This window comes from Pan paniscus, chromosome 10 (assembly GCF_029289425.2).
Source record: "Pan paniscus chromosome 10, NHGRI_mPanPan1-v2.0_pri, whole genome shotgun sequence".
NCBI classification, from domain to species: domain Eukaryota; kingdom Metazoa; phylum Chordata; class Mammalia; order Primates; family Hominidae; genus Pan; species Pan paniscus.
Window position 1 is genome coordinate 69,385,767 of NC_073259.2, and position 222,127 is coordinate 69,607,893.

A 222,127-nucleotide genomic window follows, 5' to 3' on the forward strand; every position below is an offset into this window, starting at 1 on the left:
GAATGGCAAGATCAGCGGTTCTCAAAGTGTGGTCCCCAGGCCAGATGCCTCAGCATCACATGACAACTTACTGGAAATGCAAATTCTCAAGCTCCAAGTCAGACCAACTGAATCAGAAATTATGGGCGTGAGGAGACCCATAATCTGTGTTTTAACAAGTCCTCCATGTAATTCTGATGCAAATAAATTTGAAAACCATTGGGCTGGATAAATAGGAAAAAACTGCCAGAGTATAACATATTTTGATGACTCTTCACAAGCAAAGTTAAAGCCTGACCTTCCCATACTCTATTAGCACTTTGCACATCCCTTTAAAGTAGCAGCTATCACATTCTATAGTTACTGCTTTCCACTGTCTTTCTACCAAACTGTGGTCTCTTAAGAGCAGGGACTGTGGCGTTTTCAATTGTCTCTAAGAGCATAGCACAGGATAAATAAGTGCTTACATTGAAACAAATGATGTCATTTATTAGGAACCATTTCAACTTTCTTTTAAAATGCCTATAGATGTCCCCCTTAGCAAACAAAATTGTTTACCTCTTTGTGCTGTAGATATACGTCTTCCCAAACACCCTACCTCAGTTGGGTTCTCTAGGTACTTAACGCTTTCCCATTGGTTATGAATTTATACTGTTATTTGGGTTAAACTTTTGCAAGGCTTAAATTACTGTTATACTACTTATATATTTGTTTGCTATATAGTCTCAGGAATTTTTTACTAACTTAATGATGAAGCTTCTCTATAACACTAATTTCCAACATGTATTATCATACTGTAGAGCTTATAAATTAACATATAATGATCATTGTTAAAATTACTGTCAGACAATGTGTAAGCACTTTACGTAAGCTAATTTAATCCTCACTAAAGCTCTGCAAGGGTATTTACAAATGAAGTCTACTTTACGAATGAAGAAACTGAGGCTCAAAAGCTTCAGTGTGCCGCTCATCTCAGCTTTCTCTCCCATCCTCCATACTCACATATCCAACTATCTACTAGACATCACCTGAACACAATTTGTCTAGAAGTGATGCATCTTCTACCCCAAAGTTGTCTCTCCTCATGTAACTCTTACCTCTTGAACAGCACTGCAATCCAGACCCCTGGGGCCAGAAACTTGAGTCATTGTTCACTGCTTTTGCTTCAACATTTCCCATATGCAATTGGTCCTCAAGTTCTTGCCATCCTACTTCTGTAATACAAATCTCTTAAATCTGTATCCTCTTCACCTTCACAGCCTCTTGTGCTGGCAGTGGGAGACCTGGGGAAGAGGAGAGTCCAATGTGTTGGAAGATCCCCATGGGAGATCCCCAGATTCCAACAGGGCTGCCTCGCCAAACTTCAACCCAAGGTTGGGCATGTATCACAGCCTGGCTAATCTGTATATTCCAGCCTGTTGACCTGGAAAGAACCTACTGCTTATTTTGCCTTTCCTTCCTAACATTTTAATTCTGATTAAACAAATTAAAATAAACTTTAAAGGCATCCTTGAAGGGGAAAAGATGTCAGATGCCAACAGCTAGACAGCCTGGGGCCTGAGGGAGGACAGGGTTATCTGCAGAAGGGACAACAGAACCTTGTAATTCATGATGGTTGACTCCCTAGAATTAGTGTAGATACTGCAACCACACAACAGAAAGTCCAGGTAGACCAAGTTGATCCAGAGGCCCAGTCAATGCATATTTGCATGTGAATTACTAGGAAATAGAGAGGCTCTCTTTCCATTGAAATTGTCAGGTATAAGAACAATATATGCTTGGAACTTCTGAGTGTCATTATGCGGAGAGGGTCCACCGGAAGATAAAACCAGCTCATAGGAAAGCAAAGCTGAGGGATGGAATGAGGAAGAGGCAGAAAGGGAAGAGGAGAGAGTCAGAGGGACAGATAAGGCTGATGACGTTGGAGTCTGACGTGAGCACAAGGAAACCTTTACTGGTTAAACCACTGAGATTTTGGAGTTGTTACAGCAGTTAGTATACCCTGGGGAACATACCCAGAAATATATATAGTAACAGAGTTCAATGTACCCCTCTGCCCAGTGGTTTGAGGGCACTGGATGGTTTCCTTAATCTATGTTTCCACATTAGAAAGTAGTTAAGGGCGCACTTTTCGGAGGAAGTTTATTAAATTAAAAAAAAAAAAACTACAAATGAGTAATTATAAAATATAATTTCACTCTTTTCATTATTTACCACAAAAATTTAAAAATACCAATATACAGACAAGCACAGAAAAGAGCTAAAAATTGTATAAAAGACAAATCTAAACTCAAGAATATATGAGAAGTGACGTACACCATACACTCTCAAGTGAGTTCAGAAAGCATGTTCCGTGCTGGACAGGTTTTCTTTCCAGGTCAGTTTTTATTGGCACCACACCTGGAAAGCTCTCTAAGCCAAAGTTCTTATGTGTCAGGATCTTCCTAGACCTCCCTTGGAAAGCATTTCTCATAAAACAACTCACACCAGACAGGCTGACTTATTGTAGGCACAAAAATCATAAATGCCTCTCACAGGCCCCATGGAGCTTGGAAAAAAAAGATCTGCTAATGAAAGCATTACAAAAACGGAAAAGTGGCACCTAGTGGCCACTTAGCAGCTTTTCTTTATGGCTTCTAGCTAATCATAGATGTCGGCCTGTCTGCCCGTAACATTGTGCTGGGCAAGTATGAGTCTCCAATTCCAGAGCTCAGTGATGACCCACCTGAGGGGGAGATACCTCTTGGCAGCATGATCTGAAACTGGACACTACTAAACATGGTCTGGGAACTAAATATTGGCTATTTCTTGTACCTGTGCCCCGGATTTTACGGAGATCCCTCAAAGACTATGACGACAAAGACATCCTTTTCTGTCGTGACACTGTAAATAAACACTTTCCTTTAAATTCCATTTATTTACTAAAAGTCTCTATTCTGTACTTTCCTGTTTGTCTTTCTGTTTCACAATAGATTTCTAAATTTAGTGATGACCATATAACTCATTTCACTTGATTCCAAGTATCATCCTGTAATAACACATCTGATATTTTAAAGTTTATTATTTTCAAAAGTTTAAATTTGGTAACATGGATAGACTTGTTATTTGATCTTAACAGATTCAAGGATCAATAAATAATTGTTCTTCAAACATGGTATTTAAGGAAAAATATCCTTATGGTATAAACTTTGGTCTACTTCAATAATAACCACTTAATACAATGTTCTAGAGCAGCACTGTCCAATAGAAATATAATCTGAGCCACATGTATAATTTTATTTTCTTCTAGCCACATTAAAAAAGTAAAAAGATACAAGTAGAACTAATTTTAATGTTTTAATTCAGTATATCCAAAATATCATTTGAACATGTAATTAATATAAAATTATTAATGTGATATTTTACATTCTTTTGGTAATACTAGTCTTCAAAATCTGGTATGTATCTTACATTGATAGCACACCTCACTTTGTACTAGCCACATTGCAAGTGCTCAGTAGCCACATATGGCTAGTGGCTACTGCACTGGACAGCACATTTCTAGGTTCCACCCTAACACCCAAGTCCTGTGGACTAGAATCCCAGAATCAGAGCTGGAAGTAAACATAGAGATCAAACCTCCTTTTAAAAATGAGGACGCTGAGGCACAGAGTTTAAATGGCTTGCATGAGGTCATACAGCTAAATTCAGCCTCAACAGGGTCTTCTGATTCTAGGCACTCTTCCCACTCCACTACATTACTGTAGTGGTAATTCTTAGGGTTAAAAAAAGTGTAGAGTAGGCCGGGCGCAGTGGCTCATGCCTGTAATCCCAGCACTTTGGGAGGCCGAAGTGGGCGGATCACGAGGTCAGGAGATCGAGACCATCCTGGCTAACATGGTGAAACCCCATCTCTACTAAAAATACAAAGCAAAATTAGCCAGGTGTGGTGGCGGGCGCCTGTGGTCCCAGCTGCTCTGGAGGCTGAGGCAGAATGGCGTGAACCCAGGAGGCAGAGATGGCAGTGAGCCAAGATCGCGCCACTGCACTCCAGCCTGGGCGATAGAGTGAGACTCCATCTCAAAAAAAAGAAAAGAAAAGTCTAGAGTACTGTTTTTATGATACTTTCGTGCAATTTGTAGATATATTCTTTCTCACGAAAATTCAAAAAATTGACTTGTAGGAGAAAAAAGGAACATAGTGTATACCATAAAAATATGTCACTTCTAACAGCAAAAATCAAATTTAGTAGAAGAAAACTAAAACATTTTGAAGGAAACACAAACCTTAGGAGAGCTACGGTATCATATGATGCATGGATTAGATTCTGAGTCCAGGACAAAAGGATCTACAGAAAAATATTAGAGCGAACTAATAAAGGATCAAACCATGCACAGAGTATTCAACTGGCTATCCGCCCACTGGTCTATGGAATTGAACAGCCCCTCCTCTTGCAAAGAGAAAAAACTGCCACTGTGCGAGGCAGCACTGGTCTCCCTCTAGAAATTCTGCCTCTCAAATCCTGGCATCACGAGGGCAAGTCTGCCCCCATCTGCTTTTGAGGCCATCCAGCCATGATGGCCTACCCTGCCACCCCTGGCTTAGGCAGACTCTTTGGAAGCCAAGTCTAACCTGCAATGGTTCAGTCCCCTAAAAAGTGATATTGGTAGGCAGGCCCCTCTGCTCAATTTAGAGAACACAGGGGATCTTTCATACTTCTTTACACTTAACTATAACGCCTAGGCTGCTGCACACCAATTCTCCCCATCTTGTAGGATTTCTTTGGCTCATTCTAAACCTGATGTCTCTCAGGTCCTCAAGTGTCGGACCAGGAATGGTGCCGACCCTCCAACATTGCTGGGACACTATCAGTTCAAGAGGACAGTGTGCCAATACATCCTTGCCCACGCAGCCCCTGCACATTTCACACTTGAAGGAAACATTTGCTTTTGGTTATTGTCTGTTGGTATGTTTGTCATTAACATGTCTGACAGAAGTTCTAATCTATCACCTACAGCTAAAGAAATAGCATGCAGGGTCAAAATAATGCTTTGTTTTGGCGAGGGGCTCCGAGGGAAATTTTCTGGAAAGATGTAGCACCATATAGAACAGGAAACTGGATTTGAAGCCCACATAGAAGTCTGAGGGCTGCCCCATGAGTTCCCAGCCTATCTGACTTTCATTTGCGAGGCACAAGAGAGAAAATATGGGAGCATACTTGGCAAGCTATGAAGAGCTACTGAAGCAGAAAGTGTTATAAAGTATGATCCCCGAGAAGGTAGACATGCAGTATTTTAAATAATCTTAATTCTTATACTCAATTTGAGCCACCTCTGGATTAATTACTGTTAAAAATGCTCTCCAAATTTTAAATTATAACTAGAAAATTGGTTTTAAAATTATTTCTCATTGCCTCATAATTTTAAACATGTACTTGTCATTTGTTTTATTACCTTTGGTTACAGGCAATAACTGTAATTGCCTAATTACTTAGAAAGCTACAACTAGTTCCTGGGTCAGTTAGTTAATCATTTAACCTGTGAGACCAATGTTTTCCCAAATGTGTATAAAGAAACTGGTTTATATACATTAAACATTTAAAACTCTATGAATTTAATGTGTGACTTTACACAAGACATTTAATCTGCCCGGGCCTACTTTTTTCCTTTAGGACGAATCTATCCCTAAGTATGTTTCCAATGTCAAAAACCTAATCTATCTATAGTAGAGATCTTCAGTGATTATATTAAATCTTTTTTTTTCTTTTTTTGAGATGAAGTCTCACTCTGTTGCCCAGACTGGGGTGCAGTGGTGCGATCTCGGCTCACTGCAACCTCTGCCTCCCAGGTTCAAGCAATCCTCTCGCCTCAGCCTCCTAAGTAGTTGGGATTACAGGTGTGTGCCATTAGGTCATGAGGCCTTTGCGCTCATGAATGGACTGTCATTATCGTGGGAGTTGGTTAGTTACCTCAAGAGTGAGTGCCTCGGTAATTTTTTTTGTATTTTTAGTAGAAACAGGGTTTCACCATATTGGCAAGGCTGGTCTTGAACTCCTCACCTCAAGTGATCTGCCCGTCTCAGCCTCCCAAAGTACTGGGATTACAGGCGTGAGCCACCACGTCTGGCCTATTAAGAGTAAATCTTATATGCAGAGGTTAATCCCCAAGATCTAGGGCCCAAGATCCTTCCTTTTCTGTAAGGAAAGCTGAAACTCTTTTGACTTTCTGAATTTTAAGTAAGAAATCATCTCACTTAAAATTCATCTTAAAGTGCTCAACTGAGCATAAATATCCCAGCTCTGTGCTTGCCTAAGTCTCCAAAGATCAAATACAGTATTCAATGTGATTATGACTATAAATTGCACTGTCCCTTTAAATGTTCAAGTACTCACTGTTTTCTTGAAGTGTGTAAGCCCTATCCTCAATTAAGGAAATTCGCAAGGAATGGAAAATGTTCCAAATTATACAAACCTACTATTATAAATGAATCTTAGACACAAAGGAAAACATCAATATATTACATTACCTCAACTAAAAAAAACTGCATCAAAAATAAAACAAAGCCAAAACAATATGTAAGTAGTATTCTTGGTTAGAAATATTGTAGCAAAAATATGGCAACTAGTGGATTATAAGCCATTTCACTGAATAAAGGAGTCTATAATAAACTTGGTTCTCTTGGGAGGAAAACATATTTCCCCACATCCCTGTGACAGGAAGATGCAAATCTATAAAAATTGGTAGAACATTAATAAAAGATACAAACAATATCAATACAGTACTTAAGAATAGTTGAGACAGTTTTTCGTAAATGAAATGCTTTAAAATGTTTCTCATTTTTGGAGATAAAAATCAAAGGCTAGAGGGTCCACTGGATGTCACTGAAGTCCCCAGGGTCTCCCAGGCCCCCCTCTGCTTCTAAGTAATTCATAAATGCAGCCATGGCTGTGTCATCATTGTCACATAGGGCATCGAAATCCAACTGTGCACCATCACCTATGAATTAAAATACAGGCCTATGTAAGTAAAGGTGATCAGTAAAGTCATACATTTCACACACTTTGAGGTTAAAGAATGATTGTGATAAAAAAATGGCAAAGCAAGGCTAGAAAACCATAAAATGTATTTTTGAAGGCAAAGTATATATCTTAAGCTGCAGACGGCTGATGTATTTTTAAATGGGTTACCTAGTTTTATAACAATCTTCTGTCAGATAAATTGCACCTAATTCATCTGCTACAGAGAAGTAAGCTAGTCTATGAGTTTTCTAATAGGAAATTACACTGCTGAAGGGTACAGACTCTCAGAGAGCTGGAAGGAAGCTAGGGAATTTAGTGTATGTTTGTGTGTGTGTGTGTGTGTGTGTGTGTGTGTGTGTGTGTGTGTGTGTTTAAACCCTGGAAGGAGAAAATTTAATTTGCTTGTGAAAAAACCCTATCTGTTTAATACTGAAATGAGAAGCCTGAGACAAAAGCATCTTCTAAAGATTTGGAATTTTCTTATAAAAGGGAGATAAATCAGATTTTTTATTGAAAAAGGAAGTAAGTAGGAACCATGGAGATGATAATTAATTTAGAGATAAAAGGTTCTAAAAATTAAGGGTTAAAATGCAGATAAAGACCAACCAAAGGTTTGTATATATGTGTCAAAGTACAGTGGAACTTCAGATAATAAATATATGACTCTATGTGTGTTTAAAGTGGATATCCAAATTCCTTCAAGTCCTTTGCTTCTCTTTAGTGTATGCTTTAGCAGAGCAATGTCAGTCATGGAGGATAAGAAACTATATACAATAGTTTGAATTTGTCCACTAAAATTCATGTGTTGGAAACTTAATCCCCAATGCAATGGTGTTGAGAAGTGAGGCCTGATACAAGGTAATTAGGTCATGAGGCCTTTGTGCTCATGAATGGACTGTCATTATCATGGCAGTTGGTTAGTTATCTCAAGAGGGAGTTTGTGATAAAAGTGAGTTTTCCCACATCTTGCTTTCTTGCTCTTACCCTCTCTTGCCCTTCTGCCTTCCGCCATGGGAAGATGAAGCATGAAGGTCCTCATAAGATGCCTGCACTATACTCTTGGACTTCCCAGTCCCCAGAACTGTGAGCCAAATAATTTCTGTTTATTACAAATTACTCCATCTGTGGTATTCTGTTATAGCAGCATAAAACAGATTAAAATACCACGTCACTCAATTTACTTGATCTGGACTTTGCATAAACATTGTTAAAATGAATGATTACATCTTAAACTTTTTTGACTTCTATCCTTTATGAATTCTCGGTAATTCTTGGGAATGGACCTTTTTTCCTAGATAGAAATACCTTGGTTTTAATTAAATTGTGTATTTACCAATACTCATAGCTGATTCCATTGATAACTGAATTCTTAATGACAGAACCATTAAGTAACATCCTTTTTTTTTTTAGATGGAGTCTTGTTCTGCCACCCATGCTGGAGTGCAGCAGTACAACATTGGCTCACTGCAACCTCCACTTCCCAGGTTCAAGCGATTTTCCTGTCTCAGCCTCCCGAGTAGCTGGGATTATAGGTGCCTGCCACTATGGCCAGCTAATTTTTTGTATTTTCAGTACAGATGGGGTTTCACCATGTTGGCAAGGCTGGTCTCGAACTCCTGACCTCATGATTCACCTGCCTCGGCAAGTGCTGGGATTACAGGCATGAGCCACCATGCCCAGCCAATGGTAGCATCCATTTTAAGATTGAGTACAATTATTGTTATTTAGAAGTTTGAACAAAAAAAATATTTATTTATTTACTTATTTTTTTCAGACAAGGTCTCACTCTGTCACCCAGGCTGGAGTGCAGTGGTACAATTACAGCTCACTGCAGCCTTGAACTCCTGGGCTCAAGCAATCCTCCTGCCTTAGCCGCCTAAGTAGCTAGGACTATAGACATGAGCCATCATGCCTAGCTAATTAAAACAATTTTTTTTTCGTAGGGATGGGTTATTGCTATGTGTGCCAGGCTGGTTTGAACTTCTAGCCTCAAGCAATCCTCCTGCCTTGGCCTCCCAAAGTGCTGGGATTACAGGTGTGAGCCAATGTGCTCAACTGAAAAAAACCTTAGTTTTAAAACTATCTGCTTCTCTACAAATTTCCTGTGCCTGAAAACATAGTGATTAAGAGGGGGGTTTTGATAAACGAAAATGGTCAGCAGTTCCCAAAGAAAACTTACTGAGGAGTGGCTCATGGCTGTGGACAGCAACAGTACTCTGGTTTTGCCTGGTAGCCTCTAGCTCCCCCATTTCAGGACTTGGTGGAAACAACTCCTTATTTGACATCTGAAAAGACAGCCAGAGTAACAAACAGTGAGGTTCCTACTAGAATAAGGACACTCTTCATTTATTTATTTTTACTTTTTATTTTTTTATTTTTTTGAGATGGAGGCTCACTATGTTGCCCAGGATGGAGTGCAGTGGCATGATCTTGGTTCATTGCAACCTCCACCTCCTGGGTTCAAGCAATTCTCTTGCCTCAGCCTCTCAAGTAGCTGGGATTACAGGTGTGTGTCACCACGCCCGGCTAATTTTTTGTATTTTTAGTAGAGATGGGGTTTCACCGTGTTAGCCAGGATGGTCTTGATCTCCTGACCTCATGATCTGCCCGCCTCGGCCTCCCAAAGTGCTGGGATTACAGGTGTGAGCCACCGCGCCTGGCCAAGATAAATACTTTTTAGCAATTATCAGACATTGGCCTGCCACCAGTGCTACAACTGCCACCATCGATATGGAAGCTTGCTTTTCCCGAGTACCATGTGCCAAGCTCTCCACCTGCATCATCTCATTTCTCAGATACCGTGAGGCAGCTATATTACACATCATAAATCTGAGGCCTAAAGGAATATCTTGCCCAAGGTGTTGAAGCCATGATTCTAACTCAAGTCTACCTGACTCCAAAGCCTGCATTCTTAAGAGCCATAACTGAAGGTGCATATGTAAGGAAAAGTTTTGGATGAAGAAGAAAAAGTTCACGACCACAAATGCTTGGGGTCAAAGTTTATTTCTGTTTTTATAAAATGATGGCAAAACTATACCTCATATAAAACTACTATGGGAAATATTGATTTGGAGTGGGAAACATTAAACCAAATGCTGTTACTGAAAAGTTCTTATACTGTTATATAGTTACAGGCCAAACAATCTAATAATCCGTGTAGCTCATAAAACAGGAAATCATTTGCCTATACTGTCTCAAGTTGACATACTTTATCTATAGAATGCTTACACATAATGTACACTACTTAGACATTTTTACTACCACATAAATCTGTTTCTCGCATACTGCCTCACGCAAAATGGATACCTAATAAACACGTGCTAACTGTATGAAAAAAGTGAATAAATAATAAAGCAGAAGACATGATATTTGTATAAAAAGACATGACATTTATATTTTCTTTTTTTGCTTTTAGACAGTTGCAGTCTGCCGCTCAGGCTAGTGCAGTGGTGTGATCATAGCTCACTTCAGCCTGAAACTTCTGGGCTCAAGTGATCCTCCTGACTCAGCCTCCTGCAGTAGCTGGGATTACAGGCATGTGCCACCATGCCTGGCTAGTATTTTACAAAATCTTTTTTAGAAAGGAGGTCTCCCTATATTGCCCAGTCTGGTCTTGGACTCCTGGCCTCAAGTGATCTTCCCACCTCAGCCTCCTGAGTAGCTGGGATTATAGGCACAAGCCACCATGCCTGGCTCTGATATTTGTATTTTCAAGTTTCTGTTTGTCCCTGGTCAGATAAAATTTCTCCTTTCTCCTGTAGTCTTATACTGCTTGATTTACATACCTGCTTTAGAGCTTTTTGTTGTCTGTGCTAAATTAGAATTATACTGTATTTTAGTCTTCCAGATAGCACTAGGTTTAGTAATTTTTGTATATACAATAATGCATTTCAAATAGCTAGTATTTGTTCAATTGAATTAAGTAGTATGTGGTATTTATCTTGTGGCTTATATTATTTAAGCTTTTTTTTCCAAACCTCAAGGAGTAGATTTAATCTACTAAATTGGACCTATTACAATATCGATAATAAGAGCTACCATTTATTTAGCACTTACTGTGTGCTAGGCACTGTTCTAAGAGTTTTTGTTTATGTATTTAAGCTCTTAATTCTCACAGTCCTCGAAATCAGTGATATTATTATTCTTACTTTATGAATGAGAAAATTGAGGCACAGAGAGTTTAAGTAAAAGTCTGAGGTTACATCCCAGTAAGTGTCATAACTTGGACTCAGATACTACGCTTCCAGCAACTTCATTCTTAACTACTATTCCACAAAGCCACTTAAAAATCACTGAGCGATCAAAATGGGTTCATTTTTTTTTTTGACAGAATGCCTTCTTTTCTTAAAAGAAATAATCAACAAGGGGCAAATTTTATTGTTCATTTATTTCATGAATATTATCATTTACAAGTATACTTACACTCCTGCAGTTTACAGTATGAGTATCTTTCATTAAACCTGTTGGACTCGAATCATCAAGGTATGAAGAAGACTGTAACCTTTAAAAAGTGATACATAAAACATTTTTAATTTTTACATATTTTAGAAGGAAATTTTCTCCTCTAAATACATAATAATCTACTAATAAAAATACAGTGAGGAACTTGAAACTGAGTATCATAGCAGGTTTCACAATTAGACTGACTTACTAGGTGCCAGGCTTATTTTTGACTATGGAATGCTGAAAAACACTCCATGGTAAATAGAAAAACAAAGCTCTGAGGTAAAAGCTCTTGAGTAAATCGTATCATCTGTCAATATAGCATGTGTTAATAGAATAACACAGCACAGTTTAAAACAGGTGCTCATGTCAAAAATCAGCTCCTCCTCAAGATACCAAATGGCAGAACCAAGAGTAAGGAAAGATTTACTAACATTCTGGAATCTTTTTAAAGTGGAAAATGTGCCATATTTTTACTATAATAGGTCATCCTCAGGTAAAATCAATGAAACACATACATAGAGAACAAAATGGCATAAACACAACTTTATGTCTTTATGTGTTCCCAAGAAGGCAGTTGACATTGAGGTGTACAATACGACGGTATACTGTACATATACATAGTAAAATGATTGCTGCAGTTAAATAAATTTACATATTCATCACCTCCCACAGTTACCTGTGTGTATGTGTATGCTGACAGCACCTAAAACCTACTCTCCTAGCAAATCTTCAGTATATAACATTATTAAGTATAGTTAGTTCTCATGCTGCACATTCGACCTGTAGACTTATTCATTCTACCTAATGGCAAATTTGTACCTTTTGATTTACTTCTCCCCATTTCCATGCCCTCCCTGCCTCTGGTGAACACCTACCTACTCTATTTTTATTTAGTCAGCTTTTTTTCCCTAAGATTCTGCATGTAAGAGAGATGATGCAGTATGTTTCATTCTGTATCTGGCTTATTTCACTTAGCATAATGTTCTGCGAGTTCATTCATATTGTCACTATTTATAATTTGAGACTTCTCTCTTTTTTTTCTTAGTCTAACTAATGGTTTATCAATTTTATCTTTTCAAAAACCCAACTCAGTTTCATCAGTCATTTCTATTGTTTTTCTAATCTTGATTCAATCTGTTTCTGCTCTGATAATTTCCTTCCTTCTGTTGACTTTGGACTTAGTTTGTACCGTTTCTAGTTCCTGGAGGTGTAAAGCTAGGGTTTTTTTCTTAACATAGGTATTTATTGCTATAAACATCCCTCTTAGAACTGCTTTTTACTGCATTCCATACGTTTTGATATGTTGTGTTTCCATTTTCATTTTTCTCAAGATTTTTAAATTTCCCCTTTGATTTCTTCTTTGACCCACTGGTTGTTGAGGTATGTGTTGTTTAAATTGCATATATTTGTGACTCTTACGATTTTCCTCTTGTTACTGACTTCTAGTCTCTTACCACTGTGGCCAGAAAAGATACCTGATAGGACTTCCATGTTCTTAAATTTTTTAAGACTTGCTTTGTGGCCTAATATATCACCTATCCTGGAGAATGCTCCATGTGCACTTGAAAAGAACGTGTATTCTGCTGCCATCAGATGGAGTGTTCACGTCTTTAGTCAAGTCCACTGTTTCTATATTGATGTTGTTTGAATGGTCTATCCATTGTTGAAACTGAGGTTGTGAGGTCCCCTACTAATATTGTATTGCTGTATATTTGTCCCTTCAATTTGGTTAATATTTGCTTTATACATTTAGGTGTTCAAGTGTTGAGTGCATATATATTTTCAATTGTTATATCCTCTTGAACTGACCCCTTCATCATTATATAATGATCTTCTTTGTCTCATGACAGTTTTGCAGGGGAGTTTTTTTTTGCGTGTTTTTCAAGATGGGGTCTTGCTGTTGCCCATGCTGGAGTGCAGTGGTCATTCACAGGTATGGTAACAGTGTACTACAGCCTCGAACTCCTGGGCTCAAGTGTTCCTCCTGTCATCCTTCCAAATGGCTGGTACTACCGGTGTGCGCCACCATGCCCAGTTTAGTTTTTGACTTAACATCTATTCTGTCTAATGTAAGTATGGTCACCCCTGTTCTCTCTTGGTTATCATTTGGATGGAATATCTTTTTCCATCCCTTCACTTTTGGCCTATGTGTGTCCTTAAAACTAAATTGAGTCACTGGTTGCAGCACACAGTTGGATCTTGTTTTTTAAATCCATTCAGCCACTCTGTCTTTGATTGAATAATTTAATCCATTTATATGTCATTACTGATAGTAAAGTACCTACTAGGCTATATTGTTCATTGTTCTCTGTTTTGTAGTTCCTTTGTTCCATTCTTCCTCTCTTACTGTCTTCCTTTGTGATTTGATGATTTTTTTGTAGTGGTATGCTTTGATTCCTTTTTCTTTTTCTTGGAAAAAGAACTTATTTGTAGTTATTAGGAAGCCTACATAAAATACCTTGTCATTATAACAGGACATTTTAAGCTGATAATTTAACTTCAGCTGCACATAAAAACTCTACACTTTATTTCTCTCCACATTTTATGTTACTGATGTCACAATTGATATCTTTTACATATCATGTATTCATTAACAAATTATTGTAGCTATAATTATTTTTAATACTTTTGTCTTTTAACTTTTCTATTAGAATTCAAAGTGATTTATGTACTACCATTACAGTATTAGAGTATTTTGAATTTGACTATATTCTTATCTTTACAGAAAGTTTTATATTTTCATTTGTTAATTGGCACCCTTTCAGTTTAACATGAAGAATTCCCTTTAGCATTCTTGGAAGGCAGCTCTCATGGTGATTAACTCCCACAGCTTTTGTCTGTCTGGAAAAGTCCTTACCTACCTTACATTTCTGAAGGACAGCCTTACCACATGTAGTATTCTTGTTCGGCTTTTTTTTTTTTTTTTCCTTGCAGCACTTTGAATATATCATCCTATTCTCTCCCGGCCTGCAAGGTTTCTGCTGAGGAAGCTGCTGAAAGCTTATGTGGGTTCTTTTACATGTGACAAGTTGCTTTTTCTCTTCATGCTTTCAAAATCCTCTCCTTCTTTGACTTTTGAGAATTTGATTATAATGTGTCTTGGTGAAGATCTCTTTACATTTAATCTATTTGGGGTTCTTTGGCTTCATAAATCTGGAACTCCTGGGCTCAATGAACATTCCCTTCTCTGAATTTGGGGGTTTTCCATTGTGTGTGTGTGTGTGTGTTTTGTTTTTAATAAGCTCTTTGCCTCTGACTTTCTCTATCCCTCTGGGACACACAAATGTGTACATTGGTTTTCTTGAAAGTGTCCCATAAGTCCTGTGGGCTTTCTTCACTCTGGAAATCCTATTGTGCCATCTTGCTGGCATCTGATATCACCCCTGTTCATGTTTTAAAATCACTACCTGCTCACTTAGCCTGATGAAAACTACCTCTCCCCTCATCTCTTTACAATCAGATTAATCTTCTGTATCTTGGCTTCCTCCATATTAGTTCCCTGGGCAGAAATCTACTATTTAAGTTCCTCTACTACTTGACTTTACCTTAGTTAGGAACCCCCACTGCTCACCAACTCAATTCCTCTCTCAATTGAGTCTCTGTTTTCTGAAGCCACCATGATTCCTTCTACCTACTTTCATACATTACCTAAGATGCCTCCTTATATAAATGCCCTCTGTACTTTATGCTGAACATTTAATAGTACCCAGCTGTCAATGTTTAGCTCCATTTCCACTTCTCTTAAAACGTCCTTGCAGCATATATGGTCAAATAATTTTCACTAAGGGTGCCAAGAACACTCAGTGGGGAAAAGGATGGTCTTTGCAACAAATGCTATGGGAAAACTTGTTATCCACATGCAAAAGAATGAAGCTGGACTCTTACCTTACCCCATATACACAAACTAACTTAAAGTAGATCAGACTAAACTTAGGACCTCAAGACCTAAGACTATAAAACTCTTAGGAGGAAATAGTGGAACAGCCTCATGACATTGGATTTGGCAACCATTTCTTGGTATGACACCAAAAACACAGTCAACAGATGAAAATAAATAAATAAATTGGAGTATATAAAAATTAAAAACTTTTGTACATCAAAAAACCTGATAAACAGAGTAAAAAGGCAACCCAAAGACTGAGAGAAAATATTTGCCAATCACATATCTGCTAAGTGGTTAATATCCAGAATATGTGAAGAACTCCCAACTCAACAACAGCAACAAAACAAACAACTTGATTAAATAGTGGGCAAAGGACTTGAATGCACACTTCTCCAAAGAAAATATACAAATGGCCAATAAGCACATGAAAAGGCAGTCGATATCACTAATCAGTAGGAAAATGATAATGACTAGCTCACTGCAGACTTGAATTCCTGGGCTCAAGTGATCCTCCCACCTCAGCCTCCCAAGTAGCTGGGACTACCGCTGTGCCCCACTATGCGTGGCTAATCTCTCTTTTTTTTTTTTTTTTGAGATGGGGTCTCGATATGTTGCCCAGGATGGTCTTGAACTCCTAGCCTCAAGTGATCCTCTACCTTGGCCTCCCAAAGTGCTGGGGATTACAAGCATGAGCTACTGCACCTGGCCGTTTATTGTGTTATTATTTTTTTTAAATGTACTAAGCCAGGTAGCCAGGTGTGGTGGTGTGCACCTGTAGTCCCAGCTGCCTGGGAGGCTGAGGCAGGAGGATCGCTTGAGCATGGGTTGTCCAGGCTGCAGTGAGCCATGATCGCACTGCTGCACTCCAGCCTGGGGGATAGAGCAAGACCCTGCCTCAAAAGAAAATTTAAAAAAACACAATAACTATTCTGTATACTACAATGTTTAAGATACAGAGATATATAAAATTAAATACATAAAGTTTAATATAAAGCTTAATAATTTTACTCTTTATACAAGAAAACTCTTTATACATTAAGATAGTTTGTCTATTTTACTGTATGAAATCCACACATTTTCCACAGTTTATAATTTCTCTTTTAACATTGCTATAATGATATAGTTATGTGTAAGGTTTTAATTTTTATACAATTAAATTTACCAAATATTTTTATTTACAAATTCTGGATTTTTTGATGTTTAGAAAGGACTTTTCAAGTTGAGAATATAAAAATTCATACATGTGTTCTGGAAAAGCTTTAGTTTTATTTTTAAAAATTATTTTTTTAAATTATACTTTTAGTTTTAGGGTACATGTACACAACATGCAGGTTTCTTACATATGTATACATGTGACATGTTGGTGTGCTGCACCCATTAACTCTTCATTTAACATTAGGTATATCTCCTAATGCTATCCCTCCCCTCTTCCCCTACCCCACAACAGGCCCTGGTGTGTGATGTTCCCCTTCCTGTGTCCATGTGTTCTCATTGTTCAATTCCCACCTATGAGTGAGAACATGTGGTGTTTGGTTTTTTGTCCTTGCCATAGTTTGCTGAGAATGATGGTTTCCAGCTTCATCCATGTCCCTACAAATGACATGAACTCATCATTTTTTATGGCTGCATAGTATTCCATGGTGTATATGTGCCACATTTTCTTAATCCAGTCTATCATTGTTGGACATTTGGCTTGGTTCCCAGTCTCTGCTATTGTGAATAGTGCTGCAATAAACATACGTGTGCATGTGTCTTTAAAGCAGCATAATTTATAATCCTTCAGGTATATACCCACTAATGGGATTGCTGGGTCAAATGGTATTTCTAGTTCTAGATCCTTGAGGAATCGCCACACTGACTTCCACAATGGTTGAACTAGTTTACAGTCCCACCAACAGTGTGAAAGTATTCCTATTTCTCAACATCCTCTCCAGCACCTGTTGTTTCCTGACTTTTTAATGATCACCATTCTAACTGGTGTGAGATGGTATCTCATTGTGGTTTTGATTTGCATTTCTCTGATGGCCAGTGATGCTGAGCATTTTTTCATGTGTCTTTTGGCTGCATAAATGTATTCTTTTGAGAAGTGTCTGTTCATATCCTTTGCCCACTTTTTAATGGGGTTGTTTGGTTTTTTCTTGTAAATTTGTTGGAGTTCATTGTAGATTCTGGACATTAGCCCTTTGTCAGATAAGTAGATTGCAAAAATTTTCTCCCATTCTGTAGGTTGCCTGTTCACTCTGATGGTAGTTTCTTTTGCTGTGCAGAAGCTCTTTAGTTTAATTAGATCCCATTTGTCAATTTTGGCTTTTGTTGCCATTGCTTTTGGTGTTTTAGACGTGAAGTCCTTGCCCATGCCTATGTCCTGAATGGTATGCCTAGGTTTTCTTCTAGGGTTTTCATGGTTTTAGGTCTAACATGTAAGTCTTTAATCCATCTTGAATTAATTTTTGTATAAGGTGTAAGGAAGGGATCCAGTTTCTGCTTTCTACATATGGCTAGCTAGTTTTCCCAGCACCATTTATTGCATAGGGAATCCTTTCCCCATTTCTTCTTTTTGTCAGGTTTGTCAAAGATCAGATGGTTGTAGATATGTGGCATTATTTCTGAGGGCTCTGTTCTGTTCCATTGGTCTATATCTCTGTTTTGGTACCAGTACCATGCTGTTTTGGTTACTGTAGCTTTGTAGTATAGTTTGAAGTCAGGTAGCATGAGGCCTCCAGCTTTGTTCTTTTGGCTTGGGATTGACTTGGCAATGTGGGCTCTTTTTTGGTTCCATACGAACTTTAAAGTACTTTTTTCCAATTCTGTGAAGAAAGTCATTGGTAGCTTGATGGGGATGGCATTGAATCTATAAATTACCTTGGGCAGTATGGCCATTTTCATGATACTGATTCTTCCTACCCATGAGCATGGAATGTTCTTCCATTTCTTTGTATCCTCTTTTATTTCATTGAGCAGTGGTTTGTAGTTCTCCTTGAAGAGGTCCTTCACATCCCTTGTAAGTTGGATTCCTAGGTATTTTATTCTCTTTGAAGCAATTGTAAATGGGAGTTCACTCATGATTTGGCTCTCTGTTTGTCTGTTATTGGTGTATAAGAATGCTTGTGATTTTTGCACATTGATTTTGTATCCTGAGACTTTGCTGAAGTTGCTTATCAGCTTAAGGCGATTTTGGGCTGAGACAATGGGGTTTTCTAGATATACAATCATGTTATCTGCAAACAGGGACAATTTGACTTCCTCTTCTCCTAATTGAATACATTTTATTTCCTTCTCCTTCCTTATTGCCCTGGCCAGAACTTCCAACACTATGTTGTATAGGAGTGGTGAGAGACGGCATCCCTGTCTTGTGCCAGTTTTCAAAGGGAATGCTTCCAGTTTTTGCCCATTCAGTATGATATTGGCTATGGGTTTGTCATAGATAGCTCTTATTATTTTGAGATATGTCCCATCAATACCCAATTTATTGAGAGTTTTTAGCATGAAGCATTGTTGAATTTTGTCAAAGGTCTTTTCTGCATCTATTGAGTTAATCATGTGGTTTTTGTCATTGGTTCTGTTTATATGCTGGATTACATTTATTGATTTGCGTATGTTGAACCAGCCTTGCATCCCAGGGATGAAGCCCACTTGATCATGGTAGATAAGCTTTTTGATGTGCTGCTGGATTTGGTTTGCCAGTATTTTATTGAGGATTTTTGTATCCATGTTCATCAGGGATATTGGTCTAAAATTCTCTTTTTTTGTTGTGTCTCTGCCAGGCTTTGGTATCAGGATGATGCTGGCCTCATAAAATGAGTTAGGGAGGATTCCCTCTTTTTCTATTGATTGGAATAGTTTCAGAAGGAATGGTACCAGTTCCTCCTTGTACCTCTGGTAGAATTCGGCTGTGAATCCATCTGGTCCTGGACTTTTTTTGGTTGGTAAGCTATTAATTATTGCCTCAATTTCAGAGCCTGTTATTGGTCTATTCAGAGATTCAGCTTCTTCCTGGTTTAGTCTTGGGAGGCTGTATGTGTCAGGAATTTATCCATTTCTTCTAGATTTTCTAGTTTATTTGCGTAGAGGTGTTTATAGCATTCTCTGATGGTAGTTTGTATTTCTGTGGGGTTGGTGGTGATATCCCTTTTATCATTTTTTATTGCATCTATTTGATTCTTCTCTCTTTTCTTCTTTATTAGTCTTGCTAGCGGTCTATCAATTTTGTTGATCTTTTCAAAAAACCAGCTCCTGGATTCATTGATCTTTTGAAGGGTTTTTTGTGTCTCTATTTCCTTCAGTTCTGCTCTGATCTTAGTTATTTCTTGTCTTCTGCTAGCTTTTGAATGTGTTTGCTCTTGCTTCTCTAGTTCTTTTAATTGTGATTTTAGGGTGTCAATTTTAGATCTTTCCTGCTTTCTCTTGTGGGCATTTAGTGCTATAAATTTCCCTCTACACACTGCTTTGAATGCATCCCAGAGATTCTGGTATGTTGTGTCTTTGTTCTCGTTGGTTTCAAAGAACATCTTTATTTCTGCCTTCATTTCATTATGTACCCAGTAGTCATTCAGGAGCAGGTTGTTCAGTTTCCATGTAGTTGAGTGGTTTTGAGTGAGCTTCTTAATCCTGAGTTCTAGTTTGATTGCAATATGGTCTGAGAGATAGTTTGTTATAATTTCTGTTCTTTTACATTTGCTGAGGAGTGCTTTACTTCCAACTATGTGGTCAATTTTGGAATAGATGTGGTGTAGTGCTGAAAAGAATGTATATTCTGTTGATTTGGGGTGGAGAGTTCTGTAGATGTCTATTAGGTTCGCTTGGTGCAGAGCTGAGTTCAGTTCCTGGATATCCTTGTTAACTTTCTGTCTCGTTGATCTGTCTAATGTTGACAGTGGGGTGTTAAAGTCTCCCATTATTATTGTGTGAGGGTCTAAGTCTCTTTGTAGGTCTCTAAGGACTTGCTTTATGAATCTGGGTGCTCCAGTATTGGGTGCATATATATTTAGGGTAGTTGGCTCTTCTTGTTGAATTGATCCCTTTACCATTATGTAATGGCCTTCTTTGTCTCTTTTGATCTTTATTGGTTTAAAGTCTGTTTTATCAGAGATTAGGATTGCAACCCCTCCCTTTTTTTGTTTTCCATTTGCTTGGTAGATCTTCCTCCATCCCTTTATTGTGAGCCTATGTTTGTCCCTGCACATGAGATGGGTCTCCTGAATACAGCACACTGATGGGTCTTGACTCTTTATACAATTTGCCAGTCTGTGTCTTTTAATTGGAGCATTTAGCCCATTTACATTTAAGGTTAATATTGTTATGTGTGAATTTGATCCTGTCATTATGATATTAGCTGGTTATTTTGCTCATTAGCTGATGCAGTTTCTTCCTAGCCTCAATGGTTTACAATTTGGCATGTTTTTGCAGTGGCTGGTACTGGTTGTTCCTTTCCATGTTTAGTGCTTCCTTCAGGAGCTCTTGTAAGGCAGGTCTGGTGGTGACAAAATTTCTCAGCATTTGCTTGTCTGTAAAGTATTTTATTCCTCTTTCACTTATGAAGCTTAGTTTGGCTGGATATGAACTTCTGGGTTGAAAATTCTTTTCTTTAACAATGTTGAATATTGGCCCCCACTCTCTTCTGGCTTGTAGAGTTTCTGCTGAGAGATCAGCTGTTAGTCTGATGGGCTTCCCTTTGTGGGTAACCTGACCTTTCTCTCTGGCTGCCCTTAACATTTTTTCCTTCATTTCAACTTTGGTGAATCTGACAATTATGTGTCTTAGAGTTGCTCTTCTCGAGGAGTATCTTTGTGGCGTTCTCTGTATTTCCTGAATCTGAATGTTGGCCTGCCTTGCTAGATTGGGGAAGTTCTCCTGGATAATATCCTGCAGAGTGTTTTCCAACTTGGTTCCATCCTCCCCATCACTTTCAGGTACACCAGTCAGACGTAGATTTGGTCTTTTCACATAGTCCCATATTTCTTGGAGGCTTTGTTTGTTTCTTTTTATTCTCTTTTCTCTAAATGTCTCTTCTCACTTCATTTCATTCATTTGATCTTGCATCACTGATACCCTTTCTTCCAGTTGATCGAATTGGCTACTGAGGCTTTGCATTCGTCACGTAGTTCTCATGCCGTTGTTTTCAGCTCCATCAGGTCCTTTAAGGACTTCTCTGAATTGGTTATTCTTGTTAGCCATTCATCTAATTTTTTTTTTATGGTTTTTAACTTCTTTGCCATGGGTTCAAACTTCCTCCTTTAGCTCGGAGTAGTTTGATCGTCTGAAGCCTTCTTCTCTCATCAAAGTCATTCTCTGTCCAGCTTTGTTCCATTGCTGGTGAGGAGCTGCGTTCCTTTGAAGGAGGAAAGGCGCTCTGATTTTTAGAGTTTCCAGTTTTTCTGCTCTGTTTTTTCCCCATCTTTGTGGTTTTATCTACCTTTGGTCTTTGATGATGGTGACGTACAGATGGAGTTTTGGTGTGGATGTCCTTTCTGTTTGTTAGTTTTCCCTCTAACAGTCAGGACCCTCAGCTGCAGGTGTGTTGGAGTTTGCTGAAGGTCCACTCCAGACCTTGTTTGCCTGGGTATCAGCAGCGGAGGCTGCAGAACAGTGGATATTGGTGAACAGCAATTGTTGCTGCCTGATCGTTCCTCTGGAAGTTTTGTCTCAGAGGAGTACCCGGCCGTGTGAGGTGTCAGTCTTCCCCTACTGGGGGGTGCCTCCCAGTTAGGCTACTCGGGGGTCAGGGACCCACTTGAGGAGGCAGTCTGTCCATTCTCAGATCTCCAGCTGTGTGCTGGGAGAACCACTACTGTCTTCCAAGCTGTCAGACAGGGACATTTAAGTCTGCAGAGTTTTCTGCTGCCTTTTGTTTGGCTATGCCCTGCCCCCAGAGATGGAGTCTACAGAGGCAGGCAGGCCTCCTTGAGCTGCGGTGGGCTCCAACCAGTTCGAGCTTCCCGGCTGCTTTGTTTACCTACTCAAGCCTCGGCAATGGTGGGCACCCCTCCCCCAGCCTCGCCGCCACCTTGCAGTTTGATCTCAGACTGCTGTGCTAGCAATGAGCGAGGCTCCGTGGGTGTAGGACCCTCCGAGCCATGCATGGGATATAATCTCCTGGTGTGCTGCTTGCTAAGACCATTGGAAAAGTGCAGTGTTAAGGTGGGAGTGACCCAATTTTCCAGGTGCCCATCTGTCACCCCTTTCTTTGACTAGGAAAGGGAATTCCCTGACCCCTTGCGCTTTCCGGGTGAGGCAATGCCTCACCCTGCTTCGGCTCACGCTTGGTGCGCTGCACCCACTGTCCTGCACCCACTGTCCAACAATCCCCAGTGAGATGAACTCAGTACCTCAGTTGGAAATGCAGAAAGCACCCGTCTTCTGTGTCGCTCATGCTGGGAGCTGTAGACTGGAGCTGTTCCTATTCAGCCATCTTGGCTCCACCCGAAAAGTTTTAGTTTTATAGTTCTACTTTGAACTCTGATTTATCTGTAATTTATTTTAGTGTAAAGAATAAAGTTGGAGTCTAGCTTTATTTTTTCCCCAAATGGTTATACAGTTATCATAATGCCCTTTAATGTTTAATTCATTTCTACCTACTGATTTAAGGTGTCATTTTTAATTTTTACTATATAATAAATTTGCATGTGCATTTGATTGTATTTCTGAAATATAATCTTTTACATTGATCTATTTGTGGGTTGCACTAAAATGTTTTAGTGGTTGTAGCTTTATAACGTATTTTAATATCTGATAGCATTAGTCTCACTTTATTACTATTATTTTTCATAAATTTCTAGATATTTTAACGTGATTAGTATAATCTGTTGGATTCCAAAAAAAAAAAAAATGCATGGTGGTATTTTTTTTTTTTTTTTTTTTGAGACAGGGTCTTGCTCTTTTGCCTAGACTGGAGTAAGTGGCAGGATCACAGCTGACTACAGCCTTGACACTGCCCCACCAGCCCCTCTCCCTCCACCCCACTCTAGTGATCCTCCCACCTTAGCCTCCCAAGTAGCTGGGACTACAGGCATGCACCACCACATCCAGCTAATTTTTTTTTTTTGTAGAGATGAGGTTTTGCCATGTTGCCCAGGCTGGTCTCAAATTTCTGGACTCAAGCAATCCATCTGCCTCGGCCTCCCAAAGTGCTAGGATTACAGGCATGACCTACCATGCCTGGCCACACGGTGGTATTTTGACTAGATCCACATTAAATTCACAGGCTAGTTCAAGGAACAGGACAATTCTTACAATTCTGCCTTCCTGTTGAAAAACAGCTTATATCTGAAGTTATATGAGTTAACTTTTTATATACCTTTGTGAATTTTAAAGTTTTTTTTCATGTTGGTATGAACATTTCTTATAAAATTTATATCTTTTTTTGTTGCTACTGTAAAGATAATATTTTCCATTATATTAAACTGGTTATCATTTGTATATAGGAAGGCTACTGATTTTTGTATATTGATTTTATAAATATGATATTTTTACTTTTGAAAATATTTGCAGCAATAAAACATTACCTCTGTAAATCCAGAATTTCATTTGCAATATCTGTTCCAATACTACCAGCACCAAGTACTGTTCCAGTAGACATTCCAGGTACACTCATACAAGACTGTCTAGAGGATTCTAAGTAACAGCAAAAGGAGAAATTCAGTTGAGGACTTTATCTTTCTTTCAATTCAAATAATTTCACAGTTCTCTCCTTAAAAGAAACAGACTAGCTGCATCCAAAAAAGTTGGAAAACACTCATCCTTGCATTACATATGTAATTCATGATGCTCTTTGAATCAAATGTGTAGAAAGTCACTGAGGGCACAATTGTGACTAGTAACCCTTGACTCCAGTCTCTTCCCACTTTAATCTCCACAGCAGTACTACTTCAATGTTTCCTAAGATTTTTATTTTTACAAATAATACATTAATATATTCCTGTGGTGAAAAACTCACACAGATAAGCAAAAACTCCCCCAATACTTTTCGTTAATTTGTCCAAGAGTGTCACAATTGACAAGGAACAATGTTAGCTGCTAGGGCTGAAAAATGGATAAAACATCATTCCTGCCTTAAAGAACTCAGTCTACTGGAAAGCAAGTTGAATGAACAACTAATTGCAGTACAATGCAAGATTATAACAGAAACGTGAGCAAAGCACTGTGGAAATTTTGAGGGGGACATGGTGATACCTCTGGGAGTTTAAATGGGATATCTGTTTCCCGTTGAATTTAGTCTCTTCTAAACCAAAGTTGGGATTCCTATAACCCAACCTGTAGAACTACTTTTAATTTCACCTTCAAATTTTCCCCTCTCCAGGACAGAAAAAGATAGTAATAGTCTTAATAATATGTCTTAGTAATAAATCTTCCATCATCTAAAACTAAGCTTACCTTCTGATGATTGAGAGCTACAAGGAAAAAATGATGCTTCTCCAGGCTCACTATGTCCCCTAGAATTAAAAACACCATAGGTGATTTACTTTCTAAGGTGAAGGAAACTGTTATAGCAACTACACTAAGATCTGTATATTTAATTTGTCAATTTGTGGCCCATTTATGTTTTAGTATCACCACCAGAAATCAAGGTCTTAATGTGCTAAGTATCATGGTATTTGCCAAATGCCCCATTCCTCTATAAAGTATGTGTTCTCACAATAACAAACTCTCAGTTCCTGTACTAATAATAAGTAGGCAAAGACTACTGGGATGGGTGACAGGAAATACTGGAAGTATTAAACTTTTTTTTTTTATTATTTTTCTCTCAGTATTGTAGACAAGGAAACAACTGGTTCAAGGAAACCTTACAGCAATTTCAAAGAGAAACTTAGAGAAAAAAAGTAAGACTTACAACGGGGCCATCCTAGCCTACTATAAAATCAGGAAAACTTGACTCTTCCTTCAGGCTGACACAGCTACAGACCAGAGCTTGCTAAAGCAACACCTGGGCTGGATTTCTGTTCTCCCCCGTGCTGGGCATGCCTACACAGACATGGCAGCACCCCAGGCTTATAAGATGTGCAGGTAAAAATGACAGGGAGGACAAAACAATTTCTTACAATAATGCACAGTAGAAATCCATGTCTGCATTGTTTACTGAATGGCCATGGAGGGTATGAAGAAAATGCTTGAATAAATGCCTTTACCCTCACATATTATATCAAGTAAGAAGGAATGTATTGCAGAAATGAAAACTTTTAGCTTAATTCTGAGAACTAATGTCAATGAACAGTAAATGAATTACTCAAAAGATAAATCTCAAGTTACAATAAAAGGCCAGAGGATCATACAGTTTTAATGGTTTAGCAAGATGAGAGGAGAAAAGCAAAGAGACTCATTTGAAATCAATATAAAGGTCTTAACATAAAAAATTACTTACAAAACTAAAGTGTTGACAGATACAATATATTCCAGTTCTTTCGTCCAAGGATTTGTGAAACTAAACCATTGGCTTTTTAAAGTTACAAAGGAGCCATCTTTTGCTCTGAATTTGTAGGAATCTGTAAGTATTTTCTCCTTACTCTGTAGAACTTAACGAGAAAAGATAATTATCAGCATAATAGTCAACAACTATAAAAATCAATGTTGTGAAGATTAATTCAAACTTCAAATTTCACAGGAATGGGAAATTAAGAGTTAAAACTGTCATTTTAAATTCCCCAAAATGTATTCTGCTCAATGCATACCTACCTGCTTTGTGCTTGTCAGTCAAATTATTGTGGTCATCTTGATGAAAATATTCATAACAAGAAGTTCCCAAAAGTTCCTGAGGCAGATATCCTAAAATCGCTGTTGCCCTGGTTTCAAAATTGAAAATAAACTTCAGAAGTGGTGAGTGTACTCCCTCCCAGAAGACTGTAGGCCCACATACGGTCAGGATCGTAAAGAAGTGCACAGGGTAGGGGATGAGTGACCCATGCATATCACTGGGCTCCCCTCGGCTGCCCTAGACCCAGACTAGAGCTGCAACACACAACAGGCACCCAGGCATGAAGCCTCCACCCGATCCAGGCTGTGCTCTTACTAGCTTTTGCCAGTAAAATCGTGGCCACAGACCATGCCCAGTTTCTGCACCACTGGCTAAGAGACACTCTTCCAAGTTTACATGTTGGCTTAAACAAATTTACTGACATGTCCATATTCTTATTTCATTTAAACTTTATTTTCTGTTCTGAAACAGAAAAAAGAAAAAAAAAAACTAGCAGTGCTACTAAGACACACTTTTAATAGCTTCAAATATCCCATTGAAGTCTAATCATTATAACATGTAAATGTTTACCTTTGATCTACATAGACAAATTTTCCATTCACTGCAAACCGGGTTATAAATTCAGTTGGTTTCACATTAATCTCTCCACTGTTCTGTGGAACAATATATGGCTGTAATCTTCCAATGGCCACAAGGCAGGTAAAATTACTGTTGTCTTTCTTACTGTTCCTTTCTTCTTCCATTCCAACAATATTTGGAGGCCAGCTTCTCAAGTAACCAGTGCAATGGATAGTATAGAATTTTCTGTGCTCTAATTCAAAGATTTTTAAAAAGGACATTTGGATCATTATAAATAAGTCATTAAATTTCTTATATTGACATCTATAATAGTTGTAATTGTGCTATAAAATGCTCTTTAAATATGCTAAAATATGAAAGGGGAATGGTATTCCATTGAAAAGATATCACCAATTTTGTTTATTTCATGACTTTATTATTAATAGTTTATTTTTCTCAGGAACTAAATTGTATGTACTACATGAAAAAACAAACAGGTTGCTCTATTTTAGGATTAACTAGGTCTATGACTTAACATATTTCCAAGTCAATTTTTAAAATTACAGTAATTTACATCTATTAGAAAAAATTAATCCTCATGCCCCCTTGCAATATTGTTTTCACCTTATTAAGTTTTTTGGTATATCGTAACTTATATTCGAAAGTTTAAAAAGACATTTAAATAATTATGCATACATTCTTAAATTTCTTATGTTAGTGCTTATAATGGTTAACAGATACATAAGGTTATAATAGATTATAGAAATATTTTAAAGAACACTTGGAGAAATTTATAATGAAAAGTACAAAAATAAAATAAATTTCACTTTTTAGGAAAATCCCAAGCAATTAACTCATAGGAAGAAGCTTGTCAAGCATGTCCACCAAAATAATAAAAAATTGGAAATAATCTATATCCTCAAATATCATGCTTAAGCAAACAATAAATCCAATACGGGCATAAACAATGAGTAGGATACAGAGTATGGCATGTCACAAAAGGGATTTAAAGGTTAAAAAGTAGGGGGAAAGCCTGATAAAAATTATTTGAAACAGCTGTTTTTATGGTAAGATTTAGAAAAGATTAGAACAATCAATGTTTTAAATTGGCACTATTTGGTAAAAGTTCCACTACAATAAATCCTTTAAATTTTTGTTTAAATAGAACATGATATGAACTGTCATATAAGATAGTAGTTAACAATAATAGCAAAGATTTAGAGAATACTTTATGTGTCACAGTCTGTCTTAAGTGCTTTAAACGTATAACTCATTTAATCTTAACAGTTCTATGGGATGTTCTAGTATCTCCATTGTCCTAGGAAACTGAGTTAATGGCAAGGTCACACCAGGTACAGGATGGAGCTGGGGTTAAAACTCAGGCTGGCTCCAGAGCCCACTTTCTAAATCACTAATGCCACACCATTTGCTGATAGTGAGTGCTCTGTCACCAAAGATGTTCAAATAGGAGTTGCCTGGGTGACAGAAGGGGAGGGGCACAAAGGTGTTCCAGCCAGAGGGAATGACCAGTGAGAACTGAGAGAGAGCGGTCAGATGCGGCTGAAGCATATGCTGCAGTGGGAAAGGCTGGAAAATAAAGCAGGGAACAGAGGGCAGGTTGTAAGCCATGCATAAAACCTTGTATCCAACATTTCACAAACACCACTCCCTTCCCAGGCCACAGATGCCCTAAATTACAAAACTCCTTATCTCTTCCAACCCAAACCCAGTCTTTATCACTTATTCCCTACCCTGTTTACTGGTGCCACGATCAACCCAGGCAGTTCAAAGAGAAATCTGGGGGTCACCCTAGGCTCTACCTCCCCCTAACAACCCAGATGCCTCAAAGGAATTAAAATTGAGTAAGTACGAATAAAAGTTTTCATTTAACAAAGCTAGATGGCAGTTAAAAATAAAAGGGCTTATACATCAGGTTCAGCATTTCTGCAAACTTATGAATGATACTGACTAAAAATATTCCACTCTACTGAAAATATAGACTTAAGAAAGTCTGTATTTTTAATTTATATATGTAATCTCATCACACAGAACCTAGCCTGTTGCATTTACTTCTCTCTTACAACAGGTTACTATCTATATTTCCAAATCGAACTGTCCCTCACTTCTCACTGTGAACATTTATCCAGTTGGCAAATTTCTAGTTGGGATTGTGTAATTCTATCAACTGCAATTCATTTGATCAGCTATCTAAGTTTTTTTTTTTAAATCCCATTTAATCCATTTCCTATTTAGAAAAGAAAAAAATACAGCTCGCTACCAGTGCTGTATTCTCAGGGCAAATGGGAAGTGGGTTAAAAATTCTTATCCCAATAATTCTTTAGCTTTTTATCTAAATATTGGAGTCATGAGGCCTGATCCTTGCCAAACTATTTACTTACATCGGCTCCACAGGCTAGATTCAAGTGTCATCTGCTCCATGATTTCCCAAAAGTGTGTGGGGGTGAGGAGAGGGAGAAAAAGCCTGTATTACCCTAAACACTGCCTTAATTTACAGGACATCCTTTCAAAATCCTGTATGAAATTTTTCCTCAACATGTTGCAGGCTAGGTCTCTCAACTTGGTGTCTTGCTGTCTTCACTTGAATTCTTGAGGAAGCAGATCCAAAACAAGGATTCAAATATAAGAAGTTTATTTGAGGGGTGGTCCCAGGAAACACTGGCAGGGAACTGGGAAGTGAGACACGAAAGAGAAGGAAGCTAATAAAGTACCTGAAACCTGCAAGTTCCTGGAGCCACAGGCAGAACTGGCTCCAGAGACCAGAGGAAGAGATCAGGCGGAGAGTTCCAGCTTTGGACACTAGAGGCCAGTGGCATGCCCTGTCCGCAGTAGTGGGTGCTGGGGGGATATGCCATGGGGCACTGACAGATAGCATCTGCCACACATGCACAAGAAACAAGTGGATTCTGGGTGTACTGTTGCACTTCTTCCTCATGCACAATTATCTTATGAAGATAAATTTAAGAAACACTTAAGACATTTGGTAGCAGTCGTCCATCCTTCATCAGCCTGCGATTTCACAACTTCAGATACCTGAGTAATTGTCTCTCTACCTTAGAAGCTTTTTCAAAGTCTGAATCCGTGACCCATGAAGGTTTGATTCAGGATATAAATAATTTTTTAAAATGTCAATGTTATTTTAAAAAAATCTTTTATTATGTAAAATCTCAAACATAATGCAAAATCAGAAATAAACTTGGGTAACTCATCTTGAGAAATCCTGAGAAATGGCCTTTCCATAAATCTTAAATTCAACTTCCAATTAAAATAAAAAGGGCTGCTCTCTAGTCTTCCTCTAAGTTTAAATGTAACTGGCATGTCATGGTAAAAGGGAAGAAAAACACCTTTACTAACCACAGGCTTTCATCATTAATAATGAGCAGTCTTAAAACACAGTGAATTGGCTGGGCGTGGTGGCTCACGCCTATAATCCCAGCACTTTGGGAGGCCAAGGTTGGCGGATCACGAGGTCAGGAGATCAAGACCATCCTGGCTAAAATGGTGAAACCCCATCTCTACTAAAAATACAAAAAATTAGCCAGGTTTGGTGGCATGTGCCTGTAGTCCCAGCTACTTGGGAGGCTGAAGCAGGAGAATGGCTTGAACCCAGGAGGCAGAGGTTGCAGTGAGCCGAGATCATGCCACTGCACTCCAGCCTGGACCACAGAGCAAGACTCCATCTCAATAAATAAATAAATAAATAAATAAACAAACAAACAAACAAATAAAACCACAGTGAATTCCACTGGTTAATTACTATTTGAAAGAGTAATTTCAAAACGACCATATGAAAAATGTAATTTCACTTGACAGACACTCTCCCTGGTTAAAGCAGAAGACAAAATAACCCTCAAGCAGGTCATCCAGGTGGCAATCAGGGTTTATATTCTGTAGTAACCTTATCCTGGCCCAGCTGTCTACAGGCAGTTCTCAAACCAGGTCCTGCAAGGAAGGGCCACACTGAATGCTGACACATTCCCTTACCATTGCTTAGGCCTGTGCATTTGGTACAGAACTCTAGTGTGTTAAGTGAATATGTGGTTCCAGGGCTTGAGCAGATTCAAAACTCCTTTTTGAAAAGATATTTGCCTCTGAGTGCAAGCATCTGTGTGGCCCAGCTTGGCGTGGGAGTGAACATCCTGGTGTGGGCAGGAACACATTTCTACAGCAGGCGCCCACTCTCTCGCTGTGTGTCTGCTGCGAAAATCATCCAGAATCTCTTTCATGAAAACCTTCCGGCATCTAGGAAGCAACTCTAGTAGGTGGCATGGCATACAGATTTTAAAGCCAGATTGCTGATTCTGTCACTCTATATGTGACTTTAGAAAAACTACACAACCTTCTAAAAGTGCAGTTTCCTCATCTGTGCTCTGCACAGAACTGTTAGGGAGATTAAACTGGATAATTATGCAACATGCTTGGCATATAGTAGAATCTTAATAATTATTCACTCACTCCTTTCTCTGTTTTCTCTTCTCTTCTTTCTGAGCTGCAAATAGCTACCATTTATTGAGTGCTTCCTAGGAGCCAAGCACTGCATGAGCCACGGGTGATCCTAACCACACTCTCAGGAGATGCTGTCATTACCCACTGTATTAGTCTGCTCAGGTTGGCATAACAAAATTCCAGACTGGATGGTTTCAAAAACAGAAATGTTGTATAGGGGTCTACCCTTATAACCTTATTTACCCTTAATTACATCTTTAAAGGCTCTAACTACGAATACAGTCACACCGGGGCCTAGGGCTTCAACATACAAACTTTGGGGGAAAACAATTCACCCTGTACCACCCATTTTCCATATATTAAGTGAAACTTGCCTAAGGTCGCACAATTGTTAAGCAGCAGACCTGACACTAAAACCCTACTGAATTCAGGGCCCAGGCCCTTTCTACTCTGTCCTACAGCATGGCTGTTGGGAGGCAGAGTCTAGTGGGAGAACCTGGAACATTAGAGCGACTCAAAAATGTATTTGTTCCTTTAGTTCCTCACAGAATTCAACTACGAATTAACTCTAATTGACCATTTGCCAGATATTCTTGAAATATCTATATTTTCCCAATAAGATTATCATGTATTTCAAAGGAAAGAAATCATTCCTACCTCTTCTATAAATGTGTAAAACTTGCAATAAAAAAAACCATTTTAGGAACCCCATGGAAGGACTAAAATTTGATTAGTACATTCTCAAGAATGCTGCTTGGTTCGTTTTTTTTCTTAAACCTATGACTGTACACAAGCATTTTTGTTTGAAAATTGAATATTTAAAAGACCGCTTCAAAATACCATAGCAGGGCTATGCAGTTCCACGGAGGACATCCCACTTTCCTTCTTGTATCTTTGCAAAGGGTTAAAAGACCGCAGATTATTAGACGTCCAAGATTATCATCAGTGACTGACTTGAGCTCCCATATCTAGGAAAAATCCTCCAAGAATGTATATATTCAGTCATGTGTTGTCTAGAATTTCACAAAACAATGAGAGGAAGAATTAAAGGCGACAGAAAGGAGGAGGAGCCCAGACAAGGTGGAGTCCTGCTATTGCTTTGTGACTTCTAGTTCCATATTTGAAGCCAAATTTTAAAATGCCAATTTAATTAACAGACATTTATTTTCAGCAAGGCCCAGATTCCTTTGGTTCTCAGGGCAGAGCCTTTTCAGATTTCTTTCTCATGAGAACTACGGTATAGAAAATGATGCAAGTTATTTGCAGTCTGAGGTTGGGCTGCCATAGCAAAATAGCAGACTTGGTAGCTTCAACAACAGGAACTTATTTTCTCACAGTTCTGGAGGCTGGAAGCCTAGAGATGGAGGTGTCAGCAGGGCTGGGTTCTGGTGAGGGCTGTCTTTCTGGCTTGCAGATATACACCAACTTGTTGTGTGCTCACATGGCCTTCCCTTGCTCACTGCATTCATGCAGAGACAAAAAGCTCTCTGGTGCCTCTCCTTACAAGAACACTAATCCCATGATGAGGGCCTCAACCTCATGACCTCATCCAAACCTAATTATCTCCCAAAGGCCCAATCTCCAAATACCATCATGTCGGGAATTAAGGCTTCAACATACGAATTCTGGGGGGACAATTCAGTCCATAGCATTTGCTAAAAACTTATTGAGATAAAATCTAAAAAAAATGTTGAAATTGCTTCCTTAGGTAAAAGAGAAAGATTATAATGTATATTCATTCATTTAATTCATAATCGTTCCTGTGGATTTGAGAGTGGTTATGTGGGCAGTCACGCAGGAACAAAGGACAAGAGGATCGTCACTTATGCCTTCAGGAAATGTTTATTGAATGTCTACTATGGGCCAGAAACAACAGACAGAAATGCAGCTCTCATTCTCGTGCGGGAGGCAAGTATTAAAAAGTTAAGTAATTTCAATACAGTGTGGAAGGGCAGCAAATCTGAGAGAAGCTCAGGATTACTCATGTGGGTACCTGGGACTCAAGCCACCAGAGTTGGGAGGGTATCAGGGATGGTTTCCTGGAAAGAGGGGATGCCTGGGTTTCAATGTCCAGGGTCTGCAGACAGACTTGTGTGTTGTAGTCAGGCATGGTGGCTCACACCTGAAATCCTAGCCTTTTGGGAGGCTGAACTGGGAGGACTGCTTAAGGCCAGGAGTTTGAGACCAGCCAGAGCAATACAGCAAGACCCCATCTCTACAAAAGATTTTAAACTTAGAGGGATGCAGTGATACATATCTGTAGTCTCAGCTACTTGGGAGGCTGAGGCAGGAAGATCATCTGAGCCCAGGAGTTTGAGGCTGCAGTGAGCTATGACTGCACCACTGCACAAGTGTGTTATGTCTGTAATTGTTACAAAGTGAATAGCACCAAAAAACTGAGTAATCTTTCAGTATTCAAAAACTATTATTAATTCAGCAAAGATGTCATTCACATCACACTTTCCACCACCTACTTATTAGTTTACATGTTTCTTGGCTGCCTCTAGCATATTAGGGCCATCTCACATAAGGTCCACTACAGCAGTACTTGTCTACCTGCTCCCCAGTGTGTCCTTTGCATTTGGCATAGTACCTGGCACATAGTAGACACTCAATAAACTGTTCATTCACCAACATCTATTGTTGTCAGACAACGATCTCAGGTTTATCCCAATCATTTTCCCCTCAGCACAGCCAATGTGCAGGGATCTTTTTAGAAATAAGACTGTGAAAGAAGCTAGGAGAAAATACAGCTCAGGGAGGAATCTTTAGTCCTAGGCTTGAGCATTGCTGTCCAGGGCATCCCTACTTTCCATTTCTCACACTCTCAGAGAATCTTGAGAAAAGAGTCTAAAGCAGCGACTGTCAAAGTAGGCTCTCTGGATTAGCAGCATCAGCCACACCTGGGAGCTTGCTAGAAATGCACATTCTTGGACCCCACCTCAAACTGATTCAATCTGTGTTTTAAAAATCCTTCCAGGTGATTCCAATGCAGGCTAAAGTTTGAGAACCATGTGTCTAAAGGTATAATTTAAAATGTATTTATTCAGTGCCCCTAAATTCTCCTGAATATCAGGGAGGAGTTCAAATGGTGATAGTGGATTTGGTTGGAAGATCAGGCCACAAGAGAATGGGGTTTTGCCAAGAGGTTTCTGAGTAGAAGCTCAGCCTAGATAAGTATTTATTTTCAAGTTCAAGAATATAAATTAGTTTGAATGTGCATATGGGTTTGAGATGGAGAAGGCTGGGTAAGTTTACTTATGTCAGAAGAGAGAATGAAACTGGGAGAAGTGGCAGGGAGGATTAGATTAGGGTGGAGGGGAGAGAATACAGAGGCTGAAAATTAAGCCTGCAGAGTTGCAAGCTTTACCAGTAAAGAGCAAGATGATGGGGTAGGGGGCAGAGGGCGAAATCAGGTTTCACAAAAATGGAAGGTTATAATGGGCACCAGCCAGACACCAACACAAACATGACTAAAATACTAAGTCAGTCCATGTGGGAAATCTCCCAGGAGGAAAGACAGTTCAATCTGGTCATCTTTAAAACACATACAAAATTTGACCATTCTAGCCTCTACTCAATTTATAACTTGCATCAAACATTACAGATTTCAGCCACCTTAAGGCTGTTTTATTGGCTGTCATGTTTTCCTCTCATACGGATTTCTGTGTAGATTCGGTGATTTACAAATGATTGGATCCTTATGGATGGATTAATTAGAGGTGAACCAACACAGTGTTGGTTCACCTCTGGTTAAAGCCTAACAGTAAAACATACTACATTCTGACTCCTTGGATCACCCACACAGAAGGAATATTCCTGCCCTCGGAGACTATTTTCACATCATACGGCCATGTCCTTCCTAGCTGGTCGCTATGGTATGACTAAGATGACTGATGTGGGAAGGAAGGCAGAGAGAACAGGCACTCTGGGGCAGTGACAATAATGGCACCTGCCATCTGCTCTGCACTGTCCTAAGAGTTTAGGTGGACTATTTCCAATAGTGTTTGTAAGAGCTCCTAACATCGGTGTCACTATGCTGGGAACCAGGCTAAGCACGTGATGTGTATTAACTCATTTAATCCTGGTAACAACCCTATTATTGGGGTCCTATTACTCCCATTTTACAACTAAGGGAAGTAAGGGCCAGAAGGATTTAGTAATTTATCTTAAGTCACATAGTTGAGTTAGGATTCAAATCTAAACCCTTTGGCTCTAGAACCTACTCATTTATCTGCTGTGCTAAACCACAGAGTCCTGTGAATATTCCTGTGTTAAAGATATGGAAACTGAAGCTCAGAGGGATTAAGAAACTTGCTTACGATCACACAGCTAGCAAGTCGTAGAGCTAAAATCTGATCCCCACTGTTTGGATTCCACAGCCTCTTCACCTCTATTTCAGCTGTGACTTCAAGTCCAGGAAGCTTCATATGTGACGTTAGACAGCTCTCCACCACTCAGAGCCTTGGGCAAGAGGGAAGCAACAGATGGCCCTCAAACAGATCCCCCTGAGGACTGCTGGTTCATTTCCATTTTTGTTTCTTTACAGTATAACACAGAGTAGGGGGTTTATGATTGATTGTGAATTTTGCCTATTTGACTCTCTGCAAGTTACTGAATCTCTCCAAGTCACTTGATTCTAAAATAGAGATAAGAAAAGTATTTTCTGCTTATACGGTGTTGGGAATGTAAATTAGTTCAGCCACTGTGGAAAGCAGTTTAGGGGTTTCTCAAAGAACTTAAAACAGAGCTACCATTTGACCCAGGAGTCCCATTACTGGGTATACACCCAAAGGAAAATAGATCATTCTACCAAAAAGACATATGCACTTGTATGTTCATTGCAGCACTGTTCACAATAGCAAATACATGAAATCTGCCTAGGTGCCCATCCCTGGTGGATTAAAGAAAAGTGGGCTACATATAAATCATGGAATACTACACAGCCATAAAAAAAGAATGAAATCATGTCCTTTGCAGCACTGTGGATAGAGCTGGAGGCTATAATCCTAAGTGAATTGATGCAAGAACAGAAAACAAAATACCACATGTTCCCACTTATAAGTAGGAGCTAAACATTGAGCACATAAGGACATAAACACGGGAACAACAGACACTGTGGACTATTAGAGGGGGAAGGGAGGGAAGGGCGTGTGGGTTGAAAAACTATCTACTGGGTACTATGCTCACTACCTTAGTGCAATATACCCATGAAACAAACCTGCACATGTAGTCCCTGTATCTAAAATAAACGTTGAAATTTTTTAAAAAAAGAATAGTGTTTTCATGAGGATTAAAACACTTAGCACAGTATCTGGCACAGGGTTAGCGTTAAATAAATATTAGCAATTACCGTTTCAGGTGTTTGTCAAAAAAGATTCCGACCAAAACTTAATTCAATTTTTGTGGCTCCATATAAATATCCTTTTAAAGGATAGGAAGGCAAATCCCATGTTAAAATTTGCCTATGGAATCCTATATCTCATAGCTTAATATGCTCTTAGGCAAAAAAGTCATGAGACATTTTGTAGTCCCTGAAATTTCCCAATTAAGTTAAATAGATGACTATTTAATCAATTCAAAAAGTAAATATCTGCAAGAAAAATCTAGCAAAGGATCATAAGAAAACAAATGAGATATTTACCGAAGAATCACCATCTCATAAAAAATTAAAATCACACCTGGAACATCTTAAGAAACTTTCACCAAAATTAGTCAAATCAGGCTCTTGTACTATTGAAGTTTTTTTAACATCTAACCTTTATATTTTAAAATGTAATAATGAAGTTTCACAGCAAAAGTTTTATTTCCATCTCTTGTCATTTTTTACCCACTTGATAGGCCCCAAACTACAATTTCAATAACACCATTAAAATCTTGGGCAACAAAGATAATATGTAATTACCTGATAAATTCGAAACATATGATGAACAAATGTTCATCATTTTGGTTTAAAAAAATCTTATTTTTAAGATGCTTTTGAATTCAAATATTTCCCTTGACCATATATTTTATTTTTTCTGTACAGAAAATATTTAGGACATTAATTTTATAGCCATGCTTTGCATCACTTGACATTTCAAAATGATACCTTTCTTCTTTGAGTTGGGTAAGCATCCATGCTCTTCTTTGACAGAGATTTTACAGCTCTTTATCCGACAGAAAAAAGATCGTCTTGAGCCAGAATACACACGTGTCCTTCCAGTGTGGAGATTACTGTGAACTTGCAAACCAGCTTTCGTGCAGAAGGGGGCGAGAGAATAGGTGGAAAAGAATATTGTCAAATAATTTTGAAATTTATCTCCTAACATTTTCTGACCATCTATTATTGAGAAAGGAAATAGTTTTTTAAAGCAATGGCATGATTGTACAGTAAACCCTGAAGTGAAATATACCCAAAAAATGTATTTGTCAAGCAATCACATTTTGATAACTTACAGACATTTGCAATTTATCTTTCTTTTTTCTTCAAATGGGGAAGAACAAAGTTAATTTAAATGAAATGAAATAAAAATTAAATTAAAAAATGAAAAAACCTTAACTATTACAGGAATCAATTGATTTATATTTTACATAATTATTTGGTACTAGGCATTTTCAGAGAAGAAAAAATACTTATACTTCCCAAACACAATTATACAAGGTCTTTCATACAGAAAAGACCTAATCCATATAAAAAAGAGAGTAATTGTCTTTTAGCATGTAGCTAAATAATGGGAACTTCAGCAATTTTTTTAACCAAAATGATACTTTCTTGTAAAGATTTTATTTGCATATGAAAAATAGCAAATATGAAGCACTCATATTTTCCCCAAAGCATCTTCATATGAATGAATTTGTGTTTGTATATGTCTGTATGAATATAGGAATTTTCTATATAGCTATATATATTTATTAAGTATGATGTAAAGTTTACAAAACAATTCTCTCTTGATAAAAGCTTAGTTAGCTGTTTTAAAAACACTGTGTAGCTAAACGTTTAGGTGATCATTACATTTACATAAAATAATAAGCATGCGGAAATGGACACTTACTTTTGGCATCTATTAGCTTTTCTCTTGGTGAAATATCAAAAGAAGAAAGTTGTTCCTTTACTTTGGCAACATCTTTTGGATGTAAGAAGTCAAATAAGCTTTGTCCAGTCAAACTAGCCTATTCATAAGGTAGACATTCATTTAAAATCAGTACCATGCTTTTTCTACATTTCTTGATGCATACAATAAATGTCCTTTTTTGATTTTTGATTGATTTTTCTCAAGCTCAAAGATATGCCCACGACACTGTGTGACATGAACTTAGTGTTCAAAGCAGGGTGATACTTGTAGACAGAAAAAAATACATGCGTATAGAACCATCCCTGGATATACACAAACCATATACAAACACTAATTGCTAGTATTCTGCTAAATCTTGTAACTCTTGTTAACATGTTACTTGTAAATGATTGTGATTTACTTTGAACTTTTTTGTCCTTGTTAAAAAAAAGAGATTACATCATAGTATAATATAGAAATCACAGAATATCTGTGACTTTATCAGATATTTACCATACAGTTTAAAAAATTACCATACTATTGATAGGTAAAATCCAACCCAGAATACCTCTCACTTCCCATTCCACCACTCCCAATAGGCACAGCATCCCCAGGTCTATGCCTTTGCTGATACAGTCCCACCCCTCAGAATTCATCACCCCTTCCCTATCCCTTGGCCACTCCAGCCAAATTGCCTTTGACTCCCTAGACTTCCGGGACTCCCTTCTCCCAGGTTGAAATGTTTCCTCCCCTTCTCTACACCTTCCTTCTGACAAGCCTGGCAGACATCCTACTTCATGTGTGACGCCTTCCTGACCCACAGTGGCCACCCCTCTTCTGAATTCCTGTATTACCCAAGCAAACATTCCTATAGACAACAGGACTAACGGACCAGCCGATAGAAGTAGGCTGAATTGTTTGGCAATTATATGTTTCATTCTTAAAAAAAACTGTGTGGTTAATATAAGTCTATATCCAGAACTCTCTAGGGCAGATCAAGTTTCTGAATCTGAAAAGCTGAGGACTAAATCCTGAATCATGGGAATCCCTACATGCCCCTAAGCAGCCAGTAAGTCTCTTAATAGCCTCTTCTATGCAAAGTCAGTGCCCAGTAGGACTGGATTCCATGTCACTAACTTGAAACTTAAGTGGTACCCTAAACTGTCAGTTACCTGTGTGTGTGTGTGCGCGTGTGCATGTGTGTGTGCATGTGTGCGTGCATGTGTGGGTGTGTGTGCATGTGTGTGTGCGTGCATGTGTGGGTGTGTTTTCCATCTCCAGTTAGAACGTGGAATCATGAGGTTTGTGCCCCCAGCTATAACCAGCTGAATGATTCATCGGTTTTCAATCCTCCTGTACACAGGCTCATAATATTCCCTTATTTCTGTTATTTAACTCATTATCTCTGAACACCCTTATAATCTAATGTGAGTTATTAAAAAACAGTGCTGCAGTCTATCGGATTTCTAGTGCTAGTTTATTCACTTACTTGGGTTAGTTTCAATGCTATAATTTTTGAGTAGCTAGTTTCCATGAAATGGTGTTCAGTAATAAGGAGGTGAAGTACTAAACTAGTTAAACGAAAGATGTATTTCAGAGAGTATTGCCAGAGATTAGATCAAAGGCTGTCATGCAATGATTATAACTTAATAATTAACCATAAAGTGTCTCTTGGAGGGAACAGAGAAGGGTGACTAACACTTTTCAGACACTCTTAAATATGACACCTCATTTAGTCTTTACATCTTGAGAGACAGGTATAATCATTTTGACTTTTTACATAGGAAGAAGCTGAGGCTCAGTAAAATTAAGTAACTTGCTGAAGGTCAGGAAGGGAACGCAATCAGTCATAAAAATCCTTACTCTTTCCACACAGCTTTCCATCTCTCTTGGAGTTCTAACTTAGCAGAATCTAATCCCATATCCCAGCGGGGAGAAGGTGTTCAGAAAAAGAGCTTAAAAATATGTGTGTGTTCAAAAAATTAAACATTGTATGGAAAATATCCTCATTTTTGGATACCTGATCATAATTAAGTATTTTGGAGACTGACTTAGAAACGAAGAGAATTTTTCCTCTTTCACATCCAACCACAAATAAGAAGCCTTCTGCAGTCTAGGATTTAAAAAAAAAAAGTGAATATTTTAAAATATTGTCTGTCTCTTATACACACGCACACACACACACACACATTCAGATTCTGAGGAAATTACCGTGGCAATAAAACTAACAGAGTAGTCATGGAGCTAGTAAAATTAATTTTAAGAAATGTTCTTAAGATGCAAACAGATTTATAAAGAGTGTCAAGTTGAAATCCTATTCTAAATTAATGTTTTGGACATGAAAAGTTTGGCTGCAGAATATTTAGTTGAGACATTTCTTAAAAACTAAAATTAGGCCAGGTGCTGTATATGAGCCTAAATACAGCACTAAATGAGCCTATATCCCAGCACTTTGGGAGGCCGAGGCAGGTGGATCTCTTGAGCTCATGAGTTTGAGACCAGCCTGGGCAACACTGGCGAAACGCTGTCTTGACAAAAAACACAAAAATTGGCCAGGCATGGTGGTGCACGCCTCTAGTCCCAGCTACTGAGGAGGCTGAGACGGGAGGATGGCTTGAGCCCGGGAGGTGGAGGGTGCAGTGAGCCGAGATCGCACCACTGCATTCCAGCCTAGGCAACAGAGCCAGACCTTGTCTCAAAAAATAACAATAAAATAAAATTACCTTTACCAAATTCTACTACACTGCATGCAGAACAACGATTGCCTGTGGATGTGTTGAGGTAGAAGGACAGGGCAGAATGGGGACAGGGAAGCAATGAAGACATTATACTGTACACTTTGTTATAGTTTTTGAATAATAAAAAGGCATCACTCACTCTAAACTAATGTGTCAGCTACTCTCATAAGGTCTACCCAGCAAATCCCATGAAGCAGCCTGCATGGAAGCGGGTATATATGGCACATAGGAAGAGTCTGGCACTCTTGCTGGGCATGCTCTGCAGGGCAGAAGCAGGGTTCCATGAAGGTATGACTGACGAGCATGTACAGATTGGTGAAAAAGCTTCGAAAGCAAATCGTACATTTTGCCACCTTCAAAAATCCTTTTTATCCACACAATATCCTTTCTATCCCTGCCAGGAATGCTATATTTAAATTCAGCTGTTCAAATAAAAGAGTGGCTTTTTTTAATTAAAGGAAAAATGGACAAAAATGTGTATGAAGAATCCTTCTATTTAATTTGACTATGGCTTAAAACCTAGTAGTCACACAGCACATGACCAAGACATTTATCACCTCCGAGGGCATGAGAAGCAAATCACATGATCACAGTTTCCCCTCTAGACCGGTGAATCTGAAAAGCCATGCACAGGAATGATGAGGACGGAAATGTCAAAGCACTAACAACTCTAAGTAAGCAGTGACTGGCCTCCGAGAAGAACAGGATCCTGAGGGAACAGGATGCCAGGCAGACGGCTTTGAAGGAGGTGGTGATCATGGGGGAGCAGATCCTATGTGTGAGAGATGGGTAGTATAAAATGCTTAGCACTGAATACAAGCTTTGCTCCATAGTGTGGAAAGTGCCTCTCCTCTGTCTCTACTTTCATTAACACAAACTAGTAAGGCATGGCTACTTCTCTATTTTAAACTTCTATATTAAAGGAAATACGGTGTAATATGGAGTCCCATATGTTTGGAACAGGAAGCAAATGGAAGAAAATCTGCCTCCTATTCAAACAGCAATGAGAGCATATACACAACTTAGACAAATATATCTTTAGTTACCTTAAGGATTAAATGTCTGAGCTCATTATCCTGAAGAAATGATGGTCTATAATTACTTCCCACATAAGAATTTGTCAAGCCTAAAAAGAAAGGTGTCAACAGTTATTGGAAATATAGTAGAGAGGGCAAAATGCTTAATGAACATTAGCAATGCTGCTGCTGCTGGTATTTGCTCTTTGGCACATTCTAAGACATTTTCTGTAATCATTTTTTTTTTCATTTTCATTTAATTTAATTATTTATTTTTGAGACAGAGTCTTACTCTGTTGCCCAGGCTGGAGTGCGGTCGAGCAATCTCAGCTCACTGCAACCTCCACCTCCTGAGTTCAAGTGATTCTCGTGCCTCAGCCTCCTGAATAGCTGGGATTACAGGCGCATGCCACCACGCCCGGCTAATTTTTATATTTTTATTAGAGACAAGTTTTCACTATGTTGGCCAGGCTGGTCTTGAACTCCTGGCCTCAAGCAATCCACTCACCTCAGCCTCCCAAAGTGCTGGGATTACAGGTGTGAGCCACTACGCCCAGCTAATCATTTTCTTTCTTCATTATCACTTGATTAAAATTTCTTTCTTTTAGATTGTGAATTCTTGGAACTACTTATTCCTTTATATTCAAATATGCACATTAAGAGCTATATATAAAAACATTATAATAAAATGTACATGAAATAAAATTCAAGGATTGATATGCAGTAGTCCCCCCTTAGCTGTGGTTTCAGTTACCTGTGGTCCACCATGGCCTGAAAACAGGTGAGCACAGTACAATAAGATATTTTGAGAGAGCCAAACACAGAACATATAACTTTTTTACAGTATATTGCTATAATTATCCTAGTTTATTATTGATGTTAATCTCTTAATATGCCTGATTTATAAGTTAAACTTTATCATAGGTATATGTGCATAGGAAAAAAGTACTATGCCTAGGGTTCAGCACTACCCACGGTTTCAGGCATCCACCAGGGTCTTGGAATGTATGCCCCATGGATAAGGGGGGACCACTACAGTTATTTAGATAATGTCTTAGCTAATTAAAATTTATCATATGAGTTACCTTGAATGGGGGTATTCTGGAATTCTAAACAAATGTTACGGATTCATGAGATTTTCCAGTAAGAAAATCCTTTAATGGCAATATAGAGACCTCTATTCTGATAATACACAGATTATTTTAAAAATGTATAAAATATAAATGAAATAATTAATTTTCAGCCCTTAGCACTGAGTTATATTAAAATGAAAGTCTCTAAAGCAGCTGAAGAGCTTGCAAAATGATGAGGAATTATCAGGCCAAAACCAAGGGAAATGTTTGACCTGGGAGGAGTAAGGGAATCCACCAACCCAGATTCGCAAAGCCCTTCATGGCCACAAGGGCCGTATGACACAGACGACAAAGCGAAGCAAGCCATCCCCAGGGCAAGGATGATTCAGAAGTAAGTCAATTTTCCCTTCCTTATATTCCCCAACCTTCTTGACTCCTATCCCTTCTTCCTGGGTACTGTAAGAGAAGTTGCTTTTGCAGGGGAAAGGTGGGGTAACATCCTTAGACATTTTAACCACACATTGGCCCTAGGACGGATCTGTGGCCCAAACTCACCAATGAACTAAGTGGTGGTGGTGGTGGCAAAGTAAGTGGGCAGGGCAGAAAGACAAAATGCCTCATGTTATGATTCAGTACAGTTTTCTCAGACTCGTAGCACTCTTAAGAGCCTGGCATAGGGAAAAGAACATCTCTTCCGTTGGAATCTATCTTCATCCTAGGGCTCAGGGAATTCTCCCAATGACTTCTTGCTAATATTACTACACAGCAGCTTGGGAGGGAGCTGAGGAAGGAATGAAGAACGCAGACTCTGAGTGCTAGGTCAGGGAACAGCAGTAAACTGATTTTGAGCAAGATAATGACATTTCAGGTCTGGCCTGCAGCAAGGTTGGCAGAGCACACCAGGCAGAAATGGGCTGGGAAACCCCGTCGGTGTACATCAGCCAGCACAGGCGAGCCCTGACTCGGTGAGTGAGTGGGGATGTGCTCGAGAGAAAATGAGGGCAGTGAGAGCAGCACTGAGGCATGGTAGAGGCTGGCCGGTAAATGCATGCCATGGTGTTCCGCACACTTGTCCACACATTGACTCTCAGAGTTCCCATGGCAAAAACCAACGAGGCAACATGATCACTTATTTTTTTCACAATGTTCATTGGGTTAAAAAAAAATCAAAATGACAGTAACAATTCCTCTTCCTCTTCTGACCCCATCCCCACCATTAGTGAACACTGTGCTGTACTCTACATGCATTACTCTTTACTCTTAACAATAGTCCCAGGAGGCAAATGCATCCCTATCTCACAGATGTGAAAACTGAGGATTAGAATGTCAAATAACTTGAGTAAGTCACATAGCTATGAAGGGAGGAAGCCAGGATTTGAACCACAGGGTCTGCCTTCAGGACGCATGCGTGTGAACCACCGCACTTCACTGCCCCGCCTGGTAATCAGATCGCAGACACAGGACCTCATGCTGCAGAGCAGGGCTACTCTAAATGTGGTCTGCAGACCAATGTCATCAGCAAACTGTGGTGAGATCAAGTGCAGAATTTAAGAATAAGCATTTAGAGGCTTTTATAAAAACATAACATTGCTGTGACAGCCAAACCCATGATCATTTTTCCATAATTAATTGTATTTTACAATGAACTGGTGGTGGATGGGGGGAACACCTGTTCTTCATCCAGATCGTTTAAAAAGCACTGCTGTAGAGTATAGTGAAAAAAATCACATCACCAACCTTCTGCCTTTAACCTAATTATGCTATGGGCCAAAATAACACGATCCACAGGCAGCCCTCTGTTGATCTGGCTTCTAAGCTTTTGCCGAGCAAGTGTGGGGATGCTATGACAATACCCTGGAATGCAGATCCAGTTGCCTTAAATCATCTTGCTTGTGAGCAGCACTGACCGAAGGATCTGGTCAGACTGCGGGGATGAGTACTTAACCATGTCACTTCCGTTCAGCAGAGCTGAGGCAAAATCTACGCCCTGTTCCAAGGAATCTCCTCTGGACTCACCTCCTCCCTGCTGAGCTTTCACAGCCTCCCCTCTCACTCGTACCACTGCTGTAACATTCATTGCACCAGACTCTGATGATCTCTTCCTAAGTCAGTCTTCCTAGTCAGACCACAAACCCTTAAAGGGCAGAGATCTTGCCTCATTAATTTTTATATTCTCAGCACAGAACAGGAATGCGGTTGATGCTCAGATCATGTTTTGTTGAACTAGTCGACTGATTCATGGCTTTTCCCTTAGGTCTTCCTCCCTTAGGACACTGCTAATGTGAAAATACTCAGCTAATTTCAGGGTTGCAATCAAATGACCTCAGTTGAGCCTGTAAATTTTCATTGCTGAAGGATTTAAGGAAAATATTGCAGGCCTCAGCTGTGGGTAAAAGAAAAGCTTATTTCACAACAGACTGTTATGAAAATAAGATCTCCCATCATGCTCCCAACAGGAAGCACCAGGAGTCCAGGTGAGTGCTGCTCTCCTCTTAGCCACCTTAACTTGACTTGGTAAAGTCCTTGCATGGTGCCCAGATAATTTCCATTACCCTGAAATATATTTTCCTTTTCCTGGTAGTGTTTGAGATCTAAACTAAGACCCTTGGTCATCCTTTGCTCACTCCCTTTTTATGATTTTTGAGCCAAATTTCACTATAATCTTCTAGATCTTTACAAATCTGAACTTGCAGAGTCTCCTCTGGAGTCTTCAGCTTGCTGCTTGGCCAGGTCTTATCTTTTCAGTGCAAATTTACATCATCGGCATTGGTAAATCGAAAACTCTATTCCACTTCCATCACCCTGTCCCCCAAGTTGGACTGGGGCTATTCCCAAAACAGGGGTGATTTCTACCGCACATGTTGATATGGTTTGGCTCTGTGTCCCCGCCCAAATCTCATGTCGAATAATAATCCCCAGTGCTGGAGGTGGGGCCTGGTGGGAGGTGACTGGATCATGCTTGTGGATTTTCCCCTTGATACTGTGTCACAATAGTGAGTTCTCATGAGATCTGGTTGTCGAAAGTGTGTGGCACCTCCCCTACCCTCTCTTGGTCCTGCTCCTGCCATGTAAGATGCCGGCTCCCACTTTGCCTTCTGCCATGAGTGAAAGCTCCCTGAGGCCTCCCCAGAAGCAGAAGCCACCATGCTTCCTGCACAGCCTGTGGAACCGGGAGCCAATTAAACTTCTTTTCATTATAAATTACCCAGTCTCAGGTATTCCTTCATAGCAATGCAAGAATGGACTAATACACAGGTACACATATACATTTATTACACTTTGATTTAAAATTCAATCTCAAGTTGGGGAATTGCTAAAGCCAGAAATGATCACCCACACACCAAGAGGCAGTGGCAAGGACCTCCTTCCCCCAGTGTCTCACATATTTGAGGATACTCTGAATGGCAACATGTGATGCATTATAAGGTACTACTCGTAAATCTGAATGAAGCTTTAAGAGAAACTGCAGAGTTTAAGGAAATTTTCTTTTTGAAGGATAGAAATCTCTCAATAACTTAATAATTAATACTATACTTCAGAACATTTTTTTTTTTTTCTGAGACAGGCTGTCACCCAGGCTGGAGTGCAGTGGCACGATTACTGCTCACTGCCACCTCCACCTCCCAGGCTCAAGCGATCCTCCCACCTCAGCCTCCCAGGTAGCTGGGACTACAAGCACGCAAGACCACACTTGGCTAATTTTTGCATTTTTTTGCCCAGGCTTGTTTCGAAATCTGGACTCAAGCCATCCGCCCACCTCAGCCTCCCAAAGTACGGGGATTACAAGCATGAGCCACCACGCCCAGCTCAACTTCAGAACTTCTAAAGAATTGAGAGGTATGAAAGGCAGGTGATATTCTCTTCATAATATATGTGAAGAAGAAATGTAAATACCTTTCAAGGTTGTATAGTGAGCTTGAGAAAAAGCTTTTATCAGAACCAAGTTTTCTGACATCCAATTCAGTATTCTCTCCACATAGAGACTATAGACAAATGCCAGTGAATACCTCTAAAGCTGAAAGACACATCTGGATAGAACCTCAACAGCTGACAGCAAAGCGAACCAATCAGAGACCTCAGTGACAGAGCAGATTTCACTTATCGAAGTGTGGAAGCCATCGTCAAACTCACCTTTTAAAGATCTCAAGTGTTGAACAGCCATTCTTAAAACTGTAAGTTTGTCCAGTTTACGCGCCATGGGGTTGCACTGAGGGATCATTGCAGACAGTTCTTCAATCAGGTTATTCATTTTATCTCTCCTCCGCTTTTCAGTTTGGCTATGAGCTTCTCTAAGAGGGAAAAGGAACTTCCTTTATATTTAACATTCAGCAGACCCCCAGTCACCCCCGTGTTGCTCACTGGAGCAGATGCTGAGCCCAGCAGGCACACACTGTTCTTCCTCCCCACTTGGGCCCTGCAGTTGTCAGTGAGGGAAGAGGAAAGCGCTGCTGAGACCAGGAACAGCATTCATAAAACTCGCTGCCCTTGGTCAGTCCCTCCCTACCTCATTTTCTGAAATATTTAAAAACAAAGACATCTGTCTGAAAGCCCAGGTGGTTTTTCCACCTGTCTCCAATATTAGAGAAGAGATGGGTGCCCTTCTGTTCAAAGCCAACTATTCTCTGGTATTTGCATAAATAGTTGTCAGCATCTTAACCTCATTATTTTTATAGCTCCTTATCATGGGTCTATAAATGTGCCCAAGTATCTTCCCCCTGAAAAAAAAAAACGCTTTCACTAATTCTAGTTGTTTTTTGTTCTTGCTACCGTCTTCCCCCCTCAGCAAACTCCCTGAAAGAGTGCAATTTCCACTCAATCTTTCATTTCCCAGGCATTCTGTCCATCTGTAACATTAACCTTCCACAACCCCTGCCCCACTAAAACTGTCCCAGCGAAGATCCTCCTTCTCTCTTGCGATCTCTTGCTGATCCCTGCCTTGAATCTGACACTGCTGACACTTCTCATTCTCCCCTGGTCTCCACAGCCTCTCTGCCTCCCGGTCCTCCTCCACTCTCCCTGCTCGGCTCAGTCCCCTCGTCTCCTCACCCAGCTCTTACTTGATCCTTAAATACTGGTGTGCACTAAGATTCCCTGCTCAGCACCGCTCTCTCCTCACTCTTTATTCACCCTGAGATCTCATTCCCTCACAAGGCTTTACAGCTACTCATAAGCTATTTGTTATTATAACCCTATCTCATTCATACTTCACTCAGTTCCTGACCTTTGGAACTAGAATTATAAACCTAAATGATTCTCAAGAAATCTAAAATTCAAGAAACCCCAAACTGCATGCATTCTCTGCGATGTACCCCCATTTTCAATTCTTCCTGTACTACTCCTGATTTATAGGGTTTATCTTCCTTCCATAGGGTTTATCTTGGTAGGTAACACAACTAGACTCAATCTAGACTAAGCTTGTCCAAACTGTGCTCCAGGATGGCTTTGAATGCGGCCCAACACAAATTCATAAACTTTCCAAAAACATTATGAGATTTTTTTTTTTTTTTAGCTCACTAGCTATCATTAGTGTTAGTGTATTTTATGTGTGGCCCAAGACAATTTTTCTTCTTCCAACGTGACCCAGGGAAACCAAACGATTGGATACCCCTGGTTTAGACCCTTCCTCTTCACCCTAAAAAGCCAAAGAATCACAAACTCCTGTCAATTCTAGATCTTAAAATATTTCTTAAATATGTCTTCTCTTCCTCTCCATCCCCTCTGTCATCATCTTAATTTAGGCTCATTGCATTACCCCAAAACCTTTTAAACTGCTGTTCCTTCCTCTCCTAGTCTATTCTATGACTTCCAAAATTACGTAGTAAAACAATCAAGTCACCTAATCCCCTTGCATAAAACTATTCACTGCATTTCCACTGCCCAAGAGGACTAGCCAGATTCCCTAATTATAGGCCAGGGTTCTCCCTGACCTGCCTCATGTCTTCATCTCCAGTTTCTCTCTTCAAGACTTTCCCCGACAGCTCCAAATGTTCCACAGCAGCAACGCCTGAAGACTTGCTCATCCTCACACATGCCATGCCGTCTCACATCTCCTCCATGCCTTGCTCTTTACCAGGCTTACAAAGCCCTTTCTGACTATACTGTTGGAGAAATCCTATTCTTTCTTCAAAATCCAACTCAGTTATTCTTCTGGGAAGCTTTCTCTGACTACTACATGATTAATCACTGCTCTCTCTAAGCTACCTCAGTACCTTTCATACCACTACCCTTATTTCATCAAATCTAAGAGCCACCAATTGTAAGACGCACTATTATTTAAAGCATCACAAGAGAAAGAAATGCTGCCAATTGACAGGAAGATGCCACTGATGATAAGAAATTTCCACAGAAGATAAAACGTAGAGGAGAAAAGTGTATCTTAGATTTCAAGAATTACATGATTTTACCTGTCACACTTTGCTGTAAATCCCTCTCCTACAACACACAGCAACTCCAGAATTTCTCTATTAGAATAGTTTAGGGGCAATCTGATGAGAAAGAGGGTAAGTGGGAGACTTCCCTGATCTGTTTTTATAAAGACTTTAAATTGGATAAAAGAAAATGTAATTTTTCCAGATAAAAGAGTAGGGAGGTGGGTAGGGAGGAACACCGATGAAGGCTGTGGGAGCTAACACACTCCCTGCCCCAACCATTCACCCTTGGCAATGACACTCCTGGAACAAAATACATACTGTTGGGTGAAGTGGATAGGATTCAGATTAAATTGTATTCACATAAAATTCAGTTATCTACTCATACTTTGTTCTATTTGTGAGCAATTAGATTTTTTTCTTTATCTTTTTAAAGACAAGGTCTCACTCTGTTGCCCAGGTTGCAGTGCAGTTGTATGATCATAGCTCACTGCAGCCTCAAACTTCTGGGCTCAAATGATTATTCTGCCTCTGCCTTCCAAGGAGCTGGGATTACAGAGCAATTTGATTAAAATTAAAATGTTATGATTAAAAGAATATTGTAGTTACACTCTCACTAGAAGGATCATCTCTTCTAACAGTATTCCCCATCAGCATGGACAGCAGCGATGGATAGAGACTCCTGACTCCAGGATGTACAGCAGAGGAAGGGGTGCTCTCTCTGAGCCAGGATCTGGAGAGAGATGAGAGCAGGGTGGGAGAAAGCCCACTGTGGAGAAGGTCAGTGATGATGCTGGGAGCCAGGAAACCCAGGGCAAGGTGAAAGAACCAATGTCTGAATAAGGTACTTTACTTGAAAGAGCTACACCTGAAAAGGTTTCTGGAGGCTTTCATTAAGGAAAGGCATATTTATCCAGAGGCTAGCTCTCTGCTTAATACTTCATCAGAGCTCTGGCTCCTAATTCTGTGTACAGTTACTGCCATGTTGAACCATGGCAGTATTTTGTAGAATCCTATCAGAAAACAAAATAAGTGGAGAAAAAGCAAAACTCTGATAGGCGATGTTGCCAGATGTAGAAAAATATTTTATTGTTGTTGTTGAAAAAATATGTTGAAATAATTGACAAAGAACTCATGAGGATGGGTTTCTTTTTTTTTTTTTTTTTTTTGAGACGGAGTTTTGCTCTGTCGCCCAGGCTGGAGTGCAGTGGTGTGATTTCGGCTCACTGCAAGCTCTGCCTCCCGAGTTCACGCCATTCTCCTGCCTCAGTCCCCCCGAGTAGCTGGGACTACAGGTGCCCACCACCACGCCCGGCTAATTTTTTGTATTTTTAGTAGAGACGGGGTTTCACCGTGTTAGCCAGGATGGTCTCGATCTCCTGAACTCGTGATCCACCTGCCTCGGCCTCCCAAAGTGCTGGGATTACAGGTGTGAGCCACTGCGCCAGGCCGAGGATGGGTTTCTAACAGTCAGATGCCCCTCATAAGTAACTGATTTGTGTAAGTCATTGATCAATTTTTCTTTAGTGCTTGAAGAAAATAATAGTTTTTTTTTAAAGCTATTCTAAGAGAAAGTTAAAGGCATGAAAGCCAAAATGTTATCCAAGTAGACAGAAAAGCAAGACAACAGGTGCCTGATAACATTGCTTCTCAGAGCATAACAAGAGAGAAAAGCCTCATCTTCAAGCCCTTCTACCTTGGTGTCACCTTTGCCTTAGGCTACAGGCTTGCCTTTGTGTACCTTTCCACTCACCATGTACCATCTCAACAAGTCAATTGTACCTGAAGGCCTTCATTTTAACTTGGTGTTCACCATCTTCCACTCTACAAAAAAGCAGGATAAAATATCAAACTACATGAAGTACCTTTTCTGTAGTTCTTGAGAGAGAAATAGATGTGAGATTAAGTCCAATCAATCATCCTAATTCCTATAAAATCCTTAGCTGTAAATGCTCCCTTGAGCACCTAATGACCTGAAATGATTCTTACTGTCTACATGAACCATTCTCCTCCTAACGCTGACAGGCAACACCATTCCCATAAGGATAACAAAAGTTATGTTAACTGACAGTGAACAATAATTAGTGTGCTACTTACATAATTAGATATGATCTCATGACAAACTTAAGCAAGAATAAGATTTTCATAGAATTAACATTAAAGTTATTAACATCATTGATGGCTTAACCAAAAACTTTATGATAGCTGTATTAAAACAGCCTGAAAATGGATTAAGAATCCCAGACCTTTAATCAAAAGGAATTTATTTTGCCTAAAAATCCACCTGGATGGTAACCAATATTGAAAACTAGAAACTCTTACCAATAATATTAATTTTCACATTAGTATAGTTCCTAGCATCAGAAATGTACTCAGCAGACGATTACTAAAATGAAATACGTTGGTAGTGATAGAAGACTGTCAGCATTTAAAAATTATGCAGGCTGCATAGCTTTTAAAAATATGTAATCTTAAAAGATTTATTTCCAAACGTATCGTTTTGTGGGAGATTTGAAAAATTCCAGGAAAAGCACCCATAATGCCACCTGGAAGTAATCACAGTTAATATTCTAATGTGTCTCCTTCCAGCATTTCCTAAACATGTAGATACATACAATGATTATTTAGCTTAGCCATGGTGCGTGGGTACCATGTAGATATTTCTGTGTGTTCTACATGTATAATAAATAAAACTCAGATCATAGTATATAATTTTCATGTCTTGTCTTATTCATTTAACACTCTAACATGAATATTTCTGCGTAGTTTCAAATATTCTTGGATAACATAATTTGAAATGATTAAATAGTAGCCCACTGATTAGTTATAATTTATTCATTTGCTATTGTTGGATATTTCAAAATTCTAATATTTTCAATATCATAAATAATATGGCTAATAATATTGTGGTGTGTGCATCTAGGATAAATTCCTAGAAGTACAATTTATGGATAAATATTTTAAGGCTTCTGATTCATCTTAACAAATTTCCCTCTTTACAGATTTTTAACAATGAACATTTTTCAGTCTTTGAAGAAAGGTTGGCCTACTTTAGAACTGTCTTATTCAGTTGAACTCTTTTGAGGTTTTAGTATTTTTCCACTTAAAAAAAGATAACACTTATAGAAAATTTAATCAAATTTATAAATAGATGCTTATAAATATTCCAAATAAAAAAGACCACGAAGACAAATGCTTAATCAAGTGGTGCTTTTCCTTTTCACAGTTTTAATCAAGAAGAGCTTTTATATTTATGGTACTTTATCAAAAATATTTCCACACTTGATTCTCACAGCACAGTGGTGAAGTTATTACTTCCCCCATTTTACAGATGAAGGAGTTGAGTCAAGTTAATGACTGTGCAAGGTCCTATAACCAGTGGAGGCCAAGTGAAGACTACTCAATGCAGGCTGGTGCGCCTTCCACCATACCTGGCCATTTCTCTCACCACCGTCAGCCTGTTGTGTGGTTGGTACAAATAAAATTAAACAGCCTCTCTGAGGCAAAAGAGAGGGTCAGATTAAGTCAGCTTCTTTTCCCTTTTCTCTTTTTAGCCATCTTAAAGGAATAAACAGAAAACAATTATACAGATGAATAATTTTCTTCCTAATAGTCTGGAATTATATATAATTGTCCCTCAGCATCCATGGGGGACTGGCTCCAGACCCTCCTGCAGATACCAAAACCTGTGGATGTTCAAGTCTCTTCACAGTATTTGCATACAACCTATGCACATCCTCCCATATACTTTAAATCATCTCTAGATTACTTACAATACCTAATAAATGTAAATGCTATGTAAATTGTTGTTATATGGTATTGTTTAGAGAATAATAACAAGAAAAATTAGTTTGGATATGTCCAATACAGACTTGCTTTTTTTTTTCTGGATATTTTCAACTTTTGGTTGGTTGCCCATGGATATGAAGGGCTGACTATATATATGTATGTATATATACATTACTTCAATTTCAAAAGGTAAACTTTGACCTTTTAAAATCATGTCTTTGCTTTGATCATTGGCATTTTAGCAAATGAACTCACTGAGTGAATTTGCCTCCTTGGTGAAATTCAAATGTACTGTACTTATTAAATGCAAATACCCTTCTATTTAATGGCCCCTGGCAGAATAGAACAAAGGCAAGATCTTCTTAGTCAAACAATTCATTTCTTTGTTTGTAGCACAAATCTAGATAGTTAGTAAATTTGGTCTATAATCCTAATATTTTACAAATTTTTACAAATGTGTTTTAATAAGCTTTCTGATATTAATAATGTTCACATTACTGGGCTACATTTTCTTAGTGTAGAACCTTACATTACAGTAATAGAATTTCAAAATACAATGCAGTTTTCTTGAAAACTATTTTCACTGCATTTTGAATGAAATGTAGGCATTCTTTCTAAATCAACCAAAGACAAAGTTAGACGCAGATGCAATCTCAAAATATTCCCCAGATCTGCCATTTTTCAGGCATTCCTCTTTTTGGAACGTGCTTCCTTTGATTTCTGTGTGCCGCTCCCACTTCAGAGCCATGCCTTCACATATTGTGGGCAGGCTTCCCCTCATCTTGTACTATCTTTAGGTCAGCACCCCCAGAGTATATCCTCAGCCCCCAGTCTCCCCACTCCATAAGCTTCTCCCAGTGATGGCACCCACATCATCAGTTCAAGTACTTTTTGTGCATTAATGATGTCTGAGTCTCTAACTCCAGGCCAGGCCTCTACCCTGAGCTCCAAATCCTCATTTCCAACTTCCGTTTGAAGGTTCTATAAATATCCCATTCTTAGTGTGTCCAGAACTGAACTCATCATTTTTGCCTCAATCTAAGTGAATGAAAATACCACCCTCCATCTAGGAGCCCAAGTCAGAAAACGTGGTCACACTTTATATCCTCTCCCCAGTGAACAATCATGAAGTCCTATTGATCCTATCTTCTAAGTGTGTCATATGTCCCTTCCTTTCCCTGCCCTTCCTGTCTAGGGCCACTCTCTTTGATCGATGCTCAGAAAACCTCGTCCTTGGCAAAAGCTATTCTCTGTTGTTGTATTCTTCTTTCAGCTCATCCTCCATGCTGTTTCCAGGGTGATTCTTTGAAAATTGTAAGACTGTACCACTCCCTCCTACCAGGATGGCTATAATCAAGCAACTGAAAATGATAAGTATTGGCTGGGCACAGTGGCTCACGCCTGTAATCCCAGCACTTTGGGAGGCCGAGGCGGGCAGATCACGAGGTCAGGAGATCGAGACCATCCTGGCTAATACGGTCAAATCCCGTCTCTACTAATAATACAAAAAATTAGCCAGGTGTGGTGGTGGGTGCCTGTAGTCCCAGCTACTTGGGAGGCTGAGGTAGGAGAATGGCGTGAACTCAGGAGGCAGAGCTTGCAGTGAGCCGAGATCGTGCCACTGCACTCCAGCCTGGGTGACACAGTGAGACTCCGTCTCAAAAAATAAAAAATAAAAAAAATAATAATAAGTATCAGTGAGGATGAAGAAAATGGAACTCTTGTACACTACTCATGGGAATGTAACATGATACAGCCACTGTGGAAAACAGTATAGCAGTTCCTCAAAAACTAAACAGAATTCTCATATAACCCAGCAACTCTCTCCTAGGCATGTATCTGAAAGAATGGAAAGCAAGGACTAAAACGGGTATTTGTACATCAATGTTCATAGTAGCATTATTCACAATAGCCAAAAAGTGGAAATAACCCATCAACAGAGGACTGGATAAATCAAATATGGTGTATACACACAGTGGAATATTATTCAGCCATAAACAGGAATGAAATTCTGACACATACTATAATATGGATGAAACTTGAAGACATTATGCTAAGTGAAATAAGTCAGACACAAAAGAACAAACATCATATAATTCCACCTTTTTTTTTTTTTTTTTTTGAGATAGAGTCTCGCTCTGTCACCCAGGCTGGAGTGCAGTGGCACGACCTTGGCTCACTGCAACCTCCACCTCCTGGGTTCAAGCAATTCTCCTGCCTCAGCCTCTCAAGTAGCTGGGACTACAGGCGCATGCCGCCATGCCTGGCTAATTTTTTTGTATTTTTAGTAGAGATGGGGTTTCACCATGTTGCCCAGGCTGGTTGCAAACTCCTAAGCTCAGGCAGTCCGCCCGCCTTGGACTCCCACTTACGTGAAATAGTGGGAATTTGCTAGAATAAGCAAATTCATAGAGCCAGAAAATATACTAGAGGTTAGCAGGGGATCAGGAGAGAGGAGAATGGGAATGCTACTGTTTATGGACACAGAGTTCTTCTTTGGGGTGATTTAAAAGTTTTAGAAATAGAGGTGATGGTCTACAATACTGAATGTAATTGATGCCAATTAATTGTACATTTAATAGTGGTTCAAATGGCAAATTTCATGTTATTTATATATATGTGTGTGTGTGTGTGTGTATGTATTTACCATAATAAAAAAGTGAAAAAGTGCAGAGGCAATGAATTCTTTAAAAAATATAACTCTGATCAAGTTCTTCTCATGCTTAGAATTCTTCAGTTTTCCTACTGCATTCAAGATAGTTTTCAGATTCTTCAGTTCAGCAGATCTTTAATGACTTAGTTCGTGTTTATCCCTCAAATCTCATAGCTCACCCCCCTCTAAGTGCACCCTCTGCTCTATGGTGACAACCACTCATTTCCTGATCAGGAGTATGCAACTATATACCTGTATGCCTGCACGGTTGTTCTTTCCACCTAAAATATCTTCTCCATTCCTGCTCTGTAGACTCTCTTCTTCTCTCCTGTTTTTAAATGTATTTTTATATTGATAGGGCCTCACTCTTGTCACCCAGGCTGGAATGCAGTGGCGTGACCATAGCTCACTGCAGCCTTGAACTTCTGGGCTCAAGAGATCTTCCCGCCTCTGCCTCCCAAAGTGCTGGGATTACAGGCATACGCCATCATACCTGGCTGTAGACTCATTTCTATTCTTCATTTAAAACTTAGCTTAAGTCAACTTTTCCAGGAAGCATTTAAATCTTATTTAAATGCCCAACTTTATTTGCTGACATAGTACCCAGGGTCTCTATTATAGCAGTTATGATGATGTAAAATAATTGTTTGTATCTTTTCCACTTGCACAAGTTTCTCGTACCTTTGTGTCTCTGTCTCTCCTAGTCTACTAACTGTCACATAGTAGCAACCCAATAAATGTTTAATGACTACATTCCACAGATTCATCAAAGACCCTTCTAAAGAACCAGCTCTCCAGCCGGGTGCGGTGGCTTATGCCTATAATCCCAGCACTTTGGGAGGCCGAGGTGGGTGGATCACGAGGTCAAGAGATTGAGACCATCCTGGCCAACATGGTGAAACCCCATCTCTACTAAAAATACAAAAATTAGCCGGGTGTGTCGGCAGGTGCCTGTAGTCCCAGCTACTCGGGAGGCTGAGGCAGAAGAATCACTTGAACCCAGGAGGCGGAGGTTGCAGTGAGCCGAGATTGCGCCATTTGCACTCCAGCATGGAGACAGAGTGAGACTCTGTCTCAAAAAACAGAAAACAAAAAACAAAAAAGAACCAGCTCTCCATTCAAAACCAACAGTGCCACAGAAAGGGTGGACATTCTCATATATTTTTCCTTTTTAAAAAGATCCAGCACTCTGAGGCTATGTGAGTGAAATCAGCCTCTCACCTATTGACTGGCTTTCCTGCACTGAGTCCTGGGGAAAGACACTATATCGTCAGCACCACGTACTTTGACATCCATAATTTCATTAAAGGGAATAGAATCTGGTAGGATAAAGGAAGGATTGGGGCAGGAAGGAGAAGCTCTGGGATAGATGATGAGCAAATCAGTGGGACGTGTATCATGTTTTCACTGCCACTCTATGCCCTCTTCAGGTAGGGGAGGGAGTATGTCAAAGACGGTCCAGGACTTACCTGCTGCCACTGGAGGCTGATATTTCTATCCTTGTTGAAAGAAGATAGGTAAGGGGATTCTGAGAAAGCTTTTCCACCACTTTTTCTGTCATGATTCCTGACCTGGAAGGAAGGAGGCCTTGGGTCACCCCCTACCCAGATGTTCTGGGAATGGACAGCAAGCCTGTCCTCAAGTGGAGAAAGTAGCCTACTGTGTCCAGCTACCCAGTGATAGGAAGCTGGGTGAAGTGGAGAAAATACCACATCTGGAATCAGGCATTCTAACAAGCTGTGTGATGCTGGGCAAACTGCTTGACATTTCTGAGTTCTAGCTTCTTCCTTTTCTAAAATGTGAGTAGTTACCTAAATAATCTTCAGTGTTGCTTGCTGACAAAAAAATGCCATACTGTCAGTACTTTGCATGTTTCTTATATTTTTGCTAGCACTGACTCCACTTTCCATTTCACCCCCAAACCACTGCAAGGTCTCATCTATGCCCTCCATGTGGCATGAAGCTGGGCTACCTCTATATTCACTGTTTCCAATTCAATTGCTAAAATCATATTTAGACACCAAGAAAGAACAATGGTGCCTATGATTCTGAAGAATAAGGAAGAAAATAAAAAGAACTAACAGTCACTTTCAGTTCAAGATAAGTGGGAGCTACTGACTGATAATTTAGAATGGAAAACAGCTAGATAGTCTAAAAAGACTGTCACTTCATCAACTATAGTTTTCAGAAGCATCCATGTTAATGGAAGAGACTAAGGGAATAGAGACAACCAAAAACAGTAGAAAACCTTCCAATCATTTATATGTGGCGTGGGAAGTGCTTTAGTATTTACTGCCTTGGGAACTGAAGCTAAATTATAAAGTGTATTGGGAAGAACTGAGTTAAAAAGAGCTAGCATGTGCCCACTTTGTAAATAAAGAGCTGAATACCACCCCCCCCACCAAAAAAGAAAAAAAAAAGAGCTAGGATGTTTTATTATGTCCTTATCTTGACCTCCAACTCCCAACTCAGGATTTTTCCCTTCATTCATGATGGATAACTGTCATCAACTCTCACATTTATGTAAAGTACCAGCCTACGATGAGTTGCTATAGATGGCTATCTTTATTTTTACTTAATGTTTTCTAAATTTTATACCTATTTATTTAGAGATGGGGTCTTGCTGGTCTGAAACATCTGGGCTCAAACGAACCTACCTCAGCCTCCTGCGTAGCTAGTACTGCAGGCGGGTGCCACTGCACCCGGCTTGCCCTGATGTTTTCACCATATAAACTCTAGCTTTGGGGAAGTCATTAAAGAATATTTAGGACTGAAGCTGCAGGGGTAACAAAAATAAATAGGGAGATAGTGGGCATTCTCAACATTGACTTTATTATCAATTTGACTTAATAAATAGGGAAAGCACGAATTTTATATGATTAAACTGACCACAGATAACCAAGGGTTGGTTATTCTATACATGACGAGTAAGGTGAGAAGTAGTCATTATTATTTTAAGTCAAACATCCAAGGTGTTTTCCTCATGTTTATAAGTATTTCAATAAGGAAGGCAAGTATCTTGCCATGACCATAAACATTAACCAAATAAAACTCATGTTCCTATGTCTCTTTCTGACTCCAGCTGACCCTCCTAGACACCTTTCTTCAGAGCTGGATGGAAAAGTTCCAAGTCAGTCACCGACAAAGGTAGCAGATGGGTGGATAAGTACTCTCCCATCTCCAAATGTTACCATGAACTTGGAAATAATTAATGATTTTAAAAGGAATATTTTCCTCTTCTCCCTAAAGTCAAAGATCTCACTGGGTTAGAGGACCAAATTCACTTACTGGGATGGGTCTGAATCACTTCCTTTGCGTTTTCGTGGAAACTCTGTCATGTGTGAGCTGAAAGACCCCATAGCTGTTGGTCTTGTCCCTGGACTCACGCGGCTGGAAACCACAGGAGCAATGCACTGGTTCTCCTCTCTCAACACTTTACCTATGGGCAGCAGAGTACAACAAGACATTTATTTTAAACATTAACTTTTACTTTGTACATATCCATATCACACATTTTAAATGACTTTTCTATCTTGATATTTAAAAAATACCAGCTAAGGCCAGGCGCTGTGGCTCATGCCTGTAATCCCAGCACTTTGTAAGGCTGAGGCGGGTGGATCACCTGAGGTCAGGAGATCAAGACCAGTCTGGCCAACACAGCAAAACCCCATCTCTATTAAAGTACAGAAATTAGCCAGGCACAATGTGGGCATCTGTAATCCCAGCTACTTGGGTGGCTGAGGCAGGAGAATTCCTTGAACCTGGGAGGCAGAGGTTGCAGTGAGCTGAGATCATGCTACTGTACTCCAGCCTGGGCAACAGAGCGAGACTCCCTCTCAAAAAAAATGTGTATACATATATATATACACACACACACACACACACACGCATTACATCTATATATACACATTATATATATACACACATTATATATATATAGACACATTTTAAATATATATATCAGCCAAAACCAACATAACACAGAATGAAAGACTAATTGTGTACACTCAAGTATTAAATAAGCATTTGTTAGTCCATGTTTTTAAGGCTTTCCCCCTATATTGTAAAAGAAATTTGAATATGGTAGAAAACACAGAAAACACAGAAAAATTGAAAGGAAGGGGGAAATCCAAATTTTTTCCCAATGTTACACAAACCAATGTTACAATCCTTTTGAGATATTTCTTCTGAGAATTTTTTCTATAGTTATCATTAAGGTAATTGAAATCATACAGTATACAGTAGTCCCCTCTTATCTGCAGTTTTGCCTTCTGTGGTTTCAGTTACCCGTGGTCAACTTTTGTCTGAAAATATTAAATGGAAAATTCCAGAAATAAATCATTCGTAAGTTATCAACTGCACACGGTTCTGAGTAGCAGGATGAAATCTCACACCACAGTCATCCCTCTGTCCAGCATATCCACGCTGCATATGTCACCTGCCCGCGAGTCACTTAGTAGCTGGTTCGGTTATTAGATCCACTGTTGCAGTACCACAGTGCTGGTGTTCAAAGAACCCTTATTTTGCTTAATAGTGGCCTCAAAGCACAAGAGTAATGATGCTGGCATACTGTTATAATTGTTCTACTTTATTATTAATTATTGTAGTTAATCTCTTACTATGCTGAATTTATAAAGTAAACTTTTATCATAGGTATGTATGTATAGGAAAAATTCATATATGTAGAGCTTGGTATTATCCGCAGTTTCAGGCATCCACTGGGGAGTCTCAGAATGTATCCGCCATGGGTAAGAGGGGCTGACTGTCATCAGATTTATGTGTCATTGTGACATAATAACTTTCCAGTTTTATTACAAATTCTTTATAAATGACTCTAATGGATGTATAATACACTGTCATGTAGCTGTGTCCAGTTATTTAACCACTCTCCTATTGTTAGAACCTACATTTAATTTTATTTTATTTGCCAGTACAAATACATACTTTGGTACATAAAGCTTTTTATCTACTTCTGGTTATTTTGGACACTATCCCAGAAATGGGTTAACAAGGTCAAGAGACATCAATATTTTTAACTCTGAATTGCTAAGTGTGATTTTAAAAAATCCTTTTTGTCTCAAGTGAGGTTTATTAAATGTTTTACAAAATATAAAAATCAGAATAACTGAACCAAAATAACCTATAGTCTAAATTTGAGAATCTGTAAGTTACTATATTTCTCATATTAAAATGCACATAAAAAGTTTAAAGCAATTTGTACCTAATAACACAGATTGAAAATATATAACAATATTTACAAGGAGAATGTAATAAGTCTACAATAATAGTGGAAGACTTTTAACACATCTTTAACAGTAACTGATAGATCAAGTAGTAAAAATAATGATATGGAAGATTTAACTGGCACAATCAGCAAGCTTCATATAATAGACATATATGGAGCACTATGCCTAGTAGCTTGAAACACCAGTGTTAATTGTTTTTGGCCAACTATGGAGCATTTATAAAGACTGACAATATATTGGACCAAAAACCAGTCTCAAAGATTTTGACAAATTGATATCATACATAAAACATTTTCTGACTTCAGTGTAATTGTGCTGGAAGCCAGGAACAAAAAGATAACCAGAAAATCCCTATATCTTTGTAAATTAAGAAACCCACAAATAATTCATGGGGCAAGAGGAAATTCAAATGTAAAATGACAAAATATTTGTAATTAAGTATTAATAAAAATGTCACACAATGCATAAGCATTACTTAGCATGAAATTTTAACAATGTTTAAAAAAAGAAAAATTGAAATATAATAAGTAAATAATTTAAGAAATCAGAAAAAGATCAGTAAAATAAATCCAAAGAACTAGAAGAAAGAAAATCATAAGACCAGAAATAATGAAATAGAATATAAACATATAAAAGTGTAGATTTAAAAAGCTAAACAAAGTTTCTTCCAAATGATTGTAAACTCTAACAACTTTATGGCAAGATTTTTCAAAGAAAAATATGTACAAAAAAATAAATTTGGGGTCATAATTTAGATGCCCTAGAAATTTAAAAGATAATAAAATACCATTAAAAATAATGCTAAATATTTAAAAATTTAGATGGAATGAAACATTTTCTATAGAATTTTAACTTACCGAAATTGAAACAAAAAGAAATAAAAACCTGAATATTCCTATATTCTTCCTTACACAAACTATTCCACTATATGAAAAAAAGAGGGACTACCCTGACCCCCAACTTTTCTTTGTCAAGGAGGCTTACATAATTTTGATATTAAAACCTGACAAGGACAGTACAAAAGGAAAATTACAGGCCAATCTCATTCACAAACAAAAATACAAAAATCTTAACAAAACATTATCAAACAAAATTCAGAAATGAATAAAAATAATCATCCATCATGACTAAGTTTCATCCTAGGGATGCAGGAGTGCCTTCATATTAGTAATTAATGAATATAATTTACCACAATAACAGATAAATGAAAAACTATACAATCATCTCAGGAAATGTAGAAATATTAGTGAAGAAATATTGAAAGTGTTCTTTTTAAGATCAGAAACAAGAACACCCTTAATTCTATATTAGAAGAGCTCACAGTAGGGTAAGGCAAGAAAAAGGAAAATGAAATATAAAATTAAGAAATAAAATTGTTTTGCTCTTATTGGGAAATGATATGATTGACTACATAGAAAATCCAAAATAATCAACATATAAATCATTAAAGTTAGAGGATATAGCAAGTTGGCTGTATATAAATCAATATGTAAAAATCAATTGCCTTTCTATCCAAAGTAACAAATAGTAAGAAAATGATATTTAAAAGATAGAATTTATAATAATCTCAAAAATACAGAGTATCTAAAGAATAAATCTAATAAATGTATAAGGTCTTTAGGGAAAAACTAAAACTTTATTTAAAACATTTTAAAAGATCCAAACAAATGGAAAGATATGCCAGGCTTTTGAATTGGAGGCTTCAGTATACTAAAGATGTAAATTATCCTAAAATAGATGTGTAATTCCTCTCAAAATACATAATTTTTTGGTGGAACCTTTCAAGTGGAATATACAACTATGCAAATGGTATACAGAAGAACAATGGGTCATGAATAACCAAGCAAAAGGTGGGAAGACTGGTCCTATCAGATATCAAGACTTGTAAAGACACAGTAATTAAGACAATGTAGTACTGGTATGAGGATAGACAGATGAATGGAAGAGAACAAAGAGCCCAGACACGTATATATGGACATCTGCTAAATATCAAAGGTGGTAAAAGATCACGGTGGGGAAAAAAAATAACTTTTTAATAAATGGTCCGGGATCAATTGGTTTTCTCTATGGAAAAGATGAAACGGGACTCCCTGTGTTACACCAAATACAAAAACAAATCCAGTTGGATTTGAGACCTAAATTTAAAAAATAAAAACAGAATACAGAAAACTTTTGCTATGGTTTGAATGTTTGTGTTCCTCCGAAATTCATGTGGAAACTTAATTCCCAGTTCAACAATATTAAAAGGTGGGGCCACTAGGAGGTGATTAGGTCATGCATGCTCCACCCTCATAGACAGGATTAGTGCCACCGTAAAAGGGCTGAGAGGACAAGTTTGTCCCTTCCATTCCTTTGCCTCTTCTGCCAAGTGAGGATGCAGCAAGAAGATACCATCGTAGAAGCAGAAGGAGCAGCCCTCACCAGACAATGAAGTTGCCCGTGCCTTGATCTTGGACTTCCCAGCCTCTAGAATTGTCAGAAATAACTACCTGTTGTTTTAAATTACCCAGCCTAAGGTGTTTTGTTATAGCAGCATCAATGGACTAAGACAACTCTAAAGGAGGGAGAGTATTTTTATTTCATAGAAAGAAATTCCCAAGACATAAAACGTAAAAACAATAAAGGAAAAGATTGTTAAATGTGACAATCTTTAAGTTAATGTTGATCGAAAGACACTACAAAGAAAATGAAACCACAAGCCACAAACTGGGAAAAGATATTTGTTAGACATATAAACAACAAAGGGTTAATATTCAGATTATATAAAGAATGGCTTTGAATCAATAAGAAAAAGACCAATGACTCTCAATAGAAAACTGGATAAAATAACTTGAATAGGCACTTCATAAAAGAAATTCCAGTTGTCAACACATGGATGAAAAGATACTCAATCTCACTGGTAACCAGGAAAATCCTAAGGAAACTGTAGTGATATACTAATATATGATGGCTACAATTGAAAAATTTGATGATATCAAGTGTTGGTGAGGATGAGGAGCAATGGAAACGCTCATGCTCTGCTGGCAGGAATGTAAGTTGCTACAGCCACTTTGGAAACCATTTTTGCATTACCTAATAAAGGTGAACACATATATAATATATGACTTGGCATTCCCCTCCTAGGTATATGGAAAACTCTTACTGTGTATTAGCTGACAGGTATAAGAAATGCATTAGCAACATTGCTTGTAATTGAACAACAACAACAAAAACCTGAGAAAACTGGAAACTTGAAATTTTCTCAGCAAAATGGGTACATTGCTTAGTTACTGAATGGAATACTAACAGCAGCAAAAATGAATGAAGTCCAGCTATACTCAACATGGATGAATCAAAAAACATAATGCTGGCCAGGTGCAGTGGCTCATGCCTGTAATCCCAGCATGAAGACTTGGAAGGCCAAGGTAAGAGGATCACGTAAGGCCAGAAGTTTGAGACCAGTCTGGGCAACACAGCGAGATGCTGTCTCTAGAAAAAAATTTTAAAACTAGCCAAGCATGGTGGTGTGCACATATAGTCTTAGCTACTCAAGAGGCTGAGGTGGGAGGATTGCCTGAGTCCAGGAGTTGAAGGTTACAGTGAGTGTGCTGCACTCCAGCCTGGGTGACAGAGTGAGACTCTGTCTTCTAAAACAAACAACAACAACAACAACAAAAACCGATAATGCTGAAGGGAAAAAAGTCACAGTCAAAAACACATTGCATGTTTTTAAAAATTTATAGAAAGTTCAAAAACAAGTAAACTAAAAAAAAAAGTAAAACTAATCAATTTTTAGGAATATTTGGGTTTTTTAGAAATTTTTTTTATATAGAGATATCTCCCTATACAGAAAGCAAGGGGGTAGTTAAGACAAAAGTCAGAACAGTGGTTCTCTTCAGGAAAAGAAAGGGGGGTGTGACCATGAGGGACACACAGGGACTTCTAAGGAATTCATGTTCTACCTCTTTCACAGATCAATGTCTTATCTTTCTTCTTTAAACAATACACATTATTTTTACCATCTTCACAGGTATAATAGATCTCACAATAAAGAAGTGGGGAGAATAATTTTACCAGTGATCGTGAGGCACTTTGGAATTAAGTTTCCAGTCTACAACATCCCAAGACTTCTAGGCCTGGATTCTCTAAATGGGACCAGTTCAGGATCACCACCTACCACATGAGATCAAATACGGCTTCAGCTCCTAGACTTCATTCTAATGGATTTTGAATGACAGATTACCATCTGTCTCCACAGAAAAAGTGCAGGGAATTTATTTCATCAAATGACAAATCAAAAGGAAAAATTCACTCCCGTTAAACCACAGCATACCCTGGAATATATAATACCAGACCCTCAACCATTCCCCCTACTTCCAACACACACTCTGCAAGTACATTCTTTCCCTCACATAAGTTCAGAGACAGAAATAAAACGAAGATTTTTTTTTTTTTTTTGCCTCCCATTCTGGGAAGCATGATCTTCACATGTTTCTATCCTACTTCCTTATTAACCTTTAAATAAGGAATGTGAATTATCTTTAGGTAGGCAGAATAATCTTCTCTTCACAAAATAAAAATCTGAAGCTTTAAGGGTCTTTATTAATGGGTGGGGAGTATTGCCTTATAATTAGCTATGTTCCATTGACTCTATGTCAGTAGAAGTATATTCAAAACAGAGGGCTTTCTGTAAGCAAAAGGAAAATATGGGTTAGTGAGACTAGTTAGTTTTAGCTGAAAGGATCTGTTCTTTGGAAATAATCTCCATGTTGCAGATTCTTATTTTTGTTACTAGGTGACTCATAATTTAAGGAGTAAAAATTTCATTTTTAACTTTCCAGTTTACTTGACTTTCTGCCTCCACATATACATCTGCAGAAGATGAGACCATGTGTTAGGAATTGAAGTTCAGCTCTGCTTTTATATAATTCATTTTGGAAGTATATGATTTAATGTTTTGATATTGTCTTTCCTTGCCAAATTGAGTGACTTCTCAGTGGTGAATGTAATATGTGTTCTTTAACACTCAATAAAATAATACAGAATTTAGGTTAAATGAAGATATCGTGATTGCCTTTTTACAAAGAAAGTTTGTGATTTTACTTAAAATGAGATTAGCATTAAATCTCACTCCACTCTGTCTGTCTCCCTGGTGATGATAATCAATCTTGCAATATTTCAAAGGTCTACTATTTAGTATCAATTCCTCAAGGAGGAAAATAAATTATGGGAAATGAGCAGCCGTTTGGAAGTCATAACCAAGGGAAGCCAAGTAGCCACTTGGTTTAGGCTCATAGTTACAAATGGGTTCAAATTTGGAATTTGGCATTGTGGTTGAAAGAGAATACACATTGGGTATACACACATGCACACACAGATTCACAGAAGCCACGGCAAAATGGCTTCTTTCATTTTTCATAAAAGTTTAAAACTTTTGTTCCATTACCTACTTTCGTAGCCAATAGTGTGCTATATCTTAAAATTTGTGTAAATTTTCATTATCTTGTAAATAACTTTTGGTTAAAAATAATTTATTCTGTGTAAACGTTTAAATTACTTCCTTGAGAAATGAAAGTGGCCTTTAATTCTTAACTTCTGAGAGTCCAAACCCGGAAAAATCTTTGTGGTCCCATCTAACCACTACCTTGTTAGTACTGTTTTTTTTTTTTTTTTTTTTTTTGGACAAATCACTTAACATAACCAACCCTATTTCTTTAAGATGGAAGAAATTTCCCGCAAACCACATTTGCTTGTTTCAGAATCAAATAAGAAAATGTACACAAATCTGTTTGAAAACCAGAAGGTTACTGATGCTAATTAAGTAACTAGCCCAGCAAAAATGCATCAACATTGTTGGTGAGCCATTGTAGATGCCTAAGGTGTCAGGAAAACAACATTGAGTTAATGTTGTTGCTTTATTTTTAATTATAAAGCTGTTAACCTTTTTATCTTGAAATAATTTCAGGCTGGCAAAGATAGTGTAAAGAATTCCCATATACCCTTCAATAATATTCCCCAAATGATAATGTCATTCTTAACCCCAGCATAATTATCAAGATCAGGAAATTAACACTGATACACAATTATTATCTAATTGACAGATCTTATACAAATTTTGTCAATTGTCCTAATGTCCTTTGCTGGTCCAGGATCACAATGCATTTAGCACCTGCCACCTGTCCTTTGTTTCCTTTCATCTGTAATGGTTCCTCAGGCTTCTTTTGTCTTTCTTGAGACTTTTGAAGGGTACTAGGAAGTTATTTTCTAGAATGTCCTCCAGCTTAAGTTTGTCTGATATTCCCTCATGACTAAATTTAGATTGTGCATATTTGTCAAGAATACCACAAAAATGATGCTGTGCCCTTCTCAGTGCTAAATTCCTTCTCTTTTACATTTTACTGCTGCTAGTACTTTTTTTTTTTTTTTTTTTTTTTAATAGGGTCTCACTCTGTCACCCAGGCTGGAGTGCAGCGGCACAATCTCAGCTCACTGCAAACTCCAGCTCCTGGGCTCAAGCCATCCTCCCACCTCAGCCTCCTAAGTAGCTGGGACTACAGGCACACCCACCACACCCAGCTAATTTGCTTGAATTTATTGCTTCATTAAGATCCTGCTCCTCCAGATTCCAAATGGTGTTCAGTTCATGGAATAAACAGAAGTGGCAGAGGAAAGGTTTATGAGATCCTCCATAAGGCTATATGTTCCAATACTGCAAAGCCTTTGAGGACCACAGCAGGCTTCTTTATCTTTATCCCTAAATCCTGGCACAGTGCCTGACACAGAGTAAGTTTTTGTTTGTTTTTGAGACAAGGTCTTGCTTTGTTGCCCATACTGGAGTGCAGCGGTGCAATCATGGCTCACTGCAACCTCTGCCTCCTGGGCTCAAGCGATATTCCTATCTCAGTCTCCCAAGTAGCTGGGACTACAGGCACGTACCACCATATCCATTTGATTTTTTTAAAAAAATTTCTGTAAGGATTTCGCTGTGTTGACCAGGCTGGTCTCAAACTCCTGGGCTCAAGCGATCCTCAGCCTCCCAAAGTGCTGGGAATATAGGCACGAGCCACCATGCCCAGCCCCACAGTAAGTACCGAGGGTTTATTCAAAGAATAAATTACATTCACTTTATTACCCCAGACATCCAAAAGAGAATCTGAAAGATGTGAAATCAGAACTTCCAGTTTCACCTTCCTGAGCTGAGGCCACACTGTGTTTCATTGTTCTTGCAACAAGGAACATGGAAGTTCCTGCTATCCCTACTTCACAAACAAGGAGGCTTACTTTCTACCATTATTTCAATTATTTCATTTATATCATTTTTCTTTCACAGAAGAAAAAAGACACTTGATTGTCTGCTTTGGAAAAAAGGCACTGTGTGGTACAGGATTTGGCATCTTGGAAAGCCTTCTAGAATGACAAGCAGTTATTGTTTTATAGGTTTGTGGTAATGCGTTACAATGGAAACCAAATACTGTTGCTTACCATTGACACATTACTTTAAGATCCTTAGTCACATGATGGATAGAAATTAAGTATTAATTGGCACTATTCAAGAACAATGCCATGTATAGATAGTATTACACATAAATTACATTAAAAAATTTGCGCAACAGAGATAAAAAATATTATATTATTTCACAGTATTTAAGAGCCTAATCCAGGTGGTAGATATCTTAAAAAGTTAAGATTTAGTACCTACCCTCGAGAAGTTTATAATCCTGTATATTTTTTGTGCATGTATAAGTGCATAGATATATTAACCAAATACAGAATGAAATTAGACCTAGATAGAGGTACAAGTTTGTGCTGCAAGAACACAGAGATAAGGGCACTTAATTCTGTTTGGGGGAAGGGAGTAACATCTGAACACATTTTTCTGGATGGGTGTTTTAGGCTTCGAGAACACTATGAATAGGAGGTAGCAAATGCATTCAGTAAAATCCTATGCCATCATTTAAAATGATTATGAATTTTATAAATACAGAAAATGCCCTTTAAGGAATCTCCAGTTTCCTATAGTGGTTGTACTAGTTTACATTCCCACCATCAGTGTAAAAGTGTTCCCTGTTCACCACATCCCTGCCAACATCTATTATTTTTTGATTTTTTGATTATGACCATTCTTGCAAGAGTAAGGTGGTATCACATTGTGGTTTTGATTTGCATTTCTATGATCATTAGTGATGTTGAGCATTTCTTCATATGTTTGTTGGCCATTTGTATATCTTCTTTAGAGAACTGTCTATTAATGTCCTTAGCCCACTTTTTGATGGGATTATTATTACTAATTTGTTGGAGTTCCTTGTAGATTCTGGATATTAGTCCTTTGTCAGATGTATAGATAGCAAAGATTTTCTCCCACTCTCTGGGATGTCTATCAACTCTGCTGATTACTTCTTTTGCTGTGCAGAAGCTTTTTAGTTTAATTAAGTCCCATCTATTTATAAAATAAATAAACATAAAAAATAAATCTATTTATTTATTTATCTTTGCTTTTGTTACATTTGCTTCTGGGTTCTTGGTCTTGAACTCTTTGCCTAAGCCAATGTCTAGAAGGGTTTTTCTGATGTTATCTTCTAGAATTTTTATGGTTTTAGGTCTTAGATTTAAGTCCTTGATCCATCTTGAGATGATTTTGTATAATGTGAGAGATGAAAATCCAGTTTCATTCTTCTACACGTGGCTTGCCAATTATATCAGCACCATTTGTTTATGTCCTTTCCCCACTTTATGTTTTTGTTTATCGAAGATCAGTTGGCTGTAAATATTTGGCTTTATTTCTGGGTTCTCTATTCTGTTCCTTCAGTTTGTGTGCCTATTTTCATACCAGTACCATGCTGCTTTGGTGACTACGCCCTAATAGTATAGTGTGAAGTCAGGTAATGTGATGCCTGCAGATTTGTTCTTTTGGCTTAGTCTTGCGCTTTGGCTATGTGGATTCTTTTTTGGCTCCATATGAATTTCAGGATTGTTTTTTCTAGTTCTGTGAAGAATGATGGTAGTATTTTGATGGGAATTTCATTGATTTGTAGATTGCTTTTGGCAATATGGTCATTTTCACAATATTGATTCTACCCATCCATGAGCATGGGATGTGTTTCCATTTGTCAGTGTCATTTATGATTTCTTTCAGTAGTGCTTTGTAGTTTTCCCTGTAGAGTTCTTTTATCTCCTTGGTTAGGTATATTCCTAAGTATTTTATTTTCCCACTACTAGGTATCTACCAAGAGGAAAAGAAGTCATTATATAAAAAAGATATTTGCACATGCATGTTTATAGCAGCACAATTCACAATTGCAAAAATATGGAATCAGCACAAATGCCCATCAATCAAGAAGTGGATAAAGAAATTGTGATATATATAAAATATATATACTACTCAGCCATAAAAAGGAATGAAATAATGTCATTTGCAGTGACCTGGATGGAAATGGAGCCAATTATTCTAAGTGAAGTAACTCGGGAATGGAAAACCAAACATCACATGTTCTCACTCATAAGTGAGAACTAAGCTATGAGGACACAAAGGCATAAGAATAATACAACGGACTTTGGGGACTCGAGGGGAAAGGGTGGGGGAGTGAGGGATAAAAGGCTACACATTGGGTACAGTGTATACTGCTCGGGTGATGGGTGCACCAAGATTCCAGAAATCACCACTAAAGAACTTATTCATGTAACCAAACACCACCTGTTCCCCCAAAACCTATGGAAATAAAAAATAAATGCTTACGTAATGTTTAGTTTTTAAAAAGGAGGATGAAAGACTACGGAAAAACAAGAAACAAAAATAATGCCATTTGCAAGGGAGATAAAAAACACACATAATGAAATGTTACCAGGAGTTTTATCTCAGTAGCCAAAGGATTTTTCTCCTTTCTACTTCCCTATATTGTTCCAAACTTTTCTAAGTATCACGTCTTACTTTTGTAAGACATACACGCAACTTAGAGAAAAGAAGTCGTATGGACTATTGGGGGATAGCAAGATCAGTATGGCTGGCCACAGCGTAAAACTGATGTGAGATCAAGCTTGAAACGTAGATTGTACTAGTTCATGGAGGGCCCTGGATGTAACACCAAGGGGTCTGAGCTTTATCTCCAGGTAGTGGGAAGCTAATGTAGTTACCTAGGACTGCCTCAGCCCTATTCACTACTGAGGCCAATCCTCACCAAGGCAGGGGGAACATTTACAATGTTCTCCCTCCTAGCAAATCAGTTCTGAAATTAGTCTTCCTAGCAAAAGCTACAACTTTCATCATAATGCATTCCACCTTTGCCCAAACAGATGAGAGGCCAGTCATTCTGTTTATTTCTGTAATAAAGACTGTACTCCAAGCTGTATAATTTAAACCCTCTCCATCTTGGTTGGGGAAATATGGCTCAGCTGCTAAGCCTGGACAGGGAAGGCCAAAAATCATTTTAGGCAGGGGTCAGGAGCCCAAAATATCACATCTCAGATACAATATTAAAACATCACAGAAGGATCTGACTCTTCTGGCCTTGGCCTCAAAAGTAGCAAGATGTCTAAAAGGGAAGTCCTGAGGATGGTTAAGATTAATTCATCTTAGGGGAGCGAAGGCTCACATATGAGGTGAGAAAGGAACCCAGGTGGAAGTTCCTGGGACAAAGCATAACTGTCTCAGGCTCCATAAACTAAAATGCATTAGGCTCATTTTCTGTCAATTTTTATTTTAAGACTGTTAGTTTCTGTGAATTCCAAATAATAAAGGAGAAACCACACACTGCTAGATTCCAAGGACACAGAGCTCGGCTGGCATGTGATTTTGTCCATGATCACATAACAGCTGGAGAACTGAAGCAGAGAAAATAGATGTTTTGGGTTGCCCAAGGCCAGCAACTTCGCAGGGAAGTATGTAGAAGTTCGAAAGGATAAACAGGTAAGTGGTGTCTATCACATCATAGTTAAATGGTACATCATAGAGCACAGGCTGGGCAGGAAAGCAAGAGACACACAGAAGGAGCTGAAAAAGGAACTCTGGGAAGTGGATGGAATACTTGGAAATAACATTAGGATGACAAAGAAATTTGGTGTCAGTGGGAGAGCCATAAAAATATGAAACCATGATTTGCAGAGAGAAGTTCAGACTTGGGGATTCAGAGGTGAAGAATTTCCAGCTGATTAAAGGGTCTATGGAGCACTGTTTGCAGTGAATTGAGGACAGAGTGTGTTAAAAAAGAGAAGACCCATGTTGCCTAGTGTAACATCAGGGGATGGGGAGGAGAGGAAATGTCTCTAAGAATATGATGCAGCAGCACCCTGAAGGTCAGCAGAATATTAAAACAGGTATGAGAAGAGAGTGCAATAAACAGAAAAACAAAATCAAGGCAATAAATGACAGTGAGGAATAACGTCTGGAAATGGCAATGAGGCTCAAATAAAAAGTGAAGTCAACCTCACTTCCTAGTGCTGAAATACACAAGACAGTGATTGGCTTCCATAATGTCTCTTTAGTTAATTCCTTAAAATTTGGGCTGACCATATTACTACTAATCTAGTAATCACTGAATTATAAAAACATCTTATTTTTGGCCTATTTAATGAATTAAGACCGATCATTTGTTAAGCTGGCAAAGGTGCCTTACAGAAGGGGAAGGGGTGAGAAGACATCCTCATAATTTCATATATTTCTAGTAGGAAGGAAAACTGGTACAGGTTGAATATCCCTTAACTGAAATGTTTAGGAGAAGTGTGTCAGAATTTGGATTGTTTTGGATTTTGGAATATCCGCAGATACCTAGTAAGATACCAAGTGTAAATATGGAAGTCACTTATGTTTCATATACACTTTATACACAAAACATGAAGATAATTTTATACAATATTTTAAGTAATTTTTGCACAAAACAATGTGTTGACTGTGTTTTGGGTTTTTTTTAAATCTCATTTTAGGTTTAAGGGATATATGTGCAGGTTTGTTATATGTGTAAACTGCATGTTGCTGGGGTTTGGCAGACAAATGATTTCATTACCCAGGTAGGGAGCACAGTGCCCAATAGGTAATTTTTTAACCCTCACCCTTCTTCCCACCCTCTGCCTTCAAGTAGGCCCCGATGTCTATTGTTCCTCTTTTTGTGTCCATGTGTACTCAGTGTTTAGCTCCCACTAATAAGTGAGAACATACACTATTTGGTTTTCTGTTCCTAATTTGCCTAGGATAATAACCTCCAGCTCCATCCGTGTTGCTGCAAAGGACACGACTGCATTCTTTTTTATGGCTGTGTAGCACTCCCTGGTGTGTATGTACCACATTTTCTTTGTCCAGTCCGCCACTGATGAGCACCTAGGTTGATTCCCTGTATTTGCTATTTTGAATAGTGTTGCAATGAACATATGAATGCATATGTCTTTTTGGTAGAACAATTTATATTCCTTTGGGTATACACCTAGTAATGGGATTGCTAGGTCAGATGGTAGTTCTGTTTTAAGTTCTTTGAGAAACCTCCAAACTGCTTTCCACAGTGGCTGAACTAATTTACGTTCCCATCAGTAGTGTGTCAGTGTTCCCTTTTCTCCACAACCTTGCCAACATCTGTTATTTTCTGACTTTTTAATAATAGCCATTCTGTCTTTCTTGAGATGGGATTTCATTGTGGTTTTGATTTGCATTTCTCTAATGATTACTGCTTTGAGCATTTTTTCATGTCTGTTGGCTGCATGTATGTCTTCTTTTGAGAAGTGTCTGTTTATGCCCTTTGCCCGTTTTTTTAATATGGTTGTTTGTTGCTGGTTGATTTGTTTAAGTTCTTTATAGATTCTGGATATTTGACCTTTTTTAGATGCATCATTTTCAAATATTTTCTCCCATTCTGTAGGCTGTTTATTCTTTTGATACTTCCTTTTGCTGTGTAGAAACTCTTTAGTTTAATTAGGTCCCACTTATCTATTTTTGTTTTTGTTGCAATTGCTTTTGGAGACTACATTATGAAATCTCTGCCAAGGCCTACATCAAGAATGGTATTTTCTAGGTTTTCTTCTAGGGTTTTTATAGTTTTAGGTCTTATATTTAAGTCTTTAATCCACCTTGAGTTGATTTTTGTATATGGTGAAAGGAAGTGGTCCACTTTCAATCTTCTGCTTATGGCTAGCCAGTTATCCAAGCACAGTTTACTGAATATGGACTCATTTCCCCATTGTTTGTAACTGTCAGCTTTGTCGAAGATCAGATGGTTGTAGGTGTACAGCTTTACTTCTGGGTTCTCTAACCTGTTCCATTGGTCTACATGTCTGTTTTTGTATCAGTCTCATGCTGTTTTGGTTACTGCTGCCTTGTATAGTTTGAAGTCGGGTAGTGTGATTTTCTGGCTTTGTTCTTTTTGCTTAGGATTGCTCTGGCTATTCGGGTTCTTTTTTTGGTTCCATATGAATTTTGGAATCGTTTTTTTCTAATTCTGTGAAAAATAACATTGGTAGCTTGATAGAAATAGCACTGAATCTGTAAACCACTTTGGGCAGTATAGCCATTTTAACAATATTGATTCTTCCTATCCATGAGCATGGAATGTTTTTCCATTTGTTTGTGCCATCTCTGATTTCTTTGAGCAGTGTTTTGTCATTCTCTTTGTACAGATGTTTCACCTCCCTGGTTAGCTGTATTCCTAGGTATTATTTTAACGGCTATTGTGAATGAGACTGCACTCTTGATTTGGTGCTCAGCTTAGCAGTATGAAAATGCTACTGACTTTTGTACATTTATTTTGTATCCTGAAACTTTACTGAAGTTATTTATCAGCTTGGGAGCCTTTTAGCAGAGCCTTCAGGGTTTTCTAGATAGAGAATCACATTGTCAGTGAAGAGAGATAATTTGACTTATTTTCCTGTTGGGATGCCTTTTCTTTCTTTCTCTTGCCTGACTGCTCTGGCTAGAACTCCCAGGACTATGTTGAGTAGGAGTGGTTTATGTTGAATAGGAGTGGTGAGAGTGGGCATCCTCACCTTGTTCCAGTTCTCAGGGTGAAAGCTTCCAGCATTTGCCTGTTCAGTATGATGTTGGCTGCGGGTCTGCCATAGATGGCTCTTACTATTTTGAGGTATGTTCCTTCGATGCCTAGTTTGTTGAGGTTGACTGCATTCTAACTGTGACCCGTCACATGAGGACAGGTGTGGAATTTTCCACTTGTGGTGTCATGCCAGTACTCAAAAAGTTTAGGATTTTTTGGCACTTCAGATTTTGGATTTTCAGATTAGAGATGCTCATTGTATATAATGTTCCCAGAAGGCAATCTGAAAAACTATGTCAAGGGGCACAAACACATGCTGTTCTTTGATTTAGCAATTTGATTTCTTTGAACTTATCCTAAAATTATTAAAGATATACACAAAGACTGTTGTACAAAGAATTTAATAAAAATGCTTCAGCAGTGTAAACCTGAAAACAACCTAAAAGCTTTGACAAACAAGGGAACAGCTAAAAAATTAGGGTGCAATGATATGATGGAGTCCTCTGCCGTCTTTAAATACAATGTTTTCAAATTACTTATGAAATAGTAAATGGTCTAAAAATATTAAATTTTGTATGGTATATTGTTTGCTTTAGTTTTACAATATAATGTATTAATAGAAATTTGAGATAAAGTAGGGCCAACCAATCAGGAGACATTTATTGCCATTGAAAAGATAGATTGTTACTCGCCGTTCCCAAGCGGAGTGGGCATGCCACACCACTGAAGGCGCCACAGGGGAAGCGCTGGGTCAGTCAGAGGAAGAGACAGAACTGAGGGCAAGAGTCTTGATTCTGGTTTCTGAAGGAACAGGTGAGGCAGGCTAAACAAGCTTGGAATTGGCTACTTTGAATAATTTCAGCAGACTCTGGGGAACAGGGGCTGTCCCTACGTAGGGATCTGGTATCTGGCCCTGAGGTGATTAGGTTAGGTGGATAGTAGCTGAGACTGTATGAGCTCAATAAAAGAGATGGTTGGGTAGTGGGCTCTGGACTGGTTTATATTTGAAAAGCGCATTCAAGGGCAAATTGTGTACTATCTCTAGGTATTGGCTAATCCTGGGAGGGACAGTCCATACAAAGTCAGCAAGCCCCAGATATCAAAGCATCAGAATACAGAAAATAAAAGACATGATTAAGCCATTTATATTTTTCTTAATTTACCTTTTCTTTTTCTACAACTAACACATATTACTTTTTTAATTCAGAAAAATAAGGCCAGGTGCCAGGGGCTCAAGCCTGAAATCTGAGCACTTTGGGAGGCCAGGGCAGGAGGATTGCTTGAGCCCAAGAGTTTGAGACCATTCTGGGCAACACAGTGAGACTCCATCTCTACAAGACACAAAAAGTTAGCAGGGTGTGGTGGCACACACCTGTAGTCCCAGCTACTCGGGAGGCTGAGGCAGGAGGATTCCTTGAGCATAGGAGGACGAGGCTGAAGTGAACCATGTGCATGCCACTGCACTCCAGCCTGGATGACAGAGCAAGACCCTGTCTCAAAAAAAAAAAAAGGCGGGGGGTGGGGTCTGGGCATGGTGGCTCATGCCTGTAATCCTAGCACTTTGGGAGGCTGAGGCAGGCGGATCACCTTAGGTCAGGAGTTCGAGACCAGCCTGGCCAACACAGTGAAATCCTGTCTCTACCAAAAATACAAAAATTAGCCAGGCGTGGTGGTGGGCGCCTGTAATCCCAGCGACACAGGAGGCTGAGGCAAGAGAATCGCTTGAACCTGGGAGGAGGAGGTTGCAGTGAACTGAGACTGAGCCACTGCACTTCAGCCTGGGCAACAGAGCAAGACCCTGTCTCCAAAAAAAGAAAAAAGAAAGAAAAAAGAAAGAAAAAAGAAATACACTAAAAAGTTTTCTTGTGTTATTCACCACCTTGGGCATTTCTTTGAAAGGATAAATTTATATCACTATTCCAAGAGCCATGTACACAGCCCTTCTTGTTTTCTAAACCAAAGAACAACTATGGACAGCTGATGCTATGAACTTTGTGTTGCTAAAGATACAAGACCTTGTTGAGCCACTTCTGTGGAACATCTTCATGTTTTCCCAAACAGTCGGGACAGGGAGTTTCTAATCAAATGCAAGATCCCAGGCTGACCCTTGTCCTGTACTGTGGAAGAGAGATCTCCTGGCAAAAGTATTTAGGGGACTTAAGAAAAAGCCTTCCACAAGCATCACCTGCCTACAGACGATTCCCTTTGTGGGCGAGGGATAACTATACTGATTTTTGGAAGTGGCAGCCACATGGCTTTGATCACCTACATTCCATACCTGATAACTGATTGAAAGCATTAGTTAGTGCTGTGTTTAATGCTTTAGAAATAACTGTGGCATCAAAGAGTCTACAAAGGGTTGTTGTTGGAGGCAAGGAACAGCCTCATAGTCTGCTAAAGTCACCTGCTTTTTCACAGGGGTGACTAAATAGACTTTGACAACCTATACCAATTTCTGAGGACTTTTCTAAAGGAAGAACTTCCTAACTGTGTGAACTTCATAAAATATCCACTGGTCAGGAGGCCTAGCTCAAGCTCAGGTGCAAGCCCCTGCCACAGTGAAAACACTGTCCCACACCCGACATGAGGAGCTCGCCACCTCTGCTGACCATGGACTGAATGGCAAGAAGGCAGCAGCAGGCACAGCAAGAGCATTTTTGTCCAGCTGTTCCCCTAACTTACTGTGTGTGACTTTAGGCAACATTTACCCTCTCTGTGGTCATTTCCTCATCTGTAATATAGAAGTTAGAATAAAGACCAGACTTACCTCATAGAGTGTTTATAAGAAAACACTGAGATAAATATTGAAGGATTTTGGAATCTCTGAACTTATGTTGGGCAGATATTCAGTAGTACATTAATTACTTGCCTGAGTTGAGTATAGTGAGCTTATGGCCAGGCATAAGATCCAAACAGACACTAGTGTGCCTTTCCATCCTCATATAAATGGTCAGACTGAAGGGTGTAAATATTAAAGCTGACTGAGGTCTGAGACAAATTAAGGGGCAGAACTGCTGTGGAGCAAGATTAAATCAGAACTATAATGCCAGGTAATTCAGATTTCCACACAGAACTCCTCATATAATTAGTGAAATATAAATTTTTCCTTCCTCTTCTGAAGCCAATATGAAACCATCAATAATGAGACAAGCACATGATTCAAAATTGTGATCACTGCTGTGAATTAAAAGTAGTATGCTTGAGAATATTCAATATGCAAACTATCAACAATTTAATTATTGTACAACAGGTTTGGTTATTTTGTTCTATTGCTTTAAACCCAACTGTGGGCCCCACTGAGTTTAAGATGACATGAAATATGAAATACGAGGCATCCCCATCAGCCTCATCCCATGCTACTCTCACTCGTAACCCAGGCAATGGCCTCAGTGCACTGCATGATGCTGCCCAATCATCTCAGGTTCCCCCATGACTCTGCTTCTCCTCGCCTGGAATTCCCTGTTCTCAAAGCAGGTTTACTCAGTTTATACTCATCTGTCAAAACAAAGTCAGATGTTATCTCCTACAAGAAGCCCTCTCTACCCACTGTTCCCCAACGTCAAAATCTCCCACCCTACTGGGGCCCCTCAGACATTATATAGCAGCACTTTGTAATGGATGCCATCATTGAGCTCATCATGCTTCACTTAATTCTCTTTTTACTAATTGGTTTCCCTCACCAGGCACAGCTCCTTGAGGGCAGGAACCATGTGTTCTTATTCCTAGCTTAACACAATCCCAGACACACTGCCCACACTCAATAATTGAGGAAATGATGGATTATGCAATAATTTGTATTAAGTCAATTCTATAACTATTCAGAAAAAGTTAAATCTCTATTTCTTCCTATTTACTGTCATGAATTTGTGATGGATGAATGAGCTAAATGTAAAGAAATAAAACCATAAAAGTATAAGAAAAATATATATATAGGTGAAAAGTCATATAATCTTAAAGTGAGGAGTGGTTTTTGAAGTCTAAAAGGTGGCTTTAGGTAAGTTAAGCCACATCTGCACTGCTTTGTTATGTTGTCAATTAAGATTAAAAAAAAAAATGTTACCTTTTTTTCTGTTAAGTTTAATCTTCTTTGGTATCACCCTATCAATTTTGCTACTACCCTATCAATATATTTCTGGATTCAGATTATATCTATCTCCTCCCTAAGCCTCCCCAAAGCATGCCATGTGCAAAAGTGACCACAAGAACATCACTATCTTCAAACCAAGCTATCATGTTGAACAAAAAAGCCAAAGAGAGAACAGCAGGTAATTTATTCACTATAGCCATATTCAACATAGGCAAAGTGAGAGCCCAAGGCAGAGTTATAGGGGAAAGTAAAAGGTTGACATGAGGGAAGAGATATGAATGGTTAGAATGGACTCAGGCAATCACTTAGCAGGTGGGAAAACTGAACTAATCTGGATTGGGGTAAATAGTCTGGGAGTAAAACTGTAAACAATGCCAAGGTGTCAGAGAGCCCCAGGGATTATGCTGTGCTAGCCTCACCATTTAAAATGAGCCACAGGGGATCTGGTTACCTGATTATGACATGTCTGTCAGACCAGTAAGGATGGGCCAGGGAATCTCCCAGGATTGCTCAATGCAACAGTACATATATTTTAGAGCATGTTTAAGGTAAGATGTGGATTTGCTTGCATTGCTCATACTGGACTGTGTACTAAAGGTTGCCTTAAAATCGGCAGGTGTCCTAGATCTCCTGCATAGTACATATTAAGGTTGGTTCTTCCTAGCTGATCCTAAGGGCATGGCACTCAGGATAAAACACAAACCAACTGCATGGGTGTGAACATCAGAAGAATAATGTTTATGTTTTAACCTTAGAATATATTCAAACCAGTTTTCCAGTTTGCAGTACAACCTCGTTGAAAGGATTTTTTTTTAAAAAAAAGCTAGCCTATTCCCCTATATGGATGGCCACCTGGTGAGTGGTACTTGTCAGCTGTGGTCCTACAATGTCCTGCAGATCAATTAGTAAATATTCCTCAAGAACCTACTGTGAACAAGATGCTGAGCTGAGGGCTGGAGATATGATGGTGGCAAAAGAGACTAATCCTTCATGGAACTCAAAAATCTAACAGATACTCCTGTGTATCCTGGAGTTCTACCAGGTATTAATCAAAGGCTTTGAATGCCTCTGGTGGTATGGGCAAATGAAGGAGAAGGCCAAAATTATTGAGAAATAAGATCATTTATGCATATTAGTGAAGAAAATGCAGCATGTAATCTTGAAGTTTCGATGTACATAAAATAGCCATATCACTTCCCTGTGTGACATTCAATGCCAAAGATGTTGGGTTTATCTCGTACTTGACTACTGCACTAAGCTACACTTAGTCCACCTAGTGTTGCTATAACAGAATATCTGAGACTAGGTAATTTATCAATAAAAAGGGTTTATTTGGCTCATGATTCTAATAGTGGGAAAGTTCAAGATGGGACATCTGCTTCTGGTGAGGGCCTCAGGCTGCATCCACTCAAGGTGGAAGGTAAAGGGGAGCCAGAGTGTGCAGAGATCACATGGGGAGAGTGAAAGCAAGAGGGCAGGGTGCACCAGGCTCTTTTTAGCAACCAGCTTTAACAATTAGAGTGAGAACTCATTTACCCTCAAGGAAGGACGTTAACCTATTCATGAAGGATCCACCCCATGACCCAAATACCTCCCATTAGGCCCCACCTTCAATACTGGAGATCAAACTTCAACATGAGGTTTGGAGGGGGCAAACATCCGAACCATCTCAACTACACACCTATGGTTTTGAATTTTAAGAGTCTTAAAGTATATCTTCAAAAACTGTGACATCAACTGGGAGCCATGGTCTGACAGCAGACTATGGGAAAAGAATGCCTTCTCCAGCATTGGTGGACAACAGCCACATAGGAAAAGTGAGAATCATGGCAAAGGGTGGGAGTAACACTTTAAAAACAAAGGTTTAGGCCGGGCATGGTGGCTCACGCCTGTAATCCTAGCACTTTGGGAGGCCAAGGTGGGTGGACCACCTGAGGTCAGGAGTTCGAGACCAGCCTGGCCAACATGGTGAAACCCCATCTCTACTAAAAATACAAAAATTAGCCGGGCACGGTGGCATGCGCACCTGTAGTCCCAGCTACTCAGGAGGCTGACACAGGAGAATCGCTTGAACCTGGGAGGCAGAGGTTGCAGTGAGCTGAGATTGTGCCACTGCACTCCAGCCTGGGTGACAGAGTGAGACTCCGCCTCAAAACAAACAAAAAAACAAATAAAACAAAGATTTAATCATCACATTCAGGAGATAAGATAAAGTGGGAATAAGTAAGAAGGTAAATCAAAGTTTATAAGACAGAAAGATCAGAAACATGGGAGGGAAATTAGTATGAGTTGGATTCGGACAAGCAGTTAAGAATAAGGACAAAAACAGTTATCAAGTCCAGTAGACTAAAATGGTTCCCAAGTTCATTCATTTGTTCACACATTGTCTCTCGTCTGATGGAACAGAAAAGTGAAAGGTTTTTTGGCTAATTTTTTAATCTATTATTTGATTCAACTATAATTATTCCCTTTTAAATATTTGCTTCAATATGGAAAAATAAACTAGTCTTGCTCTTAAAGATAAAAATTACTAAAAAACATTTGGAGAAAATCCTAAAAACATACCTGGTTTTCTTACTTTGCAATAAAAGATTAATAGAGGGGAAAAAGAACAAAACAAATTATCAGCCAGGTGTGGTGGGTCATGCCTGTAATCCCAGCACTTTTGGAAAGCCCAGATGGGCAGATAGCTTGAGCCCAGGAGTTGGAGACCTGCCTGGGCAACATGACAAAATCCCATTTCTACAAAAAAAAAAAAAGTACAAAAATTAGCTGGGCATGGTGGCATGCGTCTGTGACACCAGCCACTCCAGAGGCAGAGGATGATGCAGGAGAATCACTTGAGCCCAAGGCATGGAGGCTGCAGTGAACCGTGATCATACTATTGTACTCCAGCCTGGGCAAGAGTGAACCCTGTCTCAATAAAATAAACAATAATAAAAAAAGACATTATCCTGTCCAATTTACTCATCTTAAAGCTGAGAAAACTTAGGCTCAGAGTGGTGAAATAATATGCCCAGCTGTGTTTTACATCTCAGTTTAAATAAAAGAAAAGAAAAAAAACAGAACTTAAAACAGTTCTCATGCATGTCCCATCCTCAATTACTGCAGAAACTGAAAAGGAACGAAAGACACCTAGAATGAATTTCAATGCCACTGCAGAATGCAGCCCTCCCCAGCACTACCTTTTAGCAAGTGAGCAGGGGGCATTTTTAGGAGGAAGCAGTTGCAGTTTGCACCAATTGAGGAAATCTATAAACATATTGTACCTGGATTTCAAAAAGACATTTTTCAAAGCTGGAGAGTAGTGGGCTATACTTTTAAGCTTTTCATGATAGCCTTGAGAAAAAAATGGGGATGAATTAAAAGAGTTTGAGGCAGAAATACTAGTTAGGAAGCCATCCACTGCCATGAACAGGAATGACCAAGAGAGTGATGAAAATGAGGACGACGTCACTACTGTAGGTGGGACCACAGCTGCAGCTGCTGACATCCCCACCACTGCTGCAAATAATATCATCTTTTACTGATTCCTGACACGCCAGGCACCATATGCTTTACATATTTTATACAATCCTCACAGGTCTATGGTGTTTACTATCCCCATTTAGCATGTGAGAAAACCAAGGCTCAGAGAAATAAAGCAACTTTGCTATGTCATCTTGGCTACACTACAATCCTCAGTTATTGTGTCAAACAGTTGTCTAGGTGTTGTTGTGAACGTATTTTGTAGATGTGATTAAAGCCCATGATCAGTTGACCTCAAGTGAGAGAGATTATCCTAGATAATCTGGGTAGGCCTGATTTAATCAGTTGAACAGTCTTAAAAGCAGAGCGGAGTCTTCCTTGAGGAAAAAGAAACTCCACCTGTGAACAGCAGGGTCCGTCTGTGCTGGAGTTCAGCCTGCCTTTACTGACAACCTGCTCTGTGGGTTTCAGTCTTGCCTAACCAGCCCCACAGTTGCATAAACCAATCCCTTGCAATTAATCTCTTAATATATATCTCCTATTGGTTCTGCTCTTCTGGTTGAACCTTGACTAATACACATGCCAAACATCACACAATCATTAGGTGAAAGACCTCAGATGCTCTCAAAGTCAAAGTAGGCCAGTATTCCACACTCCCTCCCAGAAGATCAGTTTTAGACATCAGCACTCCATAGAAATGGAACCACATCCAAATGCCTTGCAGACACTAAAGGAATGCAATCTAGGGCAAAGTTAAAAGCTCTGAAGGCCACTCTGCCTGGGTTCAAGCCCTAGTTCTGCCGCCTTAATCTTAGGCAATGTACTTAAATTCTCTATGCCTCAGTTTCCTCATCTGAAACATGGATTAACAATAGTACCTACCTCATAAGTTGCTGGGGATCTAATGAATTATACCATACAAAGCATTTAGAACACCTAGCACATAGTAAATACTCAATAAAGATTAAGAATTTTAACTATTTAACAGAACCAAAAAGAGAATTATAGAAGCTGAGCTTTTGAAACAGGGCAAAGAGGGAGGAGAAACACTCATGATGACTATAAGGAAACTGGAGTCAAGGGAAACCACTCATTTGTGATGCAGAATGTAATCAGAGTGATATAAGCACTGAAGAATGCTTCCCTGACTATGACCATTCCAGAAAAGGCCAGCATTTCATAGGCATTATACCTAATCCAGGGATGGGCAAAAGCAAGAAACCACAGTTCATCAGAATTTCACTTCTATATCAACACAGAAAAGTCCCCTAACTTGTTCTAGGCCTGACTGATACAAAAGAAGAATGCAGGGTTTAACATTTTCAACATCAGCAGGTTTTTCCAAAGGCACAAAAACGTATTTAGATTTGGATGGTCTACACCGAGATCATTGTTATATACTGGGAAATACAGCTCAACAAAATATAATTCCTGCAGGTTATGAGCAAATAGTAGACACAATGTAGGCCATTATCATGATTCACACTAGTCAGGCATGTTGGATATGCCAAATTCTACACAAAGCCTATAAAAGATACATGATTCCCGACAACTCAAGTAGCAACAAGATGAGACACCTTCCGTTTAACTTTGGGGAAAAAATGCATCAGTGTTCATAAATACATCTGTATATCTTTTCACTGAATGGCGATTATTCTAGAAAAAAGGAAAGAGCCTTTTTTTAAAAAAGGAAGCAGGACACTGCAACAAGCAAATGTTAAAGTTTTACAAATACAGTATAGATGTTAAATACAGTGTTTAAACACAATATAGACTTTAAAAGCAATAAAACCCAAAGTGATATTTATGGCTTTAATACGATCTCGGCATAACATGCCCTACAAACAATGATGATCACAATCTAAATTTGCTTCCATGTGCTTCCTAGAGAAACAGCGAAAGAAAATTATTTCTAAACCTTTTGCTAAATAATTTGCTCTGGATGCCTTCTAAACTTTGAGGTGCGAATTGAACATCCCTCTAAGATCAGGCTGTTTTGCTTATGACCACATACCCCAGAGGTAGCTATGATTATTGTTGAAAGGAAGTGATAAGCCAAAAGTGCTAGCATTTCAAGTTGAAAACTAAAGAAAAGGAGAATTGTCCTAAAGAAGCCACTAGCACCATGATGCATGGAGAATTGGATTTAGTCTCTCTTTTCTAGGTCAGAGTGGTTGCCTCGGTGACTTGTTATAGAAGAGATGGCCTACCTACAATGCAATATTGTTTGTTTCCATGGTAGTGTAAGCACAGCCTATCTTTGGGTGCCATGTAAACTCAAAGAGAAAATTTAATTCCCCAACCAGGGAGCTGGTACGTGTTCAAGGAAAGAAGATAGAGCTGGAAACTGTGTTCACTGTTTCATCAAAACTTTTCTCTAGATCTTTAACAAAACAATTATTAGTCTGGATAATCTTCTATTCCTTTTAACATCTATTGATAATGCCCTCTGTCAAGTATTCAATCAATTTCAATCCCATCTACTGTATGGATGGTATAGATTCAATCTACAGATCAGATGTATACTGATCTATCTCTTAAAATCTGCATTTCTATAAAATACACTTATAGCTTAAGTACTCTATTGGCACAATAATATATTCTCTGCTTCTAAATAAGAGACAATGTATTTTGATATATAGAGTTTCTGTTTACAAGTAACTTCTAAGCCAGAGTTCCTCTGCATTGTAACTGAATTAAAATAAGAACAACTGGCTGGGTGCAGTGGCTCATGCCTGTAATCCCAGTACTTTGGGAGGCCAAGGTGGGCAGATCACTTGAGGCTTGGAGTTCGAGACCAGCCTGACCATCATGATGAAACCACGTCTCTACTAAAAAAATACAAAATTAGCTGGCTGTGGTGGTGCACACCTGTGGTCCCAGATATTCGGGAGGCTGAGGCATGAGAATTGCTTGAACCCAGGAGGTGGAGGTTGCAGTGAGCCGAGATCACACCACTGCACTTTGGCCTGGGCGACAGAGTGAGATTCTGTCTCAAAAATAAAAAAATAAATAAAAACAAAACAAACAAACAAGACATCTCCTGATGTCACCACACTTAGCTGTTTCCATGAGTGCTCTTTTCATATTAGGAGTATGTTCAGACACAGGGCACCGGATTTCTTATTGTTTAAAAACCTTCATTAAGTGTTTGTATTGGAAGTCAAGGCTGAGGGTCTTCAGCTTTGTCCCATGGAACTGCACAGGGAAAGTCTGTAAGTGCTCCAGGTTCTTTTCTGCGAGCGTATCTGGAGCACATACCCGCATCAAGGGCACAGAGTGATGGGGATGGTAGAACAACATAGGTCATTATGCTGAATAAATGTGGAAAGTGCAGATACCTGCTTCCCAATAGGCTGTCACGGAAATAAATGAAATAGTACTTATGCTTTTCAGAAGAATGTGAAGTATATTTAAAGAGATAAGTAGCTGCGCTAACCAAATCCAGCAGCACGTCAAAAAGCTTATCTACCATGATCAAATAGGCTTTATCCGTGGGGAGCAAGTTTGGTTCAACATATGCAAATCAATAAATATGATTCATTGTATAAACAGAACTAGAGACAAAAACCACGTGATTATCTCAACAGATGCAGAAAAGGTTTTTGATAAAATTCAACACCTTTTGATGTTAAAAACCCTCAACAAAATAGGTATTAAAGGAACATACCTCAAAATAATAAGAGCCATCTACAACAAACCCACAGCCAACATAATACCATCATACTGAATGAGCAAAAGCTGGCAGCATTCCCCTTGAAAACTGGCACAAGACAAGGATGTCCTCTCTTACCACTCTTATTCAACATAGTATTAGAAGTCCTCGCCAGAGCAATCAGTCAAGAGGAAGAAATAAGGGCATCCAAGTAAGAAGAAAGGAAGTCAAACTATCCCTTTTTGCAGATGACATGATTCTGTATCTAGAAAACCCTATAGTCTCGGGCCAAAAGCACCTTAAGCCGATGCATAATTTCAGCAAAGTCTCAGGATACAAAATCAATGTGCAAAAATCACTAGCATTCCGATACATAAACAACAGTCAAGCTGAGAGCCAAATCAGGCATGCAGTCCCATTCTTAACCACCACAAAAAGAATAAAATACATAGGAATACAGTTAACAGGGAGGGGAAAAATCTCTACAATGAGAATGACAAAACACTGCTCAAAGAAATCAGAGATGACACAGAAAATGGAAAAACATTCCATGCTCATGGATAGGAAGAATCAATATTGTTAAAATGGACTATCTACTACCCAAAGCAGTTTGTAGTTTCAATACTATTCCTATAAAACTACCAATGACATTCTTCACGGAACCAGAAGAAACTACTTTAAAATGCATATGGAACCAAAAAAAAAGCCCGAATAGCCAAGGCAATCCTAAGCAAAAAGAACAAAGATGGAAGTATCACCATTGCCTAACTTCAAACTATACTACAAAGCAACAGTAACCAAAAAGCATGGGAGGGGTACAAAAACAGACATATAGACTATTGGAACAGAATAGAGAGCTCAGAAACAAGGCCACACACCTACAACCATGTGATCTTCGACAAAGCTGACAAAAACAAGCAACCAGGAAAGGACTCCCTCCCTATTCAATAAATGGTGCTGGGATAACTGGCTAGCAATATGCAAAAGACTGAAACTGAACCCCTTCCTTATGCCATATACAAAAGCCAACTCAAGATGGATTAAAGACTTAAATGTAAAATCCAAAACCATAAAAACCCAAAAGACAGCCTAGGAAATACCATTCTGGACATAGGAACAGGCAAAGATTTCATTATGCAAGACACCAAAAGCAATTGTGCCAAAAGGAAAAATTGACAAATGGGATCTAATTAAACCAAAGAGCTTCTACGCAGCAAAGGAAACTATCAACAGAGTGAACAGACAACCTACAGAATGGGAGAAAACTTTTTGCAAATTATGCATCTGACAAAGATCTAATATCCAGCATCTATCAGAAACTTAAATTTACAAGGAAAAAACAAACAACTCCATTAAAACGTGGGCAAAGGACATGAAGAGACACTTTTCAAAAGACATACATGTGGCCAACAAGCATATTTTAAAAAAAAGCTCAACATCACTGATTATTAGAGAAGTGCAAATCAAAACCACAATCAGATTACCACCTCATACCAGTCAGAATGGCTATTATGGCGGCGTGCACCTGTAGTTCCAGCTGCTGGGGAGGCTGAGGCAGGAGAATGGCATGAACCCGGGAGGCGGAGCTTGCAGTGAGCCGAGATCGCACCACTGCACTCCAGCCTGGGTGACAGAGCGAGACTCCGTCTCAAAAAAAAAAAAAAAGGTCAAAAAGTAACAGATACTGGTGAGACTGCAAAGAAAAGGGAATGCTAATACACTGTTGGTGGCAGTGTAAATTAGTTCAACCATTGTGGAAAGCAGTGTGGCAATTCCTCAAAGAGCCAAAAACAGAACTACTATTCAATTCAGCAATCCGATTACTGTGTATATATCCAAAGGAATATAAATTGTTCTATTATAAAGATGCATGCATATTTCATTGCAGCACTATTCACAACAGCAAAGACATGGAATCAACCTAGGTTCCCATAAATGGTAGACTAGAAAAAGAAAATGTGGTAAATATACACCATGGAATATTATGTAGCCATAAAAAAGAATGAGATCATGTCCTCTGCAGGAACATCAATGGAACTGGAGGCCATTATCCTTAGCAAACTAACACAGGACCAGAAAACCAAATACCACATGTTCTCACTTATAAGTGGGAGGTAAATGATGAGAAAACATGGACATACAGAGGGAACCAACACACACTGAGGCCTATTGGAAGGTGGAAGGTTGGAGGAGGGAGAGGATCAGAAAAAATAACTAATGGGTACTAGGCTTAATACTTGGATGATGAAATAACCTGTACAACAAACCCCTGTGACACGAGTTTACCCATATAACAAACCTGCACATGTACCCTTGAACTTAAAATAAAAGTTAAAAAAAAGATAGTAGTAGTTCCCTTTTCAGGAAAGAAAAGAGGATGAAAGAGAGAAGGGGCCCAGATAACTTGGAGTGAAGACTAAGACCTAAGAGACAACCATCTGGCAGGAACCAGGAATCAGTGAGCTTTCTGGCTTTCTTACTGATCAGAAATATGCCATAATTTGCCTTTCAAGGTGACTTAAAAGTTCTGTTGCCTGCCAGGAACCAAAAAGAAGATGCATGTATCTTTCCTTTTGTAGAGCAGGAAACTCACCTATGTGTAAGACAGGCTGCCCGTGTTCACTGTCCATGCCTCATCACAGACCTTGGAGGGGAAGCCCAATAGAAAATGATGAAACTTTTCAGTAGGCCAGTTCTTTCCTTTTCAGTTTTCCTATCCAAAGCCAAAGGATACTAACATCAGTTCTTCTGTGCATGTCACTGGTGATTTTCCATTTCCATGCCTACTCTGTTCCCTGGAAGACCCCCTCCCAAACCTTTTTTTTTTTTTGGCTGCCTCTCCAAGAGTTGTCTTTCCATCGATACTAAAATTAACCCCTTCTCTGAAAGCCTTCTGTGGTCCCTCTTTCATGAACTAGATATAATTTCTCCCAACTGTGGGGGAGGAGGCTAACTCCTAACAGTTAGCCCATATATTGTACCATGTTCCTACCTTATATTACAAATATTTTGGCTGCATTTCTCACCCAGCCTAACAGATTTTGTAAGCTCTTTAACCCCTTCTCCTGCTTTATCCACTTCTGCTTCTCTGTTTGCCTAGTAAATAGTGCATATTTAATGGATCCTTTAAGAATGAACTAACCCTTTCCACACCTTAAGCAAACTATTCTTCATTCAAAATCTGCAAGCCTTTATTAAGCACTTAATAGGTGCAAGAAATTGGAGATTATAAAGCTGAGTAAGAACCAATTCTGGCCTCCTGGCAATGTGCAACTTAAGGGTGGAGCTAAGAAACCAAATAACTTGTGGCAGACAGGCACAAGTGTTATCATAGACACACAAAAAAACTACAGTGTGAAAATAGGAGGGGAGAATAATTTCAATTTGGGTGACGAGGAGATTCTGGGAAGGTTGCATGAGGAAAAGGGGAAAATCATTTGTTGAAGGTCAGAGTTCATTAAACAGTTTGTAATCATTATCTCATTTAATTCCCAAAACAACCTTCCAAGTTAGGTATTTTTACCCCTATTCTACAGATAAGGAAATTGGGGCTCAGAGAAGTTTTAAAATTTGACCAAGTTTACAAAGCTGACAAGTAATGAAACCAGAAATCACAAGCCCAGTGGCCTAGTTCCAAAGCTTATACTGATTTTCCCACACCAGTTCTCCTCCTCCACACATACAAAAAAAGTGACATCTGCGCTCAGCCTTCAAGCTTGATTGGTTAAGATTCTCCAGGCCCATCTAGAGGGAGGGCAGGGATACTCCAGGAACAGCCAACAGCCTGAGGAAAGGCCTGGAGGTGGGAAAGTGTACATTATGTTGGGGAAAGGCAGGTTCCTTCACATAATTGAGTATAGGACATATCAGAGGGGCAAAGGTGGAGGCACTTTGGTCAAGAAGGGTAGTAGATGATTCTCTACTTTCCCTGTGATATGCTTGGAAAATATGATAAAGTATATTTCTAATCTACTTAAAAATGTATGAAATGTTGTAAGTAAAACATTTTGAATGTCTTGGAAGTTATTGTTTTATCACAATAGTCTTAACCTTCAATTCTAAATATCCTTTAATGCAAAGCATAGAGTGGAAGAATGATTCTCTTTACATTTCCTTTTCCTTTAGACTTCTTTGTTTTTAATCTCGCTGTAATGGTACCATCTAGAGATTTAAACCATAAGATTAAAGACTAGAGAAATGAAATACAAATAATTTAGCTACATAAATGTCAAATTTCCTATCATGCCAACCATTTAAGTATTTTCAGGTGAGAATGTTAACACTGTATAACTGAACTGATTTTAAGAAGTTTAAAAGAAGTTTAAAATACTCTTTTTTTTTTTTTTTTTTGAGACAGTCTCGCTCTGTCACCCAGGCTGGAGTGCAGTGGAATGATCTCGACTCACTACAACCTCTGCCTCCCAGGTTCAAGTGATTCTCCCACCTCAGCCTCCTGAGCTGGGATTACAGGCACGCACCACCAACGCCGGACTAATTTTTGTATTTTTTAGTAGAGACAGGGTTTCACCATGTTGGCCAGGCTGGTCTCAAACTCCTGACCTCAGGTGATCCACCTGCCATAGCCTCCCAAAGTGCTGGGATTACAGGCGTGAGCCACCGCGCCCAGCCAGGTTTAAAAATATTTTAAGTTAAAAAATTGGGTGGGTAAATGGGATATTATAGCCTAGTGTGATACAACGTAAACAGTATGTGTCAGGGACCAGTAAGTGTGACAGCACCTGAGTAAGAGAAGGAAACAGGGTGCGGCAGGGTATACATAGCTAAGTATTGCATAAATTATCAGCAAATATCTAGAAATACTACACGCTACTACAGAGAACATATCTTACCTGCAGTCCTAGCTCCAATAAGGGCTTACACTGAAGGCTCTTAGTTCCCACTGGCTCCTGCCACTGGGAAGGGGTGAGGCACTGGGCAAGGCGGGGGCTACAAAGGGCTGGGATGCTGAGAACCAGGGGAGCCACTACAGGTAGTAACCTTGCAAAAACCAGGGCAGGAAATCACTGTCTCACAGAACAGGCGGATGTCTCAGGTGCCCTTGCCTCCTGTAGGGCACATGGCACACTCTGAGGTCCCTGATAATGCTTATGACCATGATGATGCTGACTAATGACCCAGACCCCAAGCACCCGAGTAACTCAGTTGTCAATGCAGAGAAGTGGAGGTCTTCAATTAAGTGAGACAACTGAAACTAGGGCTACCAGAATGAACTGTTATTTGCTCATTTATGATTTCCTGAACATGACACAAAGGGAGATTTCAAAAGGATGCTACCTCAATGTTCACAGCACAGAACATCATGCTTTTTAGAACTAGGGAGTCATTTCACAAGGACAAAGTAAACTGAAATCACTGTATTCTCCTACTGATATTTTGGCTTTCCCTATATATTTTAAATGTTAGTTTTTGTTTTTCCTGGAGTCAAACGTTGATGGAGTGGCAGTCCCTCCCCTCCTCCCCTTCTCCTTCCTTCACTCTCTCCTTCCTCCTCCTTTCCCCTCTCCTCCTCTCTTTCCTTCACACCTCCCCTCTTGCCTTCTCCCTCTTCTCACTCTTTCTCTCTTTCCTTCTCTATTTTCCTCCCCCTTAAATATGTGAAAAGTAATTAGCCCATCCTGGTTTATCTTGAATAAGGCATTTCTGGCTGAAATTTTGCCCAAGGATCCATGCCAGTAACAGGAGCTTAGGCAAAATTGATTGGGACATGATGTTTGATTTCTGACTCACAAAGTGAATTTAAACCACTGTTAATTGCAGAACTACACGTAAAAGAATTGGATCTTGCATTATCACAGGTGAAAACATGAGCTGGTAAGAAAACGGAAGGTGAGAAAGCTGCCCCACAGAGGCCTCAACCCCAGACCATCTCTGGCAGTCAGTCTTGGAAATGTGCTGCTCCCCAAGACTGCCCTCTTCCTACCCCAAGGATTCTGGAATCATTTATTAGGAGGACACCCAGTCACTTGGCAGCATGCTCAATTTCGGTGTTTACCATCTAAAACTGATGGGGTGGGGAAACCCATAGTTTGGTTTACACTGTTAAAACAACAACAACAACAACAAAAGAAAAACCTTAGGGCTAGTTTTGTAGATGGCCACCAACTGGCCCAGAGGACTGTTTTTGTTTTCCCTCTGGGAATAGGGAGAAATAGTAAAAATATATATACATTTTTTCCTCCTAGAGCTTTCGTTCAGCGTTCTATTTTTTACTACTCTTTAGATAAGCAGGTGTCTGGAAGTGTGCACACTTGCTCATTAGCACCACCAAGTTAGATGGGAAAGAAAAGAAAGGAGTATGGGCGACAGCCATGGATTTTAACTCTAGTTCTGTCATGTCCTGGCTGTATAACTGTGAGCCACCCTCAGTTTTCTCATCTGTGAAATGGAGATACTACCTACCTCACAAGGCTGTTGTAAGACTAACAGAAGCACCCCTGTGAAATGTCTGTGACATCTTAGGTACTCATACCTGCGGGCTCTCCCAGCCCGCACAGAAACATTGCTACCCTTAATTAAGAAAATTTAATTTTTATTATTCCCAGCTTTACATTTGGTATGCAAAGAGCAATAAACTATTAATCTAAAATAGTTAGATAAATAGCATTAAACTTTATCTAAAAGCTTGTTGTAAGTTCGTAAGACTTATCTGGGGAATTAGTAGGTGCATTTTCTTTGAATTAGTAGGTGCATTTTCACTTTCTTTCTTTCAGTTTGGCCAATTTTAACTCACAAGGGACAACACTTTCTTAATGGACCAGACAGCACTCACCAATTTCACAAAGCAAATTGAAGTTGTAAATTAATAACTACATTAAGTTAATGTTTTATGAAGCACTTACTATTTCCTAAGTATTGGGCTAAGCATTTTATTTGCATTCATATCTCATATCTCATTTACTCCTAACAATCCTATAAGGCAGACTGCATAGTTATCTCCATTTTACAGATGGGGGAACTTAGACTAAGAGATTTCAAATAACCTGGGTGACACAGACAGTAAAGGGCAGAGCTCAGTCACAAGACGGAGCAGAAAGGGTGTCAGAGCTTATAAACACCACACGTGCCATCTTCTATTTTCAACAAAGGGTTTACCTAAGACTACGAATATTCAAATGATCGAATTTCTGAAATCGCCCCATGATGTAAATTCCCACAATTATATTAGAATTTCGAAAGCCACCTCCTCTCATTGCCTTATTTCAGAGAAGAATCTAAAACTCTATCATCTTATTCCAAAAGGAAAGGGGAGAATTAACTGCTTCCCTGAACTTCTCTGCCAGTCTTCCTTCAGTTATTTCTGTTTTCCTGCCTCTCATTTGTCTTAAACAACAGCTATTTTGTATTCATTCCGTAATTGTGAGCAGTGGTCCCAAAGGCCCCGTTGTAAGGAACTACAGAATACTGCCAGTGAATACTAGCGAGAAGGAAAAAGCACCGCAAACTTCCAAAACCATTCACAAAAATACCTCAGAAATACATAATCGAACAAGCTAACTCCACTGACGGCTTTCCTGAAGCTTCAGCGGTGAAAGACACGAGCCGCCTGTCGCTTATGGAGAGGGCTGTCGCGGAGCGGGCTGCGATCCCGGAGTGTGGCCCCGCGTCCACGCGCACCTGCCCACCTGCGCGCTCCACCGCGGGGCAGCGATTCAAGCCGGGAAGCCGCGAGTATTATCAGCTCAGAGGGGAGGGGTTCACAGGACCCAGGCTCCGTCCACGGCTGCTGACAACTGGTTTACACAAAAGAAAGAAGAAATATAGGAAGTCCCCGCAGCAGTGCATGCCATGCCGACGCCGACGCGGGCGCCCAGCAGTGGGTGGAGGCGGATGCTCCCAGCGCCGGGTGCAAGGTCCCCCCCTGGCTCCCTTTCGCCAATGCGCCCGGCCCGGGACCAAGACACCGCGTCCTGAGCGCCGGCGGCGACCCCAGCTCCCCTCCCCACGTCCCGCTCCCCGGGAGGACGCGCCGGGCGCCGCGCCGCACCTGTGCCCCACGGGGCGGCCTTGTCCCACCGCCCCTCGGAGGCGATGCCCGGCCCGAGAGGACAGGCGCGGGCGTTTCCCTCGGGGCAGCGGGGGCAGACCTGGCGTCGCGGGGACGCCCCCAGCGCGTCAGACGCCGCGCGCCCACCTGGGGCCGTCGCCTCGCCACCGGCAACCTCACCTCCCGCCGCAGCCTCCTCTTCCGCCGCCATCGCAGGAGCCACTTGGTCGGCTCCGCAGCCCCGCGGCTGGCAGCATGGAGGAGCCCCGGGCCCGCCCTGCCCCGGCCCAGGCGGCGGCTCTGGAGCGGGGAAGCGGGGACTGGCGGGCCCTGCCGGGTGCCGCGGCGGCCGCCACCGCAGCCCGTAGGCGCGCAGCGGACGCCACCCCGCAGCCCGGCCGGCCGCAGCTACTGAGCATGCGGACTGGAGCCAGCCGCCCGCCGCTCTGGGCGCCGCGGGGCTTCCCGGCGGGAAAGAGACCCGGGCCAAGGGCGGAGTCGCTGCGGACACCGCCCCGCCGAGCCCTCCCGCGAGCAGCAAAGCACTAAAAGGCCAGTTGAGTCCTTCTAGCAACCACCCTATTGAAAACAGGCTTCCATGCTCATAGTAAGCTTTGTCCCAGCATTCCGAAGATTGCAGTTGTTAGACCCTCGGGGCAAAGGTAAAGGATGAGTGAAGATAATTGCACGGTGGGTTAGCGGAGGGCACGGGGCTTGGGTTGGGGAGGAGGGTGCTGGACGAGAGACCCTGCTCTTTTCTGCTTAAGGAAGGGCTTAGCTGCAGAGACGAGAGTGTAGATGACAGAGAGAGGGTCCCGAGGAAGCCGTTTTGCCTCCTGGAACGGTTGGGTAAATCCAGAAACAAGATCTTTTGGGCATCACTTGACAGCCCTACATCCTATGGCCACGTGTCTAGAATACACTGGTTTGCTGCCCTCCCACTGGTCCCTAGACCCATTCCTTGGTAATCTAGTAGAAGTAAGTAAAGGAAAGGCACAGTAGAGAAGACACCAAATCAAACTTTGCAACCAGCCTAAAGGTAATAACTTTCCTACAAGGACTCAATTCCAACGTCTTAACCAGCACCTTATGTGTCCTCAGGGCAGTACTTAGGACCATTGTGAGAGTCTGGGCAGAGGGTTTGGAAGTGTGTTCCCAAGCAGAAGTGGGCATGACAGGAGAAAACTGTTGCAGGCTTAAGCAGGGGCTAGGACTTTAGAGGTAAGGGAGACGTGCTGTCCTCAACACACACCAAGACACATCCCTAATCAAAACCAGTCTTGAAACGTCTCATTCCTAGCTTTGACTTGGAACTCCACCCCAAATTCTACCAACACCAACTTCTCCTGGCAGCTAGAAACAGTAATTCCATACAGGGTTTCCCGAATGTGATCAAACCTTGGCTTTCCAGACAAGTGTACACTATTTTGAGGTGGTTTACCAAGGGGTAACAGGTAGAATTAATTAGACCTGGGCTTTAAGATCTGGGTTAAAATGTAAATACTATTCTATACATGGCCTTGCTTACAATGCATTTTCCCCCTTATCGGCTCAGTGAGCCTCACAACCTCTCTCTTAATTCCTGTCTTAGTAGAGAAACAGAAGTTCAGAGATGTCGAGTATTTTGGCCAGGATCACTCAGCTAGTAGATAGTAGAAGCAAGACCATAAAAGTTAGGTCTCCTTCTTAGGAGTTCCTATTGTGGTGTCCAGTAAGCTTGCCTGTGAATCATTGCAGTCCCCGTTTCTTAGAAACGATGATTCACTTCCACCAAAGCCTGAAAGCAAGAGAAGGGGAATCCAGAATCTAAAATACGAAAGCAGGAAGGGTAATAATGCACAAACAAAGCCGACCTACAGCATTCCATGGGGCACAACCCTTTCATTGCTTAATAGGTATTCCCCTTACTGCTCAGGTTTAAAGCCTGCTTGCTCTCTTTTTTTCTTTATGCTCTGGAGCTTTACTTTCTAAGACATGATTTTTTTGTTTTTTAAAGAGTAGCTATATAACCCATAGGATAAGGCAGAGAGACATATAATGTCTTGCCAGATGGATAGGAAGGTAATCTCTCATTTCCAGTGAGTGGTTTTCTCATATTTTCAACTTGGAAAAAAAAATGTGAGAAAGGTGATTGGATGATTTGTATAATAGAATGCTAGAGAATTTGTGTAATAGAATGCACACAGTTCCTTCTGGTCAGCATGGTTCCCCTGCCAAAAGCCCTGGAGCTGCCTTGCTCTCCAGGAATCATTGCTTGCCTTTCACTTATTTTGTTCATTAATTTTCTTTCATTGCTAAGTACTCAGGCAAGAACAAATATTTTAAAGGTGGAACAAATACTCCTTTGTCCATCTGGAATTAGGAACCACGGCCTCACAAGCTGTAAACTCCTGTCCTTTTAGCATTCTGCTGGGATTGTAACAATATAACTTAGATTAGAGAGGAGTCCCTAAAGCCACTTAGATATTGTATTTGGTCCAAGAACAACAACAACAACAACAACAACAACAACAACAACAAAAACAACAAGATAGAACCCAAACCCAAAACAACAAAAAACCACACCTGCTTCAGAGTGTAATTAAATTGAAGATACTATTTCCAATGATGCATAACAATAAATAACACAGAAGCCAGGAAGGGGAGAGAAGAGGGGGTGGAAAACAACAAGGGGGAAAAGAAGGCTGAACATATATTTATTACCATTGGGAACTGTACACTTAAAATGGTAAAGATGGTAAATCAAAAAAAAAAATTACATAGGCCGGGCATGGTGGCTCACGCCTGTAATCTCAGCACTTTGGGAGGCCACGGCAGGCGGATCACGAGGTCAGGATGTGCAGACCATCCTAGCTCACACAGTGAAACCCCGTCTCTACTAAATATACAAAAAATTAGCCGGGTGTGGTGGCGGGCACCTGTAATCCCAGCTACTCGGGAGGCTGAGGCAGGAGAATTGCTTGAACCCAGGAGGGGGAGGTTGCAGTGAGCTGAGATCACGCCACTGCACTCCAGCCTGGGTGACAGAGCAAGACTCCATCTCAAATAAATAAATAAATAAATAGCAACTACCCATTATTGATTTCCTAAGTGACTGGGGAAAATAAATTATTAATGTTTAAAACTACCTTTTCTTCCTACCCTGCCCCCAGCATCCTGTGGAGGGTGAATCCTGGGGAAGATGCTTGGATTTGCTGGGCAGATTGATGAGTGCAGTTTGGAGAAACAAGTAGGCCAACACTCTCCCATATGTTTAGAGAGAGAAGGGGATCTATGGTGGGCTTCTGGTATAGGAAAGATGAGCTTGAGCGTGGCCTAAGGGAAGGAAAAGCAGAGAGGTAATTGGAGGACAGAGCATTCCTGAGACAGAGAGGGTGGTAAAGGAGGTGGTGCAGCTGCCTTAAGGAGAGGAAATTTGCTATCTTTTTTTAATTTTTTTTTTTTTTTTTACATAGAGTCTCGCTCTATCGCCCAGGCTGGAGTGTAGTGTGATTTCGGCTCACTGCAACTCTGCCTCCCTGGGTTCAAGCGATTCTCATGCCTCAGCCTCCTGAGTAGCTATGATTACTGGCATGTGCCACCACACACAGCTACATTTTTTGTATTTTTAGTAGAGACGGGGTTTCACCATGTTGGTCAGGCTGGTCTCGAACTCATGACCTCATGTGATCTGCCTGCCTTAGCCTCCCAAAGTGCTGGGATTACAGGCGTGAGCCACTGCACCTAGCCAGGAAATTTGAGATATCTTAAAGCGGTATTTAGGGAACTTCATTGTGTAATGCAAACCCTCTTACATTATTTCCCTGGAAAATAACTTCAGCAAAAGCTGCATTCATTTTCTCAATGCTTTTGGAGTCGTATTTATGTTTTTATTAAAAGTGAAAACATTTTGAGATTGGCCTTAGGTGGAAAGCAGGGCCACCCACAAAAATAGTCATTTAATTAACTGGTTCACAAGTATTTATTGAGCACCTGCTGTGTGCCAGGCACTGTTGTAAGCACTGACTTCTGTATTTTACCTACTGTGCATCAGTTACTTTATATATATATATTCTCACAAAAACCAATGAGCAGGTATTAGTTTCTTTTTCTGTTAGCTCAGTGGTTCCCAAAATTCAATGTACATGAGAATGTGCACAATTTTAGACCCACCCCCAGACTGATTTAGTAGGTTTGGGGTGAATCACACTAAGTCTTTATTTCAAATGTGCTTCCTAGCTGATTTTGAAAGTTGCTCTGAGTACTCTAATCTAGGAAATACTGCTTTAACTTATCAAAAATCAATTTTCTTAAGCCTGGGTTGTTGCAGTATGGCATGTACACCGGGGAAGCAGCGGGGAGAGAAGCAGTATTTCTTAGGGACAGGAATAGCAATATACTAAAATTCTGAGCAAACTGCAAGGGAGGACAAAACTTAGGACAAGAATGAGGGAATAGTTGTGCACACATCTACTTTTATGTGGAGTTGCTTACACTTTTTCCCTTAGGGATTATGTGTTTGTATGTGTGTATAAGCATCAATAACTCAACTGATGTTTACTTTTACAGTTTTTAAACACTCTTAAAGCAGTTATGGTATCCCAAGTCTTCCTCAGTCCTCTCGGTATTATATAGAATCATACAAGAGGGTTCTCCAAGTTCTGTTCCTGATTTTTTTACCCAAGAAGACAAAAAGGCTGGATGCGGTGGCTCATGCCTGCAATCCCAGCACTTTGGGAGGCCAAGCGAGCATATCACTGAGGTCAGGAGTTTGAGACCAGCCTGGCCAACATGGTGAAGCCCCGTTTCTACTAAAGATACAAAAATTAGCCAGGCACGGTGGCAGGAACCTAATCACAGCTAGTCGGGAGGCCAAGGCAGAATTGCTTAAACCTGGGAGGTGGAGGTAGCAGTGAGCCAAGACCACGCCATTGCACTCCAGCCTGGGCGACAGAGTGAGACTCCGTCTCAAAAAAAAAAAAAAAAAGATATTAGGCTGAGTATTGACAGTTTACTTTTCCTACCATGAGTTTCTCCCTTTGGAAGAGACTTACAAGTCTTCCTGTGTTTAGGAGTTTGATCATGAAAAGAGGTAAAGTAATTCAGATAACTTGATGGTAGTTAGCAATCTCACCTGAGAAATGTTTAATTTTCATTAGTCAGAGATCATCTTCCCAATTTTGACAAAGCAATTGAGCTAATAGTAATTAGACCACCCCACCCTTGGCTGGATCTTGGGAGGAAATAAGTTGATCAGGGTCCCTATTTCTGATATGAGCTCTAGAGGAGATGGACCAATAGATTATCTACTCTGATGAATAGGATCTGGGAGGAATAGAAAAAGCACTAAAAAGACCAAGGCCTGTTTGTATGATGTCCATCTTCCTGTACGATGTCCAGAGACCCAATCCTGTTCTGTGAAAAATGTTAATGGACCAACCTTCAGTTCCGATGTAGGCAGCAGATCCAACACCACAATCTAGGTGCAGTGGCTTCAGGTAAGAATCATTGCAATAAACCTGTGTGGCATCATCTTGATTACCTTGTAGTTTGTCAAAGGCACCCTAATTTGGTTCTGGTATCATGTGGCCATGTTCTTTAGGTTAGTCTCATCCCAGTAGAAGGGACGTGATGCTTGATTAGTTTTAAATCAATTGCCCATCAGGTACTGGTTTAGGACTACATGGATGGCACATTCATGGACAATAAGATGTGAGGGTTACTTTGCTTAGAATGCTTCTGGAAAAGATTTTCCTTGCTCTTAAAAAGTGGAGATGCAAGGCCAGGCATGGTGGCTCACGCCTATAATCCCAGCATTTTGGGAGGCCGAGGTGGGCAGATCACCTGGAGTCAGGAGTTTGAGACCAGCCTGGCCAACATGGTGAAACCCTGTCTCTACTAAAAAAAAAAAAATTTAAAAAAAAAACAAAACTAAAATTAGCTGGGCATGATGGCGCACACCTGTAGTCTCAGCTACTTGGGAGGCTGAGGCCGGAGAATCGCTTGAACCCGGGAGGCGAAGGTTGCAGTGAGCCGAGATCGCGCCATTGCACTCCGGCCTGGGCAGCAGAGTGAGACTCTGTTGTTTTTTCTTTTAAAGAAAAAAAAAAAGTGGAAATGCAGAAGTATTTCTCTTTTTAAGGCCTTACCTGTTGTGTGAGGATTTGATGCTTAGAGTCTCTGTAGTCATCTAGCTTCTCTGAGAAAACAAGACCAAGGACAAAGCCAACACCCTTGTCATGACAAAGTAGAGAAATGGAAAACAGGGTCTTGCTATGGTTGCCCAGGCTGGCTTCAAGGGATCCTCCTGCCTCAGCCTCCTGAGTAGCTGGGACTACAGGTTTATGCTCTTGGATTCCTTGATGTTTGTGAGATGCTAAAATGACTACTCTGGAAGCTATCTTGTGTCTTATTGTTACATAAGATACTCGCTTTCCTTATCATTGAAGCCATTTTTACTTGTGTTTTCTGTCACTTGTGGTCAAAAGTATGCAAAGTAATAACTCTGGCCCTATCACTCCATGTATACTCCTGAGATCCTAGAAGCATATGAGTTGTCAATGAAGTTAATTTGTCAATGGAGTTCACTCTATGATTTGGAGGAGTAGGGAACACTGGACTTGGGTTCAAGGGCAACTTATTACTTGTGTTTTAGGCAAGTCACAATCACTCAGCCTCATGTTCATCTATAAAATGATGGTAATTATGTAATTACAGAGTAGTTGTAAAAAACAAGTGAAGGCATTTTGTGTACAAATATAAGTTCTTTGTATCACTAGATGTTTTTGAAAGATGAATTTAGAGTCTCCGAGTTTGCTGTAATGCCCAAATTTTAACATTCAGTGTTTTCAATGTTGTGTCTGACAGTGGCATTATTAAAATGATGTATGTCAGGGAACAGCTGGAGAACAATGAGGCTGAATGGGATTCCCACGGGCTTCCTCAAGGCTCAGTGGAAAAAGTCATGATGATTGTCAGTGTCTTCCACAGCACGGGAGGTAGTGGTACCTGGGCCACATATTCCTATGCTATTTTGAGGCATTTTCAATTTAGTGCTTGCTAATTGGTTTTGACCAAGTTGGGTAGTTGTATATAAGCTATGCATCCAATAAGTACCTGAAAGTACAGCACAGTTCGTGTAGCCTATATGTTTTTAGCTACAGATTTGAATGGAGATTTTAAATACAAACTTCAAATATTTTGTTCTTGATGTGATCTTCAAGTGTAAAAGTTAGACAGTAATTTACATTAACTAAATAGTCTTTCTTGAGTTTTGGGTAACACCTATCTCAAAACTCAAAAATAAAACCAAAAAACTTCATCAACAGAAATTTTGTAAACATAGTTTTTATTCTTATCTTACCTTCAATGAAATTTTGTCCTCATGCCACCAAAACATTTTTGAAACTCAGTAACTGAACACCAAACTCAGTAGCCTCATGATTACTTTTCTAGACAAATGCTGAATTATATTGCTTTAAAAAAATAGCTGAGATATATTTTTATTACTTTATTCCTTTTTAAAGCAGCAATATCCCCTCACATTTTTTTCATAAAAATCTAAAATATCTCTAGTAGTCCCAAGTGTCTCATATTTATATTTGTTCTGAGCGTTTGTTTCATTAAGATTTTTCAGAAATAAGTGCACTTCTAAAGAGAAAGTAAATTTAAATAAACACAACAGGAAAATAATCATGGGTTGTAGCAAAACAGTTATTTTGAATGTTCTGAATTTTAACAATTCAAAGGAGAATGTGTTTGGTAGCCAGGGACCTCTATGGACTAAATTCTCAATTCATTTATTTGTAGATCAGCAAAAGACAGATAGCTGCTGCTCCTGTCAGTAAAGACTGACTGATTGATTGTCTAAGGTTTTATACAATAAAACACCAAAAATAAATGTACTTAAAATATTTTAAATTTAGAGATTTACATAAAAATATGCAGGTGTTTAAAAAACAGAAAAAGTATAGAAATAAATGAAACCCTATCTTAGGCTTTACCAACCAAAGAACATTTTTAATACTCCACACTTACTTTCCATTCACTAACTAGCTTATTAAATCAGCTACATATTGTATTCAGAAGTGGCTGGTTTATAAGCAATTCCTTATTTTCAGACAGCACAATGCTTCAATACATTTAAAGATTTAAAGCTATGTTAGTAATAAATGCATAAAAGAAAAATAACATAACTTGCTTTAATACAAAGGTTTTTAATAAAAAAGTCAAAGTCTACATTAAATCAGGAAATTGATAAATCTGAATTATACAAGCTTTCTATATACTTAGAAAAACCAAAAACACACAGTTTATAATAAAACTCTTTTAATTCAAAATAGAGTCTAATTTAAAGAAAATGTCATTATGCCCAGTTGACTAGATAGGGTTTTGTCATTTAAATTAAATTATTCACCTGAAATATGGGAAATGTATAATAGAGAAAATTCAATCTCAAGGGTACTTTGCAAATTATCTAGTTAATTTGCATCATGAATCAAATTCTTAGCTTCTAAAGGGCAGACACAGTCTTTAATTGCTTTTAGATAGGCACTTAAGAAATGCTTTTGATGAGGAGAAAACCCCAAAGATTGTGAATCACTCTATTAACTCCAGGGAAGAATGAGACTCTCAACAAAGTAGCTTTCCAGAACTACCCTTCCAGTGCCAAGAAAGTAAAACTATTTGCAAGCTCTTTCTGGTAATAAGAATGAAGGAACTCAAAACAAAAAATGCTCTATTATGCAATTAAAAAGTAAACTTAGGTAAATCAGTTTCTTTTTATCAATCTCTGTCAATTTGAATTAACGGTATTTTTCAATACCATTTCAAGAATAGTTACCATACTAGAACTAGACAATGTTGCAATTATCTCATATCTTACCTATTCATTATCACACTAGCAAAACAGTCCTTTTTAAAAAAAGGGGAGCGATGTGGGGTGAGAAAATCTCATAAACCTCAGCAAAAGTTAATATTATGTTAATTAAAGGCAGTTGTAATTAGAAAAATTAGAGTTAGTCACATTGAGAAATCCCCAGAGTTTTTAATAGCTCTCTTTCCTAAATACTCAAAAAATCCAGACTAGAAAAATGGAAGTGAACTGTTAGATAAACACATAAGTACTCAACAAATATTTAAAAAGAAACAAATCAAAAATGGGGGAGTTGGGGGAAACAGGATGGCCTTATGAAACACTGTGGAGCTACCTAGCAGCAACATTTATAAACGCTTGTGTAGATTTGCATAATGCTCCTATGCAATTCTTCCCCATTAGGAAGACATTCCTACAAATAATTCATCACTTTAGATTTTGATCATAGATCATTTATAATGGTTATCATGGTTGTATCTTTAAAAAATTTCATCCATTAACAGTTATGACAAACATTGGGCCATTCTTTGCTAGTATATTATTCCTCAACTATTACTAATGAAACCAAAACCTCAGAGAGTTGTTTGAATTAGAATTAAAATATTAAGCTAGAAAAGATTATTTAATTCTTAGAGAGAGAGACAAAGAATTTGATGCTGATATTATCTCCCCTATCCTCTCATCACAACCCCCTGGCCTGCATTTACTTCCTTAATTCCATCTATATTCACCACAGTGATGTAGCTAAACACGAACAATATTGCCCTTTAATAAGCTGACCTCTATCAAAGATCTGTCAGGTCTGAATACAGCATGCCCACAGGAAAGGAAAATTCTACTCAGTTGTGAACATCCACTCTGTTCAAGATCTTTGGTACATTTGGAGCATAAGAAAATAATGGCACAATAATACAAGTACTATCAAAGGAAAAATTTTCATCAAAAGAAATAAAAGTTAACCAGCCATGATATGTAACAACTTTCTAGAAAACCAAAGTAAATAGCTTTTTGTTCTCTATAAGTCCATTTACATGATAGAAGTTTGACATTTAAAAAAATAGTTTAATAAAAATACACTAATTCTACAAGCAGCCTTCATGGTCATGTCTTAAATTCAACTCACCATAATCAAATTAAAATAATGCCATGTCCTCTTGTTAAAAAAAGAAGTTCTCTTGTCACAAGAAAAACAACTTTACATGTTATATAATACAGTACATCTCCCTATGAGTATACAGACTACGTATATGAAGGTCATCAGTATTTCTGAATGCAACGTAAATATATTAGTGGAGTGCTTGAGTGAAGGTGTTAAACTTTCTCTTCCTTATTATAAACTTGTCACTCCTTACTGTGAAGTTTGTGTAATAACTTGATGATAAATTCTATTTTGTAAAGAACCAGTGAATTTCTTTTTAAATCTCTTAAAACCATTACAGAAATTGTCTTCATATATATTCTACAGATGTCCAAACCAATAGGGCAATGTTCTAACACCAACTATGGAAGATGGCTTTTACTGATTATCTAGACCCATAAGATTTGCAGTAAAACATCAATACTGCAGTGTTACCTACAGGTTAGCCTATGTTGCTTTAAATGATATGTGTTTCTCCTGAATTGATTAGAGGTGTTACAGTTCAAAGCCACAGCACACACAGGCAGAATGGACCTTAATACGCATGTAGGCAGTGCAGTTAGAAAGGGATGTCTGTTCCTTTTATTCCAGTACCTTCATATAATAAAGTTAACAAAAATAATAAAATATTAAAAAAAAGAGCCAGCTGGCACTGCCAACCAATTCCTATAGTAGTCTTAGAAATCCTAATCCTGTAGAATTTCCTCTTGTAGTCAATAAGCACCACCATCTTCAGGAGTATTTCAGTGTATTGTTATCTACGCCAAGCAAGCCTGGTGATGCAGCTACCTGAGTTCTCTTGGTTATGGGTGAATGTTATCTTCATTCATAATTTCCCAGCTTTCATGTAGGTGGGGATAGAGCCACGTTGAGTCAACCCTTCAAACCTTTTATAGGTATAATTGAGAAAAACCCAGTCTTTGGATTTGTAGTCCGGTTCTGTGGTATTCGGCACTAGAAAGAGAAAAATTAAAGGAATTTCATTAGTGAAATGCCATCATCTTCAAAGACTTTTAATAGGGTTAGTTACATTACAGATTGTCTTACCTGGTTGTAAAATATCAGATTCAGGGAAGTCATCAAAATTTGAAGTATCATCAATGCTTTTGATTTCTATAGGGATTGCTGCTGGCCTTTCCCTATAAAAAGGTATTAAGTAGGCATGGTAACTTTTCTTGAACTCTCAATTTCCAGCAAATAATTCTACTTGTAAATTCTGCATACTATTCTACAGATACTAGAAAATCCAAGGAAATTTATTGTGGATTTGAGATTAGTTAAAGGGAGTTCAAAATAGTTGAGTATAATTTTTTATTAAAATGTTTTCATTTACTTAGAATTTTAAATATTTTTTTAATTTTTGGGGTTATGTGGTAGGTATATATATTTATAGGGTCCATGAGAGGTTTTAATACTGGCATGAAATGGGTAATAAGCACATCGTTCAGAATGGGGTGTCCATTCCCTCAAGCATTTATCCTTTGAGTTACAAACAATCCAATTACATTCTAAGTTATTTTAAAATGTACAATTATTATTGACTATAGTCACCCTCTTGTGCTATCAAGTAATAGGTCTTATTCATTCTATTTTTTTTGTATCCATTAAGCATCTCCACCTACTTGCCATTTTTATATCTCTGTACCCAAGGCTTTCTCATCCTATTTTTTTAAGTGGAAAAATGAGCTAATGAAAAGTAAAAGAAGAGGTTTTATTTAAAAGATTGTATAATTGTATAAAGTATTTGAGATATTATGAGGACAGGATCCTTCTTAATTGATTTAGGAATAGAATTCTACTAGTAGACAATCCATAAATTGAAAGTCATTTGAGAAAATAAGGGGCACATAGGTGAAGGGACTATATATATATTTGTGATGAAATCTGCATGCAAAAACTTCTGTCATACAAATTTTAAGAGAATCAAAGATACTCAGTTAAAAAGAAACCAGTCATGAAAATGCCTTCTTATCATGCTAAAAAGTTTAGCTATACAAATGGTTAAAAGAAGCTATCAGTTTTTATTGCTTCTGTTTTTTCAACAAATATTTATTGGATTTATTAGGTGCTAAGTTTACCAAATTATTTAAAACCATATATATTTTTTACCAGAATTATTCCAACTCATTTATACTTAGTATACTACTTTAATAAACCTAGTGTAGAGGAAAGAACCCTGGAGGCCTGAGAGCTAACCTTCCTTGTTATTAACTAGCAGTATGACCTTAGGCAGCCAAATCCCTGCTCCATGACTGTTCCCTCATTATAAAACCAAGAGAACTGGCAGTCTCTAAGCATCCTTCCCACTGTAAAAGGGAGGGTATTCTAGTTCTATTCAATTAAGTTATGTGTGTATAGTATTATACAGCATAGTGGTTAAGAGTTAGGCCTCCACCAGGAGAATGGCGTGAACCCGGGAGGTGGAGCTTGCAGTGAGCCGAGATCACGCCACTGCACTCCAGCCTGGGCGACAGAGTGACACTCCGTCTCAAAAAAAAAAAAAAAAATTACTAGCTGCAGCACTATAGTCACATTACTTAACTTCTCTGTGCCTTAGTTTCCTCACTTGTAAGACAGGGATAATAACAGTTCCTATTTTATAGAGCTTATATGAGGATAAGATGAGAAATGCAAGTAAAGTACTTAAAACAGTGCTGGACACAATAAATGATTTTTAAAAATTAGCTATTATTACAACAGGCAGAGTGGGCTAGGCGCCTGTAATCCCAGCACTTTGGGAGGCCGAGGCAGGTGGATCGCTTGAGCTCAGGAGTTCAAGACCAGCCTGGGCAATTGGGCAACATGGTGAAACCCCATCTCTACAAAAAAAAAAAAAAAAAAAAAAATCAACAAAATTAGCTGAGCGTGGTGGCACACGCCTATAGTTCCAGCTACTTGGGGGGATGAGGTGGGGGGATCATTTGAGGCCGGGAGGTCGAGGCTGCGGTGAGCCATGATCATGCCACAGCACTCCAGCCTGGGCGACAGAGTGAGACCCTGTCTCAAAAAATTAAGTAATAATAATAGGCAGAGTGCCTAGCACACAGCAGGTTCTCCAGTGAAGAGCTGTACCAAGGAAATGACACATAAGCTATCTTGGAAGATGCAAAGGAGCCAGCTAGGCAGGGTAGGGGTAGAGGCAGCAGGGAGAGGGCATTTCAGTCAGGATGGATAGCAAATAGCAAAACTTAGAGGTGGGAAGAGGAGTAGGAGAGGCCATCCAAGATGCAACTCCTGCAGATGAGGCAATCGCCATATCCTGCAGTCCTAAGAAAGCAGTGAAGGCTTCTTAACTGTATTCCAAGTGCAAAAGGCCGCAGGAAAGTGGCATGGCCAGATTTATGCTTCTAAACTGTTGCTGTGTGGAGAACAGATCAGAACTACCAATGGTAGTTTGGCCATAAACTGAAAAAAGCCAATGCTCACAATTAACAACTGTAAGCAAATTCTTAAAAGTTACTTGTATTATTTAATGCCCAACCACTGTTTAAAGAGGGACTGCACCTTATTATAAATTAATTAAGGAGACAGTATGTGGTATATTACAGCAAGGACAAAAATGAGGGGTCACTGTGTGAAATGTAAATACATGTTTCATGTGCTAACAGCCTTCACTGTGAATATGAATATAAGAATTTAAACAGCTTCCCAATGTTCTTCCCTGAAAGTGGATGTTAGCCTAAAATGAGTCATCTAGCTGTAGCCACAATAGTCCCACTCACTTACATAATCCAGAAAACACTGCACTTAATGACATTATATGTTACTTTTGTATTTAATCTAGCAGAATCAGAGGTAAATTAATTGCCAACTCTAGAAATTTGTTTTTACTCAGACCTTTCCCATTCAAAGCCTAGGAACATACCTTATGTGCTCCCAGTCGACACCTTCAAAAAAGGGATGACCTTTTATTTCTTCTACTCCACTATTTCCAATTCTGTTTTCAGAATCAATACAAAATCTACAACATGGAAACAGAGAAATTATCATACACAAGTTACATCTAAAGTATTCTAGCTGCATTACTTCAAATATTTCTTTTTTAAAGAAATATAATGTTTTTCTTTTATTGATGTTAACTATGTTTATTGTAGGAAATGTGGAAGAAAATAAAAATCATCTGTAAGTGCACTGTTTAGAGATAACTACTGTAAATATGCTAATCTTTTACAATATTAAAAATACTGTGTTGCTACCATAGTTACTATGTTAGGTCTGCTTTTTTTCACTTGATATACTGAGAAAATTTGCCAAAGTCATTAAATATTTTTCAATAAATTTTTTGTTTGTTTGTTTGTGAGACGGAGTCTCGCTCTGTCACCCAGGCTGGAGTGCAGTGGCGTGATCTCAGCTCACTGCAAGCTCCACCTCCCGGGTTCATGTCATTCTCCTGCCTCAGCCTCCCGAGTAGCTGGGACTACAGGTGCCCGCCACCTCGCCCAGCTAATTTTTTGTATTTTTAGTAGAGACGGGGTTTCACCATGTTAGCCAGGATGGTCTCGATTTCCTGACCTTGTGATCTGCCCAACTCGGCCTCCCAGAGTGTTGGGATTCCAGGCGTGAGCTGCTGTGCCCGGCCAATAAATTTGTTTTCTAAAATTTACATATAGAGGTATTATAGACAGTCTACTATTGAGCCAGTCCACTACTGTTGAACATTTAAATAGTTTTCAATCTTCACTATTAAATACCATGAAAATCATAGTGTACCTAAATCTTTATACGTATCTGATTATCTGCATAAGCGAAATCCCTAGAAGTAGAACTTCTGGGTCAAAGGTCATATATAGTTTAGGGATTTAAAAAAAATAATATGCTGCCAACTGGCTATTCCCACAAGTTGTCCCAATTTATATTCCTTCCAGCCATTCACAGCAGTACCAAAACACTTCATATTAGTTGAGGAACACATGGAATTTTTTGCTTAGAAGATTTTACATATATACTTTTCATGACAGGAATCTGCTATTAACATTTTCCTTTTTCTCTTTAATGGAATTAGGTCATTGCATTCTAACAGAAGTGACCTTTTGCTTTTATATATATCAGTAACAGAAGCAATACAAGACCTCCCTCTTTTTAATTCCTACATTTTTTTCTGCATACTTCCTTTTAAGAGTTTACATTTTTAAAAACACCTTTATTGATCTCTTTGACTGTATACATCAGTGGTATCCCCTCTTCCCCCACAAAAGTGAAATGAGTCTTTTAGGTTCTTAGGAAGTTTTAAGACACTATGAACTCCTCTAGGAATTTAACCACTAACCTGAGAATTAAGTCCTTGGCTTTCTCAGATATAGGTACCTCTGGAGGAAATACCAGAGTTTCTTTCCAGTTCATCACTTTTCTGTATGTTTCTTGAGGTGTTTCAGAGCAGAAAGGTGGATATCCTATGTATCAAATAAATCAAAAATGTTTCATCAGCTTTGTGAGCAGTGAAGTTTATACCCACCAAACATGTGCGACAAGAAACCAAACAACCCTGAGTGCTCTATTTAACAGTCAAAAATGCCACCATTCATCAATTTACAATCACATTGCTAATAAAGTCAATAAAATAAAGGATTCAAAGCACTGCCTCCCCTTTTACCTGAAAAGCTATGTAGATAACCACTTTTATACGTGGGAGTTTGGGTTAAATACCCACCTTCCTGAAACGGGATCCGTGGGGAGCTCACTGGTATTGATCAGTATGTATTTAACATTGGGGGAACATCAGAATTAAGCTTAAAAGACTTCAAATATTTTAGTCAATGATATCTGTAATATGTTCAAACAATGGCACTCAAGGAAATGTATATATTTTGTACAGAAATGAATGATAAAACATACCTATTAGCATTTCATACATAATCACTCCCAAAGACCACCAGTCACACAATTTGTTGTAACCAGTCTGCATGAATACTTCTGGAGCAATGTAATCTGGTGTCCCAACTGTGGAATATGCCTACAAAGGAGCAACTCGTCAAACCAGCATTCTTAACATTTAAAAAATATCTATCTGAGGATGGCTTACTACTGGAAAAAGCAACATACAGAGGAGTTAAATTTTCACTTGTATTTATTTTGCATGTTTATCATGTGCAAGGCTTAGTGGTAGGTAGTGAGTCAGATAATATGTTATAGACTACTATTTTTCAGTCTATTTACTTTCCTGAGGGAATGCTGAATTAGTTTTCCTTTCATCACTTAGTTGAACAAATATTTATAGAGTGTCCATATGTGCCAGGCATTTTATAAGAATATATCATTTCTGCCCCCACAAGAAGCTCAGTTAAGTTATTTATATATATAGCCTTCAGTCTATTTCAAAAAGAATGAAAAAGTTGAACCTAGAAGACCTGGCTTCCCCACTCACTACTAATGTGTTCTTGGGCAAATTATTCAATTTCTCTGAGGCTCAGCTTCTGCTTACATAAAACTAGAATAATAATACCTGCCCTAATAGAGTTGATATGAAGATGAAACAATAAACTGCATGTGTTTTGTAAACTACAAACTACAAAAATAAGCATGAGGTATTTTCATTATAAATGTAATTCCAGGGTACTGCTTATCCATTAGGAAGCTATGCAGTTTTTAATTCTTAATTCATATAAAATCTTACAAAAATGATTTCTACAAGGCAGTAATTCTCAACTAGGGGTAGTACTCTTGGGGCCATGGCAAAATGTAGGACCACAGATTTTGTCATCTCAGTGACATAACTGGCATTTACAGGGCAGGGAATCCAGGTGCTAAAGAAATTTCCTGCCCCAAACACTGAGTCCTCTCTACTTCTCCCTTGGGAAACACTCGATCTAAGGCTTGGCAACTACTGGCCATGAGAATAATAAAACACACACCTGAGTAATCACCTGTATTTTGTAAATAGGGGGGTACAGAATTCCCCCACCATAATTTTAAGCAGTATTCAGTTTTTCCCCTTTAAAAATAGGGAATATTACAACTATTCTCAACTGCAAAACCTGATCTAAAATGGACACATTTTAAAAGTAGAACAAAGTTTTTCTCCTTAATGTGTAACTCAATACATTTAAAAATACTGAAATGTTTTACAAGTTTTTGCAGTTACTTAGGTTAATGAGATAATAAGCTCAATAATGCAAAGGTCATTTTATTTGGTTTTAGAGGGTATTAGCCTATTATTTTTCAGTCTATTTACTTTCCTGAGGGAATGCTGAATTAGTTTTCCTTTCATCATTTGGTTGAACAAGTATTTATAGAGTGTCCGTATATGCCAGGCATTTTATAAGAAATGAGAAAAAGAAAATCCTAAGGCACATTCTTAACCTGTAGACTGTTGATGGACCATGTTAACAGGACAAAGGGAAAGAGGAGAAAGGGGAAGCAATTCTTCTATGTGCTCAGTTATAGAAAGGAAATAGTACGGGGTTAAAAATAATGTAATTCTATATTAAAGGAGTAATTAAATTTGTGACAAAGCCAGCTTTTTCAAATTTTATCTGTTTTATTGTAACACTGTTTACATCCCAAACTTCCTGTTTACTTTGTCTATAAAGAAGTTTTTAGAAACTCACAACCACCTTACTTGCTGATTGATATTTGTTGTATCAGGATTTGTAACACAGTTATGAAAAATGGAAAAATGGAAATCACAAGGCATTCATTACAATTGCATTCACCTCAGTGAGTTTTATTTGAAGTGCTAATTACTAGTAAACAGCTTACTTGTAGGTATGCTCAGTAAACTACTCTAAAGTTATAAAGTAAAAACCAACACTTTGCTTTACAGGCAAGGAAACTTAACAGAGAAACTAAGAAAACTGTGTGATCCCAGAGCAAGTGCTATCATTGTTATGAAGTAAATACTAATTATTATAAAGATAAAAATAATCAAGTTAAAACCAGGTAAGATTTTAGAACCAAGGCACAAAATTCTCTTAAAAACTGGTTGACTCACCAGTTGTCTCCTGTTCTTCTTCCAAGTTTCTGCTTTCCTCTTTGAGTTCATGTTCTGAAATGCTAATTTCAACAATATGGAACTGTAATCACGAGGGAAAAATGCTCTCCACAAAAAGAAAATACATATACATCTAAAACACAGTGGATTAAGGAGTGGGGAAAGGGAAAGAACCTTCTGTTCTCTACAGTATCTTAACCAGGGGAAAGAAGAAAAACAACAACCAAACTTACAGAAGTCACTTGGTGGGTTGTGTGTGAGGTTTCTATAAAATTCAGTCCTGTGAGCTTTCTTTAATCCCGTACATAAACCAAAATCAGATAATTTTACATGACCCTAAAAAAAATCCAGTAAAATTAGATCATATTAACTTTGAAAACAAAAAGCCTTGTTATAAACTCCTCTATTAAATGGCAATTATAATAAAAATTCTTAGCTTGGGATTTATACACGTAAAATGTAAAATTTTAAGTATCTGATGATGATTTTTAAAAGTAGAAAATGGAGAGAGATAAAAAGAGAGCCATATTCCCTGTTGTCATTTCATTCCCAAGTCCTCTCCTAGTACCTTATCATATAATGTTGTTTAGCAATATTCTAAATTGCAGTTGCTGATTTCCATTCACAAAATCAGCTCTACTGCTCTAAAAAATAATCAACAGCCTAGTAATTCACCAGTTTATTCACATGCCTTGGCATCCAATAAAAGGTTGTCTGGCTTAATATCCCGATGGATGAAACCCAACTGGTGGATCGCATCTATTGCCAGAACAGTCTCTGAAATGTAGAACTGTGTTTCCTCTTCTGTCAAGGTGTCTTTCTTCATTAGCAATGTCATCATGTCACCTAAATAAAGGAAAGTCAAATATATTATTATTGAAAATGCCTCAAAGGTGGAATACCTTGTAAAAGCTTTCCTGCTTTTTTTTGGAGACAGAGTCTCACTCTGTTGCCCGGGTTGTAGTGCAGTGGTGTGATCGTGGCTCACTGCAACCTCCGCCTCCTGGGTTCAAACAGTTTTCATGCCTCAGCCACCCAAGTAGCTGAGATTACAGGTGTGCACCACCACACCCAGCTAATTTTTGTATTTTTAGTAGAGATGGGGTTTTGCCATGTTGGCCAGGCTGGTCTCAAACTCCTGGTTTCAAGCTATCTGCCTGCCTTGGCCTCCCAAAGTACTGGGATTACAGGCATGAGCCACCATGCCCAGCTAGCTTTCCTGGGTTTGCATTTTATGATCTACCCAGTATATTTCTAACCACATCTTAGGCCAAATAAAAGTGCTATTGCATAGCAGAAGTTTCATGACTTTTAATGGTTTTAAGGCAGAGACCATGTGAAATCAAATCACAAAAGAGCTGATAATGAAGTAATATCTACCACTCAACTTCTAGAATTAACTGCTGAGGAAAATGTCAAACTGCAAAAAAATTAGAATAAGTGCACCTGGAAACCAAATATATTCTTTTAGAGTTTAGTGGGACATTATCCCACTAAAAAAGGCACCTGCAGACATTCTTTTATTTTCAAGGAATTTTAAAAGTTTTAACAGTTTTAACTGTTGTAAACACTGGTGCACTTACAACACAGAATTGACAACTGATTACATTTTTTTCATGTATTTTTTGAGGCTTTAAAAAAAATAGGGGGCCAGGGGCAGTGGTTCATGCCTGTATTCCCAACACTCTGGGAGGCTGAGGTGGGTGGATCACTTGAGGTCAGGAGTTTGAGACCAGCCTGACCAACATGGTGAAACCCCATCTCTACTAAATACAAAAAAAATTAGCTGGGCATGGTGGTGGGCACCTGTAATCTCAGCTACTCAGGAGGCTGAGACAGGAGAATCGCTTGAACCCGGGAGGCAGAGGTTGTAGTGAGCCAAGATCACACCACTGCACTCCAGCCTAGGCAACAGAGCGAGACTTCATCTCAAAAAATAAAAATTAAAACAAAACAAAACAAAACCCAGAATTCTTTGCCCTCCATTGCCATTCTTGTCCCCTTGCCCTCTTTGCTGAACAATGATTAAACCTCTTTCCTTTATAAATTACACAGTCTCAGGTATTTTTTTTTTTTTTTTTTTTTTTTTTTTTTTTGAGACGTAGTCTCGCTGTCTCGCTGTTTTCGCCCAGGCCGGACTGCAGTGGCGCTATCTCAGCTCACTGCAAGCTCCGCCTCCCGGGTTCACACCATTCTCCTGCCTCAGCCTCCGGAGTAGCTGGGACTACAGGCGCCCGCCACTGCGCCCAGCTAATATTGTGTATTTTTAGTAGAGACGGGGTTTCACCATGTTAGCCAAGGATGGTCTTGATCTCCTGACCTCGTGATCCATCCGCCTCGGCCTCCCAAAGTGCTGGGATTACAGGCGTGAGCCACCGCGCCCATCCAGTCTCAGGTATTTTTTGTAACAACACAAAATAAACTAACACAACTTATAACAATCTAATTATATACAGTGAACCCAGAACGGTAATATTTAAAATGTGCTAACTTTATCATTCCTTCACAACAATCTGTTTTGTGGTAAAAATGAGCATCAATATGGTAGTAAATATTTTTAAACTGTGACTATGTAAAGCCTCAGAGCAAAGAATATAAAAGTAAACCTCACCAATAAAATTATTATTGCATATAAAGATGTGCTTGTATCAGTCTGTCATTGATACAATGTTTGCTTTTACCTCCAGGGAGAAATTCCATGATTAGATAAAGATTCCTCTTATCCTGAAAACTGTAAAACATCTTCACCACCCAGGCACCATCTGCTTCTACCAAAATATCTCTTTCTGCTCGGATATGGGCCACCTAGATGAATATATTTTTGAAAAAAATAATTGTAAATACATCACACATTTGTTAAACTCATCTCTTACACCTATCCATCCATAACAGTTAATGAAGGAAAAATGGAGTTTCAGAAGATTTGATACATATATGAATGTTCGTATTCTCATCAAATATGGAGAACCTCAAGAAATAGTTTATTTTAGCTTATATCTTTAGGTCTGAAAAGGTGAGGTCAACAGGTATATTATGTGAAGCTAAGGCCTCTGAGGTAGAGCAAGAATCAGTCTAACAACTTTTTAACCAGAATCTCTACCCAGCCTAGGATCCTGGCTTTGTCATATACATTTAGGGCACTAGTGTGATTTTTAAAGTTAAAAGTAGTAAGCAGGGCCGGGCACAGTGGCTCACGCCTGTAATCCCAGCACTTTGGGAGGCCAGGGCAGGTGGATCACGAGGTCAGGAGATTGAGACCATCCTGGCTAAAATGGTGAAACCCCATCTCTACTAAAAATACAAAAAATTAGCCAGGCATGGTGGCACACACCAGTAGTCCCGGTTACTCAGGAGGCTGAGGCAGGACAATCGCTTGAACCCAGCAGGCGGAGGTTGCAGTGAGCCGAGATTGCATCACTGCACTCCAGCTTGGTGACAGAACGAGACTCCATCTCAAAAAAAAAAAAAGAGTAAGCAATGCCCTGTAAATTGGTACAGCAAACCTAAGCTTGGCTAAAAATAGCAAACTATTTTTAATTGTTAAACAAAGGTCCCAGCTTGATCACTATTTGGTGTTTTTTAAAGAAACAGTAACAATTATAGTAACTTTATATTATTGTTATAAAACCTATCATATCTATAAATGTTAGCTAAAGCAAATTTGTGTAACTTTTGGGGATTTTGCCACTGATTTCTCGGACACATAATTACTAGAGATACTATCATGTGAAAATGTTATAGACTGGAACATTTTATAAACTGGATAATTTATGGGGTTGGTATAACTGGTCAGTTTGCAGATGCTTTTGCATTAATATATTTATACACTTTTTCCAAAGATTAATAAGATTTGATTTATGCTTTTGCTATTTTCATTGTGCAACGTTAAAAACTCTGGTCCAAAGCACATGAGAACATACATTTGTAAACCTTTCTATGATAATAAAATATGATCTACTTAAAGTGTCATATTTGGAATTACTCCTAGTGCAGTAAATATTCTGAGATCAAAGCGTAAGAGTTGAGGAATAAGAACTTGTCTTCTGGCATGAAAATACTTTATAATTTCTATGGATCTGTTTCATTAAGTGAAAAGTGGTAGCAAGAGTGCCTACCTATTACCTTTCATGAAGCAATTTAAGGTGGTAAGGAAAAGCCCTAAACTTTGGTGTTGCTTCTGGTGTGTAAGGAAAACAGCTACAACATAAACATGGCTTGATTATTTTTAAATGGTTTAAAGCCAAATTACAGGATCCCTTTCCAAAACAGGATCCAAAGGTTGGAAAGTATGACCTATGGTAATCTGGTAGAACAACAGTGAGGAGATCAGTTGGTATTTAATTTTGTGGGGGTGGTTTGCATTAAAATAAATGTGATAAAAGTTAAAATATTGATGTATTAGAATTGAGTAGAAAAAAGCTTTCTAAAACAAAATCCAGTGGTAACAAATGCAAATTAATTTATACAGGGGTAAAAAACAACCCCAAAATGCAAAGGCAACTAGACGTTAGGCTACGGAGAGATTTCCGCCCCCCACTTCCCCACAGGAAAGAGCAGTGGTCCAGAGGCTCCTTAACTTCCCACAAAATATTGTAGACCAAGGGCTGTCCAGTACAGATGTAACACAAGTCATGTATGTAATTTTTAAATTTTCTAGAAGCCACATACAGAGTGAAATTATTTTTAATAATACAGTTTATGTAACCTAATATATCTGAATATTATCACCTTAGTATGTAATCAATATAAAAATCATTGAAATATTTTATGGTTTTTTTTTTTTTTTTTTGCACCAAGTCTTATTTGCTGGATATCCCAATTTGTGCCCAGTAGCCACATGTGGCTGGCTGGTGTCTACACTACAGCTGGAACTAACTGCTTCCTTCTGTCCTTCCTATTATACCCTAGTAGGACTAATCCCATTATGGCTAAGTTAGATTCCTGTTGCCCTCCCTGTCTCTGAGGCTATGCATCTTTACCCAAGTCCTTATTGCCATCATTATCTTTCTTTTTTCTTCCTTTTTGTGGAGAATGGGGTCTTGCTATATTCCCATCATTATCTATAGTTCTCTAATCCAACTCAGTATCTCAACCTTCCTTGCCTTCCAAACCTCTTCCCTCTGGGGAATCATAGCCTGTCATCAACAAAATCCCCTATAACCCTGTCTCCTGATGGTTCCTATTACCTTCTTAACCTAACTGAAACTAGGGTGAAAAATCACCCAGCTATGCCAGTGGGTTTCACTTTAAATTCATGACTGCAAATCTCAATGAGCCTTCAACTGCATTTCCTTACCAGGTCTGCTTTCCCGCACCTGAAAATGACCATTTCACAATTTCTCTCCTTAAATATTCAAAAAGCCATCCCTCCTTTACTCGAAGCCACCCCTTATAACTGCATTAAGGCACAGGAAACATGCAGAGAGCCCAGAATATTTACAAGGTTACAGATTTTAGAAATATGTAAAATCAGCAAATTTCCAGGAGACTAGTTTTGATCATCTGATATGTGACAGGGATTCTGGGAGCCGAGAACTGTCCTTTATTTTCATTGTAGTCAGAAAAGGAGGTATTTCAGAAGGTATGTACTGAATGTTCATGCATCTACAAAATTCATAGAGTAAAGCTTTAATCTCCAGTGAGGCTGTATTTGGAGATGGACCCTTAGGGAATTAATTAAGGTTAATTAATGAGGTCATAAGGGTGGAATTAATGTCCTTATAAGAAAAGACACCAGAGAGTTCTCACAGGAGTGTGTGTCCCCGCACACACCAAGGAAAGGCCATGTGAAAACTTAGTGAGAAGGTTGCCATCTGCAAGCCAGGAAGAGAGGCCTCACCAGAAACCAAAACCTGCCCAAACTTTCATTTTTGACTTGTAGCCTCCAGAACTATGAGAAAATAAGTTTCTGTTGTTTAAGCTAACCAGCCTGTTGTGTTCTGTTATGGAAGTCTAAGCAGACTAATACATAGATTATAAATTTAGAAGAAACCTTAAAAGAACTGAGAAACACTAAAACAGGCTACCAAAAAATTAATAGCTTATGTAGTAAGATGTGTAAACTGCTTCTTAAAAATTCTAATATAAACACTCTTAACACCGCGTCAGTGGATGCTCCTTTATATTACATGTGTTAAAGAACTCATACCTGCTCTTTTTCAAGCATATCAGACTTTCTCAATATCTTCATTGCATAGATATGGCCTGTATCTTTCTTCTGGACCAACCGCACCTAAAAGATAAAAAACATATATTATAAAACAGTCACTACTATTTGTTCAGGAAAGAAAAGTAGCTTCCCTTAAAGAAAGCAGGAATTTGCCAGTATTGGTATTTCAGGAATTTTATATATATAAATATTTATATATTATATATATTTATATAGATTTTATATATAATTTATATAGATTATATATACATTTATATATTTATATATACATTTATATATTTATATATATTTATATACATTTATATATTTATATATATATTTATATATATATATACACACACACACACACATACAAACACATATATATTTTTTTTGAGAGAGCGTTTCACTCATGTTGCCCAGGCTGGAGTGCAATGGTGGGATCTCAGCTCACTGCAACTTCTGCCTCCTGGGTTCAAGCGATTCTCCTGCCTCAGCCTCCCAAGTAGCTGGGATTACAGGTGCCCACCACCACGCCCAGCTAATTTTTATATTTTTAGTAGAGACGGGGTTTCACTGGCCAGGCTGGTCTCGAACTCCTGACCTCAGGCGATCCACCCGCCTCGGCCTCCCAAAGTATTGGGATTACAGGCGTGAGCCACCACACCCAGCCAGGAATTATATTTTAACACATATTTTAAATTATCTTAAGATATATATTTGCAGCAGTAGTGACTTTTAAAAAGAAGCACACCTCTCCAAAAGCTCCTCTTCCTATAACTTTCAGAGACTCAAAGTCATCCAAGCCAAGTCTGGTCCTTTTGAGCCGTAAGAACTCTGTTTCTTTGCGAGCGTGTTGTGATCGACGTAACTTTTTCTATTAAAAAAAGACAATTTAAACGGATGATTTTATAATTAGGTTGTTTTGATGGAGCTTCTAGTATTAAAAGATGATACACGTAAAAATAAATGATAGCACTAATATGTAATATACTATTAGGCTAAAACAATTTAAAGAAAACTTTCTAAAATTTTTAACAACCGATAAATCTTTACTTTTGAGGTGGACTCCATTAAATATGTAATTTAGTCCATCATATTTGTCTATATATATATATATATATGTATAACTTATTCTTTCATCTATATGGTAACAATTCCATAAATAAAAATTAAATGTTAGTAAATGTTAATGGTATTCTGATACTGATTTTTATTCTGTCAGGAAATCTGCTTTGCTTCAATTCCTTAATTTCCAAGGTTGCTCTTTCACAACTACTGAGACTTGTGACAATAAAATAACAACATAATGGTAGTGTTTCCAAAGAGATTTACTTGTGGTAGAATTTACTCTTGGGCAAATTTTAATAAACTGCTTGAGACTTGGCATAGAACTTCCTGAAAATATAAAATTGCAAAAACAATTACAAGAAGAAGTCATTAAAATATCCAAGTTGGTAATTTCATAACTGATTCTACAAAGACCACAAAAAATAACTTCCATTAATAAGCAATACTGTGAAATACCTGCAGGTTACATTTGGAACAAGCATTTATTTTATTGTTCTAAACTTCATTTTTCACCCTCACCAATCAAAATTCTGTTTTTGGACATAGTTAGCTCCTAGTAGAGGAAACACTAAGTGGAAAAGAAACAATATCAGTGAAAAAATTTAACTCCTGTTCATCTTCAACTGAATCCTGCCAAGCTTTTAGTGGTTCAGTTTGGAGGGACAGACAAATCAAAATGACAGTAACAGCTTAGAAACATTGCTTCTAAATGCAGCTGATGGTATAGCCTCTCCCTACTCCTGTATATATCTGTTTTTAAAAGGGTTAGGTGAACTATTAATTAGAAATATGTATGTAAACATGTATTATCAATGCAGTGGAATTCTGATACTTCTAACAAAGTTAATCTAAGAAGATGAAATCAAGAAATGTCTTCAAACAGCTAAATGAAGTTATACACTAAGGCACACCAATGGTGTAAATTATGACAGTAATGAAGATAAAAATCAAGTACACAAATTAACAGGCTTTGCCTAATGTCTTTTTTTAATGTCTTTAATGTCTTTTTTTAAATGTCTTTTTCCACATCTGATATTGATTATAAAATACAATGGTACTATGGAAAAAGTAAGCAAACAACAATGAAAGATTATTTTTTTCAGTAAGAAGTGAGGCGATAAGCCGGGTGTGGTGGCTCATGCCTATAATCCCAGCACTTTGGGAGGCCGAGGTGGATGGATCATGAAGTCAGGAGATCGAGACCATCCTGGCCAACATGGTAAAACCCCGTCTCTACTAAAAATACAAAAATTAGCCGGGCGTGGTGGCATGCACCTGTACTCAGGAGGCTGAGGCAGGAGAATCACTTGAACCCGGGAGGCAGAGGTTGCAGTGAGCTGAGATCCCGCCATTGCACTCCAGCCTGGGTGACAAGACCGAAACTCCATCTCAAATATATGTGTGTGTGTGTGTGTGTGTGTGTGTGTGTGTGTGTGTGTGTGTGTATAAAATTCCTGAAATACCAACACTGGCAAATTCCTGCTTTAAGGGAAGCTACTTAAATATCAGTTTAACGAAGCTAAAATTACATTGATATAATTAAGAAAACAAATGTGGCCTGAAACAATAGTGAAGACTATTTTTTGCTGCTTTTTACCTAAATGCAATGACAAATACCCTTTTTTGCACATAGGTGTTCAAAAATACCTTTTGAATAATAAAAAAATAAATTACTAGTAAAACAAAAGATAGCTCTAAAAAGTATCTGATTTTAAATTTTAAGACTAATTTTTAAAAGGCCACTTGGTGGCACTATAGTATCATGTCCTTAAGGAAGTAGTGAGGAGGGGTTTTTTTAAATTACATAAAAGAATACGAATTTTGAAAGTATTTTGAATCTCTCCCTTTATAGATTATAAAACAGTACAGTTGGATATAGTTGCAGAAATCCTACTTAATCTGAATGGAAAAGATGACCTCACTATACACAGTTTCATAAATTGTCTAGTAGTTTGTATAATGCAGCACTCACACAATTTATGTGGTTTTGGGCACAGCCATTTAATAGCAAAAAGAGAGAGTCACAAGTGTATGGAACACATAATTCTATAAAAATGAGCATCACCTATAACATTGTTACATTACTTAAAAAAAATTGATTCCACGATTTTAGTCTTAGAATCAGTGTTGCAGTCCAGAGGTAGCTGAATCAAATTCATGTTAAAAAAAAAAATTGGTGAAAAAGCCTGTTGATATATCTACTCACAACCTGTATAGATTAAGTAGCCTTGAAAGACAAACAGTATCCTTGTGGTAATCGCATCCTTTCCTCTTCAAAGAAGACAATAAAAATCTGTGGACAGCTTAACATTTCACGACTCTCTTTTATAGCTTGAACTTGCCTATTTAGTTTTTCATTAGAGTAAATAACATTCCATGTTGGATGGGATTTTCTTAAGTGAGATGAAACTAGAAAGTGATTTTCTTCCTTTCTCCATTCCTTTTTATATAGGTGTTCCTCAAACTCTCCATCTGTAGGGTGGCCAGTATTTGTATAAGACAGACAGTGCATACAAAAGTTTTCAGATGAAAAGGGTTCAGCTAGCAACTTTATCTATTTTATTTTTATGAGAGAATTTTATTTTTTATCAAACCCACCCCATATAAAGATGCTGTAACATACTTTATATTAAGGTTGAGAGAGCTTGTCTATTTTAGAGAATTTGATATAATCCAGGCTCTAGCATGGAGCCTAATAATAAGAACCTGTGGAATTAAAAACATTTTTACAGAAAAACATTAGAAGTTTTATAAACTGGTATTATGGGCCACTGACTATTTTTTATGGAAAAATCATCTCCTATTTTCTACAAGTTATTCAGAAAAATTAGAGAAAATAGCTGTAAATGTAGTCAGTACTTGCTGATGCAGACCAGAAGTTGCAAACAGGAAGCTACAAACTATATTCAACCTACAGATATATTTGATTTGGACTGCAAGTTGTTTTTCAAAAGCAGGTGATTGGTTATTCTGCAAGAAAAGTCCAGATTACTAGCTTCTCTGGAAAAACAGGGCCTTGGCCACAGGGGCCAATAATGGTAGCAATCCTCTTTAGATGAGCCTTGGTTCCCTAATTTGTCAGTCCCCACCACTGATGCGAGTCCCTAGGAGGCATGTCCAAGTGGGCTGGGACTCTTATTACAGCAATGTGAAAAGTGGCATGTCTTTGCCAACAGATAAACTGTAAGGATCAATATTTAAGAAAATAATATTTTTTAAAAAGTAAAAATATTAATCTATTTCTTTGTGGAAGCAAAAAAAAATCATATAAGTTGAATATGTAAACAAAGTATATCTGGATCAAAAGAATATAACCCTAGATGCCACTATGAAACCAACCTGGCCAGCTTGTCTCACTTCCGTTGCCTGCTTAGTGTTTGGGCATCTGTTTTTGCAGTCTCTTCCCTACACTTCAAATTAAGATCTTATGTTTAAGATTTCTATATCAATATAATGATGTATAATATATAAATGCAATTATATGGTTATTAATTATAAGAAATTTATAATTCTAACTTTAAAATGAGGAAAGATATGCTCAGTCTTATTTTTTCTCTATAGATTGGAATACAGATTTAAATCACTACCTTTCTCACTAAAATTTAAAGGACATAAATGAGCTTTTAAAATATTAATGACATGTAAATAATGATAGATAATTTTAAATGTAAAAACATCTGAGTTTTCTAGATTGAGTCAACTGATTAACAAAGTTACCACCTTTAGTATAAGTCATAAAATATTATATTTGATTTAAACATTGCAACTATAAGGAACAGCTACAGTCCTAGGAAAGGTACAGGGAAGATTAGATACTGATTTGATTTCAATTAATCATTTGATGATGGTCTACTCTTTAAATATAGAAACTCTTTTTTTTTTTTTTTTTTTTTGAGACAGGCTCTCACCCTGTCACCCAGGCTGGAGTGCAATGGCATGATCTCAGCTCACTGCAGCCTCCGCCTTCTGAGCTCAAGTGATCCTCCCACCTGAGCCTCCTGAGTAGCTGGGACTACACACACAGGACACCATGCTTAATTTTTAAAATTTTCTGTAGAGACCAGGTCTTACTATATTTCCCAGGCTGATCTTGAACTCCTGGGCTCAAGTGATCCTCCCATCTTGGCCTCCCAAAGTGCTGGGATTACAGGTGTGTGCCACTGCATTCAGCATGTTAAACTAATTAATCTGGGTTGTGACTCCCTATTGCCTAGTACTAAAGTATACCTTTTTTAGTAAACTATTCTAAACCTAGCTTTCCATGGTGTGCTATCAACTTACCTCACTATTTCCTTTTATTGCACCCTTTATAGCTCAAATGTAAACTCATTATTCTGTACATGTATTCATTATTTTGTATACATCTCTTACCTCTAATGTAAATTCTACCCATTCTTTACAATTCAAATCAATTATTACTTCTTCTATGAAACGTTTTCTGATCCTCTGAATTAGAGGAAAAATCTTCTCTATATTTTCAACGTTCACCACATTCTATCATGCGTACATATTTTTACACACACACACTCAATCACTCTCCCTCTCCTAATCTAAAACTCCTTGAGGGCAAAAGCCATTATTAGTTTATTCACCAAATATTTATTCTAGCTCTCTGCCAGACAGCTGTGGAGATGTAATGCTCAACAAGATGTTACAGTGTCTAGTCTTTGGGAAGACTGTATTTTAAGGCTCCCATGGGGACAGGAACAGTAGAATACAGAAGGTACCTTGAGAGGTTAAGGAAGATTTCCCAGTGGAAGTGATGCCTGAAGTGAGGCCTAAAGCTGCTGCTTTGCCCAGGCTGGAGTGAAGTGACATGATCATAGCTCATGGCAACCTCAAACTCTCAGGCTCAGGTGATCCTCCCACTTCAATCCTACCAAGTAGCTAGGACTACAGGCACGTACCACCATGACCAGCTACTAAAGATTCTTGAAGAATAATGGGAGTTGGGTAGGAGTAAGGAAGAGTTCCAAGCAGCAGAAAGAGCATGTGAAAAGGTCCACAGGCAAGACAGGGGACATCAAAGAAATTCATACTTGTCAGCGTCGGGGGCGGGTGACAAGAGATGAGGCTAGAGAGAGATAAGCAGAGGCCAAGTAGTGAAGGTATACCAATTTTTTTTTTTTTTTTTTTAAGACGGAGTCTTGCTCTGTCGCCCAGGCTGGAGTGCAGTGGCGCGATCTCGGCTCACTGCAAGCTCTGCCTCCCGGGTTCACACCATTCTCCTGCCTCAGCCTCCTGAGTAGCTGGGACTACAGGCGCCTGCCACCGCTCCCGGCTAATTTTTTTTTTGTATTTTTAGCAGTGACAGGGTTTCACCGTGGTCTCGATCTCCTGACCTCATGATCCACCCGCCTCAGCCTCCCAAAGTGCTGGGATTACAGGCGTGAGCTACCGCGCCCGGCCCAGGTATACCAATGTTAAAGAGCTTGCCCATATCCCGAGATAAGGGAGCCAGTGAAGGGTTATTAAGCAAAACAGTAACATGATCAAATCTATTTTTAGACCAATTACTCTAGCTGCAGTATGCAGAAAAACTGGGGGTGGGAAATGGGGGAGACCAGTTGGGGACAGTTATTTTTCAGGTTAAAATATATGGTAGTTTAAACCAGGGTAATAGCACTGAACTAGAGAAATAGATAGCTTTAAAAGAATATTTAGAAAAAATTTTAGAAAAGCTAACGATTGATTAATTCCTCCCGGAGCTTGCCTTTCTCATTCCACACACCTAAAATACACTTGGCAGTGTTCTCTTAAATACGTGTTCTTGTAATTTAAGAAAAAAAAAAACTGCCTCCTTCTAAAGATATCAATAAAAGATATCCATGACAGCAACAAAGAAGCCCATATTCAAATGATAAAATCCACATTATTTAAGTTATAAAATACCTGATGTCAAATGAATGAAAAGTCACTGGGGGTGCTTTTGTACAGTAATTATAGGTAATTACATTACCTCTTCATCTGCTAATCCTTCTTCTTCCATGGCCACTTCTAATTTCTTCTGCCTTTTCAAAGGAAAAAAAAATTAAATTTTAAATACATTCCTAACTATTTCCACTTAAGAAATATACATTTATTTATTCAGGTTAACCACTTCAGCTTGCTAGGCTAAAAAAAAAAAATCTTTCAAGTTGGATCAACATAATCACTAAGAATAGTTTTCTTTCTCAAAAAACAAACCCAGATTTTGCTTTCTCATACTGGCCAAATGAATAATTTACTTCTAAGGCTTACTTCACTCTCCTGCCTAAATGAAATGTTGGCAATGACTGATATTCTAATATGGAAAACTCCACTATTTAATGTTCAATCTACCAATATCATTAATATTTCCCAATGCTTATATTAGAAATATAAAAAGATAACTATACTGACTAAAAGTATAAAATTTTAAGGTAAATATCCCTGGTTCTAACACTTATTAGCTAAATGAGCTTGGCTAAGTCCCTCACTGAAACTCTAAGCTCAGTTTTCCTTAACTTATGAAGGAAAAATGTTCAATGCAATTGCATTTATTTTATTGTATCAAAATTATTTGAAAATTGGAAAGTCATATATGTGTGTTTTTAAAAACCCACCAGCGGCCGGGTGCGGTGGCTCATGCCTGTAATCCTAGCACTTTGGGAGGCCGAGGTGGGCGGATCACGAGGTCAGGAGATTGAGACCATCTTGGCTAACACTGTGAAACCCCGTGTCTACTAAAAATACAAAAAAAATTAGCCGAGCATGGTGGCTGGTGCCTGTAGTCCCAGCTACTTGGGAGGCTGAGGCAGGAGAATTGCTTGAACCTGGGAGGCGGAGGTTGCAGTGAGCCAAGATCGTGCCACTGCACTCCAGCCTGGGCGACAGAGTGAGACTCTGTCTCTAAATAAATAAATATTTTTTAAAAACCCACTAGCTACCAGAACATTTGCTTTTCTAGGTACAGCCAGGTTCAGTTATTCATTTTTTTTAAACAGCACCCTTGAAGTTAGTTAAGCTGAGCATCTGGGGTAAGGGCAGTGTGGATGAAGTAACTAAAACTAGAGAGATGGTTGTGGAACACATTTTGCAACTCATTTCCAAGTGAGTATTAGTATTTTATTTCTATTGTATTGGTTTTCCCTAAATATAAACCTAGCAGAACTCCTCCTAATTAGTTCTGGAGTGTGTCAGAATAACAGTAACTTTTCAGGATTTAGCTGAATGGCTATAAGGGTTAAGGATTGAAACCCTCCCACAACTTTTTGATATTTCTTATTCATGGCTACATGTCCAAAGGTAAGCTTTTTTACTAAACCATCATTAAGATCACTTAGTTTTCCTTCTTATAGAAGATTTGTAACATTTAAAGCCTGTTGATACATCAGCACCCCACTGGAGAGGATGAGGCCTAAGAGCATATTCTCCACCACATGTTTCTTCAGTGCTTGTCATAGGCACCTACCTTGGTGCTTATTACACTGATTTTTGTCTTTTGTTTATGCATTATTTCCCCTAGGCCCCAACCCTTAGACGAGAATAATCTCCTAACATCAGATTCTGTGCTGCCATCACCTACCCCTAGGCACTTCAGTGCTGCTTGTTGAATGATTTCCAGTTTTCTCCTCTGCAGAAAGAATCCAGAGAGTAAGAGGACCATTATTCTGGGAGGAGCTATAACATATAAACAACTTTATTCTTCTGTCAAATTTCCACTGTCCCTTTCCTCAGTTATTGCCAAGACTAACACTTCATGAAATCATTCCTCATTCTGGAAGAGATACAGTAACTTTTATCCATTTCTACCATATCTAAACAGGAAGATCCATGACTTCTGTTGTACCTTTTTTAAAAATAGTTTTCCACCTAAAATGCTCTTACGCTTTGCTCTGATTAGAAATTTATTGGGCTTATGCATTTATCCAATTAGTTAAGCCTTAAAAATACATCACATTTTCTTAAAAGTATAAGCTTTTAGAAAATATGAGCAGATTGTTCGACTTGACTTCCAGTGGCACCAAGCTGAGACTACTTTTTTTTTCAATAACACAGATAATTTTATTGTTACTTTCCTTTATTTGGAAAAAAGAAAGCAAACTGAATTACTTTAACACTGCAGCAAGTAAAGACAATGAACCTTCGAAATTCTGATGAATTTTTTTAAGTGCCTGCTTTTTCTTCCTTGGTTCTCTTCTACTTTATTCACTCTCCCAGGATGGTCTGATCACTTCCAGAGACTTTAATTACCCTTATAATTCATTTAATTATTGATATATTTAGATTTTTATTTCTAACTTATTTTGTGCTATTTTGGTATTTCATTTTTACCATTTTTGGTATTTCAGTTTTTCTTTCTCTCTTGCATTCTTTTTGAACTGACTTTTTTTTCTCATTCCAATTTTTTCCTTCTACTAGTCTGGAAATTACAAACTCTATTTTTATCATTTTATGGTTACTTTAGAACTTACAACATAATTTGTCAAACTCTGAAGCTAATCTCTATGCCCTTTCTACTAAGATCATTAAGAACACCTTAATTCTAATTACTTCTTTCCTGAATTATATTCTGCTGTTGGAAAATATTATCATTCTATTTTTTAATGTGTAAGATATTATCACTATTATTTCTGTTGCTTTATATAATTTTTGTTGAGATTTATCCACCTACTTACCATTTAAATCTTCTATTTGTGGTCACTTTCCTTCTGCCTAAATGGAACCTTTTGGAATTTCTGCTGATGCTCTTTTTTTGTTTGTTTGCCTCTGCTCTATTTTCATTCCTCTCCTCCCTTTCAGAACTTTTAGAGATATGTCAAGTCTTCTCATGATTCTCCATGTTTCTCAACTCTCTTTCACATATTCCTATTTTAAGTTGATTTCTGAATAATTATTTTCCAGTTCACTAATTCTCACCATACCTGTATCTAATCTGCAGTTAAATCCGTACAAAATTAAATGAGACTTTTCCTCTCTATTTCATTTAAACTGTACCACTCTCAGTTTGCCCAGGCATGAAATTTCAGAGGCAACATTGACTTATTTCCCTCACATTTCCTATTTTGCTAGTAGCCACATTTTGTCAATCTTTCTCACTTGTCAGTTCTCTGTTGTTGTTGTCACAATTCTAATTCAAGCCTCCTTTCCATTTACCTGGACTACATCACTAGCCTTTCCTGTTTCTAATTCCCCACCCTGACCCCAAACCATTCTCTGTATCACAACTAAAGTTCCTTTCCAGAGAAACACTTGTTTTCATTTGATTCTTCTGCTCAAAAACATCCAAGGCTCTCCACTACCATGAAAAGAGCTACATTAACAAAGAATCCAAGGCTCCCAGGATGTTGAAATCTAGCACATCCTGTGCTTGAGCCAAATTGGACACTGCCTGACCTGGTGATTTCTTCTGTCTCTAATATCCTTCCCTCCTGCTCTTTTGCCTCTGTCTCCTTCCTTTTATGCATGTATAAATAGTTCTTCTCCTTTAGAGCCCTGTTTAAATGCCACCACTATTTACAAAGCTTTCCCAGTTGCCTAGACAAAAGCACATTCTCCCTTCCTTGTACTTAATATTCTTCACTCTTTCATTTATATATTTATGTGTGTTATCTCCTTTAGTATAAGTTTTCTAAAGTCAAAATAACATGTCATTCTTTTTTTTATTCTTCTATTCCCCCTGATATGCACTGTAAATGCTTTTGGATTAAAGTCAGTCATTCATAAAGCATCTTTTTTTTTTTTTTTTTTTTTTTTGAGACAAAGTCTCACTCTGTTGCCCAGGCTGGAGTGCAGTGGTGCGATCTTGGCTCACTGCAGCCTTGGCTCACTGCTGCCTTCAAGCAATTCTCCTGCCTCAGCCTCCTGAGTAGCTGGGATTACAAGCACCCGCCACCACACCCGGCTAATTTTTTGTATTTTCAGTAGAGATGGGGTTTCACCATGTTGGCCAGGCTGGTCTTGAACTCCTGACCTCAGGTGATCTGCCCACCTCGGCTTCCCAAAGTGCTGGGATTATAGGCATGAGCCACACCACACCAAGCCAGGCATCCCTTTAAAAGAAAATGTAAAGACATATCATAATTTCATGTTTGGAAAAGGTTTGTTTAAAACGTTAATTGGCATGTCATACGGGTATATAGATGCACAAGACTTGGGGCACCTCAGGAAACTACTCTGTGAAAATAAAACACATTATGTGCACTGTCAGTACAGGAAACTTAAAAACAGCATGCAGGGATCCATAATATTCATATTATTCATGGTAAACAAGTTTCTATTCCACTCACAGCACAACAGCTTATTTAACTAAAAAAAGTTTTGATTAGCCCTTACTATACCTGGTTTCTCTCTCTTCATGCTGTAAAATTAGGTTGCTATAAAAATTCTCCAATGTGAGCTTGGCTACAGTCACTCTTTCCCGGGTATGGTTGCTCATAGGAAAGGTTGTTGTAGTCCCTGCCGTCATTGCCATAGTAACGGAAACTGAAACAACATAGAAAAACAAATTATTCAGTGGGAAAAAAAAACCTATCTTTTATAATAAACTCTGAAAATGTTCAATTTCAACTAAGAAAAATTCTACCCTAACAGTTAACACATCCAAGTATTTCACATTATAAATAATACAAAGCTAGGGAAGAAAGAAAAGCACTATTTCCAAAGCAAGAGAAATTCATATTGTGGTGGCAAAACCAGGAGTTAATGACAGCAAAGAAGAACCAGTGGCATCCATATATAATATAGACACATTTATATACAAAGGTCACATTCAACAAGCATTCAAAACAAGAAAAGTTCCAGCTGTTTTGTTGTTTCATTACTAAATAAAATCTATAAGATAGTGTTAATAGCTATGTCCCTGATAAATGTCAGTCTCCTAAGAGTTAATGCAGTTTAGTTTAATAGTAAGAAGTAGCTTCTGCCTTATGAATTCTATGAAACATGAAGTGTTGTATCAAATATGCATATAAACACCAGCCTAAAGCAATGTTCACGTATATTGTAGGGGGAAACTACTTTTAGAAACAGGCCCCTTTGGATGGGGCTCATAGCTGCCCCATTTCATTCTGAATTCTGGGTCATTCCAAAAAGTGCTATAACAAGGTATAGTACACTTCTCCAGACTGTGCAGCCCATTTCATTTTCAAATGAAATTCAAATGCCTATAGGAACCAAGAAGGAAACAGAAATGTGTGAATGAAGCCAGGTAACAACAGGGAAGCTTTGTGGCCTTAAGTGGACAATGTATGTCTGCTTAAAGGCATTCCAGTGCCAACTTTTAGAGATCACTGGGCCACGCAAACAAAGTACTGTTTCAAAGAAAATAATCTGGACTATTAGATAAGGAGTGTGGCAAAATGGCCACTTGACGGGGGGAAGACTGAACTCCGATGGCTGCGGCAGGTGGCCACTGACCCTAAGAGACTTGCCTACTACAGCCACATCTGGATAAAAAGACTAGAAGAGTTCATACATTAAAGAGGCTTTGCTTATCTAGATGAAGATCGTAACAGACCAGTCCAAAGAAGATCCAGCTTGCCAAGAGTGACCATCCAAAGCATTCTTAGTTGAAAAGTGTTCCCCAAACCTGCCACCTATGCCACAACATCCATCTTGCTTTAATTAAAGAAGATACGGAGCCCTGGATGTGGACCTGAAGTGGACTAGATTCCAGGGTTGATGGAATGAACCAAAAGATGTCAAGCAAGTCAAGTGTAGGTTGAAAGCAAACAATTATCTATGGCAAACTCCCAGTTCTACTGTTGTCCTATTAGGGGTTTATACCTCAATGTACTGCTTGAGCCTCAGAATCATTATGTCTAAAACTGCATCTATTATTTTGGCATAAATTTGTTCCTCTGCTGACTACTTTCAACGAGAAGCTGATCGTGTCACTTGTTTAGAATCAGTCATGGTTCCTCATTGCCTACTGCAAGTCAAATTAGCCACATATGATCAATAAGAACAACTCACATACACTGAGTATGGCTATATATCAGGAACTTTATGATATTTTATTCACTGATTTCCCCCTTTTTTTCTCCTGAGGATTTAAGATAGAGGCACTTGCCATGCATGATTGCATTTCATCCTCACGACAGCCCTGCAAAGTAGGGAACTGAAGTTTGGGGCAAGTCACATAGCTAGTGTGATGTGGAGTCAGGATTCCAACTTGCTATCCTTATCTGTTGCTTTTTATATTTTCTATCCTTATCTGATGCTCTTCCTCACCACTCATTCTTTTCCCAACATACCTTGCTCTTTCATGCCTCCAAGCTCTTCCATGACCTATCCCTGAGGCAGTTATATCCACTGCAGGATATGTCTCTGCAGGAATCTGCTGATCCTTTATGGCCCAGTTTAGCTGAAGTCTTACTGCTGTGGTGACTTCTCTAACATGCTCTACCAGAAGAGGCAAAGCATTTCTCATTTTTTTGGTGCATGTTCTCTAACATTTGTAGTCAGGTACTGGTGGCTTATCACTCCTAAGAAAAATTCGGCCCTAACAGTTATTCCACCAAACCAGGAACACCTCCATGTAAGAACTCTTTCTGATTCATTTTTCAAAACTCACAACAGCACTGCATCTGACTCAGAGTAGTCATGAATGAATGAATGAGACAACCTATTGATTGGGGGGAGGGAGGGGGCGCAGTAAGAGTAGTTGAAAGAATTAGCCAATAGTAAAGTACTCTGTAAAGATTGGCTAATAAGCAACTGTGGAAAAAGAAATTACAGAAGGTAGAAGTCAGAAATTAAAAGATCTAATCCCAGCCTTGTCGCTAACTGATCATATGGTCTTATTCAAATCACCAGAACACCCTTAACTCAAGTCACTTTTCCCAAAACAGGGCTTAAAATATTTGCTCTGCCTGGTTCACAGGCCTAGTTCTGAGGCCATCTGAGATAATACACAGGAAAGCCACAATGGCTTATACAAATGTAAGATGCTATTCTAGGCACCTAGTTTAATCTTTGTATTGTGCTAAATGCTTTAATAATAATGAGCATTATTTTTTAAAACAATAAATAATGAAAAATAAACTCAAGAATTATCATGGCCAAGTGATTTTTATGGATTAAGCTGCTCTTACTGAATTGCTAAAACAATGCTGCCAAATCATTTTTGGAAATTTCAGAATCATTGGGCTCATGTTCTATGTTTCAGGATGAGATGCAGAAAGGTCAAAGAATGCCAGGCACAGTGGCTCATGACTCTAATCCTGGTACTTTGTGAGGCCAAGATCACTTGAGGCCAAGAGTTTGAGATCAGCCTGGGATCTCCTCATCTCTACAATTTTTTTTTTTTTTTTTTTACTTAGCTAGGTGTGGTAGTGCACACCTGTAGTCACAGCTACTCTGGAGGATGAGGCAGGAAGACTGCTTGTTCAAGGTTACAATGAGCTGCGACTGCACCACTGCACTGCAGCCTGGGTGATGGAGCAAGACCCTGTCTCTAACTGGAAAAAAAAAAAAGGTCAAAGAAGGAAAAGTGAAACAGGGATCGTGCATAGAAAACATCTCTGAAATCAAATCACATTTGTTAACTGGGGCTTGGGATGGGAGAGGAAGGATGGACTGGAAATTGAGGAATTTAAGTAAATTTAAGAAACCCAGACTACACAAAGTTAAATAAGTTTCTTACTATAAGACTTCCCAGCATCTTTTTTTTTTTTGACAGAATTTCACTCTGTTGCCCAGGCTGGAATGCAGTGGCGTGATCTCGGCTCATTGCAACCTCCACCTCCTGGGTTCAAGCAATTCTCCCACCTCAGCCTCCCGAGTAGCTGAGATTACAGGTGCACGCTAATGTTTGTATATTTAGTAGAGATGGGGTTTCACCAAGTTGGCCAGGGTGGTCTCGAACTTCTCACCTCAAGTGATCTGCCTGCCTTGGCCTCCCAAAGTGCTGGGATTACAGGTACAAGCCACCTTGCCCGGCCTTCCCAGCATCTTTAATATGCTAACATGCATCCTGAATCCTCAAAAGGAGGACAGGTGTACAATTTGCAGTAGTATTCCAGTGAACCTTCCCTAGGCATATAAAACTGCAGTTCATAGATAGTTCTCTTCAAATGCTTTTTGGTAAACAACTGCCTGTTACTTTTTCAACAAATATTTGGGGTGGGAAAACCTTAAAAGTACCATTAAAGAGCAACACCCTACGATTGTAGAATGATTTCTGACTTGCCTTGTATTTGTTCTAGCAAGCAGATACTAATGAACAGAGAAAATGTCCAGAAGATCTGTAGCCAATAAAAATTTATAAAGTGGTTTGCCACTTTACAAGTTTGCCTTTACAAAAGGTCAAGACCCAACTCTAGTTGTCCAAGGCCTTATATATTCCTTTCAAAAAGTGAATGGTGAAAAACATAAAAAACCTTTTATAATGCCTCTTGAAAAAAGCACAAAGAAATAACACATGACTCACAGAATTATGCTGTTCACAGTTATGCTTGCAGAAATGGGAGAGAAAGATGTATGTTGAACTTGGGGTTTGGCCTTGGAGGCAGCTGACTGTCTGCCAAGGGGCCTTGTCAAGCAGGCTGTCCTGCTCGGTCTGCCAAGCGGCAAGGTCTGGCCCTCAGCTGCCAGTGTCTCAGGGCAATCAAATTCTGGAAGCCACTTTATCCTAACAAAGTTCACAAAAGACAAATATACAAGACAGAATGCAGTTTATTGATTTACACAGTAAGACACTGAGTAACAAGAAATTAGGTTCAGAAGATTGCTTGGCGAGCATGGCATCAAAACAAAGAGAACTGTTATTCAATTTAAATGTTGAATGGGATTGGGATAAGGTGGAATCTAAAACACACAAGGCTGATGGCTATCTTGCCTAGAGCACCTATGTCCACTGGAAAGTGGCTGTAGGAGATGGTCTGCTACAGACTAGGCCTTCCCAGAATGAAGCCAAATTGGGGGACTAGAGGTGGACAAAACTTTTGAGGAACATTAATGAACAAAACTTTTGAGGAAATTTTTGTGAAACATAAAGAAGTGTTAGGGAATTCAAAACAATTCCAAACAACAGAAACTGTCTGCATTAACCGTATAAAAATAGAGCCAGGCATGGTGGCACATGTCTGTAGCCCCAGCTACTTGGGAGGCTGAGACAGGAGGGTCATCTGAGCCCGGGAGTTCAAGGCTGTGGTGCACTATGGTGGCGCCTATGCATAGCCACTGGACTCCAGCCTGGGTAACAGAGCGAGATCTAGGCTAAAAAAACAAACAAAAAACCCAACAGTATAGAAATACATATGAGGTCATTTTAGATAAATATTTATGGACCTGAGGTCTTCAAAAAAGAAGGTAAACAGAAGATGAGGTTTCTTCCATCATAGGAAGTTGTAATGAGTTTTACTCCAAAATCGGAAGTGGATGTCAAGTAATGAAATATTACTTTTAGACACTATATAATTTAGTAATGATTATGATGTTCTTTCCATTGTAGTTACACATACATGTATGTCTTGTTTAAAAACCAAATAAGGGCAAAATCTCCATCTATTTATCTTTGTAATGAAAGCATTGCAGTACCTGGCAAAGTGATGAGCACACAGTAGGCAGTCTGTAAGTGATGGTAACTCAACTCTAATGTAATAGATTTTAATTTATATGTGTGTTTCATATATAATAATTTCATTTGGGTTAAGAAATACAGAATCATTTGGTATTCTATTAGCCTTCAGAAATAAATCTTACTTAAGAAACACATTTGCAGAAAAAACAAAAATCCCACCCTTACTCATGATTATACAATATCTTGTATAGTTTAGCTTTAAAGATTAGCTTTAAAAACAAGATTAGCTTTAAAAACAAGATTAGCTTTAAAAACAAGAAAAATTTGTTTCCTTCTTACCAGACACAGACAGACTTTTAAAAATTTAAATTATACAAAACTAAGAAGTGATCAAATTATTACAAAGAATGGTCTAGATGACTGGCACTTATTGTATTGCAAATGTGTTCCTTTAATGGATTTAACACTGTTCTTTTTGTTTTATTAAAGCCCTTTCTTTGGCCACAAAAAGAACAGGATACAATTTGCAAGTCTAGAATTCCTGGACTGATAAAAACAACACAAGGTGCCCTTGAATTTCCTGTTCACGTGTGTTTTCTCCAGACTGCTCTATTCATTAATGGAGACACTACCAATAGTTAAGTCCAACATTCTTTTTTATCAAGCCTGGGGAAAGGAGATAACAAATCTGGCACTCAGGCCATTTATAAATAGATGTGGTATCTCCAACCATTTACCATCAAATTTCTAAAGGAAGAAAATAGAACTGCTTTACCTGGCTGTAAAACAAATTATTTAACTGGTGATTTCACCTTAGTTTTCACATACTGCATTTCAGAGGAAGGAGTGTCCTTAATGCTACTATATTGCCTTGTAGTATAAAAATTCGCCTAAATTCAATTCACTAGTTGCAATCATAATGCCCTAGGCTACAATAAGTCCTCAGATTGTACACTGTATAAACTGGGTCCCTAACGAAAGGGCAGCTACAGCTTCTTTCCTCTCTGAGGCACAGTCTAAAAAGCAAGAAATTCATAGGTGAAGTTTCAAATCCCAGCATTAACTTTCACTAATTGTTTTATTTTCAACCAACATTTATTGCAGATATATACCATGTTGACTGTATGAAGTGCTGAGAATAAGACTGATAAAACACAGTTCCGGCCCTTAGGGAGTTCATGATCTTATGGAGACACAAAGTAGGGAGAAATCAGTGCTTCAAGAGGAAGGATAATCAAAGGTTTAATACAGAAGGTGATGCCTGAACTGAATCTTGGAGGGGATGGGGCTATAGTAAGAGTTCACCAGTCAGATGGACTCAGAGGAGGAAGAGCTGTAAGGCATGAAATACACTGACACACTTAAGCATACCGATAGACTGAGTATATTTGATTAAATGGCAGAAGATGAACGTAGAAATAAAGAACTTTTTTGTCACGTTAAAAATTATCCTGAACATAAATGGGAATCACTCAAGGCTTTTAATTTAGTGAAAACCTAACAGCCATTAAAGAATATTTATTGAGTTTTTACCCAAGTACCCAGAATTCTTCTACGAATATTACATTCTTAGAAGCATTTAATTCTCCTAACCAGCCCTCAAATCCTATCTGATTTGCACTTCGGATAGATTATGCTGGTACAGGGAGGATGGCCAAAAGGCTGGAAGTACAGATCAGACTAGAGGAAGTAAATCTGCTCAGGAGGCTTAATAATGAATAGTCAGAGATTACAACCTGGTAGCCTGCAGAATCATTTTGTTAGGCTTGTGCTACAATTTAGAAAGTAGAAGGTTTCACATGAAAATCCAGGTTTCTGGTTTCTCCTGAAAAGTCTGATCTGTCCACAATGAGCTCTGTCAGCTCCACAATGACAGCTGGAGCAGAGCTGCAGCCGGCCCCTTACAATACAACATCCCACCCGTCCACCAACTCTCCATTCCCACGTGCCCAGACTCATTCACTTTTTATTACCCACATTTTATTACCCACCTGCTTCCTTTACAGCACATTTGAGATTACAGAATAGTGAGGGACTAACTAAGATAGTAGCAGAAGTGATGAAAAGAAGCCTCAGTTAGTCAGCTGGAAAGACTAAAATCTGTAATTATCTCTAAGTTTCAGATGTGGATGACTGGGTAAATGATCAGTAAGGACAGAAAGTATAAGAAAAGCTAGTTTAAGGCTAGTTTAAGAAAGTTAGTTTAAGGCTGATCCTGTCTGAGTTATTTAACCTGAGTCAGGATCCACATTTCTAAAAAGGAGATCATAAATGCCAACCTTATAGGGTTGATATGACGCTTTGATGGTGGCAGAGCACAGGATGAAAGGCCAGATTGCCTGGGTCTGAATTTTGGTGCAGCCATTCACTAGCTGTGTCACTTTAGGCAAATTAAACTTTAAACTTTCTGTGTGTCAGTTTCCTGTTAAATAAATATAATAATAGCCACCTTGTGTGCATGCTTATTATGATAATATAAGACTTAAGATAATTCTAAAAGTTAGTACTTGTAAAAGGACTGAGATACGTCATGTGTTTGATAAATCAATAAATCAGTAAAAAATATTTTTAAAGTATCTCCTAGCACATATTAATGCTCAAAAATTATTAATTTTCTTCCCTTCCCTGCTCAATCTTCCTGCTCATCCCTCCTGCCTTGGGCTGCTGCCATTGTCAGTTAGTTTGTAAATTTAATCTCTAATAGACATTCCCTCTCTCTTCTGATCTTAGCCTACTTCTTTGACAAATTAGATTACTTCTAATGGAGAGGGGAGAGAAATGTAGCAAAAAGAAATATTTAAAGTAAAAAAAGAACTCTTGGTAGAAGCCTTACTAGAAGTTAGTAGTGATTTGGGGTAGAACTAGAGGTAGAGGTGTTCCAGGGAAGAGCTAACCCTTTCTCTCACAAAAGAGTGATTCTCATGAGGCAACACACACCAATTTATTTGTAATCTCTTTACTGTGTCTGCTGTTAATAGCTTTTGTTTTTATTTAGCGTGGCCCTCTCCATGTGGCGTATGCCCTGATCACTAGACCAGAGGAATGCATTTCATAAACAGACACCCTTGTCTTTGCTCCTTCTGTGAATCATAAGGTTGGTGATGATGGCACAGTGGTGCTGAACTCAACATTAGCATTTTCATTTTCAAAACTGTTTTCAAAATAGTTTTCCTATGCACAAAAATATAGTTCAATGGTTGAGTACCTGAAAGCTTATTTGGCTGTAGTAATGATGTTCATGGCAGAATACCTGAGTTTATTGGTCCAAATAATTACTAAAAATCCCTCTGAACTTCATTTTTTTTTAAACTTGCAATGAGAAGGGGAAAGTGTTTATAAACCAAATGCAAACAATTAAGAGGTAAATTTACCAAAGCAGCAATTTTATTTAAAATTCTATTTACCGATCTTAATGTTTAGGTAAACTATCACCCTGTCTTTCTCAAAAACATTCAGAAAGAAGCAGTCTATTCTTATAATATTTATAAAATTTAATTGTTCTATTGCTATATGCCTATCTGGTAGTGCACTAGATTTTGTCTGCAAAAAAATGTTCAGCTGAATCAAGTCATAGTTAACTTTAAAAAATTACCTCAGCAGAAATGCCACATAACTTCAAATACTTATAATCTAGCACCTCGATGGGAAAAAAAAATCAATGCCAACTTTTAGATAGTATGGGCATCCCTAAAAGAATTTTAAATCAGTTTCTATTACTGACACACACACGAGCACATACAGAAAAATATTTGTCTTGATTGACATAAAAGAGAAAAAAAGCCACAATTTGCAAGAAGGGGGAGTAAATGGCAGGGGGGAGGGAGATGATGGGTAATGAAGGTGAGGGGAGACCAGAGTGAGTATGTCAACATTATTTGTAAAGGAGGAAATATTCAGAGGTAAAACAAAATGAAAACAACTGGGAAAAAACAAATTTATAAATATATATATAAAATGATATATCTTTATGTTATTCATATTTAATTATAAAATATATACAGAATTTTATAGAATTTATAAAGATGAATTAAGTGGCCTAGGGAAACTTTTGGAGAGCATGAGAGCATGGTTGGGGGAAAGACAGATATTACAGTGATCTAGAGAATTTGGGGCCAACAGGTTTAAACTATGGCTCTGAATTGTGGGTTTGGATGAGTGAGATGATAGCTAGTGCACCCAGAAGGATCTATCCTTCCCTTTGCCTTGTCAGCTGAGCCATGCTTCCATCTATTAATACATCCAGAACCCAATATCATGAGTTTTCTTCTATATTTTTCACTTTTGTTATAAAGAATATGGGTCCGTCAAAAGTAAGACGAAAGATTTTTTAAATAAGGAAATTTAAAGTTTAAAATAAATGTATGCTTTAAAATGTTAATTTTAAAGACATAAATTTAGAAATGGAAAAATAATCCTGTTCACAAAAGTAGCAAAGAGGAGGAGATGGAGTACAACATTCATAAAATATGTAAGAATAAACTTGGCTGGGTGCAGTGGCTCATGTCTCTGTAACCACTTTGGAAGGCTAAGGCAGGTGGATGACTTGAGGTCAGGAGTTCGATACCAGCCTGGCCAACATGACGAAACCTCATCTCTACTAAAAATACAGAATTAGCTGGGCATGGTGGTGCACACCTGTAGTCCCAGCTACTCGGGAGACTGAGGCACAAGAATCACTTGAACCCGGGAGGCAGAGGTTGCAGTGAGCCAAGATCGCACCACTGCGCTCCTGCCTGGATGACAGAGCGAGACTCTGTCTCAAACAAAACCAAACCAAACCTTGATTTTAAAGTCTTCGCTTAGAATGAGGCAACATAATCATAGATTATGGGAAGAGGAGAAGAGGAGAAGACATTCAATTAATAGTACTGGAACAACTGGGTATCCATTTAGGGGAAAAAATCAAGTCAAGTATTCATTTCACTCCAAAATGCAAAATAAATTGCAAATGGTTCAAAAGGACACACATGAAAACTAAAGGAAGGAAAGAATGAAGGAAGGAGGGGAAGAAATAAAAGTTAAAAAAAATTAAACTTCAAAAAAATTAGAGGAAAATATAGATGAATAACTACTGGATCTTTGGAAGGAATGAGCTTTCTTAAAATGAAATCAGTACAATGAAAACTTGTGCTACATTTCATTCTACAAAAATATGGAATATACATATGTATATACTGTATATCAAACAAGATTACAAGAATAATTTGGAGAAAAACACTGTAAAATAACAATGTCCATTATATCTAAAAGCGCCCAGATGTGGTGGCTCATGCCTGTAATCCCAGCACTTTGAGAGGCTGAGACGGGTGGATCTCTTGAGGTCAGGAGTTTGAGACCAGCCTGGGCAACATGGTGAAACCCTGTCTCTACTAAAAATACAAAAAAAATTAGCCAGGCATGAGGCATGCGCCTGTAGTCCTAGCTACTCAGGAGGCTGAGGCAGGAGAATCACTTGAGCCTGGGAGGCGGAGGTTGCAGTGAGCCAAGATGTCACACGCACCATTGCACTCCAGCCTGGGCGACAGAGTGAAACTCCATCTCACAAAAAAAAAAAGTGTATCTAAAAGCATATATTTAAAATACATGTCTATTTATCAAGTAAGCTCATACATAGCTTTTTTAATGTTAAAGTCGAAAGGAGACAATAAAGACCCTAATAAATGGATACATAACACTGTTTGATAATAAACAGGAATAGTTTAAAACACATGAAAAATGTTCAATTTTACTAGTGAATCAAAGACACAGAAACTTTAAAATTATGCAGTATGTTCCCTATATGAAAGTAGTCACAATATAAGGGGAAAACACCCCCTTAGTGAGGTCCAGTCTGTTATGAGGTGCCTTTCTGTCCACCCTATGCATTTGTGTTAGCTGGCACAGATGTGACCCTTTCTAACAGGGAATACGGTAATTTATACCAAGAACCATAGAGATATTTTTTATTTTTTGACATAATTCCAACTTTAGGAGTCTATCCTATGCAAATAACCAAAATTGCCACAAAGATTTTTTTTTAATCAAAGCATTATTTAAAATAGCAAACGACTTAAACCAAATGTTTAAAATTAAATGAAATGATTGATGGAATGATGATAGTATAAAATACCACAGCACTGAAGAAAATTTTCCCTGCAAATTTTAACATGAAAAATAATGTTAAGTAAATAAGCAGGATACAAAGTTCTATTTTCAAGTACAACATGAACTCAACTATACAAAAACGGGAGAGGAAGTTTAAATTGTGATGAACAGACAGTGTGAAATTACGATGATTTAAATTTTGTCTTTTATCACTTTTTGAATTTTCCAAATTTTCAGTAATAGGAAAACAACCATTTTATAATCAGAAAGAAAACATTTAAGAGTGATCCTGGGAGAGTGCTGGATGTTTGGGGGCGGGGGTAAAGGGGAATCAAGTTGCACTTTTCAGCACTTAGAGGTGGTTTTTCAGGTACCACAGTACTCGAATTTTTTTTCCTATAAACCAAATTCTTAGTTCTGGTTTAGTGGAGAACAGCAAAGAACAGCAAAAAGAAGTTGGATGTCATGGAACAAAACTAAAGACAAATCAGAGAATAATAAAGGAAATTTTGAAGAAGTTTTCCAGTCATATCTTGAGCTTTTAGGGCAACAGTTTTTTGGTGGCTTATACCTACCTGGGCATATTTACGAGGGCTCAAACTATCACTCTCTTCTCAAATAGCTTTTCCACTGGTGACTAGAAAGGCCCATATCAAAACCAAAAAGCAGGACAGCACAATAATCTTAGCTAAATTATTTAAGATAAAGGAAATACTCCTTCAGAATCATACAAAGAAGAGAGAGACAAAATGAATGTTCTAGCTTTAAGGAAGATGCCCACTCCCCTTTACTCTTTCCTTGCCTGTTTTAAGGGAGATAATGCCTGATTCAAAACATCGGTATGTCCAAAATACATATTTGGAGCTAAAAAGTGAAGGTCTGGTGTGACCAGAGAACAACTGATGAATGGACAAGGCAGGAAAAGGATGAGTGGTGAGAGGCAGGGACACCCTGGCAAAGGGAAGGGGAGGAGCAAGCTTGGGAAGCAGCCTGAACACATAAACCTATACAAAGCTTGGGCAGCTTTGAACACTTGCTTTTCATTTTCTTAAAAGTAAACTTTGAATAGGAATGAGAGATAGAGAGTGAGGCAGACAGACCAAGCAGACACTTGCACACACAACAAAACTTGAAAAATAGACTGAGTTTAAGTGAGTATATAAAATAAAAATTTCAAATATAAACTCAAATTTTAATTTTCCCATTCATTCAAAGCATTCAAAGCTTCTGCATCACTGAACAGCTTCAGGAGAGAGTTGTAAGCATTTCTCAGTTGTACCAATTCCTTTTTTTCTTAATTTTAATTTTTAAATTGCTGTGTTATTTTGTTTGCTGTTCCTTTTCAAATAAAAACCACCCCCGAAAGAAATCAGACTAATGTTTTAACAACTTAAGAGCCAGAAGCAGCAGTCCTTTGGGGGTACAAAAATTAGACAAGACTAAAATTAAAATATGGTATCACGAAGCTTACAATTTTAAGACCTAAGTAGCTATGAGCTATGTTTGGTTATTTTGAGTCATTTAAACTTTCCCAAGAGACTTTTTTGACCATCACAACTGACCAAAAAAAACTGTTCCCAACTAAAAGCAGACATACCATGTGACTCATCAGACTCAGATATTGTGTTAAACACACAGACCACTTGACTTCCGCAACCATGAGAAAACAGAAGGCATCCATCCCATTAAGATACCAGAATACAAAAAACTTTGAGGCAGGAAGGAAATTTTTATGTGGTAATGACCTTTATCATTAATACCTGAACAGCTTACTACCTAAGCAATGAACAGGACCACACCATTTTATTGACTTGTGATCTTTAGAACACAATTCCGGATTATTAGGAAAACAAATCTAGGAGAGGGAAAAAATACCTAAAATGGAATAAAAAGTAAATTGTATAGTTGGTTGTCATCAAGGATATCCTGTAATTCAAGTAAGCACACTGGCAAACACTCCCATAAATCAGTTTATAAATTCAATTCTATTTAGCAATTTTCTAGACTCTACTACAGGTCTAAGATTGCAAATTTAGTTCATCAAGAGGCAAGGCTGATAAAATCACAAAACTTGAATTCAATTTCAATTACAGAAGGTGGTCACCATTAAGTGATATACAGACCATCTTATCTGTCATTAAGTGAGAGAGACTATGTTATCTAGTCCATCTCCCTCATTTTATGGAAGTGAGGCCCAAAGACATTTAGCTATTTGGTGGAAAACCTTGGATTAGTCCATGTCACCTAACCTTCAGGTGAAGCTCCCATTCTAGCTGAGAGTCCACAGTGCAGTGACCACTCCAGGACACTGTACTACCCCTGCAGCAAAGTTGGATATCAGAACATTGATAGCCAGCGCTGAGTCCTGGATTATGTAGCATCTAATAGCCCTAGCACTCATGTCCATATCTAACACTAAGTCACTGCTTCCTATCTCACAGTTACCGATCTGTGGATCAAACAACTGGCTTCTGCCTGCTTTCTTCGGATGACCAAAGAATGACAATTTTATCCCAAACTTGCTGGAAACTAAAATATTATGACTAAAGGTTTCTTGAAAGCTATTAAGATTTCAATTACAGAAGTTGATTACCATTCAGTAATGTAGATTTAGTCTGGGACTCTACTTCTAAATGTATATTTAGCTGTGTGCCCCAAAGTTAGGGTCTCAAAATCTTATACAGTGTATGAGGTCATGGGAACTCCTTGTTCAGGACCCTTAGCATGAGGGCAACCTAAGTGTACATATATTCAGATCTCTGGAATATGCCATAGGTAGTGAATAACAGAGGGGAAAAAAGATTTCTAAAATATAAAAATGCACTATTTTCTTTCCAAACTGGATATCTTCTGCCCCATATATAAAAATAAAATGTTTCATGTAAAAATGTGAAAATATCAATAAGTATACAAATTGCAAAGTGAAAGTGACCTCACAATCCTACCTCCCATAATATCCAGTTTTAACTGTTGAGTGAGAGACTGGAGTTACACTCCCTGGATTTAAATTCTGGCTCTGCCACTTACGAACTGTGAGAACTCTCAGGGTGTCAGTGTTCTTATCTATAAAACAGAGATAATGACAGCATATGAAAATTAATAACTAATGTTTATTGAGTGTTTTATAAAGCATAGGCATTGTTCCAAGCACTTAAAACATATTAACTAATTTTAATCAAGTGACTGATTGATATGTGTTAAAGTCCTTAGAATAGTGCCTAAGACTCAGTCAAGTACTCATTAAATGTTAACTGTTGCTATGTCCTTCCAAAACTTTAATGCATAAACACACACACATAGTCTCAATACAAATGGGCTATTAATACAAATGTTTTAATACAGTTTTAATACAAATAAGCTATTGTGTAAACTGCTTTTTTGAAAGGTGTCTACGATCTTGTAGACACTTTTCAATATTAATACAAATGGACCTACTTCATCCTTTTTAAGAAGCACATGGTAATAATAGTTGCTAACATATAATGAGTTATTTTGTGCTAGACACTGTGCTTTATGTGTATCATTTCACTTAATCCTCATGACATCCTTAGAAACCATGTGTCACTCTTCTGATTTATAGAAGAGAAAAGTGAGACTTAGCTGGATTAAGTTATTTACCCAAGATCATACAGCTAGTCATGGTGAAGCCAGCTTTTGAACCCTGGTTTCTCTTAAACTAAGCGATCAGCATACTGTACCTTCTGTTAAGCGCCATAGTTTTAAACTAATGCCCACTAACAGATGTTTAAATGGCTTCCATTTTTAGGGGGTATTTTTAGCTATGCTGTAATAAACATCAAGGATCTCAGACTATGCACTCTTTCTCTTATTTCCTTATTATATACTTCCAGATGTGCAATTGTTGAGTCAAAGAACATTTGCATATAAAATTCTGATATACACGGCCAGACTGCTTTCCAGAGAGACAGTACCAATTGACCATCAATAGTTATATGACAGCACCAACACTAGGCAATGTCCATCTTTTTAATTTTTGTCAGTTTGATAGGTTAAAAAAAAAACTTTAGTTTTGCTTATACATTCCTTTGATTGCAATTACTTAAGCATATTTTTATATATTTTACGTAACTATTTCTTTTGTAAGCTGCATGATTTAAGACTGTTGCCCACTTTTCTATTGAAAAATTCATTCTTTGATTCCAACTATAATTGAACAATGTAACTATCACAGGCCATTTTAAATAGCTGATATCATACCATAATGCCAATATTTACATAATTTCTACTTATACAACAGAAGAAAAAGAGTGTGCTTTAGCTCATGCAGGAACTATATTTATTACGTGAGAAGTAGACACTTTCCTATAAATCAATAGGATCAAATCAAAACTACTGTCACCTGACTCGAAAGTTGAGAATGTAAGTAGAAACAGTTTTCCAAACTAAGATTTTCTGTTATTCAGATGTGACATTAAGACTTCATTGTTTATTTATTTGGACCAGCATATATCATTTCTTTTTAAAAATTAATGTCAGTTTACTCTGGTGTTTTGTTTTTGAGACAGTCTCCCTCTGTCACCCAGGCTGGAGTGCAATGGCGTGATCTTGGCTCACTGCAGCCTCAGCCTCCCGGGTTAAAGCAATTCTCCGGTATCAGCCTCCCAAGTAGCTGGGATTACAGGTGCCTGCCACCACGCCTGGCTGATTTTTTGTATTTTTAGTAGACAGGGGGTTCCACCATGTTGGCCAGGGTGGTCTCCAACTCCTGACCTCAGATGATCCACCCGTCTCGGCCTCCCAAAGTGCTGGGATTACAGGCCTGAGGCACCGTGCCTCGCCTCAATTTACTCTTTGACAGAAAACTTCCCAGCTTAGATCATGATTATGTGGAAATCAACTAAGCATTATCCTTATCTCCATCCTTATCACCACTGTTGTTGTCATGGATACCATTTATAAAACACCTTCTCTGTGCCAGGCAGTACTGTGTGCATTATCTTATGTAATCTTCACAACAACTCTATGAGGTAGGTACTATTTCTCCATTTTAGAAACTGGAAACCAGGGCACAGAGAGGTTATTTACCAGAGGCCTCTCAACTGGAAAACGTCAGAGCAGGGATGTGAACCCTGTTCACTCTAGAGCTGTTGTTCTAATGACCATGCCTACTTTTTACAACCAGAGTCAGTTAAACAAAGCTAAAGCCAAAAATAAATCTGTAGCTTCCTAAAGGCAACTCAAGATAATTACTGGTCTTCTCTTACATGATCACCTTATTTATTCTTAGTAAATCTTAAATGGTTTTATAATTCCTTGTTTTAAAGAAACTTAAAAGGATCAACTCGTCTAACCTTCTAACAAAGACAAGGCTGTGTTGCTGTGCCTGATTCAAACTGCCCTTCTTGCCCAAACAGCTCTGTACGCTTTTTAAAGAGTTTTATAAGCTGTTGGAAATCTATGCAATTATTTCAGACTATTTAAAATATGTGTTGTCTATCTTATGCTGTCTTCATTTACTTATCTAAATAGGAAAAAAGTATCAGAATGCTTTCTACATGAACAGGAAGACTAACCAACATTGAATGGCAGCCAGTCTTATCTCCATCCTTATCACCACCTTACCATGTCATCCTGGCGAAGATGCCATCACAGGAGTCAGGGTTGAAGTCCAGGTTTAAGGTGCATCTAGATGGGTTCCCAGGACGCCTGAAGTAGCCTCAAGAGGCCCAAAAGAAAAAGCTCCTCTGGCACAGTCTCCTAATGGTGACAAAGGAGTCCCTCTCATCTGCTTGGCAGCCTTACAATCAGAGCGTTCTTACATCTAACCTAATTATTTCCCACTGAAATTCAAACCTAATTCATTTATTTTTTATTCTCTATAAAAATGAAAAACATCACTGTGGCAAGTAACTTGCTCAATTTCTCACAGAAAATCAAGAAAAGGTAGCTGGAATCAGTACTGACTTTGATTCTCTTTCATTGCATAATCAAAAGTTCTTATTTTGCTAAGGGAAGAACTGCTTATCCGCCTCAAGAAAACTGTGAAACTGATTTGAAAATAACATTGCCTTTCTGAAATGTTCATGACTACTATATATCTTAGAATTTAGAAACAGAAACCCTTCATAGTACTTTTAAAGGTCTTTTTAGTAAAAATAATAACCATGGGTAACTTTTATCAAACACTTCTGTGTTAGCTACAGTACTAAAGGTTTGGCACGCATGCTGTTCTTTGATCTTTACAGTTCTATAAAGTAGGCGCTTCCCACATTTACAAATAAGGAAGTAGGCTTAGTTAAGTCATCATCCCAAAGACCTACAGCCAGTAATTGGAACCTGTCTCCCTAAGCTCAGAACCCTCAGCTATATGGTCTTTCATCAGACTTTTATTTTTTAAATGTGTAAGCTTCCCTTTTTAGAGTATGTTGTTCTAGAAAGCATCAAGCTCTTTATAAAAAATTGTATTTTTCTCATCTCTTTCATTATAAACCGTGTGGAAAAACAACCACCTCAAGGTTTCACAAAGCTAAAGAGAGTCACACTTAAGAATGTAGCAAAAAAAAAAAAAAAAAAATTTTTTTTTTTTTTAGCTCGCTGAAACTTCTGCCTCCCGGGTTCAAGTAATTCTCCCCGCCTCAGCCTCCTGAGTAGTTGGGATTACAGGTGCCCACCACCACGCCCGGCTAATTTTTGTATTTTTTCGTACAGACAGGGTTTCACCATGTTGGCCAGGGTGGTCTTGAACGCCTGACCTCAGGTGATCCACCCGCCTCGGCCTCCCAAAGTGGTGGCATTACAGGCGTGAGCCACCGAGCCCAGCCTGCAAACATTTTTTTAAAACTAAGGGAAAAAATGTGTACTAAGACTTAGAAGCATGAATATAAGCATAGAGCTTTTGCACCAGAAACAGTCCATTTTGAGACTCTGTTCCTTTAATCTATTTAAACATTTATTATCACAGCTAAACCAACTATTTTATTTTCACAGCTCTATAATAAAAAGATGCTCCTTGACTTTCAATGGGGCTACATCCCAATAAACCAATCCTAATTTGAAAACATCACTAAGTCGAAAGTGCATTTAATAGTGGCAGCAGAGCAGACATTCCCCAACTTACAATTTTTCCACTTTATGATGGTCCAAAAATGAGGCACATTCAGTAGAAATCATAATGACCTCCTCGATGGTCTTATATCCCAATAAACCCAACCTAAAGTTGAAAATTCATAAGTCAGGGACTGTCTGTATTTTGACATCTATTTGGGCAGGCCCCTCCTCTTTTTCCTTTTTTATCCTCCAAATTATTATACTTTTTCATATGAATTCTAGAAATCTACTTGGAAAGTTCAATTTAAATTACTGTTGAGATTTTGATTTGGTCCCTATCATCTTTTGAGAAGAGGAAAAGCATGATTTAAACTATCCAGCCTCAGCTGATTTCCGCTTCAGGGCTGACTTTAGCTACTTTGCCAAGGTATTTCTGTCAGCTAGGGGACAAGTATCCAAACTGAGAGTTAAGGTTTTTAAAGTACTTTTAAAAAATTGCATCCAAGCTTACATTGTGTTATTGATTATAGAAAACAAAATGAGATATTCAACAAACCTAGTAGATAGTATTTGCAAGACACTTAGGCTTTCAGGGTGACCAAATAAAGACAAACCTGGAAGAAGCCAACTAAGCTAATAGTTTCATCGGCTTTAGGTAAGGCTTTAGGTACTAGCACCTATCAATGTACCAAGCAATATGACAGTAGGAAGAGACCCAAATAGTAGGAGACATGATATGAGCATGCTAAGATCCTATAAAATTGTCGAAAAAAGAGTTAAGACTAACCCATATAAACAATTAGCATATAAACAATTAGCCTGGGTGGACCTTTCTGATACAAGCAGGGCTTTAGAACAGGGGAAGATCAGTGTGGGCTGCAGTGCCCAATAAAAACTAATAGATCAAATAGTTCAGCTCTAGCTTAACTAAATGCCTGGTGGTAATCAAAATTTAGTGACAGCTATTCAGAAGTCTGTGTGAAAAGAAATAGTGATTATGTCAAGTTGGTTTATAAATCAAGGCTGGGCTACACTTACAGCCTTCCAATAAAAGGGCAAAGATCCCATAAGCAAGCATCTCTTAATTGCAGCAGCTACTCTAGATCATATGCCTAAACTGTGGCCAGCACTAGATTAACCCAATGGGAAATCCCCATGCTTTGTGGCTTATAGGTTATTCAAAACCAGAATCTGATCCTACTCTCCTTATACATGACCTGAAAAGTCCCTCCTCCACTGGACTTGCATCCATAAAAACTCCACCCAGTTTCCTGACATCACGGAAATTTACTAGTCCACTTGGAAGACCTAGTATGTAAGCTTATCTATTTGTGGAAAGAGGCAATTCTTTCCAAAATTACTGAGTCAGAAATTTTTACCAGCTCTAGACTTTTTTTTTTTTTTAAGGGGAGAAAGTTTTATCTTTTTTTTAAATTTTACTTGAATAAACAGGATAAGCACTATATCCCCTTCCAAGGAGCAAAAAATACTGCTCAAATAGCTGGAAAAATTGGTCAGGAGGAACTGGAGTGGGAATTTGCTTTAAATTTTTAAAATTATATGCAAACTCCATGTTATTTAATTTTTAAAGAATTATGAGATAAGATATCTCCATGATTTCTTTACTCATTTGTCATTCCAGAAAACATTACTCAGGGTAGACAGCTCTTCCTTCCTCAATTATGTCCTTTGAAATGAACAGAAAACTTACCTTTAGTTGGTTTTAAGGCGGTTTCACTAAAATCAGGGAGTTAAAGACTATTTAACCCTTTGAGGTTCCTTCGAGTCCTCCTACTGCTGTGTGTGTGTGTGTGTGTGTGTGTGAGGCTCCTTCCAGTTTTCCTACTGCTGTGTGTGTGTGTGTGGCTCCTTCCAGTTCTCCTACTGCTGTGTGTGTGTGTGTTTTTTGAGATGGAGGTCTTGCTCTATTATCCAGGCTGGTCTCAAAGCCCTAGGCTCAAGAGATGCTACCACCTCAGCTTCCCAAAGTGCTTTATACTTTATACTTTTAAAAGTACAAATAATTACTCGTACTTTAAATTAAATCGAGGAACAAAGTGGGGTGTGAAGTTTTCACACACATGCCTCAGGACTCTATTTCTAATGAGATGATACACTGTAAATCATGAAACACTAATTCACTTCATACCTTATAGCTTTGTATTAAGTGAAATTGGGATAATTTGGTGGGTTGTACATATTTAGAAGTGAAGTAAATACTTCAAGAGTTGTGAAGATCAAACGAAAGAGGTAAAATGCTTTATAAAAGGCAAGACACTATTCAATGTAAGGTTATACATGCTTTAAAACAATAAATCTAAATCCAGGATAATGGTCATTTCTGGGACAGAGGAAAGGGAAGGATTACCAAGGTATCTTCACTCTACCTGCAATGTTCTGTCACTTAAAGAAAATCTGAGGTAACAGGGAGAGACTTGGTAAAGATATGCAGTAGACACATGAATGTTCCTTGTATTTTTCTCCATAACTTTGTGTATGTTTGCAATAATTCATAATATAAACTTCAGTTACTAGTTTATACTGTAATTTTGATAAAATAGAAATGACAAAGATTCCAAGGAATTTTAAAGGTTTCTTATGGATAATTTTTTTAAAACTATTTAACCTTATACATAAATACGGTATCTTGCTTTTTACTAACTAGTATCTACTCTCATTCATATAATCACCATTGCTTTTCTTCCTTGCACTTCCACCTTGCACAATTTAAATAACAAAGCACAACTCTCTCCAGGGCATGTGAACAAAGGGATTTCTAGGAGATGGGCTCGGTGGAAGTCGTGGTCCTGGGAACAGCTTCATAGAGAAGGAGAAAGCACAGGGACAGGCTGCCAGATTTCTGCAGTTGTGTCTTCAATGGGCTTCGTTATTTTGTTTCAATTATCATGACTTCCCAAAATACCAGAGAAACTCATATTTAGAAGTTTAAAAACCTATCCTATACATACTAAAATATTTCCAGATTAAATCATATAACATCAAGGATTTACTGCAAAATAATGCGAAGGGGAGTAGGTATGGGTATAGATGAATCAAGATTGGTCATGGTTTGAGAACTGTTTAAGTTGGTGATGTGCACACAGGGAGGTACAGTTTACTCTTTCATTTACTTTTGTGTATACTTAAATTTTTCCATAATGAAGTTTTTTTTTAAAAAATCTCAAAGCTAAAATAAATGATTTAAATATCATTCTATTAAGTCTTGTACACATTTCCATTTGTTAGGCCTATCCATGGCAAGGGGATCAGGGAGCCAGGCCAGGTTAGTCCTGAGGCACTGCTAGTCAGCTTGGTGCTCTTGTCTAAGTTACTCGGTCTCTTTGATTTTGAGTTTATGGATAAGATATCTATGTTCCCTTTTAGCCATATCATGATTATTGGATTTATAAAACTGGCTTACAGATATTGTATAATATAGTAAGAATTGCAAATGTTATAATGGTACACTGTGACCACATGGGAGTATCTTTCATCCCTCATTTATTTATTTATTTGAGAAACATTTAGGGAATGCATACTATGTGCCAGGCAGTGTCACATGTGGGTAGAATTCAAAGTTAAGTGACACAGAATCTCTGCCTTCAAGATGCACTCTAATCAGGCCGGGCGTGGTGGCTCATGCCTGTAATCCCAACAGTTTGGGAGGCCGAGGTGAGCGGATCACCTGAGGTCAGGGGTTCAGGGCCAGCCTGGCCAACATGGTGAAACCCATCTCTACTTAAAATACTAAAAAATTAGCCAGGCGTGGTGGCAGGCGCCTGTAATCCCAGCTACTTGGGAGGCAAGAGAATCACTTGAACTGGGGAAGCAGAGGTTGCAGTGAGCTGAGACCACACCATTGCCCTCCAGCCTGGGCAACAAGAATGAAACTCTGTCTCAAAAAAAAAAAAAAAAGATGCAGTCTAATCATGGAAGACAGACATATAAACAAACGAACAATAACACAAAGTAAGTATGATAATGGAGTGATGGAGCTGAAAATACCAAAAGGCCTTAGTAGTGTGAGACAGCAAGGAATTGTAAATAATTTTGTATGAAGGGGCGAGAGAAAAAGTGGCAGGAGATGAGGGAGGACAGGAAAGTAGGAACCAGATTGAGAAGGACCATGAATGTGATGCCATGGAATTTGGATGGTACCTTGAAAAGTGGTAAGGAAGCCATTTAAAAGATTTTAAGTCTGAGTATGATGTGGTCCAATTTACAATTTAGATTGTTGGGGCAGGAAGGTGGATTTGGTGGTTGCTGGCAATGTTTGAGGAATGAAGGAAGAGGGGAGGAATGGAAGGGAGGTTTACTGTAATTATTAGATAACTAAAATGGTCTAGCAGGATATGACTGAACTGGGGCAGGGTTAGCGGAGATTACTGAGATACTGTTAGAATGCCTTCTTGGGTTTGGAAGTAGAGAAAAGAAAACATAGTGAGTTATATATGTAATCATTAATGTACAATAAAGGTAACAAGTTCCTTCTTCAAAGTATAAAAGAGATGAGTTTGGAAATGCAAGTTGTAGGTACTCTAATATTTCTCCCTCTGTCTTTCAAGATAACATAAAAACTGCAGCATTGAACAATAGTATGTATTCATCATGAACGGCTTATGTGCTTCAAGCATAGCACCTATAGGTACTGAATAAATGTGGGTTATATGTGAACGTGATATATTATTAAACACATGAAATGGACTGGACCTGTTTTCTCTGGTCACTGCCACATAGTACAGATGGTAACTCCCTGCTGGCCAGATTAGTAGTGACTTGATAAAATGCACAAACAAAAAGAATTCTTTTTCAGGTGATTTTTACACCATTCTGTAATCTTTCCCCCCAGATTTGAAAACCATATCAGCAATGATCCTCACCATCATTTCTCAAAATAATGGAGAGGATAGTTAAGTTCTGGTTACTTAAGATTTAGACTACTCCTGACACGTAGACTCCAATAGGACACCTTTTTTTCTTACAAATTACATAGTGTCTTTTATCTGAGCTCCAAAAAGGGCAATTTTTTTTTTTTTTTTTGACAGAGTCTTGCTCTGTTGCCAGGCTGGAGTGCAGTGGCGCACTCTTGGCCTCCTGGGTTAAACCGATTCTCCTGCCTCAGCTTCCCGAGTAACTGGGATTACAGGTGTGTACCACTACGCCCAGCTAATTTTTGTATTTTTAGTAGAGATGGGGTTTCACCATGTTGGCCAGGATGGTCTCAATCTCTTGACCTTGTGATCCGCCCACCTCAGCCTCCCAAGGTGCTGGATTACAGGCGTGAACCACCGCACCCGGCCCAAAAAGGGCATTTCTAAAAGAAGTATCAGAGAGAAGCAATCAGTCAGTCCTCAGTGCCACAAACCACACGTACTTATGTTTCAATTTTCACAAAACAACAGCAATATTGTTTCCTCAAAACACATTATCTTCATTTGAATAAAGATAAAAAGTAAGGCACAGAAAGGTAGATTATCTAGACAATGTCCTGCTGTTAATGACTATTATTCTGAAATTAGAAAATTCTGCCTATCTTTTAACCATTACCTCCTTATACTTCCCAGATTTTCTCAGCAGTGAGGCTATAGTACCAAACGTCAAAACCTAGAAATCTGATCATTCTATTCCATACCCAGAACTTTATTAAATGCTAACACTCTGTTATTGACAATAATAAAAATAAATAATTCATAATTAACTATACATTATGTGGTAGGTAATATGCTTAATACTTTATATACATTATCTCATTTGGTTTTGATCCTCACATTAGCCCTAACGAGTGGTAAATAATGTTACTGCCATTTTGCAACAGAAAAAATGGGCTCAGAGATGTGTATGTTATAAATGTTATAAAACCAAAACAAGCCTGTCAACACTCATTAGCCCAGGACTCTTCCACTATTCAGTACTGCTCTCCCAAGCCACGCGTAGGTGGGCAGGTGTTTGGCAAGCCTTGTCTAGGGTCACACATATAGAAATGGAGGCACCATTCGGCTCCCAGTCCAGGACCCCTCCCATTCTGCCTCCAATACTCCTATTCTTCTCCATAAAATAAATCATAGCCACTTACAGGGATCAATAAAGTAGAAAATCTCCGCCCTTGTTTAAAAGAAAAAAGATAAACATACAAAATAAGGAAGAAAAAAATATCAAACCCAAACTGGCTTTCTCAACATAGCATAAAGGTCATGAGGATCTTAAAAAAAAAAAAAAAAGAAAAAAATCAATAAGTATTTCTGACACAATCAAGGCCCCAAAGGAACTAGTTTAGAAAATAATGCATTTCAGCTTTTTAATCTGAGTCCATTTTTGTTTTTCCAGTATTTCTTCATGTGTTTTACAGTCCACATTTAACTGCCAAAGTTTTCAGTACTTATCAGAGACCTGGCAAAAGGTTAAAGAGCATTTTTCTGTTCCCAACCCACACAGAAAACAATGCCTACAATCAATCAACACAGAATCTACTGTCAAGTAGCAGGCAGGTGCAACTTTTCTCTGCTGCACTGTGTGTGTTGGGGGAAAGAGGTTTTGAAAGAAACATTAAAAACAAACCACATTTGGGGGGATAATTTCTTCTAAGTGACTTACATCTTATAAGACATTTGGCTGTTGACAAGATGATCCCACCCTTGAATACACGGAAGTTGCACCCACTCTCACAAAGCAGATTCAGTCACCCCAGGCAGAAGTCTGGACTTCCCTCCAAGACAAATATGGAATTCAATCTGTGTGATGCCTTGAATGCAGCTAATTAATTTGCAATCCTTTATTATGACCATATAAAGGAGGGAAAAGAGCTACTTTCCCAGTCCTTCCTTGAGGGGAAATCAAAAGGAAAACAAAGCATAATATTTAAATCGCATGACAAAGTTCTTAAACTTTTGCACTAATATACACACCCTAGCTAATTCATCAGCATAATACCGTACAGCAGATCACCTCAGTACTATCTTTCCTATACATGGTCATTCCAACGCTGTGCTAATTCTACTCAAAACGGAATGGATAAGGAGCTATAATGTCTCATTCTTTTTGCTTAGCCATTTAACCCTACAATTTTTAGAGTAAATGAATTGACCTTAATTCATTTTATTATTTATATTTACTTACAGCTAAGTAAACAAATCACAGCTGAGTGAAAACTCTATCTAAAAATAGCCAAGAGCCGAAGCAGTAACAGCAACCTAATGAAAGTTGCTTTTTGAACCAATGAGAGCGTTTAAAATCCAAAATAAAGATTCAAAGGAGGAAAATATTTTTAACCTAAATCTAATGAGTACGGTGGCTCATGCCTATAATCCAAGCACTTTGGGAGGCCAAGGCAGGTGATCACTTGATGTCAGGAGTTCAAGACCAATCTGGCCAACATGGTGAAACCCTGTCTCTCCTAAAAATACAAAAGTTAGCCAGGCACGGTGGTGGGCGCCTGTAGTCCCAGCTACTCGGGAGGCTGAGGCAGGAGGATCTCTTGAACTCAGGAGGCGGAAGATGCAGTGAGCCGAGATCGTGCCACTGCACTCCAGCCTGGGTGACAGAGCAAAACTCCGTCTCAAAATAAAAAATACAAAAATAAAGCTAATGAGTAGACACATTTCAAATATGGTTAGCTGTCTCCCAAATAGCTGTAGTCTTTTAGAATGGCTCTATCTCAACTGCACAGTAACTATCCAAGCTCAAAAACCAATCGGAGTCCTCTGTGGAATATTTAAAACCATTCTCTACTAACTACCCCCCAAACATCTGCATATGGCATATATAGGAAATTGAATTACAAGCTATGAATTTTCTGAAATCCTTCAGAGGCCAGCATCCACTCATGAGGAACCAAAACTATTCATAATGAAAGCCTGATCCACCATACACTTCCATTAGGCAACTCCAGCTCCAAGTTTTGCTCCTTCCTTAAAAGTACTGGACCCCACCAACCACAATGAAAATGTATTTTCCCATTCTCTCATCATCACATTTAAAAAACAAAGTCTTAGGTGAATTCTTTTAAAACTAAAAATGAATTAGTATTTCTTCAGATACCTATGAATCTACGTCTAAAACTCTGCAACTAGACTGGCTGACTTTGAATCCCTAATTCCATTCCTGCTGGCTGTGCGATCTTAGACAAGTTACTAAATCTGCCTGCGCCTTGGTTTTCTCATAGATCAAAAGGATTGTTGTGAGTTAATATATGTAATGCACTTTGGGCAGTACCTGATTCATGATAAGGGTCAATTTGAAGAAATTATCATTATCATTATCACTGCTATCATCACTGTACCTTTACAATTACACTGCTAACATGTCCCTTTTGTCATCCTCCAATATGTGGAAAAATCTACCAAAAGATACTTAGGATCTCTCTACTAAGCTAAAGGAAGTAATTCATAGATAGTTTGGTCAGCAAGTTACATATTACAAATAACATCATAAAGATTCAACTAAAATCATAGTTTAAGATTCAAGCCAGGCATGGTGGTTCACACCTATAATCCCAGTAATTTGGGAGGTGGAGGTGGGAGGATCCCTTAAGCCCAGGAGTTCAAGACCAGCCTGGGCAACAAAGCGAGGCCCTGTCTCCATAAAAAAAAAATTTTAAAGCGCTGGGTGCGGTGGCTCACGTCTGTAATCCCAGCACTTTGGGAGCCCAAGGCAGGTGGATTACTTGAGGTCAGGAGCTCGAGACCAGCCTGGCTAACATGGTGAAACCCCATCTCTACTAAAAATACAAAAATTAGCTGGGCGTGGTGGCATACACCTGTAATCCCTGCTACTCGGGAGGCTGAGGCAAGATAATTGCTCAAACCCAGGAGGTGGAGGTTGCAGTGAGCTGAGATCACGCCACTGCACTCCAGCCTGGACGACACAGAGAGACTCAAAATAAATAAATAAATAAATAAGAATCAATCAGCTGGGTGTGGTGGCACACTGGTAGACCCAGCTCCTTGGCAGGCTGAGGTGGGAGGATCGCCTGGGCCTGGGAGGTAGAGGTTACAGTGAGCCGTGATCACATAACTGCCCTCCAGCCTGGGTGATGGAGACACTGTCTCCAAACTAAAAAATAAAAAAAGATTCATTTGGATCTCTTATAGGCAATTGTTGCAGATTTCAGGTAGCTCCTAAAGTCTTAAGATTAAACTTTTGAAATCACAGTGCCAAAAATGTTTTGTCTTCGAAATAATCCCAGTACATTTGGAGAGACAAATGCATCTACAACCAGGCGACAACACTGAAAATAAAATTGTAGCAGTTTGAATAGGGGATTAAATGAGTTAATTTTTTCCTGGGGTTCAAAAAAAGAAACAGCAGCAAAAAAGGGTACTTACGATTAAAAGTTGGCCGGGTGCAGCTGCTCATGCCTGTAATCTCAACACTTTGGGAGGCCAAGGTGGGCGGATAACCTGAGGTCAGGATTTCGAGACCAGCCTGGCCAACATGGCGAAACAACGTCTCTACTAAAAATACAAAAATTAGCTGGGCATGGTGGTGGGTGCCTGTAATCCCAGCTACTCGGGAAGCTGAGGCAGGAGAATCACTTGAACCCAGGAGGCAAAGGTTGCAGTGAGCCAAGATCACGCCATTGCACTGCAGCCTGGGTGACAAAGCAAAACTCCATTTCAAAAATAAAAAAACATAGAAAGGTCTGGGTTATGACACAGAACATATGCAACATGAATATGTCATGGTTATGAACATGTAGCCAAAAGAACAAAGCTGGAGGGATCATGCTACCTGACTTCAAACTATACTACAAGGCTACAGTAACCAAAACAGCATGGTACTGGTACCAAAACAGAGATATAGACCAATGGAACAGAACAGAGCCCTCAGAAATAATGTCGCATATCTACAACCATCTGATCTTTGACAAACCCGACAAAAACAAGAAATGGGGAAACAATTCCCTATTTAATAAATGGTGCTGGGAAAACTGGCTAGCCATATATAGAAAGCTGAAACTGGATCCCTTCCTTACACCTTATACAAAAATTAATTCAAGATGGATTAAAGACTTCAACGTTAGACCTAAAAACCATAAAAACCCTAGAAGAAAACCTAGGCAATACCATTCAGGACATAGGTATGGGCAAGGACTTCATGTCTAAAACACCAAAAGCAATGGCAACAAAAGCCAAAATTGACAAATGGGATCTAATTAAACTAAAGAGCTTCTGCACTGCAAAAGAAACTACCATCAGAGTGAACAGGCAACCTACAGAATGGGAAAAAATTTTTGCAATCTACTTATCTGACAAAAGGCTAATATCCAGAATCTACAATGAACTCAAACAAATTTACAAGAAAAAAACAAACAACCCCATCAAAAAGTGGGTGAAGGATATGAACAGACAATTCTCAAAAGAAGACATTTATGCAGCCAAAAGACACATGAAAAAATGCTCATCATCACTGGCCATCAGAGAAATGCAAATCAAAACCACAATGAGATACCATCTCACACCAGTTAGAATGGCGATCATTAAAAAGTCAGGAAACAACAGGTGCTGGAGAGGATGTGGAGAAATAGGAACACTTTTACACTGTTGGTGGGACTGTAAACTAGTTCAACCATTGTGGAAGTCAGTGTGGCGATTCCTCAGGGATCTAAAACTAGAAATACCATTTGACCCAGCAATCCCATTACTGGGTATATACCCAAAGGATTATAAATTATGCTGCTTTAAAGACACATGCACACGTATGTTTATTGTGGCACTATTCACAATAACAAAGACTTGGAACCAAGCAAATGTCCAACAACGATAGACTGGATTAAGAAAATGTGGCACATATACACCATGGAATACTGTGCAGCCATAAAAAATGATGAGTTCATGTCATTTGTAGGGACATGGATGAAGCTGGAAACCATCATTCTCAGCAAACTATGGCAAGGACAAAAAACCAAACACCGCATGTTCTCACTCATAGGTGGGAATTGAACAATGAGAACACATGGACACAGGACGGGGAACATCACACATTGGGGCCTGTTGTGGGGTGGGGGGAAAGGGGGAGGGATAGCATTAGGAGATATACCTAATGTTAAATGACGAGTTAATGGGTGCAGCACACCAACATGGCACATGTATACATATGTAACTAACATGCACGTTGTGCACACGTACCCTAAAACTTACAGGATAATTAAAAAAAAAATTAGCATCACAGAATGAAAAATAAGCCACAGACTAGCAGAAGATAATTGTAACACATAAAAACAAAGGATTAAATACAATGGTAATACAATGATAGCTATTCTTACAAAGTTGTTTCTATGTCTCAGGTACTATTCTGAACAATATACATGCATCTTGAATGCATGAAGAATTCCTATATAAGAAAAACACAAACAACAAAATTTAAAATGAGCAAAAAACCCAAATAGGAATTTCACAGAAGAGAAAACATAAATGGCCCATAAACATAATAAAAGATGCTCAACTACAATTCTAATCAGGGAAATAAACATTAAAACCCCAAAGAGATACCACTTCATACTCTAGCAAAAACCTAAAAGGCTGTGAATATCTAGTTTCACTGAGGAAGAACAATGGGAAGACTATTCACTGCTGGTGAGGGTATAGATTAGTACAACTGCTTTGGAGAACAGTTTGATGCCACTCAATAGAGCTGAACACACACATGCCCAATGACCAAGCAATTCCACTCCAGGTACATACTGTAAAAATACTCCTGCACATGCAGAATAGGAGACACTGCATCATAACAATGTTCACTAGAACACGAGGCTGAGGTGGAAAGATGGCTTGAGACCAGGAGTTTGAGGCTGCACCAGTAGCTGGGACTATAAGCATATGCCACTGTGCCTGGCTGATTTTTTGTTGTTGTGGTTGTTGTTAGAGATGAGGTCTTCCTTTATTGAACAAGCTGGTCTCCAACTCCTGGCTTCAACTGATCTTCCCACTTCTGCCTCCCAAAGTGCTGGGATTACAGGTGTGAGCCACCATGCCCGGCCAAGTTCTGCTTCTTAACCTGAGGTAGATACTTTGATGTTTCATTTTCCTTTATTGTACAGATATACTTTATATTCTCATATGTGACACAAGTCAAAATTTAAAAAAACAATTTAACGTTTATTCCCTTTAGATGAATGATGGGCAAATTTACATAATGAATTCATTACTGAAACAATGTATAGATTTCAGACTAGGAAAGTAACTATTTATAAAAGAAGAGCTTAAAACCTGCAACAGAAACAAAAACCCGAAACTGTAAAATTGAGTCAAACTAAAATTTAAAAAACAAAGCAATGATATAAAGTATCATTTGTCCAAATGTGTTCTACAAAACGCTTTTTTCTTAAATATGTCTGAGGGAAAACAGGTTCTAGGAGTAAAATACGTTTGAAAAATGCTGGGTTAAACAACTGAACCTATGAAGGAAGGAACAGAACTTCTCAAGCTCTTGACTCTGGAATCTTTTTTACACAGCAGTTAACACCATGCTTCTTCTTGGATTTGTATTTCAGATTAACACAATCTGGGAAACATTTTATAACACAGAGGGCCACACCAGATTGAATATTGCCCCCAGGAATGAAATGAAAACAGGAATGGATTCTCCAGTAAGAGGTACCCAGATATCCTAATCTTCAGTAGCTGACCTAAATCCTGGACAAGTGGGATCAAACCCCATAACTAAATACAACTTTTTAGGAACTAAGTGGATAATCACTCTGTGTTGTATGAACATGTGGGCAATGTGTTTCCCACACAGCTTAAAAGTGCAACAAAAAAAGATCTAGGTGTAATATAAAGAATTTCTACCACTGTTAGGGTAATGGCGGACTGACAGGAAGAGGGTCTTAGATGTTACTTAAGTAAAGTTCAATAGAAGCTTCCAGCACAGATATTCATGTTTCAAATTGGATCGCTCCATTAAAAAGTTTTTCCATTAGACTTCCCCGAATCAAATTATAAATTATCTAATTTTCTACTAAAGTTTTCCCCAGGCACAGGGAATATGTGGACTGCACCTAAAAAATTCTTCATAATGTACTTTTATTACTATAGGAAAAGATGCACATTTATTTTAAAAACTTCTCTATACCACTATCGTAAACCTTTGCGCACACTTATTTCTTTTGGAAGCTAACTTCTGAGTGGCAACAAAATATATTCTTAAGAAAAAAGTCTGACACAATGCCTTTGTGTCTTAAAATATGTTAAAATATTATTTAGTCAAATATAAATATATATTTAGTCAAACATCTGTCTTTTCAGGGTATCACAGGGAGTCAAACTGGAAAATGTGGCACTGTCAGGAGTTTCTACCTGGTGAAGGGTAGCAGACTTTCCTCTTCAGAGGGCTCTTGAGAGGGTAGCATCCATTATCTTGCCAGTTTACCACAACCTAGGCCCAATCCTCAGCCTTATAGGTTCAGAAATTTATTTTTATCGGCATCAATAGGGTAGCTACATTGCTTAGAAGCAAACAAAATTAATCATGCTTCAACAGAAATCAGGATACAGATATATTAATACAGAATGACAAATATAACTGTGACAGAAATAGGAATGCCTGTTTATGGTCATACATGGCCAATACTTTCATTACAGCCAAACTCATACATGCAGCCAAATAAGAGGCCCCTGGATACACAGGGAATCAGAATAAAAAAAGAAGAACTGAACATTTAATAGTCTTCTTTCATTCAATCAATAATTTTTTTAATTAAGCAACTACTATGTCCAGGTAACCTTCTAGGTCCTGGGGATACAGAGGTCTCTGCTTACAGAAGTCATAGGTAAGTAGCAGGTGAAGAGTATGTGTTTCACAGAAGTTTATTACAATATATTAATAAGAGCAAAAAATTTTGGAAGCAATCTAAATGTTCAATAATAGAGCTCCAATTAAATAACAATAAATCCAAATAATGAAATATAATGCAGCCCTTTAAGAATAGCACTTGCAAGCCATAATTCATGACATGGGAAAATTATCATGATGGAAAAAGAAGCAAGCTATATATAGTGCATGATCCTATACACACACATACACACATACATATTTCCTATCCCTTTATATGCATAAGAAAACAAGCGGAAGGAAAGCCATATCTTTAGTCAAATCTTGTTTACTAAAGTACTATTAATGATTATCTTTTCTTTTTCTTCATACCTTTTTGCATTTTTCAATTTCCTAAAACAGCCTTACATGCCTTTTATCACCAGGAGAAAAATTACTTCTAAAGTAATTTCAGTCAACATGCATACTAAGAACTCTTCAGATTTATCTATTAGAAGCTGTGCATGAATGCCAGTCCTTGCATCTGCCTTGGAACTCACAGAGAGCTCTTTTCCTATGGCTTTAAACAATACTCAAAAAGAGTAGCATACCTGAATTTCCTAGTCCTATGTTTTTGTCATCCAACAGCCAGTCTTGTCTAGCTGTTTTCTAAACATTTCAACCAAAACATTTTTTTACAGATAACTCATACAGTCATCCTTTGATATGCATGGGAAATTGGTTCCAGGAACCCCTTGTATACCAAAATCCATGGATGCTCAAGTTACTGGTATAAAATAGTGTAGTATTGGCATATAACCTACACACATCCTCCTATATACTTTAAATCATCTCTAGATTACTTCTAATACTTAATATGATGTAAATGCTACATAGTTGGTATACCATGTTGTTTTTTATTTGTATCATTTTTTATTGTTGTATTGTTTTTTCTGACAATTTTGTTCCACAGCTGTTTGAATCAGTGGATGCAGAACCCATGAATATGGAGAGTCAATTGCATTTAATTATGCCCAAAGGTAAATGCATAAATTTTTCCTCACAGCTAATCTTCTAGCAACCCCATTGCTGTCCATGGCAAGCAGGCTTAGTTAATCTCTCCCATTCCCATTTCAGGTTCTTTAAAACCTCTTTCAAAATCTCTTTCATCCCACCTTATTCTTCATTCTCACTTCCATCAGCATATCAGTCCAGGCCCTAGTAACATTAATGTTACTAATGGCACTGTTAGTAACATTACTTACCAGCATTCAAGTGGGTCTTCCTGATGCCATTCTCTCCCATCCTGAAATCATTGCTCATAGAACTTGTATGATGTCATTCATTGGCTCAAAAACTTTTAAAGCTTTCCTTTTTCTACCATCCCAATCTAAATTTCTATGCCTGGCTTTTATTAAAGCCCATAATTTGGCCCCACCCTAGCCATTTAACTTTATTTTCCACTATTCACCAGTCTCCTCCCTCATCAACGAGAAGACATACCATAATCAACCTCACCACTAACCCCTGGAATATCTAAACTTAAAAATGGTCCTTCCTTTCCCCTTTACTTGTATTTAAAGAACCTGACGAACTATTCCTCCTCTGCTAAACTTTTCACAATTTCTTCAGCCTCATTTATGTTTCACGTTTTCAGAACATGTCTTGCCATTTATTAGGAATCTCACAATTAGGCACTCTCACGTAGACAGATTTACAGTCATGTATGTTGTCATCTTCTATTAAATTCCATACTCCTTGAAGGCAGGAGCCACGCCTTATTCTGTCCCCCAAAGTACTCAGAATGATGCAGAGCACACAGAAAGTACTCAAATCTTGTTGACTGATCCAGTGAGAAATGACCAACTTCAGTTCCAGCCTCTCTTTAACATGTACATAGCAATTTGGGCAAGTCAAAGCTCCATCCTAAAGGACATAATAGGGGACTCTTTAAGCACATTATGATGAAGGCCCTTTAGGGATAACACCAGAGTGATGAGGTGCCCTATACCAGGGATAATGGAGACAGAGTTCTTGGGATTCATCACTGGGGTCCTCAAAGCATCTTCCAAGGGGATAATAAGGAAGGACTCAAACACTTTTCAATCTCCATGAGACCAGGCATGAGGTCTTTTGAAAGAGTTCTTTAACTGGAGTGAATGTCAAAGAGAAGTATAATAAAATAAAAGACCTGCTTGTTCATAACATGATACTACCTAAATCACCAAATCTCACTGAGCCTTGGTTTAACTCAAGAGGTTTCATGCCACTGTAAGAGGTGGTAACTGCCAACTGATAGGAAATATTTTCATATGCATAGTCGTAGTGCCCCATATTTATGAACTTCTTAAGAGTCTTCAAAAAGCTTTCTATATACATTATCCTTTATTTTCTAACTTTTCTAAATACAAGGTGAGAGAGACACAAAGTGTTCTATCAAAACAATCTTGGCTGGGCACAGTGACTTACGCCTGTAATCCCAGCACTTTGGGAGGCCCAGGTGGGTGGGTCACCTGAGGTCAAGACTAGCCTGGCCAATGTGGAGAAACCCCATCTCTACCAAAAATACAAAAATTAGCCAGGCATGGTGGTGCACGCCTGTAATCCCAGCTACTCGGGAGGCTGAGATGGGAGAATCGCTTGAACCCGGGAGGCTGAGATTGCAGTGAGCTGGGATCCCACCACTGCATTCCAGCCTGGGCAACAGAGTAAGACTCTATCTCAAAAAAAAAAAAAAAAAAAAAATCTCAGAGTCTACATATAACAAATATTTTGTTTTATTCTTAGTGTACTTTAAATACATTTATCCATATTATTCCTTTTTTTTTTTTTTAATTAGAGATAGAGTCCCACTCCATCACCCAGGCTGGAGTGCAGTGGTGCCATCATAGCTCACTGTAGCCTTAAACTCCTGGCCTCGAGTGATCCTTCCACCTCAGCCTCCTGAGTCACTGGGATTACAGGTGTGAGCCACTGCACCTGGCTGTTTACCCATATTATTCTAAAATTAAGAAACATTTCAGAAATTGACTACTCAATGATTTTATCAGTTTTCTGCCATGGAAAATGTAATGTTTTACGATTTTTAACGTTAATACCTAGCAAAGTTTCTATAGTGCTTTCTCAATAGGTATTTTGATTTAAACATTTTGTACTGAATCAGTGAAAATATATGGAATTTACTAAATGTAAATTGTAAAAACTAATTTTCAATAAAATTTCTATTTTTAAAAGTTGAAATTTTACTTTAAAGACATAATTTGTATTTAGTTTCAGTGTGTAATGGCTGGCTTCTCAATAATGGCATTATTATTGTCTGAGCTCTAATCCTAAAATATAATTTTTTAAGAGAAGGGACTATTGTGAGATTTCTGTGGTTTCTTATAGCAAATGAATAGTGTCAAAAATGGTACAAATGGTACACAAACGTCTGATTCATACCACAGCATACAATCATCTGTAACAGACTTTTCACTGGTGAGGAAGTATACCTTGCAAAAACTAAGAAAAGAATGTTTACCCAGAGATCTGCTGCCGCTGCTGCTAATAAAAACTAACATTTACTGACTGCTTCCACGTGCCATGCATATGCTAATAAACAGAACTGTATACCATATATACTGTATTAGTTAATAATATGTAAGGCTTTTAAAACAACATCTGGCAAATAGTAAACCCTACATAAAAGTTTATCATCATCATCTTCATATCACTCAATTCTGAAAGCAAGGATTAATGACTCAAGAAGCAGGCATTACTGCTCCCCACTCCCCATTTTACAGATACAAAAACAAATTTAGAGAAGAACTTAAGAAATTTGTTTCAGGTCACACAGTTAAAATGGTGATGGATCTTGAGCTTTTTCTAATCACTATGTAATTTTGATTAACTGATCAAGTAGACCTTAAGCTGAAAATGGAAGAAGAGATAGAAAAAGTTCAGATATTACTGTAACAATGAAAGAAGCTGGCTGGGCATGCTCTGAAAAAGAAAACTGAAAATAATGGGAAAGCTTGGGTAAATTATTTGTTGCAGAAAAACAAATGGGAAAGGTGTTAGCAACAAAGTGGTCTCAGGTCTGTGGAAACCCATGCCCAGAATATGGGTATTAAACAAAGAAAGAAAACTGACAATTTACAAATAAGTTAATATGATACTATTAAGCATCACTGAGATTTGATGAAATGGGACTCTGCACTAGAACAGGGCAAAAGCAAGGAAAGTAGAAGCATTAAGAATTGCTGGTATTCTAGAGACTGAGGCTGACACAAATAAGCTGTGATGGGGACTTCAACTTTTGGGATAGCCGCTAGAATTCTCCCACAGCTAAAATCAATGTCTCTGATAAATGCCTTGCTAACCCTTCCACCTCTCAAATAGGAAAAGAAATATTCTGGATGTGAATGTGACCACTGGGAAGAAATTCGATGATAAATGGAAGTACTGGGAAACCGGAGAGCAATTTACCATGGAATTTTCAAGTTTGTTACAATAGCTGGGAATGGAAACATGGGACACAATTAGGCAACAAAAATTACAAAATGTTCAGAGAAAAGAAAAGTAAGTCCTGCCTGAGACTCAAAAAAGAAAGATGAGTCATCTGTTTTAGGAAGCTCTCAAGAACAGAAGTGTAGTTAAACTAGCCTTGATTAATTAATTCAACAAATATTTACTGAGCATCCACTATGTGCCAGATACTGTTCCTGGCACCGTATAAAAACACAAATGACACAAAATACCAGCCCTTATGGATCTTATATTCTAGTGGGGCGAGGGGATGGAAAGAAAGTATAGGGGCTGGGAGAGGCATTACAATTTTAAATAAGGACATCAGAAGGTTTCATTGAGAAGGAGGTTTGAATGAGATGAAAAAGAATGATTTAGAAATCTGAAGGGAGGAGAGTACCACACAGCATGTATGGTAAGTGCAAAGGCCCTGAAGCAGAGGTATGCAGTAAGAAACAGCAAGGAGTTCAGTACGGCACAGAGAGAGTGAGGGGGAGTGGTAAGAAAGAGTTCAGAGAGGTGACAGGGGCAAGAACATGTAAAACCCCGCAAAGACAGTAAGGACTTTGGATTACTCCTGAATTATGCCCATGAGAATTCACACTTATTAGGCTCCCTTTCACTAAATGCTCTCTTGTATTAAATACCTACTTTTACTAGATGTTATGAGAAAAATACAAAGGAAGGCAAACATGATTATTGCCCTGAAGACAGTGTCATTTTGTTCTGTTGGAAGTAAATCATAAATTGAAAATGAATTTAAAAGAATAACAAGGGAAATGTTCCATATCTATACATGATCTGATAAAGTACCAGACTGAAACTTGTGAGCTTTAGAATAATTCCTAGTTATATCACAAGAAGAATCCAGAAAAGAAAGATGAAAAAAAGAGACAAAGAAGGAGAATGAGTCAGAAAAACATGGTGGTGGTGGTGGTGGGGGACTTGTATAACCAAACAAGTGATGGACAGACTGACATAAAACCAGTATTGCTCCTATCCTCTTTCTTCTAGTCACAACAAAAAGATTAAAACTTGATATAAGAAACAGAGTTCTGGCTATAAACTGCAAAGGATATTAATGACAGAAAATGGGAAGATTCTGAAAAGACTGGCTGCACAAAGAGCTCTTCAATGAACTCAGATTTTCAAAGACACAGAAAAAGAAAGGAGGGACACATAACATGGATGCCTATAAAAGAAACACAGGATGGTATCAGGAAGTAAAATGTCCACAATGAGCTGAACTTCAGAAAATCATCAAGGGCTACAAAAGGGACTTTTGAATTTATGTCTGGAAGAGAAAGTTTACAAAAGGCCTGGTATACACAAAAGGCTGAGTATGTTGGTTAAGGTAAATGGTGTAGTTAATACATGACAGGAAAAAAAAAGGGGGAAAGAAACCCTTCACTTCTATTTTGCTTTTTAAAAATTCTACACTTGAATACCCCCCCACAGTTTACAAAGACCTTTTACATATTTCTACCTGGAGAGGTAGGTATGACGCCTATTTTATAAAAGAGAACTTCCAGTCCAGTGTCCATCACTCAATCCCTGCCTCTCTTCTCAGTCGAGGAGAACGACAGCAAAAAGTGGCGCGTTAGGATGAAAGAACTGATGCCCATGACACGTGAAGCGGCCATAAAAGACCTGCCCCCGACACACTGCAAATCTGACTTGACCAGTTGTCTACTGTGAGCCTGCATGGGAATTTTGCTGAATGCTACAATAACTCTTTAACAAGTCAGGAAGACCAAAGAGGTTAAGACAGGAGACAAAGTACTCCATCTTTCAGAGTGAGGAAAAAACACAAACATAACAAAAGAAAATGAACATGGCAAAAGATTAACTCTGTGTTTATCATTCAGCCGGAAGAAAATCCTAGATGATTATAAAACAGTTTCTGAATAGACAAAGATGGGCAATCACTGAGAATCAGCGTAGGTTCAGGAAGAACAAGTCTTGCCAAGTAACTTTATTTGTTTTGTTGGCAAAGCTATAAGACAAATCTATGTGATGCTCTGAAAGGTATTTAACAAGCTCCACTCTCCATTTCTTTCTGAGAGGAAAAGAGAGATGGGCTGAGTAACACATATACATAACCAATTAAATAACAAAACTCAGAATGCTCATAAATAAGTTCTGCAATATTCACTGGGCTTAGGCAATAGTGTTACCAATGATCTGGATAAAAGTTTTTCCAACATCCTTATCGAAATGTAGGTATGACCAGAGCCTGGAGAGAATAATGAAAAAAAGGAGAGCAGAGTCAGATCTAAAACAATTTTAACAGAATATTAACTTTAACAAATAAAATTTAATAGAGAAAACGTAAAGAATTATATTTGGGTTAAAAAAATCAAATGCTAAATACAAATTGTGAAAACTGTTGTATACATAAAAAAGCAACCAGGCCAGGCACGGGGGCTCACGCCTATAATCCCAGCATTTTGGGAGGCCGAGGCGGGCACATCACCTGAGGTCAGGAGTTCGAGACCAGCCTTGCCAACATGGTGAAACCCCATCTCTACTAAAAATACAAAAATTAGCTGGGCATGGAGGCAGAGGCCTGTAATCCCAGCTACTTGGGAGGCTGAGACAGGAGAATCACTTGAACCCAGGAGGTGGCAGTTAGTTGCAGTGAGCCGAGATCATGCCACTGCACTCTAGCCTTGGTGACAAAGTGAGACTCCATCTCAAAACACACACACAAAAAGGCAACTATCCCAGCACCTTGGGAAGCCAAAGCAGGAGAATTGCTTAAGCCCAGGAGTTCGAGAACAGCCTAGGCAATATAGCGAAATCCTGTCTCTATTAAAAGATTTTTTAAATTACATTTTTAAAGAAAGAACTAAAGAGTTTTTTCAAATAAAAGCTTGACATAGGCCGGGCATGGTGGCTTATGCCTGTAATCCTAACACTTTGGGAGGCAGAGGTGGGTGGATCACTTGAGGTCAGGAATTCGAGACCAGCCTAGCCAACATGGTAAAACCCCATCTAAAAATACAAAAATTAGCTGGGCGTGGTGGCACTCGCCTGTCATCCCAGCAACTTGGGAGGCTGAGGCAGGAGAATCACTTGAACCTGGGAGGCAGAAGTTGCAGTGAGCTAAGACTGTGCCACTGCACTCCAGCCTGGACAACACAGCAAGACTCCACTTAAAAAAAAAAAAAAGCTTGACATAAATTAAAGTGTGAAATGGCTGCCCCTAAAATTTATACAATCTTAATCTTGGCCTGAGTTGACACACACATATAAATAAAGTCATGCACAAGGAAGGTGAATGCCATACTCTACACTGTACTAGTTGGCTCATATCTGGAGAAATTATTCAATACTTAGTGATGCCCTATAGTCATACAAAGGGCAAAATAAATGTCCTCATAATTTGAAAATTAAGTCATCCTCTGGGAGTAACACCAGCCTGAATCAAATAGAGTGATGGAATTTAGCCATCACTGTAAGTAATTCCAAGAAAATGTGTGACTGAAAAGGGCTGGGGATACCCAAGTCTGGTCAAAAGTGAGTAGGGTATAGTTTCTGGAAGACAGGATTGGAATGTGAATTAAGAAAGCTGAAACCTTGTCAACTATGTTGACAGAAGGAGGTTATATTAATCTGAGGTAGTGGGGGCAGAGCAGGAGTTTAACAAGGAAGACTTTGCCTATGTGCCCCCAACACTGTCTGAGGTGAAAGCACACTGACCATATCCCCAGAGCAGCGCTGGACAGCTGCATCCTTATAAAGACTCTCCATCGGGTTATCCTGACTTAGTGACACTCCCCATTAAGATTACCCATTTGATTAGATGGGCTGGCTTCCCCTGTAGATTCTCCTATAGTGATGAGAGTGTGCTCACCAAACTATAAGCTTCTGTTCCACTCACAGTTATATTAATAAATTCACTAACTGGCATTCTTGGTTTTATGTCAGTCTCTCCATCACTTGCTAACTATAAGTAAATTCCCGTAATTCTGGTGACTTCTGGAAAATGTTCAGAAAAATGTTCATAGCTAACGACCTAGGTAAGTGAGGTATATACCTTAAATATGACAATCCATATCCAGCTTCTACCCATCTGAGAAGCCCTATGTTCCTTTATGACAATTCTATTTGATGTAAAACGGAACCACATATTTTAAGAGAGAAAACAAAATAAAACACATGGAGGGGAGTGACCAGGAAGGCAAGAGGTCTGAAATCCATATTTGAACAAATTCAATGAAGATACTTAGCCTGAAAGAGAGATGTTAGATAGCCATCTTCAAATATTACTCTTGCAGTGACATAAAATTATCTCTAATTCTGAGATGAGAACCAGTTGAAAATTATATAAGGAAACACTTTCCAGTTAGCACTGTCCTATGCCTGGCACATAGCAAATGCTCATTAAGTTTTGACATATAGTCAATGCCCAACATTATTACCTCTTACTGTAGTTTGGATATTTAAAAAACATAAAAGAAATACATACTAGACACTGTCAGAAAGCCTAGGAGAGGTACCTAACCCTGCCGGAGGTAAGAGGTCAAGGCAGGCCTCCCTGAAAGAGATGCCTAAGCAGAATACCAAAGAAAGCACAGGAATTACCCAAGAAGTATAGGAAAGGGCATTCCAGAAAGTAGTGTGTGAGACCGAAGGTACAAGAAAGCTAGTGGTTCAGTGCGGTTGGAGAGGTGAGTAGGGGAGTGATGGAAGACAAGGCTGGAAAACTAAAAAGGAACTCATGTGTCACACTAAGGAGCCTGGAAGAGGCCATGGGGAGTCACTAGAAATTTTAAGGATGAAAGTTACATAATGAGATTCAAGTTTAGGACAGTCATTGTGGCAGCCACATGGAAGACAGACTGAAAGAAGGCAAGACTGGTAGCAGGGAAAGATGGCTAGTTCAATCATTGGGCACCTGAATGAATATTCTGGCACTGGAGGAAGAGCAAAGGCAGAGTTCAAGACATAGTTAAGGAAGACCTAAGAAATGACTAGATGTCAGTCATAAACAAGGAGGACGAGTCAAGGGTGATTTCCAGGTTTACAGCTTAAGAACCAAATAGAGAACAACGCCATGCACTGGGAAAGCTAAGGAGCACAAGAATGGCTCTGTGAAGGGAGAAGATAAAGTCAGCTCTGGGTGAGCAGAATCCAAGTTATCCGTGGAACACACCAACGGTGGTGATATCTAGAAGACAGATGGACAATGGGGTCTTAAGATCAGGACGGGGACCTGAGCAAGATATACCGGTTTGGAAGTCATCATTGCAGAGAAGTTATTGAAGATATCACAGCATATGAGATCACCCACACTCACAGTGCAGGGAGTGAGAAGAGGATTGGGGACAAAAGAGCACATTAACCATTTAAGGGAATGAAAGTTAGCTATCTTATGATCTGTTAAGTTCCTTGTCTTTAGGCAAGGAACTTAAATATTTAGGCAAAGACTAAACATCCACTTGTTGGAGATGATGTACAGGTAATTCACAACAGAGTTGGACTAGATGACCTCTAAAGCATCTTTCAACTCTGAAAATCAATCAAAAACTTCAATTCAACACAGTATTTCTTACAATCTGAGAAATAACTTTTCACCACTATTACAGAAAAGCTAAAATCTTAAGTATTTTTGTTTTTGGCTTTGTCAGTCCAATATTTTGTGTAAGTTCTAAAAAATAAATTTTTTGTTGTTTGATAATGTTTTCTGAAAGGGAGAGAGTACTTGGTTTACTTGTACAGGAAAGCACAGGCTCTAATTTCTTAGCCCTATTTTTCCTTCTGTGGGTCCAGTTACACTCTTGGTTAGTATGAAAATGCAGTTTTACTATGGTGAAAATTCAAACACATGTTCCCAGCTATTCATCCCTTTACTTTCTGCCACCTTGTGCCTGAATTGGGCTATACAATGGGGCTAATCTATGGATTTAGATCTTAAAGCTTTAACTACATTTCAGAAATGTGCTTATAATTTTCATTGATATTTAAAGTATGTTGATTTCTGTCTCCTTTTCTGCTCAATTCTAAAAATAAAGAGACATTGGTCCATATACAATTTTAAAAATTAAATCCAGAAATGTTTGATTAAAAGAAACTGCCATTTTTGGCATAAAAATACAACCAGAGTATTTTCAGACAGGACTGCTGGGAGTTCAACTTAATCCTTAAATATGGCACTGGTCCTACCAAGTGGTACCTGGAACAGGTGTGGAGGTACTTAATCTCTTTTAACCATATGTACTTTTTCTCCTGCCCCCTCTCTATGCCTCCCCTACCACCCCGCAAGCCCGCTTTTCCTCCTTCTGTTCCTTTCACTTTCCTCCTGAGAGTGCCCATAATCTTTTAGTATTACCAGTAATGGCACTAAAGCCAAAACAGCTGCCAACCGCTGGCCTAGAAATACAATGGATATAATTTGAATTAGAGACTACCATTAAGTTTTTGATTGTCCTTAGAAAACAACTTTATATTCTGTTTCAGTGGTCCAATCCAAAGGACAGAAAAAAAAAATAACCACTGTAGAAAGTAAATCTATGTAAAAAAGAAATCTGTAGTGCTTTTTAGCTCTAGCAATCTAATGTAGATTATACATACAAAGTTTATAATAACGATTTGCACATACAGGTCTCTGAATGACCAAACAAGGATAGAGGAGGACCAGAGATGATGTTTGACACCATCTGAAGTTTAGGGTCATGTTAGTTATTAAACTGTGTTATTTTAAAAAAATAATAAGGCTTAGAGTAGAGAAGAGAAAAGAATCAAGGCTAGAACTAGAATAAAAGGACTTCATTATTAGGTATTACAGTCTTGGGAAATGTTTAAGAGTTCCATAAAACCCTATGGGAAAGGTAAATAATCATGTTCCTACCACAATCCCCTCCCTCAAGTCAGGTGCTCTTGAAGCTGTGCTTTGATGCAGCATTCTCTTTATACAACAACCTCGGTGGTTCTAGGCTTCATCAAAGAAAAGGATTTTAGTGGATTTACTTTTCTCTTTATCTCTCTGGCTGATGGTATCTTTACTTTTTCTGTTTAATTTCACAAAATGGAAGCAAGAGACAATTTATCACCAGCACTGCACTCCAGGTTGGGAGTGAGAAGCACAGAAGAGGTGCTTCCAATAGGCTACTGGAGGCAACAGAAACACTTTCTTACAAAAGCTCAGAGTGCTAAAGCTGGATAAACATAAATAGACAGCAAATAAAATTCATTGCTCCTGTCCAGCATCACGGCAACAATTCCGGTTCCTGTGGCCCCCTAATATGCTTCGTGTCTTACATCACTATGTGATAATACCCGCCTGAGGCTTCTTGGCCTGAAACACTCCTCCTCACCCTTCAAGTCTAAGCTCAAACACTCACACATCCTTGGAAAGCTTCTCTCACTATCCCAAGTAGGTGCCCCTCTCCCTTAGGTGTGCCTCTCACTGCTCTTTCATGACAGCTGCTATGCCTGATTGCAGCTATTTCTACCCCTGTGAATGTAGCTCTCCAGTCACCTGCCCAGCTTCTGAGGGAGCACTGTGTCTTTCCCTTTCCATATCTCCTGGCACACGGTGTGTACTTTATGTACAATTCACAGTGAAAGAACTGCCTAGGTTCTTTCACTAGAAAGGAGAGACCCATCCATGCAAGTCTCTCCTTCCCAATCTCACCTAGTTTAGAACTTCATTATTATCACCTAGATTATCTGTCTCTTCACTGGTCTTCCCATTTCTGGACTCTCTTTCCTTGAATTCACTCCATATACACTACTGCCACTTACAACTCTAAGTAACTAATGTACCAAGTTGAATAGGTGGTGAAGTAGAGAATGAAAAGCTGGAAAACATCAATTCTCTAAGTTCAAAGGGTTCAAATCCAACAGAGCAGAAAGAGAAGTAGATAATTAACAGAACTTACCAGGTGCTGTACAGATACACCCAATTTATGCTAATCCCTCTGCGTGGCATGTCCTTCACTCTGAAATGCTCAATTCATATTTCACTTCATATAGGAAGCTTTCCTAATCTCTACAGCCAGAAGCAATCTCTCTTTCCTCTGCTCCCACAGTACCCTGTTACTCCGTTATCACTTTCTGTTTGAATTACAGTCATTTGTACCCATACATTATACCTCTTACTGGACTGAACTTTTCTAAATGGAGGGCCAAACATCTATTTGTCTCTATTTTGCCATGGTACCTAACACAGTGCCCTGCAAATAGCTGATAAATAATGAATTATGATGATTAACCTCACTAAAATATTATGAGTCTGTGATTCCTTTAGGATTTGCCAGTATCAAGAATATCAATGGGTCATATACATGCAATTCAGTACTAAAATTTTCCACTCTAGCCACAAAAATAGAAAAAGTCTATTCTGTTTGTCTAGATAAGAGTCGACATATGGAGAACATCCTCAACCAGATCTGAAAATGTCCAAATGAAATGGATCGCTGTTGTAAAAAACACAACAAAGGGCAACTCCCTAGTACTACAATAAACTGAGCAACCAGCCTCTGCTGCCAAATACAGAAAAGTCATAAGGGGCAAACACGGTGTGGTATTTCCACAATGGGAGCAGGTCAGTGGGTAGACACTTAACTAAGTAAAAATGAACACTGCTAGTAAAAATTAATTTAATAAAACAGACACTAGTACAAGATAGTATGTCAAAAATGGATCATTGAATAAGCTGTCTGAGCTCTCAAACATTATCACTTTCCAGAAGTGAATACTACTTGCAGCTTATCCATTCTTTTAAGGATCATATTCAATTTTCTACAAAAGTGCTTTTGTAGGCCGTGCATGGTGGCTCATGCCTGTAATCCCAGCACTTTGGGAGGCCGAGGCAGGCGGATCACGAGGTCAGGAGATCAAAACCATCCTGGCTAACACGGTGAAACCCCATCTCTACTAAAAATACAAAAAATTAGCCGGGTGTGGTGGCAGGCACCTGTAGTCCCAGCTACTCGGGAGGCTGAGGCAGGAGAATGGCGTGAACCCAGGAGGCAGAGCTTGCAGTGAGCTGAGATCGCGCCACTGCACTCCAGCCTGGGTGACACAGCGAGACTCCGTCTCAAAAAAAAAAGTGCTACTGTAAGATACCTCAGCAAGCCCTTGTTAGGATTCCCAATTCCTTAATTTCACTGTTTATGTCTGTCCTCCCTTCACCCTATTCCTTTATCATAATTGTTTTAGTTAGAATGTAAGCAATTGAGTGCACAATGAGATAGACAATAACTTAAGAATTAAGGACTTTAACATTTCATGATTTAAAATGCAGAACTAAAATTCCAGGTTCTCAATTCTCACAAAACAAAACAAAGCTCAAGGCTTAAAACTTTAGAAAATGCCATGCTATAATGATATTTACCCACTCCTAATTGGCTTAAATGAAGTCAGAACATTTGATTATATCATTTATTTCAGCACTGTAATTGCTAAGGGCAAAAACCTTGTCTCAACTAATTTTGTAGAGGCCTTAGTGAACGATTTGCTTGTAGCAGCTTTTACTCTACAAGGAAGACCAGTGTGTTAAATAAAGTGTTTATATTAGAGTCGAAAGACCTAAGTTTAAATTCAGGCTCTGTCTCTTATTTTGAGATCTCAGACAAGTCACTTTAATCTGAGTTCCTCTCTTTACCTGAAAATAGGTGTAATAGCCATAACCCTCACTGCCTAGACCACATGACTGCTATGAGGATTAAGTAAGGAAATGTGTAAAAATGCTTCATAAAACTATAAAGTGTAATACAAATATAAGGGCTCCTGGTATTATTCTTAAAATAAGTGCTAAGAGTAAATCCCTGTCTATAAGAAATCAGAATACAATTGAATTATTTCTGCATACTTTTCCCAAGAGAATTTATGTCTGACATGCAAAACTGTAAATAACTCCTAAAGGGGAAATTACCAGAAAAGGAGGGGAAAAAAGAGAAGAAAGAAAACTTGGGGTGGGACTAGAAGAGGGAGGTAAATTAAAGAGAAAAGGAGAAGTTTTTGTAGTAAAATAATGCAATGTAAGAGAAAGCAAACCTGATCTGAAGAAGCAATTTCTTTTTTTTTTTTTTTTTGAGACAGAGTCTCACTGCCACCCAGGCTGGGCTACAGTGAAGTGGTCTCAGCTCACTGCAAGCTCCACCTCCTGGGTTGACGCCATTCTCCTGCCTCAGCCTCCTGAGCAGCTGGGACTACAGGTGCCCGCCACCACGCCTGGCTATTTTTTTTATTTTTAGTAGAGACGAGGTTTGGCCATGTTAGCCAGGATGGTCTCAAGCTCCTGACCTCGTGATCTGCCCACCTCGGCCTCCCAAAGTGCTGGGATTACAGGCGTGAGTCACCACGCCCGGCCTGAAGGAGCAATTTCTAACTCTACCACTTACTATCTACCTGTGTATCCCTGGGCAAGTCACTTCACCTCTCTAAGCTCCAATTTCCTCATTTGTAGGTAGAGATAATAACTCACAAGATTGCTATAAGGATTAAATGAGATAATATATATAAAGTACTTAGCACTATGTCTGGTGCATAGTAAGGGATAAGTGGTTACTGGCATTGATAAAATTATCAGACCTGTGCCCTAATGGGTGACATTCAGAAAGAAAAAGGAATCAAGAACATTTAAGAGGGGAAGATGATGTTCGGGGAGCTAAATCTATATATTACCACTGGGAGACAAAGTTTGAGAAACATAAATTACACAAAGTATGCTTCATATTAAATGTTCAGATTACTTACTGTGTCTCTTGAATTGGTGAGGAATCAAGAGAAATGCAGTCAAAATCTCCATATCATAAAAGCAGAATAGCAATAACCGTATTCATAACAGCAGAATAGCAATAACCGTATTCATAAAAGCAGAATAGCAATGGGAGCACTTGGCCCCCTGAAAAGCGCGCATTAATGTGTGCAGAAGCTTCTCTGTCCCAAACTCAATTTTCTAAACTTTCACAGACAGAATGAAAGCTAGACTCCATAGCAAAGGTACAGCAACCCCGAATGCCAAAAATAGCTGGTATTAGCTATCATGCCCTCATGTTAGTTTCTGCCATCTTGTTCTTTATTCTGGGTGTATCTGTAGCTGATTTGAGGTGTTAAACATTATTAACTCCACCCTATTCAGGAACTGCAAAAGCAGTAAAAGTGTCCCAGGAATCAGGAAAACGAGGAATAAAATCTCCTGAATCAGCTGGAGAGATAGTAAATAACTCAAAGAGGTAAGAAAACAATGGATGCTATCTGTGCATACGGGATCAGAGATTTATCTATTATAACATGTAGAAATTCTATACCTGTGGAATCAACGAGAATCAGCAAAAGGCAAGGAAAACAGGAAGCCTTCTGTATAAATGGCCAGAGAATCAACAATTTGGGTTACCAACTGATCTGGTGTTAATTAAGGGGAAGGTAAAGAGCTTGTTAAGAATTTAAAAGCTAAGCATAGGCCAGGCGCAGTGGTTTACGCCTGTAATCCCAGCACTTTGGGAGGCCGAGGCGGGCGGATCACCTGAGGTCGGGAGTTCGAGACCAGCCTGACCAACATGGTGAAACCCCATCTCTACTAAAAATACAAAACTTAGCCAGGCATGGTGGTGCGTGCCTGTAATCCCAGATATTTGGGAGGCTGAGGCAAGAGAATCGCTTGAACCCAGGAGGCGGGGGTTGCAGTGAACCAAAATCATGCATTGCACTCCAGCCTTGGCAACAAGAGTGAAACTCTGTCTCATAAATAAATAAATAAATAAATAAAAGCTAAGCATAGTAGAAGTGTTATCACATACCACAGACAATTGCCAAGGCTCCAGGCCTGTTTGGAATTTATACAATATGACTGTGAATGATCAGGTCACCACATGACCTGTAACTGTTAAGGTCTTCCCTAAGATCTGTGCAGAGCTCATCTAAGAGGCAGGCTACCTGCCTCAGCAGACGTTCAATGCAGATAAGCTATTCCTGGTGGGAAAAGATGCCCCCAAAACTTGAATCAGCAAGGAGGTAACAGTATGACTCTGGTTTTCTTTTGATAGACCTACTCACACACCTTTTTACTAAGACAATCTTCCCAAACCACCTGTACTTAGAAGAACTTGGAAACTTTTTATAACAAAGCGAAGTCCACATCTAAGTATCTCCATGAAATGATGGGCTAAAGATCTGCCAACCAGGGCATGGTAAATGGAAATGATATACCATCACTATTAATTTAAGGTATGTTTTAAAAAAAAACTTTTTAAAATTTGTTTTGCCATCTCTGTCTTATTTCAATAATATAAACACATGTGCTTTAAATCCTGGCTTTAGTTCTGCTACTCCTCCCATTAGGTTTTAAGCTCATCAACCATCAACTGTCCTAGTATAGGTGTCTTCTAGAACCTACCCCATTGAGTCAAGTGGAGAATACTTATATTCGTTCACAGAGACTATGACTCTGGAGCTGTACTTAAAACTATGAGTACGGTCAACTGCAGGCACTGACAAAGAAGCTGAAGAGTCTGGATCCTGCTGGACAGTTAGGAAAAGGCAGGCAATACCTCTCCCACCGCTCACCTGCTGTATTCCCTGCCTAGGTATACTTTTTTTCTAACCTTTAAATCCAATTGAATTTGTGATTCCAATTCTTAAACAATAACAAATGTGGACTATTCCTGAAACTTCATAAATAAAATCAGGTGGACATTTACAGTACTGAGTAGGCCTATACAAGACACTGTGCACTTCTATAGCACCCTTTATTTCACAAACCCAAAGAACTGTCAAAGTTGCCCCAACATAAAGTATCAGTGATGGAACTTCTCTCATTTTTACATGTACAACACTCTATTCACCCTGTTTCTGCCATTATAAGCATAGCTATTCATGAAAATACACTAAAAGGGCTGAGACCAACATTCAATCATTAACTAAATTTCAACTTCATAATTCAACCCAAAAACTATCCAATGCCAAGTGGTTTAAAAAATTATAGAACAGGGCTGGGCACATTGGCTCACACCTGTAATCCCAACATTTGGGAGGCCGAGGCAGGAGGATCACTTGAGCCAAGGAGTTCGAGACCGGGCTGGGCAACATAGTGAAACCCTGTCTCTACAAAAAATTTAAAAATCAGTCGGGCGTGCTTGTGCACACCTGTAGTCCGAGCTACTCAGGAGGCTGAGGTGGGAGGATCGCTTGAGCCTGAGAGGCAGAGGTTGCAATGAGCCATGATTGCACTACTGCACTCCAGCCTAAAAGACAGACTTAAACTCTGTCAAAAAAAAAAAAAAAAAATTACAGAACAAAGCCAAACACAGTGGCTCAGGCCTATAGTTCCTGCAACTTAGGAGGCAAGAAGATCATCTGAGCCCAGAAGTTCGAGTCCAGGCTGGGCAAGACAGTGAGGTTCTTTCTTTAAAAAAAATAAATTACAGGACAAAATATACAAAGACTCAAACATTCCATTAAGCAAAAGAGTTAATATGGAATAACTTCTCACTTCTAAGTTCTTATGAGTACTTATAGGTAATAAGTCAAAATTATTAAAAAGTCCCACTCAGTAGTTATATTTAATCTGCACCAAGAATAACTTCCAAAAATGGATTAAAATAACTAACATGTCAAAAATAACTCATTTACTTGGGTGTTATTTTGGAACTCTTTCTAGAAAACTGACCCCAAAATTTAGATGTCAGAAGAATGTATTTCCCAAGTCAAGTTTTTGAAACTACAGATCTGAGGAAGACCATCATGAACAGGAGAGAAAATACGGATTGCAGTTAAGCATGCCATATGGGTACAAGCCAGAATGCCTGGGTCAGAATCCTGGTCCTACCACTCAGTAGCTATCTAACCTTAGTACCACAGTTACTTCATCTGCAAAACGGGAATAATAAAAATACCTACTCCATACAGTTGTTGTGAGGATTAAAGCCAGGCAAGTAAGTAATATATGTAAAGGATTTAGCAGGAAGCAGCATTATATAAAGTATTTACTTATCATCATTATCATATGACTAGATCACTTAAATCATCCACAGAAACGCCTTTTCCTATTTCAGTCTTCCTTAATTGGTCTAGCAGCACTTAATCCCTCCCTCCTTGGCTTCCTCATAAAACACATTTTCTATGGTATTTATTTGGGTAGGTATATTTCTCTCCCACTGGATCACATCTCCTTGAAGACAGCAACCACAGTTCGTCCGAGTGTACAGAGTAGCAACCACAGTTCGTCCGAGTGTACAGAGCAGCAAACACTGTTCACTGTTGCCTTTCATTTCTCTCCCTCTAAAGATTCTGAACAATAATACCCTGTCAATTAGCAAACTTTTACCTGGAGACAGAAGGCTTATGCAACCAGTGCACTTAAGTACTGGTCATACCTTGCTAAAGACTTTCTTAAGACTTAAACAAAAATTTTGGGGGGAAGAAGAGGAGGATATGCTTCATGTTTATAAACTACTAACCAAAGACAGATTTTTAATTTTTTAAAAAAGTTATGTCTTAAAAGCTTGCTTTCATTATTTCATTCAAAAAGACCATGGTGCTTTTAATATAAAAATACAGAAGCATAATTTCTGCATATGTCAAGTCTAACCTAATCATAACTTGCCAATCTGCTGATTTTAATGTAATCCTAAGGATGCTAGACAACAATATGCTTGCTTGATCCACCCTACACTATTTACATAAAATAAAAGCATTTTAACAATACATCGAGATGCAAATCTTTCTGGCTCTGATTTGTGCCCTTTCTCCCTCTTAACAAAAAGTGCCACACACACACAAAAGAGCCTCCAACTTATCCTGGATCACTGGGGAGGCACTTTCTAAGGTGCGTTATCCAATTTCACTAACACAATGATGCTCTCCTTACTTTAAGAGAACAGAACTTTTCTGAAAGCAAATAGCTGAACTGAGTCCATTGCTTTGTTATCATTTTTTAGGAAGTCCAATTTCTCCTTTGTTCTTACAGTGTCCTACCTTTAGAAATCAAGTTTTCAGCATAAAAACTGACAAGGACATCTATTTGTTGGCACAAATCATCTCAGTCTCCATTCTTTGACTTATTTTAAAACAAACTCAAGAGCAAATGGCTAGAGAAAAACTGCTTCTATTTAATGTGGGTTTTCTAAGTCTAATTTTTTCATTCCTAGTGGCAAGGCCTTTCAAAAGAGTACAAAAACTACACCCAACTTTGCTTCTCATTCTAAACACATCACAACCAAATGGGAAAGATTATCAGCCATCTTAACAAGGAGAAAACAAAGCTAAGTGAGGTCAAACCAAAACATTTTTTAATTCATTGTACCTACCTATTTTGAGATCAGGATTTTTCAGATGGAAGTAGTTTGATGAACTTATGCAATAAAATTATGTAATATCATAATTTAACATAATATTTTAGACTAACTTCTCTCTCCTCAAATAGTCACAAGGGTGGCTAATTCACATACAGTACCTCTCAGCCACTGGGGAGAGAGTATAATAAACTTAATTGTTTTACATATCCTGAGGCACAGAGAGAAAGGCCAATCAAATTCAAAGAGGTTTACAGTACCTTATATACATATATGATTGAGACAAAGAACTTTCAAGAATCTGTACTGAGGAAGCAAAAATGGGCTTAAGTACAATAGGCCCTGCCTTAAAGTAGAGAGACCGGTCAAACGTAAGCCCCAGCGCCAAAAAAGACAAGGTCTCACTCATCAATCCCCATCTTACAATCAAGAGGCAGAACTTAAATCACTTAAAGCTGTTTTTTCAGATTTGAGCAGTAAAATAAGCCAATAGGCCATTTCCGATTAAGTGGCTTCTCTCAAAACTTATCACAAGTTATGTGAAATGGGCAAAAGCGTTGGTTCTGCATTTTATCAAGTGAGAAACAACAGCATCCTACTTTTGGACAAGCCACTACTTCCAGAGCCACTAGCCCTCCCCCCACCTCCCACTTCTTTTTATATCATTCCTCCAAACTTAGAACCCGAAAAGCTATTCCACAAAACAAAAGCAGCACCAGTAAAAGGGGAGGCCACTGGTTTTGAAAATAAAGTTTGTTCTTTTGCTGTCAACCTGGCAACTTTTTAAAGGTGAAACGTGCCCTACTCAATCGGTTACACTCTTTTCTACTCCCACACCAAATAACCACTCGTTCGACCTCGATACTAAAGGTGAAAAAAGGAGTGGGAGAAATGATTTTGAAAGGAAGGGGCTACGCGTGCAATGGTAAAGACAGATTCTAAGACTGGTTTTGAGCACTCCGTGGCTTCTAGGAGCTGGGAGGCTTTCCTGAGTCTGTCTTGAGAAATGTTTGGCAATCTGACGCATCAGTTTTTAGGAACGGTACACAAACAGCCCCCACAATTGAAGAGCCATGCTTCGGATCCTGGCTCTGGGTGACATCGGCTGGAGGGCACGGGACAGGAGCGCTGGGGCTACCCGGAGAGGATCCGCGACATTTGTTATTGTTTGTGAAGCCCAGGCGGGGACCCTGAGCGGAGTGCTCGGGGGCCGGGGAGTGGAAGGAGAAAGGAGCAGAGGACAAAGATTCCTCCCCGGGTGCGAGGCTCCCTCTCTGGACACATGGGGCCAGTATCACCCCGGGGAATAAGAGGGCCAAGGCCGTCGCCGCAGGTTCCCCGGAGACATTTCCAGCCCCAGAATTACCCCGGCTTTCCCTGGACACCCAAAGACACCTAAAATCTCCTCCTGCTCCTGCTCGCAGAGTTGGGGCTGGCGCGGCGAGCTCGGGCCCCCAGCCGAGCGCTGCATCCGCGAACTCACCTGCCTCCGGTCGCGCCCGCGGCCGGCTCAGCCTCCGCACGGACCGCAGCCGGCCGGGCGCCCGTCAGCTCCGTTCTCCCCGCTCCGCCCTCGCCCCGCCCCCGGGAGGTGGGACCCGCGGCCTCGCCGGAATCTCAGGGCGGCCTCCCTGAACTCTCGCGAGCCTTGCCTCCTCGGCTTCTCGGTGGCTGGGTCGGTCCGACTCGCCCTGACGTCATACGCACCACAGCCGGAAGTAGCCTTCTGTCGTCAACGCCGCTCTTCCCGGCCCCACCCATCTCCGCCTGGTGAAGGCCAGACTGGTTTTGAGGGAGTTGACTGAACTGTCGCCACTTCCCCTCTCACCAGCCTCACCTCACTGCCGTTTTTACCCCAAACCTGTTCAGGCCTCTCTTGAGAGTGGCCTAATGTGTTGCGACATTAGTCACATTCTAAATGTCATCCGAATTTTTCAAACAGTGCAATGCAAAGAATGTTAGAAATGGAAAGAGAGAATTCACACATTTTTCAGATTGGGAAACAGTTGTCAACAAAGATGGATCAGCTAAGTTGCTCAGTCGGTAGCTGTGGGGACTCGAAGCCACCCAGGTTCCTTGACGCTTCCATTTCACCATGAGGGTACTCCAGAGACTGGAGAGGAACCAGGATTTGGAAATGCCACAAAAAATACATTAAAAACCTGTTTGGGTTTTCTTGGAAAATCTAAAATAACTACAGTACTGGCCTGCTTTATCAGTAGGATCTGAGAATTGTGCAGAAGAGCACTCCCCTATAGGATGACCCAAAAGGGACAACTTTGGGAAGGTTGATGCAATTTGCGTCTGGGGACAAAACTGGCCTTTGGGAAAGCCAAATGAGAGAATGACTCCCAATTATTGTTGCCAAGTTTATCCTCAATATGAGTATTGGAGGTCTTATAAAATATCCTTAGCTTTTAGCTTACTGAGACAACGTATGAAGCTGGTACTCTGCTTGCAAAAACTATCACTTAGAAATGCCACCTGTCATCTTTAGGTTTCCCAAGAGCAGGTGACACGAGCAAAACACCTAGGAAAGAAGCATTACCTCATTTCTCTTTCTTACGCTGTGCTTTTTCATACATAGCTTAGTAGTGGGAAAACCTCTAGTTTGGTAATTAGTGTATTTTTGGGGAGATCAGCTCCACTTATATGGTCATTTTGAAACTCAAATGACAGTTGTCATATACAAGCATAGGAGGTTTAATTGTGATCAGACAAGCTTGACAGGCCTATACACCCTTCTCCCCGTACTGCACGCATACACATACCATTCAAATGCTACGATAAGATTGAGAACAGTGTATGGTTTGTTCCACAGCAAATTTATGTCTTCAAATGTGCCATACTAGAGTAATATGAACTAGTATAGAGTAGCAGTCTAGGTTAATATGGGATAGCCTAAGACTTTGACCTCTAGTTCCTAAATTCTCCTAAATTGAGACCATTGTAAACAAATTTCCCTGGGAAGTTGTTGAAAGTACCTCAACTGAAACAAATTAGAGCTATGAACCAGAATTTTGGTGGTCTATGGACCCCTTTTCAAAACAGTGTTCTTAAATGCATAAACTACCTAGGGTTACAAAGGAAATTGATAATGTTAACATACAGTTACCAAAATACTAAAAAGTGAGTTTGTAATATAATTATGTGGTAAGTAGTAGTAGCATCTAAGATGGCTGCCAATGATCCTCGCCTTCTAGTATTCCTGCCTTCTGTAATTCCCTTCTCTAGTAACTTAGTTCTTAAAAAGGAAATATAGCAAAAGTGATTAGGATATCATTTCCGTGATTAGGTTACAAAAATATTCTGGGCTCCATCTTGCTTGTCCTTGCTCTCTCACTTGCTCGCCTTCATGGAAGCCAGCTGCTGTCTTGTGACCTGCCTTACAGAGAAGCCCACATGGCAAGGAACTGAGAGATATCCAGTCAACAGCCACCAAGGAATTCAGGCCCCCAGTCCAACAACCTGTGATGAACTGAATACTGCCAATAATCATGTAAGTAAGCTTGGAAGTAGATTCTTTCCCAGTTGAGCCTTGAGATGACTGCAGCCCCACCTGACACCTAGACTGCAGCCTTGTAAAACCAGATACTGAGCCAGCAGGCCCAACTAGCCAAGCCCAGATTTCTGGCCCACAGAAACTGTGAGACAATAAATATTTGTGGTTTTAAGCCACTAACTTTTGGGATACTATGTTACACTGCCATAGATAACTAAAATAGTTATATATTTGCCTCTTTATTAATGCATTAAATAATAAGATCAAGACCTACAGCAATTTTGTAGTAATGATACACAGAAACAATATTTTGAGATATCTACAGCAACTTTAATGGGGTAGAAAATATGTGTGATTCCTATTGAGGAAAAGTCACAGGTATTGCTAATATTCCTGTGGTTTGCTGCCTACATTCATGATGGAAGAAATGCTAATTTTCAGTTTGAGTTTAGTGAAAAAATTACATAATATGTAATATATATAACTATATAACTATACATAGTTATATATGTAATATATATAACTATATAACTATACATAGTTATATATGCAATATATATAACATATATAACTATATATAGTTATATATGTAATATATATAACTATATATAGTTATATATGTAATATATATAACTATATATAGTTATATATGTAATATATAACTATATATAGTTATATATGTAATATATATAACTATATATAGTTATATATGTAATATATATAACTATATATAGTTATATATGTAATATATAACTATATATAGTTATATATGTAATATATATAACTATATAACTATACATAGTTATATATGTAATATATATCACTATACACAGTTATATAGTAATATATATAACTATATAACTATACACAGTTATATATGTAATATATATAACTATATAACTGTACACAGTTATATATGTAATATATATAACTATATAACTGTACACAGTTATATATGTAATATATATAACTATATAACTGTACACAGTTATATATGTAATATATATAACTATATAACTGTACACAGTTATATATGTAATATATATAACTATATAACTGTACACAGTTATATATGTAATATATATAACTATATAACTGTACACAGTTATATATGTAATATATACAACATATATAACTGTACACAGTTATATATGTAATATATATAACTATATAACTGTACACAGTTATATATGTAATATATATAACTATATAACTGTACACAGTTATATAGTAATATATATAACTATATAACTGTACACAGTTATATAGTAATATATATAACTATATAACTGTACACAGTTATATATGTAATATATATAACTATATATAGTTATATATGTAATATATATAACTATATACCTGTACACAGTTATATATGTAATATATATAACTATATACCTGTACACAGTTATATATGTAATATATATAACTATATACCTGTACACAGTTATATATGTAATATATATAACTATATACCTGTACACAGTTATATATGTAATATATATAACTATATACCTGTACACAGTTATATATGTAATATATATAACTATATACCTGTACACAGTTATATATGTAATATATATAACTACATACCTGTACACAGTTATATATGTAATATATATAACTACATACCTGTACACAGTTATATATGTAATATATATAACTACATACCTGTACACAGTTATATATGTAATATATATAACTACATACCTGTACACAGTTATATATGTAATATATATAACTACATACCTGTACACAGTTATATATGTAATATATATAACTACATACCTGTACACAGTTATATATGTAATATATATAACTACATACCTGTACACAGTTATATATGTAATATATATAACTACATACCTGTACACAGTTATATATGTAATATATATAACTACATACCTGTACACAGTTATATATGTAATATATATAACTACATACCTGTACACAGTTATATATGTAATATATATAACTATATACCTGTACACAGTTATATATGTAATATATATAACTATATACCTGTACACAGTTATATATGTAATATATATAACTATATACCTGTACACAGTTATATATGTAATATATATAACTATATACCTGTACACAGTTATATATGTAATATATATAACTATATACCTGTACACAGTTATATATGTAATATATATAACTATATACCTGTACACAGTTATATATGTAATATATATAACTATATACCTGTACACAGTTATATATGTAATATATATAACTATATACCTGTACACAGTTATATATGTAATATATATAACTATATACCTGTACACAGTTATATATGTAATATATATAACTATATACCTGTACACAGTTATATATGTAATATATATAACTATATACCTGTACACAGTTATATATGTAATATATATAACTATATACCTGTACACAGTTATATATGTAATATATATAACTATATACCTGTACACAGTTATATATGTAATATATATAACTATATACCTGTACACAGTTATATATGTAATATATATAACTATATACCTGTACACAGTTATATATGTAATATATATAACTATATACCTGTACACAGTTATATATGTAATATATATAACTATATACCTGTACACAGTTATATATGTAATATATATAACTATATACCTGTACACAGTTATATATGTAATATATATAACTATATACCTGTACACAGTTATATATGTAATATATATAACTATATACCTGTACACAGTTATATATGTGATATATAACTATATACCTGTACACAGTTATATATGTGATATATAACTATATACCTGTACACAGTTATATATGTGATATATAACTATATAACTGTACACAGTTATATATGTAATATATATAACTATACACAGTTATATATGTAATGTATATAACTATACACAGTTATATATGTAATGTATATAACTATACATAGTTATATATGTAATGTATATAACTATACATAGTTATATATGTAACATATAACTATACATAGTTATATATGTAACATATATAACTATACATAGTTATATATGTAATATATAACTATACATAGTTATATATGTAATATATAACTATACATAGTTATATATGTAATATATAACTATACATAGTTATATATGTAATGTATATAACTATACATAGTTATATATGTAATGTATATAACTATATAACTATACAGTTATATATGTAATATATATAACTATATAACTATACAGTTATATAGTAATATATATAACTATACATAGTTATATATGTAATATATATAGTTGTATATGTAATATATATAACTATACATGGTTATATATGTAATATATATAACTATACATGGTTATATATGTAATATATATAACTATACATGGTTATATATGTAATATATATAACTATACATGGTTATATATGTAATATATATAACTATACATGGTTATATATGTAATATATATAACTATACATGGTTATATATGTAATATATATAACTATACATGGTTATATATGTAACATATATAACTATACATGGTTATATATGTAACATATATAACTATACATAGTTATATATGTAACATATATAACTATACATAGTTATATATGTAACATATATAACTATACATAGTTATATATGTAACATATATAACTATACATAGTTATATATGTAATATATATAACTATACATAGTTATATATGTAATATATATCAGTATATAACTATACATAGTTATATATGTAATATATATCAGTATATAACTATACATAGTTATATATGTAATATATATCAGTATATAACTATACATAGTTATATATGTAATATATATCAGTATATAACTATACATAGTTATATATGTAATATATATCAGTATATAACTATACATAGTTATATATGTAATATATATCAGTATATAACTATACATAGTTATATATGTAATATATATCAGTATATAACTATACATAGTTATATATGTAATATATATCAGTATATAACTATACATAGTTATATATGTAATATATATCAGTATATAACTATACATAGTTATATATGTAATATATATAACTATATAACTATACATAGTTATATAGTAATATATGTAACTATATAACTATACATAGTTATATATGTAATATATACATAGTTGTATATGTAATATATATAACTATACATAGTTGTATATGTAATATATATAACTATACATAGTTGTATATGTAATATATATAACTATACATAGTTGTATATGTAATATATATAACTATACATAGTTGTATATGTAATATATATAACTATACATAGTTGTATATGTAATATATATAACTATACATAGTTGTATATGTAATATATATAACTATACATAGTTGTATATGTAATATATATAACTATACATAGTTGTATATGTAATATATATAACTATACATAGTTGTATATGTAATATATATAACTATACATAGTTGTATATGTAATATATATAACTATACATAGTTGTATATGTAATATATATAACTATACATAGTTGTATATGTAATATATATAACTATACATAGTTGTATATGTAATATATATAACTATATAACTATACATAGTTGTATATGTAATATATATAACTATACATAGTTGTATATGTAATATATATAACTATACATAGTTGTATATGTAATATATATAACTATACATAGTTGTATATGTAATATATATAACTATACATAGTTGTATATGTAATATATATAACTATACATAGTTGTATATGTAATATATATAACTATACATAGTTGTATATGTAATATATATAACTATATAACTATACATAGTTGTATATGTAATATATATAACTATATAACTATACATAGTTGTATATGTAATATATGTAACTATATAACTATACATAGTTGTATATGTAATATATGTAACTATATAACTATACATAGTTGTATATGTAATATATGTAACTATATAACTATACATAGTTGTATATGTAATATATGTAAGTATATAACTATACATAGTTGTATATGTAATATATGTAACTATATAACTATACATAGTTGTATATGTAATATATGTAACTATATAACTATACATAGTTGTATATGTAATATATGTAACTATATAACTATACATAGTTGTATATGTAATATATGTAACTATATAACTATACATAGTTATGTATGTAATATATGTAACTATATAACTATACATAGTTATGTATGTAATATATGTAACTATATAACTATACATAGTTATGTATGTAATATATGTAACTATATAACTATACATAGTTATGTATGTAATATATGTAACTATATAACTATACATAGTTATGTATGTAATATATGTAACTATATAACTATACATAGTTATGTATGTAATATATGTAACTATATAACTATACATAGTTATATATGTAATATATGTAACTATATAACTATACATAGTTATATATGTAATATATGTAACTATATAACTATACATAGTTATATATGTAATATATATATGGTTTTTGCATTGAGGTTCACAGACCCAGGTTAAGAACCATTGACCTAAGTAATAGATCATTTGAAGGAACTTCCAAAACTCTTATTACCAACTATCTGATACAGAATCAAAGTTCAGGTAATAAACATACACTGTGGCCACTGCTAACCTTATTAGACTACAGCTGAATATGACTTTGTATCCCCTTCCTCCACATATTCCCTCTTCTTCTAGTTTATGCTAAATGTAGGCAGACAGGCTAAAATTGTAGGCCAGAAAGGATGAGAAAAACCATGATGAAAACCTTTTCAGCACTCAATTTATCTGATTTTTGTTTTTGCCATGTGAAAGTGTTAGCTCCTTGATCGGAAGAACTCTTTGATATTACTTTTACTCTCTTAGGCCTACCACATAGTAAATAAAGAATGAATGCCAAATGGCAGTAGTAAATAATAATAGAAGGAAAGCTATTGATAAAACCCTTCTACCAAATGAATAAAGCAACTTTTCCATCTATGCAATTTTGCAACTGTGAGATATACCCAAAGCAGTATTTAGAGGGCTAATTTATTATTTTAAATGCACTTCACAGAAAACACAAAAATGAAAACAAATGAACAAAGCTTTCAACTCAGGAAACCTGAAAGAGAAAACAAAATAAATTCAAAGGAAGAAGAAGGATATAAAACTTAGAGCAGAAGCCCCTCCATGACCCTTATGTCCACCAAGGAATGTAAATCAAATATATAATCATTCCCATATATACCTCTGTTTTTCAAATGTATGTAAATTCTGTTATGATTAATAATTTCAAATATAATTTTAAGCATAAAGGCAGAAATTAAATTAGTTAATTTAGAAATTAATTTTTTTGAAAAAAAAATGACTGAAATTGACAATAACCAAAAACTGATTCTTTGGAAAAGTAAAGGAAATAGGAAACAGCTTGACAAGATTAATCCAGGGAAAACAAAAAGACACAAACAGTAACAATGATAATGGAGATGCAACTACAGATACGGAGGTTTTGAAGAGCATAAAAGTTTATGATATGCAGTGTTACGCCAATAGATTTAAAAAGGAGAGAGAATAGGTGCTTTTTAGTTCTCCTGGAAGTCTGTCCTGATGAAAACCTAGTAAGGTTTTTACCTTGGAAAAAAATTGAAAGTTTACAAGATTTTTTAAAAAACTGAATGGGCCTTTCCAGTTTGAGACTAAGAGTGCTTGACTCCTGGCTCCTCTTCTCATAGCCATGACTTTCAAAAGGACTCTAACGGAGACCAGACAACTAAGTATAGTTGAGTTTGTTTGAAAATGAAGACTCTATTTTACAAGCTGCATGGGACTTTCACTGGGCCATTTAATCATCCACATGACAGTCCATTCAGAGCTATCACCAGACTGTCTTCTGCAAATTACTTTATAAACCTGGAAACAGTGACTTCTAATTGATCCCTGCTTTATTTTTTAACTGACTTGACTAGACTGAAAAAAGGCTGAATCACATTAGAGATTTTTTAGCATAATTTTTCTTGATATTATGGATTGACATCCCTCAGTTCACAATTGACATTACATCACAATCATATAGAGGGTCGCTCTTGAAAAAGTATGTTTCCAAAGATCATTTGATATTCGTGGTTTTCTAAATTCTAAACCATTACTTGCAACAGTTTCCACTATGTTAAAACAGTTGAACTTCCTTTTTAGTTATCTCCTCCCACTAGAGAATGTGAACTTCAGGGCAAACTACTAGAAGTGACTCAAAGGCAATGCACACTTTACATTTCCAAGCCTGTTACCAAACTACCATCCAGAGGTTACACCAGTTTCCACGCTACCAGCAGGCAGTACAAGAAAATTCCCATTTCCCCACATGCTTGCTCACACTGGGTTTTGTTTATATTTTTAATCTAGGCAGTGAAAGATAGTCTAAGACCTTGACAGGAAAGCCACTTCACAGGCATGCAATCTATGTTCCTCTTCTTCGTTTCAGCTCTGGGGTTAAGGTTGGGGATAAGGCTATGTAGGGAAGTAAGTTACAAAACCTGTGGCTTGTTTAAATGTAGCAAATTCTAGTAGAGTCTGGGGCAGGCAAGATCATTCTTGGTGTTAGCTGGTGCTGTGTTGATAATTTTGGTTGAATTATTTTATGAAGCTACAGAGAGGGATTGTGGGGGAGAAGTTACTGGATGTGCTTCTCATTCATTCTGCTATACTCTACAACCTCCCCAGGAATCAGGTGGTTGCTTTCAGCGGGTTAGCTTCATGCATTTTATGCTGATTTGATTTCCTGGAGAAAATAACCCAAATAGGGCTTTCAAGGAATTTTTTTTTTATCTGATTAGACAACACAGGGCCTTGTGGAGAAGGTTAAGAAATTGTTGTTGTTGTTGTTGTTGTTGTTGTTGTTGCTATAGAGACAAGATCTGACCATGTTACCCAGGCTGGAGTGCTGTGGCTGTTCACAGGTGTGATTATGGCATACTGCAGGCTCAAACTCCTGGGCTTAAGTGATCCTCCTGCCTCAGCATCCCGAGTAGCTGAGACTCCAGGTGTGTGCCACCATGCCCAGCTAAGATTTATCTTCATATAATAGCAATAGGAAGCTGTTGCAGAGCTCTGGGCAGAGGCGTTTTATTTACAAGTATTAAGTTGTATATTGCAAGCTGTCTGGGGCAAGAGTAACTTGGCAAGCAGAAATGAATATCTGGTCTACTTGTGGTATGCCCTACCAGGGCTGAATGCTACAAAGGTTATCCGATAAACTGGATCAATTAAAATCAAATAAATCAATCATTGTATTCATCAAGTAAATTTCTGATTTGACTTCCCATGTATATTTTCTTATGAGGTAAGAGTATGTCAATTAGCCAATAGAAATTTTTGGTTTGCTTGGCAATTACATTTTTCATTATAAATTCCCACTCTCAAACTGCCACATGTTCTCCTCTCAGTTACACTACCCTTACTCTGTATTGGTTCCTCTGAGTTTGGTCACCTCTGACAAAGTTAAATTTCTGGACATGAAAAGCTAAGAATCAAGCTCTGACTATCCTAAGCAATCCAGACACAATCTCTTGTTAACATCTTTGTGTTGTTACTCTCAGACTACAACAGTTCCTAGGGTAGAATTATGATGGAGTAAAATTCTTATAACAAGATTAATATGTATACTTCCTGGGAAATTTCAATATATTAAAAATGTTTATAAATAGACCTGTTTTACAACTTGAAATGCTTATCAAAAGCCCCACTCACATATGTAAAATGGTCCAGTCTTAGGTCAGCTTTCCTGGGAAATCTGAAATACTCAGATTAATGTGCTGGAGATGTATTGGAAAGTGCTCTCTGGATCAACTCAGGTGAGAGAGAGAAGACAGCAAGATCAGGCAAAGGAGAAGTTGAAATGTAATGCAGTTGCAACAGAGGCTTCAGCCTCTCCCACAAGGGGCTCTGGAGTTGGGATGGCTCTTCAGAGTTGTCCCTATTGAGGCACAGGACCAGGCCTTTGTACCCCAACCTCAACCAGCCATTGGATGTGGGAGAGAAAGCCCACCTGGCAGAGGGCAGTAACTGGAGAAGGACTCGGCTGGGGACTCTTAGAAGCCAGCAGTTCCAGCTGCTGTAGTAATGAGAGCCGCAATCCTAGAAGGTGGATTTGGGTGGTGCACCACAGCATCTGCTACCAGCCCACTGAAAGCTTCTTCCTCTATCTTCAGCTTGTTATATTGCAGATGCCAATAAGACAGTCATAAAGTCTGCTCTAGGCTGGGTGTGGTGACTCATGCTTGTAATCTCAACACTTTGAGAGGCTGAAGTGGGAGGATCACTTGAGCCCAGGAGTTCAAGACCAGCCTGGGCAACAAAGGGAGACCACAGCTCTACAAAAAAAAGTAAAAATTATAGTGGTGGCATGCACCTGTAGTCCCAACTACTTGGGAGGCTGAGGTGGAAGGACTGCTTGAGCCCAGGAAGTCCAGGCTGCAGTGAGCTGGGATGGTACCACTGCACTTCAGCCTAGGTGACAGGGGACCCTGCCTCAAAAAACAAAAAACAAAAATGAAACTACTCCTTAAGAATGCCCCATTCTGCCTCCTGATGTGCCGTAGTAAGGTCACATCACTTCTATATTACCCTGTTTACCCTCAATCTAATCATGAAGAAACAAAGTGGATATTTGACAAATTAATTGGCCTATACTGTTCAAAATGCAAATGTCATGAAAAGCAAAGATCAACCAAAAAACTGTTCCCAATTTTAAAAGACTAAAGCCATAGTACAACTACATGCAACGTGTAATTCCCAATTAGACCCTTGACTAGATTTTTTTTTTTACTATTATTTGATAGAAAAGACATTATTGAGACAACTGGTAAAATATGATTAAGATCTGTAAGTTACATAATGTTAACATAAATTTTCTGGTTTTGATCATTGTTCTGTGGTGTAAGAGAATCTCCTTGCTCTTAAGAAATACAGCAGCATTTAAGTATAAAAAGGTAAGATGTTCTGCTTAAGCAGTATTATTTAATTTTATCTCAAATATTCCCAGTTTTGCCCCATGAAAAAACTTCAGTATCTGTCAATGGAGAGAACGTGACATTTTCAGTAACTAGGACTAATTGTGCCTCACAGAAAAATGTGTTTACCTGGAATGTCTACAAGGAGAATAGATGTTGTTTTCTAAAAGGGCCCTTTCATATAGCTTTTTACAAGATCCAGGTGGCTCCACTTTTTTCAGACTTGTGCAACTACCTCCTTCCTGCCTATGCATTTTGTTCTTTAGGTCCAAAGGCTCAGTTTCACTTACATTCTCCCTTTGATTTTTTTTTAAAAGAACAATTTGTTGTGAACTAGTTCCTTATGATGGAAATACTGTTAGTGAATTTCCATGGGGATTACAGTATCTAAATAATCTATGTTCAATCAGTAAGGTGCTTTGAATCCTGCTGTGTCCTTCGGTGTGAAGTAATATTGTTATAAACCTTTACAATCACTTAATGTTTTCATCAAAGGATCCCAAAGCTATTTATAAGCACTAATTAAGCAATTCAACACACCTGTGAACACATTGAATATTCTCATTTTAAAGACTGATTCAATTAAAGAACAATTAAAAGGATGGTTGATAGATGTATGCAAATAATGTATATGTCTTATATGGGATATAAAATAAATTAGAAAAAAATTTGAGCATTAGGATTAGGCCTAACCTATTTACTTATTTATATATTTCTAGTATATATAGGGTGAACAAATCCTCCCAGTTTGCCTGTGACTTGGTTAGTTTTAGCACAGAAAATCCTGTGTCCTGGAAATTCCCTCAATTCCAGGCAAACCAGAATAGTTGGTTACCCTAAATATACCTTCTGCTTTTATTTTAAGTTAAATTAATAAATATTAACTATATACCTTAAGAGCCAGGCATGGTGGCTCACATCTGTAATCCCAGCACTTTTGGAGGCTGAGGCAGGAGGATTGTTTGAGGTCAGGAGTTAAGACCAGCCCAGGCAACATAGTGAGACCCTGTCTCTCTCTACATAAATTTTCTTAAAAATTAGCCGGGCATGGTACCATGCACCTATAGTCCCAGCTACTCAGGAGGCTAATGCAGAGGATCACTTGAGCCCAGGAGTTCAAGGTTATAGAGAGCTATGTTCGTGCCACTGTGCTCCAGCCTGGATGACAGAGTGAGACCCTGTCTCTAAAACAACTAAAGTTATAGACTGGTCAGCTGGACTTGTAAACTTAAAATCATACTCTGTTCTACAAGAGTGAGACTTGTGAAATTTACATGGGCTTTTTCATTTTCCACCTATTTTTTAACTTGTTTTTTTTTTTGAAGAAATGAATATGTAAATAGTGGTACAAATAAAATTATATGTTGTTCCTAGCTTCTTGTGAGCCCAGTCTTAAAATTCATAACACTAAGAAATAAAAGTTATTACATTTTAGGGCTTGGAACTTCAACATGGAAAGATTCATTAGGAAAAACATAAAATGTCAAAAAACACATCAACAGAATTCTCAGAGACGTTGTGAGGAATAATAGACTCTGGGGACAAATACCAAATATATATATGTGTGTATATATGTGTGTGTGTGTGTGTGTGTGTATATATATATATATTTATTTATTATATCACATATGCAGAGGGATTGTGGCCTGAGAGGGAGTAGACCAGCTGGCCAGAACTCTTTAGAGTTCTATTTTCATGGGGTAGGAAGTGAAATGAAAATCCATGATTATTTGAAGGTCTGTAAGTGGAACCATCACTCTTTTCCTACTCGCCTCTTCCATGTTTGGTAGAATGTCGGGTAGCCGGCCCTTACCCGCAATCCATGTCCCCCTTGTGGTGGTAAGGTGGTCAGATGAAATACAAGATGTTCAATTCAGTTTGAATTTCATAGGCACAATGAACTGTTTTTTAGTGTTAAGGGTGTCCCTAAGTATTGCATGGAACATACACTACTATTAATATAAAATGGTTTCTTTTTTGTCTGAAATTCAAATTGAACTGATTGACCATTTTCCCCCCTAAATCTGGCAACCTTACTTCTTGGTCACAAAGTGGAGGATTTTTTTTTAATAGAAAGAGAACAAGAGCAGCAAGCATATGTGTTAGACTTCCACAGTGTTTCCACTTTCATTTAGGAATTTGGGGGCCAACCAGTATATTGGCTGGCTCCAGAAGTAAAGTCTGCTAGTAAAGTCTGGAAATCCCATCCATATTCACAGTTAAACTTTCTCTTGTCCCATTCTTAAATATGAATAGATAATGGGCTTTTTGATGAAAGTCTACAACATTAAAGAGAGAATTCAAGATAAATAAATAAATAAGGTGATCCTGGGGAAAACAACTAATGCATGGAATAGGTTAGAACTTTTTAAAGATATATATAAAACACTCAGAGACATTGAGATGACACTGTGCTATGGGTGGAATCATGTCCCCCCGCCCCCACCCCCCGCCAAATTCATAAGCTGAAGTCCCAACTCTCAGTACTTCAGAATGTGACAGTATTTGAAGAAAGGGTCTTTAAAGAGGTAATTATATGTATATGCCCAAAAGAAAGGAAATCATTATATCGAAGAGATATCTGCACTCCCATGATTGTTGCAGCACTGTTCACAATAGCCAAGATTTGGAAGCAGCCTAAGTGTCCATCAACAGATGAATGGACAAAGAAAATGTGATACATATACACAATGGAGTACTATTCAGCCATAAAAAAGAATGAGATCCTGTCATTTGCAACAACATGGATAGAACTGGAGATCGTTACATTAAGTAAAATAATCCAGGCACAGAAAGACAAACAGCACATATTTTCACCTATTTGGGGAAGCTAAAAAATTAAAACAATTGAACTCATGGAGATAGAGAGTAGAGGGTTACCAGAGGCTAAGAAAGGTAGTTGGGGCAGGGGGATGGTGAGGGGAAAATTGTGATTATTAATGGGTACAAAAAATAGAAAGAATGAATAAGAACCAGTATTTGATAGCAAAACAGGGTGATTATAGTCAATAATAATTTAATTGTACATTTAAAAATAACAAGAGAATATAATTGAATTGTTTGAAACACAAAGGATAAATGCTTGAGGTGATGGATATCCATTTATCTGATGTAATTATTACATATTGCACGCCTGTATCAAAACATCTCACGTAACCCACCAATATATACACCTACTATGTACCCACAATTTGTTTTAATTTGGCAGGGAAAACAAGAAATAATTAAGTAAAAATGGGCCCTTATCCAATTTTACTGCTGTCTTTATAAGAAGAGATTAGAACATAGCCATGTACAGAGAAAAGATGATATAAAGACACAGGGTGAAGACGGCTATCTATGAACTAAGGAGAGAGGCCTTGGAAGACACCAACCCTTCTGACACCTTGATCTCAGATTTCTAGTCTCTGGAATTGTGAGAAAATAAGTTTCTGTTGTGTCCACCCAGTCTGTGGTACTTTGTTATGGAAGCCCTAGCAGATTAATGTACATTGTATTCCTAAAATAGGAATATATGCTTTGGAAAAGAAAAAATCAGAAAACAAATCTTATTCTTGGAATTTAAAAATACAACTGACAAAAAAATATGTAAAATCTTGGAAAGTAATATAAGGAAATCTTGCAAAAGTGAAAAATAGGTGAGAAAGTAAAGAAATAAGGGATCATTCACCTTAAGAGGAGAGGAATTTACTCAACTCATAGGTATTTGAGGGTACAAACCCATGGCAGGGCTCGGCTCTAAAAATGTCTTATCTAAGATTCCTTCTATGAAACAGAGTTCCATCAAAGCCAATTTAAAAAGAGCTTATGTGAAAAATAATTATTCTTGCTGCACTTTGTACAAATAATCAGGCCAAGTAAAATAAAGCAAATCAGTCTTACCATGATTTGTCTTTAGTAAAAATGGGAAACTGGAGAGAGAAATATTATATTTCAAGAACTATGGTACACTTGTTATTAAATTCTAGTCTCATCAGTTATTTTTAAGTTTGTTTCTGCAATTTAGGCTAACTCTGCTTATTCCTGTGAACCAACCAGTGATCTCTGACTGCTGCTCGGAAGACACAAGAAGGGTGGGTAATGTAAAAATCTGAATCAATATTCTAATTCGGGGCACACTGGAATCAGCTAGCAACCCCATATCAGCTTGGTTCCAACAGTTGCCCAGTTCATGGAAAGCCTTCTAATTTAGTTTACTTGGGATAATTTTGCTTATTTTGGTTTACTTTGTGGAATATATTGCTGTTGTACTCTTTGTGTGGGAAAGCTGAATAAGCTTACTCAACATTTTCTTAAACTGAATACTTATTAATCTTCCAGATATTACCTTTTGTCAGAACTCAAGAGTCACGAATGACCCTCACCATACTGATGTTTTCTGACTGAGTTCCTCTCTACCTTGAATATGAGAGACCCTAATAGTTACGCAAGAATATCATCGCCCCTATTCAGCCTGAAGAAGTTACAGAAGATGAATCTTCATTCCTCTGCAACCCTTAGGATTAAGGGTTCTCTTAGAAAAGGGAGGGAGTAGCAGGGCAGGGTGGCTCAACGCCTGTAATGCCAGCACTTTGGGAGGCTGAGGTGGGTGGATCACCTGAGGTCAGGAGTTTGAGACCAGCCTAGCCAACATGGCAAAACCACGTCTCTACTAAAAATACAAAAATCAGCCAGGTATGGTGGCAGGTGCCTGTAATGCCAGCTACTTGGGACGCTGAGGCAGGAGAATTGCTTGAACCCAGGAGCAGAGGTTGCAGTGAGCTGAGATCACACCACTGGCCTCCAGCCTGGGCCACAGAGTGAAACTCCGTCTCAAAAAAAAAAAAATGGTGGGGAGAGGGGAAATGTCAGAGGTGTTTAAATCAGAGCAACTCCATCTTGAATAGAGGCTGGGTAAAATGAGGCTGAGACCTACTGGGCTGCATTCCCAGATGGTTAAGGCATTCTAAATCACTGGATGAGATAGGAGATTGGCACAAGATACAGGTCATAAAGACCTTGCTGATAAAACAAGTTGCAGTAAAGAAGCTGGCTAAAACCCACCAAAACCAATATGGCCACCTCTTGTCATCCTCACTGTTACACTCCCACCAGTGCCATGACAGTTTACAAGTGCCATGGAAACATTAGGAAGTTACCCTATATGGTCTAAAAAGGGGAGGTATGAATAATCCACCCCTGTTTAGCATATCATCAAGAAATAACCATAAAAATGGGTAACCAGCAGCCCTTGGGGCTACTCTATGGAGTAGCCATTCTTTTATTCCTTTACTTTCCTAGTAAACTTGCATGAGAGAAAGAAGGAAGGGAGGGAGGGAGGGATGGACTTGCATTCAGTTTAAGAGAAAGAAGAAGGGAAGGGGAGGGGAGGGGAGGGAAAAGGGAAGGAGTTTCAGAAAGTCCAAAGTGGCTAAAGAGCATTTCAGAAAGAAAGAATAGCAAAATAATAGAAAAGCTAAATGAAAAAACAAACTGTCTTCAAGTTGAAAAAGCCCTTTGATTGCAGAGCAGGAGTGAAGGAAGAAAGGGAGAGAGAGAAGGAAAGAAAGGAAGGGAGGAAAGAAAGAAAAATCCTAGGTATATTACTGAGAATGCATAATAAAACCCTAAAAGCTTCTGGAAAGCAAGTTAAAACACACACACACACACACACACACACACACACACACACACACACACACACATCACCATCAAAGGAAAGAACGTCAGAGTAGCTGCCAAAATTCAAAGAGAAATGAGTCTCAACCCAGAAGCCTATGGCTAGGCAAACTATCAATTAGGTTGAGGCAGAATACAGATGTTGTCAAATATGTGAGGATTTGGAAATTTTACTCCCAATGCATCCTTCCTTAGAAAGTCATTTGAATATATTCTCTAGCAAAATGGAGAAATGGAAGTCCATGGGTCCTATTGAGGAAAGCAATGAAGGGAAGTGCCAGGATAGCATCTATTTAGCAAGTTTAAGAGAGACACTCCTTCATTTATTCAGCAAGTATTTATTGTGCACTTGCTACATGCTAGGCAGTCTTCTGGGTGCTGGAGCTACAACAGTGAGTAAGAGAGAAGAGAGACACCATCATGCTTGCATTCCAAGGAGGGACATAGAAAAGATGTAAAGAAATACATGTGTGAGCTAATTGTAGGTATTGATAAATGCCATGATGGAAAATAAAGCAGGGAAAGAAGTGTACTGGTGCAGGTGGAATGGACAAGGACAGTCTCTGTGAGGGATGACACTTGGGCTGAGGCCTGAGTGAAATGAGGAACCAACTGGGCGATAGGAAACTCTGGGAGAAATGTATTCCAGGAAGAGGAAACAGCAAGTGCAAGGTCCAGGTATAGAAATGAGCTTTGTGTGTTTGAAGAGTGAGAAGAAAGTAACGGTTGCAGGAATGTTGGGAGTGAAATAAGTGTGGTAGGAGATGATCTCTGAGGAATAAGCAGGGCCCTTCTCTACTGTGTTGGCTGGGACAAGACATCATTGGAGGGTCTTGAGCAAGAGAATAAAGTGAGCAGAATAATGGAAGAGTATGGGAAAAGGGGGCCTTAATGAGCTAGAAGTATGATTGAAATGATGGAAAGTCTTAAGGATCAGGGCAAACAATTAAAAGGAAAAAATGGAAAGCCATTTGAAACTCGAGGGAAAAAAGGTTGTACAAGAAAATCAATATAATCTTAGCACATTACATGGCTCTCCATTGAAAACAATAATATAAGTAATTTTCACTGACTTTTAACTTTTAGGATCAATCTATAATAAAACCAAAATAGATTTCATTATGTTTGGATAAAAGGTAAGAAGAAGGATAAGGCATTAATGAAATAGGGAGTTGGGAGATCTTAGCCATAGGTTAATGGACAAGAAATAGAGGTTTAATTATTTAAAATTTCAAAAGTAAGCAACCGAAGAACTAAAAATGTTTAGTTAAATATATTGGCAGGAGAGGAGAAAGGTGAGTATAGTTTTGGAAGGGAACTAAATTCTCAATGATCATAGCAGGAAGTCAGTAGATAATGTCTGAAGTTGATCAATCAATCAAAAACGTAAGTATAAGCATATTATTTACAGAAGTGGAGGTAACCATTGGAATTACAAGTTCTGGCCTCTGGAGAGAGGGCCAGAGAAGAAAAGTGAGGGGCAGAGGATTATTACTTGTTGTTATAAGCCCTTGAGTCTTTAATGTTTTTTAATAGCACATATATTAGTTTGACTTTAAAAACATTTTAGGCCAGGAACAATGGCTCACGCCTGTAATCTCAACATTTAGGGAGGCCAAGGTGGGTGGATAACTTGAGGCTGGGAGTTCGAGACCAGCCTGGCCAACATGGTGAAACTCTGCCTCTATTAAAAATACAAAAACATTAGCCAGGCATGGTGGCACACACCTGTAATCCCAGCTACTCAGGAGGCTGAGGCACGAGAATCACTTGAACCTGGGAGATGGAGGTTGCAGTGAACTGAGATTGCACCACTGCACTCCAGCCTGGGCAACAGAGCTAGACTCTGTCTCAAAATAATTTAATTTTGTGTATATCAATCAATCAATCAATAAATCTAGACCCACCAAATCTATTTGTCTACATGAAGTCAAGATTTTCTTTTATGATCCAGCAATAGGTCCAAGTGAAATAAAATGATCTACTTCTTTTTTTTTTTTTTTTGAGACAGAGTTTCACTCTTGTTGCCCAAGCTGCAGTGCAATGGCATGATCGTGGCTCACCACAACCTCTGCCTCCCGGGTTCAAGTGATTCTCCTGCCTCAGCCTCCCAGGTAGCTGGGATTACAGGCATGTGCAACCACACCTGGCTAATTTTGTATTTTCAGTAGAGACGGGGTTTCTCCATGTTGGTCAGGCTGGTCTCAAACTCCCGACCTCAGGTGATCGACCCGCCTTGGCCTCCCAAAGTGCTGGGATTACAGGCGTGAGCCACTGCGCCCGGCCAAAATGATCTACTTCTAAAAGATCCACCCTGAAGTGTCTATACATGAATGGAGGAGGATGGGAGTAAAGAAGCATTAAACAGAGCTAGCGGAATAGCACAGTAGTTAGGAGCATGGCCTCTGGAAGAAGACTCTGTGAATTTGAATCCCAGCTTGCCTCTCACTAACTGTGTGACCTTGGGAAAGATACTTTACTTCTCTGTTCTTCAGTTTCCTGTAAAATGGGGGTCATAAAAGTACCTACCTCATATGGCTTTAAGCAGTAAATAAGTTAATCTTTGTAATGTATAGATAAAACAGTGTCAGCTGGGTGCAGTGGCTCATACTTGTAATCCCAGCAATTTGGGAAGCCTAGACAGGAGGATTGCTTGAGCCCAGGAGTTCAAGACCAGCCTGGGCAACATGGTAAAACCCTATCTATACAAAAACTTTAAAAATTAGCTGGGCATGGTGGCACGCGGCTATAGTCCTAGATACTCAGGAGGCTGAGGTAAGAGAATCGCTTGGGCCTGGGAGGTGGAGGTTGCAGTCCAGCCTGGGTGACAGAGTGAGACCTTGTCTCAAAAAACAAAACAAAAAAAATGGTGTCTGCACGTTGTTGGCATTAAATTCATATTTCTTTAAATTACAAAGCACAGTAAGATTTGAGGGCAATAGAAGAGTGTTCCAGCCAAATTTCTCTCTCCTACAGGTATGAAATTCCATTATTATAGATTTTGTTGAAGGATTTACAATATTTTAGAATGCTCCATGAATAGAGTTCTCTTGAGAGGAATTATATCTTAAATTCTCATTTGCTCCAAACTTGTTTGAATTAATCAAACCCTTTCCAACCTTGATCCTTATCTGAACATAGGGCATCCTTGTTAGGTAGCTGAGATAGAGGAAGGGGCTGGTTTGCCAAGAGAGTAGAAAGCATCAAAAAGGGAGGTGAGAAGACAGTTCCACAGGGAACTAACTAGGAGGACTCTAGGCAAACAACCTCATGGTTTGGCCAAGGACCAGACTTTAACGAATAGTCTTGGCTCCTGTTTCCCCATGGCCTGTCCTATTCCTGTCTGTCTCACACTGACACGTTTGAACCAGGATAGACCAGGGAATGTGTTCCGGGTTTGGCACAGGCTCAAGTTATTTATTACCAGACTGAAAAGAAAAAAAAAAAGCCATGTTGGTTCTGGATCTGTTGTGGGGTCAAACCCCAAGGACTATGTTTTTCACATTTATTTTTGTTCAAGACTCACTGGCTACTGCAATAGACTAGAATCCCAAAGGGTGGTCCCTGAACCAGTTCAGCCTTGAGGGCTTGGGAGGGGCTGTTTGTTCAGGCAGGAAACAGCTCACAGAAACTCAACCCGCCTTTGGGAGTGGTTGCCTTGGGAGACCTTTCAATCCCCTCGGAATGGGGCCTCTGGCTGGCTGACCTCCTCTACTCTTTCCACAAGAACAGTGTCTGCATTTGAGTGGAAAGAACATGTGTACAAGTGAGGACTTGCCCCACTTCAAGATGAGAATTTCTGATCCATAGACAGTCTGCTTTGGGAGTTGATGAAATCTGAAGTGTGGCCTTTTATAGGAAGCTTTTTCAAGATTTTAGGTTTCACTTTGAGAGAAACATGATATAGGAGGAAACTGGGCTGGATCAAACAGTCACCATCTGTATTTGCATTTAACATACAGAAATCATAAAATTTTAAGGCTGGAGAAGACTTGACCAGATGACAATCTGGTCCTTCTCCCTTCTTCCTATACGCGAGGAAGATCTGAAGGAATTAAGTCATGAATAACCTCAGTCACCATCTATTGAGTAACTGAGATTAAACTCAAGTGTACTGACATCCAGGAAGTAATTCAGTTCCTCTTACTCCACTTGTAACCTGAAAGGCATTTGGGAGAAACTATGTAAGACTTGGAGAAAATATAGAGCTCGGGCCTGTAATCCCAGCACTTTGGGAGGCCGAGGCGGGTGGATCACCAGAAGTCAGGAGTTCGAGACCAGCGTGGCCAATATGGTGAAACCCCATCTCTACTAAAAATACAAAAAATTAGCTGGAAGTAGTGGCAGGCACCTGTAATCCTAGCTACTTGGGAGGCTGAGGCAGGAGAATCACTTGAACCTGGGAGGCAGAGGTTGCAGTGAGCCCAGCTCATGCCATTGCACTCCAGCCTGGGCAACAAGAGCAAAACTCTGTCTCAAAAAAAAAAAAAAAAAAAGAAAAGAAAATATGTTATTTTCTTTGTATGATTATTACCTATAAAAATACAAAAATAATTTCAAACGCTATAAAAACTTTTAAGTTTCTAAATGGTTTAACATGTGTTAAAGCCATCTTTGTCTCATAACCACCTGTAACCTATGACATGTTCAATGAGAAACCTTCCAGAAGCAACTCACACTGGGAGTTGGTCTAGACCTCTGAAGTGGAATGTAACTGATAAGGAAAAAAGAAGCTCTAGATGTCTCTCTTGATCCCCTATTCCCACCAAAAAGGCCAGGCTTATATGTCTGGGAGTTGCCAAGGGCAAAAGAAACTTGGAGGCTTAAGACTGGCAATGGCCAGGCCAGGGCAGTCTAGCCCAGCATGTCAATTCTACTGTGCGTCCAAGGCAAGGATTCTAGATCCAGAGTACCCATGAGCTGGGGACAGAAAAAAAGGAGAGGGGACAGGAAAGTCTGGGAGCAAACAGGTAGGAACCAGACACATAGAACTGTTCCCACCTAGGAATAAGCCCATCACTCTCTAACTGTCTCAGCATGGATGGTCTATGGTCTAGGCTGTAAAGTGTATCCATCCTAAAATATGGAAATACTAATGTAAGATCAGACTTTGACAAAATAAATGCATGGGGACTACAAAGTGACTGAATGCTTAAAAGGGTGGAAGTAGGAACGGAGTAGGGAATGGAAGATGTCAGAGAAGAAAGCAAACTCTTCTTAATGGGGCAGTATTGATGAAAATGAGCCTTTGCTACTCAATGCTTTTATCTGCCTTTCACTGACTCATCACTTATACCCTTTTTTTTTAGCTAATACATTTTTAATAGGCTTCATTTTTTAGAGCAGTTTTAGGTTTACAGCAAAATTGAATGGAAAGTACAGAGAGTTCCCAGATACCCCCTACCTCCCCACACATAGCCTCCCCGTCAACATCTAGCACCAGAATGACATATTTGTTATAATCGATGAGCCTACATTGACACATCATTATCACTAAAAGTCCATAGTTTACACTAAGGTTCACTCTTGGTGCTGTTCATTCAATGGGTTTTGAAAAACGTATGATGACATGTGTCCACTATTATAATATTATACAAAACAGTTTCACTGCCCTGAAAATATTATGTGTTCTGCCTAGTCATCCCTACCTCCCTGCTAATCCCTGGCAAACACTGATTGTTTTACTATCTCCATAATTTTTGTATTTTTCCAGAATGTCATATAGTTGGAACCATACAGTATGTAGCCTTTCAAACTGGCTTTTTTTTTTCACTCAGTGACATGGATTTAAGGTTCTTCCATATATTTTAATGCCTTAATAGCTCATTTCTTTTAGCACCGAAAAATATTCTATTGTTTGGATGTCCCACAGTTTATGTATCCATTCCTCTACTGAAAGACATCTTTGTTGTTTCCAAGTCTTGGCATTTATGAATAAAGGTGCTGTAAATAGCCATGGACAGGTTTTTCTGTGGACATAACTTTTCAACTTATTTAGGTAAATACCAAGGAAGGTAACTGCTGGATCATATGGTAAGAGTATGTTTGATTTTGTAAAAAAACTGCCACACTATCTTGCAAAGTGGTGCAGCCACTTTGCATTTAGTAGTTTGCATTTTTCTAATGGCATATGATATTATATTGAGCATCTTTTCATATACTTGTCCTCTCTGTATGTTCTTTGGTGAGGTCTCTGTTAAGGTTTTTTGCCCATTTTTTAATCAGGTTGTTCATTTTTAATTGTTGAGTTTTAAGAGTTCTTTGTACATTTTAGATAACAGTCCTTTATCACATATGTCATTTGTAAATATTTTCTTCCATCTGTGGCTTATCTTCTCATTCTCTTGCAGAGCAGAAGTTGTAAATTTTAATGAAGTCTAGCTTACCAACTTCTTATTTCATGGATCATGACTTTAGTATTGTATTTTAAAAGTCATTGCCATACCCAAGGTCATCTAGATTTTTTTCCAGGGTTATTATCTAGGAGATTTTAATAGTTTCACATTTTACATATAGGTCTATGATCCATTCTGAATTAATTTTTGTGAAGGGTGTAAAGTCTGTGTCTAGATTCAATTTTTGTTTTCCATTTGGATGTTCCATTGTTCCAGCACCTTTTGTTGAAAAGTTTCTCTTTTTCCCTATTTTATTGCCTTGTTACTTTGTCAAAGATCAGTTTTATTATATTTATGTAAATTATTTCTGGCTTCTCTATTCTGTTCCATTGATCTATCTGTCTATTCTTTCACCACTATCACACTGTCTTTGTTATGGTATAGTGTTGGTCCTCTGACTTTGTTCTTCTTCTTCAATATTGTGTTGGCTATTCTGGGTCTTTTTCCCTTCCTATAAACTTTAAAATCAGTTTGTTCATGTTCACAAAATATATTGCTGGGCTTTTTATTGAGAATGCATTAAATCTATAGATCAAGTTGGGAAGAATTAACATCTTGACCAGATAAGTCTTCCTGTCCATGAACATGGAATATCTTTCCATTCATTTAGATCTTTTTAAATTTTTCTTATCAGAGTTTTATACTCTTCATTATATAGAACTTCTTCATATATTATTAGATTTCTACCAATTTCATTTTGGGGAATGCTGATGTAAATGGTATTGTGGTTTTTATTTCAAATTTCATTTGTTCATTGCTGGTATATGAGAAAGCAATTGACTTTTTTTTTTTTTTTTTTTTTGGAGACAGGGTCTTACTCTGTCACCCAGGCTGGAGCACAGTGGCATGGTCATGGCTCACTGCAGCCTTGACCTCCCAAGCTCAAGTGATCCTCCCACCTCAACCTCCCAAGTAGCTGAGACTACAGGCACATGCCACAATGCCCGGCTAATTTTTCTATTTTTTGTAGAGACATGGTTTCACCATGTTGCCCAGGCTAGTCTCGAACTCCTGGGCTAAAGCAGTTTACCACCTCAGCCTCCTAAAACTGCTGGGATTATAGGCGTGAGCCACTGCACTTGGTTGCAATTGACTTTTGGATGTTAACCATATCCTGCACTAGTTCCAGGAGTTCTCCTTGTTGATTCTTTCAGATTTTCTAAATATACAAATTTTAAAGTTTTGTTACACCAATTTTTTCTTTCAGTTTTTGTCACTGAAGCAGCAGAGGTAGGGGAAAGGGGTTTGTGGACAGAGACAATTTTTCTTCTGATTCCCCAGGCTGAACTGAGCAGAGCTGGAATTCAGATCACAGGATACCTGGAAGGGTGGCCAGTGGAAAGGAGAGATAGTGGGGAATAAGATAATTACCTATTTTCCCGATTTTTTTTGCCTGATTCTCAGCTATTGAGTCCTACCTCCCTTTCCCCGATGCTTTCTTTGCCCAAACAGCCGTGGATGGTTGGAGATCTTCTCTCATTCTCAGGGCTCTGGACAATGCCTCCAAAATTTCTAATGCAGAACTGGCTGGTCCTCAAGTTTGTTCTTCTGCAATCCTGGCTACCCAGCTGGTCTCCAAAGTCTCTTCAGTTAAGCAATCTGGGGCTGGGGGGTGGGGAGATCTTTGCGGCTTTATCCTACCCTTCACGTCCAACCACCCAGCAAGCCTGGGCCAAGTCAAGCAGCCCCTACAAGCAATATCCTACCAATGTGTATTCAACATTGATTTGGTCAGGATATGGAGAAATGTATTATTTTTTAATCAATAAAAAGTCTGAGTAGAAACAGATTTTTAAAATAATCCACTTCTACTAGCTGAAGAACAGGAAATGTTCTAAAAAAAGTTTAATGATCAGTTCCCATTTTTCTGAAGCTCATCTTCTCACTTCAGTTTTGTTTATTCGTAATTTTAAGAACAAGAAATCATTTTGAGAGGTATATGAAAGGGTGAGTTAAACCACTCATTCTCGGGAAACAGCACTAGGCCACCTACTGTTGACTCAGAAGTTTCAACTGACCAAGAGTGCACAGGTGCATCTCAAAAATATCCATTTTAGATGCGCTGCTGCTAATAAAGTGTTGTTTTCATTTCCTTTTGAGAACTGTCAAAAGACAAAATTACAACAAATGTAGTTAAGTGATCTAATTGGCTTTTATTTGTGATGAATGGATCAGGGTACTATCTCCCATAAAAATTTAGAAAAGGTGGCTGGGCACCATGGCTCATGCCTGTAATCCCAACACTTTGGGAGGCCAAGGCAGGAGGATCACTTGATCCCAAGAGTTTGAGAACAGCCTGTGTAACAGAGAGAGACCCCCATCTCTACCCAAAATCAATCAATAAATAAAATAAAAAATTTAGAAAAGGTGATCTGATGAGCTAAGCAGAAGAGGTGGGCTTTATAGGCAGAAAAGGGGTTAAAAAAAAGTAGAAATAAGGAACAAAAAGTGAATCGGTCATTTCAAAGTTACTTTCCTTATCGGATTAAAGCAGGGGTACTCCTTTATCATGCCAGCTAAAACTGGCCTGTTAGGGGATTTGGCTATGCTGTCTTTCCCTCTTTCTCTCTCTCCCCCTTAGTTTCTTGAAAGGTAGATGACTTAGTTTCTGTTTGGTGACATGAAACTTTAGCATGAGTGACTCCATTTTGGTTTGATCTGTAGAGGCCCAGTCCAAATCAATAGCATCGTACAAATTTTATTTAAAAGAATAGTGCTGCTGGGCGTGGTGGCTCATGCCTGTAATGCCAACAATTTGGGAGGCTGAGGCCAGTGGATCACTTGAGGTCAGGAGTTTGAGACCAGCCTGGCCAACATGCTGAAACTCCATCTCTACTAAAAAATACAAAAATTAGCCAGGCATGGTGGTGTGTGTCTGTAGTCCCAGCTACTCAGGAGGCTGAGGCACGAGAATTGCTTCAGCCTGGGAGGTGGAGGTTGCAGAGATTGCACCACTGCATTCCAGCCTGGGTGACACAACGAGACTCTGTCTCCATTAAAAAAAATAAAAAAAGGATAGTGTCTACCTCAGTGACACTGGAGCCAGTTTTTAGCTCCACAGCTACATAAGGAGTTGATAGAAAAACTGGAGTAATGAACACTGTTTTCCAGTTCATCTCACTGGTGTGTGGAGTTGATTTGGTTTTGCCAGTGTTATTTAGCATCCTTTTAAAATCACCCCTCCCCAACCCATCTCCCCGTACAGCTGCCCACAGGCCTGGCTCAGAAATCTGTCTCAGAAACTGAGTACCACCTAGTCTAGTCACAGTTTCTTTATGAACTACTCTGCCTTGGCTCACTGACTTGAAGTTGACAACTTACTCTTGAATAATTTAACTCCTTTCTTGGAACTGACTCCTTCTTCAGACTTCTCTTAACTTTCACTTCTGCATGTGGGAAGAAAGTAAAGGTATTAGAGACACACTGTGTAACTGGCTACAGGGTACATGGACCTTATTTCCCCCTCCCTGACAGCAAGGGCTTGTACTCAGCCTGATGTCTGGGCATAATATAAACCTAGCTTGATCTCTATTCATCACAGTCTCCACCTTTACTTACTTGAGTGTGATGATTTGTTTGAGATGTTTTGCTTTACTCATGAGGGTATGGAAATACGAAAAAAAGATAGATTGACTCATACTGTAATTCTACACTGATACATTGCAGCAATATTAACATTAATTCAATTTAAAATTCCACATTCCACATGTGTATTTGGCAATGTAGTTCTGGGAGGTAATTTGGAAATACATATCAAAACCTTAACAATAGTTACATTAGTCAAGAGCCTTGATTGCCAAAGACAGAAATCCAGTTCAGATTAGTTTAAATAAACAGGGAAATTTATTAGGTCAAATAATTGGACAAGTCTAGGGAAGCACCTTGCTTCGGTCATGGCTGAGACCAGGAACTGAAATGATGGCATCAGGCTGGGCGCAGTGGCTGACACCTGTAATCCCAGCACTTTGGAAGCCTGAAGCAGGAGGATCGCTTGAGGCCAGGAGTTCCAGACGAGCTGGGGCAACATAGTGAAACCCTATCTCTACAAAAATAAAAATAAATTAGCCAGGCATGGTCGTGCACACCTGTAATCACAGCCACTGGGGAGGCTGAAGCAGAAGAATGGCTTGAACCCAAGAGTTTGAGGCTGCAGTGAACCATGAACGCGTCACTGCACTCCAGCCTGGGTGACAGTGAGACCTTGTCTCAAAAAAAAAAAAAAAAAATGAAAGAAAGAAAGAGAAAAAAGATGTCAGTAGGAATCCCCCTTTGTCACTTCATTATTTAGCTCTGCTTTCTTCCATGTTGGCATCAAGAGGGCCCTCATCAGTCCCAACCTTAAATGATTTGTGGTGCCATTTAAGAATTTCAGAAGGAAAGAGATGTTTTCATCCAAGATTTATTATCAGACCTAGAAAATTTCCCTCTTATTGGCCCTACTTAGATCATATGCTCACTCCTGGACCAGTCACTGTGCCTGGAGTGGTAGGAGACAGGGCACTCTGATCAGTCCCAGCCATGTGATGAAACATTTTACCAGTTGTGGGAGAGGCAGATACTAAAAGGCAATGAGAGAGTGAGGTAGGAGGTCAGTTCTATCATGTGAAAATGAGAAGAAATTCTAGGCAGGCAGAAACAAGTGATATCAAAATACAATGTTCATTCTCGTCTATGAATATTTACCCTTAAGAAATAATCAGAAGTGTGAGAGAGTTATGCAGTTATTCCTCACAGAATTATGTATAATAATAAAAATTGGCTGAACATGGTGGCTCACGCCTGTAATCCCAGCATTTTAGGAGGCTGAGATGGGTGGATCACTGGGGCCCAGGAGTTCAAGGCCAGCCAGGCAACATAGGGATACCCCTGCACTACAAAAAAAAAAAAGATTAAAAAATTAGTCAAGCTTGGTGGCACATGCCTGTAGTCCCAGCTACTCAGGAGGCTGAGGTGGGAGGATCACCTGAGCCAGGGAGGTTGAGGCTGCAGTGAGCCATGATCACGCCACTGCACTCCAGCCTGGGTGATAGTGAGACCTTGTCTCAAATAATACAATCTAGAAAGAATTGGAATGTTTAATAGTAAGGGATTTCTTGAATAAATTGGTACCTGGATTCAACAGAACACTATGTGGCCTTTGAAAAGTATTATAGAGGAAAACTCAGCGACATGAAAAAATGTTCAAGGTATCTTGTTAGGCACAACAACAGTATGCGAATCATGATCCCAATTGTGTGTGTGTGTGTGTGTGTACACACACACACACACACACACATATATCTTTTTATATACATTTTATGCATATTATATACATTTTATCTATTTAAAACATAACGTGTAAATGTTATGAAAGAGTGAAATAATATACTTTACAATGTTGATTACTTCTAGTTGTTGAAATTAGGGATAATTTTCATCATTCTGGTACTTTTCTCTATTTTCTACAGTACATGTGTCTTTTTAAAAATTAAAAACATTATTGAAAAGCCTTTAATTCCTCCCTGCCAATTTAAAACTGATCATGCTATTTCTGTCTGTGAGAAAAGGAGCTGAAATGGAGAGTCTAATTACTGATAAATAGCAATCATCGGTTAGACTTTAAGCAGAGTATTTAGAAGAATAAATTATTCACCAGTATTTTAAGATTAGCTGAAACCCAAATGTATTCTCCATTATGTCTTATTTCCATATTTTGAGGCTTTATTTGTATGCACACTGCTGACTTTTTCAGAATTAATCAACCAGCCAGCTCCATGAAGAAAGTACAGGCCCAGATATCAGCACAGGGAGCGATTCAGGGTATCTTTTCTAAACTTCATAATTACTCTTGACTGTATCTGTAGAAAGCTGAATGCATTTCCGTGCTGCTAGAGACAGGGAATTTTTCTCAATAGTATTCGTAACATTCAGATTAGAGGAAACTACTTCAGCAAAATAGAGAACAATAAACATCCTAAATGACCAAACCTATAGCTCCTAAATTGCTTACTCTGCTCATTTAAGTTTTCCTTGGAGAATTTTGATTTTGAATGAGACTTTACACCATCCAAAGAACCTCTGCATTATTCAACATTAGAAGAGAGGATTGCATAACTGGTCTCTCCCCAGTTTACCAACCAAGTATCAATGAGCCACTGTTCTGGCCAGTGAGATGTAAGTAGAAGTTGTTGGATGGGATGCGAGGAAAGTTCTTTTATCAAAAGCTTTCTCAGCTGACATGTGCTGTTTTGCTCTTTGCATTTTCCCTTCTTTTTTTACCTGGAATACAAATGCATTTTGAGTGGTAGAGCAGCCGTCTTGTGACAATGAGGTAACAAGTGCAAGGTCTAAGACCATCTGCTATGATAGCAGAGTAGGAACATGGAAGGAGCCTGAGTCCTGGGAGGCACTGTGAAGGGATCATACCAGCCTTGACTGCTTACCTCTGGATTTCTTATTTGTGCAACACATAACTCCCTTACTTGTTTAAGCTTTATATCAAGTTCACAGGGCATTTTCTTATGTCCTATAAATTAGCTAGGAATGCTAACCTAATGAATTCACAGGACATAAGAAAATGTTCGTGATATGTTGTTAAGCAAATATAGCAGGTTATAGAGCAATGTACAGAGCAGGTTACCAACTATTTATTAACATTTACGTGTGTGTGTGTATATATATAATATATATATAAAAATGCACACAATACATACATAAGCCTTTTATATATGTATATTTTTGATGCAAATTATACACATTTTATTTATATAAAGATAAAAGATGTGCTTAAGAAGAAAAGGAGGATGGTAATACCCACCTATGCAGCTGAATGGGATAAATCAACCTCCTGCAGTGAAGGGATTGGGAGTGACATCCAGTTTACCTGTTTATTCCTTCTCCCATAAGGGTTTGACTCATGAGAAATAAAACAATCAGTATGTGAAAAAAAAATCATACAAAACAAAAAGCAAATATTTATGAATTGTACAATACACATATTGATTTGTCTGTAAAACTGCAAAGCCCAGTACTGTATATAATTCAAGCTAAGAGGTTATTTTTCTATTAGAGTATGAGAATTCCAAATTTTTACTTTGTTGTCATCTGAGAGTTCCAGTGAGAAGGTGAGACACTCAACCTTTAAATTACTGAACAAGGGAAGCCAGGCAGCTACCCATGCATGGGGTAGGAGAAAGGGATTTGAACTAGAAATAAGAAAATTTAAATTGTAGACAGTGCACTGAAAAACTTTACTTGTAAACTTTATTCCTAATGAATTCAAAACCAGGCAGCTCCCCATGCATGGGGCAGTAGAAAGGTTTTGAACTAGAAATAAGAAAATTTGAATTGTAGACACTGTACTGAAAAACTTTATTTGTAAAGAGGGTAATATGACTTGTCTTACTTTCTTCACAGGATGTTGTAAAATCAAATAAGATAATTACTGCAAAATGCTACACCAACATAATTTTTTTTTTAGACGCAGTCTTGCTCTGTTGCCCAGGCTGGAGTGCAGTGGCGTGATCTCGGCTCACTGCAACCTCTACCATCCAGGTTCAAACCATTCTCCAGCCTCAGCCTCCCAAGTAGCTGGGACTACAGGTATGCACCACTGCATCCAGCTAATTTTTGTATTTTTAGTAGATATGGGGTTTCACTGTGTTGGTCAGGCTGGTCTTGAACTCCTGACCTCAGGTGATCTGCCCACCTAGGCCTCCCAAAGTTCTGGGATTACAGGCATGAGCCACCATGCCCAGCCCACAAATGTAAATTAATAACAACACAAAAACCAGGCTTCTGCATGCCAGGCACTGTGCTACATACTTTATAGATTTTTAACTCATTCAATCCTCTCAAATAGCCAATGAGATTATGTGATGTGATTATGGGGCCCAGAACACTGGGCCCCAAAATACCCTGAGGTCAGTTCTCCCTGATGTATGCATTTTAGAGGTAGTCATATGTATGTTTAACAAATATAGGCCGGGCGCGGTGGCTCACACCTGTAATCCCAGCATTTTGGGAGGCAGAGGCGGGCGGATCACGAGGTCAGGAGATTGAGACCACCCTGGCTAACACAGTGAAACCCCGTCTCTACTAAAAATACAAAAATTAGCTGGGCATGGTGGCGGGCGCCTGTAGTCCCAGCTACTCGGGAGGCTGAGGCAGGAGAATGGCATGAATGCGGGAGGCGGAGCTTGCAGTGAGCCGAGATTGTGCCACTGCACTCCAGCCTGGGCGACAGAGCGAGACTCCGTCTCAAAAAAAAAAAAAAAAAAAAAAAAACCACCACAAATATAGTTCATTAGTATTTTCATACATTAATAAATAATAGGAAGTATGTTTAATTATGATCTAGTTAAACACTGAGCCACTTCTGTTTCTTGTGATTCTAATTATTATCATTATTATTACTGAGACAGGGTCTCACTCTGTCACACAAGCTGGAGTGCAGTGGCCTGATCATAGCTCACTGTAACCTCAAACTCCTGGGCTCAAGTGACCCTCCCACCTCAGCCTCCTGAGTAGCTAGGATTACAGGTATGCACCACAACACCTGGCTAATTTTTTATTTTTTATAGCGAGCATCTCACTATTTTGCTCAGTTGGTTTCAAACTCCTGGTATGAGGCAATCCTCCTGCCTCAGCCTTCCAAAACAGTGGGATTAGAGGTAGTATAAACCATTGTGCCTGGCCCTGCTTCTAATTATTTTTAAGAAAAGAATAAATAAAGAAAAGAAAAGGAGACTGTTGGTTGAAGAGAGAAGGCCAGACATGGTGGTTCATGCCTGTAATTCAAACACTTTGGGAGGATGAGGTGGAAGGATACCTTGAGGACAGGAGTTCCGTCTGGGCAACATAGTGAGACCCCCTTCTCTACAAGAAAAAAAAAAGAGGAATCTTCTTTCACCTTTTCCTCATGTATTTGTTTTAGCCCAAAGAAAAGGAAGCCTCTACTGCACTTCTGCCCTCTCTTAATTTATCCCTTCTTTTTTTCCTTCTCATAGGAGTGACTGAGATGATATTTACAGTTGGGGACATTCATTGCACCAGTTTCACTGGTAGGCTAGACCAATATTGAAGGCTAAAGATCAGTGCTTGTGACTGTTTTGTCCTCTCATTCACTTCTGACCCCAGGTCCACAGATTATATTTCACTTCCTGGAAAAGTGGCAAGCACACTTGGATGGGGCCTGAAAACCACATTTTAGAAGGAGGCTTGTGGCCTTTGCCTTTTGTCTGCTGTTTGGGTAAGTAGAACCAGGGTCTACTCTGAAGGCTCTGCCTGTGTCTTCATAGCAGCATGCCTGAAGATGCAGGTACCAAGATCTTCTCTGCCAGAAGGTTTTCCTGGCCTTTGCAGCTCTCAGCAGACAGGGTAGCTCCTCTCTGCAGCTAGTCCTCCTGCCCTACCTCCTCTGCCCTGCTCTGGCTGAGCCCAGGGCTTTTATGGACCTGAGAGGGGAGGAAGTACATGCTGATTGGTCCATGGGTGGCCAAGGGCAGGCCCAGAAGAGGCACCACAAGTCCCCACTCCAGTCCTTGGGACTGGCAGCCCAGCACCCAGCCTCAGGCCTTCCCTGGCCTGAAGGAGGGGCCTTACTGGGGACCTGCCGCCTTCCACCCAGGAATCTGTCTGCCTCCTGCTGCCATTCATGGCCCTCAGGCTCTCAGGACTTTGCTCCGAGATCCAAGCAGGCATCCACAGCAGGGAGAAGCCAGGCAGCAGGGGCAGGCACTTCTGAGCCTGCAAGAGCAGGGGGTCCTTCCCAGGCGCCCAACAGTGCAGGGATGCCTGAGTCTGCCGCCTCAGTTTGGGCAGCTGCAGTGGAGGCCTAGGGAGCTCCCGCCCCATCTTGGAAGGGGCATGGCTCTCTTGGGCTTCATGGACCGTGCAGCCCCTGCGGTGCCTCCCTGCTGCAGCTGGGGTGATGGCAACAGCAAGCTGTATGGAGCAGTGGCTGTCATCAGTGGCACCCTAATCCCCTAACAGAAATCCAAACTGTAATTTGTGAAACTTTATCTCGTTTGCTAGAATGGAACTGCATATTCTTCTCTGTCTCCGGGTGTGACATAGGATTTGACCCATAGCAGTAGTGACTTAAAAAATGCTTATTGGATGAATTAATAAAGTATTTTTTAAAGTAAAGTTTGAAAGAAAATTTGTAAAGGAGCATAGATTTCCAGAAAGATGAGAAGGTAAACTTAGCTTAGACTGGGCAAGGAGGAATATAGACTTTCATAAAACAAAGCCAAAGTACTCTGGACTAAAAAAATACTGAACTTCAGAACTAACAGAAGGATACAAACTGAAAGGCCAGAGTCAGAACAGAAGGGCAAAAGTCCACAGGCAGTAGCAGACATGAAAATTAGCTGTCGGCAGGTGTGCTGCTCTTCTATACACCTCTCTATGGGTAGGAACTTGAAATATCCACTATCTGTCTCCTGGCAGTTAAAGCATCTTCAGAAGTACGGTCAAGATATCTGTCAATATCATGTGTTTTACATGTCAAACGGAAGCAAACTAGCATGTTACAGCTTAAACTTCTTAAAACATATGTGAAAAAGTGTAGGCAGATTCTACTTTTTAAAAATATTGTTTTGTGAGTTAACGGTATTTTTATCGAAATAATAAATGTACTTAAAAACAAATACGAAAAAATAGTAGTTCCTACTGCACCATTCACCAGTCCCCAAAAGCATATTGTAATAGTCAACTCTTCATTTTTTATCTATTTGTTTTAGCATATTTCTCAATAATATGCTTATATTGCTATTTTTGATTTACTGGTTTTAAAAATGTATTGACTTCCTTTGATGGAGAATAAAGCTCATCCCCAGTTTCATTTTTCAATAGAGCTCACAACTTGAGGTAAATCAATAGTATTATTATAAATATGTAATTATTGTTTACTATTGAGATAAATGACTTATGATTATGATTTTGGGTTTCTTCTGTTTGCTTTACATCTCTTTATTTTTCCTAGAGTTAACCACTGCCTTATTTTTTCATTTGTTTGATTTTCTTTTTTTTTTTTTTTTTGAGACAGGGTCTCAGCCTGTCACCCAGACTGGAGTGCAGTGGTGCAATCATGGCTCACTGCAGCCCTGATCTCCTGGGCTCAAGCAAGCCTCCTGCCTCAGCATCCCAAGAAGCTGGGACTACAGGTGCGCACCACCACACCTGGCTAATTTTTGCATTTTTGGTAGAGACGGGGTCTCACTATGTTGTCCAGGCTGGTCTAGAACTCCTGGGCTCAAGCGATCTTCTCTCCCTGGAATCCCCAAGTGCTGGGATTGCAGGTGTGAGCCACCGTGCCTGGCCCAGCTTTTCACTTAAAAAAAAGAGAAAAAGCCCATTAGCTATATCTCCTCTTCAAAATCTCTATTTTTTGCCTTAAAACCACTTTCTCCCTCCAGCATTAAGCCTTCCTAACAACTATCCTCGCCTTCCGGGATTTCTTTCCTCTTCCCTTCCAAACTCTCTCTTATGCCAAACACTTTAGCTCTGCACCAGTCTCATGTTCTTAACTTGATGCAACACCGTTTGTTTCTACTTACGCCAGTTAGGCAAAGGCCCCTAGATTGATTCTCTAGTTAATTAGGATCCATTTTTCTTAGAAGTCAGTGAAGAATTATTAATAATATATTTTCCTCTTTCATGTCAAATTCAAAATAATGGTTTATTATATACACTAAAATAAGAGTTGAACTAATTTCAGTTTTTCCCTTTATAATATAAGGAGATGCACATAAAAATCTAAGTTTACCTAGCACCAAATTTCCAGTTTTTTCAGATATGTTTTGTGCCACTTATAGATTCATGCATGGGTAGCTGTCCAAGCAATCCAACAAAGAGTGGGTTAGTTGAAAGTGGAACAAGTGAAATCAAGACCATCATGGAGTCTTCCAGAGAAAGGCAAGTGAAATGGAGCATAGCTAGGGTGGGATTGGGGTAGAAGGCAATATAGCATCCAGTGTTTGATTTTCTGGGCTGCAAAGAACTGTTGGACTTTCAGGTAGAGAATTAGGTAGAGACTAGATTACAAAGGGTCTTGGGGCCAAACTGAGGCACTTTTTTTTAAATCAATAAGCAATGGCAACAAATTCCTGTGGAATGTCAAAGACTTATCTTGGTAAGTACAAAATGGAAAGAAATATGAAAAAAGAAGGAAGAAAAAAGGAAGAGGAGAGAACCAAAGAAAAAAGAAATAAAAGAATCCTAAGAGTTGGAAGAAATCTTGGCATGTACTTTTTTTCTTTTTCAAGTTAAAAAATGGGGGTCTCTCTATGTTGCCCAGGCTGGTCTCAAACTCCTGGGCTCAAGTCATCCTCCCGCCTTAGCCTCCCAAAGTGCTGGGATTACAGGAGTGAGCCTCCATGCCCGGCAGGCATTTATTTATTTAGCCCCACCTCCTGCCCAGTGCTGGAATCCTTTCTTCAAATCTAGTACTCAGAGTTCTATATCCCAGAGCTTGCCTAGAATTTTAATTTTAACTTTTCATTTTGAGATAATTGTAAATTCACCTGCATTGTGAGAGATTCTGTATACCCTTCATCCAATTTCCCCCAATGATGACAGCTTACATAAGTACAAAATCAAGCCAGAAAATTAATCCTGATATAATCCATCAACTTTATTCAGATTTCATCAGTTTTATAGGTACTCGTGTGTGTGTGTGTGTGTGTGGGTGTGTGTATTTTGTTCTTTGCAGTTTTATCACAGGTATACATTTGTATGACCTCCACCACAGTCAAGACACAGAATGGTTCCATCACAGGGATCCCTCATACTTCCCTGTTATAATCACAGATACCTCCCTCCCTATGCCACCTGCCCTAACCCCTAGCAACTACTAATCTGTTCTCCATCTCTATAATTTTCTAATTTTAGTAATGTTATTCCATTAGGTCATTCTTGCATTGCTATAAAGGAATACCTGAGACTGAGTAATTTGTAAAGAAAAGACGTTTAATTGGCTCACAGTTCTGTAGGCTGTACAAGCGTGGTGCTGGCATCTGCTCAGCTTCTGAGGAGGCCTCAGGGAGCTTTTACTCACGGTGGAAGATGAAGCAGGAGCAGGTACATCACACAGCCAGACAGGAGCAAGAGAGAGAGTGGGAGCGTAAGTGCCACACACTTTTTAAAAAACCAGATCTCATGGGAACTCACTCACTCTCACGAGGACAACACTAAGCCATGAGGGAATCTGTCCCCATGATCCAAACGCCTCCCACCAGGCCCCACCACCAACACTGGAGATTACGTTTCAACATGAGATTTGGGGGAACAAGTATCCAAACTATATCAGTTATATAAAGGGAATCATGCAGTATGTAACCCTTTGAGATTTGGCTTGTTTCACTCAATATAATTCCCTGATAACCCATCCAAGTTGTTTCAAGTATTAATGTTTTACTCCTCTTCATGGCTTAGTAGTATTCCATGGTACATGTGTACTACAGTTTATTGTGAATAAAGCTGCTATGCATGGAAGGGAAGGATAGGAAGAGATTTGTTAAAGGATACAAAATTACAGCTAGACGGGAGGAACAACTTCTAATAGAGCTGTAAGATGACTACAGATAACAATAATATATTATATAGTTTCGAATAGCTAGAAGGAGGATGTTACATGTTCCCAACACAAAGAAATGATAAATGTTTGGGATGATGGCTACACTAATTACCATGATCTGAGATCATTATATGTTATCAGCATTGAAACATCACTATGTACCTCATGAATATATACAATTATTATTTGTCAAATAATATAAAATAAAAAAAATTTTATGAGCATGCTTGTAGAGGGTTTTGTGTGAACATACACTTTCATTTCTCTAGGGTAAATGCTCAGAAATGCAATGGGCCATACGGTAGTGGCATGTTTTGTTTTTTTGGGAACTTCCAAACAGTTTTCCAAAGTGGTTGTACCGTTTTACAATCTCACCAGCAACATATGAGTGACCCAGTTTCAATATATAGACATTTTATTTTGTTTTATTCAGTTATGGAAGGGATTTTATTTTTATTTTATTTCTATAGCTTCTGGGGTGCAAGTGGTTTGTGGTTACATGGATGAATTGTATAGTGGTGAAGCCTGAGATTTTAGTGCACCTGTCACCCAAGTAGTGTACACTGTACCCAATACATAGTTTTTTATCCCACACTCTCTCCTACCCTCCCCCTTCTGAGCCTCCATAGTCCATTATACCACCCTGTATGCCTTTGTGTACCCATAGCTTAGCTCTCACTGCTAAGTGAGAATATACAGTATTTGGTTTTCTATTACTGAGTTACATCACTTGGAATAATGGCCTCCAGCACCATCCAAGTTGCTGAATAGCAATATTTTGTTCTTTGTTACAGCTGAGTAGTATTCCATGGTGTACACATACCACATTTTCTTTATCCACTCATTGGTCAGTGGGCCCTTAGGATGGTTCCATATCTTTGCAATTGGAAATTGTGCTGCAATAAACATACAAGGGCAGGTATCTTTGATATAATGACTTCTTTTTGAGGGGGTAGATACCCAGTGTTGGGAATGCTGGATATACTAGTAGATCTCCTTTTAGTTCTTTAAGAAATCGCCATACTGTTTCCCATAGAGGTTGTCCTGATTTATATTCCCATAAGCAGTGTATAAGCATTCCCTTTTCATCACATCCTGGCCAACAGCTATTATTTTTTGACTTTTTAATGATGGCCATCCTGGCTGGAGTAAGGTTATGCTATCTCATTGTGGTTTTAATTTGAATTTCCCTGACGATTAGTGATGTTGGGCATTTTTTCATGTGTTTGTTGGCCATTTGTCTATCTTCTTCTGAGAATTGTCTATTCATGTCATTTGCCTACTTTTTGATGGGATTTTTTTTCTTACTAATTTGAGTTCCTTGAAGATTCTGGGCATTAGTTTTTGTCAGATGCATGGTTTGCAAATATTTTCTCCTATTCTGTGGGTTGTCTGTTTACTCTGATGGTTATTAATACATAGACTTTTAAAACAAACAAAAAGTTTTAAAAAAAATAAAACAGTCCGGGTGCAGTGGCTCATGTCTATAAGCCCAGCATGTTGGGAGGCCAAGGCAGGACAATTACTTGAGGCCAGGAGTTTGAGACCAGCCTGGTCGAGGTAGCCAAACCTCATCTCTACAAAAATAAAAATAAAAAAGTCAGGCATGGTGGTGCATGTCCGTAGTCCTAGTCTCTGAGAGCTAGCTAGGACTACAGACATGTACCATCATGGAGGATTGCTTGAGCCCAGGAGGTCAAGGTTACAGTGAGCTATGATTTCACCACTGTACTCCAG

At 38.4% G+C, this 222,127-nt stretch overlaps 2 protein-coding genes across 14 annotated transcripts; both read right to left on the reverse strand.

Moving 5' to 3' along the window:
* Positions 1 to 777: 777 nt before the first annotated feature.
* BMAL2 (basic helix-loop-helix ARNT like 2) lies at positions 778 to 94,571 on the reverse strand. Of its 11 annotated transcripts, XM_055095816.2 has the most exons (17): positions 94,231 to 94,521; positions 58,971 to 59,121; positions 57,152 to 57,253; positions 51,023 to 51,064; positions 47,004 to 47,161; positions 41,830 to 41,909; positions 40,066 to 40,158; positions 38,046 to 38,163; positions 37,103 to 37,246; positions 26,560 to 26,800; positions 25,971 to 26,077; positions 25,660 to 25,810; positions 24,675 to 24,733; positions 23,807 to 23,915; positions 11,399 to 11,477; positions 9,156 to 9,261; positions 2,105 to 6,953 (listed from the first exon to the last, which is right to left on the reverse strand). In XM_055095816.2, the coding sequence occupies exons 1-17, from the start codon at positions 94,292 to 94,294 to the stop codon at positions 6,817 to 6,819; spliced, it is 1,941 nt and encodes a 646-aa protein (XP_054951791.1). In that variant the 5' UTR covers positions 94,295 to 94,521; the 3' UTR covers positions 2,105 to 6,816. The 11 variants fall into 11 exon arrangements, with proteins under 11 accessions (XP_063449203.1, XP_054951791.1, XP_034792024.1 ...); XM_063593133.1 differs by lacking the exons at positions 2,105 to 6,953; positions 51,023 to 51,064 and adding an exon at positions 778 to 1,262 and having other exon boundaries at positions 94,231 to 94,522; XM_034936133.3 differs by lacking the exon at positions 51,023 to 51,064 and having other exon boundaries at positions 94,264 to 94,532.
* Positions 94,572 to 102,060: 7,489 nt separating this feature from the next.
* Positions 102,061 to 182,932, reverse strand: STK38L (serine/threonine kinase 38 like). 3 transcript variants are annotated; one of them, XM_008954293.4, is made up of 15 exons: positions 182,781 to 182,865; positions 143,738 to 143,855; positions 129,523 to 129,667; positions 125,181 to 125,232; positions 118,905 to 119,027; positions 118,151 to 118,234; positions 114,684 to 114,807; positions 112,694 to 112,848; positions 112,236 to 112,338; positions 112,003 to 112,064; positions 109,908 to 110,025; positions 109,342 to 109,465; positions 107,941 to 108,036; positions 105,123 to 105,214; positions 102,061 to 105,029 (listed from the first exon to the last, which is right to left on the reverse strand). In XM_008954293.4, exons 2-15 carry the CDS (start codon positions 143,742 to 143,744, stop codon positions 104,902 to 104,904), a joined length of 1,413 nt encoding a protein of 470 aa, XP_008952541.1. In that variant the 5' UTR covers positions 143,745 to 143,855; positions 182,781 to 182,865; the 3' UTR covers positions 102,061 to 104,901. The 3 variants fall into 3 exon arrangements, with proteins under 3 accessions (XP_008952541.1, XP_054951792.1, XP_034792030.1); XM_055095817.1 differs by lacking the exon at positions 182,781 to 182,865 and adding an exon at positions 146,376 to 146,505; XM_034936139.3 differs by lacking the exon at positions 143,738 to 143,855 and having other exon boundaries at positions 182,781 to 182,932.
* Between the last annotated feature and the right edge of the window lie 39,195 nt (positions 182,933 to 222,127).

Coding starts and splice junctions, on each gene's coding strand:
- BMAL2 (XM_055095816.2), bottom strand. CDS start 94,294: ATGGCGGCGGAAGAGGAGGCTGCGGCGGGAGGTGAGGTTGCCGGTGGC. Junction 51,065..57,151: donor TCAGCCTCCAGTGGCAGCAG/GTAAGTCCTGGA, acceptor GCTTTTTTGTAG/AGTGGAAGATGGTGAACACC. Junction 26,078..26,559: donor TTTGTCTATGTAGATCAAAG/GTAAACATTTAC, acceptor TTTTGAAACCAG/GGCAACAGCGATTTTAGGAT.
- STK38L (XM_008954293.4), bottom strand. Junction 125,233..129,522: donor CATGAAGAGAGAGAAACCAG/GTATAGTAAGGG, acceptor TCCTTTGAAAAG/GCAGAAGAAATTAGAAGTGG. Junction 110,026..112,002: donor AGAAGAACAGGAGACAACTG/GTGAGTCAACCA, acceptor GCTCCTTTGTAG/GCATATTCCACAGTTGGGAC.